Below are 248,889 nucleotides of genomic sequence, written 5' to 3'. Positions count from 1 at the left end.
AATTTTATGAGAAAATAAGTACACTTGACCGAGTTTAACTAAACAAAGAGCGATTCACAAATCAAGCAGCAATAAGAACCGGAAGAGGTTCTGAGAGCTCAGTCCAATCCACATGAAGGCATCATTTATGGACAAAAGCAGGGTGAGGAGCAGAAAGCTTGACTGGTTGCAGCTTAGCATAGGCCTTTCAGGAAGATGGTCTGATTGATTGGCCACCTGTGACTGACTGAAGCTTCGCTGCTGTGAATGGCTGAAACTCAGCTATTTGTTGTGAAAGTGTACTCCTAAAATAGATTTCCAGTTAGTGACACTAAGTTAGGTTGCTGTTTATTATGTAAGAAAAGAAAGACCAAAAATAGGAGTACATGCTGATGATTCAGTTTATACAATTCTAGAAAATACAAATTAATCATAAAATAGAAAGCAGATTAATAATTGCTGGGGTATGGGGAAAGGTATGGAGGGGCAGAAGAGAGGGCTAACCAAAGCACAGAGGGAACAGTGGAGGATGAAAGATGTGTTATCCTGATTGTGATGGTGATTTCATGGGTTATACATATCCTACAGCAAGCAGTGCATTCGCTGTATATGCAGCGTGAGAGGTTATTATGTACCACTGAAATTTACTTTTGAAGTCCTAATTACTAGAATTTGAGATTGCAATTAGTTTAGGTAAAGTCATACTGAAAAAGAGTAGGGCCCTATCCAGTATGATTGTCCTTTTTAAAGGGGCAAATTTGGACAGAGACACATGAACAAGAGGAGTGCCATGTGAAGACCAGAGGTAAGCTTCCACAAAGAAAGGACAGCCAGAGCTTGGGTAGAAAGTCCTAGAAAATTAACACAGGCAGTTTATTGTATGCCAATAATTCCTCAACAAAGCTGTTTTAAAATCCAGTGGGTCAGCTGGGCGTGGTAACACTTGTAATCCCAGCATTCAGGAGGCTGAGACAGGTGGATGGCGGTTCGCGGTTCATGGACAAACTCAGCTACTTAGTGAGGCCCTTTGCAACTCAGTGGGACCCTGTTTCAAAATTGGGCTGGAGTTGTAGCTCAGAGGTAGAATGCTCCTCGGTTCCATCCCCAGTATCACTAAATAAATAAATAAATAAATAAATAAATAAATAAATAAAATCCAGTGGGTCAAAACGATCTATACCTATTTCTCTGATCTCATGTCATCTGTCTGTCTCTTTCTCTCTTTTCCTCCCTCTCCCTGTGCCCCCTCTCTCCCCTCTTCCTTTCTTGCTCACTTCCACTTCCATTTTCCTTTGAATGTTCCAGAATTATTCTTATATCAGAAAGTTTGCATTTGCTATTTGTGTATTATCAAGAGATTTTCCACCAAAATTTGTAATGACTCCTCTTTATCATTTCAGCTTAAAGATAACTTTCTTGGAAAAGCCTTCCTTTCCACAAAATCTAATAGAATGCACTGTCTTTGTCATTTTTATCCTATATCTCATAGTTTTCATAGTTCTTGTTATTTTATAATATTACATTATTTATCAATGTTTTTTCACTCTCTCTCCTCCCAACAAGAATGTAAACACATTAAAGTGAGGACCATCATTGTCTCTTCAGAGTTCAAAACAACATATACCATCTACCAGATGTTCATAGACATATTGCCTAAATGGAAAGACAGATGCTATTCCTAGGATTTATGATTAAATCCACAGAGAGATTATTAGAAATTCTGATGTTCTATCAATAGTGCCAGGCAAAGTCTACCCCCAAAATACATGTTTCTCAACATCTTTTATATATTTTGCATTAAAACTCTAACTCATTAAAAAAAAAAAAAAGAAAAGCCACCCATACTTTTCAACTCGCTAAGCACAGGAACAGCAATGGAATATGAATGAGACACTAATATACTAATATTGTTCCCCCAGGAGAGTGTTTTTCCATCTTATAATATCTTCTACGTCCATAAAATTCTAAAATCCTGGGCAGTAGCAGGTATATTTTTTAAAATAGCAGCTTATATATCTAAAATCTAAGTTACCTGTCACATTAGAATGGTCTGATATTTGAAACATACCAGTATGTTTATTTAAGTTTTTAATGTGTTTTTCATAAATAATACAGATAATTCATAGCAATTAGAGTTGGTCCTAATGTACATATTGGTCATTTTATATTATCTTAAAGCTCCTAAGTTGAGAGACAAAACTGTTTTAAAATGTATAAAAATGATGTCAATTTGCTTATTTCTTTTGGTAACAAATGAAAGCCAGATATATCAGATTTATATGAATTTACACAAGCACTTTTAAGTCTATCTCAAAACATTTTTGAAATTAAGGTCATATATAAATGTTAATAGGAATTGCTAACATCTTCTATAATAAAATTCATAATGTTCTAAAGTCAGATCATTATCAAATTTCCCTTTCCTGTGTATCAAAACTAGCTCCTGTATTCTGTAGTATAATTTCTCTCATGCTACTTATGTTACTTTATATAACCTCTTGGTAATCAGATATTATTTCTCTACCTGAATAATGTGAGCAGTATTAATTGTACTCACAATAACAGGTGTAACCATTTCTCAGGAACTAATGGACAATATGCTGTGTGTGTGTGTGTGTGTGTGTGTGTGTGTGTGTGTGTGTGTCTGTGTCTGTGTGTGTGTTACTAAAGATTGAACCCAGGGGTATTCTACTTCTGAGCTACACCCTCAGACTTATTTTATCTTTTATTTTGAAACAAGGTCTTGCTAAGTTGCCAAGGATTTCACTAAATTACTGAGGCTGGCCTCAAACCTGTGATCCTTATATCTCAGTCTTTCAAGTACTAAAGGTATAAGTACTTCCAAGTGCTACAGGCTTGTGCCACCATGCCCAGTTAGGAATATAACATTAATCTTAAAAAAAGTATTTTAACATTTTCATCTTTGTTCTGCATCTTTTATTTTAAAAAAATTCACAGTATTGTTACATACAAAATCAATAAAAAGTCCAGTTAGCAAACTAATCAGTGTAAGTCAAGAAATAATCAACACATAACAGTTAACTTTCCTCACTACATATGTGCAAATTCATCCTAGTGTTCTAAATTATCTCTCATTGAGAATGATGGATATTCAGGAATCCATTAATTCACTTGTTCAGCAAATCCCTACCTCATACCAGACACTACCTTCAAGGAATTGACCCCAGTCATCTACCCTAGTCCCATTATCCTTATACATGTATAAGATGGCAGTCCAGACCCATATATTCAATTACATGCAAGCCATCTCTAACTCAGTGTCCAAAAGCACTTCAGATTCAGAGAGCACACTCAGCCCCAGCACTGGATGGGATTTCTCCTTGTACCAGCATACTGCCCTTTGGGCTTGCATCCATTAAAGGCAGAAGAACAGAACTAAATCCGTTCATTTTGCCAAGACATCAGCCAAGTTTAGTGAACCTCCCTATCATGAGTAAAAGAAGAGAGGTCCAGAATGAGTTCAAGGAAAAATATTCCCCAAGGAAACAAGACCAGAGAAAATATTCTCCCTACTTGGAGAAGAGGAGGCCTCTAAAAGTCTCTGCTTCAACACTGTCAACATATCTCTCAGCTCAGCTCAGCAAGACTATTCTCTCTACTTGGTTTCTCCTTCCGGTGCAGAGGCCTAGAAACTGCCTAGGCAGGAAGCTGGGACAACCATAGGGCTTAATATATTTGTTTCCTGTCTTTCAGTATCAGTCTAGTGTTTCTTCTTGTCCAATATCTATAGACAGTTGTTTCATATATTTTGTCCTGTTTTCTAATTCTTTTCAGTAAAAAGGCTGAAGTGACTAGAATTTTTAGGACAGAGTATTTAGCCCTATAGTTAATGTTGCTCTGAACTTTCCTGAACAACAAAGAACGGGGACTTTCAAAAGGAATGAGCTGACTGAGAATAATAAAAATGTGTGACAGAACAAAATCCAGTATTCTTTAAAGAAATATAAAATCACCAGGTGTGGTAGTACATGTTTGTAATAGCAGTACTTGGGAGGTTAAGACAGGAGGAAAATTGCAGGCTCGTGGGCAGCCTCAGCTACTTAGTGAGGCCCTCTGCAACTTAGTGAGATCTTGTTTCAAAATAAAGAATAAAAAATAGGGCTGGGGTGTTGCTCAGGTAGAAAGCCCCTAGGTTTAATCCCTGTTTCTAAAAATAAATTACAATATCTAGCATATAATAAGAAAAACAGGAAAAATACAACCCATGTCAAAAGAAAATAGATAAGCCGGGTGTGGTGGCTCACGCTTGTAATCCCTGTGCTTGGGAGGCGGAGACAGGAGGATCGCGCAGGTTCGAAGCCAGCCGCGCTGGCTTAAGAGACCCTGTTTCCAAATAAAAAAGTATAAAATGGATCTGGGTGTGTATCCCGTAGGTAGAATGTATTCCAGGAACCCCAGTACCACCACCACCACCACTAATAATAATAATAATAATAATAATAATAATAATAATAGAAACAAATTAAGATATTGCAAAAATAATGGGTTTCACAGACTAAACCTTAAAATAGCTTTTATAAATACTTTTAGTGTGCTGAAGAGTTATAACGGACACATGAACAGGAGGAGAAAAGAAATGGAAGACACGAATGGAACTTGTAGAGATGAAAAGTAGGGTATTTTATTTTTTACTTATTTATTTATATTTTTGCAGGTCTGGGGATGGAACCCAGAGGCATTTAACTTTTGAGCTACACCCATGCTCAATTTTTTATTCTTTATTTTGAAACAGGGACTCACTAAGTTGCAGAGGGCCTCACTAAGTAGCTGAAGCTGTCCGTGAACCATGATCCTCCAGTCTCAGCCTCCCAAATGCTGGGATTACAAGCGTGCACTACCACACCCAGTGAAAAGTAGAGAGTATTTTAAATGAGAAAAAGAAAATTAATTATTGGATACTATGAACAAAAGATAAAAGACTTCAAAAGAAAATAACAGGTAATTTGACATAACAACAGAAGCTGTGGTAGCCAGCTTCCAGGAGGGCCATGATGGTCCTCACTTCCTGGTCTGTGTGTCATTGTGGCATATCTTTTGCTATGGTTTGGTTATGGCTTGAGTGCCCCCCACCGGGGGTTAATGTGCTAGAAGCTTGCTTCCCAGTGTGACAATGTTGAGAGTAGTGGAAGGCTCAGTGGAATACAATTATGTCACTGGGGGTTTCGCCCTCCAGGGGATTAGTGTGCTTTTCATGGGACCCCAGTTACTTCCTGTGAGAGCAGAATGTTACAAAAAGAGCAAGCTTGGACCCTAAACCCACCTAGCTTCCTACCTCATCATATGATCTCTCCTGCATATGGGGTCCTGCCATTGTGATGCCATCATCTTGTAAAACCCTCAAAAGAACTGAACAGAAGCTGGTGCCAGGCTCTTTAATCTCTAAAGTGTGAACTAAATAAATTTTCTCTTTATAAATAATATGTATTTGGTTTTAGCAGTAGAGCACTTTCATTATGTCTTACCTTTTAAGGTTTTGTATGCCTTTGTGATCTGCAGACTACAACAGAATTGAAAGTCTGTGATTCCGTAGACTAAGTCATAAATGGCATTCCCACTCCCATCTTGCTCACTTGAGTTACTTTCTATAGGAGAAGCCAGCTTTCAAGTCATAAAAACACTCAAGAGGCACTATGGAGCAATCCATGTGGTAAAGAACAGAAACCTCCTGATAGCCATTAGAACCAACTTACCAACAATGGAAGTGAGCTGTGTTGGAAGTGAATCCTCAACCCTGGCAATGCTTCAAATGACTGCAGTCCCAAGACAGTATCTTCAGTGAATCTTGATGAGAGATGCTCCAAGTCACTCCCAAATTCATGATCCACATGATCTGTGATGTAATATATGTTCATTGTTGCTTTAAGCTGCTAATTTTTAGAATACTTTGCTAAGTAGCAATATATATATATATAAAATTTACATATATATTTTTTCATATATATATGAATGAAAAATATATATATATATATTTACATATATATTTTTTTCTTTTTGTGGGTCTGGGGATGGAACCCAGAGGCATTTGACCTCCAAGCCACACCCTCTGCCCTGTTTTTTATTCTTTATTTTGAAACAGGGTCTCAGTGAGTTGCAGAGGGCCTCACAAAGTAGCTGAGGCTGTCCGCAAACTGCGATCCTCTGGTCTCAGCCTCCTGAATGCTGGGATTACAAGTGTGTGCCACCACGCCCGGCTAGCAATAAATATTTATTATTCTATGTTATTTATTCTGGGTAGCAAGGAGCTACCAAAAATAAAGAACACAGAGGAAAGAATATTTTAAAGAATAGGAGCTTCTAGGAAGATGGCAACCAAGGGAAGCAGCACATCTCAGTCCTGATGACACTTCATCTCTATTGCTGTGAAAACAGTGTCCTGACAAGAGATTTAAAAAAAAAAAACAGCATAAAACCAAACAGAGCACTGAGACTTGAAAGGCAGTGAAAATAAAGCTAGAAGGCAGAACAGAAGGCAGAAAAGTACCCTGCCCACCTTCAATGGCTACAGCAGCGCCATCTGGCCTCACTGCACCAGACTCCTGGCAAACTCATACATTGGAGAAAAGACAACCTTTTCAACAAATGGTGCTGGGAGAACTGGCTATTCATTTGTAGAAAGATGGAACTAAATCCTTACCTCTCATTATGCACAGGAATCAACTCAAGATGGATCAAAGACTTAGAAATTAGACCAGAGTCTGTGAAGTTATTAGAGGAGGGCATAGGCTCAACACTCCTACATATAGGCACAGGAAGTAACTTTCTCAACAAGACCTCCAAAGTGCAGGAAATTAAAGCAAGAATTAACAACTGGGATGGCATCAAACTAAAAAGTTTCTTCTCATCAAAGGAAATGATCAAGAACCTAAAGAGAAAGCCTACACAATGGGGGAAGATCTTTACCAGCCACCACTCTGATAGAGGGCTAATATCCAGAATATACAAAGAGCTCAAAAGACTCTACAGTAGCAAAACAAACAACCCAATCAAGATATGGGCAACTGAACTGAATAGACACTTTACAAAAGAAGAGATACAAATGGCCAATAGATACATGAAAAAAAATGTTCTATATCATTAGCCATCAGGGAGATGCAAATCACAATTACACTGAGATTCCATCTAACCCCAATCAGAGTGGCAAGCATAAAGAAATCAAATAACAACAAATGCTGGCAAGGATGTGGGGAAAGAGGAACTCTTTTTACGGAGATCAGTGTGGAGATTCCTTAGAAAACTGGGAATAGATCCACCATATGATCCATCTCTACCACTCCTGGGTATTTTTCCAAAGAGGTTGAAATCAGAGAACTACAGTAACATATGCATACCTATGTTAATAGCAGCACAATTCGTAATAGCCAAAATATGGAACCAATCTAGGTCTTTATTAACAGATAAATAGATTGCAAAATTATGGAAAATACACACAATGGAATTCTATTCAGCTATAAAGAACAAAATCATGCCATTCGCAAGAAGATGGAAAGATCTGGAGAACATTATGTTAAGTGAGATCAGTCAAGCACAGAAAGAGAAGGGACATGTGTTTTCTCTAATATGCCCAAACTAGGGAGCATTGGGGATACCAGAGGGACTTCAGATAATGGAGGGGAAATCTAAGCAAGGCTAGAATGGAAGGATAGGAAAGGAAGAAGGCTGAGGTTGATTAATGGAGGAGCTACATCTGAATATGTGTAAAAGGGGGTTAAGGGGAGCCAGGGGGACACCAAGCACAGTCTAAATGTATACCAGTTTTAATATGTTTCACATAAAAATAAAATTAAAAAAAAAAAAAAATATATATATATATATATATATATATATATATATATATACACACAATAGGCTAACAACCAACATCATGTTAAATGGGAAAAAACTGTGAGAAGTCCCCCTAAAATCAGGAACAAGACAAGGATGTCCATTATCACCACGTCTTTTCAATATAACACTTGAGTCTCTAGCCAGAAAATAAGGCAAGAAAAGGAAATCAAAGGAATACAAATGGGAAAAGGAAAACTAAAACGATCACTATTTGCAAATGACATGCTTCTATACTTAGATGACCCAAAAACTCAACCAAAGGCTTAAAGAACTGATCAACAAGTTCAGTGAAGTATCTGAATATAAAATTAATCTTAAAAAATTTGATTAGCCGGGCATGATGGCGCACATTTGTAACCCTGCGCTTGGGAGGCGGAGACAGGAGGATCACCCAGGTTTGAAGCCAGCCTCTCTGGCTTAAGAGACCCTGTTTCCAAATAAAAATATAAAATAGGTCTGGGAGTGTAGCCCAGAGAAGGGTTCCCAGCACCACCAAAAAAAAAAAAAAAAAAATTAGAAGCTGTCCTGTATGCCAACCATAAATTCACCAAAAAATAAGTACAGTAGCCGGGCGTGGTGGCGCACGCTTGTAATCCCCGCCCTTGGGAGGCAGAGACAGGAGGACTGCACAGGTTCAAAGCCAGCCGTGTGCGCTGGCTTAGGAGACCCTGTTTCCAAAAATGTAAAAATAGGTCTGGGAGTGTAGCCCGGAGATAGAAGGGCTTCCAGGAACCCCAATACCACCAAAAAAAAAAAAAAAAAAAAAACTTCCACTCATGATATTCCTCACACACACAAAAAAACTTAGGAATAAGCCTAATCAAGGAGGTAAAAGACCTCTACAAAATATATATATAAAACATTAAAAAGAAGAAATCAAAGAAGAACTTAGGAGATGGAAAGATCTTCCATGTTCTTGGATAGGCAGAACAAGTATCATCAAAATAGCCATTCTTCCAAAAGTGATCTACAGATTCAATGCAATACCCATTAAATTACCAAGGTCATTCCTCACAGACATAAAAAATTCATTCCTTAAATTCATTTAGAACAACAACAAAAAAAAAATCCAGAAGAGCCGCAGTAGTTCTCATGTGATTCAGGAGGCATCATCATACCTGACTTCAAATTATATTACAAAGCCAAAGTAATAAAAATAACATGGTACTGGCACGAAAATAGACACATAGACCAATGGAGCAGAATAGTAGATTCAAAAAACAAAACCACATACTTAGAGCCAATTGATTTCTGACAAAGGGGCCAAAAACATACACTGGAAAAAAATAGCATCATCAATAAATGGTATTGGCAAAATTGGTTAACCATATGCATAAAATGGAATTAACCTTACTTTCTAACCCTGCACAAGAGTCAGTTCAAGATGGATCAAAGACTTGGAGATCAGACCAGAGATCTTGCAGCTCCTTGAAAAGGGCATAGGGTCAACACTTCAACATATGGGCACAGGTAAAAAACTTTCTCAATAAGACCCCAAATGTATAAGAAATTAAAAGGTGGGTCAATATGTGGGAGTGCATTAAACTGTACAGAAGAGCTTCTGTACAGCAAAGGAAACTATTAAAAATCTCAATCAAGAGTCAACAGAATGGGAGATGATTTTTGCCACCTACTCCTCTAATAGAAGACTAGTATCTAGAATACACAGAGAACTCAAGAAAGCACTAAGAAAACAAATAACCCAATCAAATATGGACAAGTAAACTAAACAGACACTTCACAAAAGATGAAATTAAAATGAACAATAAATGTATGAAAAAATGTTCAACATCATTAGCAATCAAAGAGATGCAAATCAAAACTACCCTGAGATTTCACCTAACTCCAATTAGAATGGCAATCATTCAAAACAAACAACAAAAAATGCTGGCAAGGATATGGAGAAGTGGGAACTCTAATATATTGTTGGTGGGATTGCAAATTAGTGCAACCACTTTGGAAAACAGTATGGAGGATCCTCAGAAGAATGGGAACGAACTTAGCTTATGACCCAGCAATACCACTTCTGGGTATCTACCCAAAAGAATGGAAACCAAACTACCAAACTAATGCATGTGTATCTATGTTCATAGCTGCACAATTCACCATAGCCAAACTATGGAATTAGCCAAGATGTCCATCAACAGATGAATGGATTACAAAACTATGGGATATGTACACAATGGAATTTTACTCAGCTATAAAGAAGAACACAATTATGTCATTTACAGGAAAATTGGAGAGTGTTATGCTAAATGAGGTTAGTCAGTCACAAAAAATAAGAAATGGGATGCTTTCCCTAATATGGAGAAGTTAGAGAGAAAATTGATTATAGGAGGAATTTTAGATGAAGAAAGAGATACTATAGATGAGCAAATAAGGCAACCTAACTGAAGGGGATGGGAGGGAGGAAGAGGGAAATTCCCTAATCTATATGATGTACATTAACAAATATATTAAAGTCAATCACTAAGCTAAATATACAAAGGAGGGAGGGGGAGGAAACAAAGCAGGAATTGGGTAAAGGCTAATCAGGCGATGTGTGCATGTACGCCTCTACCATCTTGTACTCCATTAAGATGTATGACTACAATGCACCAATAAAAACTGAAAAAATCTCAGAATAAATTGGAAATTATTAGAAAAATTAGCTGGGTGTGGTGGCACACACTTGTTTTCACAGCATTCAGGAGGCAGAGACCAGAGGATCACAGTTCATGGATAGCCTCAGCTACTTAGGCCTTTCACAACTCAGTGAGACCCTGTTTCAAAAAATAAAGACTAAAAATTAGGACTGGAAGTGTAGTTTGGATGTAGAATGCCCCTGGGTTCCATCCCCAGTACTGAAAAAAAGGAGAAAAATTAGACAATTTGCCCTATATAGCAGTTTTATAAAACAATGTTTGTAAAATATATTTTGTCATAAAATATATCTTCAACTTTTATTTACTTAATGATATATAGTATGATCATGTTTATGCATGATACAAATTATATACATATGCATATAAAAATTAAGACTATTTTTACAATCCTCAGTTTTTCTTTTTTTTGTGTGTATGTGTGTTACTGGGATTGAACCAGGGATATTTTGCCTCTGAGCTATACCTCCAGACCTATTGACTTTTTATTTTTTATTATTTTATTTTATTTTATTTTATTATTTTTTGGTGGTACTGGGGTTCCTGGAAGCCCTTCTACCTCCAGGCTACACTCCCAGACCTATTTTATATTTTTACTTGGAAACAGGGTCTCCTAAGCCAGCGCACGCGGCTGGCTTTGAACCTGCACAGTCCTCCTGTCTCTGCCTCCCAAGTGTGGGGATTACAAGCGTGCACCACCACGCCCAGCTGATTTTTTATTTTTTAACAGAGTCTCAGTAAGTTGTTGAGGCTGGCCTTGAACCTGAGATTCTCCTATCTCAACCTCCCATATACTGAGTTTACAGGTATGTACCACCACACCCAGCTTGGTGTGTGTGTGTGTGTGTGTGTGTGTGTGTGTGTGTGTGTGTGTTACTGGGGATTGAGTCCAAGGGAGTTCTACCATTGAGTGATGCTACCATTGAGCAACTTACCCAGCAGGGTCTAAGTTGCTGAGGCTTGCCTTGAACTTGCAATCTTCCTGTCTCAGCAGGGATTACAGGCGTGTGCCAACCACACCTGGTTGGCCTTCATTCCTTCCTTCCATTTACATTTGCATGTGTGTGTTACATCTTCAACTCTTTATTTTTTATTTTGAAACGGTCTAGCTAAGTTACCACACTCTGTCCTTGAACCTGAAATCCTCCTGTTTTACAGATCTGTACCAACAGACCTGGCTTTTCTTTTTCTTTTTTTTTTTTTTTTTTTTTTTTTTCTTTTTTTTTTTTTAATTTTATTTTATTGGTGCACTGTATTCATACATCATAGTGGGATACAAACTTTTGTAGACATACATGCACACATCGCCCAGTCAGCCCCGACCCGATCCCCACCCCATTCTCTCTACATCCCTCCCTCCCATGCTTGGCTTAGTGGTTGACATCTAGTATTATAGCAATTTATCCAAAATTAAAAATGATAATCTCACATAACAGTTTCATTTGTCTGATACCAAGCTTTTGATGACTTAAAGATAACATTTCAATATTTCTTTTTGCTTTCTTTCTTACCAGAGAATATTTTTTTCTTTTTTTTAGGTGAAACTATCATATATTTATTTTTCAGAAAAAAATCTATCCTGATATGGAATATGGACTCTAGATACCCAAAACAATCTCGAAGCAAAAACAAAGCTAGAAGATGTATATTTTCTGATTTCAAGCCATATAAAGCTACAATAATTGGAACAGTGTAGTACTGTTCTAAAGGCAGATATATAGACCATTGGAGTTAAATACAAGCCTAGAGCTAACTTCTTCCCTATATTGTCAAGTTATTTTTGACAAGGTTTCCATGAAGATTTGGTGGTGGAAATAATAATCTTTTAACTAAATATTGTTGAAAAATAATAATTACATGGAAAAGAATAAAATTGGACCCTTACCTAATCCCACATACAAGTATTAACTCAAACTAGATAAAAGACCTAAATATAAATCTTAAGACTATAAACTTTTAGGAGAAAATCTGGGTCATAAAACCTCACAACACTGAAATTGGCAGTGATTTCTTGGATATGATTTCAATGGCACAGGCAACAGAAGAATATACAAACTCCCTAAAAAATAAAAGAAAATATTGTATATCCAAAGACAATGTAAACAGAGTTAAAAGTTACTAATATAATTGGATAAAATATTTCCAAATGCTATATCTGAAGGTATATTAATATTCCAACTAGAAATCCTAAAAATTAACAACAATAAAGGCAAACAATACAATTTAGAGATAGGTAAAAGACTAACATAAATAATGAATCTCCACAGATAACCAATCTTAGTTGTCTGTTGGATGGAAACTCTTGTTTCTCTGGTTCTGGTGAGTGTTACCTATTTCTTCTTTGTAGTTAATCTCTTTGAGTATTTTCTCTAGTGCTGGTTTTGAAGACATAAATTCCTTCAGTTTCTGTTTGTCATGGAAGCTTCTTATTTCTCCATCTAATTTGATAGAAAGTTTTGCTGGATAGGAAATTTTTGGCTGGAAGTTGTTTTCTTTCAGAGTTTGGAATATGTTACTCCAAGCCCTTCTGGCTCTCATGACTTGGTTTGGGAAGTCTGGAGTGATTCTAATTGGTTTGCCTCTGAATGTCACTTGGTCCTTTGTTTTTGTTGCCTTTAAGATTCTCTGCTTGGCTTCCACATTGGTCATTTTGACAATTATGTGGCGTGGGGATCCTCTTCTCGGATCCTGTCTAAAGGGAGTTCTATAAGTTTCCTGGATCTGTGTATCAACCTCTTGCTCTATATTTGGAAAATTTTCTGCTATTACTTCCTTGAAGAGATTGTTGATCCCTTTGGTATCACTTTCTTTTCCCTCCTCTATTCCAATTATTCTTAAGTTAGCTCTCTTAAGATGGGCCCATATTTCTTCAATGTCAGATTCCTGCTGTTGGATATCTTTTTCTAGATTAGAAACTATGCATTCATTTTTGGATTGCTCATCTTCTAAGAGCGAGATTCTGTTCTCCATGTGGTCTAATCGGTTGTTTGTACTTTGAATTGAGGCCTTTACTTCATTAATTGCATCCTTTATCTCTTTTTGGCTCTCTCTGAGTTCTTTTCGAAGCACCTCTATTATTTCTACAGTTATTTTCCTGATTTGATCTTCTAGAAATCTCTGATTTTCTGTTTTATCAGGTTCTGATGTTGTGGGGTTGTGCACATTCATTACTTCAGTGTTATTCCTCTTTCCCATGATTTCGGAGGTTTGTGCCTTCTCTGGGTTCTTCCCTTGGGTCACTATGGCTTCACTTAAGGTGCTCTGGATCTCGAGTCTGTATTATCTCAGACCCTACTACTCCTTTACTGGGTTGTATCACAGAGTCTCCGACCCAGAGAGTCGATAGAGGCTGCTTTAGACTGTGGGGGGTGCCAGGTTGCACGTTCTCCTATGGTGTGATATCTCTGCCACCGCCCCTCCCCCACTGGGTCAAGTCCCAGGGAGTACAGTACTGGGATTTCTCCTCTGTGGCCCGCAGTTTGACTCACTGTTCTTGAGTACGTAGATGTAGCTGTACTGGACTCGGTGAATTCACTGCTGCTGCCGCCGCCGGTGGCAATATGGCGCCTCTGCCACGCCCTCGGCCATGAGGCTGGCGTATTTTTTCTTCTCTGGTTTTGATTTCCACTCTGAATCCCTGCAGCGTGTGCTGAGCTCAGCCACTGGGAGCTTTAAATGCTGTCTGCGCCGAAAGATCCCGCCTGGCTGTTCCGCATCAGCTCACCTCGGCTTGCTGTAGCCGTCCGCTGAGTTCGCCGCTGCCGCCGCGTCCTCGGGCGCGTGTGTCTCCTCTGTGGCCCTGAGCTCTGTTCTCAGTCCGCTTTCTCTCTGGAGCCTGGTGGTTTTTTGTTTTTCTGGTGATGGTGTTTTCTGGCTATGAAAGGCGCTCTTTTTGTGGTAATGGAGATTAGTTGTTAGCGGGACTCTTAAGCCCCGCTTTTCTTGGTCTTCTTCTTTTTCTTTTTATCGCTTTTATGTTGCCTTACATTACTGATCTGTTAAAAGTGAGTTATCTTTGCAATTCACTTCAGCTCCAACATTGATAATTTCATAACTTAAATAATGTTGAATCTTATCTCTTATTTGTCATTTTCTATTTCTAATCCACAGTTGACCTGTTACCAATTAAAGTTCTTAATGTACTACAGCCTGTGGACTATTAGTTATACTGAATTCAGGTTGTCTGAATTATGAATAATGTATGTCTAACCTTTATACCAACCAAAGCAACTTGCTCTTTGACATCATTAATTTACATTTGCATGAAGTTCTGGATATTTTTATTACTGCTAGAATGATAAAGTTTTGGATATTTCTCTTAGGAAAGGATTAGATCTAATCTAAAATATGGAACTTAAACATTCAATCTCAGTAATGTTTTCATCTTACCTAGTCTATATTCCAATACCTGCAATAGCCTTACCCTGTTCCAATTATTTTTAGAGATCTTTCTAAAATAAAAATCTTTTTTCTCAACTGGAAGGGTAGATGACAAAATTAGGAGAATTTATACTTTTAAAACTTGGGTAAAATTTTAATTTAGAAATACCATATTTTAAACAATAAAGTCTGATTTTCTTTGCTTAAGGGTCTAAGTTGTTGCGGCTAGCTTTGAACCTGCAAACCCTCCTGTCTCAGCAGGGATTCTCTAATCCATTTTATACCAAAAAAATTCCAAGCCTTTCAATATAGCATCCAAAGTACTACTCAAAGAGACCATGACTTGGTTTCTCTAACTACTCTTGACTTTGTTCTTTATGTTGATATTTTCCTGCTTTGGTTTATTCTTCTTGAATGTCTGCTACACTCTTATTTATGTCCAAAGCTCATCTGTCCCTGAAGGTCTTCTCTGATGCCTGAATAAGTGACATGAAATTATCGTTCACTTTTCTGTAGCTCTTACACATGAATACTGTTGAATTAATTATAAGTGATTCACTTGTTTATACATAAAATATTTGCTCCTTGGCTGTGAGTCACTGGAAAAATAAATTATATGGTGGAAATAACCCCAAGTCAAAATATTTATTTTCTGCTTCCAGGTACTGACATTCAGCAGGATTTGATATAAGGAAACACTCCATTCCTTAATCACTGCTCTGTAATCTTCTATGATCTCTTATACGCTGAGGTTTTGGTTTCCTATCCCAGTCTCTCCTCTTTCTTAATCTCATTAAGTTCCTCCTTTTCACTTTCAAATGTTCTAGTGCACCAAGGTTCAGTATTAGCTCCTTTATTTTATATTATTTTATATAATTACTTAAAGGTTCAGTACTTCCTCTTTTCTATAATTACACATATATTATCTATAAAGAAAGTGTATTCAGTACTTTAAAAGGCATGATTACTAAATACTAGCCCTTCTGTAGAACTCTAGATTCATTTGTTCAATGGTCATTCAACATCTTTCCTTGGATATCTAAAATATCATAAATGTCACATATGCCGAAAACAGTACTTCAAAAATCCAATTTTGTACCCTCTTTTCTCTCTGATCTCATCCTTATCTCCAGCAAATCATTTGGGTTCCATGATCAAAATATATCTGAAATATGACTTCAGATTCTCACATCCTTTTTCAGTCTAGTATGGCTACTCTGATTTTTTAGCAGCCAGTATTTGGCTGAGGCCTGCTCAGCCATGTCTCTTCTAAAATCTACAGCCTGTACATTAAAGTACTTGTTTCTGTTTAAGACATAGCTTCCTCACTATCCACTGAAGACCTAGAACCAACAATTTGTTTCTGTAAAAAGACAGTAACTCACATAACGATTAGGCTACCATAGACAACAGTGACCCACTGTCTTCTGTTTAGCTAACACCTTGAGGAGAAAGTATATCAAGTGTTAAAGTTACCAGGCAATTCAAGTCATTCTATAGTAGAATAGGTGCCAAATAGTAGGGGTCATAACAGGTGGAGAAGTATGCAGACTGGTATATAAGATCTTTTCCGAGTTTATCAGCCAATTCAAATATAAAGCAAATATGGGTGTCATATGCCTATGCCCACCCCCAAGGAGAGAGGTATGCTTCCACATGGGTTGACTCTGCTTTCCTAAATAATCAATATCCTTAAATATGATAGATTACACTATTCAATAGAGGCACATCCCATAGTTATAGTTGCCCAAGAGAAATCTCTACTATTATTTCTTTCTATACAGAAAGGAACTTCCCTTCCTTTCATTTCTACCTGTCCTTCACTTTGCTACTTCCACACCATCAAACCCAAGTACAGGCTTAGCCACATCCATTTGTTCCCACACCAACTAGAAGACATATTTGGTGTTCTTAACTGTCAGGGCCAGCCCGACAGCGGTGGGGCTGAGAAGGATGGTGAATGCCGACGGCTCAAACAGAAGCACATGAACCGGGAGTCATGTCAAACAGAAACTCGTTTATTTCTCTCAGGCAACCCAATTTAAAGCAAATAACCGCAAGGGAGATTTCCAACAGGAAACTATTCTAACCTATCATGCTAAAGGTCACTCTTGCATGCGCAAAAGCATATAACTTGTAGCCAATCATTATACAAGGCACGAGGGGTTCACAAGCACGGAAGCATTATATGAGCCAATAAGGCTCAACATTACCAAATTGGGCTAGCAGGGGCAAGGGGAGTAGTTATGCCCTCCACATCCACTCAGCGCTACATGTAGCTGATTCATCAGAAGTTTTGTCAGGCGGTTGAGCAGACCCCAACATTTAACAGAGGGTAAATCTGCATTCAAATCCATAAGATAGTTGTCTACCTGTGTCCATGAGTGGTGGAAGCTTTCTAGCTTAACATTCACTTTCATTGCACCAAGATAGGTACCACAGGAGAATAATGGAAGGCAGAGGCACTGCACTATACATCCAGTGATCTGTCCCCTTCTGTACCTTCACAGTGGTACTTGCCCATTCTACAAATAGATTGGCTAAGGATAAAATGTAAAGTATTTTTAGCTGGGTGTGGTAGTGCACACTTGTAATCCCAGCATTCAGGAGGCTGAGACAGGAGGACCATAGTTTACGGACAACCTCACCTACTTGGTGAGGCCCTTTGCAACTCAGTGAGACCTGTTTCAAATTAAAAAGAATAAAAAATAGGGCTATGTAGCTCAGAGGTAGAATGCCCCTGGGTTCCATCTCCAGTACCACAAAAACATAAACAAATAAATTAATATTTTTAACAAGTGTTAACACCAGCAAATCCTGATTACTCTGCAATAAGTAAGCAACTTCATCATCCTGAGTGAGAACAAGCACCAACTCGTGGGCCACTTCCAGATTTTCAACACCATATTTCTGGACCCAATGATCCCCGTGGTTTTGGCAAAGAAATCTATGGCAGTAGCAAGGTTTTCATAGACCATAAGACAACACACTATCCTTTAGAGAGTAAAAGCCCCAGAGTGAGGGGGTCTCCCATTTATATGTCCTGTTTACTTTGCCCCTGGGCCTGGGAAACCAGGACCACTGGAAGCCTTATCTGAAACCCCTGTTGCCAATATACTCTGTGGGTCCCCATGGCAGGTCCTGTAGCAACAGCAATAATAGCAAATTATCCCATGCTTCATTTGTGGAGTGCAAGTGTCCTTCTTAAGCCCCATCATTTGAATCTAGATGGTGTCATCTAGATTGGACCAATATCAGGCAGGTATGAGCTGCAGTGATGTTCATTGGTCCTGATGGCTGGCCAGCCGTAGTTATGTGGTCCACAACATCAAGGAACCATATTTCACATTCAGTTGCTATGGGCCATTCATTCGTATAATTTGTCCTGCTGTTACTGGTTTAAAAAATAAATGGCAATGCCAATGTTTGTCTGAATTCTCAACCCATTATTGCACCATGTGGCCAACAGGGTACACTATACCCATGCCATTGTCTATGTCCATAAGGGTGCTATACACAGTGTCAAACAATCGAAGGCTACATACGGTTGCTTTTCATGTAGCCATTCTTCAAGCATATGTCCACAGTAGTCCAGAGTGCATGTCTCACACTACAGCTACCTGACAAAGACAAGAGTCTGATGAAGTCAACCTGCCAATGTTGTGCGGGTTGCTTCCGCTTCCCTTGAACTATCTTCCCCATCACATGAGGCATTGGCCTTGGCTGCTACATGGGCCAGGCAGAGTAAAAGTCACATATATAAACAATGTCTGAGTATTTCATTGGGAGCCCCATTTCTTTGCTATGAGTTGAAGAGCTTTTCTCTCCTGTGGCCTTTCTATTCAGCCAAGACACATCCTTAACTGTCCATCTTCTAGAAATTTAAATTTAGTTAAGCCACCTGCTTCCTGATTGCCTGGCAGAGGAGTATGGCTGTATGTGGTCATATGATACAGTCAATTCCAAGTGTGGAAATCATTCCCAAATATCTTCATATCTCTGCTCCTTTTCATAGTTATGACCAAGGTCTTAAGGGAACTCTTATTTCCTGCTATTGCCCCAAGACCCATTCAAACCCATCAGGGCAGCTAAAAACATCCAATTCATAGTATTATTCTCAAACTAATATGCCCAAACCTTATAATTGTTACAAAACTCTTTTGCTTGAGAAAAGGCCTCAAGGTGCTCAAGTTCCCAGTCCCAGTGGGCTCTCTTTTTTTTTTTTTTTAACTAAGCCATATAATTGTTTTAACACTTGAAGTAAACATGGAATGGAGGAAGCCCAGCATTTCAACATTCCCAAGAAGGTCTATGGCTGCTTGGGAGTTAAAAACAAAAAACAAAAAACAAAAAAAAAAACTTGTATGATGGCGTGGTGGCACATGCTTGTAATCCCAGCTTGGGAGGCTGAGACAGGAGGATCACACAGGGTCGAAGCCAGCCTCAGCTACTTAGTGAGGCTCTAGCCCGGAGGTAGAAAATGCCCCTGTACCACCAAAACAACAACAACAACAACAACAACAACAACAACAACTTATAATTTAACAGTAGTACTCAACCGAGTAACTCCCAAACAATTAGCATATAGCCCTGGTCTTTGCAACTTGGAGTTGATGGTCAAACCTCTCTTGGAGATTACCACCACTGCTTGAGCTGCCTCCTCTTGGTGGGGGGAAAACTCAGATGCTAACACCATCAATATAATAAAACATCGATGCTGTCAGGTTTTGCCCACCATGCCAGAGCTGCTGCCACATCTCATGACATATGTTTAGACTATGGAACTATCCTTGGGGAAGACCACTGCAGATCCATTTTTGCTCTTCCCACAAAAGCATATTGCTCCTGGCTTTCCTTATTTGATCTCTTGTGATTCCTTTTCCCTTTCTTCTACCTTCTGGTCCATATTCCATATCTCTTGCTTCTTAAGCTTTTCAGTATCCCACAGATCAGCTATGCTCAAGAAATGAAGACCTACTAACAGGCTCAAGATTGATACCAGAGCTCCATAATGCCCTGAAGCAGTCTGAAAAAAAATGGTGTCCTTCATTCCTGCTATGAATGTTTCATTATCAGGACCAGTGTAGTTCACTGTATAAACAACCTAATTCATCCCTTATTCCCTTAGGAGGTCTTGCAGTTCTTCCATGATTTCCATTTTGGGGACACTATGGGTAACTCCCTACATTGAGCCAAGCATATCTGCAGGTGGCTATCAATTAGGACAACAAAGATATTCTGGTTAATACTGACCATAAACATTGCTGCAGGGTCAGGTATGTGGAGACTGAGGCAATTTTACTCATTTCACTTCTGGATTATATACCTTCTATACCAGGTTTAAAACCACAACAATAGCCAGGCGTGGTGGCACACGCTTGTAATACCTGCGTTTGGGAGGCAGAGACAGGAGGATCACGCAGGTTCGAAGCCAGCCTCAGCTGACTTAAGAGACCCTGTTTCCAAATAAAAATGTAAAAATAGGTCTGGGAGTGTAGCCCGGAGGTAGAAGGGCTTCCAGGAACCCTAGTACCACACACAAAAAAACCCCACAACAATCATTCTACTACATTTCCCCTGGCTTTCTGCCTAAACTTATTCCAATTCAACAATATATCTCTCCTAGAGATATGTACATACTAGAATGGAGAGATCAGATTCCCAATATCTACTCCCACCAACCTTGGCTGGTCTGTCTTTATCTTTTGAGTTGTGATTTATCTGGTAACTGACACTGGCAACCCAGTCCTTATCCTCTTCTGAGGCCCAGGGTTCACAAAGGCTCCATTTGGTGGTACTGGGGTTCCTGGAAACCCTTCTACCCCCGGGCTACACTCCCAGACCTATTTTATATATTTATTTGGAAACAGGGTCTCTTAAACCAGCAAGGCTGGCTTCGAACCTGCGCAATCCTCCTGTCTCCACCTCCCAAGTGCAGGGATTACAAGCATGCACCACCACGCCTGGCTATGTGTCTTTTAGTTTAGCAAAGCAGCAAGCTAAATTTCCCAAACTTTCATCAGTATTCCTCATACGTAAGCAAATAATTATTTGTAGTCCCTGCTTGAGCTAAATGTGTTTCATGATCTAACTTTAAATCCTCTTGCGGAGGTCAGGCGGGGCACGCCGGAGCCGGGAAGAGCCTGGGCCCAGGTCGCAGAACTCTGGGACCTGGGCGGGATCACGTGGAGCACACCAGACCCCTGGAGAAACTAGGGCCTGGTTGCAAGGCCTGGGCTCCGGGTGGTGATCAGGCATAGCACGCTGGACCCCCTGAGAAAATGGGCCAGGTCGCAGGACCCTGGGCCCCAGGCGGGATCACGCGGAGCACTCCAGACCCCTGGAGAAACCAGGGCCCGGTTGCAAGGCCCTGGGTCCTGGACGGGGGTCAGGCAGGGCACACCAGACCCCGGAAGAGCCAGTGCCCAGTTGCAAGACCCTGGGTCCCAGGCGGGGGTCAGGCGGGGCACGCCGGAGTCCAGAAGAGCCAGGGCCCAGGTCACAGGACTCTGGGCCCCGGGCCGGATCGTGCAGAGCACGCCAGACCCCTGGAGAAACCAGGGCCTGGTTGCAAGGGCCTGGGCCCTGGGCAGGGGTCAGGCGGGGCACGCTGGACCCCCTGAGAAACTGGGGCCGGGTCGCAGGACCCTGGGCCCCGGGCAGGATTGCGCGGAGCACACCAGACCCCTGGAGAAACCGGGGCTGGTCACAAGGCCCTGAGCCCTGGGCAGGGGTCAGGTGGGGCACGCTGACCCCGGAAGAGCGGGGCCCAGGTCACAGGACTCTGGGCCCAAGGCGGAGTCATCCGGAGCATGCTGGACCCCTGGGGAAACCGGGCCCGGGTTGCCTTATCCCACAACCTCCTCAAACCACACATACTGTCTTCTCTTATTTAAAAAAAAAAAAAAAAAAAAAAAAGGAAAAGAAAAAAAAGAAAAATATCGGAGAGGGGTCAAGAAGGCCATGGCAGATGTCAGGATACTGGAGATGCAGACAAAACTTATCCAAATGAACTGGAACTTTTGGGAAAATTCCCTGCAAAGGAGGACTGCTTCTTCTCTACATTCTTAAGAATCTTGGACATCACCTGTAAGGAGAGAGTTTAGCAGAGACCTAGGAGAAAGGCGGTGTTGGAAGTGGTCTCCGCATTGGCGGTGGAGACTTGTATTCAGGAGAAGCAGAAATCTGATCCTACCAACCTTATTTTTTGGAGAAATTACACCAAATGTCGAATGCTACCATCACGCATGCTTAGGAACACTGGACAACATTCAGAGTGGGAGAGCTTGGGAAAGATTTGAAATGGTGGAGCAGTGGCAATGGCAGTGGCCAATACTCAGGGGAGGCAGAGATCTGATGCATTACACCTGGAACCTTTGAAGTAATAACCCCAGAGGCAGAATGCTACCACCATACACCCTCAAGAACGTGGGACAAATGGCTGGGCAAAGAGGGTGCTCGGATTGGAGCCTACCGAGGGGTGAGGCCAGCGACGGACACAGCAAAGCTGGAATTGGAGCCTGCTGTGAGGCAAGGCTGGTGCTGGGGCCAGTGAGGCTGGGATTGGAGCCTGCCGTGAGGCAAGGCTGGGGTCTTCGAGGCCGGGATCGGAGCCTGCCGAGGGGTTAGGCCGGTGCCGGGGCCAGCAGCCAACATCGGACCCTTCCGTGAGGCAAGGACGCTACTGGGGCCTCCAAGGCCAGGATCGGAGCCTGCCGAGGGGCTAGGCTGGTGCTGGGGCCAGCGAGACCAGGACTGGAGCCTGCCATGAGGCAAAGCCAGTGCTGGGGCTTCCGAGGCCGGGATCAGAGCCTACCGAAGGGTTAGGCCGGTGTGGGGGCCAGCGAGGCCAGAATCAGGGCCTCCCGTGAGGCAAGGCTGCTGCTTGAGCTAGCGAGGTCTGGATCAGTCCACCAGGTAGCCAGGCCACTACTGGGGCCGTCAAGAGTGGGATCGGTACTTGCAACGCGGCGTGCACAGAGAAATATCGCAGAAAATAAAAACCAGATGCTTCCCCTAATCAGCAATAACTAGGAGGAAAGGGGCAACAGGAAGAAGTTGAGCTATAAAAAGGGCCCTATAGTGAAGCAACTAAGGTGACCAATCAGAGGGTATGGAATAGGGAAGGATGGAGCCTCTTTAAAACGCAGGAGGTACATAAACAAATGTAGCAAAGTTAATCACCAAACAAGCATGGGATCGAGGGAGGGGGAGGGAATGGGATGGGGACTAGATGCGGGCTAATTAGATGATGTGTGCTTGTATATCCTCTCAAGTCTTGTATTCCAATGTGATATATGATTACAATGCTCCAATGAAAATAAATTTTAAAAAAATCCTCTTGCAACAGCATTTCTCCTAATCATTTGGCATCACCATACTCACATGTTGACCCCCAAGTATTAAGAGCCACCACCCCCTCACAAAGATGGAATTCCCCCTCCTCCAAAACACACCACACACACACACACACACACACACACACACACACACACACACAACCATTTCTCCTTCTTAATTGCTATTTTTGGTGATCATGGGAATTTCTTTGGCCTTTTGTCCTATTTGCCAGTTTTCTTATCCACAGCTCAGTTATGCCAGAACAGTAGGATAGGTTACAGTAAGGCCAAAGAGTGCCTAAAGACAGCATGAAGACATATTGTTTATTATGGAAAGCTTAAAAGAGATGAGTTTCAAGAAGAGTTCAATGGTGACAGATAGATACCACCTGTCCTTCATGGTGCTTTGCCAAGCATCCTCTTTATACATCACAATATTTTTTTCCACTGGTGACCAGCTGAATAACACATATCCTTTCCACACTGCCTTAAAATTCCACAGAGATAAGGAATTTATATGTAAGGTTGCAGAAGCAGCAACATCATCAGCATTCACTTGTTTAATTTACTTTGTATGACCACTACCTCAAGGAGCAACTGTCCTGGCATACAAGAAAGAAAGTAGCTTTCTAAAGATACTACTAACTTGACCTAATTCCTAATGTACATAAAATAATGTCAGTATCCTTCAAAATAATATGTATCTGGACTTTATGGCCTAGGCTTATCCTCATTGTTCCTTTAACTTAGGTAGATTTTTGGGAACAGAAAGGGAACATCAAGGAACATGATGTTTCACCCTTTCTTTAGGGATGGTACATCTATCCTCCAGCTACACTGGCCTTTTTGCTGCTTCCAGATATACTGGGCGCACTATCCTTTCTGGGCCTTTATACTTCCTATTCCATCTGCTAGGAATACTCTTCCTCTAGAGAATCCCAGGCTCACTTGCTGTTTGCATCAGATCTTTACTCAAATGACATTTAAGTGAAGTTTGCCCTACCAAAATTTCAACCCAATATTTTTCCATGTTTTATTTTTTCCTTAGTAGTTATCATTAAATAGTATACTACATATTTTATTTCATGTATTATTTTGTGCACTAAAATGGAAACTAGAAAGAAAACAGAAGTTTTCTTTTTTGTTCAGTTATATTTCCAATATCTAGAACTGTACTTGACTCTTAGTTGACAATAAATATTTGCTCACTAAATGTTGAATAAACAAAGTATTTTAAAAAGTCATATTGGTTTAGACTTTCTTCTGAATAAAATCTATTTAACAATTTCATAAATAGAGCAAAGTGCTTGAGAAATATAAAACTCCACTAATATAATCTTAAGATTTAAAAAATACATATATGCTAGGCGTGGTGGCGCATGCTTGTAATCCCCGCACTTGGGAGGTGGAGACAGGAGGATCGCACAGGTTTGAAGCCAGCTGCACTGGCTTAAAAGACCCTGATTCCAAATAAAAATGAATAAAAATAGGTCTGGGAATGTATCCCAGAGGTATAAGTGTTTCTAGGAACCCCAGTACCTCCAAAAAAATATAATAAATAAAAATAAAAAATAAATATATGATATTAGCTGTTCAGACATCCTCATAAAATCAATGAGAAGTATTTATTTGCATCTGAATATTTTATTAGAAAAGAATAAAGAATAAGTCTCAATAATGTACTTCTATCATTCAAAGCCTAACTTTATTTTAAAACTTAGTAAAAAGTTTTTATCAATACAATAAAAGGTAACAAAATACAAATACCTAATTATGCGAATATAATTCTAAGTTTTCAGATAATATATCATTATTTCACATTTAGACAAAACATAATAACATATTGAACCACAAATTATTTATGCAAATGTTTAAGTCTTAATTTCTAGATATTATTTGGCCCTTTGTAAAATAATTAAAAATTAACTATAAACTTGATGTTAGTAGGCTCCACAATTGCACTGATTTTCTGAGGTTAAGTAAATAGCTTTCCTGCTTCCTTTATTTTATTTTTCCTATCCATTTTAGCAATTATAGCCCAATGGTCCTCTTTGATTTTTCTCAAAGCTCCAGACTTCAGTGTAGATCCAGGGGTTGTTAAAGAAGAGGTCTGGAAAAAAAAAATCATAATACTTTAACTTTTTAAAACTGAAAGCCCAGCTTTTTTATTTTGCTTTTTGAAATAAAATTTAAAAGCTACCTTTTTTGGTGTTTTGATGCTAAGATGAGAAACTGGTGGTGTATTATTCTTGTACAGTCTGTTTGATGTCTCTTCCTCCGAAACCATGCTCTTAAAGAAAAATTTTAAAATGTAATGTTGTGGCTACTATAATTATTATATTCTTAAACTTTGTCAGCATATCACATAGAAAAATAATGACAGTAGAATAAGGGGAGGGTAGGAAGGAAAAAGGAGGGAAGAGAAAAGAGATGAAAGAAAAGAAGAAAGACAAAAGAAAGAAGATAACAGATAAATCCTCAGTCAAAAAAAAAAAAACCTAAAATTTTGTTCTATTAAATACACTCCTTTTACTCAGCCATCAAAAAAAAAAATCAATTACATCATTTTCAGGAAAATTGATGGAACTGGAGGACATTATGCTAAGTGAGATTAGTCAGTCACAAAAATTAAGAAATCAGATGCTTTTCCTAATATGTGAAAGCTAAGGAGAAATGGGTCATAGGAGGAACTCTAGATGAAAAAGGAAATCTATAGAGCTGCAAACAAGACCACCTAAATGAGGGGATGGGAGGGGAGAAGAAGGAAATTCTCTAAAACACACAATGTACTTAAACATATCGAAGTCAACCATTAAGCCAAGCAAGGGAAGGAGAGATGGGGAGGGAATGGGGTGGGAATTGGGTAGGGGTTAAATCGGTGATGTGTACAAGTATGTACACACAAAGCAAGGCTTGGCAAATACATATATATACATACACACACACACATATACACACATACACACACACACATACATTTTAAAATCCCTTGAGTCTTTTTAGATATAGATATTAATGAAATTAGAAACTAATAGCAAGAAAAGCCATAGGGAATTATATAAATATATGGAGGGTGAGCCATATACTTTTAAATGAGGACTGGATCATAGAAAATAGAAAAGATTTTCCAAATGCCTAGAGTCAAATGAAAATAAAGATAAAATATACCAAAATCTAAGCCAGGCATGGTGGCAAATGCTTATAATCCCAGTGCTTGGGAGGCTGAGACAGGAGGATCACACAAATTTGAAGCCAGCCTCAGCAGTTTAGTGAGGCTCTCAGCAACTTAGTGAGACCCTGTTACCAAATAAAGTATAAAATTGGTCTGGGCGTATAGTCCAGAGGTAGAAAGCCTCTGGGTTCTACCCTAGTGCCACAAATATATATATATATATATATATATATATATATATATGGAAGAAAAGAAATACTTATACACTGTTGGTGGGATTGTAAATTAGTACCACCACAATGGAGATCAGTATGGAGGTTCTTCAAAAAACTAGGAACGGAACCACCATATGATTTAGCACTATCACTTCTCAGTATCTTTCCAAAACAAAGTTAGAACACTGTAGTGAACATGTACCCTCTTGTTTATAGTGGCATAATTCACAGCAGTCAACTTATGAAACCAACCTAGAGGTCTATCAGTAGATTAATGGATAGAGAAAATATATATACACAATAGAATTTTACTCTGTGGTAAAGAAATTACATCATTTTCAGGAAGATAGGTTGAAATATAAAACATCATGCTGAGTGAGATAAGCTAGACTCAGAAAATCAAAGGTTAGATGTTTTCTCTCATATATGTAAGTTACTGAGAAAAAAGAAATAAACAGAACCTCATGAAAATTAGGAGACCCCTAGAAAGGTTTAATGGATGGAATAGAGGAATAAGAAGTGAAGGAGTAGGTTAGGTATGGAGAAGAAAAAAACAAAATAATGTTATGTGCACATATGAATGTATCTACTATGAATCTCACTATCATGTATAATTTTAAGTAGCAACAAAAATTTTTCTAAAAGCTAGAAAATAACCCTGAAAGGTTATGTGAAATATAAGAGGTGTATAATAAGCAGCACTTTTCTATTGAATTGTTTTACTTTGAGTCTTTATACTTCTACTCTCCCTGTCCTTCCCAAGCTGGCTTACTCAACTAACATTTAGATCTGATAAAAAGCATTTATAATCTACAAAAATCATACTACCTATTATCTAGAAAATCCACTACTTGGTACATACCCATAAGAAATAAAAGCAGTGTCATAAAGAGAGAACTGTAAAGCTATATTTATAGTAGCATTTTCACCACAGCTAGAATATTGAAGCAAGCCAAGTACCCACCAACAGATGAACAAAAAAGCAAAACGTAAAATATACATACAATGGAATATTTTTAACCTGAAAAGGAAGGAAATTCTGACATACAGAATGACACAGGTGAATCTTTACCATTATAAGTGAAAAGAGTCAGTCACAAAAAGACAAATTGGGTATGATTCTACTTATAGAACAAAATAAAAGAAACAAAGTAAAACAGTGGTTGCCAGCCAGCAGCTGTAGGGAGGGCAAAATGAGAGATTGCTGGCTACTGTTTAATGGGTATACCATTTCAGTTTTATAAAATGAAAATGTTATAGTTAGAGACAGATAGTGGTGATAGTTATTCATATCATGAATATCCTTACTAATACATCTGATGACTTTACAGCTAAAATGGTTAGAATGAGCTGAGTATGGTGGCACACACTTGTAATCCTAGCATTTGGGAGGCTGAGAATGTTTCTCAGACAGCCTCAGCTACTACACTTGGTGAGGCCCTTTGCAGCTCAGTGAGACCCTGTTTCAAAATAAAAGAACAAAAACTAGGGCTAGAGGTATAGCTTGGAGGTAGAATTTCCCTGGGTTTCATCCCTGGTACCATGAAAAAGAGAAAAATAAATAAAATTGTTAGAATTGTAAATTTTAGAATGGTATATTTTGACATAATAAAAAACATAAAAATTTGTTTTTGATTATCAATTTGTCGATTGAAATTGTCCTAAATAACAGATAACATTTCCTATATGGCAGTTGCTATTTTTAAAAAACTACATATTTTACTTCTCACAATAATTTTTAGGTAAGGAAACTCAGACATTAAAATCTTCAGTAACTTGCCCCACAGGATATAGCTATTATGAAGTAGAGCTGAGATTCCAATCCAGGTGTCTGGATCATGAATCCATCCTCAATGAATATGCTACCCAAATGAGTTAGTAAACAATTCACATGATATTTTCATTCTCACTAAATTCACACTTAACAAAAACTTCAGAAACTTTATGAGAATATTCAGATTTTCATGAATTCTAAGATTTCAACAGAGTGCAATAAGGAAGTTATAGGACTACTTTCAAGATACTCTCAAAACCGCTATGTACCAATTGACCAGGTTAAAGAGAGAGACAGAGACCATTGATGTATAATAGTTCTTAATTTGAGGAAGTCTAATTTATCTCTTTTTTATTTGTGTGTATGGTATCATATCCATTATAGTTACTGATAAATCCAATATCATGAGGATGTGTCCAATATTTTCTTCTAGATTTTTATAGATTTAGCTCTGAAGTTTAGGTTTTTGGTTTTTTTTAGGTACTGGGAACCCAAGGGCGAATCCGAGCAACACCCCCAGCCCTATTTTTTATTTTGAAACTAAATTGCAGAGGGCCTTACTAAGTGCCTGAGGTAGCTGAAAATTGATATCTCATTTCAGCTTCCCAAGTACTAGGATTACAAGTATACGCCAACAAGCCCAGCTTGAGTCTAAGTCTTTGATGCTTCGCTTCTCCCCCCCCCCATCTCTCTCTCTCTTTCTCTGTAATGGGGACTGAATCCAGGGACACTCTACCTCTAGCTATACCCTTAGCCTTTTATTATTAGTACTATTTATTTTTACTTAGGTTTTCCTAAGTTGCTGAGGCTCCCATTAAGTTACTAAGCCTGACCTCGAACCTGTGATCCTCTTGTCTCAGCCTCCCAAGTACTGGTATTACAGATGTGCAAACCTGTGCCCAGCTTCTTTAATCCTGTTTCAAGTCACTTTGTATATGGCCTAAGAGTTCAAGTTAATTATTTTACATGTGGGCATCTACTTTTCCCAACCCTATCTGTTGGGGAAAATAATCCTTTTCTCCACTGAATAGTCTTGGCACTCTTGTCAAAAAAAATATGTGAGTTTTTTCTGGGCTTGTTCCTATTGCATTGGTCTGTATATATTCCTTATGCCAATAACAAGCTGTTTTCATTCTTAGGGGTTTTAGGGTAGGGTCTTTATATGTTACTTTAAACAATTAGAACGTTAAGACTTCAATTATTCATTTCAAGAACATATAAAAAATAGAGGCTCCCAAAGCAATAAAGAAGGTATTTTCAAATGCCATGTTTTCTCAAATTTAGGGGGAAATTATTTGAACCCTGATTTCTCCAAAATGCTGCCAAAGCATAAGTTTTGCATGTTAGTAGCATTTTACTACATTTTGTTATCGCAATGATAGATACTATATACCTATTCATTACATATATATCAAGAAATAATTTAAACAAAAAATAAAATGTAGGCAAAAATAAATACTATTTGTAATATTTTTACCAAAAGATCAGTAGTTTCTGAACTATCTGAATTAACATCAAATTCAAAGACCATTCTTCTCTTTTTGGCATTTTCTTCAATTAGTGTATTTTTGTCTTCTCTTGGCTGTGTTTTTAGTTTAGTTGGTGTTCTCACTGTATATGCCTATTGAAAAATAAAAAGAATGTATTACTATATCAATAACATTAACAATAAAGTATTTAGTAAAACAATTCAAGGCAACTTGAAATTTTAGCAATGAGAAATCACTATTATCAAATATATGAAGCAGAGCCGGGAGTGGTGGCGCACGCTTGTAATCCCCGCACTTGGGAGGCAGAGACAGGAGGATCGCGCAGGTTCAAAGCCAGCCACGCTGGCTTATGAGACCCTATTTCCAAATAAAAATATAAAATATGTCTGGGAGTGTAGCCCAGAGGTAGAAGGGTTTCCAGGAATCCCAATACCACCAAAAAAAAAAAAAAGACTTGTCCTTCCATTTAACTTATTAAAGAAAACAGACAGACTTCTACTCTACTTCAGCAATTGACATTCTTTAAAAAAGGTCTTTAATTTTCTAACTATAATTAAGAACAATGACTAGAGTGAATTTTGTTCTCTCCACAAAGCTCCTAATTATTCTGTGAGAAAATATATCTTGAGTTGGTAAAGTAATTCACATAGTCAATGTTTAGTATTCCATATATTACTGTACTTTATAATTTATAAAACATCTTTATAAGGTCAATGACATGAGCAAAAACTACAGAACAATGAGCTCTAAATCTTCACTTGGCATAAAAGCAATAAAAATACTGGCAAAAATAGTCACTATCAGCTTTTTCATAACTCTGGAAATTAACAAATGGCTTTCAGCAACTTCAAGGGTTTTATTTTAAAAAATTAAATTTCTCGGACTTCCGGGAAGATGGCGAACGAGAAATGCAGCGCTTACGAGTCCTGCCAAAACTCGATCTCTATTGCCACAAAATCAGTGCTTTTCATAGCTAGAAAACACCATCGGTAGAGAAATAAAAATGTAAACACAAGGGACAGAGAAAAAAAGACTAGAAGAACAACCAGAGACCAGAAATCAATCCCGCAATGTGGTGGTGGAGCCACGCTGGCACCATCTTGCCTCACAGCACCAGGCTCCAGAGAGGAAAGGTAAACGAGGTGCTGAAGTGAGCAGCTGCAATCATCCAGGTGTAATTCAGCAGTTCTTTCAGCGCAAAGAACGTCTAAAACTCCCAGTGGCCAAGTTCATAACACCTTCCAGGGACTCAGAACGGAGCTCAAAACCAGAAAAGAAATATGCCAGCCTCACAGTCAAAGGCGTAGCAGCGGCACCATATTGCCAGCAGCGACAGTGAGTTCACCGTGCGTGCAACAACTCCAGATTAGCGCGCACAATAAACGTGAGTGAAATTGAGGCCCCTAAAAGAGAAATACCTGTAACTGCACTCCCAGGAATTGTGCAGCTTTGATAATCTCCTTGGGTCTGAGATTTTGCAGTCCAACCCAGGGAAGGAGTAGCAGTGGCAGAGATACCACACACTAGTCGCAGCTCCCCGTGGGAAAACTTGCAGCACGGCATCCCCACAGTCTCATGCAGCCTCAATTAACTTTCTGGGTCTGAGACTTTGCAATAAAACCCAGTAAAGGAGTAGTAGCGGCTGAGATTACCACAGACTCAAGATACAGAGCACCCTAAGTGAAGCTGTAGTGATCCAGGGAAAGCACAAACTTCTGAAATCATGGGAAAGAGGAACAACAATAGAGCAATGAATGCTCACAACCCCATATTATCAAAACCTGATAACACAGAAATTCAGAGATCTCCAGAAAATCAAATCAGGAATATAACTGTAGAAATAATACAGGACCTTCGAAAATAATTTAGAGTCTAAAAGACATAAAAAATGCAATCATTGAGGTAAAGGCCTCAATTCAAAGTATAAACAATCGATTAGACCACATGGAGAATAGAATCTCACTCCTAGAAGAAGATCACTCCAAAAACAAATGCATAATTTATAACTTAGGAAAAAAAATCAGATTGCAGGAATCTGACATTGAAGAAATATGAGCGCATTTTAAGAGAGCTAACCTAAGAATAATCGGAACAGAGGAGAGAAAAGGTGAAACCAAAGGGATCAATAATATCTTCAAAGAAATAATAGCAGAAAATTTTCCAAACAGCGAGCAAGAGATAGATACACAGGTCCAGGAAATGTATAGAACTCCCTTTAGACAGGATCAGAGAAGAGGTTCCCCACACCACATAATTGTCAAAATGACCAAAGTGGAAGCCAAGCAGAGAATCTTAAAGGCAACAAAAACAAAAGGCCAAGTGACATTCAGAGGCAAACCAATTAGAATCACTCCAGACTTCCCAAACCAAGTCATAAAAGCCAGAAGGGCTTGTAACAACATATTCCAAAGTCTGAAAGAAAAGAACTGCCAGCCAAAAATTTCCTACCCAGCAAAACTATCTATCAAATTAGATGGGGGAATAAGCTTCCATGACAAACAGAAACTGAAGGAATTTATGTCTTCAAAACCAGTGATAGAGAAAATACTCAAAGAAATTAACTACAAAGAAGAAATAGGTAATACACACCAGAACCAGAGAAACAAGATTTTCTATCCAGCAGACAACTAAGCAAAGAAGAATATATTCATGTGTTTATTGGTTAAAATCTTTGGAGATTCATGATTTATTTTAGTCTTTTACCTATTTCTAAATTGTATTTTTTGCTTTTATTGTTCCTAATTTTTAGGATTTCTATTTGGAATAGTAATATACCTTCAGATATAGCATTTGGAAATATTTTATCTCATTCTATCAGTAACTTTTAACTCTGTTTCATTGTCTTTGGATGTACAATACTTTTTTATTTTTTAGGAAGTTTGTTTATTCTTTTGTTGCCTGTGCTTTTGAAATCATATCCAAGAAATCACTGCAAATTTCAATGTTGTGAAGTGTTATGATCCAGGTTTTCTTCTAAAAGTTTATAGTCTTAAGATTTACATTTAGGTCTTTTATCTATTTTGAGTTAGTATTTGTATATGGTGTTACGTAAGGGTCCAATTTTATTCTTTTTTATGTAATTATTTTTCAACAATATTTAGTGAAAAGATTATTATTTCCTTCACCAAATGTTCTTGGAAACCTTTTCAAAAACAACTTGACCATATATGGAAGAATTTATTTCTAGGCTTTTTATGTACTCTACTGGTTTATATATCTACCTTTATAGCAGTTCTGCACTGTTTCAATTATTGTAGCTTTATAAGGTTTGAAATCAGAAAATGTACATCATCTAGCTTTGTTCTTTTTTGAGATTGTTTTGGGTAGTTAGAGTTCATATTTCATGTTAAGATAATTTTTTCTGAAAAAATGTATAATAGTTTCACCTTAAAAAAAAGAAAAAATATCCTCTGGTAAGAAAGAAAGCAAAAAGAAATATTGAAATGTTATCTCTAAGTGATCAAAAGTTTGATATCAGACAAATGAATCTGTTACGTGAGATTATCATTGTTAATTTTGAATAAATTGCAATAATATTAGATGTCAACCACTAAGCCAAGCATGGGAAGGAGGCATGGTGAGGGAATGGTGTGGGGATTGGGTGGGGGCTAACTGGGTGATGTGTGCATGTATGTCTACACAAGTTTTTTTATCCCATTATGATGTATGAATACAGTGTACCAATAAAAAGTAAATAAATAAAAATAAAAATAATTAAATTTATCTAAGAATAGAAAGCTGTATGGTATCTTAAAATTCCCTGGTCCCATCCTGATCTCCAGCTCTACATTATTAGGATTGTTTAAAATTATATGTTTAAAAATAAACATCCTGGTATAGCCTGGCAACCAACAGAAAACAGAACACACTAAGACAACTGAAACTATATCAAAAACTTTCTTTCTTTCTTTCTTTTTTATGGTGGTACTGGGGGTGGAACCCAGAGGCTTCCTACCTCTGGGCTATACTCCCAGACCTATCTTATATTTTATTTGGAAACAGGGTCTAAGTTGCTGAGAGTTTCACTAAATTTCTGAGGCTGGCTTCAAACCTGTGTGATCCTCCTGCCTCAGCATCCCAAGTACTGGGATTATAAACGTGCACCACCACGCCCAGCTTAGCATATTATTTTATTTTTTTCTTGGTGGTACTGGGGTTCATGGAAGCCCTTCTACTTCCGGGCTACACTCCCAGACCTTTTATACTTTTTATTTTGAAACAGGGTCTCTTAAGCCAGCACGGCTGGCTTCGAACCTGCCCAATCCTCCTGCCTCCACCTCCCAAGCGCGGGGATTACAAGTGTGCGCCACCACGCCCGGCCTTGGCATATTATTAAATGTTATATTAAATGTTATGTTTTCAACATAAAATCATGATAGAAAGAAGGAAGAAAGAAAGATGAAAGAAAGAAGAGGAGGGAGGGAAGGAAGCAAGGAAGGAAGGAAGGAAGGAACAAACAAACTCATAGAGAAAAAAAACTAACAAAAATTATCCCTGTAAGAGCCTCAACAACAGACTTACTAGTCAAAAATTTAAAAATAGCTATTTAAAATATGTTTAAAGAGCTAAAAAAAACATGTCAAAGAGCTAAAGGAAAGTATAAAAACAATGTCTCATCAAAATGATGACCAATAAAAATAAAACAATTACAAAAAAAAACAAAGAAAATTTCTGGAACTGAAAAGTATAATAACTGAAATTCAAAGTTTGGAAACAGCTTGAGCTGCAGAAATAATAATCCCTGAGCCTGAAGATAGTTCAGTTGATATTATCCAGTCTGAAGAACAGAAAAGTAAATGAAAAAAGTGAACAGAGTATCACAGTTTTGTGAAACATCATCATGCACAGAATGAAAGCAGAGAAAGAACAAAAAAACCCTGAAAGTAAAAATGGCTGAAAACTCTGAAATTTGATGAAAACACCAATCTACAACCATGAATCTCAACAAACTCCAAGTAAGAAAAATTCTGAGAACCATACCTAGACACATGTTAATCAGTCAAAAGACAAAGACAAAATGAAACTTAAGAGCAACCTAAGACAAGCAAGTCATCATATTCAAGGAATCCTCAAAATCAACAGTTGATTTCTCATTAGAAACCACAGAGTCCAAAAGCCCACTGGTTTATATATACATTCAAAGTGGTTAAAAAAAAAAAAAGATCTGAGCCTGGCATGGTGGCGCACACTTGTAATCCCCACGCTTGGGAGGCTGAGACAAGAGGATCGCACAGGTTCGAAGCCAGCCTCAGCTACTTAGTGAGGCTCTCAGCAACTTAGTGAAACCCTGTTTCCAAAGAGAAGTATAAATAGTTCTGGGAGTATAGCCTGGTGATAGAAAGCCCCTAGGTTCCACCCCCAGTACCATCAAGAAAAAAAAAAGAAAAGAAAAGAAAAAGAGCTGGGTATAGCAGCACATGCTTGTAATTTCAGTGCTTGTCTCAAACTAAGACAGGAGGATCACAGGTTCACAGCCAGTCTCAGAAACTTAGTGAGGCTCGCCAGAACTTACTGAGACCCTATTTCAAAATAAAGAATAAAAATAGGACTAGGGGTATAGCTTGGAGGTAGCATGCCCAGGAATGAAAAAAAGAACAACTATCACCGAAGAATTCTGTGTTCATCAAAATGTAGAAAAGGAACTTGCAGAGGTCACATTGGACCCTGCTCAATGGGAACACAGGAGATCATAGAAAATATTGCTACACTGTCCCAGCTAGTGCCTATAATGTGGCCATTGATGTACCTAGACAAACACAATTGAAACAGGCATAGATAAGATTATATCCAGGGAGATTCGGGTCAGAGATATAAGTGGAGTACAACTCATTTTCTCTTTGAGTGTAATAAATTTTGTTGCAAGCTGAAAAGGGTTGGGAAAACAGGTGAGAGTGACTTCATCTACAGACGGAGCCTTGGAAGGCCATCCCTCTCCCTCTCCCTCTCCCTCTCCCTCTCCAGTAACAGGGATTAACACCACACTTCTGAATGAAGAATGGGTCATAGAAGACATAAGAGGTGAAATCAAGAAATTCCTAGAAACAAATGAAAATAAAGATTCAACATATCAAAACCTCTGGGACACTTTGAAGGCAGTATTAAAAAGAAAATTTATAGCACTGAGTGCTCACATAAGAAAAACAAAATCAACAAACAAATAACTTAATGACATACCTCAAAGCCCTTGAAAAACAGGAACAATCTAACCCCAAAGCCAGTAGAAGGCAGGAAATTATTAAAATCAGAGCAGAAATTAACGAAGTAGAGAATAAAAAAACAATACAGAAAATCAACAAAACCCAAAGCTGGTTTCTTGAAAAAAAATTAACAAGATAGACAAACCACTAGCCAACCTAACTGAAAAAAAGAGAGAATAAACCCAAATTATGAAGATAAGAGATGAAAGGATTTCTACTGACAGTGTAGAAATCCAAAGGATTATCAGAAACTACTTTGAAAAACTATACTCTAACAAAATGAAAAATCTGGAGGAAACTGACAAATTTCTAGATAAATACAACCTTCCTAAACTGATTCAAGAAGATATAGAACACTTAAACCAACCAATAACAAAGAGATTGAAACAGCAATAAAGAGCCTAGCATCAAAGAAAAGCCCAAGACCAGAAGGTTTCCCAAGTGAATTCTATAAAACCTTTATAGAAGAGCTAATACCAATACTCCTCAATCTATGTCGTGAAACAGAAAAAAACGAAACTCTCCCAAATACATTTTATGAAGCCAACATCACATTAATACCAAAACCAATTAAAGACAGTTCAAGGAAGGAGAACTACAGTAGGCCTATATCTTTGATAAATTTGGATGCAAAACTGCTAAACAAAATACTAGCAACACGCATTCAAAACCACATAAAGAAAATCATACATCATGATCAGGTAGGGTTTATACCAGGGATGCAAGACTGGTTTAACATACGAAAATCAATCCATGTAATACATCATATAAACAGAACCAAAGACAAAAATCACATGATCATTTCAATAGACGCTGAAAAAGCATTTGATAAAATTCAACATCCATTTATGATAAAAGCACGATAGAGAATCAGAATAGAAGGAACATATCTCAACATCATAAAGGCAATCTACAATAAGCCCACCACCAACATCATATTAAATGGTGAAAAACTTCAGGAATTCTCCCTAAAAACAGGAACAAGACAAGGATGCCCATTATCACCACTTCTCTTCAATATAGTACTTGAGACTTTAGCCAGAGCAATAAGGCAAGAAAAGGAAATCAGAGTACAAATAGGTAAAGAAGAACTCAAACTTTCACTATTTGCAGATGACATGATACTATATTTAGAAAACCCAACAAACTCAACCAAAAGGCTTATAGAACTGATCAACAAATTCAGCAAAGTGTCTGGATACAAAATTAATCTATTCTTTATTTTAAAACAGGATCTCACTAAGTGGCAGAGGATAGAATTTTAAAAGCTTCAAGGGAAAAATATATCACACTTAAAGGTAAACCAATCAGCCAGGCGTGGTGGCGCACGCTTGTAATCCCAGCATTTGGGAGGCTGAGACAGGAGGATCGCACAGGTTCGAAGCCAGCCTCAGCTACTTAGTGAGGCTCTCCATATCTTTGTGAGACTCTGTTTCCAAATAAAATATAAAAATAGGTCTGGGAGTGTAGCCCGGAGGTAGAAAGCCCTGGGTTCTACCGTCAGTACCACCAAAAAAAAAAAAAAAAAAGGTAAACCAATCAAAATAACATCTGATTCTCAAAAGAAACCCTAATATCTTGGAGGGCATGGAATTATGTGCTTCATGCCCTAAACAAAAATAATTGACAACCAAGATTACAATAATCAGGAAGAAATGAAATGGTGGAATAGAGGAAGGTAGCACTTTCCAGTTACTACATGATTCAGAATTGAACCTGTGAATGCCTTTGGGTTCAATCTCCACTACCAAAAAAAACCAAAAACTTAAAATCTACCTATATATTGTTTTCAAGAAACTCACCTTTATAGATAAAGCTATTCACAGGCTAAAGGTGAACAGATATAAACATATATTCCATGCAGAGACTGAAAACTAGCAGGAGTAGCTACTCTCATATTTGACAAAGTAGATTTCAAGCCAAAACTTATCAGAAGAAAAAAAAAGGACACTAACACTGATAAAGGGAAAAACCCAACAAGAGATAAAATGGTAACAGTTATGCTCCAAATGTCAGCCAAATAACCTACATAAATGCTAACTGACATTAGGATTCATACAGACTCCAATACACAAAAGGTTCAATCAGAAGATGTGTAGAGCTGATATACAAATCAGTAAAGTATCCAGGTTAAAAAAAAAGTCAACTTACAAAAATCAATAGCTTTTCTATACATGAATAATGAATCTACTGGAAAATAAATCTGAAAAAAAAAATTTTTGCAGTAGCCTCCAAAACATATACTTAGGAATATATCTAACCAAGGAGGGAAAATACCTATACAATGAAAATGATATAAGATTAAAGATTGAAGAAAGAAATCAAAGAAGACCTTAAGAGTATGAAAAGACCCCTCCATAATCTTAGGTAGGCAAAATAGTCAAAATAGCAATAGAAAATGGAAAGGCCTCCCATGTTTATAGATAGGCTTACTAAATATTATCAAAATGGCCATATTAACAAAAGTGATTTATAGATAGAATACAATCCTAGTCAAAGTACCAATGACAGTCTTTATAAACACTAGGATAAAAAGTCACTGCTACAACTCATATTGAATAACAAAAGGCCTATAATAGTCAAGGCATATTTGAGCAATAAGAACAATGCTAAGGCCATCACAATGCCTGATTTCAAATTATACTACAGAATTATGGAGACAAAAATAGTATGGCATTGAAATAAAAACATATAAACCAATGGAATAAAATAGAAGATACAGAGACAAACCCACACAGACATAGTCATCTAATCCTTGACAAACGTTCCATAAACATATGTTGGAGAAAAAATAGCTTTTTTAACAAGTGATGCTGAAAAAACTTGATATCCAGATGTAGAATAACAAAGTAGAACCGGGCATGGTGGCACATGCTTGTAATCCCAGCATTAAGACTGGAGGATCACGGTTCGCGGACAGCCTCAGCTACTTAGTAAGGCCCTCTGCAACTTAGTGAGACCCTGTTTCAAAATTAAGAATAAAACTATACTGAAATTTCATCTCATGAGGAAGATAGCTAAAATTGAGTAACCTTGCTTGCAGCACCTGCTCTAAGGTAACTGCTAAATAAAGGACTCCAGAAGGAAGATGATATGGAATAACAAAGGAATATAAAAGGGGTGATATTATAAAACAGCAAGTCAAAACCAGATTTTCAACACTGGGAACTTACATAATGGCAAATGACCAGCAAGTTATGGAATCTTTCCAAGCCACCATTAAGTTTTGGACAGTGTCAATGAAAAAAATGAAGACATTTCTTACTGATACCACAAAAAATAAAACTTTCAAAAATATCAATTTTACATGTGATAACACAAAAAACTTTCAAAACATCAATTTTATATGAGATGATAGATACATAGTATATGATACCAGAACCTTTTTAAAAGATACATTTTAATAAAAATGGAAATATTAGCAACCAACCTTTGGAAATGATGCAGATGAGGTGCTTTTGGCAGACGTCCATGGATATTCTCTTTTATCTTTGGATTTGCCACGATCAGCTAATGACAAATTTCTAGATGTATTTTGTGAAGGAGCTGCTTTAGAATCAATTTTCCGAGAAATGGTTTTAGGTGTTTCCAATAAAGATGTCTGTATTTTCTAAATTGAAAGAAATCATCATTAAATTATGTCTTAATCATTTCTTTAAAGTATTAGTAGAATACTGAAATAAACTAGCTCTCACTCCCAAATTGATTAGATAAGTGAGAATAAATTACACTTATCCTCTGTCACTTTATTTGCCTATTTAAGATGAATATGGTATCTGCTTCCTCCCTATCTTCACAGAGCTGATGTGAAAACAAAATATCTCAAGTCTCTATTGACCAAAAGTTGAGGATTCTCTAAAAACACAAAAGAAAAACAAAACAAAACAAAACAAAAAACTCTCTCTGGCAAAAATTCTTAATCTTATGGTTCACTCAAATAGCCTAAAAGCCAGAAGCCAATTTACTCTCATTTTTATCTGTTCTCTTTCATAAGTTCTTTTATTCTCTCATCTATACAAATACAGCATTTCCCTATCCACTAAACTCATTCACCTTCAAAAAAAGGAAGGAAAAATCATAAAAATAAAGAATAAGAGAAACTCTTAGGAAAAAAAGAACTGGCTTTTTGCTTCAATTCTAAAAGTAAATAAATTGCCAATTATTCTCAATATTTAGACATTATTTCAACTTGTTTTTCTCCATCTTATTTCTCTCCTTTGTATAGTTTCATTTAGTACCCAATCTACCTTTCTAATAAACAGTACTCATAATTGCCATAGTAGAATCCTATCTAAAAACTCATGCTTATGACTTTCTGTTTTACTATTTCCTTTGGTCACTACCACTTCCATGAATATAATCCCAGCAATCACTCACATGAAACAACTGAACATCCATGCACATGAGTGTACATACACACACAAGGAATAGAAGGACAAAACTTAAGACCCTTTGTAACTAGACCTTCAGTGAATTTAAGTTAGGAAGGTATAGAGTGCAAGATTAAGAGGTAACCACATATATGAATGAAATACACTGAAGTAGGAACCATGTAATGGTGATATTTTCTCATGGATCTTTTACTATAGTGCCAAGTGATTTTTAAATAAATCTCCAAGCATAACCCAGTTTAAATTTATCCATTTATAAAATCAATAAACTAAATGAGGTGATTCACAGCTTTTTTCCCAGCTTTAGTGATCACTTCTTGTCTAATTCTAGTTATCATTTCATAATCATTTTCCAGGAGGTATGAGTTTTAGAGACAATTTTTCAGAGTTGCATTTCTGTATCCTTTTTACTAGATATTTTATTTCTGTATCACCACTGAATGCACAATTCTGCTAAAAAAATTTTTTTCTGCTCTCTGGATTCATTAGAAGGAACCTCCAAAATGTAACTTTATGGACAAATATTTCCCCTAATAGGCCTGAGAATGGAAATTTAAAGTCACTGCACCACCACCTTGTGGCCATTTCAGGAAATTAACATCCCCCTGGTAGCCTAAAAGAAAAGTTCCCTTCATTGGAGAATATTTATCACTCTTTGTAATACATCATGGCAACATATACCTCCTTACATGTTATATTCTTTTCTTTTCTTTTTTTTTGGTGGTACTGGGGTTCCTGGAAGCCCTTCCACCTCAGGACTACACTCCTAGACCTATTTTTATACTTTTTATTTGGAAACGGGGCCTCTTAAGTCAGCAAGGCTGGCTTCGAACCAGTGCGATCCTCCTGCTCTGCCTCCCAAGTGCAGGGATTACAAGCGTGCGACACCACGCCCGGCTATATTCTTTTCTGAATATTTTATTTCCGGTATTGTATATATACATAACATGCACTTTGTTTTCTGTTTTAATTTTTTAAAAAACACATGATAGTCATTTTGTGCCAAACATTTTTCTTTTTCTTTTTGCATGTCTGGTTATGGAATCCACGGGCATTTGACCTTCAAGCTACATCCCCTGCCCTATTTTTTTTTAATTCTTTATTTTGAAACAGTCTCACTAAGTTGCGGAGGGCCTCACTATGCAGCTGAGGCTGTCCGTGAACCGTGACCCTCTGGTCTCAGCCTCCCAAATGCTGGGATTACAAGTGTGTGCCATCACTCCTGGCTGCCAAACACTTTTAAATGTTTTCCAAATACTATTTCATTTCATCTTTATTACAACTTAAGGTAATATTATTATTAACCCTTAATATATGATGAAAAGGAGGCATGAAGAAGTCAAAAAATTGCCCAAACTCAGAAACATTTGGTAAATTTAATGATTATATAAGATCTATGATTTTTTTTTTCAGTAGTGTTAGAGCAAAACCAAGAAAATTCCAGTTAAATTTCATTTCTTTGAACACTTCATTTTTGCAACATATTTAATATGCAGACCCCTACAAGGCATATATTATAGAACTGTGTCTGAATAAAACATCTCTATAAGAATGTGATATACATTTTCATAATATGAATACATCCTATATCTATAAAAGAATATTATCATTAATTTTTCCCTAAGATCATGTCTAAATTGCTTGTTAATATTATGTTGATAATTTTTCAAAATATATTTTCAAGTATCTAATGTAGTGTTTGGGACAAATGAAGCAGTAAATATTCATTACAAGTTCAATATTTATTTCCTTATCTTTCTTTGAACTCAAACCTAACAAAACTGTAACATTATGTAAGTCTAACCAACTGATATGTTCCTAAACCATTTTAGTTGACACTCTCAGAGTAACTACAGTCAGAGCAACTTCTGTGTGGACTTAGATAACTACATCATTACACATATAAAATATGTTTAGTAATTTTAACTCAAAATTCGTTAAATCAAATTTCTCCTGTGACAATCCTATATTATCAAAAAAGGTTTGTGGCTGAGTTGTATTCTTTCCCATACTTGGTGCTTTGTTCCACAGGTAGGGGGCTCTGCTAAAGTAACACTCCTAATGGCTCACTACCTCCTTAGGGAGAGAATCAATGACTTCTTGTGATTGGTGAATGTGGAAGAAGAAATTTTACACAACCCTTTCCTTACTCCTCTTGAAAACAAAGGAAGTACATATCTGCTCTGCTCCTTTACACTATAAGTGTGTGAGATCAGGTCATCAAGTGGGAGGACCTGTCCTAATCAAACACTACTTATGACCAAATAGGGAAACCTGTCTAATTTGGGATTTCAGGATTAATAAATTACCTTGCCTTTAATTATAAACCACATTCTCCAATACTAATTTATCAACTATAAAGACATTCTTTTGAATCTCTTTTGGCTTTCTAAATTGGTTCAGAACTTCAGTGAGGAAAACAAAATGCCATTTATTTAGTCACTTCAAAACTCAAATAATTTAAACTAGAATTTTCTAAGCTAGAATTAATAAAAGTATTTTTATTAACATTAAAATTTTTTGAAGAGAGAAAACAGAGAAATACCTAATTTAAAATAAGACCATAATAAGAATGAAAAAGACTGAAATCACCTCTAAATCACCAAATAACAAATGTTTTAAAATTTTTAGCTAATGCTTTTATATTAATAAAGAGAAGATAATTTAGAAAGTAAAATTGTGGAATATATATATATTTTTTTTTCTGGTACTAGGGGTGGAACCCAGGGGCTTTTCTACCTCCGGGCTATACTCCTAGACCTATTTTATACTTTATTTGGAAACAGGGTCTCACTAAGTTGCTGAGAGCCTCACTCAGTAGCTGAGGCTGGCTTCAAACCTATGCAATCCTCCTGTTTCAGTCTCCCAAGCGCAGGGATTACAAGCGTGCACCACTATGCCCAGCTCCATGGAATATATTTTAAATTTTATTTTCCTATATGTGAACAAAAATAATTATTTCTAGATAAATGCTAGAGAATGATTTGATTATATAGAAAAGAGAATAGTAAACTCTTACCTTATCTTTTTTTTCTTTGAGAGTAATTGTGTTTTCTTTTACTTCTCTTTTGAGTTTTTCCTATTAAAGTGAGTATCAAATATATACAACATAATCATTACTACTATCACAAATGTTCTTAATTATAAAAATTTATGATAACCATTAACAAAGAAAGAAGATTCTCCTCTCAATCTTATAAAACAATAAAAAGAAAAATAAATTAGCTCCTCTCTATAGAAGTGCTATTTGGTTTTTATTGTCTTTTTAAAAATTATGATGTGTCTCTAGTTTATCTGTGCAATCCTGAATAAGTCTCATAAAACTATGAATCACAACTTTTTTTATTTTTAAAATGAAATGGGTGAATGAGATTAAAGAATAAGGGAAACAGAAAAGTAAACTATGAAGAATTGCAAATAAATAAAAAATTATGAGACTTTAGAAGCAGAATCAGCTTTTTCCCTGTGTGTTAAGAAAAGAATCACTTGGTGGGAATTTGACTAAGAAACAAATCTTCAACATAAGTAGAGATGAGGGATTAAAAAAACAAATGTTGAGAAGCAAATATAATCATCTGAACAAGTATAGAAAAATATATAATACTTAACAAATAATATGTAACTTCTGATGAAGAATAAGGTATATATATAGAAGCAGTCAAGGTAAAAAATGATAAATAGTTGTGGTCAGAGTGGGAAGTGAGTCATACTAAGTTACAGAATTTATTCAGTAGGAAAAAAGAACACCTAAGTCTGGCCAATAAAAATGAATGTTCAGTATGCCTATAATATGATAGTCATCTGTAGAACATAATTGTTATTATCTTGGAATCATAAAGGTCTCCAAGAAGGTAAAAATGCTCCAGTATAAAGAACTTTAGGCAGTCAAACTTGTCTGCCTTGCCCATGATGCCTTTGCCAATACCTATTCTCACTGAGTGCCTTGTGTACAGCATGACATCTCTCCCACATTATTACTTGTCCAGAAAACTCACCATAAAGAGAGCTGGCACAAACTGTTTTAATTTCTTTACTGTTCTTACTCTGTATCCTATTATCCAGCAAGTGGATGATCTTCAATTATGTCAACTAGGATCTACTCTAAAGAAATTGAATGCTGTCTGACAGAACAAAATATATTCCCTTAAGTAACAATATTGCATTGACTCCCAGAACATGTTGACTTCCAGAAGACAAAAGGAGAAAGCATCACCCACAATTGAAATGTCTCTACAACTCTGACATTGCTGGTCTGGAGATCTTAGGATAGTGTGTTCTGACACAAAGTGTTTCCAAGATGTGATTAGCTCATACATGAATGTGTACTTTGGTGATGACTATCTGATCATGAATTCCTCACTATCAAAGAGATGTGTCCAGTAAGGTCCGCATTTAGTCAGAATATGTAAAATGTGCCTATAATATGACTTGGCCAAGAGAGAAGTAACTTGGGCCACCAGAGCAGAGGAGAGAATGAAAACCCTGTGACTGAATTTCAGACCTGAATAAATTTACAAACCTATAGCCTTCTCAATAAAAGGAAGCCTGGTGCCTTTATGGAAGGATTCTGCAATATTATCCACATATACATCAACCTACCAAATGTCATATTGGTTCTGACCACAAAATGAGATATTTTAAGGATGAAAGGTCCAGCTAGAACTCCTTGAAACTCTATTTACATCAAGAGAGTAAATAAAGAAATTTCATACCACTAAACAGAGGTTATGACCCCATCAAACTATGAGATATAAGAAAGGTGATTTCTCATAATTTTGTAAGGCCAACCTATTTTGATTGAATGTTAAGATGGTCATACAGTAAGTTTCCTCATACTAATGGGCTTTTAGGTAAAAATGGGAATTACCATACTGTCTGGGATCAAAATTAGAACTAAAAAAGTGGCTGAACATAAAAGAGCAACTGAAGCCGGGCATGGTGGCGCACGCTTATAAATCCTAACATTCGGGAGGCTGAGACCAGAGGATCATGGTTCGCATCATCACTAAGTAGCCTCAGCTACTTAGTGAGGTCCTTCACAACTCAGTGAGACCCTGTTTGAAAATAAAGAGTAAAAAACAGGACTGGGGGTGTCTCTCGGAAGTATAATGCCCCTGGGTTCCATCCCCAGTATTGCAAAAAAAAAAAAAAAAAAAAAAGATCAACTGAATCTATGTAAGTATAGAGCTCAAGTTAGATACAGGATTCAGGGTTATAGTAGAGAATATATATACACACACACACACACACACACACACATTTTTATAAATCTTGACTATGTAAAATAATAAGATAAATATTAAAATTATATCTGTAGGTGAAGATAAGGTAGGAGAAATATTAAGATATATTGAATATATATATATATCATACCAACACAGGTTAATATCGAGATTCTATAAGCAACTCGATAGCCAAAAAATTAAGTTATTAAGATTCAAAAGTAGAGACAAAGAAGAAATGCCTATGTACAACAAGCATAGTGAAAGGTGCTGAAAATCACTCATTGTAAGAGAATTGCGAGTCACCACTATAATGATGTATCATCTCACACATACTAGAATGGAAGCCGCTATCCAGAGAGTAGAAAATAAAAAAGCACTGGCAGGATGTAGACAACTTAAACTCTGTGCACTATTGATGGGATTTTCAAATGGTATAGTTACTATAACAAACAATATAATGGTTCTTCAATGACAGAACTATCAATGATCTAACAATTCCATTTCTGGATATATATCCAAAAAAATATGCTAAGCAAAATAAACCAGTCACAGAAGAGCAAATACTGTGTGCTTCCATTCACATGAAGCATCTAAAGTAGTCAAAATCAAGTGAGAAGCCAGGTGTGGTGGCACAAACTTGTAATCCCAGCATCTGGGAGGCTGAGACAGGAGGAATCAGGGTTTGCAGACAGCCTCAGCTATTTAGTGAGGCTCTTTGCAACTGAATGAGACATTGTGTCAAAATAAAGAATAAAAATAGAGCCAGGGATGTAATTGGGAGGTAGAATGCTCCAGGGTTCCATCCTCAGAACCTCAGGAAAAGAAAAAAAAAAAAAATCAAGATAGGCCTGGTGACCATGCCTATAATTTCAGCCCTTTGAAGACTGAGACAAGAGGATTGCAGGTTCAAGGGCAGCCTCACAATTTAGCCAGGACCTCAGCAACTTAGTGAGACCCCATTTCAAAATAAAAAAAATAAATTAAGGTTGGGATGTAGCTCAGAGATAGAATGCTCTTGGGTTCAATTCTCAATACCATAAATAAAGTAGTCAAAATCAGAAACAGAATATACAAAGGTAGTGCCAAGAACTAGGAAAGAGGAAACAGTGCTTGTTTAACAGATAAAAAGTTTCAGTTCTGCAATATTAAGAAATACTAAAAATATATTTAAATAAAAATTGAATGTACTTAACACTATTGAAATATAAACCTAAAAAGTACTAAAAATATATATATCAATAATATAATCAGGAAAACTAACCTATGAAAGAAAAAAAAAAGATTCTCAAATTACAGAGATTCAATCGAGGTTAATAAACAATGCAAAAAACACAAGAGACAAATACCAAAAAAGTGGTAATTCAGAGAAAGCTGACGTTTGTATGTGTGGTATGATGTGGTATCTATGCAGGGAGCTGGTGACTAAACCCAGGGGAATTCTACCTCTGAGATATACCCCCTGCCCTATTTTATTTTTTATTTGGAAACACATTCTAGGTTGATAAGAAACTCACTAAATTGCTCAAGCTGGCTTTAAACCTGTGAGTCTCGTCTTAGTCTCCCAAGTACTGAGATTACAGGCATGCACCACCATGCTTGGCAAATTAGGCTGACTTTGAGGCAAAAGGATAAAGATAAAGGAGCAGGACGGCATGAGGTTTCATAATGCTAGTCACAATGCTGTACAATTTAAAACATAAATTGCTTATTTTGGGAATTTTCCATTTAATATTTTTGGACTGCAGTTTACCAGTCCAAGAAACTTGGGTAAGTGGGGACTACTGTGTTTGCAAACCATTTATCCAATTGTATGAATGTTCTCTTCAAAAATTAAGGTGATGGGACCATAAGGGTTCTGCCCTCATAGATGTGATTTACACCATTATAAAAAGGCATGTTCAGTTTCTCCCTGTCTGCCATTCACCATTTAAATATGATATCTGTCTCCTTTGAAGTAAGCAAGAAGGCCCTCTCCAGATGCTAACACCTTGATCTTAGACTTCTCATCCTCTAGAACTGTGACAAGTTTTTATTCTTCATAAATTTTCCAATATTGGGTATTCTATTATACCAGCACAAATGAACTAAGATATCTAATAAATTACTAGTAACTAAACTAAATGAAACATTCTCAAAATTCAATAGTGAAAAATCTATTTAGTAAATGAGGAAAATTTATGAATAAATATTTTATATAGTAAGATATACAGATGGCATATAGGTACTTGAAAGAGTATTTAATGTCATTAGCCATCAGAAAAATGCAAATTAAAATTACAAGGAAATAAGCTGCAAACCTATCAGAACAACTACAAAAATAAGTTGATTCTGGCAAGGATACAAAAACCAGATAACCTGATGATGGGAATATAAAATGGTACCACCACTTTGGAAAATAGTTCGGTAGTTTTTCATAATACTTAAAACTACCATACAACTCAGAAATTGTACATTTCTGAGATGTAAGAGCTTATGTTGACATCAAAACCTGTACATACATATGCTCATAACAGCTTTATTCATAATAGCTCAAAATAAGAGATGACTATTGTTTATATGTGTATCATACTGGGGATTGAATCCAAGGGCATTCTATCTCCAAGCTATACCCTAGCTCAATTTTTTATTCTTATTCTGTTTCATTCTATTTTATTTTATTTTGCAGTATGGAGGATTGAACCCAGAGGCATTCTACCTCCAAGCTACATCCCCAGCCTTATTTGTAATTCTTTATTTGGAAACAATATCTCACTAGGTTGTGGAGTGCCTCACTAAATAGCTGAGCTGAGAACCCAGAACCTCCTGTCTCAGCCTCCCCAGTACTATCATTCTAAGCATGTGCCACTACACCCAACTTATTCTTTATAAACATCTGGCATACACATACAACAGAATATTATGCAGCCTTTAAAAAGCATACCCTGTTGCAAGCTACATTCTTCACTAGGGGATTATTTTTTTTTTTAATGTGGTATACCCATACCAGGGACTACAAAGAGGCAATAAAAAGCAACAAACTACTGATCTATATAACAACTAGGGTAAATCCTCAAACACTCCTCAATTTTAAAAAGCTAATTATAAAACATTTTATACCATATAATTCCATCTATATAACATTCTTGGCATGGCAAAATAGGAATGGAGAATAGATTAGCTGGTTACCAGAAAACAGGGAGTCAAGAGAGGGAAATGTGTATGACCTTAAAACAGCTATACAGGAATCTTCATGATGAAACTGTTCTGATTTTGACTGTATCAATGAATATTCTGACTGTAATATTGTACTATAATTTTGTAACATGTCACCATGAGGGGAAAATTGAGTTAAGGGTACATAGGATATCTCTGTATCTATTCTTTCTTACAACTGCATATGAACCTACAACTACCTCAAAGTTAAAACTTTAATTAAAAAATCTGTACCTCTACCTACAACTTTTCTCTCTTCTCATGATGTTTTTCATAATCTGTTTACTTTAGGATTTAAGCTTTTAGGAACTATTAAATGTTTGGTAAATAAATATTTATTTAAAATTTAATAATTTTTAATTTTTTTTTTTTTTTTTGGCAGTACTGGGGATGGAATCCAGGGGCATTCTACCTCCAAGCAATATCCCCAGCCCTATTTTTTTATTCTTTATTTTGAAACAGAATCTCACTAAGTTATGGAATACCTCACTAAGTAGCTGAAGCTGGCTATGAACCTGCAATACTCTTGTCTCATTACAAGAATGCAGCCATATGCCCAGCTTAAATTGAATAATTTCTAAAATTCTAATTTCAAGTTATTTTACTAATAAATTCAAACATAATTACAGTTTAAAATAGTATGTATGTGTCTGGCTTTTTTTGTTTTTTTCATAGAAGATACAACTAAAGTAACAAATGCAAAACTGATAATAGTTTTTCTGGTATGCAGGCTCTCGATTTAATTAAGACTTTTATTTATTACTTTCATTTTACTTATAAAATATAATTTATCATTATAATTTACACTTATAGACTTATTCATATATCTAGATATCAATATATAGATTATAACTTCATTTTATGTCCTCATGGACATTCAAAAACACTGACTATAATTTAGAGCAAAGAGAAAATGACAAAAATTCTAAAAAAAAAAAAAACCAATAGGATATCTTGGGTGTGGTTGCACATGCCTGTAATCCCAGTACTTGGGAAGCTAAAACAGGAGGATCAAGGCCAGCCTTAAGCAACTGTGAGACCCTGTTTCCAAACAAAAAATTTTTAAAGGGCTGGAGGTAGAGCTCGAAGGTACAATGCCCCTGGATTCAATCTCTAGTGTGTGTGTGTGTGTGTGTGTGTGTGTGTGTGTGTGTGTGTGTCTCTGTCTCTCTCTCTCTCTCTCTCACACACACACACACACACACGCGCGAGATAGAATAGACAATAAAAGTGTAAAATAAAATAAAAATATAACTTTCAACTGTAATGCTAAATTTTTTACTTAGACTTTCTAAGGCTAACGAGGGAAGCAACCCCAAATTGCAGAATATATGAGCAAAATAATATAAATCAAGGCAAACTCATAGTATGAAATATACAGTATTTTAAAATTAAATCTAAATCAAATCTTTGAGATTTTAATATATGCCTCCAAACATTATTTAATAAAAGTTAGTATTCAGAACAAAATTTCTTAAAAGGCTAGGTAAGTACTAGTTGGTTTGTTTGTATTTTGTTTTTTGTTTTTGTTTTTGGTTTTTTTTGGTACTGTGGATTGAACCTAGGAGCCTTCTATCTCTGAACTACACTCCCACCCCTATTTTATTTTTTATTTGGAAACAGGATCTAATCAAACTGCTGAAGATCTGCTAAATTGCTAAGTTGGCCATGAACCTGCAATCCTCCTAAGTACTGGGATTACAGGCATGTACCACCTTGGCGGTATTAGATTTTCATGATGAAAAACACATCTTTCAAACCAAAAAAATTAAAATTCACATGTAATAGTGTGGACCAGAAACATTTCCACTAAAGTAAAAACTAAAACTAGAATATTTATTATAATCACTATTACTTAACATTGTTATTTAAATAAAAGTCACTGCAATGATATATTTCTTTCTGCAAAGAGAATAAAACAAGAGTTATAAATATTAGAACGAAATAGAAAAAGTTATCAGATTAGTAAATTTCTAAAAAACTTAAGGAATGACCTTTGTAACTATCAGGCCACTCTATATTAGACCAATATGAAGTTGAAAAGATGGAAAATGGTATAAAACAGGAAACCAGGAATATGGTAAACTCTGAAGGGATGGGCTTGTAAACTATTCTTAATTTTTTGTATTTTTGAATAATTTATAACATAAAAACAATGTGTTTTATAAACAATAAACATTTAAATTATATATAATAATAAATAATCCCAGATCTCTATGACTTATAACACATTTCTCACTCACGTGACACGTGATTTACAAGTTGGTCTCTGCTCTGTTCCCTATGATCTTCAGGAATCTAAGCTGAAGAAGTTAATTCTACCTGGAACATGTCAGCCTCCAGGCCAAAGGAAAAAAAACACTTGGATAAGAACACCTGTGATTCTTAAAGCTTTGTCTCAAAAGTGCTACTTTTGCTCATATTCCATTTGGTAAACAAGTCATTTTACCAAATCTGAAGTCAGTAAAGTGGAAATATATAATCTTTCATTTGGAAGGGACCCTATAGGAAATGACAACCAAAGATTTTTTTTTTTTTGGTGGTACTGGGGTTCCTGGAAGCCCTTCTACCTCTGGGCTACACTCCCAGACCTATTTTATATTTTTATTTGGAAACAGAGTCTCCTAAGCCAGAACGCTCGGCTGGCTTTGAACCTGCGCGATCCTCCTGTCTCTGCCTCCCACAGCCAAAGATTTTGAATAACACAATCTATACCAAGCCCAAACTTTTTAATGTATCTACATAAAGGCATATTTTTATATATGCATGTGTGTGCATGTATGTATTTAGTATATATATATATATATATATATATATATATATATATATATACACATAAATGATGAGAAATAAAATACAGTGGCCTTGAATTATTCCTAATATGCAAATAAAAAGAAGACATTAGATTGGTCAATAAGGAGTTCAACATGACTCAAGTCAAGAAAGTGGTTAGATCAATACCTAAATTCTAATAGGTGAAAAATGAGAAGTGAAAATATAGATGGTATTTTAGACTAGTTTTTTTTGTTGTTGTTGTTGTTTTTCTGGGTTTTTTTTTTTTTTTTTTTTTTTTTTTTTTTTTTGGTGGTACTGGGGATGGAACCCAGGGGACTTCTATCTCCAGGCTACACTCCCAGACCTATTTTATATTTTATTTGGAAACAGGGTCTCTTAAACCAGCTTAGGCTGGCTTCAAACCTGCACAATCCTCCTGTCTCAGCCTTCCAAGCGTGGGGATTACAAGCGTGCACCACCGCGCCTGGCTAGGCTAGTTTTTTTTCTGAAAGATGCTTAAGAGCATCGAGATAGTATGGTAGCTTAAGAAGCAGATAAAGGTTTTAGGACTTAAGATGCTAAATGTATTATTTATATTTATTAGATAAAGAGCAAAAGTTGAAGATTACTGAGGGTTTAATTAAGAAAATCAAAACTAAAGATACATGATGATTCCTCTTCTACTGAAACAGTAAGATAAAGGCAAAGATAAATGTTATTAGTGAAGAGAAGGCAATTTAGTCAATTAACAAATATTTATTGAAAATATAAAAATTGTAAAGCCCTGTGCTTAGATCAAAAGAAAGCAAACACATAATCCTAGTTCTTGAAGAGCTGGCAATATAATGGAGAGCACAGATTGAAATAACTACTTTAATGGGAGAACAAAGTGCTATAAGAACACATATATAGTAAGCTCACATTTGTAAGATAAAAGATGTGCAACATTTTTCATATATGGAGAATAATAAAAGAAATTAAATGCAGAAAAACAAAGTTGGCAAATACACAGACTTGAAATTCAAAGGATATGTTACCTAGGCCATTGTAGAGTGACTAAGTGAATATGTTTTAAAGTCATACATAATAGAACTAGATATGAATTGCAGCAATTCTATTTTCTTACTATATGATCTTGAATAAATAGCCTAACCTCTGTAAAAATAAAGATAGATAAGAAGTACTGTATCCAATGCTATTGTAAGGATTAATATAGATGAAAGTAGGGAATTTAGCAAAGTGAGTGTCCTACAGAAAGCAAAAATATAAACAGTATTTGTTATTTTAAAGTGTGTCAATTCACTTTGTAAAGTGCAAAATCCTACATAAATATGAGCCATTTTTCTAAAACAATAGCTAAAAACCATGTTGAATATGTATTTTTAATATATGCGATAATATTTATCAAATAGTTATAGAATATTTAAAAGCATTTATATTCTTTTTTCTTTAACATCTCTCAACTTAAAGGAACTTTATTTCCAAATATAATTTGGAAACACACACCAGCCACTTATAGCACAAAAAGGAACAAAATGGTGAAAAACAGCAGCAATTATTGAATTTGTCATTCCAAAATCTATAAGGTAAAGCATTAGCAATCAAAAGGAATAAAGGTGCATATCCTTTTTGTTCTTGGCACCACAAAAAAAGAAAGAGAAACTAAGAAAATAAAAGAATAATCTTTTGTGACTTGAGTTTCTAAGCACTTACAGTAAACAAAAAAGCATTTCTAGTCTTAAAAGTACATGTATATTCATATGTATTTAGCATTTAAATGAAGAAATATGCCAAATAGCTGTGGGAAAATGTTAACAGGGAAAATCTTTATAATTCCTAGATACCCAAATTTATCCAATTAGTTTCTAATATATGTTTACAAAAATGCAAAGTTACAACCCTAAACCCTACAACCATTTTACCTATGATGTCACAAAACCTACTTTTTGTTCTTTTTCTATTTCCAATTGCTTCTTAATAGACAAAAGTTCACTTTTGAGATTAGATAGTTCAAGCTCCTAAAGAAAAAGAAACATGAAATTTATAGGTGTTCCTGTACATTGCTCAAGACAATGAAAATGTAAACTAGTACTTCAAGTAAACTCATTTATGTATAGAAATAAATGCACTCATGAAATACCCTTTAATAGTCTAAATAAAACATAGCAAGATGTCATTGATCGAGGTCTCTGAGGCTCTTATCAGAAAACAGCTGTATATCTCCCACTCTCTCTAGTCTGTCCCCTTTTCCTTCTCAATTATCAGAGCTCCAAGTTTACTTAACAACTAGAACTGTAACAGCCATCTGAAATTAGTTAATTCCACCATTTCAAAAGAATAAAATGAAGAACCACTTAAACAAAAGATCTGTTAATATCTATTTCAGATCTACAATTATGATTCTATAGCTAAAAATTTTAGCTTTACTTTATATTATTCTTTACTACCAGCCACGCTGACATCAAAACTGGCTTTATTGCTATTTGTTTTATATCTCACCAAAGATGCTTTCACTGATGACTGTTCTTGCTCTTTGCTCTTATAAAGTCCTAATTCAGAGTCTCTTTCTTCAACAATCTTATCATATTGGTGCTACATTAAACAAAGAAAACACTATAAGTATATTAAACTGAATAGGCTGTGTTTTATAAGATGGTATCCTAATGTTTATACATTTGAGTGTATTATTGTTCAACTTTTCAATTTTTTTCATTCAAACAACCTGAACAGTGAAACACACAGAAATAATCTAACAGAAAAACAAGAAATAACTCTTTTTAATTACAGTGAATTTCATCATTTAAAAATAAATTAGAACCACCAGGACTTCTTAGATAAAGAATCATTGTTAAATAATTCTAAATCTGAAACAGAAAATATGAAATAAACTTAGAAATTTCTGTCATAAAGAGTGAAAATTATCAGAAACTCTATTATTAGAGTTAAGTCAAAAGAACTTCCCAGTCAGCATGAAGTCTCTCTCACTGGCCAAAGGTAGGACAATTTGAGTATCAATATGAACAAAAAATGCACAGGACTGAAACATACCACATTTATTTAAATCCATGAGTTCATAATGTTATTTAAACTACTTTTTTAAGCTCTTCTTTGATACCACAATAATGTTTGCTTCCAGCAACAATTTTTTTTTCTTGTGGTACTGGGGGTGGAACCCAGGGGCTTTTCTACCTTTGTGCTATACTCCCAGACCTATTTTATACTTTATTAGGAAACAAGGTTTCACTAAGTTACTGAGAGCATCACTAAGTAGCTGAGGCTGGCTTTGAAGTTGTGCGATCCTCATGTCTCGGCCTCCCAAGCACTGGGATTACAAGGGTGCACCACCACACCCGACTCCAGCAACAATTTTTAAAAGTGGACAGGTAGGCATAGCCTACCTACTCTCTAAGTCTTGAAGAAAATGAGGTTTCCTTTCCTAAAAGGAAGATTACTTGATAAAAAAAAACAATGAAAAGATAACAATTATAAAAATAGAAGACACAAACACAATCAACATTAAACCTTTCATCTATTTATTCCTTTGTTTAAAATGTTTACCTTAACCCGGGCATGGTGGTCATGCTCATAATCCCAATAATTGGAAGGCTGAGACTGGAGGATCACAGATTAGAGGACAGCCTTAGCAAGTAGTGAGACTTTCATCAACCTAACAAGGGATTGATAGAAAATAAAACTAAAATTGGAATGGGGTCTAGTTGGGAGGTAGAATACCCCTGAATTCAATCCCCAGTAGTGTTAGAAACACCGAGAAAATACAAATAGTATTGAGAAACATATCCAGAATATATGCTTAACTAAACGATGAGAAGTGGAATGAGACTTCTAGAAGAATTCAGGCGTGATTACCTTCATCTAAGATTAAGAGATTTACTAAAGGAAATAATATCTAAACTCAATTTTGTATGATTAAGATCTGAACTTAGAGAAATAGGGCATCAAGAGTATTACAGATCTAATTATTCATTGTTTTACAGACACTAATAAAAAGGAAAAGAAAAAATCAGAATAAAAAACAAAATATTACAACAAATCAGAATATCTTGAGTTCACCTTTTTTTTTTTTTTTTGGTGGTACTGGGGTTCCTGGAAGCCCTTTTACCTCCGGGATACACTCCCAGACCTATTTTTACATTTTTATTTGGAAACAGGGTCTTCTAAGCCAGCGCGCGCGGCGAGCTTCGAACCTGCGAGAATCCTCCTGTCTCTGCCTCCCAAGCGCGGGGATTACAAGCGTGCGCCACCACGCCCGGCTTGAGTTCACCATATTTTGAACAGAAATAGGCCTTCAATTAAACTTTTTATGATGTAAAAGTTACCTTATGCTTTTCCATAAGTGCTACCATTTCAGCTATTTTATGTTGACATCGTATGTCAATTTCTTTCTGTAGTTTTACTGCTTCATCAGCTATTACTTTTGCCTTCTCAACCTATCAAATAATGTTTAAATTAATGTAAAAATTTAACTCAAATGTAAAAAAAATTCTCTGCTTATATAAAATGCAAGCTCAATCACCAGTGAATTAGAAAAACAAGAACATGTATCATTGTTTTGGTTTATCTTAGGGTGTTCTATCAAGTGAAATGACACTGTGATAAATATTCAATCTTTTCAAAAATTATATGCTACTCAATAGTGAAGTATTTAGAATAATAAGAGTAATTTTCCTTCTATAAAAACTGGTAATTGTTCCTAATAAAAATTTACTAAATCTTTTAAAATATCACAATTCAAAAACTAATAATATGTATTACTTTCTTCTTTAAATGCTAGTAAACAAATACAAAATATTAGTATAAGTTCTAAACATGTTTAGTTTTTCCTACCTCTCCCAAAAGATTTTCTTCTGATATCTTTTTGTCCTCAATTTCTTTTTGATAGCTGCCAGTCATTTCTTCAAATTTTTGTTTAGCACTTTCTAGCTCTAGCTCTAATTTACTGACCTTAAAGAAAACAGCATGAGTATTAGTAAAAGTTGTGAATTATCTGAAAATATTCCATTTTATTTTATGGTTTTGTGAATCTTAAAAGTTACTTATTGATAATCACCAGGAATTATTCACAAAATTTGTCTTATTCCCTAAAACAAATATTTAGTCTTTACAGGTAACATAAAATAAGCAGTCACATATTTATTTTTAATTAGTTTCTCAACAATACTTAAACTGGTTAGTTTAATTTTCTATTTTTATTACAATAAGTAACTATACAAGTAGGGCAGAAAACTCATATATTAAAAAAGCATATTCTAGCCGGGCATGGTGGCACACACTTGTCCCACGCTTGGGAGGCAGAGACAGAAGGATAACACAGGTTCAAAGCCAGCCACATTGGCTTAAGAGACCCTGTTTCCAAATTTTAAAAAAGTACAAAAATAGGTCTGGGAGTGTAGCCCAGAAGTAGAAGGGTTTCCAGGAACTCCAGTACCACCAATAAATAAATAAATAAATAAATAAATAAATAAATAAATAAGCATATTCTTAATTAGTTTTCTATAAAAAACAAACACCAGCTGGGCATGGTGGTGCATGCCTATAATTTCAATATTTGGGAAGCTGAGACAGGCAGATTACAGATTGAAGACAGGCAGATTACATCAGCCATTCCCACATAGCAAGACTCAGCAATCTAGTGAGAGAGACCCTGTTTCAAAACAAAAATAAAAAGAGCTGAAGGTATAGCTCAAAGGTAGAATACCCCTGGATTCAAACCCTAGTACATCACGCATACACACACACACACACACACACACACACACACACACACACACACTTGATTTCTATCATTATGAAATACCTAGTGTAAATATTTACTGAATTACATAGCTATGACTCAAATATAATAATTATCAAGAAAGAGAACCCTAAATTAGCCACACCCTTGAAGATTCACTTTTACCTTAGAATGAATTAGATTTGGGGAGAGGTGTATATAGCAGAGACAGAGAAAGGGGAAGGGAGGTATGGACAATTTAGCCATAAACCAGACTATATTCTATTTCCATGAGTTAACCTCAAATTTTAAGACCCAGAACATTACCAGTATTGATAAAAGCTTCTGAGTGTCCCTCTCCATTAGTTTTCCCTTACTGCCCTCTAAAGTATAGCAAATATTCTTAGTATTTGTAAATAAATGCTCTTTATTCCCTTATTCTTCTTTACAGCTTTACTGCATAATCATGTATCCCTAGGTAATAGTTGCTTTTGAACTTTTTATAACTATTTTCACAGTATATGTACTTTTTTGTGTGTGTTTGGGACTGGAGATTGAACCAAGGAGCATTCTACCTCCAAGCTACACCCCTTATCCTCCTGTCTCAGCTTCCCAAGTAGTGGGATTACAGGCATATGCCACACAAAGGTAGTATATGTATTTCTTTTACTTAACCTTTTAATTCAATAGCATGATATTTATGTGTATGATCATAGTTCATTTATTTTCTCTGGCTACTAGTGTTCTATGAATAAACCACAAGTTATTCATATATTCAATTGTTCTTAGACATTATATTCTTGTAAACATCCCCCAATGCATGTATAGAATTTCTCTATAATATACACCTAGAATTAAACAATTGTTAAATAACTGCATAGGGCAGGTTACATGTTCAACTTTATAATTCCCCATGGATGGTATGTATATTGGGTATTACTTCCAGTTTGTGATTTCTTTGCTTTTTAAACAAAAATAATTAATGATAGCATAAATGAATATCTCAAATATGGTTGTTTTTTATATTTAAGAAATCTGGCTAGGCGTGGTGGTGCACGCTTATAATCCCAGCCATTTGGGAGGCTGAAATAGGAAGATCATGGTTCGGGGACAGCCTCAGCTACTTAGTGAGGTCCTCTGCAACTTAGTGAGACCCTGTTTCAAAATAAAGAATACAAAATAGGGCAGGGGATGTAGCTTGGAGGTCAAATGACCCTGGGTTCCATCCTCAGACCCACACACACACAAAAAAAGAAATCTGTATTACCAGAGAGTAAATTTATTCTCTATATCTGTTTCAAATGGTTTCAAGTCCTGCCTTTCATTGATATTTATAACTTTAAGGAATTCTTTTCTGTCTGTAGTGTAAGGCTACAACAGTCAAATGTTTCAGCACTATATATCTGCAATACAACCTCTATATTATGTCTGCTTTCCATTTATTCATGGATCATTTTTTAGGTTCTCTCAACTGGCTTGATTACCTTTGTACCAATGTCATACTGCCTTAAATACCTTAGTTGCAAAAATAATCTTTATATCTGATAGGACATATTTCTCTGTCTTTTCCTTTTTAGGGACTGCCATATAGCTAGGTATAGTGTCACACACCTGTAATCTCAGTATTTGCAAGCTGAGACAGGAGGATCTCAGGTTCAAAGCCCACCTTAGCAAGACTGTTTTCCAAGTAAAAACAGAGTAAGGCTAGGAGTGCAGCTTAGAGATAAAAGACCCCTAGGTTCAATCCTCATTACCAAAAAAAAAAAAACAAAAAAAAAAACTGACTTGGTTATTTTCTTGGCTTACTGCTCGTTCAGATAAATTTTAGAATAAACATGTCAGGTTTTACAGAAATACTTGATAAAATTTTAAATAAACATATAAATCAAACTTGGAGTAAACTAATGCTTTCATTTTAATATAAATGCTGTGAGTGTGTGTGTGTGTGTGTGTGTGTGTGTGTGTGTGTGTGTAATATTAAGGAATGAACCCAGGGGCATTCTACTGAAGTTACAACCCTGGCCCTTATTAGTTTTTGTTTTGAAATAGGGTCTCACTAATTTACTGAAAGTCTTGCTACATTGCTAAGGCTGGTCTTCAATGTGCAATCTTTCTGTCTCAGTTTCCCAAGTACAAGTGTGTAGCACCATACCTGGCAAGTGTTAAATTTTAAATTATATTTTGAAATAGTTTTCAGCAGGCTTTTAAGATGAATAATGATTTCTGTATCTAATACTACTACTAAACACACTTAATATGATTGTATTAATTCACATAGACAGAACTCCTGTCTAAAACCAACTGAATCTGAAGTTTGCCTCGTCAAATATTTTAAGTCAGCCAGGTATAATGGTGCACAACTATAATCCCAATACTTGGGAGACAGGAAGATCAGAGATTTGAGACCAATCTCAGCAACTTAAGCAAGACTCTCAGGAACCTAGTGAGACCTTATTTCAAAATAAAAAAATTAAAAGGCCAGGGAGTATAGCTCAGAGATAGAGGCTGAGTTCAATCTCCAGTAACAAAATACACACACATACACACACATACACACACACACACACACACACACACACACACACAATCTCAAATCACTAATTCGATTTCTTTATGAGGGCTATCCAGGCTAATTATTTCTTTTCAGATTATTTTGGTTAATCCTTTTCAACTTTTTTCAAATATATTCTATTATGATATTCACAAAAATCTACCTTTAGATTGTGATAAAAAGTATATGCTGTAAAGCCAAGCATGGTGGCACACGCTTGTAATCTTAGTACTTGGGAGGCTGACACAGGAGGATCTGGGTTCGTGACCAACCTTCACTACTTAGTGAAGTCCTCTATAACTTAGACTCCATTTCAAAATAAAAAGAATAAAAAATTGGGCTGGGAGTGTAGTTCAGAGGTAGAATGTTCCTGGGTTCAATCCCCAGTACCACAAAAAAAGGTGTGTGTGTGTGTGTGTGTGTGGTGTGTGTATATATATAATTTCTATATTAATAAGACTGTAAAGGACATGTATTACATATATATGAGTATAAATATATAAGTTGTCTTTGTTAAATAGTCTGAATATTTTTCATAAGTATGTTTCCATCAATTTATTTATTTATTTATTTATTTATTTATTTATTTATTGGTACTGAGAGTAGAACCCAGTGGCTTTTCTACCTCCAGGCTATACTCCCAGACCTATTTTATATTTTATCTGGAAACAGGGTCTCACTAAGTTGCTGAGAGCCTCACTAAAGTAGCTGAGGCTGGCTTTGAACCCTGTGTGATCCTAGTTTCACTAGGAGGCTCCTGTCTCAGCCTCCTAAGCACTGGGATTACAAGCATGCGCCACCACACCCAGGTTCCAATACTTTTTAAAGGTAAGTATGTTGTATATATAATTCAAGGTAAACAGTAAGACTGGTATCTTCTTAGTACAAGAGAATATTTTCACACTATTTTCTGACTTCCATTGTTGTTTATTAAGAATTTTAGCCAGGCATGGTGGTGCACGCTTGTAATCTCCCTGCTTAGGAGGCAGAGACAGGAGGATCGCGCAGGTTCGAAGCCAGCCTTGCTGGCATAAGAGACCCTGTTTCCAAATAAAAATATAAAATAGGGCTGGGAGTGTAGCCCAGAGGTATAAGGGTTTCCAGGAACCCCAGTACCACCAAAAAAAATATTTTTATCTCCTGCCACCCTTTCATTAGTGATCTTCAATCTGATATTCTGTAATTTTACTATCCTAAGCCTAGGTATGTATTTCTTTTAAATTTTCCTTCTTGATAGCAGTTTATCTTTGTGTATCTACAAATTCATGTCTTTCATCAGTTCTAAATAGTAGCAGTTATTATTGCCTCTCCCCAATTCACTCTACTATTTTCTTCCTTCTGAACAATATAAAACCCTTCAAAAAACAAATTCACTATAATTCATGACAATAATAGGATAATAGCATAAAAGTTAGCCATGAGACATAAAAGAAATAATGTATTTTAAGACTAAATATACCAGGCAAACAAAAATTTTAAGAGTAGGTAAAATTATAAATTGCAACTATATATGCTATTTACAAGAGACATATAAAACATAAAAATACAGAATGGAGCTGGGCATGGTGGCGCACGCTTGTAATCCCAGTACTTGGTAGTCTGAGACAGGATGATCATGGGCTTGTGTGGTCAGCTTCAGCTACATAGTGAGGCCCTTCACAACTCAGTGAGACCCTGTTTCAAAATAAGGAATATAAAATAAGGCTGGGGGTATAACTCAGAGGTAGAAAGCCTCTGGGGTTCAATCTCCTATACCACACACACACACACAAAAAAAAAAAAGGAACAGACAAAAATAAATGGATTTAAGTGACATTCCATGCAATGCAAATAGTAAAGAGAATAAAACAGGTATAATAGAAAACTCTGTTCTAAAGCAAGAAGCACTACTAAATATAAAGAAGGTATCTTTGTTTTAATAAAAATTTCTAACCGGGCATGGTGGCACATGCTTGTAATTCCAGCATTTGGGAGGCTAAGACCAGAGGATCGTAGTCTGCAGACAGCCTCAGCTACCTTAGTGAGACCCTTTTTGCAACTGAGACCCTGTTTCAAAATAAAGAATAAAAAATAGGGCAGGGGGTGTAGCTCGGAGGTCGATTGCCCCTGGGTTCCATCCTGAGACCCACAAAAAATTTGTTTCTATTATATATAAATATAAAATGCATATTAAGTATGAATATAAAGTTATATCTTACAAAATAAAAAGTTTCATTTATTATAAATTAGAAGCAACTAATATGACCTTAAAAGAAAGAAAAGTTGAACAGGGCACATATTATTATAGATACTCAGGAGGCTGAGGCAAGAGAATTTCATGTTCAAGGCTAGCCTTGGTCATTTAGTGAGACCCTATTTCACAATAAAATAAAATAAAAAGGGCTAGGGATATAGGTCAGTGGTGAAGTGTTTGCCTATTTGGCATAACACAAGGACCTGAATTCTATCCCTAGTAATGAAAAAAAATGTTGACAGAACTACAAATAAAATAAATTCACAATCATCATGTAAGATTTTTATCCCATTTATCTCAGTCAAGCAATTAATAACATAAAGAAAAAGTCAGCAAATTTAGAAGGATATACAAATTTAAAGAATATGACTAGCAATCAGTAAATTTAGAAGGATATACAAATTTAAAGAATATGACTAGCAATCTTGATCTAATTAAATACTCCAGCAACTGTAGAATATGCATTATTTTCAAGTACATAAGGCATATTTACAAAAAGTGACTCTATAATGGGCCATCAAGAAAATATCAATAAATTTCAAAATGCTAAAACCACTCCAGAGTGTTCTTTCTAATCACTATGCAATTATACTAAAAAATCTTTAACAAAACAGAACATCACAGTTTAGAAATTAAGAATTACAGGAGAATATTGAATCAAGTAATGCTAATTTACTGTATTTCAAAACCTATAGGATAAAGCTATAGTGAATCCTCAAGAAATTTATAGCCTTAAAATGTGTACATTATTCAGGTGGTGGTTAACACACACCTATAATCCTAATATTTGGGAAGCTTGATACAGGAGGATCTTAGGTTACAGAACAGCCTCAGCTATTTACTGAGACCCTAAAAGAATTCAGCTTTATTATGACATAATTTACACAAAATAAAATTTGAATTTTTTCTGTGTGGTACTGGGTTTTGAACCCAGAGGCAATCTACTTCTGAGCTACATATACCCCCAGCCCTATTTTTTATTATATATACACACACACACACACACACACACACACACACACACACACACACATTGTGGCACTGGGGATTGAACTCTGGGGCATTCTACTTCTGAGCTACACCTCCAGCCCTATTTTATTTTCTGTTTGGAAACTGGGTCTCTGTAGGCTGATGACAGTCTTGCTGAGGCTTTTTTCAAACCTTCAATCCTCCTGTCTCAGCCTCCCAAGTACCAGGGTCATAAGCATAAGCCACCATTCCCGGCTTTTATTTTTTTATTTTGAAACAGGGTCTCAGAAGTTGCTGAGGCTGTCTGTGAACCTGGTATCCTCCTGTCTCAGTCTCCCAAGCACTGGGGTTATAAGCATGTGCCAATACACCAAGCTAAAATTCATTTAATTTTAATTATAAAGTCTGATAAGAAGCTGGGCGTAGTGATGCACGCTTGTAATCCCAGTATTTGGGAGGCTGAGACAGGAGGATTGTGCAGGTTCAAAGCCAGCCTCAGCTACGTAGGCCCTCTGCAACTCAGTGAAACCTGTTTCAAAGTAAAGAATAATAAAACAGGGCTGGGTGTGTCACTCAGAGGTAGAATGCCCCTGGTTTCCATCCCCAGTACTGCAAAAAAATAAAAACTAAAAAACAAGGTCTGATAAGCTTTGAAAAATTATTTTAGAACCATATAATGGCAGTAGCAATCTATATACAAATTATTTTCCTAATCCCAAAAAGTTCTCTTATATACCTTTCCAGATTGTCACATCCTCCCAACCATGCAACCAACTATTCTGCTTTCATTCTCTACAAACTGGCTTTGTGAGGTTGACACAGGATGATGGATGTTTCAAGGCCAATCTCAGCATCTCAGTGAGACCCTGTCTCAAAATAAAAATACAAATAAAATAGGGATGAGGGAGGGTGTAGCTCAGAGAATGCAACTGATTTCAATCTCCAGTACCACCAGAAAATAAATAAAGGAATATAAATTGGCTTTGACTCTTCTAAAATTTCATTTGGAAGCATGCTCAATGTACTTTTCAGTATATAGGTTATTTCACTCAGCCTCATCCAAGGTTCTTTTATGTAGCTGGGCATTGTGAACAACTGTGATCCCAGTACTTGAAAAGCTAAGGAAGATCAAAAAATTGCAGCCAGCTGCAGCAACTTTGCAAAGCCCTCTGCAACTTAGTGAGACACTGCTTCAAAATAAAATAAATAAAAAAAATAGGGCTCAGAGGTAGAATGCCCTTGAGTTCAGTCTCCAATACCACACACACACACACACACACACACACACACACACACACACACACACACACACAGAATTCATTCATGTTCATAGCAGTATCAATAGGTCTTTTTGTTATTGAGATTCCATTAAATAATGCCAAATTTGTTCATTCAGTTTTTTGTTGACATTTATATTGTTTTCGTTTATTTAATCATTGTGGATAAAGCTGTATGAAAATTCTTGAAATCTTTTTTTTGTGTGTGTGAGTCTGAGGACGGAACCCAGGGGCATTCGACCTCCAAGCTACACCCCCAGCCCTATTTTTATTGTTTATTTTGAAACAGGGTCTCACTAAGTTATGGAGTGCCCAAATAGCTGAGGCTGTCCACAAACTGTGATTCCCCGATCTCAGACTACCGAATGTTGGGATTACAAGCAGACGCCACCATGCCCAGCCTCTTGTAGAAGTCATTTAGTGAACATTTTTTCAATTATCTTCTGTTAATATGCAAGAAAAGAATTGTTGAGTCATAGAATAAATGAATATTTAATTCTATAACAAACCACCACACAATTTTCCAAAGTGATTATTTTACACATGCCTATTAGGAATGTATGGGGCTCTAGTTTATCCATATCTTCACTAATGTTTGCTGAAGACTGTGTTTTTAATTTCAGCTTCTTGTGGATAGAACCCAGATTCAAGTGTATGACACTTGTGTAGTCACAAAAGGCCCCTGACATATTTTCATGTGGATAAAGCTGTATAAATTTTAAATAATTTTTTTATTTTTTATTTTTTTGGCGGGTCTGAGGATGGAACCCAGGAGCATTCTACCTCTGAGCTATACCCCCTGCCCTATTTTTTATTCTTTATTTTGAAACCAGGTCTCACTGAATTGCAGAGGACCTCACTAAGTAGCTGAGGCTATCCATGAACCGCGATCCTCTGGTCTCAGCCTCTCAAATGCTGGAATTACAAGCAAGCGGCCACCATGCCCGGCTTAAATAATTTTTTATCTGGGTGCCCTACATATTCATTTTGCAGTGAGTTCTACAAATTTTCTAGTTGGCCACAGTTATATTTGTAGTGGTATCCTATTGTAGGTTTATTTTTCGTGTATGTTATGACTAATGACATTGAATTTTTCTTTTGTGGTACTTGGGATGGAACCCAGGGGCTTTTCTACCTCTGTGCTATACTCTCAGACCTATTTTATACTTTCTTTGGAAACAGGGTCTCAACTAAGTTTCTGAGAGCCTCACTAAGTAACTGAGGCTGGCTTCAAATCTGTGCAATCCTCCTATGTCAGCCTCCCAAGCACGGGGATTACAAGCATGCACCACCACGCCCAGCGAATATTTTTTCAAATGCTAGTCATTTGTATATTTTCCTTTTTGAAGTATTTAAGACTTTTACCCATTTTATTTTTTACTGTGACAAAACACATAACATAAAATTTACCATATGAAACTTTTTTTTGTGGTACTGGAGATTAAACTAAGGAGGATTTTACTTCTGAACTACACCCCCAGCCCTATTTTTTTTTTTTCTTTATTTTGAAACAGGGTCTCACTAAATTGCGGAATGCATCACTAAGCTGAGGCTGGCCATGAACCCAGATCCTCCGGTCTCAGCCTCCCAAGTACTGGGATTACAAGCATGCACTAGCACACCCTGATTCATATGAGCCATTTATAACTGCACAGTTCCCTAGTTTAGGAACATTTACAATTATTATGCAACCAATCCCCTAAACTCCTTACAAAATCTTTTTTTTTTTTTTGGTTTCACATTTTTATTAGGGGAAGGGGCTTCCTCCTGTCAATGGAAGTGTTCACAGGTTCTTCAGCCACTCCAAGCTGGGGCCCTGGGGGTCCTGAGGGGTGGCTGGGCACATCGGGCATGTTCCCATCATCTCAATCAGGCACTGGGTAGCTGTAGGGTGTGGCTCTATTGGTCATGATGGCATACTTGGTGTAGGGGCTGATTGGGGTCAGAATTATAGAGAGGCCTGTGACGGTGAATGACACAACCAGCACTGGATGCTGGGCCCAGGTGTTCTTGAGGTAGTCGGCAATTCTTGCAGCCATCTTGCTCCCGGCAGCAGTGAGGGTGCCTTACAAAATCTTTTAAGACTGAAAGTAGACTAAAAATTCCCAAACTTATTTGGCTTACCAGCCCTTTTTCAGAAAAAAAAAATTACTCAGAAGTCCACTGGAAATCTACCCTCTTTAAAAAATAAGCAAGACAGGCATGGTGGCACATGCTTGTAATCCCTGCATTTGGGAAACTGAAACAAGGATCCGAGTACGTGGACAGTCTCAGCTTCTTAGTGAGACCCTTTGCAACTCATTGAGACCCTGTTTCAAAATAAAGAATAAAAATTAGGGCTGGGGTCTGGGTGTGGTGGCGCACGCTTGTAATCCCAACATTTTGGGAGGCAGAAACTGGAGGATTGTGGTTCACAGATAGCCTCAACTCCTAGCAAGTCACTTTGCAACTCAGTGAGACCCTGTTTCAAAAATAAAGAATAAAAAATAGGGGTGGGGGTGTAGATTGGAGGTAGAATGCCCCTGTGTTCCATCCTCAGTACTACAATAAATAAATAAGTAAATATATAAATACATACATAAGATAAGCAGAAAGATTGCTAACAAATTTGTTATATATTAACATGTATAAATATAAGTATATAAAATATAAAATGTAAAAATGAAATTTATATTTCATTCCAGCAGTCCCCAGGACTCATATAGCCCACTTTGGGAATGTGTGGTAAACTTTATCTTCTCTTCTCCTCATAGCCCTTGACAACCACCACTCTATTTTCTATCTTTTTAAGTTTGACCAGTCTAGGAGCTCATGCAAGTAGAATTATACAATAGTTGTCCTTTTTTGACCAGCTTATTTCACTTAATATGTCTTTAAGGTTCATCCATATTGTATATATAAAAAATTGCTTCCTAAGGATGAATATATTACATTGTACCTCTATAGTAGCACATTTTGTTTATCCAAACATCTGCCAAAACACTAAGATTGCTTCCAACTTTTTCTTTTTTCTTCTTTTTTTTTTTTTTTTGTTGCAGTAATAGGAATGGAATCCAGGGCCATTTTACCTCTGAGCTACTCCCCTAGCCCTATTTTTTTAGTCCTTCCAATAGTGATAGGATCATCTGACATTTTCATAATAGTCCTCAAGAATTCCAATTTCTCCTCATAAACATATATATTGGTTTATTAATAATATCTATCCTAATAGGTATGAGGTGACACCTCACAGTACTTTTGATTTGCAATGATTAATGATGTGCTTATTAGCAATTTGTATATCTTCTTCAGAAAAATGTCTATTCAACTCTTTTGCCCATTTTTGTAGTCAAGTTGTGTATTATGTTGTTTCCTTTTGCCCATTTTTAAAATTTTAATGTTTTTCTTATTATTGAGTTTTAAGCTTAAGTTCTTTATTCTGGATATATCCTTTGTCAAGTAAGTGTTTTTTAGGTGTTTTTCTCTTTCTTTGTATCTTGCCTATTCATTTTCTGTGTCAGCCTCCCAAGAAGTGGGATTACAAGCATGCACCACCATGCCCAGTTATCCAGCTTCAATTTCATTGACACTCTGTTCATCTGTCTTAATGTACTATTAGAAAAACATGAAGTTGTTTTGTTTTCTACCATATTTCACTTTTTAGTTCTAGATTCTTTTTATAATTTCTGTTCTGCATTGAAATTCTCCATTTGGTCTTTCATTTGAATGACAAATTCTGTCTTTGAACATGTTTATAGTAGCTGCATATAAGACCTTATCCGCCAAAACTTCAACATTTAGGTTATCTTGGGGCCATTTTCTTTTAGACTGATTTTTATAGTACTGATAGACACCAATATCTTCAGTTTGTCAATACTACAAATAATGGTGCTATGAATATTTTTGCATATTTATGTTGTACCTACAAGTACAGAATTATGCAGTATATCTATCAGCTACTTTTCTACATAATGTTAGCAGTTTATAAAAATTTTGTTTATCTTAAAGTGTGTGTGAGTGTGTGTATGTATGTGTTTCCCCACATGCACACACAGTACTATATATTGAATACAAGGGCATTCTACCTCCAAGCTACACCCCTCCAGCCCTTTTTAAATTTTTTTTCTTTTTTTAAAACAAGAGTCTTGCTAGGTTGCTGAAAGTCTTACTCAATTGTTGAGGCTGGCTTTGGATCTGTCTCATCTTCCCACATACTAGGAGTACAGACATCACAATATCTGGCTCTACCTTAACTTTTAATCACAATATTTATTTATTTTTATTTCAAAGAGAATTTTAAAAAGTATAAAATTTTTGTTACCTACTAAAAGCACATATTTAATACATTGATAACGATTGCTTTCCATTCAAGATTTTAAAACTATTTATTGCCACATGCAGTGGCACACATCTGTAATCAACTACTCAGGAAGCTAAAGAGGAGAAAAGAAAATTTGAGACCATCCTAGGAAACTTAGCAAGACCTTGTCTCAAAATAAAATTTAAGCCAGGCGTGGTGGCGCACACTTGTAATCCCCGTGCTTGGGAGGCGGAGACAGGAGGATCGCACTGGTTTGAAGCCAGCCTTGCTGGCTTAAGAGACCCTGTTTCCAAATAAAAAATACAAAAACAGGTCTGGGAGTATAGCCCGGAGGTAGAAGGGTTTCCAGGAACCCTAGTACCAAAAATAAAAGAAAATAAAATTTAAAAAGAGCTTGGGGTGCAGCTTAGTGGTAGAGCATTTGCCTCTCTTGTACCAGGCACTGGTACTGCAAAAAATAAAAGTAAATTTAGTAAGAAGTGTTAACCATTACTTAAAGACAGAAACAAAATGACAAAAAGTATGACCCTGAAATAATAAATTTACATTATAGAATTTCAATTTGTTTACTACAACGCTAAAATAGTTGTCAAATCCCTAATATCACAAGATAATCATACATGGAGCTTTTTAAATATGTAGAGTCCAAGCTTCTTCCAACTTTTTCAATCTTGGTTTTTAATGTATGGGTAAAAGAAAAATGGATACATACACAGAGAGTATACACACATATTTTAAGCTGCTTGTATAATTCTAACCCAGTTAAATCACAGGTAAATACTTTATTACAACTGTAAGAAACCATCTCAACTCACAAAAATAATAATCTTTTAAAGTAACTGTCACAATGACAAAACATTTCTAAATTCTCATGCATTGTAAGTATTTACAAAAGTAAAGATGTCAAATACCTTTATCTCATAAACATTCAGTTGCTTGCTTTCTGCTGTACCCTTTTTTTTCAAGGCCTTATTCTGTTAAGTTAAAAATAAAAAATTAGCCAGGCATGATGGTGCATACTTGAATCCTAGTACTTGGGAGGCTGACGCAAGAGAATCCCAGGTTCAAGAACAGCCTTAGCAACTCAGTGAGGCTCTCGGCAATTTAGCAAAGCCTTGTTTCCAAATATAATTCAATCCCTAGCACCACAAAAATAAATAAATTAATTTAAAGGGGTTCTTTTTTTTTGTCTTTTTGGAACCAGGGATCGAACCCAGAGCGCCACACTTACAAAGCAGGCACTTTGCCACTGAGCTACATCCCACCCTTAATAAATTAATTTTAAAAATTATATTTAGTACTAAAGCAATTAAAACTCAAATTGTTATTGCCTTAAGTTTAATCAGTAGTACAAATAAAAGCATTATCCTCTAAAATTATGGTGAAAATATCAATTTTATTTCAAGAATATGCATAAAATACCTACCTCCTGCTGAAGCTCTTCAATGCATTTGCTTTTATTTTCAACTTGTTTTCTTAAATTGCTCCACTAAAAATTATTAGAAATTAGTTATTTTACTCAATATTCCAGTCCAACTGTTCTGATAATTTACTACATTGAATAACATAAAACTCACTTTAAAAGACACACTGTGAAATAATTCCACTAATGTAAAATTATAAATTATAGGTAATCCCTAAGTTTGAAATTCTTAACATTTCTTAATCTACTTAAAGAAAGTATGATTCAACTTTTTTGAGGGGAGGGCACTGGAGATTGAACCCAGTGCATTCTACCTCAAAGGTACATCTCCAGACCTTTTTAATTATTTTTTTTTTATTTTGAAACAGGGTCTCATTAAGTTGCTGTGGGGTCTTACAAAGTGCTACTTGATGGCCCCTAAGTTGTGATCCTCCTGTCTCAGCCTCCCAATTTTTTAATCACAGGCACATACTACCACACCCAGTTAGAGTCAACTAATTTAAATAAAACTTGCCTCTTGGAGCCGGGCGTGGTGGTGCACACGCTTGTAATCCCTGCGTTTGGGAGACAGGAGGATTGTGCAGGTTTGAAGCCAGCCACGCTGGCTTAAGTGACCCTGTTTCCAAATTTTTAAAAAATGTATAAAATGGGTCTGGGAGTGTAGCCCGGAGGTAGAAGAGCTTCCAGGAACCCCACACCACCAAAAAATAAAAAATAAAAAATAATTTGCCTCTTGGTTAATTCTATATGATGGTTGAATCATATTACTAAATAGATTGTAAGAGATAAGAATAACTATAATTTGTCTTTTCCTTATTCATTATTCTCCCTCATTTTTGAGATCCTTATATTTTAGAGAGGAGATGAATATGACACTCGAATGCCTCCTTACTAAACTCTAATTCCTCTTATTAGGTACTAATGAAATCACTTTAATATATTAGTTTTAGAATTATTTCATCTGGATACAGACACAGAACTGGGCCATGAGGCATTATCCTGTGAAACACTTGGAGTACCATAAAAGCAGCACTGAGCTAGGCATAGTGACACATGCCCATGTCCATAATTCCAGCATTCAGGAAGCTAATGTAAATTCCTGAGCTCAAGTGAGGAGCTCAAGGAATCCCAGACCAACTTGAGCAGCATAGTGAAACCCCATCTAAAGCATCACAAATATGTAAATTGTCCTGCTTTCTTTCTGTAGTACTGGGGGATTGAATTTAGGAACTTGAGCATGCTACGCATACACTCTACCACTGAGCTACATTCCAAGCTCTGTTCTATTTTTCCATCAAAGCAAAGCTCTGACAAAATTTTAAATCTCCCTTATTAACACAAACCCCTGTTAAATATTTTTCAGTCCCACATAATCATATTTGGCTAATATTCTAAAAATAAATGATATATGGCAGTGCTGTCTTTAGTTTATTTTATCTAAATTTTTATATACCCCAAGCCTACATTTTGTATTTATTTTTTAAAAAATCAAACATTTCCATTTTGGCAGAAAAGCCACTTAGATCCTCATAAAATAATTTTAAAATAAAAGCCTAAATTATTATTATAAAGTGAACCTAGAAGATTTTGGGCTAACACCAAAGCCAGCATTTGTTCTAAGAATATCTGCTGAACCCAGCCAGGTTAACAAAGACATGGGACAAAATTTATGGTCCACTAAAGGTATGAAATATTAACTTGAAGAACTACATACTCAGTGAAAGGATAAACAAGAAATAAATCTGCCATATAGTAAGGAAACTCATCTGTCTTTATATTGACACTGAAAGAAATAAAAACCTTCCCTAAAAATATGTAAATATGAGATAGCCTTATGTGAGTTTATATGCTGAATTTTTGATGTCTGTATGATCTGGAAGAAAACACAAATGGAGAATTTCATTTAAAATGGCCCATGGTTAACAGAGCTACTAAGAAATCTTCTGTGGAGAATATCAACTTCATACAAGTCTTAAAGAATTCCCATAGCCAGCTGGGCATGGTGGTACATGCTTATAATTCCAGTACTTGGGAGGCTAAGGCGGATCATGCAGGTTCAAAGCCAGCCTGAGCTACTTAGACTCTCAGCAACTCAGTGAGACCCTGTTTCCAAATAAAATATAAAATAAGTCTGGGAGTGTATTCCAGAAGTAGAAAACCCCTGGGGTTCCATCCCAGTACCACACACACACACACAAAAAAAAATTCCCATAGATAAAATTCCAAGGAATCATAAAAACCAATAAATAAATAAGGCTCAATGAGTAAAAGTCAAAAGAACAATGAGAAGAATCAAACCTGAAAATTTTCCGATATCAAAATAATCATAAATAGAATATAAAATAAATATATTTACTATAAAGAACTCAAAGAGTTAAAACTATGACTAAAATAGGTCATAGAAGAATACAAACATTAACTGGGAAGAAATCTTTTAACAATGCAAAAATCAGTTGAAATTTAACAATAGCAGAACAATCAGTGACTTCTTGGTTTCACCAAATAAATGTTGGAGAAACTTAAAAAATAACAGTTTAAAGCATTGCCAAAATATTTATTATGTTGCCAGAAAAAGCACATGCTGCATGTATTTCTTAGTCCTCTATTCTTCAGGCCATCAAAACCTATTGCCCCCGGGCATAATGGTGCACACCTATGAACACAGTACTTGAGAGGCTGAGACAGGAGATCACAGGTTTGAGACCAACCTTAAATTTAAGCGAGACTCAGCAACCTAGAGAGACCCTGTTTCAAAACAAAGAAATTTTAAAAAGGCTAGGGGTGTAGCTCAGAGATAGAATGCCCCGAGGTTCAATCCCCAATACCAAAACAAAACAAAAAAATATATATTCCCTTAGAATTAATATTAATGAGTATATCTTTCTCCTGCCAGAAAGTTTTCTAAAAACTATCTTTTAAACTGGCATTACTACACATTCCCAGATATGTAAATATTTATACTAAAATGATGATAAGTTATTAACTTTGGATCTCTTGATTGCCCCCTCCCAAGCCAACCATACACTCTTCTGTATAAGCTAATAAAAATTAAATATATTTAAGTCTACACCAACTTCAAGTTTAAACTCTCTTCAAAACTAGGGCTAATTAAGATTATATGGTTTTTTATTTAAAGTTCTTTCTGGGCCAGGTGTGGTGGCGCACATTTGTAATCCCAGCATTTAGGAGGCAGAGACTGTAAGATCACAGTTTGCAGACAGCCTCAGCTACTTGGTGAGGCCCTTCACAACTCAGTGAGACTCTGTTTCAAAAATAAAGAGACTAGCAGGGCTTGGTGGTACACGCTGTAATCCCAGCGCTTGGGAGGCTGAGACAGGAGGATTACACAGGTTCGAAGTCAGCCTCAGCTACTTAGTGAGGCTCTCAGCAACTTAGTGAGACCCTGTTTCCAAATAAAATATAAAATAGGTCTGGGAGTATAGCCCTGGAGGTAGAAAGCCTCTGGGTTTCTATACCCCCGGTACCATCAAACAATAAACGAGCAACCAGGCAAGTAAAAACACTTCACATAGAGTGGAAAATTTTCTGTAGCTCTCTCATTTTAGGAATGAGAGAGATATCTAACAATAATTTCTAAAAGCATTTTGCCACTTTAAGTATATCCATATAAATGGAACTACTTATGAAGTATAACATTTTAAGGAAAGGGAAGAAAAAGCTAAGGAGCTATTTAATGAAATTTTGCTCTTTAAAACAATAGGCAAAACCCCTCAAATCTTACAAGGGAAAATTGATTTCCTAATGCAGAACAGTATAAAGGCTGGTCTTTCAGAATGTAGTCATACCTATATTACTATAAAGTTTCTATTCTCAAACATTTTACAATTTGAAAATACCTTGTTTTCTAATATCTTCATTTGTTTATCTTTTTTTATAACTTCACATTCAATACTTCGAGCCTAAAATAAATTGACATTAAATTAAAATGTTAATAAAATTTCAATTTTATTCTGCATCATTTAGAAATAAAACTATAAAACTTAAGTCTTATATTTCTACAAAAAGATAGTTATCAGTTCTCCCAGAAATAATTCAGTATACTTTTCCCCAAAAAAGTACCTTCGCATGTGAGGTAATGGATATAGACTTGCTTGATTTAATTATCCCACAATATGTGTATATATGTATAAGTATTTAAATATTACTTTGAACACCATATATTTATACAATTTTATCTGCCAATTATAAACACAAATCACCTTTATATTCATCTATATTATGTCAATATTCATCATTCTTAGCTCAAAATTACTTTGCAATATTTTTTTGTATATGGTACTAGGGATTGAACCCAGAGGCATTCTACTACCAAACTACACCCTCAGCCTTTTGTTGTCGTTGTTCTGAAACAGGGTCTTGCTAGGTTGCTGAGTCTTGGAAAGTTACTGAGACTAGTCTTGTACCTGCAATTCTCCTGTATGAGCTTCCCAAATGCTGGGATTACAGGTGTGCATCACTGTGCCCAGCTACTTTGCAGTACTGTATTTGATTTCCCAGATTATCTTGAATTTTTTAAATTGTCAATATGTGCCAGAATTAGAAAATTTTTCCCATATTAATTACCAAAATATAAAAAGCAGTCAGAGCCTGGGTGCTGAGCAAGCACTCAGGCAGGGACGGCAAGCAGTTGATACACTGCTGAGCTCTCTCCCTCTGCCCTTTGTCCTAATATTTACTCAGAGCAAAGCCTTTAGTCCCAAAATATGTAGAGACAACTGAAAACCCTAAGATCACAGTGTCTCTGCCTGGTGCATTTCAGAACCAAACAGAGAAAAAACGTTAAGCCTTGCTCTTAGAAATTATACACAGCTACACTGGCTCTAATCAGTCTCCCTCCTATTCTTTGGGATCCAGAAATGCAAACTCTGTGCTACTTTAAAGCACACATAATTGTGAGCAACCAATACTGCCTAATACAATAGAGGCGGAAGCCAAGTAGATTATTGACCCCTGAACTTAGTAACTGCAATACCCGGAGACAAAGAGGAACCACTTAGCCACAAAATAAGTTACTAGTCCATTGCCTTGGTAAGAACCCACCCATAAGAAGACAGTATTTATGCTGGGCGTGGTGGCGCACGCTTGTAATCCCTGCACTTGGGAGGCAGAGGTAGGAGGATCAAGGCCAGCCGCGCTGGTTTAAGAGACCCTGTTTCAAAAATACAGAAAATAGGTCTGGGAGTGTAGCCCAGAGGTAGAAGGGCTTCCAGGAACCCCAGTACCACAAAAAAAAAAAAAAAGTGTTTTTAAGGGCTGGGGCCTCAGAGAAGGAGAGTTCCATTTTGGGGATCTCCAGAATGCCTGTGCACTGATTTCTCTATTTCCTACTGCTTTTGTAATAAAGACTTGTTAAAGCTGCACCAATCTATTAGTTTTAATTTCCCTATTTAACAAATCTTAGTTGAATAGAAGGGAAAGTGCCCACAGCACTATTTTAACTGTAACAACGTATAAATATGTACAGTGCCTCAAACATATCTTTCACAAACATTAATCTGAACCATGTAAAAACCCAATTATATATAAAAGACAGGTAATTATTGACCCTATTTTAGAGATGAGGAAATTAGGACTCTGGAAAAGTAGGTAAGAAATAATATATGAACTAAGGTAGTGAACTGGGTAAAAGCAGTAATAAAATTAAATGGCAAACTATTTTTTAAAAGAATTTTTTTTTTTTTGAGGATGGAACCCAGGGCATTCTACCTCCAAGCTATACCCCAGCCCTATTTTTATTCTTTATTTTGAAACAGGGTCTCACTGAGTTGCAAAGAGCTGGTCCCCCTAAGTAGCTGAGGCTGTCCTCAAACTGAGATCCAAGTTGTCTCAGCCTTCTGAATGCTGGGATTACAAGCATGTGCCACTACACCCAGCTTCATTTTTTTTTTTTTTTTGGGCAGGTCTGGGGATGGAAACCAGGGACATTCGACCTCTGAGCTACACCCCCTGCCCTATTTTTTATTCTTTATTTTGAACCCGAGTCTCACTGAGTTGCAGATGGCCTCACTAAGTAGCTGAGGCTGTCCACGAACCGTGATCCTCCAGTCTCAGCCTCCTGAATGCTGGGATTACAAGCATGCACCACCAATCCCGGCTTCAACTTAAATTCTTTATGCAAAACAATTTCAATAAAGCCGGGCATGGTGGCACATGCTTGTAATCCCCACTCTTGGGAGGCTGAAACAGGGGGATTGCGCAGGTTCGAAGCCAGCCTCATCTACTTAGTGAGGCTTTCAGCAACTTAGTGAGACCCTGTTTCCAAATAAAATATTTTTTTAAAAAAAGGTCTGGGAGTATATTCCGGAGGTAGAAAGCCTCTGGGTTCCACCCCCAGTACCACCAAAACAATTTCAATAAGTTAGCTGAAATCCAACCATGAAAAGCTGAAGTATGCCAACAATATGTTATACATTTTGTTTTTTTCCTTGATTCATCACTATTATCTTCCACATTAGCAAAATAGACCATATTTTAAATACTTAGCAGAGGATTCTGATTTTACACTAAACATCAAATTTGTATTTTACTGTCACCAACAACATAGTGCTTTGAAGCAGCTTCTGATAAAATTTTAAGTACTGAATTACATATCAAGTATTTAGTGAATTAAATTCATTTTTCAGGTTAAATTTCATAAATACAGACCTGAAAGAAAAATAGTTTATTCTAGGTATGGGTTAATATGAAAGATCCTAAAGACTGCATAAGATCAGCTTTATCACCTATCAGCCATATAATATTTTGAAGGTTTTTACCCTTTGAAAGACTAATTTTCTAATTAATAAATCAGGACAATACTGAATTCCATTTATGTTAAAAAGACCAGAACACACGTGTCTGGTCCACTGCAAGCCCTTAAAAATGTTCATTCATCCTCAGGTTATTCCAATAGTCTTACAACTTTCTAAAGCATAAATATTAAAAATCCTAAAATCAAAACTCTTCAAAAACCTCAAACTCCTATATACAAATGATATGGCTTAAATGATTTACCTGCATCTTTCTTTACCCTCATCTATGCATACCTTCATCTTTTCCCATTCTCTCCACTATTTCTTTAAACTCTTAAGCTCTATTTTTCAGCCTATATAAGTACATATAGCAAATATATACATATATATTTACATATATACATATACATACACACATATAAGAATATCTATATTCTTAAGTTACTAAGCATTAAACCCAGGGCCGCAAGCATGCTAAGTAAACATTCTACCATTAAGCCACATTCCCAGATCTTGTTTTATTTTTGAGAGAGGGTCTCCCTAAATCACCAAGGTTAATCTTGAACTTGAAATACTCCTAGCTCAGCCTCTCAAGAAGCTATGATTTCAGGCATGAGCCCCCACATCTAGCCACAACAAATTTTTTGTAGTTGTTTAAATATGCCATGCTTTCTCACAACTCCCATGTCTTCCTAGATAATGTGTGAGGTATTTTTAACTTGGAATATTCTTCTACTATTTTTGTGTCCATCCCTCTATGTTCCCACTTACAGCTACTAGTTTAAGTGAACTGAATATCACTTCTTCAGGAAGCTTGCACTGACAAGTTTAGATGTCCTTTTTTTTTTTTTGGTGTTGTTTTATTTTGTTTTGTGGTATTGGGAGTTCAACCCAGGGGCATTCTACCTCTGAGCTATGCCACCAGCCCTATTTTATTTTTTATTTGAAAATAGGCTCTCACCAAATTGATGAGGGCCTCACTAAATTACTGAAGCTGGCTTCAAACCTGTGATCTCCCTGTCTCAGTCTCCTAAGTACTGTCTATTACCAGCACAAACCACCATACCCCGGTTTAGATTAGATGTCCTTTTATGGGCTCAAATAGCATCCATAAAGAACTATGTTTTGGTCTGGCCTATATCCTTTCCTGCAAGAACTTCTTTACTATAAATTCCACAGCAATTCTGCTCATTTCATGCAGTTTGATAGGAGGTGACTCTGTCTTCAGGAAATGGTGTGCAGCTCAAGCCTAGCCAAATTATTTTATTCCCTAGCCACAATGATTTGTTCAGGAGTAAGTAAGTAAAGACTGGAGAATACGTCAGTCTTATCCAAAATTGTTTCAGAGCCTTCGAGACTATTTTAATAGGCTTTCAACTGATTTCAGTGCCCTGTATCTCTCCCCATTCTCAAATTTTAAAAGGTGTCACTTTCCCAATATATTAGATCACTAATATCCACCAAAGAAAATAAAATCTAAACTCAGTATCCAGAACAATGACTAGCACATAGCAGGTGATATATAATTCTTGTTAACTGTATGAAATTACACAACGCCTTCATCGCCTAGTTTGATCTATTTTGGCTTAATTCTCTCTCACTCTGTATATTAAATACTATATTGTATAATCATGTCATATACTTTGTGTAATTCCAGTTTTGTGATATTATTCCCTAAAATCTTCTGTTTCAACTTGTTTAAATCATATTCACCAAAGTGCAACACAAACATTTATTTTTCAGTGCTGGGGATCAAAGCCAGGTCTTTGAACATACTAGGCAACTGCTCTACCTCTGAGTTACACCCCCAACACCTACTTTTTAGTATATTCCCTGTTAATACAGCATAAGCCTTTTACTTAGCCTAGAAATACAAATAAGCCTTAAATATTGGAAATGTATTAATAAATTTAGGATTATGCCACTATTTCTTTCAGATATAGATCGTAGAAGCAAAATAATACAAGTTTTTGCCATTATTTTTAAGGCTGATGATCTACAGCAATCTCTACAACACTATTTACACAATAATATAATTTGATATTATACTTTGATATACTTTTGATGATCTGAGATTTTCAATACAAACTATTATTAAATATAACATACAAGCTGGGTGTGGTGGAACACACTTGTAATCTCAGTGCCTGGGAAGGCTGAGACCAGAGGATCACAGCTTCAAGACCAGTCTCAGCTACTTAGGCCCTTCTCAACTTAGTGAGACCCTGTTTCAAAATAAAGAGTACAAAAGAGAACTGGGGACCTATCTCAGAGTAAAAAAAAGAGAACTGGGGACCTATATTCCTGGGTTTGATCCCTGACACCACACAGAAGTAAGCAAGCAAACAAACACAACATACATTTTCTTCACTCTTCTCCAATTTGCATTTAACTTCATCTTCTTTCTGTTTTAGCTCTTCTTTCACAGATTGAAGCTCATTCCTAAAAGGAAATGGAAGAGTGACATTATTTTTAATGGTTGTCTATTTTTTTGTTTATATTTTCATTTTTTGTAATGTTTCATGCATTAACTACAACCAGGAATACGTCCATTCCCACACTTAATTAATTTATATATTTATTTTAAAATTATCTGGGTCCAACCAGGCATGGTGGCATGCACATGTTGTACCAGTACTAGGGAGGCTGAGAAAGAAAGTTAACAGGTTCAAAGCCAGCCTTGGCAATTAGCAAAACTCTGTTTCAAAATAAAATAGGGGACTTCCGGGAAGATGGCGACCGAGAAAAGCGGGGCTTAAGAGCCCCGCTAAAAACCAATCTCCATTACCACAAAATCAGCGCCTTTCATAGCCAGAAAACACCATCACCAGAAACAAAAAAATCACCAGGCTCCAGAGAGAAAGCGGACTGAGAACAGAGCTCAGAGCCACAGAGGAGATAACTGGCCTCATGCCCGAGGACGCGGCAGCAGCGCCATACTGCCGGCGGCAGCGGCAAATTCACCAGACGGCTACAGCAAGCCGAGGTGAGCCACTGCAGAACAGCCAGGCGGGATTTCTCGCTGCAGGTAAAATCTAAAGCTCCCAATGGCTGAGCTCAGCATACGCCGCAGGGATTCAGAGTGGAAATCAAAACCAAGAAGAAATACGCCAGCCTCACGGCCAAGGGCGTGGCAGCGACGCCATATTGCCACGGGCAGCAGCAGCAGAGAATTCACCGAATCCAGTACAGCTACATCTGCGTACTTAAGAACAGTGAGTCAAATTGCAGGCCACAGAGGAGAAATCCCAGTACTGTACTCCCTGGGACTTGACCCAGTAGGGGAGGGGCGGTGGCAGAGATATCACACCATAGGAGAACGTGCAACCTGGCACCCCCCACAGTCTAAAGCAGCCTCTATAGACTCTCTGGGTTGGAGACTCTGTGATACAACCCAGTAAAGGAGTAGTGGGGTCTGAGATACTACTGACTCGAGATCTAGAACACCTTAAGTGAAGTCATAGTCACCCAAGGGAAGAACCCAGAGAAGGCACAAACTTCCGAAATCATGGGAAAGAGGAATAACACTGGAACAATGAATGCCCACAACCCCACAACATCAGAACCCAATAAGACAGAAAATCAGATATTTCTAGAAGATCAAATCAGGAAAATAACTGTAGAAATAATAGAGGTGCTTTGAAAAGAACTCAGAGAGAGCCAAAAAGAGATAAAGGATGCAATTAATGAAATAAAGGCCTCAATTCAAAGCACAAACAACCGATTAGACCACATGGAGAACAGAATCTCGCTCTTAGAAGATGATCATTCCAAAAATGAACGCATAGTTTCTAATCTAGGAAAATACAATTTTTTTTTTTTAGGGAGTTTGTATACTCTTCTGTTGCCTGTGCCATTGAAATCATATCCAAGAAATCAATGCCAATTTCAGTGTTGTGAGGTTTTATGACCCAGATTTTCTCCTAAAAGTTTATAGTCTTAAGATTTATATTTAGGTCTTTTATCTATTTTGAGTTAATATTTGTATATGGGATTAGGTAAGGGTCCAATTTTATTCTTTTCCATGTAATTATTATGTTTCAACAATATTTAGTTAAAATATTATTATTTCTACCACCGAATGTTCGTGGAAACCTTGTCAAAAATAACTTGACAATATAGGGAAGAATTTAGCTTTAGGCTTTTATTTAACTCCAATGGTTTATATATCAGCCTTTAGAACAGTACTACACTGTTTCAATTATTGTAGCTTTATATGGTTTGAAATCAGAAAATATATATCTTCTAGCTTTGTTTTTCAAGATCGTTTTGGGTATCTAGAGTCCATTTTCCATATTAGGATAGAGTTTTTTTCTGAAAAATAAATATATAAATATATGATAGTTTCACCTAAAAAAAATAGAAAAAAATATTCTCTGGTAAGAAAGAAAGTAAAAAGAAATATTGAAATGTTATCTTTAAGTCATCAAAAGCTTGGGTCAGACAAATGAAACTGTTACGTGAGATTATCAATTTTAATTTTGGATAAATTGCTATAATACTAGATGTCAACCACTAAGCCAAGCATGGGAGGGAGGGATGGGGAGGGAATGGGGTGGGGATCGGGTGGGGGCTGACTGGGCGATGTGTGCAGGTATGTCTACAAAAGTTTGTATCCCACTATGATGTATGAATACAGTGCACCAATAAAATAAATAAATAAATTAATTAATTAATTTAATTTAATTAAATAGGGTTGGGGAGGTATAACTAGGAGAAAGAACACTCTTGGGTTCGACCACTAGTACTAAAAATAAAATAAATAAAATTATCTGGATCTTTATAGTGGTTTTCTTTTTTTTTCTTTTTCTTTTTTTTTTTGTGGTACTGAGGTTCCTGGAAACCCTTCTATCTCTGGGCTACACTCCCAGACCTATTCTATATTTTTAATTGGAAACAGGGTCTCCTAAGCCAGCACAGCTGGCTTCAAACCTGCTCGATCCTCCTGTCTCTCTCTCCCAAGCATGGGGATTACAAGCATGCACCACCCAACAGTGATTTTCTATTAAAAAAAAAAAAAAAACATAGAATGAAGCCGGGCGTGGTGGCACATGCTTGTAATTCCACCTACTTAGTGAGGCCCTCTACAACTCAGTTTCAAAAAAAGAATAAAAAATAGGGCAGGGGGTGTAGCTCAGAGATTGAATGCCCCTGGGTTCTATCCCCAGACCTGCCAAAAAAAAAAAAAAAAAGGAATGGGCATAAATTATACCCCAATATTATAACAGTTGGTATGATTAGAAATAACTTTTTAAAAATTCTTCTATATTTTCTTGAATATGACAAATGTACTTTCTTTTTATATGTGTGTGTGTGGTACTAGAAACTGAAACCCAGAAGTGTTCTACCACTGAGTTTTACCTCTAGCCCTTTTTATTTCTTGTTTTTGAGATCAGGTCTCACTAAATTGCCTAAGTTAGCCTCTAATATATAAACCTCCTATCTCAGCCTCCCAAGTATTGAGATTAAGAGAACAACACCCAACTAATTTGTGTACTTTTTCTTAATTAAATATTAAATAATTAGGTTTGTGATGCTTTAAAGTTAATTTCCATCTAATTCCACTAATTTTCAACACTAAATATAAAATAAACACTTTTTATAATTTTAGTATTAAGCAAAACTCAAAAACAGTCATTTAAGTCCAATTTTTTACTTTATACAATACTCAACATAAGCTTAATCTAAATTAACCATAACAAATAAAACAGATATACTAAAATCTTTTGCCAGACAAAAAGGTCAACTTATTAGTCTTGCCTTAAATGTGTTTCTGTTTCTTCCAGATTTTCTATTTGTTTTAACATCTTTTCTTCTTCCTTTTTGCTGTTCTGAAGAGAAAATCAACATTGTTTATATCAAGTAATTGTTTCAACAAAAGTAAAACTGAAAATAATATTTAAAATCTTTATCTGTCACATAAAATTTATTTAGCTATATATAAGCAGGAAATGAGCTACTTGAAAATTCCACACTATTTTTCAAGTTTTATATTAATTATTCTTCTAAGACTCTCAATATAGCAGCTAACTAAACATGTTTAATTCTTAATGGTATTTTGAGTCTCATATCCTTTGTTCATATTGTTCTGCTTCAAGAAACGCTTTCCATTCACTATTACCTACTGAATTCATAATTCTACTTTCAAGGCCAAACTCAATGCTATGTTCTCTGAACCTTTCTCCTTCCACCAAGGCAAAATACTGTGACCTCCAATAACACTTAGTCCCATTAAAACACATATGATATACTATGCTATTTTAAGTTGAGTGCTTAGCTATTTTTCTAAGTTGTAAACTCTTGAGAAAAAATGGTATTATAGTCATCATTGTATCTTCCACAGTCTTCTGATTTAATAATAGTTGACTAAATACTTTATAAAAATCTTAATGCTTAAAATTATAATAAGTTTATCTATAGATAGCTTCTATATTCTGTGGGTCATTATTACCATCTAAGATTAAAGATTAATCTCTAAAATAATCATTTTTTTTGGAGGTAATCTACAGACCTCCCCTCCTCCTTTTTTTTTTTCCCCCAGTACTGGGGACGGAACCCAGGGACATTCTACCTCCGAGCTACACTCCTAGCCCAATTTTTTATTCTTTACTCCTGACTCAGCCTCCCAAATGTTGCGATTACAAGTGTGCGCACCATGCCCAGCTAAAACTCCCTAATTTTAGAGATAAAAACTAATTCAGTGGTACTTTCACACTTGATCTTAGCCAAAAGGCTGAGAAGTGATCAGTAGCATTTTCATTTTCAACTCACATTAATATCTTCTTGATGCTTCTTGAGTTCTAGTGCCATATCACTTGTTTCTTGTGCTAGTTCTTGGTTCTCTAGTGAAAGCTTGTTGCAACTTGCAGCCAATTCGGTGTTCTTAAGCCTATTTTTTAAATTACATCAAAAATATTTACATATGCAATAATATAATGGCATAAGATTTAATTCAATATAATCTTAGGAGACAGAAAGGAAAAGCTAGGTATATAAATAAAACAAAATTTGCCAGTAGTTGGTAATTCCAGAAGCAGGTGTAGGTCCATGCTGATCCATTACATTATTCCCTCTACTTTGTACATGTTTTAAATTTTTCCAGACTTCCGGGAAGATTGCGACGGAGGAAAGCGGCACTTACAAGTCCCGCTAACAATCCAACTTTACTACCACAAAACCAGTGCCTTTCAGAGCCAGAAAACACCACCAGCAAAGAAATAAAAACGGTAAATACAAGGGACAGAGAAAAAGGGCTGGAAAAACAAGACACCAGAAAAAAAAACCAGCCTGAAGTGCCCCGCCCGCGCAGCACAGAGAGGCCGGAGCAGCCGGAGCGGCCAGAGCCGCAGCGCGGATTGGGGGGAGCCGCGGAGCGGAGCGGCCTGAGCAGCCGGAGCAGCCAGAGCCACGTCGCGGAACGGCCGGAGCTGCCGGAGTGGCCAGACCCATGGTGCAGAGCAGCCGGAGCCACGGTTCAGAGCAGCCGAGCAGAGCGGCCAGAGCAGCCGAGCGGAGCAGCCAGAACAGGTGGAGCAACCAGAGCCGCAGCGCGGATTGGCTGGAGCGGCGGCACGGAGTGGCCGGAGCCACGGAGCGGAGCAGCTGGGGCAGCCAGAACTGAGCGGCCAGAACAGCTGAGTGGAGCAGCCAGAGCAGCCGAGCAGATCCCTTTGTTGATCCAAAGGGACCAACAATCTCTTCAAGAAAGTAATAGCAGAAAATTTTCCAAACATAGAGCAAGAGGTCGATACACAGGTCCAGGAAACTTATAGAACTCCCTTTAGACAGGATCAGAGAAGAGGATCCCCACGCCACATAATTGTCAAAATGACTAATGTGGAAGCCAAGGAGAGAATCTTAAAGGCAACAAAAACAAAAGGCCACGTGACATACAGAGGCAAACCAATTAGAATCACTCTAGACTTCCCAAACCAAGTTATGAAAGCCAGAAGGGCTTGGAGTAACATATTCCAAACTCTGAAAGAAAACAACTTCCAGCCAAAAATTTCCTACCCAGCAAAACTATCCATCAAATTAGATGGGGAAATAAGAAGCTTCTATGACAAACAGCAACTGAAGGAATTTATGTCTTCAAAACCAGTGCTAGAGAAAATACTCAAGGAGATTAACTGCAAAGAGGAAATGGGTAATACATGCCAGAACCAAAGAAACAAGAATTCCCATCCAGCAGACAACTAAGCAAAGAAGAATAAACAGTATCTTAAACAGAAATAAGATCTTAACATGTTGGGAATTAAAAATTATCTCTCTATAATCACACTGAATGTAAACGGCCTCAACTCCCCAATAAAAAGACATAAAGTGGCAAAATGGATTAAAAGCCAGAATCCATCCATCTGCTGCTTACAAGAAACACACCTTACAAGTAAAGATAGGAACAAACTCAAGGTAAAGGGCTGGAGCAAGGTGATCCATGCTAATGGTACTCGAAGAAAAGCAGGAGTAGCAAATATGATATCAGACAAGTTAGACTTCAAACCCAAACTTATTAGAAGAGACAAAGAAGGTCACATTTTACTGGTAAAAGGAATAGTCCAGCAAGAGGAAATGACAATAATCAACATCTATGCCCCAAACATAGGGGCAGCTACTTTCATAAATCAAACTCTTTGTGACATGAAGTCACACATAAATCCCAACACAATAATACTGGGAGACTTCAACACACCTCTCACAATACTAGACCGATCTTCCAGACAAAGGGTCAGTAAAGATGTCTCACAACTAAAGAACACCATTAACCAAATGGACCTGTTGGACACATATAGAATATTTCACCCAACTACAGCAGAGTTTACATTTTTCTCAGCTGCTCATGGAACTTTCTCCAAAATAGATCACATCCTGGGACACAAAATGAGCACTAGCAAATTTAAAAAATGTTACATACTTCCCTGTGTCATTTCAGATCATAATGGAATGAAACTAGAAATCAACTATAAGAAGACCCAGAGAAACAACATAAACATGTGGAAACTGAACACCACACTTCTGAATGAAGAATGGGTCATAGAAGATGTAAGAGGTGAAATCAAGAAATTTCTAGAAACAAATGAAAATGAAGAAACAACATATCAAAACCTCTGGGACACTTTGAAGGCAGTATTAAGAGGAAAATTTATAGCACTGAGTGCTCACATAAGAAAAACAGAAAATCTTCAAATAAATAACCTAACGACACACCTCAAAGCCCTTGAAAAGCAGGAACAATTGAACCCCAAAGCCAGCAGAAGACGGGAAATTATTAAAATTAGAGAAGAAATTAACGAAATAGAGAATAAAAAAACAATACAGAAAATCAACAAAACCAAAAGCTGGTTTCTTGAAAAAATTAACAAGATTGATAAACCACTAGCCAACCTAACTAAAAAAAAAGAATCAACCCAAATTATGAAGATAAGAGATGAAAAAGGAGACATTACTACTGACAGCGTAGAAATCCAGAGGATTACCAGAAACTACTTTGAAAAACGATACTCCAACAAAATGGAAAATCTGGAGGAAATCGACAACTGCCTAGATAAATACAACCTTCCTAAACTGAGTCAAGAAGATATAGAACACTTAAACCAACCAATAACAATCAAAGAGATTGAAATAGCAATAAAGAGCTTACCATCAAAGAAAAGCCCAGGACCAGATGGTTTCCCAAGTGAATTCTATAAAACCTTTATAGGAGAACTAATCCCAATACTACTCAAACTATTTGGGGAAATAGAAAAAACCAGGACTCTCCCAAATACATTCTATGAAGCCAACATCACACTAATACCCAAACCGAATAAAGACAGTTCAAGGAAGGAAAACTACAGGCCTATATCTCTAATGAACTTGGATGCAAAACTATTAAACAAAATACTAGCAACACGCATTCAAAACCACATCAAGAAAATCATTCACCATGACCAGGTAGGGTTCATCCCAGGGATGCAAGGCTGGTTCAATATACGAAAATCAATCCATGTAATTCATCATATAAACAGAATCAAAGACAAAAACCACATGATCATCTCAATAGATGCTGAAAAAGCATTTGATAAAATTCAACATCCATTTATGATAAAAACACTGCAGAGAATTGGAATAGAAGGAACATATCTCAACATTATTAAGGCAATCTACAATAAGCCTGCTGCCAACATCATATTAAATGGGGAAAAACTTCAAGAATTCTCCCTAAAAACTGGAACGAGACAAGGATGTCCACTATCACCACTTCTCTTCAATAAAGTCCTAGAGACTCTAGCCAGAGCAATAAGGCAAGAAAAGGAAATCAAAGGAGTACAAATAGGAAAAGAAGAACTTAAGCTTTCACTATTTGCAGATGACATGATACTGTATTTAGAAAACCCAACAAACTCAACCAAAAGGCTTAAAGAACTGATCAATAAATTCAGCAAGGTATCTGGATACAAAATCAATCTTAAAAAATCAGAAGCTTTCCTGTACACCAACCATAAATCCACTGAAAAAGAAATTCAGAAAGCACTTCCACTCAGGATCTCCCACAAAAAAATAAAATACCTAGGAATAAACTTGACCAAGGAGGTAAAAGATCTCTACAAAGAAAATTATAAAACACTGAAAAAAGAAATCGAAGAAGATCTTAGAAGATGGAAAGACCTTCCATGTTCATGGATTGGCAGAATAAATATCATTAAAATGGCCATCCTCCCAAAAGTGATCTACAGATTTAATGCAATGCCCATTAAACTACCAAGATCATTCCTCACAGACATAGAAAAATCAGTCCTTAAATTTATATGGAATAACAAAAAGCCCAGAATAGCCAAGGTAGTTCTCAGCAACAAAAACCACGCAGGAGGAATCACAATACCTGACTTTAAACTATACTACAAAGCCATTGTAATAAAAACAGCATGGTACTGGCAAAAGAACAGATATATAGACCAATGGAGCAGAATAGAAGACCCAGAAACAAGTCCACACACTTTCAGCCAATTGATTTTTGACAAAGAGGCCAAAAACATACACTGGAAAAAAGATAGCCTCTTCAACAAATGGTGTTGGCAAAACTGGTTAACCATATGCAGAAAATTGGATGTTAATCCCACTTTTTCACCCTGTACAAAAGTCAACTCACGATGGATCAAAGACTTGGAAATTAAACCAGAGACTTTGAAGCTCCTTGAAGAGGGCATAGGTCCAACACTACAACACATAGGCACAGACAAACATTTCCTCAACAAGACCCCAAAGGCACAACAAATTAAAAGGAGAATCAATACATGGGATTGCATGAAACTGAAGAGCTTCTGTTCAGCAAAGGAAACTATCAAGAATCTCAATCGAGAGCCAACAGAATGGGAGAAGATTTTTGCCACCTACACCACTGATAGAGGACTAATATCTAGAATATACAGAGAACTCAAGAAACTCAACACTAAGAAAACAAAGCATCCAATAACAAAATGGGCAAATGAACTAAATAGACACTTCACAAAAGAAGAAATTCAAATGGCCAATAAATGCATGAAAAAATGCTCAACATCACTGGCAATCAGAGAGATGCAAATCAAAACTACCCTGAGATTTCACCTAACTCCAACTAGAATGGCCATCATTCAAAACACAAACAACAACAGATGCTGGCGAGGATGTGGAGAAGTGGGAACTTTAAGACATTGTTGGTGGGACTGCAAATTAGTGCAACCACTTTGGAAAACAGTATGGAGAATCCTCAGAAGAATGGGAACAAATCTACCATTTGATCCAGCAATACCACTGTTGGGTATCTACCCAAAAGAAAAGAAACCAAACTACCAAACTAATGCATGTGTATCTATGTTCATAGCTGCACAATTCACCATAGCCAAACTATGGAACCAGCCAAGATGTCCATCAACAGATGAATGGATTACAAAACTGTGGGATATGTACACAATGGAATTTTACTCAGCCATCAAAAAAAAAACTCAATTACATCATTTTCAGGGAAATGGATGGAACTGGAGGACATTATGCTAAGTGAGATTAGTCAGGCACAAAAAATAAGAAATCAGATGCTTTCCCTAATATGTGAGAGTTAGGGAGAAAAGAGGAGTAAACAAGACAACCTAAAGGAGGAGAAATGAGGGGGGAAGAGGAAAATCTCTAAAGCTCACAATGTACTTAAACATATCGAAGTCAATCACTAAGCCAAGCAAGGGAGGGAGGAATGGGGAGGGAATGGGGTGGGATTTGGATAGGGGTTAAATCAGCGATGAGTACATGTTTGTACACACAAGTTTTTTACCCCAATAAGTTGTATGAATATAATGCACCAATAAAAAATTTTTTTTTAATTTTTTTCCATATTGTTTTCAAAGTCATACAATATGCTTTCTTGCATATTCTCCACACTCTCATTTCCCAATACTTTTCCACAGATTCTGAAGGGTATATTATTTTCTTCACATAGCTTTTTTCTCTATAATAATCTGTCTCAGAAATTATTTCAAACTTCTGATAATTTGATTGGAGTAATACATGATACATAATATATTTTAATAAAAATTAATAAAATTATATTTAACTTTTGTACACAAAAATTAAGTGTTCTTACAAGGTATTTACTTCTGAGTAATAATGCAATAATTATTTCCTACATTTAACTTCCAAACTAAATTTACTAAGTAAAATTTTATTTAATATTTTATTTGGACAAAGTAAGAAATAAATTTGGATCTTGACTTTTTTATCAATATAAACCTATTAAATATTTTAGGGGAAAAAACACAAAACAACTAGTTAAAACTATAAATTAAGCTGGGTACGGTGGTCATGCCTGTAATCCCAATACTTGAGAGGCTGAGAGAGGAAGAGCATAGGTTTGAAGCCAACCTCATCAGCTTCCTGAGGATCTCAGCAAGTTGTTGAGACTTTGTTTCTAAATTAAAAATAAAATGGGCTGGAGATATAGCTTGGAAGTAGAATGGAACTGAGTTCAATCACCAGCACAATACATAAAAACACAAAAAAAATTACAAATTATTATTTTTATAAGAAACTAAATACCTCCAAAAAAGATAATAAAATTATCCATTAGTAACTGTAGGTTCTGTTTCCATGTAGTCAACCAACTACAAACTAAAAATATTCAGGAAAAAGGTGTACCTATACTAAACATACAGACTTTTTCCTCACATCATCCCTGTACAATACAGTCTAACAGTAATTTGCATAGCTTTTGTATTATATTAGGTATAAGTAACCCAGAGTTGATTTAAAGCATATGACATGACATATATAAACCATATGCAAATATTTTTCCATTTTAGATAAAGGAACTTAAGAATAGACAGATGTAGGTATCCTCAAGGTTCCCAAAACCCATCCCCCACAAATACCAAGGAATAACTACATTATGATTTCTAAAGGGGCTTAATTACCTATATACTATTTTTATGTCAATAAGTACTTCCTTTAGTGATGAAACTGGTAATTTATTTGATCTCTAATTCAGAACAAATTCCAACTTCAAATTCATTAATATGAGCATAATTTGCTAATTTATTATTTACTATCAAAAAGCTTAGTGATTGAATATATAATCTATATATAGATACATGGAAACATACTTCTCTTTTTCAAGCTCAGTTTTCAGATCTGAAACCTGTTCTGAACAATGCTGTTTACTTGTTGCAATGACAGTTAATTTTATTTCCAAATCATGTAATTCTTTCTGCAAAATAAATGTATATAATTATGCAAATGTTTTTCAGTTAAAAGGTATGGTCATTTTAAGTAATTAGGTCATTTATCTGGCAAAAATTTTCCAGGATATGTCAATTATCTTAAATTTAAATGCACTGAATGTGATAATCATTTTAATTTTAAAACAATGAGCAATAACAAAGGCAACATAAGTAAAGTATTTCTTGATGTTCTGAAAATCAACCAGAAAAATTAAATTTACTTAGTACAAAATATTTTTAACAATTTTACTCTACAAAGTAATTAATTTCAATTAAAATGGTATAATATTATAAAAAAGCATATTAATGGAATCACATAGTATTATAAAAAACTAAGATGTTCTTATTATTTTAAAAAGACAGTTGTAATCCCAGTATTTGGGAGAGTAAGACAGTAGGATTGAAGGTTCAAGGCCAGCCTTCCTTAGCTATTTAGTTAGACCCTGTTTCAAAAATTAAAAGTAAAAAGGACTGAAGTATAGTTCAGAGGTAGAATGCCCCTGGGTTCAATACCCAGTTAACATGAATGTGCACACACATCCACACACAATTTGTTATTTTCTCAATATTGTTTCTCTTTGTTAAAGTGTACTGATTTTAGCTGGGCATGGAGGCACATGCTTGTAATCCCAGTACTTGGGAGGCTGAGACATAAGGATCACAGGTTTGTGGCCAAACTCAGCAACTTGTGAGGCCCTCCACAACTTAGTGAGACCCTGTTTCAAAATAAAGAATAAAATAGGGCTGGAGGTGTTGCTTAAAGGTAGAATGTCTCTGGTTCCAATCCCCAGTATTGTAAAAAAAAAAAAAAAAAAAAAAAAGACAGTTGTAATTCTGTTGTGGCTTGAAAACATATTCTAAATTCTAAAACTATAATATGATCACTATAAAAATATTATAAACTAAGAACCTAACTTGTAAAGGATAAATTACACATGTAAGAAATACTCAAGCTGGGCACGGTGACACACACCTATAATCCCAGTACTTGGGAAGCTCAGAGTTCGCAGCTAGTCTCAGCAATTTACCGAGGCCCTCTGCAAATTAGTGAGACTCTGTTTTCAAAATTAAAAAATAAAAGTAGGTTTCTCCTCCATTATCTGGAGTCCCTCTTATAACCCAATTATTCCCTATACTATACATATTAAAAAAATATATGATCCATCATTTTCTGTGACTGGGTAATCTCACTTAACACAATGTTTTCCAGGTCCTTCCATCTTCTTGCAAATGTTATAATTTTGTTCTTTACTGCTGAGCAGAATTCCATTATGTGTCTTTCTCATAATTTTATAATCCATTAATCTGTTCATGGACACCTAGGTTGGTTCCATAATTTGGCTATTGTGAACTGTGCTGCTATGAACATGATTATGCATGTAATGGTTATGTAATTCTCATGGTTATGCATGCATGGTTATGAGTAACTCTTTGGAACTGGTTTCTAACTCTTTGGAAGGATACCCAGTAGTGGTATAGTCAGATCCATTCCCAGTTTTCTAAGGAATCTCCACACTGATCTCCATAGCAGCTAAACTAGTTTGCAATCAGTGAAGGTAGGAAGATCTAAGGGTAGGAGAAAGGAAGACTGAGGTTCATTAATGAAAATACTACCATCAACTATGTGTACATGTGAGTATACCAATGTCAATGTGGATACTCTGTATTGGGTGAGAGGATAACAGGAATGCAGGGAGGGAAGGTGTCACCAAGTGCTTATGTGCATGTATGTCATTGTCAACATGATTTACATTATGATGCATAATGCACCAATAAAAGCACAAAAAATCAAATAAAAAAGTAGGGCTAGGGTATAGCTCAGAGGTAGAATGTCCCTGAGTTCAATCCCCAGGAGCACAGTAAAAAGAAAAGAAAAACAAATACTCGAGATATGCCAGGCATGGTGACACACACTTGTAATCCCAGCATTTGGGAGGCTGAGACAGGAGGATCACAGTTTGTGGACAGCCTCAGCTACTTAGTGAGGCCCTCTGGAACTTGGTAAGACTATGTTTCAAAATTAAAAAAAAAAACTGGGCATAATGGCACACGCTTGTAATCCCAACATTCAGGAGATGGAGACAGGAGGATCACAATTCACAGACAGCCTCAGCTACTTGGCGAGGCCATTCCCAACTCAGTGAGACCATTTTTCAAAAATAAAAAGACTAAAATTAGGGATGGGGTGTAGCTTGAAGGTACAGTACCCCTGGGTTCCATCCCCAGTACTGCAAATAAATACATACATACATACATACATACATACATACATACGTAATCTCATTGAGTGAAGGTCAGAGGTAGAATGCCCCTGGGTTCTGTCCCCAGTACAGGGGGAAAAAAATACTCAAGATATCAACTATTTTAATTGATATAAATCACAGTATTATACATCGGATATATTTTTTGCAGGTCTGAGCTACACCCCCTGCCCTATTTTTTATTTTGAAACAGGGTCTCACTAAGTTGCAGAGAGCCTCACTAAATAGCTAAGGCTGCCCGTAAACTGCGATCCTCTTGTCTCACCCTTCCAAATGCTGAGATTACAAGAGTGAGCCACTATGCCCGGCATAGGATATCTTAATGTTGACCTTTCCCACATTATGAGAATTTTTTATAGGTGTGTTTTAAAACAATTATTAGCTTTTTATTTTTGTGGCACCAGAGACTGAATCCAGGGGTGCTCTACCTCTGATATATATCGTGAGCCCTATTTTATTTATTTTGATTTAGGGTCTTGATACATTAGTGCACTAGTCTTTAACCTGCAAACCACCTTGAACTTGTCTCGGTCTCTCCTCCCTGTGATTACAAGTATGCATCATAGAGCCTGGTGAGCATTTCAAATATAAACAGAAGCATATACATTTTTAAAAATTTGTGAAAAAATATTTTATGAAGAAAATAGCTAAACTATGAACTATTTTATAAATCTATATTCTAGCAACATAATACTTGAATACTCTTAAGCAAACCTCTCTGTTTTGTAAAAGACCAGTTAGTTCTTGTGCTTTTCCTTTTAATTCTTCAGCAATCTTCTCAACTTGTTTCTTTTCATCCAAAAGCTTTTCATTTTCTGCCTACAAAAAAATATTAACAAATCATGAGAGCCAAGCTTCACACACATTCAGAATAATTAAAATTCCCAAATAGAGTTTTTAAAAGAACTATGGTAGCTGAGCACAGTGGTGTACACTTGTAATCCCAGTGGATTACTTGATTATTCAGGAGGTGGAGACTGGAGGACTATAGTCCATGGAGAGCCTCAGCTACTTAGCAAGGCCCTTTGCAACTCAGACAGTTTCAAAAATAAAAAGATTAATGATGTTGGACATATTTTCATGTATCTACTGGCCATTTGTATCTCTTCTTTTGTGAAGAGTCTATTCAATACAGTTGCCCATTTCTTGATTGGGTTGTTTTGCTAGTGTAGTCTTTTGAGCTCTTTATATATTCTGGATATTAGCCCACTGAGTGGTGGCTGGTAAAGATCTCCCACTCTGAAGGTTTTCCTCTAGGTTCTTGATGGTTTCCTTTGATGAACAGAAACCTTTTAGCGTGATGCCATCCCACTTGTTAATTCTTGCTTTAATTTCCTGTACTTTGGAGGTCTTGTTGAGAAAGTTACTCTTTGTGCCTATATATTGTTGAGCCTATGCCCTCCTCTAATAATTTCACAGTCTCTGGTCTAATTTCTAAGTCTGTGATCCATCTCGAGTTGATTCCTGTGCACGGTGAGAGGTAAGGATTTAATTCAATCTTTATACAAATGGATAGTCAGTTCTCCTAGTACTATTTGTTGAAAAGGCTGTCTTTTCTCCAGCATATGAGTTTGGCACCTTTGTCAAAGAATAATTGACTATAGGTGTGTGGGTTTGTTTCTGTATCTTCTATTCTGTTCCACTGGTCTGTATGCCTGTTGTTGTACCAATACCATGCTGTTTTTACTACTATTGCTCTATAGTATAATTTGAAGTCAGGGACTGTGATGCCTCTTGCATGGTTCTTATTGCTGAGGATTGCTTTGGCTATTCTGGGTCTTTTCTTTCTCCATATAAAATTCATGACTGAGCCAGGCATGGTGGGGCATGCTTGTAATCCCAGCACTTGAGACAGGAGAATCATACAGGTTTAAAGACAGCCTCAGCTACTAAGTGAAGCTCTCAGCAACTTAAGTGAGACCCTATTTCCAAATAAAGTATAAAATAGGTCTGAAAGTATAGCCCAGAGGTAGAAAAAACCCCTGGGTCCCACCCCGAGTACCACACACACACAAAAAAAAAATCATGACTGACTTTTCTAGGTCTATGAAGAATGTCATTGGTATTTTGATAGAAATTGCATTGAATCTGTAGATCACTTTTGGAAGAATGGACATTTTGGTATTTATTCTGCTTATACATGAGCAAGGAAGATCTTTCCATCTTCCAAGGTCTTCTTCAATTTCTTTAATGTTTCATAGTTTTCATTGTAGAGGTCTTTTACATCATTGGTTAGGTTTATTCCTAGATATTTTATTAGTTTTTAGGTTATAGTGAATGGAACTGTTTTATTTCTTTCGATGTAGATTCATTGTTGGTATATAGAAAAGCAACTGATTTCTTTAGATTGATTTTGTATCCTGCAACTTTGCTGAATTGGTTAATCAGCTCCACTAGTCTTTTGGTTGAGTTCTTTGGGTCTTCTAGATAACGAATCATGTCATCTTCAAATAAGGATAATTTTGCCGGGCGTGGTGGCGCATGCTTGTAATCCCCGCGCTTGGGAGGCAGAGACAGGAGGATCGCGCAGGTTTGAAGCCAGCCGCGCACGCTGGCTTAGGAGACCCTGTTTCCAAATAAAAATGTAAAAATAGGTCTGGGAGTGTAGCCTGGAGGTAGAAGGGCTTCCAGGAACCCCAGTACCACCAAAAAAAAAAAAAAAAAAAAAAATAAGGATAATTTAAATTCCTCCCTTCCTATTTGCATGCCTTTGATTTCCTTCTCTTGTCTTACTGCTGTGGCAAGAGTCTCGAGGACTATACTGAAAAAAATAAAAAATAAAAGGACTAAAAAATAGGACTGGGGGTGAAGCTCAGAGGTAAAATGCCCAAGTTCCATTCTCATTGCCACAAAAAAATAGGACTATGGTACTCTCCCTAGCTAAAATTCTTTAAAAGGAGGAAATAGGTCATTATTAAGTAAACACAAAATGAAATACAACATAAGATTTAATGGACAAAGTTCTGGAACAAGAGCCATAGTTTTTTTTGTTTGTTTGTTTGGTTTTTTTTTGGTGGTACTGAGAGTGGAACCCAGGGACTTTCTACCTCTGAGATATACTCCTAGACCTATTTTATATTTTATTTGGAAACAGGGTCTAAGTTGCTGAGAGCCTCACTAAGTAGCTGAGGAGGGCTTCGAACCTGTGCAATCCTCCTGTCTCAGCCTCCCAAGCATGAGGATTACAAGCGTGCGCTACCACACCCGGCGTTAAGAGCCATAGATTTTGTTGTTGTTGTTTGGGTACTAGGAATTGAACCCAGAGGTACTCTACCTCTGAGCTATACCTCTAGCCCTTTTTATTATTTTGAAACAGAGTCTTGCTAAATTGCTGAAAGTCTGAGTTTCTGACGCTGGCCTCAAACCTCCTATATATTCCTGCCTCAGTCTCCCAAGTTCTGGGATTATAGGCATGTAGCACCATGCTCAGCATCTGTATAATTTTTATAAATTCTATGGCTCAAGCTGAGCATGATGGTATACACCTGTCATCTTAGTACTTGGGAGGCTGAGACAAAAGAATTGCAGGTTAGAGGACAACTTCAACAACTCAGCAAGATCCTCAGCCACTTTGCAAGAACCTATTTCAAAACAGAAAAGGGCTGAGTATGGTAGTTCATGCCTGTAATCCCAGCAGTTGAAAAACTGAGACAAAAAGACTGCAGTGTCAAGGACAGCCTCAGCAGAAGAGTGAGACTTCCATCAAACTACTGAAACTCTGTTTAAAAAAGAAATAAGCCAGGCATGGTGACATGCTCATAATCCCAATAATTGGGAGGCTAAGACAGGAGAAACACAGGTTTCGTGGCCAACCTCAGCAATTTATTGAGGTGATCTGCAACTTTAGTGAGACCCTGTTTCCAAGTAAAATATAAAATATGGCTAGAGGTGTAGCTCTGGGGTACAATGACCCAGGTTTCATCCCTAGTACCAAAAAAAAAAAAAAATGGAAAGAAGGGAGGGAGGGGTAGGAAGGAAGAAAGAATGGGAAGGAGTGAGTGAGGGAGGGAGGGAGGATGAGCCAGGGATATAAGTTAGAAGTAACTGGGTTCAATCCCCAGTACCACAAAATAATCTGAAGAACAGAGAGGAAAAACATACTGAAAATGAATAACATACCTCAAGAGCCTGTGAAACCGTATGAAAAAATAAAATAGATACATAAAAAATAGAATAAAATATATATATATATATATATATATTTTTTTTTTTTTTTTGGTGGTACTGGGGTTCCTGGAAGCCCTTCTACCTCCGGGCTACACTCCCAGACCTATTTTTACAGTTTATATTTGGAAACAGGGTCTCCTAAGCCAGCGCGCGCGGCTGGCTTCGAACCTGCGCGATCCTCCTGTCTCTGCCTCCCAAGCGCGGGGATTACAAGCGTGCGCCACCACACCCGGCTTAAAAAATATATTTTAAGAAATGAGTCAGGCATAGTGGTACACACCTGTAACCCTAGTACTTGGGTGGCTGAGATAGGAAGATCACAGGTTCACTGCCACTCTCAGCAACCTACCAAGACTGTTTCAAAATTAAAAAGAAAATGTAGCTCAGTGCAAAATGTCCCTGGAATCAAACCCCTGTACCCTTAAAAAGGAAAAAAATGCCCAAAATTTCTCATTTTTGAAGAAAATTAAAAATCTACAGACTCACAAGGTGAATCTCAACTAGAAAAATTCAACTATATTTGTGAATTGCTTAAAAACCAAAGTAAAGACAAAATCTAGGCAATATGTTTGTGAATTTCACTCAATGGAAAACATGGAAGATATTGCCGGGCGTGGTGGCACATGCTTATAATCCCTGTGCTTGGGAGGCGGAGACAGGAGGCTCCTGCAGGCTCAAAGCCAGCCGCACTGGTTTAAGAGACCCTGTTTCCAAATAAAAATATAAAATAGGTCTGGGAGCGTAGCCCAGAGGTAGAAGGGCCTGGTGGCACGCTCTTGTAATCCCAGCATTCCGGAGGCTGAGACAGGAGGATCATGGTTCATGGACAGCCTCAACTATTTAGTGAGGTCCTCCACAACTTTGTGAGACCCTGTTTCAAATAAAAGAATAAAAAATAGGGTAGGGGTGTAGCTCAGAGGTTGAATGCCCCTGGGTTCCATCCCCAGACCTGAAGAAAAAAAAGTATCCCAATGAAGAACAGTACTTGGATCATCAAGAAAAAATAAAGAACATCAAAAATGATAAATATAAGAATATAAACATTTGTTTCCCTTAAGTTCTTTAAAAACAGAGAACTATTTAAAGCAAAAATACATTTTTATTAAAAAATAAAAATAAAAATAAAAATTCATAAAAAGTATGTACTAGCCAGGCTTGGTGGCACACACTTTTAATCCCAGCATTCAGGAGGCTGAGACAGAAGGATCGTGGTTCTTAGCTAGCCTCAGCTACTTAGAGAGGCCCTCTGCAACTCAGTAAGACCCTGTTTCAAAATAAAGAATAAAAAAAAGGGCAAAAAAATAAAAATAAAAATATGTATTTTGCTTCTACTCAGTTTCAGTCAAGAATACAGATAAAGCTGGTATGAATTATTGAATACTAAAATTTAGGGGTCTTGACTATTATACTGGCTAGGTTACTAATTTCTACAATAAATGACAGAAAGTAAAAACATTAAAAAATTTTAGGAAAGTTATACATAACTTTAAAGATAATACTTATTGAAACTATTTGACAAAAATCTTAAGATTATATTATTCATCATTCAATTAAATATATAAATATATAGTTTTTATTGAAGTAGTGAGGAATAAATATTTTCCATTCCCATAAGGAGAAAATGAGAGATTATGTTCAAATTTAAATAAAAATGATTTAAGATGGAAGTAACTATCTTCCAGGAAAAAAAGTACACTGGTGTATATTATGAAGGCCTAATGTTTATTCTCTTCCCATAGAAATTGTTCAAAGGCAGGAGAGATTTTTTTTTTTTACTTCTCTGGGATTGATCAAAGTAACCCTCTTTAAAGATTTCAGTGTTTGTAAATTTCCCAAGGTAATGAGGACTCTAGAGAACTTCACTCTAAGTCTATAAAAGTTATGTTGTCAAGTGAATAAGCTAAAGCTTGAGTAAGAAGCTTAAACATATTGGATAAGAAGCTAACAGAGAAACCAGATGTCTTCATGTGCATGCCACTCTAAGCATGAAGAGATTACTCCAAACAGATTAATTCTAAATATGGTATGTTACTAAGGTAGGCTTAAATAGCCTTCTCAGTGGGGCAGCCTTAGTCCTCCAGGTCCTTCAGGTTGCTGTAACATAATACAATAATCTAGGCAATTTATAAACAACAGAAATTTCTAGAAACTAGGAGATACAAGATCAAGGTGTAGTAGCTTCAGGGTCTATAAGACTCACTTCCACATTGAGGGACAACTTTCATTGTTAACCTGACAAGGGTAAGGGTCAAGGGACCTCTCTGAGGTCCATCTGAGCATCAATTCATGATGGCTCTGCCCTTAGGATCTAATCACCTCCCAAATGCCTCACCTCCTAATACCACTAAACATCAGTGGGAATTTCTACACACAGATATAAGAAAAAGGGCACAATATTCAGGTCATAGCAGGGCAGTAAATCATTCTCCAACTGTGGAGCCAAATGTGGCAGCTCCTCCATCCTGGTTACAAGTGGAATTGGGAAATGATGCTCCAAGTAGATGACAGCTCCTGAGTGACCTGCCATCTTATCTGCTGCTACTGCCAGATGATTCTCTCTCTCTAGAGAATCATCACTGAGTTTGATAACTTCTGAAAAGCAGCAGAAAATGCAAGACCCTGCCCCCTGCCTTTACCCTTTATAAAAACCCTGTAGGGGTTTAAATGATATTTACATTACTCAAGAAGAATACTGTGAATAGAATTCACTTGTCAGTACTAAATGTTGAACTGCACTGGTTTCCTGAACATTATCAGATTATAAGCCAGTAGGTCATATCTACATTACTCTGTAAGGGGTCCCTCAAGTTGGAGATACATGCGAATATAAAAGTTCTCCAAATGGGAACTACAACCAATTCATTACACAGGCAAGGAACTGAATATGATTATTCATTTTTTAAAAAATGAACAAAAAAGAATGAATATAATTGAACAAGAAAGCCTATGAGTCATTTGATGAAACTGTTGCTTCAGTTATGTCTATGTTGGGGTGCTATGGCTTGAATGTGCTTGCCAAATGTCATGTGTGGGTAATTTAAGCCCCTATGCAAGTGTTGGGAAATGGCATGAATAAAAGTTAAATAGGTCACAATGGCTCTGCCTTTTTGACCTGAGTAATAGCATTACAATGGAATTGGTTAGTTATCCTGAGAGTAGGCTTATTATACTAGTGAACTGAGCATCACATACTCTTACCCTCTCTTAGTTGTTGTTCTACATTTTGCCAGGAATGATACAGCAACAAGGCCTTCACAGATGCCAGCATCTAATTTTGTTCAAATTTACAACATTGTTTCAAATTTAATTTTTAAAATAGTATGTATGTATATATAAATATTTAAGATCACTTAATCTATCACAATAACTGGAACAAAGTTTGCACTAGAGTAATTTATTTTATTATTTTTTATTGTTGCACTGTAATCATACATCATAATAGAGTACAAGATTCCAGTGGAGGCATACATGTGCACATCACTCATTTAGCCCTTACCTAATTTCCACCACATTCCCTCCCCCTCCCTCTCATGTTTGGCTTAATGATTGACTGTGATATATTTGTGAATGTACATCATGTACATTGGGGAATTTTCCTCTTTCTCCTCCTTCCCCCCTCGGTTAGGTCACCTTATTTGCTCAACTATGGTTTCTCCTTCTTTGTCTAGAGTATCTCCTATAACCATATTTCTCCCTAGCTTGAACATCTGATTTTTCACTTTTTGTGACTGACTAATCTCACTTAAGCATATGATCTCCAGTTCCATCCATTTCCTCACAAATGATATAATTTTTTTCTTCTTTGTGGCTGTGCAAAATTCCATTGTGTACATTTCCTATAGTTTTATAATCCATCTTTGTGTGTGTGTGTGTGTGTGTGTGTGTGTGTGTGTGTGTGTGGTGGTACTGGGGTTCCTGGAAGCCCTTCTACCTCTGGGCTACACTCCCAGACCTATTTTATACTTTTTTATTTTTGGAAACAGGGTCTCTTAAGCCAGCGCGGCTGGCTTTGAACCTGCACGATCCTCCTGTCTTCCGCCTCCCAAGGGCAGGGATTACAAGCCTGCGCCACCATGCCTGGCATTAATCTATCTTTTGATGGACATATTGGCTGGTACCATAGTTTTGCAATTGTGAATTGAGTGAGTCTATAAATATAGATAAGCATTTGTTAGTTTGGTAGTTTGGTTTCCATTCTTTTGGGTAGATACCTAGAGTTTAATTTAAGGTGAAGAATCTTTTAAAGGGTCATAGGAGGAGGAGGGAGGAGAGAAGAAAAAGGCTGGGAATAAAAAAACATTTTTACTTGGCTTAAAGATTGATAACACTAAACCCTCAAAATGGGAAAAAGAAAAAGGAACAATTATGAAATTCAAAAGTTTGGAAATACTAATATTTGTCATTTTTTTCTAAGAATGTTAGGGTTGGTTGAATGCTTTTAAATTTTCATAATTTTTATGTAGAATTGAGATTTGTCTTTTCAGTTACTATTTTTTCTTTCTCTCTGCTATTTCTAGAAAGTCTTTATTTTCTTTCAAACTGTTCAGTTCCTGTATACTTTCATAGTTGATACTATCTGTTCCATTTTCCTGTGGTTGCAAAGGTCAAAGTAGCATATCAAAAGCAATAAATAGGATTTAGCAATAAAAAAATTAATTCAATTTAATGCAATCCCACATATTGATTCGCCTTTTAGTTTCTTGTGCCTTTGGGGTCTTTTAAGTTTTTGTCTGTGCCTATGTGTTGCATTGTTGGACCTATGCCCTCATTAAAGAGCTGCAAGGTCTCTGGTCTAATTTCCAAGTTTTTGATCCATCTTGAATTGACTCTTGTGCAGGGTAAGAAAGTGAGGTTTATTTCCATTTTCTGCATATGGTTAACCAGTTGGGCCAACACCATTTGTTGAACAGGCTATCTTTTTTCCAGTGTATGTTTTTGGTCCCTTTGTCAAAAATCAATTGGCTGTAAATGTGTGGATTTCTTTCTGAGTCTTCTATTCTGCTCCATTGGTCTGGTCTATGTATCTGTTTCTGTGCTAGTAACATGCTGTTTTTATTACTATAGCTTTGCAGTATAGTTTAAAATCAGGTATTGTGATTCCTCCTCCATAGTTTTTGTTCCTAAGAACTCTTTTGATAGCCAAAGTAGTTCTTCTTTTGTTTGTTCCAAATGAATTTAAGGTTTTTTTGTTGTTCTAAATGAATTTAAGGACTGATTTTTCTATGTCTTTGAGGAATAATCTTGGTAATTTAGTGGGTATTGCGTTAAATCTGTAGATCACCTTTGAAGTATGGCCATTTTGATGATATTTATTCTGCCTATCCATGAACATGGAAGATCTTTCTATCTTCTAAGGTCTTCTTCAATTTTTTTCAATGTTTTATAATTTTCTTTGTAGAGGTGGTTTATCACCTTGGTTAAGTTTATTCCTAAGTATTTTTTTTTTGTGGAAAATCCTGAGTGGAATTATTTACTGGATTTCTTTTTAAGTGGATTTATGGTTGGTATACAGAAAAGCTTCTGATTTTTTTAAAAATGATTTTGTATCTACATACTTTGCTGAATTTGTTGATAAGTTTTATAAGCTTTTGGTTGAGTTTGTTGGGTCTTCTTAGTATGTGATCTGCAAATACTAAAAGTTTGAGTTCTTTTCTAATTTGTACTCCTTTGATTTTCTTGCCTCATACATGAGATTGTATTAAACTGAGAGCTTTTGTACAGCAAAGAAAACTATCAAAAGCCTCAACCAAGGGCCAAAATAATGGGAGAAGATTTTTGCCACCTACTCCTCCAAGAGAGAACTAATATTTAGAATATGCAGAGAACTCAAGAAATTCAGCACTAAGAAAAATAACCCAATCAAAAATATGGGCAAGTGAACAAAATAGACACTTCATGAAGGAAGAACTTCAAATGACCAATAAATGCTTAACATCATTAGCAGTCAGAGATGCACATCCAAACTACCCTGAAATTCCACCTAATTCCAACTAGAATGGCAATCATTCAAAACACAAACAACAAATGCTGCCAAGAATGTGGAGAAATGGAAACTCTAAGACATTCTTGGTGGGATTGCAAATTAGTGCAAACACTTTGGAAACCAGTATGGAGGATCCCCAGAAGAATGGGAACGGACCTACCAGATCCAGCAATACCATTTCTGGGTATCTACCCAAAAGAAAGGAAACCAAACTACCAAACTAATGCAAGTGTATCTATGTTCATAGCTGTACAATTCACCATTACCAAATTATGGAACCAACCAAGATGTCTATCAACAGATGAATGGATTACAAAACTATAGGATATGTACACAATAGAATTTTATTCAGCCATAAAGAAAATCACAATTATATCATTTACAGAGAATTGAATGGAACTGAAGGACATTTTGCTAAGTGAGATTAGTCAGTCACGAAAAATAAGAAATTGGGTGCTCTCCCTTACATGTGGAAGCTAGAGAGAAAATGGGTCATAGAAGGAACTCTAGACAAAAGAGGAGATACTATAGATGAGCAGGTAAGGCCACCTAACTGAAGGGATGGGAGGGGGTAAGAGGGTAATTCTCTAATGCACATGATGTACTTTAACATCAATATCAATCACTAAGCCAAACATAAGAAGGGAGGGGGAGAGAATGGGGTGGGAATTGGATAAGGGCTAATTGGGTAATGCATGTATGTATGTCTCCATCTTATATCCCATTAATATGTTTGACTACAATGGGCCAATAACAAATTTTTAAAACATAAAAAGAATCATAATACATGAAAAAATTAATTCAACAAATATTTATAAAGTGGTTAAAAAGTATCAGTGTGTTAAATACATGGTAAGAGAGTAAATAGGACATAAACTCATAACCCTTATTTGAGTATATATTGATTCCACTATATTTACTAATCATATACAAGGTGCCAGCCATTATACTAAGTAAGGATAAATAAAGCCTTAAGTAGTTTAATGACAATAAATCAATTTCATTTTATGGTAAGTGTTACACAGGAAAAATACAGTGTACTATGGAAATCCATACAGAGACTTAAAAGTAGCCTGAAGTGTCAAAAGAGGTTTATTGTAAAACAGTGACATAGAAGCTGAGACTTGGAGCATAAGTAAGCATTAGCAAATTTGAAAGTAATATAAAACATTATTATTAAAGAATTGACACAAAAATAAACACTATATATTTTTTAAAAGACTATATACTTACCAAGATTTTTTTCAATTCTTCAAGTTCTATATCCTTATTATTTTTAATCTGAGTCATCTCTTCTAAAATAATCAAAAGAATATAAATGTGTTAAAATCTGGATTAAAAGAAAAGGAAAAGAAGCTGAGCATGGTGGTACACACTTGTAATCTCAGTAGTTGAGAGGCTGAGACAGGAATATGACAGGTTCAAGGTCAGCCTCAACCACTTAACAAGACCCTCAGCAACTTACAGAGAATTTGACTAAAAATAAAAAGAGCTAAGGATGTAGTTCAGAGGTAGAATGCCTCTGGGATCAATCCCCAGTAACTCACCACCCCCTCAAAAAAAGAATAGAAAAGGAGAGGAAGTAAGAATACTGCCACCTGAAAGCAAAAATACAAGAGACAGATTAATACAACTCAAGCACTACAAAGCATAGAGAAAACAGAGGGACTCCAAATTGTACTCGTAGATAAATATTAATACTAATGTTTCTATAAAGCTAATTACAGCCAAATAAGCCCAAAATGTATAAAGTAAAATAAGCAATGGATCACCAGGCACAGTCACACATGCCTGTAGACTTATTACTTGGAAGAACGAGACAAGAGGATCACAGGTTGAAAGCCAGCCTCAGCAACTTAGTGAGATCCTGTTTCAAAATAAAAAGGCCTGGGGATGTAACTTGGAGGCAGAATGTCGCTGGGTTTGGTTCCCAATACCAAATGTGAGGAAATTAATTTAAATAAAAATATATTTGGAATGAGGTCAGCATGTGCCTTTACCTTTATCTCATTACTATCTAAATCTACTTTACCTTACTCTTCACTCCAAAATTTTTAAAAAGTGATTTTTTCCCAACCTAATTCTGACCACTGTACTTTGAATTTCACTTCCTCTGAGACTTCAGTTTCCCTATTATTAACATGTGCCAACTCTATGCAGAATCTTTATTTCTCCTAATCCATCTAAAAAACCCATTTGGCCGGACATGGTGCCGCACGCTTGTAATCCCCGTGCTTGGGAGGCAGAGACAGGAGGATCGCGTAGGTTCAAAGCCAGCCTTGCTGGCTTAAGAGACCCTGTTTTCAAATAAAATATAAAATAGGTCTGGTAGTGGAGTCTGGAGGTAGGATTCCATCCCCAGTACCACAAAAAATAATAATAAAAACCCCATTTGAACATAAAACAAAAATATCTAATTAATCTATCTGCCCTTTCAAGCTACTCTCTGAAAACTGAGAAAGTAGCCCTGCAGTAACATGCTTCCTTTTTATGCACAAGGCACTGAGTTCAATGTCCAGTATATTAAAAAAAAAAAAGCCTCAAGCAACTCTCAGATTTCTTGTTTTGTTCTGCAAATTCCTGTTTACTAATTGTACATTTTTCTTAAATAACAAAACTAAAGCCTATCTCTATAATATTACTAAAACTATGATCTTAAAAATTAGCAGTAACTATTTTGTGATGGAATTCTCAGTTATCATTGTGGAGGTTAGTGGTATTTGATACTATTAACCACTCCCTACTTTTATCCCTTTGATTATCAAGACCATGCATTATTTATAATTCTTGATTCCGTTCTAACTTCTATTTTGTTTACACCCTTCTTCCTGCCACCTTAGTAGTGCTTTACAAAGCTTTTCTGTACACCCATGAATTTAATATTATGCTAATAAACTGAAAAATCTTTCTACCTCAAACTTTCTGCTTTTTTTCTTTCTTACAGTTTTAACTTGCTTACTAAGCTCCCTAGTGATGTCCAGCTGCTACCTAAAATGTATTGTGTCAGAAATATTGTCCTTCAGGCCAAACATGGTGGCACATGCTTGTAATCCCAGTGCTTAGGAGGCTGAGACATGAGGATCACACAAGTTCGAAGCCAGCCTCCGCTATTTAATGAGGCACTCAGCAACTTAGTGAGACCCTATTTCCAAATAAAGTATAAAATAGATATGAGAGTAAAGCCAAGAGGTAGAAAAGTCCCTGGGTTCCACCCCAGTAGCACAAAAAAAAAAAAAAAGAAATACTGTCCTTCCTCAAAATTAACAGTTATTAGTTATAGAAAGTAGAGAATTACTGAACATTTCTCCAACTCTGTATGTATAAAAGTATTTGTAGTAATTGCCCACAATCTTTTTAAAAAGAAAAAGAAAAAATGGGAAATGTCAAAATAGAATCTAAAAAATTCTGTCACAGAAAAGTTTTTTAAGTTTCATTTTAGGTAAAAATACATAATTTTTAAAATATTGAGGACTGCCAGGAGTGGTGCTACACATCTGTAATCACAGTATTTAGGAGGCTGAGACAGGAGGATCACAGGTTTGTAGCCATCCTCAGCTATTTAGTGATGCCCTATTTCAAAAATAAAGAATAATAAATAGGGCCAAGGGTGTAGAACAGGAGAATAAAAGTAGAATGCCTCTGGGTTCCATCCCCAGTGCCATAAAAAAAAATAAGAACTAAAGACAATGAACTAAGCATGTCTCTATACTCTTTTTTCATCTCAATCTCAAAAATTTTAAGGAAATTATGTTAAGTGAGATCAACCAAGCACAGAAGGAGAAGATACATATGTTTCCTCTAATATACCCAAACTAGGAAACACAAAGGATAACAGTGGGACTCCAGATAATGGAGGGGAAATACTAGCTAAGTTTGAATGGAAAGATAGGAGAGGAGGAAGGCTAATCTTGAATAATGAGGGTCTACACCTCAACATGTGTAAAATTATGAATAAGACATGGTTAACCTGGACAACCATTGGTGGGAGGGGGGAAGGGAAAACGGGGGCGGGGGGGAGAGGGCACCAAATATAGTTTAAATGTATACTATTTATGTTCAATAAAAAAATTGTTAAAAAAATTTTAAGGAAATATATTGATACATATATATTTCTCATATGTATATATAAAAATAAAATTATTAAAACAAGACATCATTAACATCAGAAAACTGAGAAATCCTTGGGGACGAAAGGTCCAGTTTCAAAATAAAAAAGGTTTGGGGTGTAGCTCTGTGGTAAAACCTCCCTGTGTTTAATCTCCAATATATTCCACACACAAACATACAAAGAGATGAGGAGTAGAGTAGGTTGATCTAAGAAGTGCAGAGATTAAAAAAAAAATCTGGTTTTAGGCTTAAAACTGCTGAGGGGATGATGTAGGACGACTCTAACCCAAGACATAAGTCTAAGACAATAAAGCTGAATAAGAAAGTATAGCCAGGAAGCAAAGCAGTAAGAATGTGGGTTATTGGGATAAGAAAGGTTACAAAAAAAGAAAGATAAATAAAAGCTAAGTAAATACAGTGAGAGATGAGAAAATATGTGGACAAATTAATCTGATAAATACAATTTGTGTTCCATTATGTTCATCACATGCATCCTCTTAAGCCAAGAGAATGTGCTTCAACTTTTAAAACAAATAGAAAATGAGGGCTTGAACTGTTCGAGGTCTGTGGAGATGAAGGAAAAAAATCAAAAGTTACTTAAGAGTTAAGAACTCTCAAATTAGTTATATTTTATAAATTAGAAATTAAGAATTAGGTTAGGCATTATGGCATATTCCTGTGATCCCAGTACTTGCTTGGGGGGCTAAGACAAGAGGATCACAGGCTCAAGGCTTAGTAAGAAGACCCTCTGCAACTTCAACTATGTTTCAAAATTAAAAAAATAAAATAGGGCTAAGTATGTAGCTCAAAGGCAGAAGGTCCCTGGGTTAAATCCCCAGTACCACAAAAGAAGCAAGGAAGAAACAAAGAATTAGAAACAGCAACAGCTGGATAACCAACTACAAGGAAAGCACAAGAGACAGAAAATAAAAAATATACAGTTTTATAAAAAATACAAAGTTTTAAGAACTTTACTATTAGTAAAAGAAGAAAAGAAGATGAGTCCCTATGTGATTGCTAATGCTACTCTCCCCCATATAAAGTTTTCTACACTCCATCACCCTCTACAACTATTCAAAACCTCTCTGTACCTTAAAATCTACTTTCAAACTCTACCTCTTTCATTAAGCCTTTCCTAACTCTACAGTCCACACTGATATCTTTGGCTTTCTCTTGGCATCAGCATTAACACGCCTCCATCAATAAGAAACCTATGAATATTTACCCCAAATATATATTTTTTAATATTTTATACTATCATTTAATATGTATTATATTATTCATTATTAACACAAAAAAATAAAAGTTCAAACATTTTCTTCCCTTACCCTAATGTAATTCTTACTAATTCTTTCATTTTGGACGCCATTGCTCTAATAGTGTGTGTGTATTTGTTTGTTCATTTGGTACTAGGGATGAATCCAGGGGCATTCTACATACAAGGTACACATCATCTGCCGGGCGTGGTGGCGCACGTTTGTAATCCATGCGCTTGGAAGGCTGAGACAGGAGGATCGCACAAGGTACACATCATGCCCTTTTCTTATTTTCTGTTTTGAAACAAGATCTCACTAGATTGGCAAAGAGTCTTGCTGTGTTGCTGAGGCTGTCATCAAATCTGGCATTTTTCTCTCAGACTCCAATGGTTTTATATGTTTACCCTTTCTCTCATAATAACTAAAAAATTCTCAGTGCATTATATTTTTCTTCTATGTGTTCCCACATTTAGAAAATGCTAAAAACACACACAGCAATATTTCACAATTCTAGAATTTCTTTTTCAAACTTCTCATAATGCACTTCTCTATTATGAGAAACTCACATTGTGCAACTGGATTTGTAATATGACCATAGCCCCTTAATTTCATTACTAGGCTAAATTATTACAAATAATAATCCATAGTTTATAACACTCAAAAATTCTAAAGAGTGTAGATATATGCAATGACCTAAAACAGTACTTTATGCTGTTAACATTTAAAAACTAGATAAAGAATGCATTTTTAACCATCCTACTATAAATTCATTCTAAAATAATAAAATTATTTAATAGTAAAATTTGTGATGATAAAAAGTTAGTTTACAGTGGGAAATTAAGTTTTGCAAAAGAAACATAAATATGGCTTAAAAATTCAAACTCTACTTGTGAAATGTTATGTAAACATTTCAGATACTAGCCAACATTCATTGTAGTTATTTTATCTTATTTTATTTTGTGTGTGTGGCACTGGGAATGGAACTATCTCTGGGCTACATGCCCAGACATATTTTTATTTTTTGTTTGGAAACAAGGTATCTCCAACTTGCTGAGAGCCTCACTAAATTGCTTGAGACTAGCTTCGAACCTGTAATCTTCCTGTCTCAGCCTCCCAAGTACTGCACCACCCTACCCAGCTTATTATTTTAATTATATAAGTATTCAAAGCTAAAAATAAAACTCACAAAAATAATGAAGATATGATAGAAAAAACATTTTATATCGTTGTAATTCCATTTGTTAAATGGAAAACATATTTTATATCTTTGTAATTCTTTACATCTGTTACATGTAGGTTTATAAATAAAGCATAGGTTATTAGAATTAGCTAAATGGTAATAAATTGACAAAATAATTGCAGATCTCTCTCTTTTGGTCATGAAAGTGGTTGAACATGAAAGCAACTGAACACCATATGATAAAATAGAATCACATTTTTTAAAGCAGCATCAAAAAGCAATGAAACTTAAAATTTCATTTAAAATATACAGATATTTATCACTAAGATTTATTAAGGACTGAATTCTAAGACAAGGAAAATAGATACAAATATCTCTCAGCTACTTACATTTTCCAGAAAACTTATAAATCATAAAATGAAACTGAAATATTCTTTATTAAGGTTTAAGTTTCCCATATTCAAATAGGTTTTAATAATTAGCTGGTATTATCAAAGTACCCATTATTCTATCTTACCCAGTTCATTTGATTTCTTCTGAAGCTCCACTGTAAGCATTTTCAATTGATCTTCATTTTTTTCCAATCTTGTAAGATAATGTTATTTTGCAATGTAAAATGTTCTTTTAGTCAGAATTCATCTATTTTCTAAAACTGGTACAATTTAGAAACTGATATACCTTAGCAAAGATTTACCAGCTCAGTTATTAAACATTTACTGAGAACCTACTTCTGTTTATAAGGTTTTAAAATAAGATATTACTATAAATATATAATTGTATATTAATTATATCTACATAAAACATTAAGGCTTGTGGTTATAATTTGTCTCTTAGCTATTGGTGATAATCTAACATATCCTAGAACTCTGAAAGAGACTGAACACTTAATTACTATTATACTAACTTCTGCCTTAAAAACAATAAAAATATGAGAACATGTATAATTCTCTTGACTTTACTGGCATTCTGTTTCCTCAAGTCATAAAACTGAGGTTGTTGGAACAGATAAAGTTAAGATAACTCACAATTCAAACATTGGATAGGTCAATCAAGAACATGTAAGATTAAGAGAACAGAAAAACCAGACTTTCTTCCCTCACTAGGCATAAGCAGTAGAAAAGAAATACTGGTAGGCCCAGGATATGAATTTAAAAAAAAAATCTATTTCTCTCCTTTACCCTACCCAAACTTAATCCCAATGCTAATGAGACAAAATAAATTACCTAGGCCTCATATTATAGCTTTATATGAGTATTTCCTTAATATAAAGTCATGAAAAATAGCTAGTCTTTAACACTCAAGAGTTTTAGACAAACTACAATTAAGATGATCCAAATGAATGTTATATACGAGTTAAATCATATTCATTAGTTTAATAAATATAAAGCACTTTTATTTTATCCCAGGAGTGTTGTTAAATTTATACATCAGAAAGGTTACAGATTCCAGTAAAACAAATTCCCCAGCCTATAAGATATTCCCATGAAGCTAATGACAATCCCAATCAATAAACGTTAAATCCAATGAAATCCACCATTCTATATAGTTAAAATGTACCAATAAAGCCGGGCGTGGTGGCGCACGCTTGTAATCCCCACGTGTGGGAGGCTGAGACAGGAGGATCGCACAGGTTCGAAGCCAAACTCAGCTGGCTTAAGAGACCCTGTTTCCAAATAGAATATAAAATAGGTCTGGGAGTGTAGCCCAGAGGTAGAAGGCCCCTGGGTTCCATCCCCAGTACCACCAAAAAAAAAAAAAAAAAAAAAAATGTACCAATAAGCCGGGTGTGGTGGCGCACGCTTGTAATCCCAGCATTTGGGAGGCTTGAGACCAGAGGATCGTGGTTCATGGACAGCCTCAGCTACTTAGTGAGGCCCTCTGCAACTCAGTGAGACCCTGTTCCAAAATAAAGAATAAAAAATAGGGCAAGGGATGTAGCTTGAAGGTCGAATGCCCCTGGGTTACACACACACACACACACACACACACACACACACACACACACAAGAAATGTACCAATAAGCCAGGCATGGTCGCGCATGCTTGTAATCCTGTGCTTGGGAGGCTGAGACAGGAGGATTGCACAGGTTTGAAGCTAGCCTCAGCTACTTAGTGAGGCTCTCAGCAACGTAGTGAGACCCGATTTCAAAATAAATTATAAAATAGGTCTGTGAGTACAGCCCAGAGGTAGAAAAGCACCTGGGTTCCAACCCCAGTACCACAAAAAATATGTACCAATAAAAATAATAAATAAATATGTCCTATCACTTCATCAACACTTAGAATCTTGTCTATATATCTCTGGCTCTATGACACAGCATATTTAGGAATTATTCTAGAGAATTCCTGCTTTCAAATCTTTTCCTAGTATACCTGCCTACCAAATACAAACTTCTAAAATGGATTCCTACTTTATACATAAAAGAGCAACATGGTTACAGTTATTATACAAATTATACATCAGTTGACAATGAATAGGAATGGCACTAAATATTAAATGAAAACTATTTTATTCATTCATTTTTAATAAAAAAAATTTCACCTTTGCTGTTCTGTTCTCAATAATTCCTCCAAGTTGCAGATGGAAGTTTTAAGTTCAGTAAGCTTGAAAGAATGGTCAGCTTTAGCTTTATTAAGTTCTTCCATTTGAGCTTCTTTTTCTTCAGTGAGTTGATATATTGTTTTTTCTGCTGTGTGTAAATCTTCCACTAATGCCTTTTGAGTACTCTAAATTAGATGTCAAAAAGAAAAACAAAACCAAACCACAACATCCAAAGTCCTTAAAGAGAAAAAGCTGAACTCAAATTCTGTAAATTTGCTGCCCCTTCTGCCCTTCGTGTTTTCCCATCCATCTTTCCTTCTACTCATCCTGGAATACCCACCCACTACTCATTTCAATTCATCCTTCCCCAACTCCAACTTCTATATCCAATTACTTTATGGATTTTTCCTAGACAATCCAGCCTATAAAATTCTTTCAATTCTTAAAATTGTTATAGCAATTTATTAAACCTGAATCATTCTGTTGGTATCTAGCTTGGTCTTGTATTTTAGTTAGTTACTCTGTGTGTGTGTGTGTGTGTGTATGTGTGTGTGTGTGTGTGTTTTACTAGGAACTGAACCCAGAGGCACTGTGCCTTAGATGTATTTTTAGTATCTCTAAACTATAAACATTTTATAGACTGAGACTGTGCCTTCTCTATTTTAAGATCTATTTCCCTTGTACATAATATTATTCAGTAAATATTTGTTTACTAATATGAGATTCACTACACAGTAATCAGTTTTTAAACCATACCACACAGCTGGGCATGGTGGCGCATGCTTGTAATCCCCGCACTTGGGAGGCTGAGATAGGAGGATCAAACGGGTTCGAAGCCAGCCTCAGCTACTTAGTGAGGCTCTCAGCAACTTAGTGAGACCCTGTTTCCAAATAAAATATAAAATACATCTGGGAGTATAGCCTTGAGATAGAAAGCCTCTAGGTTCCACCCCCAGTACCACACACACACAGAAAAAAAAAACATACCACACTTATTTGCAAAGACATTTTAGTATCTTCTAGTTCTGATGTCAAATGATCCTTCTTTTCATTTAATTCTTTTAAGTTTTCATTCTGTAATTCTAAAAGACAAAGTTATAGGCAGGTAGTACTTATTAGAAAATATACACCAAGAAAAATAATTATAATATTTATTCTTTTTATTACACAATAGTCTAAAAAAGAATTATGCAAATATACAGACATACCAATTTTGATCATAAATTTTATTGAATTTTCAAGACTGTTACCTCCCAAGAACTTTAAAGATTAATATTTTTAAACCTTTTAAATATTTATATTTATAATTATAATAGAATCAAAATGCACATATAACAGAAAGCAAGTTTTGCAGGTGGATTAACAGACTATTCTTTATTTGTGATTGTGCATCACTATGAGTTGTTGGCTTTCATATATCATGCATTGTTTCATTTGCTATTAAGATACGTTGTTTTTGTGCTTGGTTGGTCAAGCAGGTTTCAGGTTTGTTTGTTTGTTAGGTTCTTTAGTCTGGATGGAACCCTCTCCCAGAAGAATAATTGGCAAAGATTTTTTTTCTCCCACTCTATAGGCTCTCTCTCTTCATACTCAAGATTGTTTCCTTTGCTGTGCAAAAGCTCTTTTTTTTTTTTTTTTTTTTTTGCAGTACTGGGGTTGGGACCCAGGGTCATTCTACCTTCAAGTTACACCCCAAGCCCTATTTTTTATTCTTTATTTTGAAACAGCATCTCACTGAGTTGCAGAGGGCCTCACTAAGTAGCTAAGGCTGTCTGCAAACCCTGATCATCCTGTCTCAGCCTCCCAAATGCTGGGATTACAAGCATTGCGCCACCATGCCCGGCTGGCAAAAGCTTTTTTTTTTTTTTTTTTGCCATTCAATTTATTAATATTTGGTTTTATTTCCAGAGCATTAGGGGTCTTACTGAGAAAGCCAATATCTATCCTATATGTTAGATAGTTTGCTCTATCTACATTCTCCTCCAATAGTATAAACTTTTGGTCTAATTTTTAGGTCTCAAACACTATGAGTTGACTTTTTCACTAAGTGACACAGGTAGTAAATTTCATTCTTCTACATATGAACATCCAATTTCCCAGCCCCACTTTTTATTCAATGTGTGTTTTGGGCATATTTGTCAAGGATCAGATGACTGAAGATATAGTGTTTATGTTTGGGAGGTAGAGGTTACATGAGATTGAACCCAGGGATATTTATACCACTAAAGTTATACCCCCAGACTTTTTTTTAACATATGGCCTTGCTAAGTTAAACATTCAATCATCTTAAACATTCAATCATCTTGTCTTAGCCTTCCAAGTACTAGAACTATAGGCATGTGCCACTGCACCCAGCACCTGTGTTTTCTGACAAATATTTTAAAGCAGCCATAATAAAAATGCTTCAATGAGCAATTACAAACACAAAATTATCTGACAGCTCCAGTTAAAAAATATGAGTCTCACTGAAAAAATAAATGATTCAAAAAAGATGGAGTGTGTGTGTGTGTGTGTGTGTGTGTGTGTGTGTGTGTGTGTGTGTTACTGGGGATGGAATCCAGGGGCCTTCTACCTCCGGGCTACACTCCCAGACCTATTTTATATTTTTTATTTGGAAACAGGATCTCTTAAGTCAGCTGAGGCTGGCTTCGATCCTGTGCGATCCTCCTGTCTCAGCCTCCCAAGTGTGGGGATTATAAGCATGCACCACCACGCCTGGCTAAAAGATGGAAATTTTAGAACTTAAAAATATAATAATTAGTGGGACATGATAGTACAAGCTTGTAATCCCAGCATTCGGGTTGCGATGAGAGGGTCACAGTTCATGGACAGCCTCAGCTACTTAGTGAGGTCCTTTGACTCAGTGAGACCCTGTTTCAAAATAAAGAATAAAAAATGGGGCTTGGGGTGTAGAGCTCAGAGGCAGAATGCCCCTGGATTCTGATGAGAAATGTAACAGTATTGGAAAATTGCTCTGGTATTAATTTCAAAATGTTAAAAAAAAAAAAAATAGGGCCTGGGTGCTGTGGAGGCACTAAGGCAGGGAAGGAGACAGTTGTTACAATGCAAAGTTTAGTACACAAAAAAGTCCTAGCCCAGGGCCTTCTTATTTTAATGACAAGTTTACATAATAACTCCTAGCAGATAGGCTAAAACTCCCCAAGGACACAGGAAGGTACAGGCCTTCCTCAAAAAGGATACCACGTGACCCCTGACTTTGTTGGGCCCACACCTGGGGCAGAAAGAAAGCATTTGATCAAGCAGCATGTGAGACAGTAAATCCTCATAATCATATCAAAAGCCTTGCACCAAGCTAATGGGCAGGCCCACAGCTAGGATCAGGAAGACTACTGGTTAAGCAAAGTGAAAGATAATAAATCTTTATAAAAACTGTTATGTATCCAAAAACATCAGTATCTTATTTTCAAGGCACTCTACTATGTCCCTCTCTAATGTAGTGCTTTAATAATTCTATCCCTTCTTTCTGCCTTTGTAATAATAAAAATTGCTTAAGCTTACAGTAGTATAGTTCTGGCTAATTTTTCTAAACTAGCTAAGAATAAGAACCCACGCTCTCCATTTCACACTGTTACAGGCTCCATCCCCAGTATTGAAAAAAAAAAAAGGTGTAATAATTAAGCTAAGCAGATCCATGGATGGGCTCACTAGCAAAATCAAGAAAGCAAAGAATCAATGAACTGAAAGTTAGGACAAACAAAATTAGCTAATCTGAACAGCAAGATGAAAACAGACAGAAAAAAATTGCAGTTTCAAGGACCTGTGAGAGTATAACAAAAAGATAAATCTAGCCATAATGTCATCAGACTTCCTCAAAGGAGAAAAAGAAGGGGTGAGGCTGAAAAACTATTAAAAAAAAATAATGGCTAAAAATTCCCCAAATTTGACAAAACACAAGAAGCTTAGAAGACCTCAAAGAATAAATTCAAAGAAATACATGACAATACATATCATATTTAAACTTCTGAAAACTGAAGACAAAGAAAAGATCTTAAAAGCAGCTACAAAAAAGAATATCTTACATACAGAAGAAACACAAGTAGAATAGCAATGGGTTTTTAATATCCGAAATCATGGAAGCTAATGGGACAAGGCAATATAAACTGAATGAATATGAATATGAATATAAATTTTTGGTAATAGGAATCAAACCCAGGGATGTTTTACCACATCTCCAACCCTTTCAATTTTTTTTTTTGAGACAGGGTTTCACTAAGTAGCTGAGGCTAGCCTTTGAACTTGACACATATCCTGCCTCAGTTTCTCAACTAGCTGGAATAAAAAGTGTGTGTCACTGCATCTGGCCACAGTATTTTATTTTTACTTTTTCAACTGGTGTTTTATAATTATATACTATACTGGGATTCATTTGTGTATGTGAATAACATAATTTAGTCAATTTCTTTCTCTAGGATGTTCCCTTTCTATCTTCTGATCTTTCTCTTTTGTGCCGGTATTGGGAAATGTCTTTGGTACTAATTTCAGAAACTTCTAGCAGACAAGCTAAAATTCCCCAAAGATGTAGGTGGTGATATCCCAAGCCTTCAAGAGATCCCTGACTAACATATTCTGGGGCATAACAAAAGGCTTGGGTCTGTACCAGAGACCAGACAGTCCTACAGGAAGAAATCATCACATCAAAAGACTTACCCTGCCGGGGAGGGGCGTGATGGCACACGCACTTGGGAGGCAGAGACAGGAGGATCGAGTAGGTTCAAAGCCATCCACACTGGGTTAAGAGACCCTATTTCCAAATAAAAATATAAAATAGGTCTGGGAGTGTAGCCTGAAGGTAGAAGGGCTTCCAGGAACCCCAGTACCACAAAAAAAAAAAAAAAAAAGAGTTACCCCTACGGTTCTATGGGTTATATGTTGGGTCAGGAAGAACAGTTTTATAAAAAGGGGGAGGGAACACCAAGCACAGTCTAAATGTATACCATTTTCAATATGTTCCACATATAAATAAAATTTTAAAATAAATAAGTAAATACTTTTCAGTATTCAAAACCTCAGTAATTTATTTTCAAATTACTCCACTGCACCTCTAATGCAGTGCTTCCTGTCTCCTTCTTTCTGCCTTTGTGATAATAAAATTGCTTAAGCTTACAGTAGACGAGTTCTGGCTATTTTCTTTCTTTTTTTTTTGGTTGTACTGGGGTTCCTGGAAGCCCTTCTACCTCTGGGCTACACTCCCACGGGCTACACTCCCAGACCTATCTTTTAACTTTATGTGGAAACAGGGTCTCTTAAGCCAGCGAGGCTGGCTCCGAACCAGCGTGATCCTCCTGTCTCTGCCTCCCAAGTGCGGGGATTACAAGTGTGCGCCACCACGCCCAGCATTCTGGCTATTTTCTAAAATAGCAAAGAACAAGAACCTGTAGCTACATCTCACACCTGTACAGTCTGCTATCCCACTGAGAAGATAGAAAGGAAATAGGCAGATAGGGAAAAGGCCTTGGTAGAAAAAAGTTAATTTCCTCAGTTTCCTGAGGGGCGACAAATGCCTGAAACTCCAAAGGCTCAGAGATAAGAAGGCCAGAGCTTCACAAAGCCATCCTGAGTTTCCTAATCAACAAACCCACCCAGCAAGTCTGGCATTCCTGAAAGGATACCCTTCAAAGGACTTGCAAATGCCCTATGCAAATTCTCCTTGGAATCCCAAAAGTCACCCTAACCAAAAACGAACTTGCAAGCAGTCAGGCATTGGCCAGTCGGATGGCAAAAGGGGGACTTTCCCGCTCGGGACCCCCCTCCCCTTTTGGGGAGCTGTTCTCTCTCTCGCAGGTCGTGTTGGCCCTGAGAGAAGGCAGAGTGCATCTGAGGGCACGTTGCTCAGGCAACTCTCGAGTGACCTGAAGGCCTCTGCTGGACATCATGGCTGGCCAGGCCCCTAGGGGTGACCTGTACCTCTTTTCTGGCAGATAGCGTGGACTCTGGGAGAAAGTAGTTTGCAACTGATGGGCCCTTGGCTCGGGCGACACTCGGGTAGCAACCCTGAAGGCAGCTACTGGACCCCGGAGTTCCAACCGCCCCTATGGGGTGTTCGGCCACTTTTCTCTATTCCCTTCTGGCAGATAGTGTGGACTCCGGAAGAAAGCAGCCTGCACCTGAAAGCAATTTGGCTTGGGCTACTCTCAAGTATTGTCCTGAAGGCAGCTGCTGGACCCAGAGTTCCAGCCCCTTTGGGGGTGTTCAGCCACTCTTCCCCCATTCCCTGCTGCTTCCAATAAACCTTTTACTCCCCTTCCGGAGGTCTGCGGGTGTCATTCTTCGCTCACCGTAGACAAGAACTCGCCGGGTTTTCTCTCAAGAAACCCCCGTTTCACCACCATAACACGCTGCTACTGATTCTCTTCTATTTTCATAAATTCCTTTTTTTTTCTCCTCTCCAGATTCCACACATCAGAGAAAACATATGACCTTTGATTTTCTGAATCTGGCAATATGTTTTTCAAAGAAAGAGAACATCTACTAACTGAAATCTTATAACCAACAAAGATATCTTTGAGGAAGGAAGAAAACTGAGGATACACCTGTAATCATTCCCATTCCAAATGGGAGGAATATATTCGGGGCATCGAAAGAAGGGATGGAAACAAAGACCAAAACCCAGATGGAAAGTCCTATAGCATCATTAGCTTTCCAAGACACGTGATGATAAGATATGAATGAACCCAAAAAGTATTGGAGAGCCCTGCCCCAAAGGCTTGACTCGACTGAGTTGCAATCCACATGGCCTCTGTCTTAGCCTGACAATTTTCCAAGACAATAGCACATATTCCACAGAGCAGGAATTTCTTAATTCCTGGGTTCTTCATTCACTGCAGCTTCAGCTCCACTGACACAGCTTCATGTTTTGCCTGTTGAGGGACTGCCTACAGAAATTATGACTCTACTATACATTGCTTGGTCTTCCTTTGAAATCTGGAAGTCTCTATGACCTTTAATTCCAGAATCCTGCATTCTTGAAGAACCAACACATGTGAACAATATCAAGGTCTGCTGCTAACTCAAGCAGTAGCTGAGCCCCCTGGAGCACAGCTGTGGTGGGTTGTGAGTTCCTGGGGGGACTGATCATGGTGAAATGAATACTGGGAAAATAACTTCCTAGACAGGACCCATGTCAGAAGGGTACCCCAAAGACCTTTTTAAAACAATGTCTTTCAAATGAGGTTTAATCTTTGAGCAGAACCTGAATGGGTGGATCTAGTCAATTAGTAAAATACCTTTAAAATATGTAATTTTGGCCGGGCGTGGTGGTGCACGCTTGTAATCCCCGCGCTTAGGAGGCAGAGACAGGAAGATCACGCAGGTTCGAAGCCAGCCACGAGCGCTGGCTTAGGAGACCCTGTTTCCAAATAAAAATGTAAAAATAGGTCTGGGAGTGTAGCCCGGAGGTAGAAGGGCTTCCAGGAACCCCAGTACCACCAAAAAAAAAAAAATGTAATTTTAAAATCTATAGGGTCAGATGGTTTCACTAAAGAATTCTTCCAACTGCTTTAAAAATACTCAAAATATTAGCTGATCAAATTCAACAAAATACACAAAAATAAATTTTGTATATAAAATTACATGTGACAAAATGGAGTTTATTCCAAGATGCAAGACTGGTTCAATATACAAAAACTCATCAGTATAATATGCCATATTAACAGTTTGTTATAGTTTGGATCTGAAGTATATTCCCAAAGCCCATGTGTTGAAGCCTGGTCTCCTGTGAAACAAGGTTGAAAGGTAAGGTGTGGCTAGAGAAGTGGGTCACTAGGGGAACAACCTTGAAGATTCTGTCAGCAGTCTGTTTTGACACGCCTACTCTTTCCTTCTCCCTCTTCCTCTCACTACCCATCCCTCTCCTTGCTTTTCCTCCCCCTTCCTCTCCCTCTCCAGCTTCCTAGCTACCATGAGTGAAACAAATTTCCTCCATTATGCCCTGAAACTATGATGTATTTGCCTTAGAGATGACCAGGCATAGACTGAACTTCTGAAACCCTGAGACATATAAGCCTTTTTTCCTTTGTTTCTGCCTATAATTTTGGTTATAGTCCTTAAAAAAAAACTGACACACAAACTAAAGAAGAAAAATTATAATATCTAGCAATGTAGAAATGGCATGTGGAAAAATTTAACACCAATACATTTAAAAACTATAAGAAATGAGCAACACAGAGTGTATTAGTCAGCATTCCATCACTACAATAAAATATCTGACATCATTAACTTAAAAGTAGAAAAGGCTTATTTTGGCTCACAGTTCTGTACATTTTAGTCCAACACTGGGAAGATCCATTACTTGGACATCTAATGGGTATGCTGAATGGCAAATGGTGGGTGCAGAGTACCCAATGAAGCAAACTGTTCACCTTGTGGCCAGGAAACAAAAGGGAAAGAGGAAGAGGTTTGGGTTCCATAATGACTTAAAGACTACCCACTAGGCCCCACCTCCTAACTTCTGAACTACCTCCTACTACATCCTAATAACACCACAATAGGGGGGAAAAATCTTTATCACATAGAATTTTGGAGGATATTAAACAATCCCACTAAGGCACAGGGGGATCAGCTCAATTTGATAATCACCATTAAAAAAATTCTACATTATGCTAGCATCATAACTAAGGAAAACTGAATGCTTTTAACCTAAAATATAAGGTAAAAGGCAGTGATGCCATTCTTGCAACTCTTTTTCAACACAGTATGGGAATTTCTGGCTACCACAATAAGATAAAAAAGAAAAAAGTGTAATGATTGGGAAGGAGGAGCAATGAAGCAGTCTATTTGCAGACAGCAATTTAGTTGTACATAGACAATTCTAAGAAATAAAAATTCTAGAACTAATTAAGTTTAACAAGATTAGAGTAGAGAGTATGAACACAAAATCAATTGTATTTCTATAAAGTAACTACTTTGACAAACTATACTCCAACAAAATGAAAAATCTAGAAGAAACTGGCAAATTTCTAGACACATGCAACCTTCCTAAATTAAATCAAGTATAGAAAAATTAAACCAACCAATAACAATCCAAGAAACTGAAGCAGCAATAAAGAGCCTATCATCAAAGGAAAGTTCAGTACCAGATGGTTTTGCAGATTTTTTTTGTATGTGTGTGGTGCTGGGAATGGAACCCAGAGACTTTCTACCTTCGGGCTACAATCCCAGACCCATTTTCTATTTTTATTTAAAAACAGGGTCTCACTAAGTTGCTGAGAGCCTCACTAAGTAGCTGAGGCTGGCTTTGAACCTGTGTAATCCTCTTGTCTCAGCCTCCCAAGCACTGGGATTACAAGTGTGCACCACCATGCCCAGATTCCCAGATGAATTTTATAAAGCCTTTATAGAAGATCTAATCCCAATACTCCTCAATCTATTCCATGAATAGAAACAGGACTTTCCCAAATATATTCTTTTTTTCTTTTTTTTTTTTCTTTTTTCTTTTTGGTGGTACTGGGGTTCCTGGAAACCCTTCTACCTCTGGGCTACACTCTCAGACCTATTTTTTTAAATATATTTTTTATTTGGAAACAGGGTCTCTTAAGCCAGCAAGGCTGACAGGCTGACATGCACAATCCTCCTGTCTCTGCTTCCCAAGTGCAGAGATTACAAGCGTGCGCCACAATGCCGGGCTCCCAAATATATTCTACGAAGTCAACATCACAATACCAAAACCAAGAAAACTATAGGCCTATATTACTGATGAACTTAGATGCAAAACTGTTAAACAAAATACCAACAAGGAACATTCAAACCACATCAAGAATACTATAGGTCTCACTCACTGCTGCTCTCCATGCTCTCCGTGCTCTTCCTTCATTCTGCTGCCTGTCCTCTGCCCATCTCAGTGGAAAAAGAAATCGTTGAGCTTGTTCATTGACAAAGCTGGCATTGCTGGTGATAACACTCCCCAAGCCATGTCCCTCTACATCACTGGGTGACCTTGGCATCAGGTCATGATGGTGGGCATGGATCAGAAGGACTCTTATGTGGGTGACAAGGCCCAGAGCAATAAGGGCATCCTGACCCTGAAGTACCACATCAAGAACAGCATTGTCACCAACTGGGACAACATGGAAAAGATCTGGCACCACACCTTCTAGAAAGAGTTGTGCATGGCCCCAGAGGAACATCTGGTGCTGCTGACCAAGGCCTCCCTGAACCCCAAGGCCAACCAGGAGATGACTCAGATCATGTTTAAAACCTTCAACACCCCAGCCATGTATATGGCCACCCAAGTTGTGCTGTCCTTGTATGCCTCTGGGCACACTACTGGTATTGTCATGGGCTCTGACAATGGGGCCACCCATATGGTGCCCATTGAGGGATAAGCCCTCCTCCATGCCATCCTGCATCTGGACCTGGCTGGCCAGGACCTGGCAGACTACCTCATGAAGATCCTGAAAGAGTACGGCTAGTTTCACAACCAATGCCAAGCGGGAGATTGTGCATGACATCAAAAAGAAGCTGTACTATATTCTCCCTGGACTTCAAGCAGGAGATGGCCACGAGCTGGGTGTGGTGGCACACACTTGTAATCCCAGCATTTGGGAGGCTGAGATGGGAGGATAGCAGTTCACGGACAGCCTCAGCTACTTAGTGAGGCCCTCTGCAACTCAGTGAGACCCTGTTTCAAAATAAAGAATAAAAAATAGGGCATGGGGGTGTAGCTAAGAGGTAGAATACCCCTGGGTTCTATCCCCAGACACACACACACACACACACACACACACACACACACACACACACACACACACGAAATGGCCATGACTGCATACTCCTTTTCCCTGGAGAACAGCTAACATGCTGACCGAAGGGCAGATGATCACCATCAGCAACAAGTGCTTTCAGTGTCCTGAGGCCCTTTTCCAGCCCTTTCCCCAGGTATGAAGTCATCCAGCATCCACAAGACTACCTTCAACTCCATCATGAAGTGTGAAGTCAGCATCCTCAAGGACCTCTATTCCAAAGCTGTGAATTTGGGCAACACCACCACATACTTTGGTACTGCTGACAGGATATAGAAGATCACAGCTATGGAGCCCAGCACCATGAAGATCAAGATCATCACTCTACCTGAGTTCAAATACCTGGTGTGGATTGGAGGCCCAATTCTGGCCTCACTGTCCACCTTCCAGCAGATATAGATCAGCAAGCAGAAATACTAGGATTCAGGCCCCTCAATCATGCACCACAAATGCTTCTAGACAGACTGAGCAGGTGCCAGGCATCTGCTGCATGAGCAGATTCTGAAGTATAAATTTGCTCTGGTATACACCTCATGCTGGCCTCATGAAACTAAAATAAGCCTTTGAAAAGAAATTTGTCCTTGGAGCTTGTACCTGGTATCAGCACTGGACCTTGTTGTTGATTTTGACCTTCTATTCAAGTTAACTGTTCCCTTCATCTATATTTAATGCCCTGTGCCTATCTTTGATTTAAGCCCTTAGTCCATGTGGCTTAGTCCAGGTGGCTGAGGTGAGAGCACACCTGTAGAACAGAAACTTGTGGCTTGGCGGATCTGAGACCACAGAACAGTGATCAGTGCTGAGTACTGATGAGACAGCAGACTAACTGTTCTAAGATTTCTCAGGCTGGCAAGATTCCTGGACCAGTGGTCCCTTCCATCTTACAGGCCTAACAGGAAAGATCTGAGCCTTAGGACCCAATGTCCCTTCTTACTGACCCTCCTGAACACTGTGAGTTATTATTTGCCCTGAATTGAAAATAGTTTGCATTTATATCTGTAAATTTTTCATTTTATGTAAAGTTTTTGTACTCAATTCTTTAAGAGACTACATATTTTGGTTTTCTACTGTTATGTGAGAACATTAGGCCCCAGCAACATGTCATTGAGTAAGGAAAATAAAAGTGTTGCAGTACAATTTTTTTTAAAGGAAAAGAAAATTATACACTATGTCCAAGTCAGGTTTATCCCTGATTAGGCTGGCTTTGAACCTGCCTCCTGTCTCAGCCTCCCAAGTACTAAAATTACAAGCATGCACCACCATGCCTAGCTTGAAGAATCCTAGTTTTAAAAAGTTCCTAATACATGAGTGAGAAAAAAAATATTTATAACTTTCTCTTCTTGATTTTTTAAAATGTTTGGTGACTGATACTCTAGCAACTAATCAGTACTGGCAAGTGACAATATAAATACTACCAAGAAAAACAAAAATTAACTGTCATGATTGGTTCAAATGGATAGTTCTAGACAAGACAGAGTACTCAATAACATCCCATCTCTCCTTCTTAAAACAACTAAGACAAAAGAAAAAGCATTAAAGGAGTTAAGATTCCAAAGAGAGAACTACTAAGAAATGAACTTATATTTGTTGATATCACAGCATGAGCAAGAGACAATGACAAAACGTATGGCCCAGGCAGAGAGTTGCTGAGAGGGAACAGAAAAAAAAAGCCTACCTTTGAGGGATCTGAAAGACACACAGAAGCTGGGCATGGTGTTGCCTGTCTGTAATCCCAGTACTTGGGAGGCTAAGGCAGAAGGATCACAAGTTCATGGCCTTTCTTTAAAAAATTCTTCCTCCTCCTTTTCTTCTTTTAATCCTTTCTTCCTCCTTTCCTTTTCCCCTCACTCCTTCCCTCTTTTTCTCTCTCCTGTCCTCCCTTCCTTCACCTTGCTGTTTGGTCATTTGACTTTATCTTTGGTGAACCCAGCAATTTTTTCATTGAATTAGGTACACTTTATTGTAATACCAAAAGTTAGAGGTCCCAAATGATTTTTTTTTCCTGAGCTAGGAATATATTGGAAATGTAGTGGGCTGATTAATCTAAATTGGAGGCCAAACTCATGAAAGTGAACAGAGAAAGCATATGAAGTTTTCAAGTTTCTAATTTTGTTCCTTTTTATCTTTTTTATATTTTTTTTAGCTACACCCTTAGCCCTATTTTATTTTTAAAACAGGATCTCATTAAGTTTCGGAGGGCACTGCAGGCCCTTCATAAGTGGATCCAAACATTTTTTTTATAGTCTTATTTGCCTAAGTTCTCTAAAATATAGCAATACCCGCCAGTTTACTGAATATACACTTTTACACTTCCATGACTTGAATAAGCCATTCATTTCTTGTGCCTACACTGCCTCCTCCAATTCACTGTCTATAACTGAACTATTAATCATCTAAGGTATCGTACGTTCAACAGTTTTTCCATAATGCCTTTCCAAATGTCTTTGCTCTGGAAAGAATTAATAATTTACTTTGTGCTATTCCCATAGAATTTACTTATAAAATATTTTCAGTGTTTTATATGTGTGGGGCACTGTTCTAAGCACTTGAAATGCATTAATGTACAAAAAAAGACATATATCCCTTTTTTTTTTTAAGCAGGTTGCTAAAACTTTGAAGAAAGTTAAAAGTATGGAAAAGGGTGAAAAACCTTTGAAGAAAGTTAAAAGTATGGAAAAGGGTGAAAAACCTTTGAAAACTTCCCTAAGTTATTCTATTATAACCTTCTCCAACTGATCCAATCCAAGTTGAGGATTACAGCACTAGAAATTATTGCACAAACTTGTAACAAAAGCCATCATTTAGACAATAACAACAGGAATACATATAAATCATTATAATTTCTTATATAAATTCTTACTTGTCTTTTCCTCTAAGTGATTAACTTTATCTCTGGATTCTTCTAGCAGAAACGTCAATTCTTTCATTTTGTTTTCTTTCTCAGTGTTTTGGATCAATAGTAGTGATACCTACAATGAAATATTTTAAAATCATTATAGAAATAAAAATTATGGCACTTAGGCATTTATCATTTCCTACAATTATATTCCTTTATATGCTTTTTAGATGGCTGTGTCTAGCATTTAATACATATTTACCACATAATGAACAAGCCATATGATATCCAATATTACACATTGCATTTCAAGTTACCACTAAAAAGATTATATAATGGAATCTGATTTATCCCTTTGATAAGTATTATTGAACATAAGAAAGCATTAAGTATTAAGCCAGTTTGGTGGCACACACTTGTAATCCCAGCATTCGGGAGGCTGAGACCAGAGGATATTGGTTCACAGACAGCTTCAGCTACGTAGTGAGCCCTTTGAACTCAGTGAGACTTGGTTTCAAAAATAAAGAATGGAGGTAGAATGCCCCTGGGTTCCATCCCCAGTACCGCAAAAATAAAAAAAGAAACCATAAATATTAAATATATATTGAAAAGAAGAAATTCACCTTCAAGAAACTTAAGAGCCTAGATTGAGCCTAGATTGGTAGACAAATATCTACAATTAATATTATTAGTTATAGGACAAAAATATTATTGAAAATGAACACCTAAATCAGTCTTGGAAGTAATAAAAATTATTTCTCAAAGGACTGAATTGAATCTTGATGGACACATACAAATTAATCAGGCAAACACTGAGCCAGGCATGGTGGCGCATGCCTATAATCCCAGCAATCTCTTGTAATCCCAGCAATCAGGAGGCTGAGACCAAAGGATCAAGATTCACAGACAGCCTCAGCTACTTAGTGGGCCCTCCGCAACTTAATAAGACCCTGTTTCAAAATAAAGAATAAAAAAATATGGCCAGGCGTGGTGGCGCACGCTTGTAATCCCCGCACTTGGGAGGCAGAGACGGGAGGATCGCGCAGGTTCGAAGCCAGCCGCACGCGCTGGCTTAGGAGACCCTGTTTCCAAATAAATATGTAAAAATAGGGCCGGGCGTGGTGGCGCACGCTTGTAATACCCGCGCTTGGGAGGCGGAGACAGGAGGATCACACAGGTTCGAAGCCAGCCACACTGGCGTAAGAGACCCTGTTTCAAAAATATAAAATAGGTCTGGGAGTGTAGCCCGGAGGTAGAAAGGCTTCCAGGAACCCCAGTACCACCAAAATAAATAAATAAATAAATAAATAAATAAATAAATAAATAAATAAATAAATAAATACAAATAGGTCTGGGAGTGTAGCCTGGAGGTAGAAGGGCTTCCAGGAACCCCAGTACCGGAGGAGGAGGAGGAGGAGGAGGAGGAGGAGGAGGAGGAGGAGGAGGAGGAGGAGGAGGAGACGACGACGACGACATGGCAGAGGGTGTAGCTCGGAGATCAAATGCCCCTGAATTCCATCCCCAGACCCCCCCACCAAATCAGGCAAACATTGGAAAATGAACATTCTAGGTTAATATGAGGATACAAGGGAAAGAGAGACTATGCCTTATTGATATAACTGAAAATAATCAGATAGCTAGAGTACAGAATTCAGGTAAAGAAAGGTGGAAGTCAGCCGGGCATGATGGTGCACGCTTGTAATCCCAGCATTTGGGAGGCTGAGACCGGAGGATCGCGGTTTGCAGACAGCCTCAGCTACTTAGTGAGGCCCTCTGCAACTCAGTGAGACCTGATTCCAAAATAAAGAATAAAAAATAGGGCAGGAGGTGTAGCTCGGAGGTCGAATGCCCCTGGGTTCTACCCCCAGTACTGCAAAATTAATTAATTAATTAATTAATGTCTAAAGAGAGCCTACAGAATAGGATATCATTGACAGATACTCCTCTGATGGAGAACTAACATCTAGAATATATAAATTAACAAGAAAAATAATAAAAACTTTATATCTTCTATGAAGCCATAAGACTCCTATAATCCAAATTATAATTTGTAAAGAAGAAAAATGTGTAGAAGAAATAGAAAATGACATAGATTAGAAAAATAAGGTCAAGCCAGGCTAGGTAGTACACACTTGTAATTCTACTTGGGAGGCTAACACAAGGAGTATTGCAGTTCACAGACAGCCTCAACTACTTAATGAGGCCCTTCGCAATTCAGTGAGACCCTGTTCAAGATAAAAAAAAAAAAAAATAGGGCTGGGGGTGTAGCTCCTAGGTAGAATGCCCTGGGGTTCCAAAAAAAAAAAAAAGGTCAAATTTAAGAACCTCCACAGGAAGGTACTGAGAAGCAAGATAACTCACCCCAAATAGCCCCAAAATGTTTCAAGAATTAATGGCAAAAACACCACTATAAGGCAGGTATCAAACAAGAATCAAAATACAAAGAAATTGTCAGTAAAGAATATTACCTCCCTAGTTTTACTTAAACCCTCCCATCCTGAACTTTAACACCTGACAATGTGGTCATAAAATTAACCCTACTCCATCTATGCAAGACACAATGGAGTAACAGTTGAAAAAGATGGGGGTCAAGAGTATTAAGTCAATGGCAAAGTTGTTTGCCTAGCATATGCAAGGCCCTGAGTTCAATCCCAGCACTGCATAATAATAATAATAATACACTTGCATATTCCAGGCACAAGAAAGGGTAGGAATAAAGACAAAATGGTAAGTCAGCTTATATAGTGGTGAAACTCACTTTGCCCTTCCTACCCTGCCCAACTCCACTCCATTATGCCATCAACAAGCTTATTTCTACAGGTAGAAATCTGGAAGCCTCAGAAATGAAGTGTTACAAATAATGATATTCAAGAGTCCCCAGGGGAAAAAAATCAACTAGCCACACAATCCTTTTACAAAAAAAGGCTAACTCTGTCCCTGCTCCAAGCTTTTTTTTTTCTTTTTTTCTTTTTTAGTACTAGCAATTGAACCCAAGGGCATTCTACCTCTGAGCTATACCCCCAGTCCTAATTTTATTTTTATTTTATTTTAAAACACGGTCTCACTAGGTTGATGAGAGTCTCACTACTTGCTAAGGCTGTCTTCAAACCTGTGATTCTCCTATCTCAGGCTCCCAAGAACTGGGATTACAAAAGGTGCAGCAACACATCCAGATTTCAGCAAGCTTTTATAGCACTCTACACTATTTTTGTACTCTTATAATAAACATAATTTTAACTTAAAAATACTTTAAGAAATCTAGCTTGAAATAAAGTTAAAATACAAAAAAAATGAACACCCCTTTCAAAAGATCTAAGCATAAAACAAAATACTATCATTTAATCACAATTTGAAACAATTTTTTTTTACTTTTATTGTTTTATTTTGTGTGTGTATGGATTCTAGAGATTGAACTGAGAGGCATCCCACCTCCAAGCTACACCCTATCCCTATTTTATTTTTTATTTTCAAACAGCGTCCCACTAAGCTGCTGAAAGCCTAAGTTGCCGAAGTTGACTTCAAACCTCTTGTCTCTGCCTTCCAAGTACTGGATTACAAGTATGTGTTACCATGCTCAGCTTTTTATTTTTATTTTTTTTTTCATTTTGAAACAGGGTCTTCTTGTACCATGTTCAAGTTTATAACTTGAAACTTTTAAGTATCCTTTTTGTACTTTAAACTATTTTCTATTATTACCTAAGTAGATATCCTTCTTAACTGTGATTATATTTTGTGGAAAATCATAGGAAAAAACTATCAAATTAGTAATAAATAGAAAATTTTTCCTTTTTATGTATCTATTTGGGAAGAAATCTTAAAAGTGATGAAGTTGGCATAATAACAAACTAAAAACTGATATTTTTGCAAATGTCAAAGGATACAGAATTATCATTTTTAAGTCTACTACATGACATTAATAAAAAGAAGTAACCCAATGTTTTAGTTTCCATTCAATGAGACAGTAAATTTCAAAATAAACTGAAAAATATAAACGTAGTCAATGATAATCTTTCCATTTAATTAGGGTTTTTTCTTTTTTTTTTCTTTTTCTCTTTTTTCCTTTCTTTCTTTCTTTCTGTCTTTCTTTTTTTTTTTTTTTTTTTTTTTTGGCAGTACTCGGGATTGAATCCAGGGGCATTCTACCTCTGAGTTATACCCCCAGAGTCTAACGGTTGCAGAGGGCCTCATTAAAGTAGCTGAGGCTAGCCTTGAACCTGCAATATCCCTATCTCAGCCCCAAGTACTGCGATTACAAGTGTGCACCACCATGCCCGGCTTTTAATTACTTTTTTTGTCCGAACAAAATTTATCATAAAATTTTGCAAAAAAAATAATTTTGCAGCAATGCAAACCAATACATATACTATATATAATATATAATCTACTATATGTTTAGTAGAAGATTAATTAAAACCAAGCATTCAGTAATTATGTATTTGAGCCAATAAAATGGGCCCGGCATGGTAGCACACCCATATAATCCCCACGCTTGGGAAGCGGAGACAGGAGGATCGCACAGGTTCGAAGCCAGCCTTGCTGGCTTAAGAGACTCTGTTTCCAAATAAAAATGTAAAATAGGCCTGGAAGTGTAACCCTGAGGAAGAAGGGGTTCCAGGAACCCCAGTACCACCAAAAAAAGAAAGAAATTAATTTGGCTAGGCAAAAGACTAAATATTTGAATATTTAATAATAAAATAGAAAATAGAAGTCTATCACACTGAACAAATCCAAATTTCTTTTTAATTTTTTTATGATTTAACAAAAAATATAGCATATCACAGAAGAGTTGAAACTCAAATGTACATATGGTAAATGATAAAAGCTTAGGTGATATGCTAATTGCTCTGCACTGTTCACTATTCAATGTATATATGAATCAAAATATCACATTGTGGCTGGGAATGGTGGGCTTGTAATCCCCGCACTTGGGAGTCTGAGACAGGAGGAACACGCAGGTTCGAAGCCAGCCACGCTGGCTTAAGAGACCCTGTTTCCAAATAAAAATATATATATAAAATAGGTCTTAGGAGTGTAGCCCAGAGGTAGAAGGTCCCTGGGGGTTCCACTCCCAGTACCACCAAAAAAAAAAAAAAAAAAAAAAAAACCACATTGTTCCTCCTATGTATAAATATCAATAAAAAATATAGAGTCAATTTTAAAAACCTGATTTTCCTTGTCATTTACTTCTTTCTTATATTCTTCTTCAAGATGGTAGATTTTTTCAGAATCTTCCTTTACTTTAAAAATAAAATAAAGAGAATATGTCTTACCATAATCATACTTAACTTTTACAATGCAGACAAAATTTAAAAATTACTTCACTTCCTTATTTAACTCAAAATTATATTAAACTTCGAAAATATTTAATAAGCTAAAACTGCTATTTTCTTGAGGTTAACTTTTTTTAGTAAAATAACAAATTTAAATATCAAGGTTATAACTTAAAATTCTACAATTCTTATAATAGCACACAACATGTTAATCTAAAATTAAGATCTTGGAGAGATATTTTTACATGCACCAAGAAACAAGCTGGGCTTGGTGGCGGCACGCTTGTAATCCCCGCGCTTGGGAGGCAGAGACAGGAGGATCGCGCAGGTTCGAAGCCAGCCTCACTGGCTTAAGAGACCCTGTTTCCAAATAAAAATGTAAAATAGGTCTGGGAGTGTAGCCCGGAGGTAGAAGGGCTTCCAGGAACCCCAGTACCACAAAAAAAAAAAAAAAAAAAATTACCAAGAAACATAAAAATAATACTAAACTATACTTCTAAAAACTTAAATCACAGTAAGTCTCATTTAAGAGAAATATATTATTTTGTTCTTTTGGGGTATGAGTCTATTACTAAAGACTGAGCCCAGACCCTTGAGCTAGTTAGGCAATTGTTCTACCAATGAGTTATATCCCCAACCTTTTCCTTTTTCTTCCCCCACCACTTTTTTTTGTTGTTGTTGTTTTGGTGGTAATGAGGATTAAAACCAGAAGCATTATATCTCAAGCTACAGTCTTGCTAAGTTGATAAGACTCACTACCTGCTAAGGTTGTCTTTAAACCTGCAATCCTCTTGTCTCTGCCTCCCAAGAACTAGAATTACAAATGTGTGCCACAACACCTGGCATTCTTTTTCTTTTTTCTTCTCTCTCTCTCTCTCTCTCTCTCTCTCTCTCTCTCTCTCTCTCTCTCTCCCTTCCCCTCCCTAGTTTTCTCTTTCCCCCCTCCTTTTTTACTTTTTTATTTTAATTCTGAGACAGGATATAACTGAATTGCATAGGCTGGCCTGAAACTTGTGATCCTCCCGCCTCCTCAGTAGCTGGGGTTACAGGAGAGCATCATCATACCTGCCACAATATAGTTTTAAAGCCAAAAATTATATTTAAGATAAATTAATTCCATGTCATAGTACACAAGATTTAGAGATTATAAAAATGAGCACAATATAAAACATAAAATAACTGAGAATATCAATATAAATAACAGAATAGTAATAGAAAAATGAAACAGGATTCCTACACTTAAAATGCATTTCCAGTCTGGCATTCTCAGCTTGCGCACGAAGTTCCTCAAAAGCTATTACCATTTTCTGGAATATAAAGTTTAACTTTTAAGAATCATATTTACACTTTTTTAAATGCCTTTCTTCAAACTCTGATATTAATAAATTTTAACATGTATTCTTTTTTTCTTTTTTTTTTTTTTTTGGTGGCACTGGGGTTCCTGGAAGCCCTTCTACCTCCAAGCTACACTCCCAGACCTATTTTATATTTTAATTTGGAAACAGGGTCTCTTAAGCCAGCGCGGCTGGCTTCGAACCTATTAGATCCTCCTGTCTTCACCTCCCAATCGCAGGGATTACAATTATAAGCGTGCACAAGTGTGCGCCACCACGCCCAGCTACATGTATTCTTTAGATATAAAACCACATGACTTTAAATAGTAAAAACTCCGTATCTTTGAATAAATAAATAATTTACTAAAAATATATTATAAGTACTTATAAGGTTTCTTAGATGCCAAACAAGACTGGAAACATGCATGTGACATAATACCAAACAACAGCAAAATGATTGTCGGCACACCATTCACTCATTTAATAACACATATCAAAATTTGCAATTTTATACTTATTTGTGCTTATTTAATTTCTCTCTTCCAAAGTGAAGCCTTTCTCCATAAAAATCCAAAATTATACTTCCATCATCTGATAACATGTGCTCACTCAACATTCAATAAATCTTACTTTATAAAATTAGATTCATTCATCCATTCATTAAATATTTACTGACTGCTTATAATGAAAAAGGAACTATGAGGCACTTGGGATATAAGACAAACTCTCTACCCTACTGAAAGTATAAGAAAAAATACACACATACATATACAAGCAATACATATAAATAAGTGTCATGAAGTTTTAAATGCTCTTCATAAAAGTTAAATGAGATTCAGAGAAAAAGAATAACTGAATAGAGACACTTGGATTAACAGTAAGATGGAGGAAACAAAAAACAGGAAAAAAGCTTATAAATATGCATAAGCTCTTAGAATTAAAATTTCTAGGCAAATTCAAAGATCCAAGATAAGAGAGTACTTAGAGAAACAAAAAAAGAAGAAAATAAGATTGTAGCAGAAAAGCAAAGTGGTGAATGACAGAAGATGAAACAACAAAGGTAAGCAGGAGCCAGATACAGATTAATAATAATGTATATGTCTTCAAATTAATATCTATATGTCAATATGTGCTGGTCTGTGACCTAAGAATCAATAAGTATTTGATAAATTTAGCTAAATTGTGTCACTAAAATGTAAATAAAAAAGCTACTAGATAACAAAACATTAGTACTCATAATACAGAACCTTGGGAATTTTATTGATGACTCAATCATACATCAAAAAATATGTGATGATTCTTTAGTAAGAACAGTTGTCCAGCTGGGTGTGGTGGCAAATGCTTGTAATCCCAGTAGTTGGGAGGCTGAAAAAGGAAGATCGCAGGTTCGAGGCCAGCCTCAGCTATTTACTGAGGCCCTCTGCAAATTAGTGAAACCCTATTTCTTTTTTTTTTTCTTTCTTTTTCTTTTTTTTTCTTTTTTTTTTTTTTGGTGGTACTGGGGTTCCTGGAAGCCCTTCTACCTTAGGGCTACACTCCCAGACCTATTTTATATTTTTATTTGGAAACAGGGTCTCTTAAGCCAGCACGGCTGGCTTCGAACCTGCATGATCCTCCTGTCTCTGCCTCCCAAGCACAGGGATTACAAGCGTGCGCCACCATGCCCGGCTAGTGAAACCCTATTTCAAAATAAAGAATAAAAAATAAGGCTGGAAATGTAGCTCGAAGGTATAGTGCCCCTGAATTCCATCTCTGGTATTACACACACACACACACACACACACACACACACACACACACCACAAAAAAAGTCACCCAGATTTTTGCAGCTACTTTGCCCAGTTCTTCTATTTAAAATATTTAAGCTGGGTGTGGTGGCTCACGCTTGTAATCCCAATGCTTGGGAGGCTGAGACAGGAGGATCACACAGGTTCGAAGCCAGCCTTAGCTACTTAGTGAGGCTCCCAGCAACTTAGTGAGACCCTGTTTCCAAATAAAGTATAAAATAGGTTTGGGAGTATAACCCGGAGGTAGAAAGCCCCTGGGTTCCACCCTCAGTACCACCAAAAAAATAAAATAAAATAAAATAAAATAAAATAAAATAAAATAAAATATTCAGACTTTTACTAATACTTACCTCAATATTATTATTTAGATCCATATAAACTTGTCTGGTTTCTTCCCGTTCATATTCATCTATTATTAATATTAAAAATTTCAAATTATATTTTAAAACATACAATGCCAACAAGATAATACTCATAAACATTTAAAATTCTGTGTTAAAGACAGACACTGGTATATCTATTCAGTTCTTAGTCTTCTAAAATGACATCTAAAGTAGTTTGGGTCCAGATTGGTGGGTAAGATTAGAAGTTGCTACACCAGATGGGTGTGGGGTACATGCCTATAATCCTAGTACTTGGGAGGCTAAGACAGGAGGATCACAGGTTTGAGGCCAGCCTCAGCAACTTATCAAGACCCTCAGCAACTTATAAAGACTGTTTCAAAAATAATAATAAACTGGGGGCTATAGCTTGAAGGTAGAATACCCCTGGCTTCAATATCCAGTACCAAGTCAGTGCAGGCACACTATAATCCCAAAATTTGGGAGGCTGAGACAGGAGGATCACAGGTTCAAAAACATCCTCAGCAAGTAGTAAGACCCTCAAGAACCTAGTGAGTCCCTGTTTCAAAACAAAAATAAAAATAGGGCTGGGGGTATAGAACAGAGGTAGAATGCCCCTGAGTTTAAATCCCCAGTACCAAAAAAATATTCGGTACCAAAATAAATTTAGAAATAAGTTGCTATACTATGTTATATTTTAAAAAATCGGCTGAACAAACTAAAAATTCTTCTTAGATCTGAAAGAGAAGCAGTAGGTCAAACAGCAAACTACTACCCTCAAAATTAGATATAGGCAGATATAGAAAGAATCCCAACTTACAAAGGCAAAAACTATGATAACTACAGCCAGCATAAGAAAACCTACATTGTAACTGACAGATTGCTAAAAAAAAAAAAGGGTGGACAAATCAGAGAAAAAAAATTGCAAGGGATCCAATTATAATAGGGGCACAACAGTCTTGTGAGTTTTACCTCCTAAAGCTCTACCAAACTCTCACAGTAAACATCAGAGAAACATAGCATACTCTCTTGCTTCAAAAAGGAAAAGAAACCCTTCTGAAATAAGCTAATACATCCTGTTCTTAATAGGGCCTGCCTTGGGAGAAACTATTTACCTAGGGCAAAATGAGCTAGGGTTTTATCACAGTCTAACTGATCTGAAGGAAGACAGGTAATTCCAGCCAGTTCTAGCTTTGCATTTGGAGGAAGAAAAATATCCAACTCTATATTCCTTTATCCTTCCATTTTGAAAAAAGAAAATACCAAACTCCAATCTACTTTAGTCATCTTGTCTCACCTAAGTGGAAGTGAGGTTGGATAGAAGAAATAAAAATTTTGATATAAAGAAGATGAATTGGAAAGGTCATAATCGCTAATACCTATAGAGTATGTCTCAGACCAAAATGATAGATCTGAGTCCCCATGAGTGCAGGGGGAGGGGCCGGAAGCCCGGAGGCAGGAAGAACCCGCCTCCCTAAGAGTACCCCATGAGAGTTCCATTTTTCCCACAAGTGGGGAGGAACGACTCCCCTCCTTAAAAAAAGGATTCCCGTCCCGTGGGGCACACACTTTCTTGCTCCCTTCTCCTGCTCCTGCTCCTGCAGGAGCGGGAGGAACCACTCAGGAAATGTGTGTGGGCTCTCTGGACAAATAAAAGGCTAATGGCATCCATATTGGACAGCCCCATGCATCTGTGCGTGCCAAAGGACATGTTGTACAATTTCATTTTACACAAAGCCTTGATGAGCCAATACCCTTAATCACAATGGCCCCTTTTCCTACCTGAGATGCCTAGTAAACAAAGGATCCATTAGGAGGAATAATGTTAGAAACCACCTAGCCACCACCTATATTCCAGGTGAAATTCCAGACCCTCAATCCAGTCATGTGTCCCTAGTCACCCTGCACTCTAGGACCCCTAGAAAATCCAAAAAAATCCCAAAGACCCCCCAGGGCCTCTCACGCTCTCAAGTGCTCTCACACTCTCTGGCCTTTCACACCAGCATTTCCTCTGAACATGTATCTTTACTTAAAACCTCTGCCTTTATCTCTGACTAGAAGGTGTTGAAATTCTTTTCACCACAGAAGCCAAGAACCCATAGAAGTTATTGTGTTGCCCAGGACAGAAGAGGTTTCTAGAGACCTGATCATCTATCTACAGAATGCATCTTCTCTCCCTATACCTTACTACATTACTAAATGTCGATAGGAGCTCCTTTACCTCATACCTCAGCTATGGAGCTGGGCATGATGGCACACACTTGTAATCTCAGCATTTGAGGCTGAGACAGGAGACTTGTGGTTCTCAGACAGTCTCAGCTACTTAGCGAGGCCCTGTGCAACTCAGTGAGACCCTGTGTCAAAATAAAGAATAAAAAATAGGGATGAAGGTATAGCTCAGGGGTAGAATGCTCCTGGATTCCATCCCCAATGCCCCCCAAAAAAGAGGTAATAGTTACAAGGCATAATAAAAGGCAAAAAGTAAAATTTGACAAAACAGCAAGAATTAGAACAACACTCAGATAGGGAAAAGATATTATAATTATTAGATAATAAAATATAAAATAGGTCTGGGAGTGTACCTTGAGGGTAGAAAGCCCCTGGGTTCCATCCCCAGTACCACAGAAAAACAAAAAAAAAAAGAACTCATAAACAACTTGTTTTGACATGCCAGCACATAGCTTCAGAAACTTGTCTGGACTTGTCAGCATAGGGCTTAGACCAGGATGTCTGTGCTACAGTTGATAACGAACCCTCGGATCTAAAATGCTTTCTCACCTCTGATGTACTTATATCATCAATGCATTTCTGACTAGTGACAAGAGTCTTTTAATAAGAGTTCAATAAGCCTGGCTGAGCTTGACAAAGACACTGGAAAATGCCCAGAAAGCCCTCTAAAGAAACCAGTCTCTCTACAAGCAGTGCGCTGAGCTGTGCTTATGCCACGACAGTCTGCCCGTTTGTATGGCTCCAACCAGCGACTTGCTCTAGTCCTGTTCTTCTCACTGACTGAGGATTAGTTCAACTTCTTACCTGCTGGCAACCTAAGCCAACTCCTAAATCTCTTTTCCAATTCCTAGACTTGGTTCATTATTCCCTACTCCCTGTTTGTTTGTAGTCTATTATTTTGCTGATTATTTGAAGTGCTCTAAGTTTTAGAATATATGTGCTCTTTAGCACATTTATCTATCTAAACTGCCAGATTTTCTAGTGTGCAGTATTTGTTTGATGCTCATTCATTACTAATTGGCTTAGGAAAAGTAGCTACCCAGCATCCAAACTTAGCTAAACTTACTTATTTCCTGTTAAGCTCCTGCATGCCTATAACCTTTGAGTGTTAAATGAACCTCATGACATTGTGGAAAGACACAAATTGTGTGTGACATGACTTATTGGTCTTAGGACCTTATAGCCCCATTGCTCACAACAAAATTATTATAGAAAACCAAGAATAAAAAACTAGAGGGAGGAGGGATTAAAGATGACAGAACAGAGAAAGGCAGCACATTTTGATTGTTCTAAGACTCGGAACTTAACCAGCAGTAGACTGCTTTTGGAAAAAGAAAAAAATTCAAAACTCAACAGAAGAAAGACATTCAAAATATAGTTGAATAAGAAGTAGCCCAAAGAACAAAAGACTGAAAAGAGCTCCATGCATTTCATCTAGTAAGTAGAAAGCTGAAATGGGAAACATACTGGCAAGCCTGCACTGGAGCTGGAGGCTGTCAGAATCTGACAGCTCTCAAAGATGAACTCCAGTAAAGAAGAAGCTAACTCCTAACAAGCCAGTGAGTACAGAAAACATGAAAAAAAAAAATCACATTTTTTCTCCAAGCTCAAATACCTCAAAACTACGAATCTCCACACCAACCAGCCAAATAACCTATCAAACTCCTATGGCTGCTGCCAAACTGCTTGAGATTGAGAAATTACAGACCCGTCCTGTGGGAACCTGAGTGGCTACAACTGGCCCCATCAAAACCACCATGAGCCGGGCGTGGTGGTGCACGCTTGTAATCCCTGCGCTTGGGAGGCTGAGACAGGAGGATCACACAGGTTCGAAGCCATCCTCAGCTACTTAGTGAGGCTCTCGGCAACTTAGTGAGACCCTGTTTCCAAATAAAAAATATATAAAAGGTCTGGGAGTATAACCCAGAGGTAGAAAGCCTCTGAGTTCCACCCCTAGTACCACACACACACAAAAAAAAAAAAAAAAAAAAAAACCACCATGACTCTCCAGACTACTCAGCCAAACTGCCCAGCAAACTCCTTTATCTACTGCTGAACTCATCAGGACTGAAACACTACAGACCCTTCTGGCAGGGACTTGAGTAGCTAAAACTGGCTACACAAGACCATGAGTTTACAAACCATTCCAGCAGGAGTCCACAAGACTGCACAAACTTGCATGATAATGACCAAACTTGTGGGGTCTATGAGTTTGCAGGCCATTCCTGTGGAGGTGGGAATAGAAGCTACTATCAGACACAGCAGAAATTTGAATTAGCAGACAGGTGCCAGAAATATGTAGTGGAGAAAAGACAGCCCTTTCAATAAACAGTGTTGGGGAAACTGATTATTCATTTGTAGAAAAATGGAATTAAACAACAACCTTTCACACTAAAAGTCGACTCAAGAAGACTTAAAGACCTAGAAATTAGACCAAAGACTGAAATTACTAAAGGAGGGTATAAGACCAACATTCCAACATATGTACACTAGTAGAAATTCCTCAGTAAGACTCCCCCTCCAAAGCTCAGGAAATTAAAACAAAAGTAATAAATAAGATGAAAATAAATTAAAATTTTTCTGTCCAGCAAAGGAAACTATTAAAAGTCTAAAGAGAAGCTTTAGACTTTTCATGGTGATGCATGCTTATAATCCCAGCATTTGGGAGGCTGAGACAGGAGGATCGGGTTTCAAGGACAGCCTCAGCTATTTAGTGAGGTCCTTTGCAACTCAGTGAGACCCTGCTTCAAAATAAAGAATAAAAAACAGGGCTCAGGGTGTAGCTCAGAGGTAGAATGCCCCTGGGTTCCACCCCCAGTACTGCAAAATTAATTAATTAATTAATTAATGTCTAAAGAGAGAGCCTACAGAATGGGATATCCTTGACAGATGCTCCTCTGATGAAGAACTAACATCTAGAATATATAAAAAACCCAGCCAGGCATGTTGACACATGCTTGTAATCCCAGTATTTTAAAGGCTGAGACAGGAGTATCACAAGTTCACAGCCAGCCTTGGCTACTTAGTGAGCCCGTTTCAAAATAAAGAATAAAAAAAAAAAAAAATAGAGCTAGGAGTATAGCTCAGAGGTAGACTACCCCTAGGTTTAATCCTCAGTATCACCCCCAAAAAAACTTAAAAGACTTAACACCAAAAATAAATAAATAAATAACCCAGTCAGTCATGATAGCACACACTTGTAATACCAGTACTTGGGAGGCTGAGACAGGAGGATCACAGGTTCGCAACCAGCCTCAGCTACTTAGTGAGGTCCTCTGCAGCTTAAGTGAGGCCCTATTTCAAAACAAAGAATAAAAAAATTGGGATGGGGATGTAGCTCAGAGGTAGAATCTCCCTCAATCACCAGTACTGCCCCCCCAAAAAAAGAAATTAGTATAGCTTAAATGTAAAGTATTTATAAAGTCTACAGTATTATGCAGTAACGTCCTAGCCTTTCATATTCACTCACTATTTACTGCCTAGTTTGGCAAACTCCATACATGCTAAGAACCCTTTCCAGGTGTACTACTTTTTAATCTGTCATTCTATATTTTTAACATTTTCTATGTTTAGATGAGTTTAGATAGACAATGCTTACCACTGTGTTCAAATGCCCAAAGTATTCAGTACAGTGACATGCCATACAGTTTTATAGCCTATGAGCAATAAGCTACTCTATATAGTCTAAGTGTATGGTAGGCTATACCATCTGAGGTTGTGTAAGCACACACTATGGTATTTGCTTACTGATGTAGTTCTCAGAATATATATCCATCATTAAGTGACATGGCTATGGTTGAGAATATTGGTACAATGTTTATTTCCAATCTAAATAAAATTCTTAAATTTCTACTAAAGAAACATTCTTGTGGTGTGTATACAAAAGAAGAGTTTTTAAGTTTTATAAATTTTGATTTTTAATTATAAGGTAGAATTTTTTTTCATTTCAGTGAAAATCTATTTATAAAAAGAAAGTTTTTCACCAGGCGTGGTGGCACACGCTTGTAATCCCCTGTGCTTGGGAGGCTGAGACAGGAGGATGGCACAGGTTCAAAGCCAGCCTCAGCTACTTAGTGAGGCTCTCAGCAATTTAGTGAGACTGTTTCCAAATAAAATATAAAATAGGTTGCCGGGCATAGTGGTGCACGTTTGTAATTCCTGCGCTTGGGAGGCTGAGACAGGAGAATCGTGCAGGTTCAAAGCCAGCCTCAGCTACTTAGTGAGGCTCTCAGCAACTTAGTGAGACCCTGTTTCCAAATAAAAATATATAATAGGTCTGAAAGTATAGCCCAGAGATAGAAAGCCTCTGGGTTCCACCTCCAGTACCAACAAAAAAAAAAAAAGTAAGTTTTTCTTTGTCATCAGTTTGACATAAGCACTACTTTGTTTCTGTCAAGAATAAACTGGGAATTTCTGCCTATTTCCCTTTTTGAGTTATTATTTTGGGGAGTACTGGAGAACCTCAGGATGTTTTACCTCCTAGCTATATCTTCAGGACTTTAAAATATTAAAAACTTTTTTGAAACCGTCTGGGTTTGGTGGTACACACCTATAATCCCAGTACTTGGGAGGCTAAGACACAGGTTTAAGGCCAATGAACAGTAACTTAGTAAAACCCTATTTCAAAATAAAAGATAAAATAAAATAGGGCTAGGAGTGTATCTCAGTGGTACACATGAGTTTAGTCCCTGGGGCCACAAAAAAAAAAAACAAAAAACTGGAGCAGGGTCTAATTGAATTGTTGGCCTAAAATCTATGATCCTAGCCTCCTAAGTATAAGGATCGTAAGCATGTGCCATCATACTCACCTTCCTCTATTTTTCTTAGCTAAATGCTTTAATTCAAATATCACAGTTTAGTGTATAACAAGGTGATGAGTCGGGTCCCTCATCCTTCCCCACACAACCACTGTGATTGTGGGAGATGGAACCCTGGAGGCGGAGAGTCTGCTCCACAAGCAGTATCGCGAGAGAAGCGGCGTTCTCACACTTAGTCTCACCCCCAAGATATCTGCCTTAAAAGAGAGGCATTTCCGCTCTGGCCTCAGATGGCCCTGCCAGTCGATTGGGACTGGCCCCTTTGCTGACCAGCCCCCATCCCAGAGAGGAGAGTTCCCTACTCGATTAAAAGCTGGTACCACATATTCTGGTCTCCTCTCATGTTTTTACACAGCATCCCTACACAGAATCTTTCACAAGGTAGGTTTAAGAATTTCTCTGTGCTCAAATTTACATTTTAAATTTCTCCCTGCTTTAATTTAGCTTGAATAATTTGAATAATGTAGCCTCTGTCAGTTTATTAATATCTTTTAGTATTGTTTTGAGAATAAAATTAGTTAATAAACATAAAATGCTAATAACAGTTTAAAGTGCTCAATATATATTAGCCATTTGTTGTTATTTTTTTAATTAGGAATTGAACTCAGAGATACAACCCCAGGCCTATTTTTATTTTGAAACAGGGTCGCACTTAACTTATGAGAGTCTCACTACTTAGTGAGGCTGTCCTAGAACCTGCGATCCTCCTGTCTCAGCCTCCCAAGTACTGGGATTATAAGCATGTGCCACCATGCCTGGTTTTATTATTGTTATTATTTCTTGCATGCATGATTGCTAGATTCTTTATTGTTAGTCCCTGCATATAGTATTTTGCTTTTTGGAATAATATAAACCTTCCAGAAGGTATGACTTCAGTAACAGCTTTTCTACTATGTGCTGTTTATCCCACTATTGAGATGATTTTTTTTTTTTTGCCAAGATATAGAAAGTGGTGAAAAGTAAACAGGGGTAGAGGATAATAAATTGGCTGTCTTGTAGAAAGTACACTGAGAGAGAGGGAGGGAGAATGTGCACATGTGTATGTGTGTGAAAAAGAGAGTGGGTTTTTTTGTGTGTGCACCTGTGTGTGTTCAGTCAGTTGAATCTTCTTTTTTTTCTTTTTGGTACAAGGACTAGAACCCAGGAAAATTCTACTATGAGCTACACCCCCAGCCCTATTTTATTTTTCACCTTAAAACAGAGTTTAAAATAGGCATGGTGGTGGCACAGGCTTGTATTCTCAGTCTTTGGGAAGCTGAGACAGGAGGATCATAGTTCAAGGACAGCCTCAGCTACTTAGTAAGGACCTTTGCAACTCAGTGAGACCCTGTTTCAAAATAAAGAATAAAGCCAGGCATGGTAGCACATGCTTATAATCCCAGCATTCAGGAGTCTTTTTTTTTTTTTTTTTTTTTTTTTTTTGGTGGTACTGGGGTTGCTGGAAGCCCTTCTACCTCCAGGCTACACTCCCAGACCTATTTTTACATTTTTATTTGGAAACAGGGTCTCCTAAGCCAGCGCGCGCGGCTGGCTTCGAACCTGCGCGATCCTCCTGTCTCTGCCTCCCAAGCGCGGGGATTACAAGCGTGTGCCACCACGCCCGGCGCATTCAGGAGTCTGAGACTGGAGGATCGCAGCTGGCAAACAGCCTCAGCTACTTAGGCCCTCCACAACTTAGTGAGACCCTATTTCAAGTTAAAGAATAAAAAATAGAACAGGGGGTGTAGCTCGGAGGTCAAATGCCCCTGAGTTCCATCCTCAGACCTGCAAAATAAAGAATTAAAAACAGGGGTGGGGATATAGCTCGGAGATAGAATGCCCCTGGGTTCCATCCCCAGTACTGGCAAAAACAAAAACAAAAAAACAAAAAACATAGTTTCACTAAATTGCTGAGTTCCTAAAAAAGTTGCTGAAGCTGGCTTTGAGCCTGTGATCTTCCTGTCTCAGCCTCCCATGTACTGAGATTACAGGCCTGCGCCACCATGGCTGGTTTGAAGAATCTTTTAATCATTATTTTTTTTTTTTTTTTTTTTTTTTTTGGTGTGTGTGTGTGTGTGTGGTGCTGCGGATGGAACCCAGAGGCTTTCTACCTTCGGGCTACACCCCCAGACCTATTCTATATTTTATTTGAAAACAGGGTCTCACTAAGTTGTTGAGAGCCTCACTAAGTACTGAGACTGGCTTCAAACCTGCACAATCCTCCTGTCTCAGCCTACCAAGTACTGGGATTACAAGCATGCGCCACCACGCTCTGTGAATCTTTTTTTTTTTTTTTTTTTTTTTTTTTTTCAGTACTGGGGATAGAACCCAGGGGCATTCTACCTCCAAGCTACACCCCTAGCCCTATTTTTTATTCTTTATTTTGTCTTTTTTTTTTTTTTTTTTGGTGGTACTGGGTTTCCTGGAAACCCTTCTATCTCTGATCTATACTCCCAGATCTATTTTTTATACTTTTTTATTTGGAAACAGGGTCTTTTAAACCAGCACAGCTGACTTCGAACCTGCGTGATCCTCCTGTCTCTGCCTCCCAAGCGCGGGGATTACAAGCATGCCCCACCACAACCGGCTATTCTTTATTTTAAAACAGGGTCTCACTGAGTTGCAAAAAGCCTCACTAAGTAGCTGTGGCTATCCGTGAACCCAGATCCTCCTGTCTCAGCCTCCCAAATGCTGGGATTACAAACCTATGCCACCACTCCCGGCTAATCATTTTTTTTAGGTGATCTAGCAAATGAACTAAAGTTGATATATGTTTTGATATGACATATAGATTGTTTTAAAAAACATAAGGAAGCCGGGCATGGTGACACACGCTTGTAATCCCAGCATTCAGGAGGCTGAGACCAGAGGATCACAGTTCGTGGACAGCCTCAGCTACTTAGTGAGGCCCTCTGCAACTCAGTAAGACCCAGTTTCAAAATAAATAAAAAATAGGGCAGGGGGTGTAGCTCAGAGGTCAAATGCCCCTGGGTTCCATCCCTAGACCCAGAAAAAAAAAATGTACGCTCCACCTAGAGTCTTGCCTGAAATTACTTTTTGTTATTATAAATTCCTCATTTATTCATTGTATCTATTATGTGCTATGAAATGTTGTAGATAATAGAATGAATGTTAGGTAAAGATATTTTCTTAAGGAGAAAATATTTTGGGATAGAATGGGGGGAATATTTTATTTTTTTGACTGACATGTGATTCCTGAATCAAGTAAGGGAGCGAGTCATTGTAGCTATTAGGGAAAGATTTCAGGCAGAGAGAAGAGTAAGTAGAAAGTTCCTGAGAAAAGAAACTGGTTAATGTTTTTAAGTCATGATAATGAAGGCACTGTCTTCTATCTTCTGTATTTCTTACTCTCTATGTAGGTGTTAACCTTTTTGTCTACCTGTGCTTCATTCAGGATATCTTCTAACCTTTCATCCAACTCACTATCTATTTAGCTAGTTACTGTCTTTTAAAAAATTAATTGATATATGAATATCTTTATCACATTTTCTGGTTAAGAATTAGTTATTTAGTGCCAGCATGTAGAGTTTTAAGTTCTTTGCTAAAATATTTAAGCTCAACATTTTTATGAACATAGGAAAGATAGTTGTATTATAGTTTAAATGCAATAATGCCAATATCTAGAATATCTCAAGGTCTTTTTTTTTTTCGGTATAGGGGATGGAGCCCAGAAATATTTTACCTCTGAGCTACACCCCCAGCCCTATTTTTTGTTCTTTATTTTGAAACAGGGTCTCAATGAATTGGCAAAGGGCCTCACTAAGAAGCTGGGGATATCTGTGAACCATGATCCTCCTGTCTCAGCCTCCCAAATGCTGGGATTACAAGCATGCACCAACACACCCAGTGGCTCAGGGTCTATTTTTGTGGTATGCTGTTCTACAGATTTTAGTTTTATTGTATATTTCTTCATATATCATACATGTACACATACAGACATACACACACACATACATACACACAAACACATGTACTAGGGAGGGGCATTCTACCTCTGAGCTACACCGCAGGCCTTTATGTGTCTTATATTTGATTGTTTGGTAGATAATATTTGAAAGCCGGGCGTGATGGCGCTGGCTTGTAATCCCCCCACTTGGGAGGCTGAGGCAGGAGGATCACATAGATTCAAAGCCAGCCTCAGCCACTTAGTGAGGCTCTCAGCAACTTAGTGAGACCCTGTTTCCAAATAAAATATAAAAAATAGGTCTGGAAATATAGCCAGGAGGTAGAAAGCCTCTGGGTTCCACCCCCAGTACCACCAAAAAGAAAAAAAAAAATATTTGAGAACCTGGAATCACATTTTACTAGTTTTTCTGAATGTTTAGCAATTTGGGATTACATTGTGGAAATATATTCTGTTGTAAGATTCTAATTTCTGTTAAAATATCTATAAAAGCAGACAGTCAATTTAGGTCAAGACTGTATGTTCTGTCTTGGCTTTTGTCTCTGTTCATTTTCAAAACCTTTGCCATGCTGCACTAGGTCGTTCCACATATATTTCTCTCAAGGGTACTTTTGGGATTTGGGTAGTTTCAGTTTTCTACCTCTGAGCTATATCTCCATCCATATATCCATATATATCCATATATATCCAAATTTATCCATATATATCCATATATATATATATCCATATATATATATATATATATGGATATATATGGATATATATATATGTGTGTGTGTGTGTATGTGTGTGTATGTATATGTATATTTAGATTGCTTATCTAATCACTGAAATCTTTTCCCAAAATATAAATATATATATACATATATATATGTGTATATATATATATACACATATATATATGTATATATATATATATATATATATGTAGAGAGAGAGAGACTTTTTTTTAACTTTTACTTTCGGTGCTGGGGATTGAACCCAGGGCTATTCTACCTCTGAGCTACACTCCCAGCCCTATTATTTTTTTAAATAATGTCTAGCCGGGCGTGGTGGCGCATGCTTGTAATCTCAGCACTTGGGAGGCTGAGACAGGAAGATCACGCAGGTTCAAGCCAGCCTCAGCTACTTAGTGAAGCTCTCAGCAACTTAGTGAGACTCTGTTTACAAATAAAATATAAAATAGGTCTGGGAGTGTAGCCTGGAGGTAGAAGGCCCCTGGATTTCACCCCCAGTACCATATTTTTACTATTTTTACTATTTTTTACTCTTGTAATAACACTACCTTAAAACAACACACTCTATGGCTGTACAAAAATACCAGACTGTATGTTCTGTCTTGGCTTTTGTCTCTGTTCATTTTCAAAACCTTTGCCATGCTGCACTAGGTCGTTCCACATATATTTCTCTCAAGGGTACTTTTGGGATTTGGGTAGTTTCAGTTTTCTACCTCTGAGCTATATCTCCATCCATATATCCATATATATCCATATATATCCAAATTTATCCATATATATCCATATATATATATATACCCATATATATATATATATGGATATATATGTATATATATATATGTGTGTGTGTGTATGTGTGTATGTATATGTATATTTAGATTGCTTATCTAATCACTGAAATCTTTTCCCAAAATATAAATATATATATATACATATATATATGTGTATATATATATATATAAAATAAAATGTTTTATTTTATATATAAAATAAAAATGTTTTATATCCTTATTCTCTATGCTATTCCTATTTGTGGGGGGGGTACTGGGGGTGGAACCTAGGGGCTTTTCTACCTCCAGGTTATACTCCCAGACCTATTTTATAATTTATTTAGAAAAAGGGTCTCACTAAATTGCTGAGAGCCTCACTAAATAGCTGAGGCTGGCTTTGAACCTGTGTAATCCTCTTGTCTCAGCCTCCCAAGCGCTGGGATTACAAGCATGCACCACCATGCCCAGCCTGCTATTCCTATTTTTAACCTTTTTTTACTTTCTTATAAACTAAGATACAAACACATGCTAAGCCTAGGTCTACACAGGATTCCATCTCCATATCTTTTTTTTTTTCTTGTGGTACTAGGGATGAAACCCAGGAACCTTCTACCTCCAGCCCATACTCCCAGATCTATTTTATATTTTATTTGGAAACAGGGTCTCACTAAGTTGTTGAGAGGCTCACTAAGTAGCTGAGGCTGGCTTCAAACCTGTGTGATCCTCCTGTCTCAGCCTCCCAAGCACTGGGATTACAAGCATGTGCATGTAATCCATGCCGGGCTTATATGCTATACTTTTATACAACTGGGAGTAGTACAATTGGTTTGTTTATACCTGTATACCACAAACATAAGTAATATGTTGTGGTGGTGTGCTATATTACAAAAGCTCCATCACTAGGTGATAGGACTTTTTCAACCATTATTATTTTATGGGAATAAATAGTATACAAGATTCAATATTGACTCAAATATCATTAAAGTACATAACTATATTCAGTAAAGCCCCCCACCAGTATTTTCTATTATGTACATAACTCTTTATCTTTTTTTATATACTAGAAATGGAACCCAGGGGCATTCTACCCCTGGTACATCCTGAGTTCTCTTTTTTGTATGTGTGTGTGTATGTGTTACTAGAAATTGAACCCAGAGACATTAAAAGGCTGGTCTCAAACCTGCAATTCTCCTGTCAGCCTCTCTAGTACTGGGATTACAGACATGCACCACTATGTCCAGCCTATCTTATTCGTGATTTGATTTTCTGGGTTTTCCAAACAGAAGAAAGTCTCATAATCACACTTTAATTCATATGGAAATTAACTATAAATACTAAGTATATACCTCTTACAATATCTTACTTTTCAAAAAGAGTTGTGAGCTTTTAGGAAGCTCAAAACTCAAAGAACGAAGAACCTAATTGCTACTTACATAAAGAAATGTTCTAATGCACATAAAACTTGTTCAAATCAAGATTGGTTTTAAAAATGAAAAGACAATTTCTTCTCTTATTTGCCTCCACAAATAGAGAAATAATAAATAATAATAACCACATAAAACAAGAAAGATATTTACATTTCTTTGTCTTCTCTGATGATCTGGCACAGGTTTCCTTTAGTAGATTACATAAATGCCTTGTAGCATTATTCCTGGAATAAAGAAAAGAGTCTGCCTAAGTGTAATCTAATTTCAAATTAGTATCACATATTAGTCAAGAAAAATTGTTAGAATGTTTTAATTTTAAAGAAACTTTAAAAATAGATTTGGGGGTTGGGGATTTAGCTCAGTGGCAAAGAGCTTGCCTAGCACACACAAAGCTCTGGGTTCAATCCTCAGCCCTATAAAAAAACAATGGAAAAAGAATAAAAAATACAAAAATATATTTAGTACATATCACATATAAGTGATTAAAAGAAGAAAAAGTGGGTTGACTAAACTATTGGCAAAAATAATTTATCAATTGCTCCTTTAAGCAAAAGTGACAACTCCTTTACAAGTTTCTACCCAAGTTATCATCAATAACCTTTCCGAACACAATTCCAGATTTGGCTAAGGAGAAATGAGAATTAAGCTTTTCATTTTCTAAATACCTCCAAAAATGTTCTAGATATCTAACCTTCAAAACAAAACAAAAAAAGCCGGGCGTGGTGATGCACACTTGAAATCCCTGCACTTGGAAGGCTGAGACAGGAGGATCGCACAGGGTTCAAAGCCAGCCTCAGCTACTTAGTGAGGCTCTCAGCAACTTAGTGAGACCCTGTTTCCAAATAAAATATAAAAGTAGGTCTGGGCGTATAGCTCAGAGGTAAAAAGCCCCTGGGTTCCACCCCCAGTACCACACAAAAATAATAATAAGAAGAAGACAACTTTCTGACTAGGAATTAATTATGTAAATAAGACCACTAGTTGTCTTGCTGATGTTGCCAACACAAAGAGCAGTTAGATTTAATTTTTCCAATCTTTAATTTTTCTGTAGAAATGAACTGCTACACTGGCAAAAACAGAAATTTGAGAGTGACATTCAGCTTGGAATAAAGTTGAGATTTAGCAAGTGTACCCAGGGCAAGAGTGAAAAGTTAGCAGACATTATGCACAGACAATTATAAATACAGAATTATCAGTCATCTTTTTTTGACACCAAGCAATGATTCTTCCTGATGCCTAACATTTTAAAAACTGAAAATTATGGCTGGGCATGGTGGTGCATGCTTGTCATCCCAGTACTTGGAGGCTAGGACAAGAGGATCTCAGGTTCATGACCAGCTTCAGCTACGTAATGAGGCCCTACACAACTTAGTGAGACTCTGTTCCAAAATAAAAGAAAAAAACAGGTCTGGGTAGGTATAGGTCGGAAGTAGAATGCCCCTGGGTTCAATCCCCAGTACTGCAAAAATTAAAAAAAATTGAGAATTATTAGTCATTGGCCATAATTTGGGTATGTCTTTCCACAGTATACAAGTATAATTCTACTTATAAATTAATATTCTATAACAAGAGAAAGTGCTTAGTAAATTTCTGAAAGCTCTCTTGATAAATTTACAATAAATTTGAAAAGAACAAATTCAAATTCATTATTACTTACTCTTTTATTAAATCTTTACTTTCTTGAATTTTTTCTTCTAACTTCAAGCTTACTCTTTCATTTTCAAACTAATTTACAAAACAATAACAGCTCATCACATTTTAAGCAAAATAAACATGAGTATAATCATTAAACAATATATCTTTATATAACCATATGTAATAGGTGTCAATAAGAATTATTTTTGTTGTATACAATAAGAAATTCTTTGTCATAGCTTATGAGTTTTCCCTAAGAATATGGGTCCCACTTTCATCAATGTAAAAGCTTGCTAAAAATCATTCAATAAAAATTTAATGTAATATTATCTTCTCTAATTCTTTTGAAATAATGTTTTATCTTTCTGAATTTCCTCACCATTTTTTACTTCATACTATAAAATCAAAGCTAAACAGTTTCAAGGTTATTTATTTATATATTCTAATATAATAAAAAGATATTTATATCAAAACATCAGCAATAATGGGAACTAATAAAACTTTAAATTATCACAAATTAGAATCACTAAATCAGTCTTTTAAAGTAATTTATTATTTCACTAATGATTTGCATTAAGTTTGTGCAGCTTGTCCTCAGTGTCAGTCCTAAAGTTGAACTCTATCAGTAAGACTTCACAAGGAACTATCCTCAAAATCTCCATTACAGAAACGAGATTACCCCATTTACCTTGAAATGATACTGTATTTACTATATTTATAATTCAAAATTTCATTATACCTGCAGTTCCTGAATGGATTTTCGCTGTACTTCAATTGTTTTTCTATTTTCTTGCAACTTATTTTCTTTCTGCTTCAGTTCACATTCCATGCTCACTTTCCACTTTTTAAGTTTCTCAGCCTCCTTATACAGTTTGGAATACAGTTTGCTCATTGGCTCTGAATTCTATTTTAAAAGGTGTTCAAACATAAATTCTAAATTAATATAATTCATAATTTAAATAAACTAAAGCTGCCTATTGAAAATATCCACATGCTTGTAATCCCAGCATTTGGGAGGCTGAGACAGGAGCATCACAGTTGGTGGCCGGCCTCAGCTACTTAGTGAGGCCCTTTGCAACTCAGTGAGACCGTATTTCAAAAATAAAGAATAAAAAAAAATAGGGCTGGGAGTGTCACTGAGAGGTAGAATGCCCCTGGGTTCAATCCTCAGTACCAGAGGTGGTGGGAAGAGAGGGAGAGAGGGACAGACAGACAGACAAACACACACTGGAGACTGAACCCATGGGCATTCTACCTCTGAGCTACCTACTTTTTATTCTTTATTTTGAAACAGGGTCTCACTAAGTTGTGGAGGGCCTCACTAAATAGCTGAGGCTGGCCAGGAAGCTGCGATACTTCTGGCTTGGCCTCCCAAGTACTGGGATTACAAGCATGTGCCACCATGCCAGGCAAAAAGTGAGAAATATTTTAATCAGTGGGTATGGTCAGATATGCCTATAAACTCAGTACTTATTGAGGATAAGACAGGAGGATCTCATGTTTGAGGCCAGCCTTAACAACTTAACAAAAGACCCTCAGCAACTTAGTGAGACCCTGTTTCAACATAAAAAATTTAAAAGGGCTGAAGGTAAAGCGAGCGTGGTGGCACACGCTTGTAATCCCAGCATTTGGGAGACTGAGACAGGAGAATCCAAGTTCGCAGACAGCCACAGCTACTTAGTGAGGCCCTTTGCAACTCAGTGAGATATTGTTTCAAAATAAGGAACAACAACAAAAAAAAATAGGGTATAGCTTGGAGATAGAATGCCCCTGGGTTCCATCCCCAATACAAAAAGATATATTTTTAACATGTGTGTGTGTGTGTGTGTGTGTGTGTGTGTGTGTGTGTGTGTGTATTAGTCAATGAGATAATTTGGGTAAAAACTAAAATAAATCACTTCACAAAAGATCTATAAATTTTAACAATGATCTTGAAATCTTTTATTTATAGACACATTTGAAGATTAACTCAAGAAAATTAAATTTGCCGGGCATGGTGGCCCATGCCTATAATCCCAGTATTTAGGAGACAGGAGAATTGTAGATGAGACCAGCCTCAGCAACTCAGCAAGATCCTGTTTGAAAATAAAAGGGGCAAATGGTTAGCTTGGAGATAAAATGCCCCTAGGTTCTATCCCCAGTACCAAAAAAAAAAAAAAAAAAAAAGTAGTAGTAAAATTCCCAGTACCAAAAAAAAAAAAAAAGTAGTAGTAAAATTTGAAATACAATAAAAATAGTGAACATAAAACATTCATAAAAATTCATTGTGCCTAAAGTTTTATTTAGATTCTCTGGCTTTTTCAAACACTTGTAATCCTAGTACCTGGAAAGCTGAGACAGGAGCAAAGATGTGAAGACAGCCTCGGCAACCTAATGAGGTCCTTCACAATTTGGTGAGGCCGTGTATCAAAATTTTTAAAAATAAAATAGGGCTGAGGGCATAAATCAGAGGTAGAATAACTGAGTTCAACACCTAGTAACATGCACACACAAAAAAGATACCTATATGCCCTAAGAATGTTTTTGTAACTATTATCAAAACCACAACATGTCCTACAAATCCCCTACATAATAAACAGCCAAAAGATAATTAAAGCTGTGTTTGAGCTGGGCTGGTGGTGCACGCTTGTAATCCCTGTGTTTGGGAGGCAGAGACAGGAGGATCGTGCTGGTTCAGAGCCAGACTCGCTGGCTTAAGAGACCCTGTTTCCACATAAAAAGTAAAAAGATAGGTCTGGGGGTGTAGCCTGTGGGAGTGTATCCCGGAGGTACAAGGGCTTCCAGGAACCCCAGTACCACCAAAAACAAAACAACAACAACAAAAAAGCTGTGTTTGATGGCACATGCCTATAATCCCAGTACTTTGGAGGCTAAGACAGGAGGATCACAGGTTCAAGGACAAAATTCTCAACCACCTAGCAAGACCCTGTTTCAAAATAAAAAATAAAAAAGACTGGGGTATAGCTCAGAGGTAGAATAGCCCTGAGTTCAATCCTCAGTACCACAAAAAGAAAAAAAAGATAATTGCAGGAGACAGAAGGTCACAAGTTCATAGCCAGCCTCAGCAACTTAGTGAGACTCTGTTTCAAAATAAAAAATAAAATTGGGCTGGAGGTATAGCTCAGAGGTAGAGTGCCCCTGAGTTCCATCAGAAGTACCAAACACACACACATATACAAAAAGAGGGGGCTGAGGGCAGCTGGGTGTGGTGGCATACCCCTGTAATCCCAGCACTTGAGAGGATGACAGAGAAAGATCACAGGTTCACGTCCAGCCTCAAAAACTCAGTGATGCCCTCTGCAACTTAGTGAGACCCTATTTCAAAATAAAAAACAAGGCTGCTTGCAGTGTAGGCTCGGAGGTATAATGCCCCTGGGTTCAATTCCCAGCACATACACAAAAATGATTATCAGTCTTTTTATATTCTGTATCCATCTCCTCTCTTTTAGTCTTGATTTATATGGTTTAAAATTTAAAATTACCCCCCAAAATCTTACAGATAAAAAAGTCCCTAAAAACTAGATGCATTTATTAATTTACTTTTTTTTTTTTTTTTGCAGGTCTGGGATTGTAACACAGGGACATTCGACCTCTGAGCTGTACCCCTTGCCGTTTTTTTATTTTTTATTTTGAAACAAGGTCTCACTAATTTGTGGAGGGCCTCAAGAAGTAGCTGAGGCGGTCCACAAATGGCAATCCTCCCGTCCCAGCCTCCCAAATTCTGGGATTACAAGCGTGGCCCACCACGCCTGGCTTATGTATTTATTTTGGTACTAGGGATTGAAACCAGGGGCATTCTACTTTCGCGCTACACCCACAACCTTTTTCTTTTTCTTTTTTTTTTTATTTTTTATTTTTTAGAAACAGGGTCTCACTCTGTTGATGAGAGTCTCACTACTTGGTGAGGCTGTCCTCCAACCTGCAATACTTCTGTCTCAGCGTCCCAAGTACTAGGATTACAAGGGTGCACCACCATGCCCAGTTCTAGATGCTTTTATAACAGAAAAATACAGAACTAGTATTTCAGAAACTAAAATTTAAAAAAAAAAATTTTATTAAAATTTAAAAAAATTATTTTTGTGTGGCACTAAGGATGGAACCCAGGGGTATTCTACCTCCAAACTACATTCCCAGCCCTCCCCCCTTTTTTTTGTGGTTCTGGGGATGAAACCCAGAGGCATTTGACCTCTGAGCACAACCCCTGCCCAATTTTTTTTATTCTTTATTTTGAAACAGGGTCTCACTGAGTTGCAGAAAGCTTCACTAAGTAGCTGAGGCTGTCCGCGAACCACGATCCTCCTGTCTCAGCCTCCCAAATGCTGGGATCACAAGCTTGCTCCACCACACCTGGTCCCAGCCCTATTTTTTATTCTTTATTTTGAAACAGGGTCTCACTGAGGTACAAAGGGCCTCACTAAGTAGCTGAGGCTGTCCGCGAACCTGGATCCTCCTGTCTCAGCCTCCCAAATGCTGAGATTATAAGCATGCACCACCACACCTGGTTTAGAAAAAAGATTTTAAAAAATATATTTTAGCCGGGTGTGGTGGCGCATGCTTGTAATCTCCAAGCTTGGGTGGCGGAGACAGGAGGATCATGCAGATTCAAAGCCAGCTGTGCTGGCTTAAGAAACCCTGTTTATAAATAAAAATATATTTTAAAAAATAGGTCTGGGAGTGTAGCCCGGAGGTAGAACGGCTTCCAGGAATCCCAGTACCACCAAAAAAAGAAAAATATTTTAAAACATTAACTAAATATTAATTCTTTTGAAATATTGAAACATAGCAATTAACTATACTCAAGTTATGTTATAAATGGGAAATCTGACCTCAAAATCAGGTTCTCTTAGTTCTTTTGCACCTTCTTGATAGTGAAAACTGCCAGAATTACCAACCTAAAAAAGTGAATGTTTCCTATAAGAAAATATTTTTGAGAGCTTCCAAGTAATAGCAACCAATTACACAATACTTGTGATCTAGCAACTAGTTTTTTTTAATGAAGAACTCATTCAATACATAAACATATTATATCTATATACTCTATGCTTAACTCACCTGCTCAAGCATGGGCAAAGAGTCAACTTTCTGCAAAGCAGAATCTGCAAGATAAAAGAAAAGTGGTATTAAATATGCCAATTTCTTTTTTTCTTTTTCTAATTGTAGTACTGTGATTGAAGCCAGAGGCATACTACCTCAAGCTACACCCCCAGCCATATTTTTTATTCTTTTTTTTCTTTTTTTTTTTTTTTTTTTGGAAACAGGGTCTCACTGAGTTGCAAAGGACCTCACTAAGTAGCTGAGGCTGGCTGCAAACCGTGATCCTCCTGTCATAGACTCCCGAATGTTGGAATTACCAGCATGTGCCACCATGCCCAGCTCCCCAGTCTTTTTTTTTTTTTTTTTTTTTTTTTTTTTTGGTGGTGGTACTGGGGGTGGAACCCAGAGGCTTTCTACCTCTAGGCTATATTCACAGACCCATTTTATATTTTATTTGGAAACAGGGTCTCACTAAGTTGCTGAGAGCCTAAGTAGCTGAGGCTAGCTTCAAACCTGTGTGATCCTCCTGTCTCACCCTCCCAAGCGCAGGACTTACAAGCATGTGTCACCATGCCTGGCTTTTCTATTTTTTATTCTTTATTTTGAAACAGGGAGGGCCTTACTAAGTAGCTGAGGCCGGCAGTGAACCTGTGATCTGTCTCAGCCTCCCAACTACTGGGATTATAAGCGTGCACCACCATGCCAGGCCCAACCTCTTATTTTATACTAATTTTTTATATAGCTTCAAGGTCAAGCACATCAACATAATACATATTGTATTTTTAATTAACTGACAATGTATGTAATAAAAAGCGTCTATGTAAGCTGATATACTGTTTATTTAGGCTCCTACCTGAATCAATGCTTTCCCCATTTTTGGAGAGATTAGGCGCTGCAAATGGGGAACCAAAATCATCTTCAATACTTTTGTTGAAACCCTAGAAATACAAAAGTGTACTTAAATTCTCTGTCCCATACCACTTTGATATCTAGCAGTGTAATATATACATATATATAATATACATCTGCTTATATAAGTGACTACAATTACAAATCCTTTAGTGTACATATAGCAATTAGAATATCAAATGTTCTTGCTATGCAAATGAAGGCATTTACCATATCAACTAAGATAAGATACACAGAAGGACAATGGAGAAAAGTTACATATGCCTGGACTCTGAAAGGGGGACTTAGAAATCACACAGACTCTCACAAAGTTCAGACCAAATTAAAAGATGAAAAGGCAGCTGGGCATGGTGGCGCATGCTTGTAATCCCCGCGCTTGGAAGGCAGAGACAGGAGGATCGCGCAGGTTCGAAGCCAGCCGCGTGCGCTGGCTTAGGAGACCCTGTTTCCAAATAAAAATATAAAATAGTTCTGGGAGTGTAGCCCAGAGGTAGAAGGGCTTCCAAAAACCCCAGTACCACCAAAAAAAAAAAAAAAAAAGATGAAAAAGTAGGCTGCATTAACCAAGTATTGATTACTTATAATGATACAAAAGTAGTTAAAGTCTTCTTACTTTAGAAAGCTACATTCCTGTGTTACAAAACAAACTGACAACTACAGGGGCTGTTAAACAACAAGTTACCATAATATGAGATAAAGATGATAAAATTTACACAAAGAAGCCTCAAGACTTTCTTTCTGAAGAGTTAGTAAAATGAACAAAGAACAAGGTGGGCCATGCACCCCTATGATCAGTGATGTCACACCAGCCTGTCCTTGTGAGGATGAACAAAAGGGGGCACCAAAAAAAATAGCACAGCCAAGCGTGGTGGCACACACTTGTAATCCCCGCACTTAGGAGGCGGAGACAGGAGGATCACACAGGCTCAAAGCCACAGCCACGCTGGCTTAAGAGACCCTGTTTCCAAAAATAAAAAAGTATAAAATAGGTCTGGGAGTGTAGCCCGGAGGTAGAAGGGCTTCCAGGAATCCCAGTAGCACCAAAAACCAATAATAATAAAAAATAATAACACAGCAAAAACAACAGAGCGGGCCAGCCTTAGGGACAGGAGGGACAAGATAATAAATTCCTACATAAAGACTGAGGTTTCAAAGGCATACAGTGTCTCACTTTTGAGACACTCTATCAAGGACTTGCTCTGAGATGGTGTTGTATGCCCTCCCCATTCCCTTCTGCCTGTAATAATAAAACCTTGTGTAAGATTGCAGCAGTTCCTGTCTTTTTCTTTTTTTCTCTTTTTATGGTACCCAGGATTGAATCCAGGGCATTTTACTTCCAAGCTACATCTCCAACCCTATTTTTTATTTTTATCTTGAAACAGGGTCTAAGTTGCAGAGGGCCTCATAAAGTCGCTGAGGCTGACCCCAAACCTGTGATTCTCCTGTCTCGGCCTCCCAAGTGAGATTAAAAGTGTGTGCCAAGCCCAGCTTCTGGCTTTTATTTCTATACTAGCTAAGGACAATGGCCCACACAAGGCGGGCTACTCAACCACCAACCATTCAAACCTTAACAATACTTGCATACATTTGCATTTTTCTTTTTTTGTGGTACTGGTGATGGAACCAAAGGACATTCTACCTCTGAGCTACACCCCCAGCCCTATTTTTTATTATTTTGAAACAGGGTCTCACTGAGTTGCAAAGGACCCAATAAGTTGTTGAGACTGTCCATGAACCATGATCCTCTTGTCTCAGCCTCCCAAATGCTGGGATTACAAGTGTGTTCCACCACACCTGGCATATCTGCATATCTATAGCAGAATGGTTCACAATAACCAAATTATGGAACCCACCTAGGTGTCTGTTAACAGATAAATGGACAAAGAAAATTTGGTATATACACAAAATGGAGTTTTACTAAGACATCAACAAAAACAAATTATGTCATTTGTAGGAAAATGGATAGAAATTGAGAACATTGTACTGAGTTTAGCCAGTCTTGAAGTCAAGGGTCTTATGTTTTCCCTTATTTGTGAAAGCTATAGTGAAAATAGGAAAAATAAAAAGGACTTCAGACCAGCAGAGAGAAACCAGTACAATAAAGGAAAGGGAAGAGAAACAGGGGACTTGAGGAGGGAAACAGATTAAATACAGTCATGTTATATGAAAGGTTCATCACCAATCTAACATCCACTGAGAAGAGAGAGAGGGAGAAGAGGTAGGATACAGAGGGGAAAATACCTGGTGCTGTGTGCATATATAAATGTATCACTTCAGCCAGGCATGGTGGAACATGCTTGTAATCCCAGAGTTTGGGAGGCTGAGACAGGAGGATTGCACAGGTTCAAAGCCAGCCTCAGCTACTTAGGCTCTTAGCAAATTAGACCCTGTTTCCAAATAAAGTATAAAAATAGGCCTGGAAGTATAGCCCTGAGGTAGAAAGAGCCCCTGGGTTCCACCCCCAGTATCACCCCCCAAAAATTAAAAAATTAAAGAACTAAATGTATCACTTCGAATCTTACTGTGTGGTATAATTGCAATGCACCAATAAAATCATTTTTAAAAAGTCAAATCAAGCCAGGCGTGGTCGCGCATACTTGTAATCCCAGCGCTTGGGAGGCTGAGACAGGAGGATCACACAGGTTCAAAGACAGCCTCAGCTACTCAGTGAGGCTCTCAGCAACTTAGTGGGACCCTGTTTCCAAATAAAGTATAAAATAGATCTGGGAGTATAGCCCGGAGGCAGAAAAGCCCCTGGGTTCCACCCAGTACCACCAAAAAAAAAAAAAAAAAAGTCAAATCAATATTCGTATGCAAATTTACCTTAAAGAAATTAGAATCTCCTCCCAAAGTCTGAGGTTTCACTGCAGACACTTGACTGGTGCTTAATCTTGGTGGTACAAACAATGTAAATGGCTTTTGCTTTTCCATTCTCTCTTCCAGTTGTATCTGTTGCCCTGGGGAAGGCAGAAAGTATTTGACATTACTTTATTAGAACACTGCTTATTCTTTATTCAAAGGTGACGTCTGGGGGCAGCGTGGCTAGGTGAAGCCGACCACGTGACCAGCCCCCCCATAGGCAATCACCCGGGGCGGCGCCCGCAGTGGGGTGCTCGCGGGTCAAAGTGACCCGACACCTCCCCTCCGTCCCCCCCTCCCCGCCAGTCGCCCCGGGCCACAGAGACGAGCCCGGACAGCCTGCAAGGAAAGCCCTGCCCTGCTCTGGCCCCATTAGATTGCATCACTTCGCCAGGAGGCCCGGCCTCAAGTTGGACGCCACCGCGAGGAAGGGGGCGACCCGCCCCGTCGCAAGCTACGAACCCCCAAGTCACCCAAACCCGATTCCGCCCTCGGAAAAGGATCTCAGCACACCTGCTCTCACCTTTGAAGAACTAGCGGGAAAAGACGGGCATGGCGCCCACGTGGGCCGCGGGCTGCGACGGCCGCGGGAAGAACCGAGAGCTCCCGCCTCGAGCCTCGCGGCCAGGAGCGGAAGCGGCGCGCGGGCCAACGGCTATATAACCGTCGCGCGTGGGCGTGCCGACGCCGGCAGCCAAGTCTCGCGAGACTTCCTCCCCTCTCGCGAGGAAACCCGGGTTCTGTTTCTCCTGCGAGTTGGCGGTCCTTCCGGGTTTGCTGTTCTCAGAGGATGCTGGGGAACCAGCAGGTGCGAGGGCAGACGAACTGAGAGTGGAAAACCACTTCTGCCCCCTAAAAGAGCTCAGTCAGGAAGGAAACAGGTGTGCAATTACAGCGCCAATTAACTATTGAAAGATATTTGCAAAGATCGTGGTGAGGCAGGAACCCCGGCTGTGTCCTTAAAACTATTTTTGGCTAAAAGCAAAAATAAAAAGAATAAAGCTTCTTCACAGTCACCCCCTCCCCCAGATGTTAAGTAAGCAGACATTTGAGGAGATAAAACAGCACAGGCTCTCTCAAATATAAACAAAGCAGTAATGAAAAGAAAAATATTAATATAACGATTAATTGCTTGGTCGGCTTCTGTCATCTTGCTTATACTAGGAAACACGTCTCACACCTACCCCTCCCCTCCCAACAGTAGGTAACCAAATGTATAAAAGAACTTGCATGTTCCAGGTGATCAGTGCTCAAACCCAAAGCTTTGCTTGCAGAGCCATCACTAATGAATAAAGAAACCTGCTTCCAACTCAAGCCTCTGTCTCCTGACTTTGGGGACCTGGTTTTTGTTACAGATTGGGAGAATATGGTTTGGGGGAACTGTCCCCCAGGACCCCTGTTAGGGTTCTGAACACAATTTCCCTCAAACCACAACAAAACCAAAAAAAGCCCAAAACAGAAAAAAAAAAAAAAACATGGGTTCTTGTCCTGAGCTAAGGATAAGTATACATAGCTTGGACACTTGCTGAAGATTTAAAGAATTTATTAAAAAGATAGAAATACAGAGGATAGTTACAGCCCCATGGCAGAATGGCATGGGGGGGGGGGGGGTCCGAGCCAATTCACCACCCAAAGATAAAGCATGTGGACCGGACTTTTTATACCCATGACCTCCATCTTGTTTACATAATTCTAACATAGTAAATGTCCCTGTAAGGTACCTCCCCTTACCCTGTAAGGTACCTCCCCCAGCAAGGTGTGGCAAGGTGTCTCCTTTCATGAAGGACTAAGGTCAACCCCCTGCTCTGATCCTCCCTAGACTATCCTAGCCCTAGCTCCCCTGTCCTATTGACTTTTAGCTAAGTCAGTCTAAGTTTCAATAGCTCTTTGCTTCCTGACCAAAGCCAAGCCTTTCTCTCTCCAGGTCTGCCATTTTGACACAATTATTTCTGAAATATATCTATTAATAATCAGAGCTTTCTCAAATCTTCCTAAGCCATTCCCAATACTAGTACAGTTTTCCTGCAACAATGGGGACTCAGAGAAAGTGGCTCTGAGGGCAGCTCGGGGGTCTGGAGTGGCCTTGCAGATGCAGGATGTTATTTCAGGAAAGAACCAAAGACTGAATAGCAAGGTGGCAAGGTAGGAAATGGGGGAAGAGTGTCCCTGAGCTGTGAGAGCACGTCATGGTGTAGGTGTTTGTGGACCAAATGGCAAGAAATGAGACTGCAGACATTTAGAGCTAATATGAAGGCCCTGCAAAGAATTTGCATTTTAGGATTTAGGGATGGGGATCTTAAAAATTTTTTAAGTGGACAGGGTAGTATGATTTAGGTTCAGAAAAAAAATGTTATATGAAGACTGGTATAGGTGTAGGAGCTAGGAGTTAGGGAGACAGTTTTAACTAGATAAGACAAAAGGATTTGAATTCTGGCAGGGGCAATGGAAATGAGGAAGTGTCAACTGAAAAAAGGTATTTAGCAAATAAAATTAATGGTGTTTTATTAGTGAGGAGAAAAATAGAGAAAAGTCAAGGATGGTTGCCTGGTTTCAGGCTTAGGTAACAAAATATATCATGGTATAAAAGTTTGAGCCATAATAGCGTGTTGTGTTTGGATTTATTGACTTGTTTTCTAACATTCTCCAGATATAATTTAATTGATGCTTTTTTAAGGACCATAACAATATTTTAAAATAACACATTTTTTAAGCTGGGCGTGGTGGCACATGGTTGTAATCCCGCACTTGGGAGGTGGAGACAGGAGGATTGCTCAAGGTTCGAAGCCAGCCGCGTTGGCTTAAGAGACTCTGTTTCCAAATTTTAAAAAAAAGTATAAAAATAGGTCTGGGAGTGTAGCTTGGAGGTATAAGGGTTCCCAGGAACCCAGTGCCACCAACAAAACAAAACAAAACAAAACATTTTTTATCAATATTTATCATATAATAGTTTCTGTAAAAGCCAGGAGTGGTGATGCATGCTTCTAATCCCAGCGCTTGGGAGGCTGAGACAGGAGGATCGCACAGGTTCAAAGACAGCCTCAGCTACTTAGGCTCTCCACAACTTAGTGAGCCCCTGTTTCCAAAAAAAGTATAAAATAGGTCTGTGATTATAGCCCGGAGATAGAAAAGCCCCTGGGTTCCACCCCCAGTACCACCAAAAAAAATAAAATAAAATAACGAATAAAAAAAAGGGCTGGGGGTATAGCTTGGAGGTAGAATATCCCTGGGTTCCATCCCCAGACCCGCAAAAAAAAAAAAAAAAAAAAAAAAAAAAAATATATATATATATATATATATATATATCTGGAAATAATGATTCAATTTAACTCCTTCATTTTACCTTTTTTTTTTTTTGCGGGTCTGAGGATGGAACCCTGAGGCATTCGACCTCCGAGCTACACGCCTGTCCTATTTTTTATTTTTTTATTTTGAAACAGGGTCTCAGTAAGTTGCGGAGGGCCTAAGTAGCTGGGGCTGTCCACGAACTGCGATCCTCTGGTGTCATCCTCCCGATTGCAGGGTGTGCTCCACCACACCCTGCTCATTTTACCTTTTAAGGAAATTGGGTCTAGATGCCTAAAAAAGATGAAGACACTCCTTCCAAGAAAAGATATAAGAATATATACAAAGTACCCCCGGGAACAGTAATTGATACAGCTAACATTTTAAGTCGACAGTATGAATTCAATATCCCAATATTTTTTAAAGTTTTACACTGTGAAAATTTCAACTATGATCTGTTTTCTTTATTGGAAAACAAACTACAAGCTAGGTATGGTGGCCCATGGCTGTAATCCCAGTACTTGGGAGTCTAAAACTACAGGAACACAGATTCACTGTCAGCCTCAGCAACTTAGCCAGGCCTTGTGCGACTTAGTGAGACCCTGTTTCAAAATAAAACATAAAATAGGGGTGTATCTCAGAGATAGAATGCCCCCTCGGTTCTATTTCCAGTACCACCAAAAAAGAAAAAAGAAAGGAAACTACTATTCCTAATGTTAAAATAACAAGTTCACAGTATTTTATTTGTTTTTACAGTCTTTCAAAACAACTGTGCCAACACAGAATTTCTCGTTTTCATGTATACATGAACTTTTAACACAGTCACCATCCTGTTTCTATAAGGAGTAAAGTATTTGTGGAAAGATTTCAGGTTTTAAGAATTTTATTATTTCTACAAAAACATTAGCAAAGATGTCAGAATATTGTCTATCAGAATGAGCAGTAAATTATATTAAATTTCCCAATTTTGTTAAAATATTTATAAATTGTTATTTTCGCTTTTTCGGTGTCTTATATCACAAATTCTCTCATTTGTGGAAGACCTCATTTTTTAAGACATTACAGAAAGATAAGCCAGATGTGGTGGCTCATGCCTGAAATCTCAATACTTGGGAGGCTGAGTCAGGAGGATTGTAGATTCAAGGCCAGCCTCAGCAATTTAGCAAGTACCTTGTTTCAAAATAAAAAATAAGGCCGTGTAAAAAAAGGACTGGGAGTGAACTCAGTGGTAGAACACCCCTGGGTTCAATTTCTAGTACAACAAAAAAGAAGAGATAAATCAAGGCTTTGTTCCATTTTAATAATTCATAAAATGCTGTAACAAGAATAGACTTAAAATGATAGTTCCAGGCCAGGCGTGGTGGCGCACGCTTGTAATCCCCGCACTTGGGAGGCGGAGACAGGAGGATCGCGCAGGTTCGAAGCCAGCAGCGCTGGTTTAAGAGACCCTGTTTCCAAATAAAAAAAATATAAAAAAATAGGTCTGGGAGTGTAGCCCGGAGGTAGAAGGGCTTTCAGGAACCCCAGTACCACCAAAAACAAACAACAAAAATAAATAAATAAATAAAATGATAGTTCCAGCCAGGCGTGGTGGCACAGACTTGTAATCCTAGTATTTGGGAGGCTGAGACCAGAGGATCACAGTTTGCAAACAGCCTCAGCTACTTAGTGAGGCCCTCCACAACTTAGTGAGACCCAGTTTCAAAATAAAAAATAAAAAATAGGGCAGGGGGTGTAGTTCGGAGGTTGAATGCCACAGGGTTCCGTCCCCAGACCCACAAAATAAAATAAAATAATAGTTCCTTATTCCATCAATCTGGTCTTAATTAGTGAGGATCACAAACTACCTTTTCTAATTATAGCCATTTCCACTAACTAGCTTTTTCATGTCAATAAATTACATATTTTTTACTAAATGAAAAAAAGCAGTTACTTCCGATGACAACTCCTATGTTTCCTTTTGCAGAAGTCATGTAGAAACAACAGCCATTGCCTCTTCTGAGTCCAATCTTGAATTCTAGATGTCAATCTCATGATCAGTGGATTTCACAAAATTTGATAAGCACCAATGATGTCAAGTTTATGGTGATCTACTGGTAATATCGCAATCCTATTCATGTTTTCCAAATTAGTCATCCAATTTAGATTTAGAAAATTTATATCACAACATTCAAAAATTTCAGTAGTGTGAATAAAAATTCCATTTCTCAGAGAATGAAGTAGTCAATCTGGGGTTCTTTGTTTTCCAAGTGCCTAGGATTTCTGAGTGATTATGAATCAGAGTTCTCAGTTCAGTAAGCCTCCCTATGAGATGAGCAAAATGCTGCGGGTCTTCCACATGATACATTTTTGAGTATTTATACAAAATTTGTAAAACTGGTTCCTGTAAATTTTCCACATGTAGTTTATTTTTAAGGCCTGGACGATCTGAAAAATATTACGTATTTATCTTAATGCATACTGAAAAGAAATAAAAGATAATGAGTTCATTAAGACAATGCAGTTTTTAAATTACAAAAAAATTCGCCGGGCGTGGTGGCACACGCTTGTAATCCCAGCATTCAGGAGGCTGAGACCGGAGGATCACAGTTCGCGGACAGCCTCAGCTACTTAGTGAGGCCCTCCACAACTCAGTGCGACCCGGTTTCAAAATAAAGAATAAAAAATAGGGCAGGAGGTGTGGCTCAGAGATCAAATGCCCCTGGGTTCCATCCCCAGACCCGCAAAATAAATAAATAAATAAATAAATTACAAAAAATTTCACTGAATCCTTTAATATATGCCAGACATTAAAAGTAACTTTTCTCTGTGCATTGTGTGTGTGTGTGTGTGTGTGTGTGTGTGTGTGTGTGTGTGTGTGTGTGTGTGTGTGACTTTTTGAACCTGTGCGATCCTCCTGTCTCAGCCTCCCAAGTGCTGGGATTACAAGCATGCACCACCACACCCAGCTTGCATTATTTTTTTAATCTTCTCAACACTCTGTGAAGTAAGGTTGGTTTTTACCCTCACTTTTCAGATGATCTTGAAACATAGAGAATTAATGTCCACAAGCCACACAGGGAGAAAGGGTAAGTAAGCAGTTGTAGAATACACGCATAGCCAGGCATGGTAGGGCACACCTTAATCCCAGGACTTGGAAGCTGAGACAGGAGGATCACAAGTTCAAGAAGAATCTCAACAAGTAGTAAGACTCAGCAACCTAGCAAGACCTTGTTTAAAAATAAAAATAAGAAATAGGGCTGGGGTTGTAGGTAGGTGGTAGAATGCCCCTGAGTTCAATCCCAGTACCAAAAATAATAATAATATAAGCACAACCAAGGGCTTACTTGAAACTTTAAGAGATTAAGTAATTTTCCCAAGGTCAATAGAAAATAGAAGGCAAAGTTTTTTATACAGAAAGAGAGAGAGAAGAGAGAGAGAGAGATAGAGAGAGAGAGAGAGAGAGAGAGAGAGAGAGAGAAACAAATGTGAATGAAGGAGAGTGAACTTTTTTATTATTTTTTTGGTGGAACTGGGGTTCCTGGAAACCCTTCTACCTCTGGGTTACACTCCCAGACATATATATATATATATATATATATATATATATATATATATTTGGAAACAGGGTCTCTTAAGCCAGCACAGCTGGCTTTGAACCTGCCCAATCTTCCTGTCTCTGCCTTTCAGGCGCGGGGATTACAAGCCTGTGCCACCACGCCCAGCAAAGGCAAAGTTTTTTAAGTCCTTAGGTCTAAAATATAAGCGCCAACAACTTCTTAATGATTAGAGAGCGTTTATTCATCTAATCATTGTGCTAGAGATATAGCAGTGAATATAAGATAGAAAATCCCCATTGAACCCATACTCTAGGTCCAGGAAGAGTCAGAAAGGAAAGAGACATATACACTTTTTTTTTTTTTTTTTTTTTTTTTTTGGTGGTACTGAGAGTGGAACCCAGAGGCTTTCTACCTCCGGGTTATACTCCCAGACCTTTTTTATATTTTATTTGAAAACAGGGTCTCACTAAGTTGCTGAAAGCCTCACTCAGTAGCTGAGGCTGGCTTCGAACCTTTGCGATCCTCCTGTCTCAGCCTCCCAAGCGCGGGGATTACAAGCATGTGCCACCATGCCTGGCTCATATACACATTTTAAAAGGTAAAAATAGCCGGGCTTGGTGGTACAGGCATATATATATATATATATATATATATATATATATATATATACACATATACACATATACATATATACATATATACATAATACCATTGATATGTTATAGAAAGATATAAACAAGGAGGAAAGGTATAAAAGTAGATTGATCAACCTTTTAAAAAGTAACATCTAGCCGGGCGTGGTGGCGCACGCTTGTAATCCCCGCACTTGGGAGGCTGAGACAGGAGAATTGCACAGGTTCGAAGCCAGCCTCAGCTACTTAGTGAGGCTCCCAGCAACTTAGTGAGACCCTGTTTTCAAATAAAGTATAAAAAAGGTCTGGGAGTATAACCCGGAGGTAGAAAGCCTCTGGGTTCCACCCCCAGTACCATAAAAAAAAAGTAACATCGAGATAAAATAACATTTAGCAGAGATCCAAAATACTTATCAAGACTAGGCAAAAGACTTATCAAATACAGTAAAACCTGTAGCAAGAGACTGCTTGAAATTTTCATTAAATGTATCAAAAGCAATGTGGCAGCCAGGCATGGTGCCATATGCCTTTAAAAATGGGAGGATTATGGTTCAAAACCCTAAGCAACTTCATGAGGCTCTCAGAAACTTGGTGAGATCCTGTATCCAAATTTAAAAAAATACATAAGTAAAATGGACTAGGGATGTATCTCGATGGTAGATTGCTCCTAGGTTCAATCTCCAGAACCACAAAAAAAAGCAATGTGACCTTAGTGAGTAAGAAAAAGTGATAGTAGTAAGCAATAAGAGCAAGAACTTGGAATTTTAATATAAGTTTGCCTCTAAAATAGGAAACCACTAAAGGGCATGCACAGAGGAATGACATGATCTGATTTATATTTTTAAGGAATCACTGTGGCTATTACATAAATAATAGATTCTAGAGAGGACAGCGAGGACAGCACAGTATCAGGAAAACAGTGAGAAAAGTATTTTCATTTAAGATGGTAAAACTAGAGACAGAAGTGATTGAGTTGTAGATGTATTTTAAAGGTAGAGCCAACGGGATTTGTTGTATATTTGGTATGGATGTAAGAGAAAGAAAGAAGTTAGATGACCTAAATATTTTTGGCTTATGCATATTGAGAGATGGAGATACTATTTAGTAGAGATGGAGGAAAAATAGGAGGATTGGGTGTGGGGAGAACAGTTCACTTTCAGACATGTTAAGTTTGATATGCCTACTAGGCTTCCAAGTTTAAATATTGAGTAGGCTATTTAATGGAGATTGAAGGAGCAATCTAGTTTAGCATATATATTTGGGAGTGGTCAGCTCATGTTAAACCCATGAGATAGAATGAAACGAGTGTAGAAGAAAGAGAATTGAGCCCCGGGCTACTCTCAACATTTATCATTGTGGGGATGAGGAGGAAATTGACAAAGGAGACAGAAAGAGCAGCTACTAAAGAAGAAAAACCAAGAGAAAGTAGTATGCCGAAAATCAAGTGGAAAAAATGCTTATCAGGAAGAAGGTAGTGATCAACTGAACCAAAGTGATGGAACTGTTCTAAGAAAGAGGATATGGTCTTCTCTAACAAAAGTGCCTGATGGGTCAAGTAAGATGGGGATTAAGAACTGATCACTGGAATTAGCCATGCCCAAACCCTAAAGATATTTTCAAGTTATGGTGGAGCGGCAAGGACACACAAACTTTCACCAAAGAAGATTCATTAATGAGTAAGAGAAGAGAAATGGAGACAGAAATATAGACAATTCCTTTTTTTTCTTTTTTCTTTTTTCTTTTTTTCTGTTGTTTTGGGTTTGTTTGTTTGTTTGTTTGCTTTGGGGTTTTTTGTTTGTTTTGCTTTGTTTTGTTTTGTTTTGTTTTTGCTGTACTGGAAATGGAACCCAGGGGAATTCTACCTCTAAGTTACACCCCTAGCCCTATTTTGGGGGGGGGTGGTACTGGGGTTCCTGGAAGCCCTTCTACCTCCGGGCTACACTCCCAGACCTATTTTATATTTTTATTTAGAAACAGGATCTCCTAAGCCAGCGCGCGTGGCTGGCTTCGAACCTGCGTGATCCTCCTGTCTCCGCCTCCCAAGCGCAGGGATTGCCCCCACGCCCGGCGATCCTAGCCCTATTTTTTTTTTTTTTTTTTTTTTTTTTTTTTTTTTGGTGGTACTGGGGTTCCTGGAAGCCCTTCTATCTCCGGGCTACACTCCCAGACCTATTTTATATTTTTGAAACAGGGTCTCTTAACGCCAGCGAGGCTGGCTTCGAACCTGCGCGATCCTCCTGTCTCTGCCTCCCAAGCGCGGGGATTACAAGCGTGCGCCACCACGCCCGGCCTAGCCCTATTTTTTAAATCCTTTTTTTTTTTCTTTTGCAGTACTGGGTATGAAACCCAGGGACATTCTGCCTCCAAACTATACCCCAGCCCTATTTTTTAATTTTTGATTTTGAAACAGGGTCTCACTGAGTTGCAAAAGGCTTCAATAAGTAGCTGACGCTGTTCGCAAACTGTGATCTTCCTGTCTCAGCCTCCCAAATGCTGGGGTTACAAGCGTGCACCACACCCAGGTGTGCGTGTGTGTGCGTGTGCATGTGTGTGTGTGTGTGTGTGTGTGTGTGTGTGTGTGTATAATTTTTTTTTGGTGGTACTGAGGATGGAACCCAAGGGCATTGTACCTCTGAGCAACACCTTCAGCCCTATTTTTTTTTTTTTTTTGAAACAGAGTCTCACTGAGTTGCAAAGGGTCTTATTAAGTAGCTGAGGCTGTCTACAAACCTTGATCCTCCTGTCTCAGCCTCCCAAATGCTGGGATTACAAGCGTACATCACCACACCTGGCTTAAACAACTCTTTAAAAAAAATTTTTTTCTGTAAAGTGGAACAGAGAAACAGGAGAGCAAATAAATGGGAAAGTGAGCCAGGCATGGTGGCGAACACTTGTAATCCCTGCCCTTGGGAGGCTGAGTCAGGATTGATTTCACAGGTTCGAAGCCAGCCTCAGCTACTTAGTGAGCCTCTCAGCAGCTTAAGAGAGACCCTGTTTCTAAAAAAAAGTATAAAATAGGTCTGGTAGTGTAGCCCAGAGGTAGAAAGCCCCTGGGTTCCACCCCAGTACCACCAAAAAAAAAAAAAAAAAAAAAAAAATGGGAAAGTGAAATCAAGAAGGCATTTTTTTTTTAATGCAAGAAATTACAACGTGTTCATAAGCTTAAAGGACTTGTCCTCATAGAGAAGGAAATTGTGATGAAATAAAATTGGCACATTGGCTGCAGTTCAAAATTTAATAACCACAAACTTCTTAATTTACTTGCCAAATTAATCTATATTTGCACTGGTGAACAGTTTTTACCTGAAAAAAGCACAGTTGTTGCTGCAAGCAGAGCATATTCAGTATTTGTTATATTAAGTCCACTCATTCTTCTGTAGAAGTGAAACAGTGAGGTAATAAATTCTTCAGTAATACCTAAAATGTTATTAAAATGTATTTTCATCAGAACATAGTACAGAACAATACATTGTGATTATTATTTTTCTCAAAACAGTATAAGATGAAACATTATACCCAATAAGATTTTTTCCATCCAATATAATATTTTCTTTTTGTGTGTGTGTGGTACTGGGGGTAGAACCCAGGGGTTTTCTACCTCCGGGCTATACTCCCAGACCTATTTTATATTTTATTTGGGAACAGGGTCTCACTAAGTTGCTGAAAGCCTCACTAAATAGCTGAGGCTAGCTTTGAACTTGTGTGATCCTCCTGTCTCAGCCTACCAAGCATGGGATTACAAGCATGCACTGCCTTGCCCAGCTCTAGTATATTTTCTATTGATTTAATATTACCAGTTGGTATAATATTACCAGGTAAGCCGGCCCTGGTAATGCACATTTGCAATCTCAGTACTCGGGAGGCTGAAACAGAAGAATCGCATGTTCAAGGTCTGCCTCAACCAATTTAGTGAGGTCCTCTGCAGCTTAGTGAGTTCCTGTTTCAAAAATAAAAAATAAGCTGGGCATGGTGGCGCACGCTTGTAATCCCCGCGTTTGGGAGGCAGAGACAGGAGGATCACGCAGGTTCGAAGCCAGCCACAAGCGCTGGTTTAGGAGACCCTGTTTCCAAATAAAAATGTAAAAATAGGTCTGGGAGTGTAGCCCGGAGGTAGAAGGGCTTCCAGGAACCCCAGTACCACCAAAAATAATAATAATAAAAAATAAATAAATAAAAATAAGCGAGCATGTCGGCACACGATTGTAATCCCAGCATTTGGGAGGCTGAGACAGGAGGATCATAGTTCGCAGCCAGCCTCTACTATTTAGTGAGGCCCTTTGCAACTCAGTGTGACCCTGTTTCAAAATAAAAAATAGTGCTGGGGGTAGCTCAGAGGTAAGATTCTCCTGGATTCCATCCTCAGTATGGAAAAAAAATAGGCTAGGGGTTCTCAATAATAAAAAAAAAAAAAATCAAAAGAGCTGTGGAAATGGCTCAAAGATAGAATGCCCCTGAGTTCATCCCCAGTAACACACACACACACACACACACACACACACACACATACACACAAATACTATATATATTACCAGTTAGAGTAGCAGAAGGACAGTCTTCACTGCAAAAATTTTCCACAGAATAAAGAGCACTTCTGTCACCAATTTGATTGTGACCATTTAACATATGAGCTGAATGATTTGATAGTCTCAGAGTGCCTGGTAAAAGGGAAAAATATAAAGTCTGATTTTTACGTCTTTATGTAGATGGTAAGTTCAGTCTGTTTTAGAGTTCAGCATATCTGTTAATGGGAAACATTCTCAACAAATGGAAGCTTTATTATTTTTATTACTGAAACATAAAGCTAGGTTAATATTTTATATTTTATAGAGAGATCATATAGAATACCCTCTAAAATATGTTTTCCATGTTACTATATAGTAAAGAATGGCCTTCATTAAAAGAAAAAAGAAGTAGACCAATGTATTAGAAAACTACTTTTTCTTTTTCTATTTTTTCTTTTTTTATTTTTTGGTAGTAAGAATTAAACCCAGGGGCATTCAGCCTTTGAGCCATTTTCATAGCCCTTTTGATTTTTATTTTAAAATAAGGTTTTGATAAGTTACTGAGAATAACACACCTGTAATTATTCTAGTACTTTGAAGGTTGAAACAGGAAGATCTCAGGTTTGAGGCCAGCTTTAGCAATTTCCTGAGGCCCTCCACAACTTAGTGAGAACCTATTTCAAAATAAAAATAGGGGGCCAGGCATGGTGGCACACACCTGTAATCCCTGCGCTTGGGAGGCTGAGACAGGAGGATCACACAAGTTCAAAGCTAGCCTCAGCTACTTAGTGAGGCTCTCAGCAACTTAGTGAGACCCTGTTTCCAAATAAAATATAAAATAGGTCTGGGAGTATAGCCAGGAGGTAGAAAGCCTCTGGGTTCCACCCCCAGTACCACCAAACAAACAAACAAATAAATAAAAATAGGAGTCGGCTGTGGTGGCGCACGCTTGTAATCTCCGCGCTTGGGAGGCTGAGACAAGAGCATGGCACAGGTTCAAAGTCAGCCTCAGCTACTTAGTGAGGCTCTCAGCAACTTAGTGAGACCCTGTTTCCAAATAAGGTATAAAAATAGATCTGGGAGTATAGCCTGGAGGTAGAAAAGCCCCTGGGTTCCACCCCCAGTACCACCAAAAATAAATAAATAAAAATAAAACAAGAGCTTTGCGGTGGTATTGCTCAGGGATAGAATGTCTCTGGGTTCAGTCTCTAGTACCAACACACACACACACACACACACACACACACACACACACACACACACACACACACACCTATCAAGAAGCCAAGTGTAAGCCAGGCATCGTGGCGCATGCTTGTAATCCCAGCATTGAGGAGGCTGAAACAGTAGGACTGTGGTTCGCTGACAGCCTCAGTTACTTAGGCCCTCCACAGCTTAGTGAGACCCTGTTTCAAAATAAAGACTAAAAAATAGGGCAGGGATGTAGCTCGGAGGTAGAATGCCCCTGGGTTCCATCCCCAGTACCACCAAAAAAAAAAAGAAGAAGAAGAAGAAGAAGAAGAAGAAGAAGAAGAAGAAGAAGAAGAAGAAGCAGCAGCAGCAGCAGCAGCCAGGTGTGGTAGCACTTGCTTTGTACTCTTAGTACCTGAGAGGCTGACACGGGACTATCACAGTTTCAAAGCCAGGCTCAGCAACTTAGCAAGGCTTTCAGCAACCTAGCAAAATCCTGTTTCCAAATGAGACATAAAATCGGGCTGTGGGTATAGCTTGGAGATAAAAAGCCTCTGGATTCAATCCCCAGTAACAAAAAAATAAACAAATAAAGTAAAAAAAAATAGAGTTATCATAAGACATTTATTCCTATACCAACTGATAAAATCAAAATATAATATGAAAATAGTTTAATGTTACATAATGTGTTGCTAAATGCAGTCTAACTCTTAATACTAAAGGTAAAAAGAAAGCCTTTTAACTTTCAGAGGCTGATTCCTTCTGGCTGTAAAGTTGGGCCACATGAAGGAACATCACTTCAGTCTTTGATCCCTTCTGCAATGCACTCTGATCCTCATTGGTCAAATTTTCAAATCCTTTAAGAAAAGAACATAGAGAAATAGATGATGAAGAGGTGATCTTCAGAGATAGCATTTAACATGTCAAATTATTTACTTTTAGCCGGGCGTGGTGGCGCACACTTGTAATCTCAGCATTTGGGAGGCTGCAAACCACGGTCCTTCTGTCTTCGCCTCCCAAACGGCACATGCTTATAATCCCCGTGTTTGGGAGGCGGAGACAGGAGGGTCGCACAAGTTCGGAGCCAGCCGTGCTGGCTTAAGAGACCGTTTCCAAATTTTAAAAAAAGTATAAAATAGGTCTGGGAGTATAGCCCGGAGGTAGAAGGGCTTCCAGGAACCCCAGTACCACCAAAAATAAAATAAAATAAAAAACAAAATCATGCCATTTCTAAAAAATGAAAGATGCAAGCAAACATAATTTTCAAACCCTATCTTTGAATTCATTTAAGTGTGTGTGTGTGTGTGTGTGTGTGTGTGTGTGTGTGTGTGGTACTGGAGACTGAACCCAGAGGCTTTCTACATCAGCCCTATTCTTTATTTTTGAAACAGGATCTTACCAAGTTGCTAAGGTCCTCAGTACTTAAGTAGCTGAGACTGATGGCAACATGTGATCCTCCAGTCTTAGCCTCCCACACCCAGCTAAATTACTTTAATTTTTAAGATAAAGTAATTACCTGGGAGTCCTTTGGTAAAATCCATTAGCCCATGTACATGTAAGACTATGGTCTCTGAGAGTCGTAAAAAGCTTAGTTCTGGATTGGCATATTCCTGCAGCTAAGCCATAAAAAGAAATAAAATTAATAAACATTATTATTTTAAACTGTTAGGTTTGTGCTCTTATCTCCTAAAACAATAAGGAATGCATACAAATTCCTTGGTTTCCTCCAAAGGAATCTTATATTTTTGATGTGCAGCCACAATGTTACTAATAAGCTGATATTCCTCTTTAGTTAGTTCTAGGCTCTCCTGAATCTGAAAGGAAACATAGGGAGAAGTATTAATGCATACTTATTAAACAAGACATCACCATTAAAGAAACAAGAAATTGTAATGAAGAAAAGCCTTGCCCCTTTTCCAGATCTAGTGGTGGATGACACAAGCCTGCTGTCTGATCCTTCCTCTTCCACTCTGATAGAAGAGTAAAAATCATTCTTCTGCTTAATGTTCTTCCGAAGCCTCTTTGACTTACATTGGATTTCTGTAAGCAAACCTGTGATATTACAAAATTTACATAAAGTGTTTTGACTCAGTAAACAGCATTTCGAATTTGATGAAAACTGTCTTATATTGAACACATATATATGATCATAAATGCCTTTTTACAAAGAATCTTTCTTTGGGAAATGATGCACACATCATTTGTTATTTTTAAATTTTTTTCTCCTCTTCCTTTCACAACTATCTTGACTAGTTAAAAGTACCTGGTTATTCCTGACAGAATTTTTTTTTTTTTTTTTTTTTTTTGGTGGTACTGGGGTTCCTGGAAGCCCTTCTACTTCCGGGCTACACTCCCAGACCTATTTTTACATTTTTATTTGGAAACAGGGTCTCCTAAGCCAGTGCGCGCCGCTGGCTTCCAACCTGCGTGATCCCCCTGTCTCTGCCTCCCAAGCGCGGGGATTACAAGCGTGCGCCACCACGCCCGACTCCCTGACAGAATTTTAAAATTAATTTTGCCTCTCCCAATTATAAATTTGATTTTTATTATAATTTTCACAATATTATATTTTGGAAGCAATATAAAATGTAATTTGCCAGAGCAATGGAATTATGTTATCAACAGCTTTTATTCTTTTTTTTTTTTTGTGTGTGTGTGTGTGGTACTGGGGGTGGAACCCAGAGGCATTCTACCTCCAACCTATATCCCCAGCACTATTTTTCAATCTTTTTATTTTTATTTTTTTTATTTTTTATTTTTTTTAGTGGTACTGGGAGTGGAACCCAGAGGCTTTCTACCTCCGGGCTATACTCCCAGACCTATTTTATATTTTATTTGGAAACAGGGTCTCACTAAGTTGCTGAGAGCCTCACTAAGTAGCTGAGGCTGGCTTCAAGCCTGTGAAATCAATCCTGACTCAGCCTCCCAAGGGCAGGGATTACAAGTGTGTGCCACCACACCCGGCCAGTCTTTTTATTTTTGAAGCAGGGTCTCACTGAGCTACAAAAGGCCTTGCTAAGTAGATGAGGCTGTCCACAAACTGTAATCCTCTGGTCTCTGCTTCCCGAATGCTGAGATTACAAGCTTGTGCCACCATGCTTGTAATACAGTTTCTGGGAGGCTGAGACAGGAGGATTGCAGTTCAGGGACAGCTTCAGCAACTTAGTGAGGCTCTCAGCAACTTAATGAGACCTTGTTTCCAAAGAAGAAATAAAATAGGTATGGAGGTATAGCATGGAGGTAAAAGGCCCCTGGGTTCTATCCCCAGTACCATACACACATACGCATGCACATACACACGCACACACATACACACACACATGAAGTTAATTTTTTCCTTGCAATCAAGAAAAGGTAGTGCTACTCTTTTTACAAAGTGAACAATTTTTATTCTTGGTTTATTTATTTATAGATTTCTTTCTTTTTACTTTTTTTTGAAACAGAGTCTCACTAAGTTTTGAAGGGTCTCACTAGGTACCTGAGGCTGGCCAGGAACCTGTGATCCTTCTGTCTAAGCCTCCCAAGGACTGGGATTACAAGCATGCGCCACCATGCCCAACTAGATTTCTTAACCTTAAAGTGGCACCTCTACCTGAACCGCAGCAGTTACCATAAATCATTGCTAAAATTAATCAATTATTATATCTGTATGTTTGCATAAGTATTTATTTATTTATTTATTTATTTTGTATTACTGGGGATGGAACCCAGAAGCTTTCTACCTCCAGGCTATACTCCCAGACCTATTTTATATTTTATTTGGAAACAGGGTCTCACTAAGTTGCTAAGAGGCTCACTAAGTAGCTGAGGCTGGCTTTGAACTTGTGCGATCCTCCTGTCTCAGCCTCCCAACTACTGGGATTACAAGCATGAGCCACAACGCCGGGCTTACATATAAGTATTTAAAACATACCTATTCTAAGCCAGGTGTGGTGGGGCATGCTTGTGATCCCAGTACTTGGGAGGCTAAGACTGGAGGATCACATAGGTTTGAAGACAGCCTCACCAGTTTAGTGAGACCCTGTTTCCAAATACAATATGAAATAGGTCTGGGAGCATATCTCTGAGGTAGAGAACCCCTGGGTTCCATCCCCAGTATCACAAAAAAAAAATTAAAATTAAAATTAAACAAAACATATCTATTTTATAAAAATATATCGGGAACTAAATTAGAGAATAATACAAAAGTTTTAGCCTTTTTAAATTCAATTTTGTTAGGGAACCAGGACAAGAATACATCAAAATGTGAAGCAATTTAAATCATATCAAGTAAATATAAAAATAATTTGGCCAGCATGGTGGCACATAATTGTAATCCCAGTATGTGGGAGGCTGAGACAGGAGGACAGATTCAAAGGCACATCCCCAGCAGTGTAGCAAGGCTCTCAGCAACCCAGAGAGACCTTTTCTCAAAACAAAATCTTTAAAGTGGGGGGCGGGGGTTTGGTGTGGAGCTCACAGGTAGAATGCCCCTGGGTTCAATCCTCAGTATCACAAAAAGTACAAAAACAGGATATATTGTGGGAAGATTTACTAAAGGGGTAGAATTGAAAGAGTAGCTCAGAGGTACAGTGTCCCAGGGGTCCAACCCCGTTGCCACAAAAAAATTAATAATAATAATAATAATAATAATAATATTGATGATAATTTGAAGAAACAAAGTTTTTTCCTTTTTGGATAGCAAAAACAAAATGGTCCTCTAAATGGGTAAAGTAATTAAATAGCAAGTTTTTATTTGTTTGTTTGTTTCTTTCGCAGTACTGGGCATTGAACCCAGGGACATTCTACCTCCAACCTATACCCCCAGCCGTATTTTATTCTTTATTTTGAAACAGAATCTCATTAAGTTGTGGAGAGCCTCACAAATTGCTGAGGCTGTCCGTGAACCTGTGATCCTCCTGTCTCAGCCTCCCAAGTACTGGGATTACAAACTTGTGCCACTAAGTCCAGCAAACAGTAGTATTCTTAATGATTTATTTATTTATTTATTTATTTTTTTGGTGGTACTGGGGTTCCTGAAAACCCTTCTGCCTCGGGTTACACTCCCAGACCTATTTTTTATACTTTTTTATTTGGAAACAGGGTCTGGTAAGCCAGTGCGGTTGGCTTCCAACCTGCGCGATCCTCCTGTCTCCGCCTCCCAAATGCAGGGATTACAAGCGTGCGCCCTCACGCCCGGCGTCTTAATGAATTTATATTTCTTCACCTGAAAAAAAAAAGTTGCTATGGAATTGACTACAATTTGTAATAATGGAAATTGGTAGGAATAAGAGGAATATAAAAATGATATTTAGGGTGTATTCATTCGAGTCACCCCTCCATGCCAGTCTGGTATGAAGCTGTACCTATCCTCTGTATTTCTATCTAATAAACGTCTGTAAATCTTCAAAAAAATGATATTAAAAATAAGACTTCATTATGATTTTCAAAAATAAGAGATAAATTTTATTCAAACTTCAGACCTGAAAATTTTGTTTGTGGGAATTCAAAAGGAGAAGCAATAATCAGTGAAACACAGTATAAACAGAACAAATAATGTCAGTTTAATTCAGTTTTGTCTTGGACATGATTCTTAGAATGAAAGATCAAAGAAATACCTTAGTCAGAATCCATGTGAAATTTAGCATGTTATTTAACAAGTTCTCTTAATATAAGCTTATAGCCATTATAGAGATATAGGCTGGATTCAAGATTTTTGGTATAAAGTAATAACTAATTGAACAACCATACTAAAAAATTAAAGGATTGCTGGGCTTTGTAGCACATGCCTGTAATCCCAGTACTTGGAAAGCTAAGAAAGGCGGATTTCAATTTCAATTTCAATTTTTTTTTTTTTTTTTTTTTTGGTGGTACTGGGGATAGAACCCTGGCTACACTCCCAGACCTATTTTATATTTTATTTGGAAACAGGGTTTGTTAAGCCAGCGAGGCTGGCTTTGAATCTGCGCGATTCTCCTGTCTCTGCCTCCCAAGCGCGGGGATTACAAACATGCGCCACCACGCCCAGCCATATTTCAATTTTGAGGACAGTCTCAGCAACTTAACACCGTGTGGAAAAAAAAAATTCCTAATGAAAGTTACAAGTTCCATTCTCCAACTAGTTCTAGTCAGTACTTCAAACCACAATTTGGATTAAATGATTCAATGTCAAACATCACAGATAAGTAGTCCAAACAGTACATGACTAGCTATCTACTTGTAGAAAAATGGAACTACCCGGGCGTGGTGGTGCACACTTGTAATCCCAGCATTCAGGAGGCTGAGACAGACAGATCATTGTTCGCAGACAGCCTCAGCTACTTAGTGAGGCCCTTTGCAACACAGTGAGACCCTGTTTCAAAATAAAGAAAAAAAAATAGAGCTGGTAGTATAGCTCAGAGGTAGGATGCCCCTGGGTTTCATTCCCAGTACCACCAAAAGAAAAAAAAAAAAAAAACCCTGGAAGTTAGACTAGAAAATATGAAGCTGTTAAAGGAGGGCATAGGTTCAACACTCCAACATACAGGCAATGGTAGAAACTTCCTCAATAAGACTCGCAAAGCTCAGGAAATAAAACAAAAATTAATAAGTGGGGTGGCATCAAACTAAAAAGTTTCTGCTCATCAAAGGAAGTCATCAAAAGTCTAAAGAGAAAGCCTACAGAATAGAAGATCTTTACCAGCTATCCTTCTGACAGGAGTCTAATATCTAAAATATACAAAGAACTTAAAAAGCTTTACACTAGCCGGTCATGGTGGCGCACGCTTGTAATCCCTGTGCTTGGGAAGCAGAGACAGGAGGATCACGCAGCCGCGCTGGTTTAAGAGACCCTGTTTCCAAATAAAAAGTATAAAAATAGGTCTGGAAGTGTAGCCCTGAGGTAGAAGGGTTTCCAGGAACCCCAGTACCACCAAAAAAAAAAAAACCAAAACAAAACAAAACAAAACAAAAAAAACCAAATAACCCAATCAAGGAATGGGCAACTGAAATGAATAGACACTTCACAAGAGGAGAGATACAAATGGCCAATAGATACATGAAAAAAAGTTCAACATCATTAGCCATCAGGGAGATGCATATCAAAACTACACTGAGATTCCATCTAACCCCAATCAAAATGGCAAGCATAAAGAAGTCAAATAACAATAAATGTTGGCAAGGCTGTGGGTTAATAGGCTCTATTCTACATAGTTGGTGGGATTGCAAACTAATCCAGCCACTATGGAGATCAGTGTGGAAAGTCCTTAGAAAACTAGGAATGGATCCACCATATGATTCAGCCATACCACTACTAAGTATCTTTCCAAAGGAGTTGAAACCAGAGAACTACAGTAACATATGCATACCCATGTTCACAGCAGCACAATTCACAATAGCCAAACTATGGGACCAACCTAGGTATCCATCAACAGATGAATGGATTACAAAATGGGAAATACACACAATGGAATTCTACTCAGCATTAAAGAAAAATAAAACTACATCATTTGCAAGAAAAAGGAAGGACCTGGAGAACATTATGTTAAGTGAGATTAGCCAATCACAGAGAGTGAAGGGTCATATGTTTTCTTCAATATGTGCAGAATAGGAAGTAATTGGGATACAAGAGAGACTCCAGATGATGACTCCATGGGAGCCAGGGAGGAGATGTAATGGTGGGGGTGGAAGAAGACTTAGGTTCATTAATAGACTACTACTATATTGTAATCCTTGTGTTTGGGCTGAGACAGGAGGATCACACAGGTTCGAAGCCAGCCTCGGCTACTCAGTGAGGCTCTCAGCAACTTAGTGAGACCCTGTTTCCAAATAAAGTATAAAAGAGATCTGGGAGTATAGCCCGAAGGTAGAAAGCCTCTGGGTTCTACCCCCCAGTACCACAAAAAAAAAAAAAAGAAAGAAAGAAAGAAAGGGATTAGATATGCATCTGGCATGGTGGTAGCACAAGCCTATAATTTCAGTATTTGGGAAGCTGAGACAGGAGGATCACAGGTTCAAGGCCAGCCTCAGCAGTTTAGCGAGGCCCTCTGAGATCCTGTTTCAAAATATAGAATAAATGCTGGACATTGTAGTGCACACCTGTAATCCCAGTACTTGAGAGGCTGAGCCAGGAGGATTGCAGGTTTGAGGACAGCCTCAGCAAATAGTGAGACTTTAATCAACCTAGCAAGACCCTGTTTCAAAATAAAAATTAAAAATAGGAGCCAGGCGTGGTGGTGCACGCTTGTAATCCCTGCATTTCGTAGGCTGAAACAGGAGGATCACACAGCTTTGAAGCCAGCCTCAGCTATTTAGTGAGGTTTTCAACAACTTAGTGAGACCCTGTTTCCAAATAAAATATAAAATAGGTCTGGGAGTGTAACCTAGAGGTAGAAGGCCCCTGGGTTTCACCCCCAGTACCACAAAAATAAATAAAATAAAAACAGGGCTTGGGGTATTAGCTCTGAGGTAGAATGCCCCTCAGTTAAATCCCTAATACCACAAAAAAATAAAAGAATACAATTAGATACCCTTTTGTCTGGAAAGTTAAGAGTTTTAACACCTACGTGTTAATTGTAAGTAAGCTGTACATACCTTTATATCATATAGGCATTTGTGAATACTAATCTAAAATTTTGTTCTTTCTATATCCATTAATAACATTAGATTAAATAAAATGAAAATATAAGAACTTCTAATTAAGATAATAATATGATTATTTCCAAAATTAGAGCAATATAGTATAGATCAAGGCTTATGAAAATAACTACTTAAAGCCAGGTGTGGTGGTGCACGCTTGTAATCCCAGCATTCAGGAGGCTGATACAGGAAGATCGCTGTTAGAGGCCAGCTTCAGCTACTTAGTGAGGTCCTTTGCAACTCAGTGAGACCCTGTTTCAAAATAAAGAATAAAAATAGGGCTGGGAGCCAGGTGGGGTGGTGAACACTTGTAATTCCAAAATTTGGGAGACTGAGACAGGAGGATCCCAGGTTACAGACAAGCCTCATCTACATAGTGAGGCCCTTTGCAACTCAGTGAGACCTTGTTTCAAAACAAAGAATAAAAATAGGGCTGGGTTCTATCTCCAGTACCGCAAATAAAATAAAATAAAATAAAATAAAATAAAATAGGGCTGAGAGTATAGCTTAGCTCAGAGGTAGAAACCCCTAGTTTCCATCCCCAATACTGAAAAAAAAAAAAATAACTACTTAGATTGATAGTTGGCCATCCTAATTGAGTAATTGCTAGAAAAATATTTTTAATCTACACAAATATGTAAAGAGTCAAAAATTGACTTGAATACATTAAGTTCTCAGTAAAGTAAGAAAACTTAAAATCCTCCTCAAAACAAAACAAGATGCACAATGGTACTTACATTCTGCCAACATTCCTACTGCCTTACACTTTTGCAGTCTGCATTCCTGACATTTTCTTCGCATGTACATGTCCATTTCACAATGGCCACCATTCTTGCAACTGTAGACTGCATTTTTGGTGATGCTACGTCGAAAGAAACCTAATAAAAATAATTATTTTTAACATAGGTATTTTTACTTTTTTTATGATACTGAGGGTGGAACCCAGGGGCTTTTCTACCTCCAGGCTATACTCCCAGACCAAGCTTATACTTTATTTGGAAACAGGGTCTCACTAAGTTGCTGAGAGCCTCACTAAGTAGCTGAGGCTGGCTTTGAACCTGTGTGATCCTCCTGTCTCGGCCTCCCAAGTGCAGGGATTACAAGTGTGCGCCACCACGCCCGGCTGTACTGCCCTATTTTTTTATTCTTTATTTTGAAACCGGGTCTCACTGAGTTGCAGAAGGCCTCACTAAGTAGCTGAGGCTGTCCGTGAACCGCAATCCTTCGGTCTCAGCCTCCCGAATGCTGGGATTACAAGTGTGCACCACCACGCCCAGCTAAGATAGGTATTTTTAATTACTTGCAAATTGTATTAATATGTATCTTCATGACAGAGTTAAGGAATGAAGTGAAATTATTTCAATTCATTATTTTTTCTCTCAGAAGATTTGATTTAAGCACATTTAACTAGAAAATTGTTTTATACTTCCTAATTGATATGTTCTATTCTAAGACTATTCCTTTTAGTAATAACATCTGGAAATTAAGCCCAGGCATTGTGGCACACGCTTATAATCCCAGAGTTTGGGAGGCTGAAACAGGAGGATTGCATAGGTTCAAAGCCAGCCTCAGCTACTTAGTGAGGCTCTCAGCAACTTAGTGAGACCCTGTTTCCAAATAAATTATAAAATAGGTCTGGGGATGTAGCCCAGAGGTAGAAAGCCCCTGGTTTCTATCCCCAATGAAAAAAAAAAAAAAAAAAAAAAAAACTCTAGCACATTAAGACAATTCTCTATTTTACTATAATTATATAACCTAAAGCATATTTTTTTATATTTAACTTAACTTTATTCATGTTTGCCTTAAGATGAGTAATAGATCATTTGGGGGAAACATACAGTAAAAACAAAAAATATCATGTACAACTTTTTATTTTATTTTATCTTATTTTTTCAGTACTGTGGATGAAACTCAGGGGCATTCTACATTTGAGCTACACTCCCAGCCCTATTTTTTATTCTTTATTTTGAAACACAGTCTCACTGGGCTGCAAAGGGTCTCACTAAGTAGCTAAGCTATCCACGAACCGTGATCCTCCTGTCTTAGCCTCCCAAATGCTGGTATTACAACCACGTCTGGCTTCAAAGTTTTGTGTTTTTTTTTTTTTTTTTCTTTTTGCAGTACTGGGGATAGAACCCAGGGGTATTGTACCTCCAAGCGGGCCCCCAGCCCTATTTTTTAGTTAGTTAGTTTATTTATTTTGAGGTACTGAGGATGAAACCCAGGGGTATTCTACCTCCAAGCTACACCCTCAATCCTACTTTCTAGTTAGTTAGTTAGTTAGTTAGTTTGTTTGTTTGTTTGTTTTGAAACAGGATCTCACTGAGTTGGAAGGGGCCTCGCTAAGTACCTGAGGCTGTCCACGAACCTCCAGTCTCCGGTCTCAGCCTCCCAAGTACTGAGATTATAAGCATGCGCCACCATGCCTGCCTCATGTACAACTTTTAAACTACAATAATAACGTACCCTTAATTACTTCCATGTACACAAGTCTAACATTACAGGGTTTTTAAATAAACACAATTAAGAATTATAGGAGCATTTTATAAGAAAATAATTCCAAGGCCAGGCGTGGTGGCTTAGGAGACCCTGTTTCCAAATATAAAATGTAAAAAGAGGTCTGGGAGTGTAGCCCGGAGGTAGAAGGGCTTCCAGGAACCCCAGTACCACCAAAAAAAAAAAAAAAAGAAAAAGAAAAAAGAAAATAATTCCTAACTTTTTTTGTAGATAAATCAAGCACCTCCAAAATGAAAATGTGCTTGTAATCCCAGCATTTGGGAGGCTGAGACAGGAGGACTGCAGTTCAAGGACAGCCTCAGCTACTCAATGAGGCCCTTTGCAACTCAGTGAGACCCTGTTTCAAAAGAGAAAGGGGGGGGAGGGAAGGAGAGAGAGAGAGAGAGAGGGAGGGAGGGAGGGAGGGAGGGAGGGAGGAGGAGGGGTGGGAGGGAGGGAGAGAGAGAGAGAGGGAGAGAGAAACTCCCACTGTTGTTTGGAAATCCTTCCTCATTTCCTCTCTCCCAAGCTTCCCATCCTCTTCTGGCTCAGTTTCTAGCATTTCAGTATCTTCTTTCCTGCAAAAGAACTTGTCCAAGTAACTATTGTGTTTTCCTTCTCAACTTGTCCATCCTTCCTGACCTCACAACAAAAGTGACTGATGAGGAAGCACTCCTCCCTGCCACTCACAAACTGGCCGTCCCAAGAAGACTGGTTCAAGGCTTCTAACTGAGCCAAATTCACCATTCCCTTTTCCTGCCTTTCTTGGCTTACTGACTTTCATATCAAACTTTTCAATTCTAGTTGCGACACTAAGCTATTCAAGTCATTTAATTTATCAACAACATCAGTAGGCTCCTGTTGTGAACTAAGTTGAATAGTTCCTGCTTTAAAAAAATCAAATTCAAATCCCTGGTTCTTTCCCTCTTTTTCAGCCAGCTGCTGTGAGGCTTCCTCCAGTGCTATCTGGGCTTTCACCAACCCATCCCTTTCACATTTTGCCTTGCCTTTTATCAGCTTTTTCCTTGCTATGTTCTTTCCAATTGGAAAGATCTATAATACGTTTGGGTTCATAGTAATGGTTAACGTCACTCTATCTCCAAACTAAAGTTAAATATGATGATGACCTTGTTCTGTAGTTGCAATATGGCTTCACTTCAGATCACAGTATGTGTTTTCATGATGATCTGGGTACTGTCAAAAAGGCTCAGTAGAGTAATTGGTATCAAAAGCGGGATCCTACAGATACTTTTCTCAGTCTCTATCCAAATGTTTTCAAGGATCAACTTGTTACTTTTTTATTTTATTTTATTTTTTGTGGTACTGGGGGTGGAACCCAGAGGCTTTCTACCTCCGGGCTATACTCCCAGACCTTTTTTATATTTTATTTGGAAACAGGGTCTCACTAAGTTGCTGAAAGCCTCACTAAGTAGCTGAGACTGGCTTCGAACCCGTGCGATCCTTCTGCCTCGGCCTCCCAAGCACTGGGATTACAAGCGTGCGTCACCACGCCCGCCCTTGTGTTTCTTTTTCATCAGTGCCATCAGACAGAGCTCTGAAGTCGAGCTGAACTTCATCAGATATTAAAGTTATGTATAGGCCAATCATACTCTGAAAACTAGCAGTCATGATACCTTTCTTTCTTTTCTTTCTTTTTTTTTTTTTGTGGTACTGGGGCAGGGGCATTCTACCTCCAAGCTACACCCCCAGCCCTATTTTTTAATTCTTTATTTTGAAACAGGGCCTCACTGAGTAGCTGAGGCTGTCTGGGAACCTGGATCCTCCTGTCTCAGTCTCCCAAATGCTGGGATTACAAGCGTACGCCACCACGCCTGAGTAGTCACGATACCTTTCTTAGTTATAAATGTGACTATGAATTTTATCCATAAGCAAAATATCATCCACTTCATATTCCGTGGGAAAAGGATTGCTGGAAATTGGCTCATCCATTTGGAAAGAATATATACTCATGTAAGGATGAAAGAGTGCTTCCTCTACTGTCAACCGATCTATGGGACACATTTTTTACTAAGTCTTTTTTTTTTCTTTTTGGTACTGGGGATTGAACCCAGGGATATTCTGCCTCTAAACTACAGCCCTAGCAGGGATCACATTTGCTGACAGCTTCAGCTACTTAGGCTCTCCGCAACTTAGTGAGACCCTGTTTCAAAAATAAAGAATGAAAAACAGGGCAGGGGGTGTAGCTCGGAGGTCAAATGTCCCTGGGTTCCATCCCCAAACCCACAAAAATAAAAATAAACTACAGCCCTATATTTTTTAATAAAAATATAGATATTTGTATTTACAAATATCTTTTTTTTTTTTGCAGTACTGGGGATTGAACCCAGGGGTATTCTACCTCCAAGCTATATCCCCAGCCCTGTTTTTAATTCTTTTTTTTTGCGGGGTGGGGGGGCAGGTCTGGGGATTTAACCCAGAGGCATTTGACCTCCGAGCTACACCCCCTGCCCTATTTTTTATTCTTTTTTTTTTCTTTTTTTTCTTTTTTTTTTTTTTTGGTGGTACTGGGGTTCCTGGAAGCCCTTCTACCTCCGGGCTACACTCCCAGACCTATTTTTACATTTTTATTTGGAAACAGGGTCTCTTAAGCCAGTGCGCACGACTGGCTTCAAACCTACGCGATCCTCCTTTCTCTGCCTCCCAAGCGCGGGGATTACAAGCGTGCGCCACCACGCCCGGCCTTTATTCTTTATTTTTGAAACTGGGTCTCACTGAGTTGCGGAGGGCCTCACTTAGTAGCTGAGGCTGTCCGCGAACTGCGATTCTTCGGTCTCAGCCTCCCAAATGCTGGGTTATTCTTTATTTTGAAACAGGGTCTCACTAAGTTGAGAAAGGCCTAATTAGCTGAGGCTGATCTCGAACCTGTGATCTTCTTGTCTCAGCCTCCCAAGTACTAGGATTACAAGCGTACACTACCACGTCCAGCTTACGAATATCTTTTGAATAAAAATACAGCCCTATTTTATATTTAGTTTTTAAACAAGATAAAAAGTCTCCCTACTTTCTGAGACTGTCCTTGAACGTGTGATCCTTCTGTCTCAGCCTTCCAAGTATTAGGACTACAGGTATACGCCACCATCCCCTGCTTAAAGTAGATTTTCTAGAGTATCAAGATCCCCAAAACATCTCTCAAAGTTCCTTAGAAAAAAATATGTGATCATGTAAAATAAGACCCTCTTGTTTCCACTTTGACCCACAAAGTAAGAAATAATCTTTGAAGCTTATTCCTTCATTATTCTCTTTATTTATTTGTTTATTTGTTTGTTTGTTTGTTTGTTTTGGTGGTTATGGTGGTGGTACTGGGGATGGAACGTAAAGGTATTCTACCTCTGGGCTATATCCAACCCTGTGTGTTTTTTTAATTTTTTATTTGGAAACAGAGTCTCACTAGATTGATGAGAGTCTCACTAGTTGCCGAGGCTGTCTTGAATCTATTATCCTCCTGTCTCAGTCTCCCAAGTATTGGGGATACAGGATGCCCTGATTTATCTCCCTATTTTAGGACTTCCCCAGAAGAGAAAGTTGTCTCTGTCTGAGACAATGAAGAGGCCATAATTGAGAGAAGGAAGAAGGGTTGTTTTTTCATTTTCTAAATCCATGAATAGTAATTCTTCCTGTTTTCGGCTTCACTTCTTGTTCTATGCAGTAATCCCTGCTATCTTCTTCTATTCCAAACACCGAGGTTGATCAAGTTGAGTGCCCTCTTTAAAGTCCTGACATAAGCCGGGTGTGGTGGCGCATGCTTATAATCCCGCGCTTGGGAGGCTGAGACAGGAGGATCGCACAGGTTCGAAGCCAGCCTCAGCTACTTAGTGAGGCTCTCTCAGCAACTTAGTAAGATCCTGTTTCCAAATAAAATATAAAAAATAAAAATAAAAAAATAAAGTCCTGACGTAACTGCTTTTGCAGTAGACACTTCAGAGTGGGAGTTTTATGATTTCCATTCAATAAAGCTCAGTGGTTTTCAGAATTATGCCTCCCTCTTCGATGCAGGTTTAACAGCAAGACCTGCATATCAAGAGTAAGCAAGCACTCGCCCAGTTATTCTGTTCACAACGCTGTCACCTCATTTCCCAAGGCACTCATTTGGTGAGTATTTGCAAAGTGTTAATGTGAGATCTCTAACAGTAAAACTTCACCCTGAACCTCTAACCAACATCCTCACCTATGCCATAGTGACCTAATCATTTCCTCTTTCTGCCCCAACACCACATTGGTGACTTTTTTTTAGTGCTGGCCCTTGTGAACACGAGGCTGGCATCCCACCTGATGAGCTACATCCCAAGCCCTCCTTTTGTGAATTTAAAATGCAGTCATGCTTTAACTCAAAACTGTTCAAACCCAAGGCCGTTCCACTCTACAAATTGTCTGTATTGGTCTTCACTTTCAGACCTTCAATTTGTTTTCAGAAAAGTATTTTAAAAATTGGGGATGTTGGCACATACCTGTAATCCCAGTACTTGGGAGGCTGAGTCAGGACGATCACAGGTTTAAGGCTAGCCTCAGCAAGTAGTAAGACTTTCATCAACCTAGCAAGACCCTGTTTCAAAATAAAAATAAAGCCAGGCATTGTGGTGCACGCTTGTGATTCCAGTACTTGTGAAGCTGAGACAGGAGGATCGCAGGTTCTGGGCCAACCTCAGCTACTTAGTGAGGTTCTCGGCAACTTAGTGAGACCTTGTTTCAAAACAATAATTAGACGGGAGTGATGGCGCACGCTTGTAATCCCCAGGCTTGGGAGGTGGAGACAGGAGAATAGCGCAGGTTCGAAGCCAGCTGCACTGGCTTAAGAGACCCTGCTTCCAAATAAAATATAAAATAGGTCTGGGAGTGTAGCCCAGAGGTAGAAGGGTTTCCGGGAACCCCAGTACCACCAAAAAAAAATTTTTTTTTAATTAAAAAATACGGCTTGGGGTGTAGCTCAGAGGTAGAATGCCCCTGGGTTCAATTCCTGGTACTACAAAGAACAAGAAGAACAAGAAGAACAAGAAGAAGGAGAAGGAGAAGGAGAAGGAGAAGGAGAAGGAGAAGGAGGAGGAGGAGGAGGAGGAGCAGGAGGAGGAGGAGGAGCAGGAGGAGGAGGAGGAGCAGGAGGAGGAGGAGGAGCAGGAGGAGGAGGAGGAGGAGGAGGAGAAGGAGGAGGAGGAGAAGGAGGAGGAGGAGAGGAAGAGGAAGAGGAAGGGGAAGGGGAGAGGGAGGGGGAGGGAGGAGGAAGGAGGAAGAGAAGGAGAAGAAGTAAAATTAGGGCTAGGGGTATAGCTCAGAGATAGAATGACCCTGTGCTTCATCCCCAGTACTGAAAAATACATACATACATACATACATACATACATACATACATACACATAAAATAGGTCTGAGTGTAGGTAGAACACCCCTGGGTTCAATCCCCAGTATCAGTACAAAAAAAAAAAAGTATTTTAAGACAGGAGTGGTAGCTCAGGCCTATAATCTCACCTGCCTGGGAGACTGAGGGGGGAGGATCAAAAGTCTGAGGTCGGCAAGTTAGTTAGACCATATCTCAAAAATAAAAATTATATAAAGGTCTGGGGATGTAGATCTGTGGTAAAGAACTTGTCTAGTAGTCACAAAGCCCTGAGTTTGACCCCCAGCATTGAAAAAATATTCAGAATCTTGGGATTCACTTAACTCAAACTTCCTCCAAATGCAACCATTAAATCAGCCACATGTAAAGATATAATAAACACTCAGATCTTTGCAAAATGTCCATTTTCTCTCCCTGCATCAGATTCTACCTAAAATTTCATGACTCTTCTGTGAACGCTAAGATTCCAGTTTTCTTTTCATTTTATCCTTACCTTTGCAACCTTCACAAGTGAGTGCATTATAATGATATCCTGATGCCTTATCACCACAGACCACACAGAGCTCCTCCTGCCCCTTCATTCGCAAAGAAAAAGTGGGTCTGGGCTTTTTTATTCCAGGGTATCCATCTTCAACACTGTGAGCAGCCACATATGTGGGTTTATTTAATTCACAAGAAGCAAGGGCACATTGCCCATCACCACTGTACTGTGGCTCCAAGCTGTAGGCGCTGAAGTGATTCTGTAATGACTGGAACTGCAAAGCTGAAGGACACTGAGAAGTGGAATACTGGCAATACGGTGATTCTGGAACACCAATGTTGTGCAGCTGGTAACTCACTTGTTCTGGAAAAATATCTAATTTTATTTACATAAAAAAGAACAAACAGAAAAAAGTCAAAATTTTATATTTGTTTTCAAATTTCAAAGTGTTTTGTTCTCAACAAAGGTCAATATGTGCCAGGCGTGGTGGCACACGCTTGTAATCCCCGCGCTTGGGAGGCTGAGACAGGAGGATCGCACGGGTTCAAAGCCAGCCTCAGCTACTTAGTGAGGCTTTCAGCAACCTAGTGAGACCCTGTTTCCAAATAAAATATAAAAAAGGTCCGGGAGTATAGCCCGGAGGTAGAAAGTCTCTGGGTTCCACCCTCAGTACCACCAAAAAAAAAAAAAAAAAAGGTCAATATGTCCATGACACTATATTGCAATACATGATGGATGTCACCACCCAGAGCTATGCAAAGATTAAACAAGAGCTAGAAGAAAGGGTGATACTCGCTAAGAGCTGACATGCTCATCTAGTCTTCCACCTTAATTAGAAATGAATATTTCCTAGAGTTGAAATAAAAGTTTTTCCCCATGTCCTGCATTCCCCTTGCTGCAGATACACTGTTTTTTGTGCAATCAACTCAGAAACAGTATGAATTCATAAAGTATCACCAATAAAAGAGAAACTAAAGTAGACTTTTAGTTTATATAATTATCCAGTTATTTCCAACCAAAAAATGTTTGAACTTCTCACTTAATATATCTTAATATTCTCCTTTGTCATCTGTAGACTGATTTAAATACTAGTTTTGCCATGTGTGGTAGTGAGCACTTATAATCTCGGTACCTGAGAGGCTGAGACAGAGGACTGCAGGTTTGAAGCTAGCCTTAGCAACTTAGTGAGACCTTGTTTTACAATAAAAAATAAAATAGATCCAAGGGTATATTCTGAAAGTAGAAGAAGACCCCTGGGTTCCATCCACAGTACCACACACACAAAAGAGCTAGTTTCCTTTATGTTCTGTTGTTTTTTGTAAGGATTATTGTAAGAATAAAATGAAATATGGTAGTGAAAAGCACATATAAACTATGCCACATAATGCACATAATCATTATTATGATTATTATTATGAGAAGCTCCCAAACACCAACTTATTTCCTGCTTTGGGGAGAATGTTGAAATCAAATCCAAAATATTGGCCTCAAAAGAAACCAGGAATCACAGTTGCTCTGTGTCTAAAGTAATAATAGTTATACTTTTCTTGGTGCTGAATCACCAAGACACACCCCCAGCCCCTTTTTAATATTTTATTTTTTTGGTTTTGGTTTTGGTTTTGGAAACAGGGTCTTGCTAGGTTGCTGAGAGTCTTGCTACATTGCTGAAACCGTCCTCTAACCTGTGATCCTCCTGCTTCAGTCTCCCAAGTACAGGCTTGTGCCACCACACCCAGCTTACACTTATTCTTAACCTCAAACTCTACCACTAAGATTGGTAAACAACATAAATTTTATTAGTTTATATAAGTCATTTACAATATTACAACACCCAATGCAATGCTAAATGTTGAATGATAACAAATAGCCAGATATAAAAAGAAAAGCTACCTATAAGACAATGTAGCCATGAAAGAAAGAAAGAAAGAAAGAAAGAAAGAAAGAAAGAAAGAAAGAAAGAAAGAAAGAAAGAAGGGAGGGAGGAAGGAAAGAAGGAAGGAAGGAAGGAAGGAAGGAAGGAAGGAAGGAAGGAAGGAAGGAAGGAAATGCAAGGTCCTTCTTGGGTGGTTGTCCACTCTACCTCACTTCCACCTCTACACCTTGCAAAAAAAAAAAAAAAAAAAAAAAAACCTGCCTCCTTTTCACCCCCCATAGAAAACTAATGTCCATCAACATGGAAATCAGAGTTTATTTTCTAAAAACCACATGTCAGTACTTGGGAGGCTGAGACAGGAGGATCACAAGTTCACAGTCAGCCTCAGCTACTTAGTGAGGCCCTCCACAACTTAGTGAGACCCTTTTCTAAAATAAAGAATAAAATAGGGCTGGAGGTGTATGTAGCTTGGAGATAGAATGCCACTGGGTTCCATCCCTAGTACTGAATTTTTAAAAATCCTGCATTTCAGATTAAATTTATATAATTGCCTTAGTCTTTTATAAAAAATAAAAATCCATTGTCTCCTACATTCTGTTTTCTATTTCTTCTCATTTCACAAGAATCTTATTTTAAGAATAAAATTTCAAGTGTGTTAAATATCTACTGTGAACTGCGTTTATTAAATTGCATGAAAACTAGCTTTAACTAACTCCTAAAAATAGTATCAAATTTGCATGCTAATTTTTAATGGAATGCAGTTTTGAACTATTATGACTTTCCCTCTTTACATTTGATTCTAGTTACACTATATCACTGAATCCCGCGCCCCCCCCCCCCCCCCCGGCCGTGAGAGTCTCGCTAAATTAAGGAGGGCCTCTCTAAGTAGCTGAGGCTGTCCATGAACAGGATCCTCCTGTCTCAGCCTCCCAAATGCTGGGATTACAAGCATGTGCCACCACGCCCGGCTTATATCACTGGTGTGTGTTTGTGTGTGTGTGTGTGTGTGTGTGTGTGTGTGTGTGTGTGTGTGTGCACTGAACCCAGGAACGTCCTACCTCCAAGCATTACCCCCAGCATTATTTTACTTTTTTAAATTTGGAAACAAGGTCTTGACCAGTTGCTAAAAGTCTCACTAAGTTACCGAGGCTATCCTTGAACCTGCAATTCTCCTGTCTCTGACTTTCAAGTACTGGGATTATAGGCATGCACCATCACACCAAATTAATTAATTAATTAATTTATTTATTTATTTATTTATTTATTTATTTATTTATTGGTGGTACTGGGGTTCCTGGAAACCCTTCTACTTCCAGGCTACACTCCCAGGCCTACGTTTTTATATATATTTTTATTTGGAAACAGGGTCTCCTAAGCCACCATGGCTGGCTTCGAACCTGTGCAATCCTCCCGTCTCGCCTCCCAAACGCGGGGAATACAAGCGTGCGCCACCACGCCCGGCACACCAAATTTATTACTCATTTTTTAAATTAATTTTTTTCTTATAGGGAATAATTTGTTGTTCATTTGTTAGTTTCTTTTAAAAAAATAACTCTACAATGAACAGAGTTTTTGAAATTTGATTCCGACCACAAGGTTTTACTAGCTGTTTTATTGTAGTAATGTTACATACCATAGTACTGCACAGGTTCAGCAAGACAGTGCCCATCAGATGGAGTAACGTAAGTATTTGCCATCCTCTGGTTTAATTCCCACTGCTTCATTCACGTCAGACAATGCTGCGCTTTTCCAAATAAAACCTGAAGAAACAAAATTTTTGTAGACTACTGAAAAGAATAATTATCAAATCAGTAAGATTTTAAAAACTTACAATGCACTTTTGAAAAATAACCTAGCAGGGCCAGGTGTGGTGGCACATGCTTGTATCCCCGTGCTTGGGAGGCTGAGACGGGAGGATCGCACAAGTTCAAAGCCAGACTCAGCTATTTAGTGAGGCTCTTGGCAACTTAGTGAGACCCTGTTTCCAAATAAAATATAAAATAGGTCTGGGAGCATAGCTCAGAGATAGAAAGTCTCTGGGTTCCATCCCTAGTACCACAATAAATAAATATATACTTAGCAGAATTTGTAGATAAATTTATCTTTATACTTTAAGATAAAATGTCAATTTTGTGTATCTCCAAGTATCAAATTATTTAATTTTGCTGATTTTTTACAGGTCAGTTCTTTACAAATCACCCAGTAAATCTTGGTAGTCATCATTACAGCTCTTAAACGTTCTCTAACGCCAGGTATGGTGGCGCATGCTTGTAATCCCAGCGCTTGGGAGGAGGAGACAGGAGGATCGCACAGGTTCGAAGCCAGCTGCAGAGACCCTGTTTCCAAAAATAAAATAGGTCTGGGAGTGTAGCCCGAAGGTAGAAGGGCTTCCAGGAGCCCCCCCAAAAAAGTTCTCTAAACTAAACCAGGTGTGGTGGCGTATGCTTGTAATCCCAGTGCTTGGGAGGCAAGACAGGAGGATCGCACAGGTTCAAAGCTCAGCCTCAGCTACTTAGTGAGGCTCTCAGCAACTTAGTGAGACCCTGTTTCCAAATAAAATAGAAAATAGGGCTGAGGGTATAGCCCGCAGGTAGAAAGCCCCTGGGTTCCACCCCCCCCCCCAGTACAACAACAACAACAAAAAATTTATTTACTAACGTTGAAGTTAGACCTCACATACTGCTTTCACCATTTATTTATGGGTTATTTATTTAGCTTCCTTGGCCTTTCCTTCCTCTTTTGTAGAAAAGAAGTAGCAAAACTCATAACAAAGTAGTTGGGGCCAGGCATGGTGGCGCACGCTTGTAATCCCCGAGCTTGGGAGGCGGAGACAGGAGGATCACGCTGGTTTGGAGCTAGCCTTGCTGGCTTAAGAGACCCTGTTTCCAAATAAAAATATAGAAAATAGGTCTGGGAGTGTAGCCCGGTGGTAGAAAGGCTTCCAGGAACCCCAGTACCACACACACACACACACACACACACACACACACAAAAATGTAGTTGGGAAAGTTTAATTAGTATATTTTAAACCCAGCACAATTTATGACAATAATTGATTACCAAAATGTCATCTAATGGTCTCTGGACTTCAGTGTTTCAATTAAAATGAATTAAAAATAAAATTAGGCCGGGTGTGGTGGCACACGCTTGTAATCCCCGCACTTGGGAGATGGAGACAGAATTGCGCAGGTTTGAAGCCAGCCGTGCTGGCTTAAGAGACCCTGTTTCCAAATTTAAAAAGTACAAAAATAGGTCTGGTAGTATAACCCAGAAGTAGAAGAGTTTCCAGGAACCCCAGTACCACCACACACACACACACACACACACACACACACAAATTAGGCTTTGTCCTGATTATGGATGGAATTAAAGAGTAGGAAAGACATGGATTTTATAGCATTTTAAGCCTTGTAAGTCCTTTTTAAATATTTTTAAGGTACTGTGGTATGTTAAATATTACAACAAAACATTAATTTTGGTCCTACTTGACTGACAACAGTGTATTAGTTACTTAAAGTGTTTTACTTTTAATTGTAAAGCCTAAAAATTTATGTTATCATGATGGTAAATTACCAAAATCTATGACTATCCCTCATGGAGAAACAATTTATTTTTGTTATTTCTTAGGAAGGAATTCCAGGAAAGATACATCTTTTTTTTTTGGGGGGGGGGTACTGTGGTTCCTGAAAACCCTCTACCTCCGGGCTATACTCCCAGACCTATTTTATATTTTTATTTGGAAACAGAGTCTCTTAAGCCAGCGACGCTGGCTTCGAACCTGTCTCCTCTTCCCAAGTGCCAGGATTACAACATGCACTACCATGCCCGGCTGGAAAGATACATCTTTGAATAGACTTAAATAGGAAATCACACTTTAAGAAATTGGAAGTTACTAGGAGAAAATAAAAATCACTCTAGAGTGATATCATCATATCTTATATCTTATAGCTTTATCCTGTCCATTAGAAGATAAAAACTATTTTTCACCTTTAAAAAGAACCACAAAATATGGGCATGGTGGCACATTCTTGTAATCACAGTATTTGGAGGCTGAGACAAGAGGATCACAGGTTTGTGGCCAGCCTCAGCAACTTAGTGAAGCCCTCTGCAATTTAGTAAGACCCTGTTTCAAAATAAAAGAATAAAATCAGACTGGGGGTATAGGTCAGAGGTAGAAAGTCCCTGGGTTTCATCCCCAGTACAACACACAAACACACACACACACACACACACACACACACACAACCAAAAAAATGCTAGTCATGGTGGTGCCACTGATAATCCCAGTACTTGGGTTGCAGATACATAAGGATCACAGGTTTGAAGGCAGTCTCAATAACTTAGCAAAACTTTTTTATTTTTAAGTAGACTACCCCCGGTTTTAATCCATAGTAACACACACTAACACACACACACACACACACACACACACACACACACATATACACACAAATTTAAAAAAGAAAGAAAAGTGAATTTTCGTATTTTTTTGAAACATGGTCTCACTGAGTTGCAACGGGCCTCAGTAAGTAGCTGAGGCTGTTATACAATCGCCATTCCCCGGTCTCCGCCTCCCGAATGCTGGGATTACAAGCGTGCGCCACCACGCCTAGCAGAAAATGGGTTTTAAATCATGCCAAAATATAGCAAACTTCTTATAAAGCTTCTGAAATTATTAAAAAACATTTTACTATATCCATGAAGTTGATTCAAATAGAATCACCAAAGAGTCCCAGGAAGATGGCGACCAAGGGAAGCAGCACATATAAGTCCTGCTGACACTTGGTCTCTATTGCCATGAAAACAACTTTCTGACAAAAGAAAGAAAACAGCCTAAGTTTAAAAAGAGCACAACAAGGGAAAGGCAACAGAAAAAAGCTAGAAGGTGATCAGAGAGCAGAAACGGACCCTGCCTGCCTCCACTGGCTGCAGCCAAGGTGCTGCACCATAATCTTGCCTCACCCCATGGGCCTGCCAGAGACCCACAGGGAAAAGCCAATGACTTGAAACTAAGTATGCAGCTGGCTTACCAGAATTGTAAGCCCTCACTTCCTCCTGCGACTTGCTGGAGCGGCAGCAGAGTTCACCACGTCCTCCAGAGATCCAGAGCAGAGCTCAACAACACCGTAAAGAAATTATTAAAATCAGAGCAGAAATCAATGAAGTAGAGAATTGAAAAACACAGAAAATAGCCGGGCGTGGTGGCGCACGCTCGTAATCCTCGTGCTTGGGAGGCAGAGACAAGAGAATCGCACAGGTTCGAAGCCAGCCACACTGGCTTCAGAGACCCTGTTTCCAAATAAAAATATAAAAATAGGTCTGGGAGCGTATTCCGGAGGTAGAAGGGCTTCCAAGAACCCCAGTACCACACACACACACACACACACACACACACACACACACACACACAGCAGAAAATCATCAAAACCAAAAGCTGGTTTATCAAAAAATTAACAAGATAGATAAACCACTAGCCAATTTAACCAAAAGAGAGAGAGACAGAGAATCAATCCAAATTACAAAGAGATGAAAAAAGAGTTATTACCACTGACAGTGCAGAAATCCAGAGGATTATCAGAAACTATTATAAAAAAACTACACTCCAGCAAAATAGAAAATCTGGAAGAAATCAACAACTTTCTAGATAAATACAACCATCCTAAACTAAGCAAAGAAGATATAGAAAATTTAAACCAACCAATAGCAATCAGTGATTGAGGCAGCAATAAAAAAAACCTACTATTAAATAAAAGCCCAGTACCAGATGGTTTGCCAAGTGAATTTTATAAAACCTTTATAGAAGAGCTAATCCCAATACTCCTCAATGTATTTTGTGAAATATAAAGAAACAGGACTCTCCCAAATATATTCTATGAAGAGAATATCACATTAATACCAAAACAAAATAAAGATAGCTCAGGGAAAGAAAGCTATAGGCCTATATTGTTGATGAACTTAAACACAAAACTGCTAAACAAAATACTAGCAACATGCATTCAAAACCACATCGAGAAAATAATGCCCCATGGCTACGGGATGCAAGACTGATTCAACATATAAAAATCAATCCATGTAATTTATCACTTAAACAGAACCAGTGACAAAAATCACATGATCATTTCAATAGATGCTGAAAAAGCATTTGACAAAATCCAGCACCCATTAAGGCTAAAAGCATGGCGGAGAATCGGAATAGAAGGAACATACCTCAACATCATAAAGGCAATATACAATAGGCCCATAGCCAACATCATATTAAATGAGGAAAAACTGCAAGAATTCCTCCTAATAACAGAAATAAGACAAGGATGTCCACTATCATCACTTCTTTTCAATACAGTGCTTGAGACTTTAGCCAGAGCAATAAGGCAAGAAAAGGAATTCACGAGTACAAATGGGAAAAGAAAAACTAAAACTATTGCTATTTGCAGATGACATGATACTATACTTAGAAGACCCAACAAACTCAACCAAAAGGCTTATAGAACTGATCAACAAATTCAGCAAAGTGTCTGAATACAAAATCAATCTTAAGCCGGGCGTGGTGGCGCACGCTTGTAATCCCCGTGCTTGGGAGGCTGAGACAGGAGGATCGCACGGGCTCGAAGCCAGCCTCAGCTACTTAGTGAGGCTTTCAGCAACTTAGTGAGACCCTGTTTCCAAATAAAATATAAAAAAGGTCTGGGAGTATAGCCCGAAGGTAGAAAGCCTCTGGGTTCCTCCCCCAGTACCACCAAAAAAAAAAAAAAAAAATCAATCTTAAAAAACCAGAAGCCTAGCCAGGTGTGGTGGCGCATGCTTGTAATCCCAGTATTTGGGAGGCTGAAACAGGAGGATCATGCAGGTTCGAACCCAGCCTCAGCTACTTAGTGAGGCTCTCAGAAACTTAGTGAGACCCTGTTTCCAAACAAAATATAAAATAGGTCTGGGAGTATAGACTGAAGGTATAGGGCCCCTGGGTTCCATCCCCAGTGCCACCAAAAAAAAAAAAAAAAAATTAGAAGCTTTCCTGTATGCCAACCATAAATCCACTTAAAAAGAAGTCCAGAAAACACTTCCACTCATGATATCCCACAAAAAAATAAAATACTTAGGAATAAATCCAACCAAGTAGGTAAAAGATCTCTACAAAGAAAAATTATAAAACATTGAAAACAGAAATCGAAGAAGACCTTAGAAAATGAAAAGATCTTCCATGTTCTTGGAGGCAGAATAAATATAATCAAAATGGCCACTCTTCCAAAAGTGATCTACAGATTTAATGCAATACCCACTAAATTACCAAAGTCATTCGTCACAGACATAGAAAAATCAATCCTTAAGTTCATTTGGAACAACAAAAAAATCCAGAATACCCAAAGTAGTTCTCAGCAACAAAAACCATGCAGGAGGGATCATAATACTTGACTTCAAACTATACTATAAAGCCATAGTAATAAAAACAGCATGGTACTGGCACAAAAACATATAATAGAACAATGGAGCAGAATAGAAGACTCAGAAACAAATCCACACACTTATGGCTAATTGATTTGTGACAAAGGGGCCAAAAACAAACACTGGAAAAAAGATAACCTGTTCAACAAATGGTGTTGACCAAACTGGTTAACTATATTCAGAAGAATGGAAATAAACTCCACTTTCTCAACCTGCACAAGAGTCACTTCAAAACACATAAAAGACTTGGAAATCAAATCAGAGACCTTGCAATTCCTTGAAAAGGGAATAGGTCTAACACTGCAACACATAGGCACAGTAAAAACTTTCTCAACAAGACCCCAAAGGCACAAGAAACTAAAAAGCAGATCAGTACATGAGATTGCATCAAACTGCAAAGAAGACTATCAAGAACCTCAACAGAGAGCTGACAGAATGGGAGAAAAATTTTGTCAACTATTCCTCCAGTAAAAGACTAATATCTAGAATATATAGAGAACTCAAGAAATTCACTGCTAATAAAACAAATAACCCAATCAAAAAATGGGCAAGTGAACTAAATAGACATTTCACAAAAGAAGAAATTTAAATGGCCAATAAATGTATGAAAAAACCTGGTATGGGAGCCCACACTTGTTATCCCAGCATTCAGGAGGCTAAGACTAGAGGATGGTGGTTCACGGACAGCCTCAGCTACTTAGTTAGGCCCTCTGCAACTTAGTGAGACCCTGTCTCAAAATAAGAATAAAAAATAGAGATGAAGGTGTAAATCAGAGGTAGAATTCCTCTGGGTTCCATCTCCAGTACTGCCAAAAAAAAGTAAATTATTAATAACAGAGAGAGGTATATAAAAATGTTCTATCGTAAGCCGAGCATGGTGGCACATGCTTGTAATCCCAGAATTTGGGAGGCTGAGACAGGAGGATCATGGTTTACAGATAGCCTCAGCTGCTTAGTGAGGCCCTCCCCAACTTAGTGAAACCCTGCTTCAAAATAAAGAATAAAAAATAGGACAGGGGGTGTCACTTGGAGGTAGAATGCCCCTGGGTTCCATCCCCAGACACATGCGCATGCACACACACACACACACACACACACACACACACATGTTCTATCATGTTAAGGAGAAAGTTTCAATGGGTCTGGAATAATTCTGTTTTATTGTTTCAGTAAATATTTATTTACAACAGAATAGCTTATTTAAAAGAGGATCTTTAATCTAGAGGATCAACTCAATATGGACAAAGTTGATGTTTTTTTCTATAACAAATATAACTTTCATACAATTTGTATTTTCACAGATTTCAATGCTTATCCTACTGAAAAGATACATAATTCTATAAATGAATTTGTATTTATTCCTCTTTAATCAAAAATTCCTCTTTGTAAATTTTGAGACAAGAATCTAGTCTTTTAACAGGAAAATATATTGATGCCTGAAAACTAAATCTACATATTAGAGAATTTCACATTTTTTTACATTTTGCTCTCAATATACGTCACTTGAATTATAAACAAATAAAATGAATTGATATAACTGAGAAGTATATTGCCTCTCAAGAAAAGTAGATTGCTTCAACACTTTAGTTTTCATACTAGCCTCTACTAAAAAATGATACATAATTATAAAAAGGTTTTTCATGGTAGGGCTTTTCTGAGCCAAAATTCTCTGATCAGAGTTTACTGGAACCAAAGAAAATGAAAAGAATGTACAACATAAATTAAGGTTTAATGATTCCTTTATGAGAGTCTATACTTTAGAATACAGAGATATTTTACATTCTGAGGTTTTCACATATAGTGTTAGCAGCTTAATGAGATATAATTTACTTACTATATAATTTACTCACTATAAAATTCACTTTTTAAAAGTATACAATTTACGCCGGGCGTGGTGGCGCACGCTTGTAATCCCCGCGCTTGGGAGGCGGAGACAGGAGGATCGTGCAGGTTCGAAGCCAGCCACGCGCGCTGGTTTAGGAGACCCTGTTTCCAAATAAAAATGTAAAAATAGGTCTAGGAGTGTAGCCTGGAGGTAGAAGGGCTTTCAGGAACCCCAATATCACCAAAAAAAAAAAAGTATACAATTTAGAATATTCACAAAATATTCAACCATCACCTCCTTCTAACTCTAAAGCACTTTAATCACCCCAACGCAATTTCACATCCAATAGCAGTCACTTCTCATTTCTTCTTCCTCCTCGTACCTGGCAATCACTAAGCTATTTTCTTTATGAATTTGCCTAATCTAACATTTCATATTAATGGATCCATACAAAACTGGGCATGGTGGCGCACACTTGTAATCTCAGTACTTGGCCAACACAAGAGGATAGCAAGTTTGAGGCCACCCTCAGCAACTTATTGAGACTCAGCAACTTAGCTGTTTTAAAATAAAAAGGCCATCGTACAGCTCAGAGGTAGCATTCTGCTAGGTTCAATCTCTAATACCAAAAGAAAAAAAAATCATATAATTTCACATATACCTTTAAATGAAAAAAGTATCTAGTGAATATTATGTCAAGTCGTTTTCATAGCTTAAGAAAGCAATGGCTATGAAATTATCTTATGAATTTCAGTGATATATAAGTATTATATCTATTGCCAAAGTCTGGAGTAATTTTTATAAGCATATCATCATAGCATTTTTTTTTTTGCAGTACCAGGGATGGAACCCAGGGGCATTGTACCCCTGAGCTACACCCCCAGTCCTACTTTTTGAGTCTTTTTATTTTTGAAACAAGATCTCACTGGGTAACGAATGGCCTCACTAAATAGTTGAGGCTGTAGGCAAACCGTGATCCGCTCATCACTGCCTCCCAAATGCTGGGATTACAAGCATGCGCCACCACGCTGGTCAGCATTTCTAACATAGATGTAATTCCCTGAATGCAGATTTATCAGAATATATTTCATGTTGTTTTGAATTTCCATATAACCTATTGTTTAAAAAAAATAAAATACAGCCGGGCGTGGCGGCGCACGCTTGTAATCCCCAAGCTTGGGAGGCGGAGACAGGAGGATCGCGCAGGTTCGAAGCCGGCCGCGCTGGCTTTAAGGACCCTGTTTCCAAAAATAAAATGGGCTTGGAAGTGTAGCCCGGAGGTAGAAGGGCTTCCAGGAACCCCAGTACCATAAAAATAAAATAAAATAAAATACATATTTTATCAACAAGCTCTTGATTTAAAAACAAGTTCCATTTAGTAAATATAGCAATAAACATCATTGTGAAGCAACTTAAGTGATTACATCAAATGTCAACTAAAATCCAATTATAGTCCACAACTGCCCTGACATTCTTTAGAAGAGAACCAAATTATTAAATAATCTATTTTATTAAAACTCTTATTTTCAAGAGGAAAATGCTTCTTATAGTTTGACTCTTTTAGTAACAATTGGCTTGCTTGACTTTGCAAAAATTAATTTGTATAGTGGAAGTTAAAGATCTCAAAAACATCCTTTTTGTTTAACGTCATACCATTTAGTAACAAAATACCAGCAAAATGAACACTTATATTTAACTTAGACTTAGCATAAAATTATAAAGTTTGCTAATTTTAGAGAAGACAAAATACTCACAGTTAGGTGATATTACTATAGACTGTCCTTTGCTCACACGATGAATATAGAGTTTGCAACGACTTCGCTTTCCAGCTGAAGCGAGCTATTTATCAAGGGGTGGAGAGGGGCACACTGCACACACGTAGGCTCCAGACACTCTGCAGAGCAATTCAGTCCTCTATCTCAGAAACAAACTTCCCACACAATCCTTTCTTGGGTCAAAGCAAGGGCAATTACAAACTGACATAAATCAAAAATAGCTAGATTGTCAGGAATAGGCCTGCAGGACCTTCCGGTCACACTCTCCCAGAGTTCCTTATTGTTGACCTAATAAATATTTGGGAGGTTTTTTTTATTGAATTTTACTTTCTTTCCATTTTGGATATAAAACAGTGGGTGTCTAAAAACTAAGTATACAGCAAGGAGGAAAAGCCTCACTGATTAAGTCCATTAATACAGGTGCTGTGAACATTTAACCGGAGTTTATCTTTAAATTACCTACAGAAAAAGAAGTTGTTAAACCAATTAGAAAATAAATAGCAATTCATAAATCGATGCACTTTGGATGTGTACAATTTATCTAATGTAACTGAATTTTTGAGGGGTGCTGGGGATTAAATCCAGGGGCATTCTACCTCTGAGCTACACCCCAACCCTTTTTATTTTTTGCTTTGAAACAAGCTTTCACTAGGTTGCTCAGAATCCTGCTGCTTTGCTGAGGCTGCCCTTGAACCTGAGATTCTCCTGTGTCAGCCTCTCAGGTACTGCAATTATAGGCCTGTGCTCCCTGCTGGCTCTTTTTCTTTTCTTTTGACAAATTTGCAATATGATTAAGTATTACTATTTGTTCAAGTTATCATTTCCAATTAGTAGCAGAGATGAGGCTCAATGAAAATTCAAACAGTTGAACAGGATATATATATATAATCTCCTAATTGTGATTTTTTTTTTTTTGTATATGAATGTACTGGGGGTGGAACCCAGGGGCATTCTACCTCCAAGCTACACCCTTGGCCCTTTTTTTTTTTTTTTTTGGTGGTACTGGAGGTGGAACCCAGAGGCTTTCTACCTGCGGGCTATACTCCCAGACCTATTTTATATTTTATTTGGAAACAGGGTCTCACTAAGTTGCTGAGAGCCTCACTAAGTAGCTGAGGCTGGCTTCGAACCTGCGCGATCCTCCTGTCTTAGCCTCCCAAGCGCGGGGATTACAAGCGTGCGCCACCACGCCTGGCTCTTTTTTTTTTTTTTTTTTTTTTTTTAACAGGGTCTGGCTGAGTTGTGGAGAGTCTCACTAAGTAGCTGAGACTGGCTGCAAACCTGCAATCCTCCTATCTCAGCCTCCTGGAATTACAGGCGTGCGCCACCATGCCTAGCTTAATTATGATTTTTTAAAGATGTCACTTACAGCCGGGTGTGGTGGCGCACGCTTGTAATTCCTGAACTTGGGAGGCAGAGACAGGAGGATCTAGCAGGTTCAAAGCCAGCCTTACTGGCTTAAGAGACCCTGTTTCCAAATAAAAAATATAAAATAGGTCTGGGAGTGTAGCCCAGAGGCAGAAGGGTTCCACATAAGCAAAGTCCTCTGTATAGGAGGCGTATAGTCTCTTTCTGGTAAGGCAATATTAAACAGAAAAGGTAACGAATTCCACTTAACTTTGATTTTTTTCTGGTCACATCTGCTCTGATCTGCTCTGAGACCTGTTTTGTCTGACTCTACTCTGTAGTCTCAGTCCAGTTTTTGACTTTGCAATTACTATCCTTATGCTGAATTGTTCAAAGGTCTTCATCTAATACTGGGAAAAACTCATGATAAAATTGCTAAGTCACGTCACATTGGAGTTGTGTGTACATTTTAATCATGGGCTCTGTATCTGTGAATTTTTAATCTATGAAGCAAAGAATAATGATCACAGCATTTTGTTTATTTGTAGTTATTCCAAAATATTCCAGATGCAAGATTATGCCTTACAAAGAATTAACACTGTGCTAAACGTGTGGTACACACCTGTAATCCCAGTACTTGATCTGCTGAGGCAGGAGGATCACAGGATTGACTGAGGACAGCCTCAGCAAGTAGAGTTTCTCTTCAAACTGGCAAAACTATTTTGTTTGTTTGTTTGTTTGTTTGTTTGTTTGTTTGTTTGTTGGTACTGGGGATGGAATCCAGGGGCCTTCTATCTCTGGGCTACACTCTCAGACCTATTTTATATTTTATTTGGAAACAGGGTCTCTTAAACCAGCTGAGGCTGGCTTTGAGCCTGAGCAATCCTCCTGTCTCAGCCTCCCTAGAGCAGGGATTACAAGCGTGAGCCACCACGCCCGGCTTACTCTATTTTAAAATAAAAATTAAGAAATCGGGCTGGGGGTATAGCTCAGAGGTAGAATGCCCCTGGGTTTCATCCCTAGTACCACACACATGCAAAAAAAAAGAATTAAAATTCTACCAGCAAACTTAAATTGAAAAAAATAACAAAACAAAGGAACATATAGTACTTGATACAATGCTTAACTTTTTTAAAGTACTGGGTATTGAACTCAGGGGCATTCTACCTCGAAGCTATACTCCCAGCCCTATTTTTTATACTTTATTTTGAAACAGGGTCTCACTAAGTTGCAGAGAGCCTCAATAAGTAGCTGAGGCTGGCAGTGAACCTGTGATCCTCCTGTCTCAGCCTCTCAAGTACTGAGATAACAAGAGTGGGTCACCACACCTGGCCAATGCTTAACTTTTAAAATATTTGTCAAGCCAAGCGTGGTGGCGCACGCTTGTAATCCCTGCGCTTGGGAAGCTGAGACAGGAGGATTGCACGGGTTCGAAGCCAGCCTCAGCTACTTAGTGAGGCTTTCAGCAACTTAGTGAGACCCTGTTTCCAAATAAAATATAAAAAAGGTCTGGGAGTATAGCCCGAAGGTAGAAAGCCTCTGGGTTCCTCCCCCAGTACCACCAAAAAAAAAAAAAAAAAATTGTCAAGAGCAGGCACATGCTTGTAATTCCAGCATTTGGGTGGCTGATACAGGAAGATTGTGGTTCGAGGACAGCCTCAGCTACTTAGTGAGGCCCTTTGCAACTCAGTGAGACCCTGTTTCAAAATAAAGAAAAAAAAAAATAGGGCTGGTGGTGTCGCTCGTAGGTAGAATGCCCCTGGGGTCCATCCTCAGTACCGCAAAAATAAAATATTTGTCAAGAACATTTATTTCTTGTCTTTATTTGTGTGTGTGTGTGTGTGTGTGTGTCTGTGTGTGTGTGTACACACGTGCACATGTGTGATACTAGAGATTAAATGTAGGAACATTCTACCTCTAAGCAACATCCCAGCCCTGTTTCATTTTTTATTTTTGAAACAGGATCCAAATATATTGCAGAAGGGCTTGCTAAACTGCTGAGGCTGGCCTCCAATTTGTTATCCTCCTGTCTCAATCCCCAAGTGCTGGATTACAGGCATGTGCCACTATGCCCAGCTTGTCCAGTACTTTTAAGCTAGAATTATTTAAATCTTAAATTTTGTCAGAAATAGTATAATTCATCCAGACATGTGTACCACCACATCTGGCTACAGTTACTAATTTTTTTACATGTATTTCCCTGGTTTATAACATCCTTGACATACTATGAGATTAAGTATAGCACTCATTCTAAGGCACTTAAAAATATGTGTAGAAATATATCATTATTTTTAAATAATAAAAACAACATATTTTTACATTCACACAGGCATTTTATTTATAATCTAAGAGTTCACTGATATGCCATAATAAGCTTAAATAGGGAAATTTCTTGGAATTTTTCTTTTCTTGTGTGTGTGTATGTACGTATGTATGTGTGTGTTACTAGGGATTAAGCCTAGAAGCATTTGACCTCTGAGCTACACCTCCAGCTGTATTTTATTTTTATTTTAAAACAGGGCTTTGCTAAATTATCACATGTTGGCCTCAATCCTTCCATCCTCCTGTCTCAGACTCCCAGGTACTGGGAATAGGGCAGGCACCATTGCACCCAGCTGAAGTTTATTCTTTTTATACACGATACACAGCTATCCTAAGTAGATACATATCATTTAAAATAAACATTAACATTGTTGTCTTCAGATAATAACCTAAAAACTTATACTTTTGACCCACTTGTTTAATTTGCTTGTTTTTAATGTTATTGTTTGGTTAATGGATGGATGTGTAAAATACATGTCCAGGTGTGGTGTGCACCAGTGATCCCAGTACTTGGGAAGCTGAAACCACAGGATCTTGGTTGGAGGCCAGCCTTAGCGATTTAGCTAGGCTCTCAACAACTTAACAAGACCCTGTTTCAAAATAGATACGCCTGGTTTGGTAATGAACACCTGTAACCCTAGTATTTGGGAGGCTAAGACAGGAGGATCACAGACTGAGGACCACTGCAGTGTAGCAAGACTCTCCGCAACCTGGTGAGACCCTGTTTCAAAAGAAAACAAAAGCTGGGCGTGGTGGCACACGCTTGTAATCCCAGCATTCGTGAGGTTGAGACTGGAGGATCACGGTTCGCGAACAGCCTCAGCTACTTAGTGAGGCTCTCTGCAACTTGGAGAGACCCTGTTTCAAAATAAAGAATAAAAAATAGGGCAGGGGATATGATTCGGAGGTCAAGTGCCTCTGGGTTCCATCCCCAGACCCACCCCCACACACACACAAAAAGTAAATAAATAAATAAATAAATAAATAAATAAATAAATAAAAAGGGCTGGGGATATACCTGGGAAGTAGAATGCCCCTGGAATCAATCCCCAGGACCACTAAATAATGTGGCTGGGGCCAGTGGTGCATGCCTGTAATTCTAGGACTTAGGAGGCTGAGACAGGAGGATTGCAAGTTCAAGACTAGCCTCAGCAACCTAACAAGACCTCTTTCAAAATAATAACAAAAAGGGGTGGGGGAGTCTGAAGGCAGTATATCTCAGAAGTAGAATGCTCCTGGGTTCAATCCCCAGTGTCTCTGTCTCTCTGTCTCTCTCTCTGTCTCTCTCTCTGTCTCTCTCTCTGTCTCTCTCTCTGTCTCTCTCTCTCTCTCTCTCTCTCTCTCTCTCTCTCTCTCTCTTCTCTCTCATTCATTTAGTTAATCATGCTAAATGCTTTTCATGTACTTTGTCATTTGTATATCTTCTTTCCTCCATTTTCTAGTTGGATTGTTTACATTTTTGCTGTTGGTTTTTTATATTTCTTTACACATTCTAGATCTAGTCTTTTGCTGCAACTCCCCCTTATCTTTCCATCCTCAGCTGGGTGTGATGGCGCACGCTTGTAATCCCAGCACTTGGGAGGCTGAGACAGGAGGATGGCACAGGTTTGAAGCCAGCCTCAGCTACTTAGTGAGGCTCTCAGCAACTTAGTGAGACCCTGTTTCCAAGTAAAGTATAAAATAGGTCTGGGAGTATAGCCCAGAGGTAGAAAAGCCTCTGAGTTCCACCCCATTACCACCAAAAAAAAAAAAAAAAAAAAAAATTCCATCCTCTTAACACGGCCTTTGTAGAGCAAAAGTTTTTTTTTTTTTTTTAATTTTGATGAACTCTAATTCATCAAATTACTGATCCTGCTTTTAGTGCTAAGTCTAAGAACTCTTTGGCTGAAGATTTTCTTTTGTGTTTTTGACTTTTGTATTTAAGTCTTTATTCATTTTTAGCTAGTATTGTATGAGGTGTGAGGTTAAAGTGCAGGTGTTATGGGGAGGAGTGTTCACTTGTCTAGGAACATTCAATGGCCCCAGCACCACTTGTTGAAAAGATGGTTTTTTACAATGCACCAAAACTTTAAAGAAAATAAATTTAGGATGGTGTTAATTTAAAAAAAAGAAAAAGAAAAAGATGATCCTTGCCAGGCATGGTGGCGCACACCTGTAATCCTAGTACTTGGAAGACTGAGACAGGAGAATCACAGGTTCAAAGTCAGCCTCAGCAATTTAATGAGGTTCTCAGCAACTTAGAGAGATCCTGTTTCAAAATAACGAATAAAAAATAGGGCTAGGGGGTGTAACTCAAAGGTAGAATGCCTCTGGGCTCCATCCCTTGTACCACAAAAACAAACAAACAAACAAACTACAATGAGGATGAACTGCAGAAATATTAAGATGAGCAAAAGAAGCTAGGCACAAAAGTTCACATTGTGTATGATTCCATTTAGATGAAATACCCAGAAGAGGTGAATCTGCCTTGGCGGATGCCAGGAGCTGGGAAGCCTGGAGAATAGCGGCTTAATGGATGTGGTCTTTTCTTTTAGGGTGATGAAAATGTTTTGATAGTGGGGATAATTGCAGAACGTTATGAATATGCTAAATGTCCCGGATTGTCCACTTTAAATTAATCACTGGTTTTAAGCTGGGTGTGGTGGCAGACACCTGTAATCCCAGTAATTCTTCATCTGAGTCAGGAGGATCACAGGTTCAAAACCAGCCTCAGCAACTTAGTGAGGCTCTCAGAAACTTAAAGAGACCCTGTTTTAAAATAAATAAAATAGGTCTAGGTGTATTGCCTGGAGGTAGAAGACCCCTTGCTTCCATCCCCAGTACCACACACACACACACACACACAAAAAATCACTAGTTTTATAGGAATCTCATTTGAATATTTTAAAAATAATTCAGGCTTGAATTTAAAAATAAATAATCCAGGGGGAGCTTTTTTTTTTTTTTTTGCGGTACTGAAGATGAAACTCAGGGGCATTCTACCTCTGAGCTACACCCCAACCCTATTTTTTATTCTTTTTTTTTTTTTTTTTTTTTTTTTGGTGGTACTGGGGGTGGAACCCAGAGGCTTTCTACCTCCGGGCTATACTCCCAGACCTTTTTTATATTTTATTTGGGATAAAATATAATAGGGTCTCACTAAGTTGCTGAGAGCCTCACTAAGTAGCTGAGGCTGGCTTTGAACCCGTGCAATCCTCCTGTCTCAGCCTCCCAAGTGCAGGGATTACAAGCGTGCGCCACCACGCCTGGCATTTATTCTTTATTTTGAAACAGGGTCTCACTGAGTTGCAAAAGGCCTAAGTAGCTGAGGCTGACCGCGAACCACGATTCTCCCGTCTCGGCCTCCCAAATGCTAGGATTACAAGTGTGCGCCACTATGCCTGGTGGGAGCTAATTTTAAATCAACTCAAGATGCTGGATTTAAACTCAAGATGTAAGATGAGAAAGCAGGAAGTTTTAAGCTTTATTTAATGGCTCCTTGGACCTGGAGATTGGCTGAGAAGCACTAGTATAACACTCACATTTGTCCCATGTATAATTCTTTTTTAAATCTAATGTTCAGTGAAATTGCCTCATATAAAAAGATATTTCAGAGAAATCTTTTAAGAAATCTGTTTAGAATCTCTTTAACACTATCTCATTGAAATTTTGAATTTTAGAGAATTTATGGATCACTATATCAAGAATCAGATCAGAATGACAATGAAGCCTTTATTGAGCCACTACATTAAAAGTATATATTGTTTAAGCTAGGCGTGATAGCGCACACTTGTAATCCCAGCATTTGGGAGAATGAGACAGGAGGATCGCAGTTCGCAGCCAGCCTCAGCTACTTAGTGAAGCCCTTTGCAACTCAATGAGACCTTGATTTCAAAATAAAGAATAAAAAATAGGGCTGGGGGTGTAGCTCGGAGGTAGAATGCCCCTGGGTTCTACCCTCAGTACCACACACACACACACACACACACACACACACACACACACACACACACACACACATACAAAAGGTATATATTGCTTTAACTGCCAGTATTACATAAATACATATATCTGAAACTGCAAAAAAAATTACATGACAACTCTTCAACTCTAAGAGTTGAAGAAAGTAAGAAAGTAATCTTGAGATATACATTTGCCTTGCCTTTTTATATTTATAAACCGGCCCTAAAAGGAGATGTTTATCTGGGAAACTGAACTTTCTTCTGTTTAGCCTTCATGTACATAAAATAAGCCATTCATTTTATGGGAGGAAAATGTCATCTAAAAATGTTGCTTATAGCTATGAGTTCAGAGTGTTTGTACAGTATCTAGCTTTAATTTTCTAAAAATCACTAGCCAGGCGTGGTGGTGCACGCTTGTAATCCCAGCATTCGGGAGGCTGAGAGGAGGATCGCGGTTCACGGACAGCCTCAGCTACTTAGCGAGGTCATTTACAACTCAGTGAGAGCCTGTTTCAAAAATAAGAAGACTGAAAAATAGGGCTGGGGGTGCAGCTCGAAGGTAGAATGGTAGAATGCCCCTGGGTTCCATCCCTAGTACCGAAAAAAAAAAAAAATCACCAATAGGGCATGTATACAACTTATAAATATACAAATACAATTGTGTATTAAAATTTTATAGTGTATGGCAAAATCTGGTTCTGTGGTGGGCTGGTAGTTACAATTCCTGTGAAGGAAATGTCTGTGGCTTGTGTTAGTGTGTGAATGCATAGACAATCTCAAGTTTTCCATGTATTTGTAATATTTCTCTTTCTTGAGCACTGCGATCTCACCCCCCAAGGGAACTCCATGGGAATGTTTCTTGTGACTTGTCTTTTATTACATAAAGTTATTTTCTGTGATTTATTTTTAGTACATAATTATAAATTTGTTGTACCTGTTTTTAAAAAGCCCTACTGTACAGGTGGAGTTTATATTAGGCAACTAAAAAGAATATCTATTAAAAGTATTTATTTTCACTTTTTATTCAGATCAAATTCCATTTTGTGTTTTGAAGCTGCTTCACTGAATTTCAAAAACAGATGTGATTTTTAATCCTAAACAAAGCAGTAAAAACTATAATTAAAAGATAGGTGACTTAGTTATTTTTTCCTCAAGTGTTTTAAAACACATCTGAGGGTTTTGATAGTAAGTGGAAATCATATTAAATACAGCTGGATCATTTCTACATAATTGACTTTTCATTCTTAATCTGGTTTGAACTGTTTACTCCACTTTAGTAATTAACCATTATCAGGCTCATTAACGAAACAGAAACCACCGCTTCGAATCATTTATAAAATGCTTGTGACACAAAATTTAAACAAAGAATAAGATCTGGCCAACGCAATAGCCCTTTAAAAGCTATTTCACTAATTACATGACTATTCTGGTTATTGTGTTGTTGTTTTCCGTTTATTATGAAAGATTCCTGTAGACCTACAGCATTTCTCTTGGCATAGTTGTTCTACGGTCTATCTGAATTCTTTTATACAAGGGTAATTTCTTTTTCACAGTGCGGGGTATCAACTCAGGACCTTGCATATGATAGGCAGTGTGTTGCTACCCATGAGCTACGTCCCTCCTCCAAGGGTAATTATTTCGATAGTATTACTTATGTTTATAAGTAATAAAAATCAGATTCTCACTTAATCAAGGTATTCTTAGAGATATTACTTTCTATTCTAATTAGTTTTTAGTTCCCTGCATGAAAAAGATATATTTCTTAGTTTAAGATGTATTTCTTGTGAGATAGTACAAGCAAAGTTTGTGTACCTAAAAACAAAATTAGATTTAAATATCCAATGATAAAAGTTGGTTTGGGGAACTTAATGAGAATGCACAAAGCTATAAGTAAAAGAGCTGGGCATGGAGGCACAGATTTGTAATCCCAGTACTTGGGAGACTGAAATAGAAGATTCAGGCTCAAGGCCAGCCATAGAAACTTAGTGAGGCCTTCCACAACTTAACAAGACCCTGTTTCAAAATAAAAAAGAGATTAGGTCAGCCGGGCGTGGCGGCACACGCTTGGGAGGCTGAGACAGGAGGATCACACAGGTTCAAAGCCAGCCTCAGCTGGTTTAAGAGACCCTGTTTCCAAATAAAATATAAAAATAGGTCTGGGAATGTAGCCCGGAGGTAGAAGGCCCCTGGGTCCCATCCCCAGTACCACCAAAAAAAACCCCAAAAACAGATTAGGTCTGAAGGTGCAGCTCAGAGGTAGAACACTCCTGGGTTCAATCCCCAGTAACACATACACCCAAGGTTAAGTCAGAGCCAGGCATGGTGGTACATGCCTGTACTCCCAGTATTTAGGAGACTGAGGCAGGAGAATTTTAGGTGCAAGGCCAGCCTCAGCAACTGAGTGAGGCTCTCAGCAACTTAGTGAGAACTTGTTTCAAATAAAAACTAAAATGGGGCTAGGAGTATAGCTCAGAGGTAGACCACCCCTAGGTTCAATCCCCAGTGCCCCCCCCAACACACACACAGGCAAAATATTGGGATGCTAATTTTTTTTTTTTTTTTTTTTTTTTTTTGCGGGTCTGGGGATGGAACCCAGGAGCATTCAACCTCCGAGCTACACCCCCTGCCCTATTTTTTATTCTTTATTTTGAAACCATGTCTCACTGAGTTGCAGAGGGCCTCACTAAGTAGCTGAGGCTGTCCACGAACCGTGATCCTCCAGTCTCAGCCTCCCAAATGCTGGGATTACAAGCATGCGCCACCACGCCCGGCTTGGGATGCTATTTAGAATACATGCGATCACAATGACATGTTAGCTTTTTTTTTTTTTTTGTGGTACTGGGGTTCCTGGAAGCCCTTCTACCTCCGGGCTACACTCCCAGACCTATTTTATATTTTTTTATTTGGAAACAGGGTTTCTTAAGCCAGGGAGGCTGGCTCCAAACCAGCGTGATCCTCCTGTCTCCGCCTCCCAAGCACAGGGATTACAAGTGTGCGCCACCACGCCTGGGTGACATGTTAGCTTTTTATGCACATGATATTAGTCATTGATCATCAACTGAACATATTCTGGAGCTGCTTTTCTACTTCATAATCACACAATCATACTTTGCTGGTTAAAGGGGCCAATCTGTAGCTATAGTACAAAAAAAAAAGGCCCCAACCTATAATTGGAGATCAAGCCCATGATCATTTGAGATTATTATTAGACTATCTTCTTTAATAGCTCCCAGTACCCATGGGGCCTGGCTCATAATGCTCTCAGTCCTTTTTTTTTTTTTTTTGTTAGTACTGTGGGTGGAACCCAAGGCATTTTACTTTCGAGCTACACTCCCAGCCTAATTCTTTCTCTTTCTTTCTTTCTTTCTTTTGTTCTTTCTTTCATTCTTTCTTTCGTTCTTTCTTTCGTTCTTTCTTATTTTTGTGGTATTGGGGATGGAGTCCAGGGACTCTAGCTCTGGGCTACACTCCCAGATCTATTTTATATTTTTATTTGGAAACAGGGCTTCACTAAGTTGCTGAGGCTGGCTTTGAACTTGCGCGATCCTCTTGTCTCAGCCTTCCAAGTACTGGGATTACAAGCATGCACCACCACGCCTGGCCTTATTTTTTATTTTGAAGCAGGGTCTCACTAAGTTGTAGAGGGCCTCACTAAGTAGCTAAGGCTGGCCAAGCACTGGAATCCTCCTATCTCAGCCTCCCAAATGCTGAGATTACAAGTGTTCACCACCATACCCAGCTTTCTCAGGTACTTCTTGTACGAACAAATGATGAAGAATAAATAGCTGCTTTGATAACCACTGAGCAACCTCCAGCATTCAAGAAAGATAAAATACTCAGTTAAGGAGGGTTTCTTTTGTTTTTGGTGTTTTTTGTGTGTTTTTTTTGTTTTTGTTTTGGTGGTGGTACTGGGTTTTCTGGAAACCCTTCTACCTCCGGGCTACACTCCCAGACCTATTTTTTATATTTTTATTTGGAAACAAGGGTCTCTTAAGTCAGCGCGGCTGGCTTCGAACCTGCGCGATCCTCCTGTCTCCACCTCCCAAGTGCAGGGATTACAAGCGTGCGCCACCACGCCTGGCAGTTAAGAAGTTTAGTATCTTACACTTTCTACTTAAGTTAGTGATTCTTATTATCATTTTTAAAAGGACAACTGAATATTAGTAACTGACAATTTGTTTATGTATCTGCAATGTTTATCTCTCTGGGCTAAACTGTTCTCATTCACATGTATCTAACCAACTGGGGCTGTATAAATTATAAGCAGAGACCATTTTTATTTTATTTCCCTGGTGCTTGATGCAGTGGCTTGCATATTAGAAGTACTCAATAAATGGTTGTTGAATCCAAAGTCGATACTTCTCTAAAATATTTTTCTCTTCTTTTTTGTTTTGGGTATATTAATGCAATACAAACTTTTCAGAATACAAAAAAATGTAGAAAATGGCAGGGATATTTATACCTTTGGTAACTTTAATATTTTTTCTAAATCTTGTTGATTAACACTGGTTTAGAAGAAATGGCTTCAAAATTTATCTAACCATCTTTTATAGAATACTATACATTTTATTTATTTATTTATGGTACTGGGAATTGAACCCAGGCTCATTCTACCTCTGAGCCACACCCTCAGACCCTTTTACTTTTTATCTTGACACAGGGTCTCACTAAGTTGCTAAGGGTGTTGCTAAATTGATGAGGCTGACCTCAAAATACAATTGTCTTGGCTTAGCGTCCCAAATACTGAGATTAAAGGTGTTGGCCACCATGCCAAACTAAAATATTTTACAATTTAAAAGTCATATTATAGTCAGGTGTCTTGGTGCCTGCCTGTAATCAGGTAAAATGCCCTTGAGTTCAATCCCTAGTGCTAATAAATAAATAAATGGGTTAGGGTATAGCTCAGTAGTAGAATACCCCTGGATTCAATTCCCCAGTACTACACACACACACACACACACACACACACACACACACACACACACACACGGCACGTTAGCCAGACGTGGTGGCACACACCTGTAATTCCAGTACTTGGGAGACTGAGACAGGAGGATCACAGTCAGTTTGAGGACAGCCTCAGCAAGTAGTTAGACTCATCAAACTAGCAAGACCCTATTTCAAAACAAAAATAAAACAGGGCTGGGGATGTAACTCAGAAGTAGGATGTCCCCGGGTTCAATCCCTAGTACCACCAAAAAAATTAACATTAATGCTAGGTGTGGTGGCACATGCCTTGTAATCACAATACTCGGGAGGCTGACACACACAGACAGCAGGATTGAAATCAGTCCCAGCAATTTAGAAAGCCCCTCAGCAACTTACATACCCTGTGTGAAAATAAAGAGTAAAAAGAACTGGAGATACGGTTCAGAGTTAGAATGCCCCTGGGTTTAAACTCCAGTACTAAAAAATAAATCGTATTACTAAAATGACCATTAAAGAAATTGAATCTCATGTCAATCTTAATTTCAAGGAGTAGGAGGTTTTTCTGAGTTATACCCCCTTTTTCTTGATCAACTCTCTGTTTGGCATCACTGTATACACACGCACATGGTTTGTGCAGCCCCTCTTTTCTTTTAGTGTTGTCTGCCTGTTTTGTGTAACAGGGCACTGACAGATCAACTCAGGCTCTAATTATAAGGATAAAAAAATTACTCACATTTCTAACTTAGTGCTTATGACTACGTGGCACTTTTCTTTATATTAACGCCAGAGTTTGAGCGGGTATTTTTTAAGTTATCTATGGAGGAGGATGTTTGCTTTTCTTGTTTTTAACTAAATCATGTAGTTCTTTGTCTCTTCTGCCTCCTACCAAAAGGAGCTTTTATCATCGTGACACGATGCAGAAATGGTGCTAATAGTTATTAAAAGCATTAAAGCATTAACCTTTAGCAACCTCATTTTTCACTTGATACACATACGTAAGCATTTTAACAAGATGAAGTTAAACACTAAAAATTGAAGTGAAAAATTGATTCATTTCTCAGTCTAAGAACAAGAAATGTAGCCGGGCGTGGTGGCGCACGCTTGTAATCCCCGTGCTTGGGAGGCTGAGACAGGAGGATCACACAGGTTCGAAGCCAGCCTCAGCTACTCAGTGAGGCTCTCAGCAACTTAGTGAGACCCTGTTTCCAAATAAAGTATAACACAGGTCTGAGAGTATAGCCTGGGAGTAGAAAGCCTCTGAGTTCCACCCCCAGTACCACCAAAAAAAAAAAAAAAAAAAAACAAGAAATGTGATAAAAGGCAAAGACAGAATAGACATTGTGAACAATTATTTTAGTGTTGATTAACAGCATTCTATTTACTTGTGAATGGTGAAACTAAAATGTTAAAGAAGGAATTACTTTTTAAACACAATTATCATTATTATTATTATTATTACTGAATAAGTAATATTACTATTACTGAATAAGTAATATTCAGTACTTGAAAATTATAGAATTGATATTATCAGGAATTGATTTATTATACATTAACTAAGAACTCTAGGTTCAAGAGTGTGTATAGTGGCCATGCCTGTAATCCCAGGACTTAGAAGGGTAAGATAGGAGAATCATAGTTTTGAGGCCAGTCTTAGCAACTCAGTAAGATCTTTGGCAATTTATCAAGACCCTGTTTCAAAATTAAAGAATAAAAGAGGTGAGGGTGTTGCTTGCAGGTACTAGGGTCCCCAGTACTTGCAAATCAGAATATTTTAGATAGCAAATTCTCCATGATAAATTTAATTCAGTTCAGTTTTACAGCTGTTCACAGCATACCCTGATGAAGTATGTTTGATTTCAACACTTTTTTTTTTTCGGGTCTGGGGATGGAACCCAGGGGCATTCGACCTCCAAGCTACACCTCCTGCCCTATTTTTTATTCTTTATTTTGAAACAGAGTCTCACTAAGTTGCAGAGGACCTCACTAAGCAGATGAGGCTGGCTGTGAACCAAGAGCCTCCGGTATGCTGGGATTACACGCGTGCGCCACCACGCCCAGCTGAAGTATGCTTGATTTGAGGTCTAAAGAATGAGAGACCTGAGCTGGGCCTTGAAGGATCTTAGGCAGAGATGCAAGAATGTAAGTGTTATATTCGTGATCAGACCAGATTATTATTTTTTTTTATTATACTGGGATTCCTGGAAACCCTTCTACCTCCTACAATCCCAGTACTTGGAAGGCTGAACAGGAGGATTGTGAGTTCAAGGACATCCTCAAAAATTTAGCAAGGCCCTTAGCAACTTAGTGAGACCTTGTTTCAAAATAAAAATAAAATAGGACTGGGAGTGTAGCTCAGAAGTAAAACATCCAAGTTAAATCCCCAGTACCACAAAACCAAAACAAAAAAGCAAATAATAATAATAATAATAATAATAATAATAATAATAATAATGTAATGGTCATTTAAATATCAAAGAATAGCCATGCATGGTGGTGTATACCTGTAATCCCAGTACTTGAATGATTAAACAGAAGGGTCAGAGGTTCTAGGACACCCTTAGCAACTTAGCGAGACCCTGTTTCAAAAGTAAAAACTGAAAAGGGCTGGAGTTATAGTTTGGAGATACAATGCTCCTGGGTTCAATCCCCAGTACCAAAATAAATAAACTAATTTCAAAGAATATGCTAAGTAGAATAATGTTAACAGTAAGACTTTGAAGTTTTAATAAAATTATGTAAAATAATTACTTAAATATGTAATATTCTTTTTTTTTTTTTTTTGGTGGTACTGGGGGTGGAACCCAGAGGCTTTCTACTTCCAGGCTATACTCTCAGACCTGTTTTATACTTTATTTGGAAACAGGGTCTCACTAAATTGCTGGGAGCCTCACTAAGTAGCTGAGGCTGGCTTCGAACCTGTGTGATCTTCCTGTCTCAGCCTCCCAAGCGCGGGGATTACAAGCGTGTGCCACCATGCCCGGCTAAATGTGTAATATTCTAAAAGTAAAATTTAACTGGAATTTTTTTTCAAGTTTTTATAGTTTATTAATCCTCATGAAAAATTCACAGTCACCGCAGATAAAGCCATTTCAGGATCTTCCCTCCTTTGGCTTTTCCCAGCGCCGGCATGGCCTTTGCATGTCCCTGACTTTCTTCATTCTGTTCTTGGTTCCTTTGGCTGTTTTCTTGAGATCTTCTTCTTCTCTTACAGGCCATCCATGTCTTGCCAGTCTATGTTTGGGGTCATTTTCTTTGCATAATCCAAGCGGTCATAGATCATGCGTAAGCCGGTTGTCTTGCCACCACCAAGATGGTCCTGATTCCAAATCAAAGATGACATCTGGTGTTGTACATTTCGGCTAATTTCCCCCCAATTTCCGTCTTGGGTACTGTTGCATTCCCAGGGTGAAGGACATCAATGACCATTTGTTTCCTCTGAAGTAGATGGTTGGTCATGAATTTCCTGGTCCAGATTGTTACTGTTGGTCATGAATTTCCTGGTCCAGATTGTTCATGATGGCGGCAGAACCTCAGAAAGGCAGGGAGGAAAAGCTGGAAAATATTTTTTAAAAAGTAAACACCAGCCAGGCGTGGTGGTGCCCGCTTGTAATCCCCGCGCTTGGGAGACTGAGACAGGAGGATCGCGCGGGTTCGAAGCCAACCACGCTGGCGTAAGAGACCCTGTTTCAAAAATACAAAACTAGGTCTGGGAGTGTAGCCCGGAGGTAGAAGGGCTTCCAGGAACCCCAGAACCACACACACAAAAAAAGTAAACACCAAGCTGGGTGCATTGGCGCATACTTGTAATCCCAGTACTTGGGAGGCTGAAACAGGAGGATTGCAGTTTTGAGGCCATGTGTGCTAACTTTGAGAGATCCTGTTCCTTTTTTAATTTTTTTTTTATTGGTGCAGTGTAGTCATACATTTTAATGGAGTACAAGATGGTAGAGGCATACATGCACACATCACTCATTTAGCCCTTTCCCAATTTCCACTCCATTCCTATCCCCTCCTTCTCATGTTTGGCTTAGTGATTGACTTTGATATGTTTGTGAATGTACATCATGTACATAGGGAATTTCTCTCCTCCCTCTTCCCATCCCCTCAGGTTGGTTATTTGCTCATCTTTAGTTTCTCCTTCTTCGTCTAGAGTTCCTCTTGTGACCCATTTTCTCCCTAGCTTATGGATGTTAGGGAAAGCATCCAATTTCTTACTTTTTATGAATGACTAATCTCACTTAGCATAATGTTCTCAAGTTCCATCTATTTCCCTATAAATGATGTAATTTTGTTCTTCTTTATGGCTAAGTAAAATTCCATTGTGTACAGCCGGGCGTGGTGGCGCATGCTTGTAATCCCCGCGCTTGGAAGACTGAGACAGGAGGATCGCACAGGTTCAAAGCCAGCCTCAGCTACTTAGTGAGGCTCTCAGCAACTTAGTGAGACCCTGTTTCCAAATAAAATATAAAATAGGTCTGGGAGTATAGCCCAGAGGTAGAAAAGTCCCTGGGTTCCACCCCCAGTACCACCAAAAAAAAAAAAAAATTCCATTGTGTACATATCCAATAGTTTTGCAATCCATTCATCTGTTGATGGACATTTTGGCAATTGTGAATTGTGCAGCTGTGAACATAGATATTCATGCATTTGTTTTATTTATTTTTGTGGTACTGGGGATGAAACCCAGGGACTTTCTACCACTGGCTACACTCCCAGACCTATTTTATATTTTATTTGGAAACAGGGTCTCACTAAGTTGCTGAGAGCCTCACTAACTAGCTGAGTCTGGCTTCAAACCTGCACAATCCTCCTATCTCAGCCTTCCAAGTACTGGGATTATAAGCATGTACCCTGCAAGAGATTCTGTTTCTAAATAGCAAATAAATTGGGCCTGGTGGCACAGGCTTGTAATCCCAGTACTTAGGAGGTTGAGATAGGAGATCTCAGGTTCATGACCAGCCTCAGCTGCTTAGTGAGGCTCTCTGAAACTTAATGAGACCCTGTTTCAAAATAAAAAATAAATAATAGGGCTGGGGGTATAACTCAGAGGTAGAATGTCCCGGGGTTCAATCCCCAGAACCACAAAATAAATAAATATAAATAAATAAATAAATAAATAAATAAATAAATAAATAAAATAGGGCTGGGGATATAGCTCAGAGGTAAACTGCCTCTGTGTCCAATCCCAAGTATCACACAAAAAATAATAAAACAAAACAAAAAGTAAACACTAATAGGCCTGAAGGTGTGACTGTGGTAGAGCACTTGCCCAGCAGGTGCAAGACCCTGCATTAGACCTCCAGCACCACAAAACAAAACAGTAAACGCCAAGGGAATCTTTTGGCTGAAAGTCAAGAATAAAATTACTCAAAGAATTTCTGTTATTTTAATTTGAATGGAAGATGCTTATTGTAAAAAGGAAGAAACAAAATTGTTACTGACCAAATAGCCTAACAACAGAGTTTATTATATGCCCTTTAATGATTATCTGAATAGATAATTTGAATATTTTTGTGTGTGTGGTACTGGGGGTGGAACCCAGAGGCATTCTACCTCTGAGCTACACCCACAGCCCTATTTTTTTTTTTGGTGGTACTGGGGTTCCTGGAAGCCCTTCTACCTCCGGGCTATACTCCCAGACCTATTTTATATTTTTGAAACAGGGTCTCTTACGCCAGTGCGGCTGGCTTCGAACCTGCGCGATCCTCCTTTCTCTGCCTATCAAGCATGGGGATTATAAGCGTGCGCCACCATGCCCGGGCACAGCCCTATTTTTTATTCTTTATTTTGAAACAGGGTCTCACTGAGTTGCAAAGGGCCTCACTAAGTAGCTGAGGCTGTCCACAAACTGAGATTCTCCTGTGTCAGCCTCCCATATGCTGGGATTACAAGCGTGTGCCACCACACCCGGCAAAAAGCAATGATTTTTGAAGCCAGACTCCTCTTATCTTGGCTCTGGCATAAGTTCTAGATGGCTTTTCTAGATCTCATGCTTCCCTCTCTCTCCCTGTGTGTGTGTGTGTGTGTGTGTGTGTGTGTGTGTGTGTGTGTGTTACTGGGAATTGAATGCAGAGACATTCTACCTCCAAGCTACATCTTCAATCCAATTTTATTTCTTATTTAGAAACAGGATCTCTCTAGGTTGCTGAGAGCCTCACTGAAGTGCTGAGACTGTCTTTGAACCTGCAATCCTGCAGTCTCAGCTTCCCAAGTACTAGAATTACAAGTGTGTGCCTCCACTCTCAGTTCATGCTTATTCTTGTAAAAGTAGTGATAATAATATTTACTTCATAGAGTTGTTGTGCACGTTTTGAATAAAGCATTTAGATCGTTATACTGCAGACAGTTAATGCTATTTAATATAAACTATTTTTTTGTGGTACAAAGGATGGAACCCAGGGGCATTCTACCTCTGAGCTACACCTCCAGCCCTATTTTTTTATTCTTTATTTTGAAACAGGGTCTCATTGAATTTCAATGGATCTCACTAAGTAGCTGAGGCTGTCCACAAACCGAGATCCTCCTGTGTCAGCCTTCCAAATGCTGGGATTACAAGTGTGTGCCACCACACCCATCTTTATCAACTATTATTAATTTTATTTGGGTTTGATTTTTTTCTTTTTCATTTCTTTTTAAACCTTTGTATTTATTCGGTAATGGAGATTGAACTCAGTGGCATTCTACCCCTAAGCCACACCCCAGCCCTTCTGTTAATTTTTATCTTTCAAAACAGTCTCATGTTGCTGAGAGCCTCACTAAGTTGCCTGGCAGACTTCAAACCTGCAATCTATCCAGCCTCCCAAGTACTGGTATCACCAGAGTACACCATTATGCACGGCTATTAATTTATTTTGCACTGGTTAGTGATCCAAAGATTCAGTTTTTGATAGTCTTATTTACATACCAAATTTATATATTCATGTACCTTAAAACTGACATGTAGTGCTGGGTGTGGTGGCACACACTTGTAATCCCCACGCTTGAGAGGTGGAGATGGGAGGATCGCGCTGGTTCAAAGCCAGCCTTGCTGGCCTAAGAGACCCTGTTTCCAAATAAAATATAAAATAGGTCTGGGAGTGTAGCCCGGAGGTAGAACGGGTTCCATCTCCAGTACCACCAAAAAAAAAAAAAAAAAAAAATTGACATGTAAATTTTGCATTCCAGTGGCTTTTTTATATTTTCCTAGAGTTGTGCGAGCATCACCACAATGTAATTTTTAGCATTCCAAAGGAGAGCTTCATTTTGAGACCTAAAGTAATAAGGGGTATCTGAACCAAATCCTTTGGGAGAGGCCAAGAATACAACAGGGAAGACCAAATAGTGGTGCCAGAGCAGTGTCCAGGAGCAGAACTGTGAACAAGAGAGGAAGCCAAGAATCAGAGTCAGTTGGAAACAGAGTTGGAATATAACTGACAGACAAAATGGGGGAAGGAATGAGGCTCCATAAAAAGGATGCAAATAGCACTAAATTTTCTACTGGATTGTAGACTAGACTGTCTACTAAATTGTTGATAATACTTCTCCAGAATTGAGGGTACCTTTCTCTTAAATAGCCAGCTAACATAGTCTAAGCCCCCATTCTATATGATTTCGGGGGGTTTTGTCCACTCCCCAGGAATTTCTAAGATTCCCTGGGAAATACTTACATCTTCCATAAATCTTTATTGTTTCTTGCCATCTCTTACTGAAGGCTACCACTGTGCCTCTCACAAGGTCTCTCTATCCCATTAGAGATATCCCCCTAACACTTTTCTGCCGAAAGCCAACTCAGTCCAATCGGGGCGCAAGTCAACTTGCGGTCGAAAATCTCAGCAAAGATGGGGAAGGATAGAGTGAAATACTGCAGCCTCTTATCTGCAGCGATTCTTTCCCTTCTATGAACTAAATTTCTTTAAGTCCCTAGTGACGGCGCTCTTTGGAAAGAACCTGATATGGACAAGAGCCTTTTGAGCTAATGACACTTTATTACAAGAACCCCGAAAAATTTATACCCTTCACCAGTAAAGTTAATAATAAGAGAAAAGGAAGTGAATGCAATCACTGTGAGACAATAGTGAATGACATTAAACAAAGGTAAAAAAAACTAGTCCGGCTTTCAGCTGGCTTTTGGCTTTCAAGAGATTAACTCCAGATCTTCTCCCTGATCTTTCAGACAAGCAGTTCCAAAGGGCAATCTTCCAGAAGTAACGGGCACGCCCAAGGCTTGGAGGCTTCTCAGGGAATCTTCTTTAACTTTCTTGGAACTTTCCATCTTTTGGGCTCAGTCCATATAGCAAGTGTGGGGAGATGTGGTGATTCAGGAGGATGTGATAGAGTTTCTTCAGGTGTTGCCATCTTACCTTCTAAATCTGAAAGCTTAAGCAAACTCACAACACAGTTTGGCAGACAAACACCAAAAATACCATGTAGTTTTTAGATTTAGTTGTCAGATATACTTCCTTAGCTGTGAAACACTTTTTCCCAAACGATAGGCTTATTAGAAACCTATTCATCTTATAAATAATCCATATTCCTGTCCCAGACCCTTTGCAATATCCTTTCCTGGGCCACGTGGCGCCCCTCCCATCTCAGGCAGGACTCATACTGGGTGTAAAGGTCAAGAATCTTCCTAGCCTTCAGCTCCATTGTATTGGACAGTATTAGTTGCTCATAAACTGGGTTGCTTTGATGTTACACCCAACGTTTGTCTTCCCTTATCTGGGCAGGACCACAAAGAGAGGTAAATGGAGGCATCGGGTCGCCTCCCCCTCTAGGTTAGTTAGTAATTAGGTTGAAGGTCAGAGATTGAGAGGAAATCTGTGTTTGTAATTACTGCCTGGAATGCTACCACTGCATCTAATCTCTAACTAAGTTCTTTTACCATCTGAACAAAGCCAAGGGCATTTAGAGGTTTGGACAAATTACTAGAAATTTTATTTTCCACGGACTCAGTTTCTCTCACAGTCCTGATCTTACACCACTGGAGCAATTCATGTGGAGAGTTAAAAGAATACTAAAAGAATAATAGTTATGAAAGAATATATAAAAGTGGAGAGTACTTTCGGCCAGCGACCACACCTTCTCTCGGGGCTATTTCTCACTTTGAGATTCTGCCTATGGACTGCATGAATAATAATAATGCAGATGCCGAGAGGGCGTGGCTTTTGCTGGTATCTGCACTTTTTCCCAAGTGTAGACATAGATACCTCCCTAAAATCCCTAAGTATGGCTAACAAAGCATTAATATTTATAAGTTTTACTGCTGAATTCAAGATAAAAGGGACTATAGTGTGGGAAGAGATGACGCTTTAAGACAAAACATAACCGTCTTTGCCTTAGAATCTACTGCCTGTACTTTACCCTAGAGAGCTCCCCACCAGTCATGCCACTCACTGTCTACCCTTCAGTCAGACACAGTGTTATGAAATGGCAGTGTGTTATAAAATGTTATACACAATGTTATAAAATGCTCTCCCAGGCGCAGGAGTCCCTTTAACACTGTCATTTCTTTCCTAAGCTATGGCCCTTACTATCTATCTATCTATTTATCTATCTATCTATCTATCTATCTATCTCTATCTACCTATCTATCTATTTTTTTTTAAGGGCTGGGAGTGGAACTCAGAGGCATTCAACCTCTGAGCCACACCCCCTGCCCTATTTTTATTTTTATTTTTTTTTTGTGTGTGTGTGGTACTGGGGTTCCTGGAAGCCCTTCTACCTCTGGCCTATACTCCCAGACCTATTTTATTTTATTATTTTATTTATTATTTATTTATTTATTTATTGCGGGTCTGGGGATGGAACCCAGGGGCATTTGGCCTCCGAGCTACACCCCCTGCCCAAATTTTTTTATTCTTTATTTTGAAACAGTTGCGAAGGGCCTCACTAAGTAGCTGAGGCTGTCTGCGAACCGCGATCCTCCGATCTCAGTCTCCCAAACGCTGGAATTACAAGCGTGTGCCACCACGCCCAGCTCTCAGACTTATTTTATTTTATTTTATTTTATTTTGGTGGTACTGGGGTTCCTGGAAGCCCTTCTATCTCCGGACTACACTCCCAGACCTATTTTTACATTTTTATTTGGAAACAGGGTCTCCTAAGCCAGCGTGCGCGCGGCTGGCTTCGAACCTGCGCGATCCTCCTGTCTCTGCCTCCCAAGCGCGGGGATTACAAGCGTGTGCCACCACGCCCGGCCTCCCAGACTTATTTTATACTTTTTTTATTTTTGGAAACAGGGTCTCTTAAGCCAGCACGGCTGGCTTCGAACCTGTGTGATCCTCCTGTCTCCGCCTCCCAAGCTCACGGATTACAAGCATGCGCCACCACACCAGACTTTATTCTTTATTTTGAAACAGGGTCTCACTGAGTTGAAAAGGGCCTCACTAAGTAGCTGCGGCTGTCTGCAAACCGTGATTCTCCAGTCTCAGTCTCCCAAATAATGGGATTACAAGCATGTGCCACCACGCCCGGCTACTATATTGTTTTTGTTTTTGTTGTACTGAATATTGAACCCAGAGGCATTCTACCTCTGGGCTACACACAGTGTAGCTGGTAGACAGTGAGTGGCATGACTGGTGGGGAGCTCTCTAGGGTAAAGTACAGGCAGTAGATTCTAAGGCAAAGACGGTTATGTTTTGTCTTAAATATACACACAAAGTATAATTTGGACACTGGCTCTAGGAAGCAAATACATTATAGTTGGTCATACAATCCCCCAATTCTGAGCTGGGGGCAGGGGCACATGCCTATAATCTTAGTACTTGGAAGCCTGAAGGTTGGAATTCAGCCTAGGCAACTTAGCAAGATACTCGGCAAGACTCTGTTTTAAGATTTAAAAAAAAGGACTGATGTATAGATCAGAGATAGAAGGCGTCTGGGTTCAACACCGTGTATTTATTTTTTAAAAACCCCTCAATTCTTCCCATAGTGGTGCACACTATGGCATAGTGGTGCACACTTGTAATCCTGGCACCTGGGAGGCTGAGACAGAAAAAAAAAAAAATTCTTATTCAGTTTTAACTAGGACCACATGTGGATTTTTTAAAAATAATTTTTATTGGTGCATTGTAGTCACACATCTTAATGGGATAAAAAAAAAACAACTTGTGGAGATATACATGCATACAACACCCAATCAGACTTACCTAATCCCTAACCCCTTCCCTCCCCCTCCCTCCTTTCCATGCTTGGTTTCCTGATTAACTTTGATATGTTTAAGTACATCATGTGCTTAAAGAATTAAAGAATTTCCCTCTTCCCCTCTCCCATCCCCTCAGATAGGTCACCTTAATTGCTCCTCTAAAGTATCCCATCTAGCTGGGCGTGGTGGCGCACGCTTGTAATCCCCGCACTTGGGAGGCGGAGACAGGAGGATCACACAGGTTCGAAGCCAGCCGCGCTGGCTAAGAGACCCTGTTTCAAAAATATAAAATAGGTCTGGGAGTGTAGCCCGGAGGTAGAAGGACTTCCAGGAATCCCAGTACCACCAAAAATAAAAAATAAAAAAAAAATAAAGTATCCCATCTTCATCTAGAGTTCCTCCTGTTACCCATTTCTCCCTAGTTTTTGCACATTATGAAAAACATCTGATTTCTTATTTTTTGTGACATTTCACTGTAAATGCCATAATTTTGTTCTCCCTTATGGCTGGGCAAAATACCATTGTGTACATATCTCCTAGTTTTGTAATCCGCTTATCTGCTGAAGGACATCTTGGCTGGTTCCACAGTTTGGCAATAATGAACTGTGCAGCTATGAACATGGTTGCTTATGCATTAGTTTGGTATTTTGGTTTTCATTCTCTCTGGTAGATACCCAGAAGTGGTATTGCTGGATCACATGGTAAGTTCATTTTCCTTCCTCCTGGGGATCTTCCATGCTGTTTTCCAAAGTGGTTGTATCAACTTGCAATCACCAAAAATGTATTAGAGCTTCTATTTCTCCACATCCAATCAATTACAGTTTCTTTCTTCCTTGGAAGTTCTTCTTTAAATTTTCACACTTATTCCCACTTACTGAAATCCTGAAAGTCAGAAGGTGAGTAACTTTGACAAGATGATCCACTCACAACCAATTTTTTTTAAATATAGATCACTTGGATCTGAGAATCTGCTGAGAGATGAGGTGAGGCAGCAGCAGCTTCTAGTGCTTCCTGGCCACATGGCTGCAGACACCCACTGGCTCTTTGCTGTAGAGCAGGCCCTGGTCCCAGCCCTGCCGTGTGACAGGCTCTGAGCCCAGCAATGCTGGCTCCAGAGCCGGCCTCGCCATGCAGCAGGCTCCGGGCCCAGCCTCACTGGCTCCAGACCCGGCTCTGGTGCACGGCAGGTTCCAGTCCCCATCACCGTGGGCAGTATGTCTACAGAGGTTCCCATTTTTCTTTTTGGTGGTACTAAGGTTCCTGGAAACCCTTCTACCTCTGGGCCACACTCCCAGATATATATATGTATATATATATATATATATATATTTTTTTTTTTTTTTTAATTTGGAAACAGGGTCTCTTAAACCAGCATGGCTGGCTTTGAACCTGCATCAGTCTGTGTCTTCTGAATCCTGGCCGCCACCATCTTGGTCCATCTCTTCGCTCCCATATTTTAGATAGAAAGTCATGGCTGGAAATGTCTCTGTATGTTGTCCCAATCAGATATTAAACCAAAATCTATTGTCTGGGGTTTCTCAGAGGAATGCATGTCCTATCCGGCTGCTGCCAGCTGTTGCTGCTGCGGCCACAGCCACTGCCATCTTCCACATCCTCCACATGTGTTTTGTTGACTCTGCTGTTCAGACATTGCACAAGAGACTCAATTCAGTTTCTTTTCTGGATGTTACAGTGGAAAGGATTTCAGACCTGCATGCTCCTCTGGGATCACTTCTCCAAAGCTCTTCTTTATGATTTTTTTTTCTACTGAGAATTAAACTCACAGGCATTCTATTTCCAAGCTACATCCCCAACCCAATTTTATTTCTTTATTTGGAAACAGGGTCTCATTAGATTTCTGAGAGCCTCACCAAATTGCTGAGGCTAGCTTTGAACTTGTGATCCTTCTGTCTCAACCTCCCAAATTCTGGGATTATAAGCATATGCCACTAAACCCAGCTCAAAGCTCTTCCGAATAAATGTTTTTGGTGTGTGTGTGTGTGTGTGTGTGTGTGTGTGTGTGTGTGTAAGAGAGAAAGAGAAGAGGGGGGAGGTGTGTGTGGCTTGGAGGTCGAATGCCCCTGGGTTCCATCCCCAAACCCGCAAAAATAAAATAAAATAAAATATTTGTTGGGTACAATGGTGCATAGATAGTCCCAGTACCTGGGATTCTGAGACAGGAGAATCACAGGTGTGAGGGCAGCCTCAGCAATGTAGCAATACTTTCAACAACCTAGTAAGACCCTGTTACAAAATAAAAATAAGATAGAGCTGGGGGTGTAGCTCAGAGGTAGAATGCCTCTGGGTCCAATCCCCAGTTAAAAAAAAAAAGTAGGGCTGGAGGTGATGCTCAGAACAGCCCTGGGTTTCATCTCTAGTACCAAAATAATAAATAAATAAATAAATAAATAAATAAATAAATAAATGAAATGTAAAGTGTTATGGAAAACAATGATGGTTCCTCAAAATATAAAAATAAAATTACTATAAAGCCAAGCAATTCTACTTTATGTCTAAAAGAAGCGAAAGCAAAACCTCAAAAGATTTGTTTTTCCAGTACTGGGAATTAAGCCCACGGGCACGCTACCACTGAGCTATATTTCCCTCCCTCCTAACCCTTTTTATTTTTTATCTTGAAACAGGATGTTGCTAAATGACCATGCACTGGCCTTGAACTTGCCATTCTCCTGCCTCAGCCTTCTGAGTCCCTGGGCCAGGCATGAGCCACCATGAAGAGTACCAATGAGATATTTGAACACCCAGGTTCACAGAAGCAGTATTCATAGTCAACCAAAAGATAAAAGCAACCCAAGAGTCCATCCAAGAATGGTTGGATTAGCAAAATATTGTATGTATATATGTATGCTTGTCTGTATGTGTATAAATATATGTGTGTATGTGTATGTGTGTATTAGCTTCAGAAAGAAATTCTAACACACGGTACAAATGAATGAACCTTGAAGACACTATGCTAAGGTAAATGTCAATCCCCAAGAGACAAATACTATATGATCCCACTAACATGAGTCAAATTCATACAAGCAGAAAGTAGAACCGTTGATAAGGGTTGGGGGAACAAAAGAAAGATTTCTTTAATGAGTATAGAGTTCCAGTTTTGCAAAATGAACTTTGGGAGATGGATGTCTGTGATGGTTGCACAACTTGAATGTGTCTAATACTACTGAACTGTACGCCTACAAAGGGTGACAGAGCTTCGGAGTGGACTCAGTGGTGGAGAGCTGGCCTGGATTGGATGCAGCAAGGTGGGGGTTGAGATGGTAATTTTTTTTGAAAACTAAATTACAAAAAATAATATCTGTGACTGGGTAACAAATCACATCAATCAAAACCAGCAGGGAAAGAAGGACCTGGGACCCGGCCAGCCCGCCCCCATGGCTGTGGGCACCGGGAGCCAAGGGCGTGGCAAGGGCGAGCCGCAGCGCGCCGGGCGAGGCTGCTGGGAAACCTCAGGTTAACGCGGGTCGAGCCGCGGGCGGGCGAGGCCGCCTCTGCGCAGGCGCACTCCCCGGCTGCCCAGGCACAAGCCGCGGGAGAGGCCGCCCCTGCGCAGGCGCAAACCCCGGCTGCCCAGGCACCCTTAGAGCGTGCCGGAAGTGACGCCTGCGACTGACAGGTCCAGGAAGGGCTGAGAGAATCGCGTCGGGCAGCGGGCGGCGCTGGGGTCCTCCGACCGCTATGAGCTGCACCATCGAGAAGATCCTGACAGACGCCAAGACCCTACTGGAGAGGCTGCGGGAGCACGATGCGGCCGCTGAGTCGCTGGTGGACCAGTCGGCCGCGCTGCACCGGCGGGTGGCCGCTATGCGGGAGGCGGGGACGGCGCTGCCTGACCAGGTCGGGCGAGGCGGGGGCCGGCGCCTTGGGTTCTGGGCTCTTGCAGGGAGGGGAGAGAGGGGGAAGCGGGATGCTGGAATGTGTTCGCCTTCCTCAGGCGGTGGTGGCAGCTTTCTGCGGGATCAGGGCTGAGTCCAGCCTCTTGACTTGCATCCGCTGCTGCTCTGTTTACGGCGCGCTTCGTGTGTCTCTGTCCAGTATCAAGAGGACGCAGCCGACGTGAAGGATCTGTCCAAATACAAACCTCATATTCTGCTGTCTCAAGAGAACACACAGATTAGAGACTTGCAGCAGGAGAACAGAGGTTAGTCAGGCCTTTTTGTATATTGTGACTTTTTCACATCCGGTAATAGTATGAAAGTTTTTGCAAAACTGCCTTAAAAGTTTACGGCGGAGCCGGGCGTGGTGGCGCACACTTGTAATCCCAGTACTTGGGAGGCTGAGATAGGAAGATTGCGGTTCGTGGACGGCCTCAGCTACTTAGTGAGGTCCTTTGCAACTCAGTGAGACACTGTTTCAAAAATAATAAAAAATAGGACTGGAGGTGGAGTTTGGAGTTAGAATGCCCCTGGGCTTTATCCTCAGTACCGCAAAAAGAAAAAAGAAAATATTTACAACAGCCCAGCATGATGGCACACTCTTGTAATCCCAGAATTCAGGAGGCTGAGACAGGAGGCCAGTCTCAACTACTTAGTGAGGCCCTCAGCAACTCAGAACCTGTTTCAAAATAAAGAATAAAAAATAGGCCCGGCTGGTGGCGCACGTTTATAACCCCCGCGCTTGGGAGGCGGAGACGGGAGGATCGTGCAGGTTTGAAGCCAGCCTCGCTGGCTTAAGAGACCCTGTTTCCAAAAATAAAAAATAGGTCAGGGAGTGTAGCCCGGAGGTAGAAGGGCTTCCAGGAACCCCAGTACCACCAAAAAAAAAAAAAAAAAAAAGGTTTGGAGGCTGTAGCTCAGAGGTAGAATGACCCTGAGTTCCATCCCCAGTACCGCAAAAAAAAAAAAAAAAAAAAAAAAAAAAAAAAAGTTTTACAGCATGGCTGGGTGTGATGGCGCAGGTTTGTAATCCCAGTACTTGGGAGGCTGAGACAGGAAAATCGCAGGTTCGAGGCCAGTCTAAGTAGATTGGTTTCTTTGGGACTGGGGATTGAAACCAGGGGCATTCTACTTTCCAGCTACACTCCCAGCCCTATTTTATTTTTTATTTTGAGACAGAGTCTCGCGAGGTTGATGAGAGTCTCACTACTTGCTAAGACTATTCTCAAACCTGTGATTCTCCTGTCTCAGCCTCCCAAGTACTGGAATTACAAGTGTGTACCACCACACCTGGCTTCAGTCTAAGTAATTTGTGGAGGCCCTCAGCAATTTAACGAGGACTTTGTTTCAAAGTAAAAATAAAAAATAAGCCAGATGTGGTGGTACACACTTGTAATCCGGGCGCTAGGAAGGCTGAGACAGGAGGATCGTGTGTATTCAAAACCAGCCTCAGGCTGGCTTAAGAGACCCTGTTTCCAAATAAAAAATATAAAATAGGTCTCAGAGTGTAGTCCGGAGGTAGAAGGCCCCTGAATTCCATCCCCAGTGCCATAAATTATATATATATGGTTGGGGGTGTAGTTTGGAGGTAGAATGCCCCTCAGTTCCACCCCCTCAGTTCCACCAAATAAATAAAAAATAAAAAATTCAAAAATAAGCCGGGCGTGGTGGCACACACTTGCAGTCTCAGCATTCGGGAGGCTGATACCCTGAGGATCGCGGTTTGCGGACAGCCTCAGCTACTTAGTGAGCCTGTCCATAACTTAGTGAGAACCTGTTTCAAAATAAAGAAGAGAGCGGGGCATGGTGGCCCACGCTTGTAATCCTAGCATGTGGGAGGCTGAGTCCTGGGAGGCTGAGTCCGTAGGATTGCGATTCACGGACAGCCTTGCTACTTAGTGAGGCCCTCTGTAACTCAGTGAGACCCTGTTTCAAAATAAAGAATAAAAAATAGAGCAGGGGGTGTAGCTCGGAGGTCAAATGCCTCTGGGTTCCATCCCCAAACCCACTAAATAAACAAACAAACAAATAAATAAATAAAAATGAAGAATAAAAAAATAGGGCAAGGGGTATAGCTTGGAGGTCAAATGCCCTTGGGGTCCATCCCAGACCCACAAAAAATAAAATAGAGCTGGGGTTTTGGCTCAAAGGTAGTATGCCCCTCAGTTCAGTCCCCACTACTACCAAAAAAAAAAAGGTTACAAAAGTGCACATCGTACATCCATTTTCAGGTCAATACTTTTGATAAGAGGACTATCCAGTAACCAGTAACAAAGTTTGTCAAATTACCCTTTTAAGGTCATTAACTGATTTTTTTTTCTTTAAATATATAAACAAGGAGGTGCTTGTAGAGTTGAATTATTAGCTTTTTTTTTTTTTTTTTTTTTTTTTTTCCAGGACTGGGGATTGAACCCAGGGGCGTTTCTACCTCTGAGATATACCCCAGCCCTATTTTATTTTTATTTTGAAACAAGTCTTACTAGGTTGAGAATCTTACTACCTGCTGAGGCTGTCCTTAATCCTGTGATCCTCCTGCCTCAATCTCTCAAGTATTGGGATAACAAACGTGCACCACCACACCTGGCTTAGACAGCTTATTTTAAGGCATACCAGATGGAGGCTTGTATAACAAGGGAAACTGCCATCCTCCTGTCTCAGCCTCCCAAGTACTGGAATTACAAGCGTGTGTCACCACACCTGGCTTATATTCTCAAAGATTTAAATTTTAATATTCAGATATTAGTGAGATAAGTTTTAAAGTTAAGATTCATAATGCAGTTAAAAATTAGCCTCAGAAATTAAATGATTGGCTTGTATTTTCACAGAAATTAACTCAAACCATGTTTTTTTTTGTTGTTGTTGCTGTTGTTTTGGGGTTTGGGGGGTATTAGGGATTGAACCCAGCGGCATTCTGCCTCTAAGCCACGCCTCCAGCCCTATTTTATTTTGAATCGGCTCACCAAGTTGCTGAGGCTGGCTTCAAACCTGTGATCCTCCCGTCTCAGTCTCCCGACTGGGAGTAATCCCGAGTACTGGGATTACAGGCATATGCTACCACACCCAGATCAAACCTTCTTTTCAGATTACACATCCTATGTTATTTTTGTGCTATTGGGGATTGAACCCAGGGACATTCGACCTCTGAGGTATACCCCAACTCAATTTTATTTATTTATTTATCTATTTATTTATTTTATTTTTATTTATTTATTGGTGGTACTGGGGTTCCTGAAAACCCTTCTACCTCCGGGCTACACTCCCAGACCTATTTTTATATTTTTAAATTTGGAAACAGGGTCTCTTAAGCCAGCACGGCTGGCTTCGAACCTGCATGATCCTCCTGTCTCAGCCTTCCAAGCACGGGAATTATAAGCGTGCGCCACCACGCCCTGCTCCAATTTTATTTTTTTATTCTTTTTTTTTTTTTTCTTTGTGGTACTGGAGATGGACTCCAGGGGCAGTCAGTCTACCTCCGAATTACACTCCCAACCCTATTTTTATTCTGTATTTTGAAACCAGGGCCTCACTAAATTGCAAAGGGCCTTACTAAGTAGCCGAGGCTGTCCTCAAACCGTGATCCTCCAGTCTCAGCTTCCCAAATGCTAGGATTACAAGCATATGTCACCACGCCCAGTTTATTTTTTATTCTTTAAAACAAAGTCTTGCTAAGTTGCTGAGAATCTTACTAAGTTACTGAGGCTGGACTGAAACCTGCAGTACTCCTGTTTCAGCCTCCCAAGTACTAAGATTAATAGCATGCACCACCATACCTGGCTATCCTGTATTATTTCTACCAAACTGCAGTGCCTCCTCCTTAAAAGCTATTTTTTATTTTTTATTTAAACTTAAAAGTTTGGTTTTGTAAACACTGCCTTACAACTTCAGATTCATAAAATGTCTCGGAGTGACATAAAAGTCCAGCTGTTAACAGTTTGCCTTTGGGATCTTTCTCTTGGACATCACTGCCAAGGCCTTTTGTTTTGTTTCTGTTAGAGCTTTGGGTTTCCTTGGAGGAACATCAGGATGCTTTGGAACTCATCATGAGCAAGTACCGGAAACAGATGTTACAGTTGATGGTTGCTAAAAAAGCAGTGGATGCTGAACCCGTCCTGAAAGCTCACCAGTCTCATTCTGCAGTAAGAAACTGTAATGAATAAGTTCTAAACTAACGGCATTGAAGTTTCGAGATTGTTTTAGTTAGTGTAAGCTTGTTTTCCTTTTTTGTTTAGCATATTTGTTATTTCCTACACCATGGTTTTTAAAGATATGAATAGGAAGAATGGGATAAGGGACTATTCAGGGCCTGTTGACTGGGACTCCGATTCCACCACCACCCCAGTATCTCTTTTCAAGATGTTAACGAATGCTTTGTTCTTCCACCGAGTATAAAGCCAGTTAGGGTTCAAGGTGCTCAGTGTTCAAGATGCTCGGTAAACACTTGGTTGGTTATTGTATATGTTACTGAACTGTAAGCTTGGATATAAGGAGAATGAAGTCATATTTTACCTCTGAAATGGTACCTGGTTTGAGCCGGGCGTGGTGGCGCCCGCTTGTAATCCCAGCACTCGGGAGGCTGAGACAGGAGGATCACACAGGTTTGAAGCCAGCCTCAGCTATTTAGTAAGGCTCTCAGCAACTTAGTGAGACCCTGTTTCCAAATAAAGAATAAAAAATTGGGCTGGGGGTGCTGCACGCTGTGATCCCCATACTTGGGAGGCTGAGATAGGAGGATGGCAGGTTCCACGTGAGACCCTGTTTCAAAATAAAAAATAAAATAGGGCTTGGGGTGTAGCATGGAACTAGAATGTCTCTGGACTCAATCCCCAATATCATACACACACACACACACACACACACACACACACACACACGAATAAATAAATAAAAATAAAAAATTAAAATAGGGCTAGGGATATAGCTCAGAGGTAGATTACCCCTGGGCTCAATCCTCAGTACCACAAAATATAAAATAAAATACATAAAAAAGACAAGTTTCATCTTAGATTCCACTAAATGCACATGAAAATTTTTTGAAAGCCAGGTGTGGTGGCACACACTTGTAATCCCAGCATATGGGAGGCTGAGATAGGAGGATTGTTGTTTACGAACAGCTTCAGCTACTTAGTGAAGCCCTTTGCAACTCAGTGAAACCCTGTTTCAAAATAAAGAATAAAACATGGGGATGTAAGTCAGGCATGATGGTACATGCTTGTAATCCCAGTATTTGAATGGCTGAGACAGGAGGATTATAGTTCGTGGGCAGCCTCAGCTACTTAATGAGGCACTTTGCAACTCAGTGAAACCCTGTATCAAAATAAAAAATAGGGCTGGGGGTGTAGCTCAGAGGTAGAATGCCCCTGGGTTCCATCCCCAGTACCGCCAAAAAAAAAAAAAAAAAAAAAGTTTTAGAGAGCAGGGATATTTTAATATTTTGAATGCCTTTCATTTGAAAGAGAAAAATTAATTTTATTTAAAAGAATTGATTTTATTTTCTCTGGTCCAGAGGAGAAAACTTGAAGGAGGCAAGAGTTTAGTTCATGTAAAATACTTTCTAGGGGGATATGGTGATACTCACCCGTAATCTCAGCACTTCAGAGGCTGAGTCAGGAGGATCACAGGTTTTCCAGATCAAAAATAAGGTCTAGACATCTTGGAAGTAGAATACCCCTGAGTTCAATCCCTGTACCCTGCAACACACAAAATAACAATAATAATAATATAATACTTATATTAAATAGGGCTGGGAGGGTAGCTCAGAGGTAGTGTGTCCCTGGGTTCAATCCCTAGTTACCCCCTCCAGTACCTTCTAAGAGATATATCCAAAGATAAAGGTGCCTGGTACTGTACTAAGCTTCCTGCCAAGTATTCAAATTTAAGTTGAACAGCCATTTAATGTCCAATATCCAATGGATAATTAGACTATAATTAATCTTTTGAAAATGAAAATTATTTGTGAATACCACAAACTTAGTTTATTATAATTCAGATTATAGTGTAATTTCTGTAGCATAGCTTAAATGAACATTTTGATTCTTTTTTGGGGAGGGGGTACTGGGGATTGAACCCAGGGGCATCCTATCTCCAAGCTACACTCCCAGCCCTTTTTATTCTTTGTTTGGAAGCAAGGTCTCACTAGGTTGCTGAGAGCCTTGCTGTGTTGCTGAGGCTGCCCTCAAACCTGCAATCCTGCTGTCTCAGCCTCCCAAGTACTGGGATGTACCACCACGCCTGGCTCTTAAATGAATTTTCCAAGATCATATTGCACATGATATCATAGGCTTCGTGTCTATAGAAAATAACATTTTCTCATTTTTCTTCCTTAATATTTTCATAGGAAATCGAGAGTCAGATTGACAGGATCTGTGAAATGGGAGAAGTGATGAGGAAAGCAGTTCAGGTGGATGATGACCAGTTCTGTAAGATTCAGGAAAAACTAGCCCAATTAGAGGTAAGGTTCACAAAAAAATTTAGGTTCACAAGAAAAGCATCTAGAAGGTGTGCCATCACTGTCCTGCCACTGAAATACATTGATGTTTTCTGTGTGCTCATGATTTAAAATTATAACTCCTCCTTCTTACTCTTTTCAGGAAAGGAAATGTAGTAAACAATAATCAATTTAGCTATCAACTACATATTGGCAGAAGTTGAAATAATATTTTGAGGGGGTATATCAAGTAAAGGTACAGGTTAGCCGGGCGTGGTGGCGCACACTTGTAATCCCCGCGCTTGGGAGGCGGAGGGAGACAGGAGGATCGCGCTGGTTCGTAGCCAGCCTTGCTGGTTTAAGAGACCCTGTTTCCAAATAAAAAGTATAAAATAGGTCTGGGAGTGTAGCCCAGAGGTAGAAGGGCTTCCAGGAACCCAGTACCACCAAAAAAAAAAAAAAAAAAAAAAAAAAGAAGGTACAGGTTATATGTAAGCCAAAAATCCCTCATCTGCCATAGGAAGTCAAATAGGGCCAGGTGTGGTGGCGCACACCTGTAAGCCCAGTACTTGGGAGGCTGAGACAGGAGAATCACAGGTTCAAAGCCAGCCTCAGCAACTTAGTGAAGCTCTCAGCAATTTAATGAGACCCTATTTCTATATTAAAATAAAATAGGGCTAGGGCTATACCTTAGAGGTAGAATGCCCTTGGGGGTCAGTCCCTACCATCTCACACACGTGCTCACAGGAAGTCAAATAAATAATGTGTAAAATTGAAGATTGGGAAATAGCAGTATAGCTGGGTGTGGTGATGTATACCTGTAATCCCAGTACTTGGGAGGCTGAGACAGGAGGACTGCAGGTTCGAGGACAGCCTCAGCAACTTAGTGAGACCATGTTTTTTTTTTTTTATTTGTTTTGTTTTGTTGGTGGTACTGGGGTTCCTGGAAACCTTTCTACCTCTGGGCTACACTCCCAGACCTATTTTATATTTTTATTTGGAAACAGGATCTCTTAAGCCAGCAAGGCGGGCTTCCAACCTGCACGATCCTCCTGTCTCTGCCTTCCAAGAGCGGGGATTACAAGCATGCGCCACCACACCTGGCGTGAGACCATGTTTTGAAATAAAACAATTTTTAAGGGCTGGGGTAGAACGCCCCTAGATTCAATTCTCGGTATCCCCCCTAAAAAGTATTCACGAAAGAGAACAAAACCAAAGAAAGACTGTTTTTTTTTTTATAAGTCTTAATTTTTAAAGCTATTTTCAAGTATTTTTTGTTTGTTTTGTCAGAACTGGGGATGAAACCCAGCAACATTCTACCTCTGAGCTACGCCTCCAGTCCTATTTTTTATTCTTTAATTTGAAACATTCTAAGCTGTGGAGGGCCTCACACAAATCTGGCGGTGAACCTTTCAGCCTCCCAAGTACTGGGATTACAAGCATGTGCCACTATACCTGGCTTTCAATATATATATATATATATATATATATATAATTTCAAGTAATATATATTTCAAGTAAAATATATATATATACGTACATTTTGTGTGTGTATGTGGAGGGGAGTGGCTCTGGGGATGGAACCCAGAGGCATTCTACCTCTAAGCTACACCCCCAGACCTATTTTTTACTCTTTATTTTGAATGGGGTCTCACTGAGTTGTAAAGGGCCTCACTAAATAGCAGCTGAGGCTGTCCTCGAACCACGCAATCCTCCCATCTCAGCCTCCCAAATGCTGGGATTACAAGCATGTGCTACCATGCATGGCTCAAGTAATATTTTTTTTTTAAGTAAGAATATGTTACAAAAGAAAAGCCTAGGGTAATAGTATGCTCATAAGATTATTCAGGGAAAACATTTCAGTAGCCAGGCACAGTGGCAAATGCCTGTACTCCTGTACCTTGAAGGCTGAGGCAAGAGAATGGCAATACCATGTTTAAAAAAAAAAATTCAAGATTGCAGATTCAAAACCAGCTTCAGAAATTAAGTGAGACTTGCAGCAACAGAGCCAAACTGTGTTTCAAAATAATAAATAAGCCGGGCGTGGTGGCGCACGCTTGTAATCCCAGCATTCAGGAGGCAGAGACCAGAGGATCATGGTTCGTGGACAGCCTCAGCTACTTAGTGAGGCCCTCTGCAACTTAATGAGACCCTGTTTCAAAATAAAGAATAAAAAACAGGGCAGGGGGTGTAGCTCAGAGGTTGAATCCCCTAGGTTCCGTCCCCAGAACCGCAAAATAAATAAATAAATAAGTAAATAAATAAATATAAAAATAAAAAATAAAAAGGAGGAGCTGGACGAGCCGGGCATGGTGGCACATGCTTGTAATCCCAGCATTCGGGAGGCTGAGGCTGAAGGATCACAGTTCGCGACAGCCTCAGCTACTTAGGCCCTCTGCAACTTAGTGAGACCCTGATTCAAAATAAAGAATAAGGGGCCGGGATGTAGCTCAGTGGCAAAGCGCCTGCTTTGCAGGTGTGGCGCTCTGGGTTCGATCCCCGGTTCAAAAAAAAAAAAAAAAAAAAAAGACAAAATAAAGAATAAAAAATAGGGCAGGGGGTATAACTTGGAGGTCAAATGCCCTTGGGTTCCATCCCCAGACCCGCAAAAAAAAAAAAAAAAGGAGGCGGTGGTGTATGTGGTGGCACATGCTTGGGAGTACTTGGAGGCTGAGAGAGGAGGATTGCAGGTTAGAAGGCAGCCTCAACAATTTAGTGAGGCACTCCACAATTTAGTGGACCCTGTTACCAAGTAAGAAATAAAATCGGGTTGGGCATTTAGCTCAGAGGTAAAATGCTTCTGGTTTCACTCCCCAGTGCCATAATAAATAAATAACTGACTGACTGGGGTTTTGCTCAGAGGTAGAATGCTCTTGGGTTCAATCCCTAGTACTACAAAAAATAAAATATAGCGAACAGAAAAAAGGCCACTGAAAAGAAAACTAGTACTTTCATAATATGAAATGGAGTTGAGTGCGGTGGCTCATGCTTGTAATCCCAGTACTTGGGAGGCTCAGACAGAAGGATTGCAAATTCGTGCCCAGGCTCAGTTACTTAATGAGGCCCTCTACAACTTACTAAGACCCTGCTTCAAAATAAAGAATGAACTAGGGCTCAGGGTGTAGTTTAGAGATAAAATGCCCCTGAATTCAATCCCCAGTACCACAAAAAAGTAAATACATTTTTGAACACATATAAAATGGTAGGTAAATGCTAGAAGAAAGATACAGAGTAAAACGAGGAAGTAATTTATATGGTAGATTTTTTTCTTTTTTTTTTTTTTACGGGTCTGGGGATAGAACCCAGGGGCATTTGACCTCTGAGCTACACTCCCTGCCCTACTTTTTATTCTTTCTTTCTTTCTTTCTTTCTTTCTTTCTTTCTTTCTTTCTTTCTTTCTTTCTTTCTTTCCTTGTGGTACTGGGGTTCCCGGAAACTTTCTACCTCCGGGCTACACTCCCAGAACTATTTTTTATATTTTTTTATTTGGAAACAGGGACTCTTAAGCCAGGGAGGCTGGCTTCGAACCTGCACGATCCTCCTGTCTCCGCCTCCCAAGCTCGGGGATTACAAGCGTGCGCCACCATAAAATGCCAGGCTTATTCTTTATTTTGAAACAGGGTCTCACTAAGTTGCGGAGAACCTAAGTAGCTGAGGCTGGCTGGGAACTGTGATCCTCCCATCTCAGCCTCCCAAATGCTGGGATTACAAGTGTGCGCCACCACGCCCGGCTCTATGGTAGATTTCTTGACCAGGGGCTCTAACTTCCTGGTTAACTGGAAATGCTGTGGTTTGCCAGAATTTCCTGCAGAGAGAATAAAGATGAAGAGTTGCAAGCTACCCTATCTGGAAATCAAAAGAAATGGCATGTCCCAAGCTGGATTTGGGAGTTAGTTAAGCGATAGAGTAAATATATCTATACTAACCCTGACCTGTCTCAGTTATTGAAATAGCCCTAAGCAAACCTAGGGGCATTCTGCCTCTGAGCTGCAAAACTCAGGCCTATTTTTTTGTGGTTTTGTGGTTTTTTGTTTTGTTTTTGCAGTACTGGGGATAGAACCCAAGGGCATCCTACCATCCAGCTCTATTTCTTTATTCTTCTTTTTTTTTTTTTTTTTTTTTTTTGCATTCGACCTCCGAACTACACCCCCTGCCCTATTTTTTATTCTTTATTTTGAAACCAGGTCTCACCGAGTTGCAGAGGGCCTCACTAAGTAGCTAAGGCTGTCCGAGAACTGCGATCCTCGTCTCAGTCTCCCGAATACTGGGATTACAAGCGTGAGCCACCATACCCGGCTTTATTCTTTATTTTTGAAACAGGGTCTCACTGAGTTCCAAAGGGGCCTCACTAAGTAGTAGCTGAGGCTGTCCTTGAACCATGATCCTCCCATCTCAGCCTCCCAAATGCTGGGTATTACAAGCATGTGCCACCACACCTGGCTTATTTTTTAGTGTTTATTTTGAAACAGTGTTTCACTGAGTTGCAAAGGGCCTTACTAAGTAGTAGCTGAGGCTGTCTGGTGAACTGTGATTCTCCTGTTTTAGCCTCCCAAATGCTGGGATTACAAGCTGGCTTACTAAATATTTTAAGTGGGAAAAATATGGCCATCAGAATCAGACTACAGTACCATATTCATGTTGTCTGGATGTGGAAAAGTTGCGGGAGTTTAATGCGCCTTAGCATCCTCATCTTAAAATATGGATCTAGGCAATGATACTTACCCTACAGATTTGAAATAAAATATATAATACACCCATATGGTACCTGGCCTTATGCTCAGTAAGTGGTTTCTCAGCTGGGCATGGTGGCACAAACCTGTAATCCCAATACTTGGGAGGCTGAGACAGGAGGATCAGCAGATTCAAGGACAGCCTTAGCAACTTAACTGAGATTCTCAGAAATTTAGCAAGACTCTGTTTCCAAATAAAAAATAAAATCTATAGCCTGAAGATAGAAGGCCTCTCGGTTCTATCCCCAGTACCATGAATAAGAAAGAAAGAAAGATGGTAAAACTTGGTGGGAACCATGAAGGGTTTGGCAAGACAGTAAATTCCTCAAGTGGAGAGGGACCTTGTTTTTCTTTCATAGTCCTAACACTTGGCAAGTAGAAATTAATTAGCAACTATAAAATTAATAAGTAATATTTTAGGAATTCATCAGCTTATTTCCTTAAACCTTTAAAAGTAGCCAGGTGTTGACTGGGCTTAGTGATGCACACTTGTGATTTCAACATTCAGGAGGCGGAGACTGGAGGATTGCAGTTCTCAAATAACCTCAGCTACTTAGGCCCTTCGTAACTCAGTGTGACCTGGTTTCAAAAAATAAAAAAGATGTCAGGTGTGGTGGTTCACACTTTTAATCCCCGCGCTTGGGAGGCTGAGACAGGAGGATTGCACAGGTTGGAAGCCAGCCTTAGCTACTTAGTGAGGCTCTTAGCAACTTAGTGAGACCCTGTTTCTAAATAAAGTATAAAATAGGTCTGGGAGTATAGCCCGGAGGTAGAAAAGCCCCTGGGTTCCACCCCCCAGTACCACAAAAAAATAAAAATGACTAAAAAATAGGGCTGAGGGTGTAGCTCGAAGGTAGAATGCTCTTCGGTTCCATCCCCAGTACCGGAGGGGAAAAAAAATTAGCCAGGTGTGATTGCAGGACAGCCTCTGCAACTTAGTGAGGCTCTCAGCAGCTTACTTTGCTTCCAAATAAAAAAATGAAATAGGGCTGGGGATATAGCTTGGAGGTAACCCATCAAAAAAAAAAAAAAGAAAAGAAAAAACTTAAAACTTATGTTTTCTGTTCCTGGCCCCAAACAATGTGACAGATTTGACAGTAAAAATACAGGAAATAAAGATATGACCTTTCTTTTTTTCCAGCTTGAAAATAAGGAACTTCGAGAATTATTGTCTATCAGCAGTGAGTCTCTTCAGGTGAGAAAGGAAAACTCAGTGGATACCGCTTCTCAACCAATCAAATAACTACACTTCTGAAGGAGGAAGATTGTCTATCAAGGAAGGAAGTTATCTTCTCATCTGAGTATTGTCTATTCAGTGTCTTGCCTTACACTTGATTTAGTGTTGATTTAAGGTATCAGGTGGCAGTTTAGAATTCCCAATCAATATTGGCTGTCCACAAAACAGTTGCAGGGTGTATTAGTGTGTATACACACTGAGTTTTGCCATTCCTTTCTCTAAAAAATTGGTTTTAATTTTCATTTCTGGGACCTTGATTTTTATAATCTATTTTCAACTCACTGTCCACATCTCTAACACTTTGAGCATTTCTTTTTCATCCAGTAACTTTATTTTATATAGTGTTGTTAAATATACATCTAAGAATTTTAAGAGCTACAGCTTTTTAAATCTATTTGGCATATACCTGGATTTGTTTTCATTTGACAAAAAGTAACGTGATTGATTCCACAAAACCAGATTGACATTCCCTGATTTGCAATGTCATTCACCTGTGAAGGTTTGCGTCTCTCTGGTGCTAGGAGTTGGCACTCTGTGTTGGAGTGTCTTTACTCTTAATTTGAGAGAACCTACTGCTAGTCCCCAAGAAACATACTTGAAAATAAGTGAGCTTCTTTTCCCACTGAGAGCATAGTTGTATCATTCAAAGGATGTCAGTGAACTGTCCTGTGGATGTGTGCACACACACTTGCACTTAGTTCAGTTGCCAAAAGTACCTTTTATTTACTTAATTCAATATAAGCAGTCAGCTTTCAATTTTTTCCTACTAGAAAATCCTCCACTGAGGTAGTTTTCCTAGGGTGAAAAATATAGGTTTAACCACTTCAGTTCTTAGATACGATATTCTACTACTTAATTTATATATAATTTTATAGGTAAGAACCACCACTTCGATGTGTCATTACTAAGACTAGTAGTTGGCCTTTTTTAAAGTCTTTTTTTTTTTAAATGGAAGCATTTTTATTTAAGAGCTGTGGAGAGAGTTACTATATTGGTAATACTGTGTAGGCAACAAAAAGCAACATTGAGATTCAAATACTGGGTAGTCAACTAGGTCCACTCATCAACTCATTTCCTTGAGTGTACTCACATTTCAAATTTATAAATTACTTCCGTCTATACTATCTGCTTAGATTTGTCAAAAAAATAGTTGAAAAAAATGAACGCTAAACCTATCGATATTTTCAAGTAACCTTAAGCACCATACTGCATGGGAGAGATACAACACAGTATTAAAAAAAAGTTATTGCTAATGCTTTGTGTGATGTAAAATTTATTTTGTACTGACCTAAAGACTACTCCAGTTAACACAAAATCTCTCCAAGATGTCCTGAAAGTATCTGATCCCAGTAATACCAATGAACTTTCTAGAGTACTGGTCATTTGTTAACAGGTATATATATCATTTTCAAATTTGTCAAATTGTGCCCAAGAGAGTTTGACTAGATAACACTTCCACTTCGTGTTTTTTTTTTTTTTTTTTTTGCGGGTCTGGGGATGGAACCCAGGGGCATTTGACCTCCGAGCTACACCCGCTGCCCAATTTTTTATTCTTTATTTTGAAACAGGGTCTTACGAAGTTGCGGAGGGCCTCACTAAGTAGCTGAGGCTGTCCATGAACCGCGATCCTCCGGTCTCAGCCTCCCAGATGCTGGGATTACAAGCATGCACCACCACACCCAGCACATTTCCACTTCTAAGTGTGACCAATTTTATTTCATTTCTCTAGGGTAAGTAAACTTTTTTTGGAGGGTCTGCGGATGGAACCCAGGGGCATTTGACCTCTGAGCTACACCCCCTGCCCTATTTTTTATTCTTTATTTTGAAACCTGGTCTCACTGAGTTGCAAAGGGCCTAAGTAGCTGAGGCTGTCTGCGAACCACGATCCTCCAGGTCTTAGCCTCCCGAATGCTGGGATTACAAGCATGTGCCACCAATCCCGGCTTATTCTTTATTTTGAAACAGGGTCTCATTAAGTAGCTGAGGCTGTCCGCAACTCAGATCCTCCTCTCTCAGCCTCCCAAATGCTGGGATTACAAGCACATGCCACCACGTCCAGCTTGTGAGTAAACTTTTTTTTTTTTTTTGGTGGTACTGGGGGTGGAACCCAGAGGCTTTCTACCTCCGGGCTATACTCCTAGATCTTTTTTATATTTTATTTGGAAACAGGGTCTCATTAAGTTGCTGAGAGCCTCACTAAGTAGCTGAGGCTGGATTCGAACCTGTGCAATCCTCCTGTCTCGGCCTCCCAAGCGCGGGGATTACAAGCGTGCGCCACCACGCCTGGCTTTGTGAGTAAATGTTGCGGACCAGCTCAGTCTAATTGGGGTGCGAGTCCACTCGCGGTCGAGAACCTCAGCCAAGATGGGGAAGGATTAGAGTGAAGTACTGCAGCCTCTTATCTGCAGCGATTCCTTCCCTTCTAGGAACTAAGAGCTCCTAGTGACGGCGCTCTCTAGAAAGAATCTGATATGGACAAAGGCTTCTTGAGCCAATGACACTTTATTACAAGAACCCCGAAAAATTTATTCCCTTCACCAGTAAAGTTAATAGTAAGAGAAAAGGAAGTGAATGCAATCACTGTGAAACAATAGTGAATGACACGTAAACAAAGGTAAAAAAAACTAGTCCGGTTTTCAGCTGGCTTTTGGCTTTCAAGAGATTAACTCCGGATCCTCTCCCAGATCTTGCAGACAAGCAGTTCCAAAGGGCAATCTTCCAGAAGAAACGGGCACGCCCAAGGCTTGGAGGCTTCTTGGGGAATCTTCTTTAACTTTCTTGGAACTTTCCATCTTTTGGGCTCAGTCCATATAGCAAGTGTGGGGAGATGTGGTGATTCAGGTGGATGTGATAGAGTTTCTTCAGGTGTTGGCATCTTACCTTCTAAATCTGAAAGCTTAAGCAAACTCACAACACAGTTTGGCAGACAAAACACCACAAACAACACCATGAAGTTCTTGGATTTAGTTTTCGGATGTATTTCCTTAACTGCTGAACACTCTTCTTTAGACACCAAGCCTATTAAAAGCCTATTTATCTTTAATAATCCATTTCCCTGTCACAAACCCTCTGCAACCTGCTTCTAACTTTCTAATTCCTTTCTTTCCCAGTTGGGACGTTCTTATGATAAGCTTTTCTTCATGCAAAAATGCTTTTCTTACTCTTACGGTATTTCCTTTCCTTTATACATATATATTTAGAACATCTGTCCTTTATTTTGTCATATTTCTAACCATGCGGCCAGTCTGTCTCGGGGAATGCTCATACTGGGCGTAAAAGTCAACAATCTTTTTCCTTCGGCTCTATTGTATTTGGGCAACTAAGTTGTTCATCAACTAAATTGCTTTGAAGTCACACACAAAGTTTTATCTTCTCTGTCTCTAGGCAGGATCTCAAGGGTAAACAGAGTTACCTTAAACTGAGCTACCGGTTACCGGAGTTAATGGCTTAACCTAAGTTAGTGATAGGAGTGAGGGTCGGAGACCATTTGTGATTGCTGCAGCTGGAATGCTGACCACAGCATCTGAGTTCTGGCCAGTTTTTTCATTACTATTGAGCAGAGCCAAGGGCGTTTAGACAAATTATTAGAGAATTTATTTCCACGGACTCAATTTCTTTCATAGTCCTGATCTCACATCACCGGAGCAATTCGTATAGAGAGTTAAAAGAATACTAGAAGAATAATAGTTATGAAAGAATATCTAAAAGTGGAGAATGCTTTTGGCCAGCGACCACACCTTCTCTCGGGGCTTATTTCTCACGTTGAGATTCTGCCTATGGACTGCATGAATGAGAATTTACATGCAGATGCCGAGAGGGCGTGGCTGTTGCTGGTATCTGCAAGTAAACTTTTAATCCAGCTGTTTTCCTTGACTTGTACCACAAATCCATCCAGAACACAGGGATCCATTGTATCTTTGTCACCTGCCACAGCTCCATTTCATTGAAAATGACAAAATTATCAAATAGCCCATTAAGGTTCAGTATGGTGTTTCTCCATATTAAAAAGAGTACATGTGGCACGCACTTATGCGCGTCTCTCTCTCTCTCTCTCTCTCTCTCTCTCTCTCTCTCTCTCTCTCTCCCCCCCCTCCCTCCCTCATTTTTTTATTTTTTAGTGCTGGGTAATTGAACCCAGAGGCATTCTACCTTCGAACTCCACTACCAGCCCTTTTTGTTTCTTGGTGGTACTGGGATGGAACCCAGGGGCACTCTACCTCCAAGCTATACTGCCAGCCATATTTTATTTTTATGTTGAAACAGGGTCTTGGTAAGTTGATGAGAGTCTCACTACTTGCTGAGGCTGTCCTGAGCCCTTTTTGTGTTTTGTTTTCAAACAGGGTGTTTCTGGGTTGCTGAAAGACTCACTACTTGTTGAGGCTTTGTTTTGAACCTACAATCCCTCTGTCTCAGCCTCCCAAGTACTAGGATTACAGGTGTGCAACACCACACCTTTTTTTTTTTTTTTAAGTTGGAAACAGGATCTTGCTAAGTTGCTAAGAGTCTCACTAAGTTGCTGAGGCTGGCCTCCAACCTGCAGTCTTTCTGTCTCAGGTCTATGCCACTGTTTCTGGCTCTGGTGTCTCTATCTGCCTTATGAACCTTTAGAACAGTTTATGCAAGCCAGCCATGGTGGCACACGCTTGTAATCCCAGCATTCAGGAGGCTGAAACCAGAGAATCACCGTTCTCGGACAGCCTCAGCTATGTAATGAGGCCCTCTGCAACTTAGACCCTGTTTCAAAATAAAGAATAAAAAATAGGGCTGGGGGTGTAGCTCAGAGGTAGAATGCCCCTGGGTTCCATCCCCAGATCCAAAAAAAAAAAAAAAAAAAAAGAACAGTTTATGCCGTACTTATCATCTCAGGTATCTGGATAAATCTATATGTTAACTTTTCCTCCTGGAAAATCAAAAGCTTGAAGCCGGGCGTGGTGGCACACACTTGTAATCCCAGCATCTGGGAGGCTGAGACCAGAGGATCACGGTTCGTGGATAGCCTCAGCTACTTAGTGAGGCCCTCTGCAACTCAGTGAGACTCGGTTTCAAAATAAAGAATAAAAAAAAAAATAGGGCAGGGGGTGTAGCTCGGAGGTCGAATGCCTCTGAGTTCCATCCCCAGACCCGCAAAAAAAAAAAAAGAAAATCAAAAGCTTGATATATGAATATAAAGAGCTTTCAGGGCCCCTGCATATGACTTCTGGCTGATGTTAATGCTGTTAAGATAATGTGTAATTAGAAATTTGAATGGAAGAGGAATATACTTTCAGTGGGTATTAATATCTCTTTTGCAGCGGGTAGAGAAACTTGACTGGTTTGCAAAATTTAAACTTATCTTTTCTAATAATCTATATTGAGAAGATTAGCCAATGTTACTCAGTAATTAATCTAATTATTAGGAAGTGCACGGATTTTTTTTCCACATATATTTATATAGCAGCCTTGTCAAGTAGTCACGACCAATTTCCATAAATAGTTTGTAATTAGCACAATATATTCAGCAGTGTACCTCATTACATCAGTACTTTATGCATAATTCAAATATTGAAGATCTGCTTCAGTGTTCCTCAAAAAGTGGTTCACTGACCTACTGAATAGAAATCTGAGGATGGGACCCAGGAATGTGGTGGTGTTGCTGTTGTTTGTGGTACTGCGGATGGTCCCAGGGGCATTCTACCTCTGAGCTACACCCCCTGACCAATTTGTGTGTGTGTGTGTGTGGTACTGGGGGTGGAACCCAGAGGCTTTCTACCTCTGGGCTATACTCCCAGACCCATTTTATATTTTATTTGGAAACAGAGTCTCACTAAGTTGCTGAGAGCCTCACGAAGTAGCTAAGGCTGGCTTCGAACCTGTGCGATCCTCCTGTCTCAGCCTCCCAAGCGCGGGGATTATGAGCGTGCGCCACCACGCCCAGCTCCAATTTTTTATTCTTTATTTTGAAACAGGGTCTCACTAATTTGTGGACGGCCTTATTAAGTAGCTGAGGCTGTCCACAAACTGCAATCCTCCAGTCTCAGCCTCCTGAATGCTGGGATTACAAGCCTGCGCTACCACGCCCGCCTTAGTCTTTATTTTGAAACAGGTTCTCCCTGAGTTGCAAAGGGCCTCACTAAGTAGCTGACACTGGCCACGAACCACAATCCTCCTGTCTCAGCCTCCCAAATGCTAGGATTACAAGTGTGTGCCACCACACTCAGCTCCTATTTTTTTTTTTAACTTGGAAATAGGGTCTCACTAACTTCAGAGGGCCTCACTAAGTTGCTGAGGCTGTTCTTGAACCTATGATCCTCCTGTCTCAGCCTCCCAAGTACTAGGATTACAAGTGTGCACTACCATACCCAGCTAAAATCAGTATTCTTTAACAAATATAAATAATTGAGAAAATAACAGTGTCTTATTGTTAAACTGTTACATCCTTCTAAATTGTGCATGGTACTAGGAATTGAACCCACGGATATTTTACCTCTGAGCTACACCTCCAGTCCTTTTTATTTTTTATTTTAAAACAGGGTCTAGCCGGGCGTGGTGGCGCAAGATTGTAATCCCTCCACTTGGGAGGCTGAGACAGGAGGATTGCACAGGTTCAAAGCCAGCCTCAGCTACTTAGTGAGGGTCTCAGCAACTTAGTGAGACCCTCTTTCCAAATAAAATAGGAAATAGGTCTGGAAGTATAGCCCGGAGGTAGAAAGCCCCTGTGTTCCACCCCCTGTATCACCAAAAACAAAACAAAACAAACAAACAAACAAAAAACAGTCTAGCTAAGTTGCTGTGGGAGGCTGGCCTTGAACCTGCAATCCTCCTGTGTCAGCCTCCCAAGTATTGGGATTACAGGTATGTACCACCAGCCTGGATCCTCCTAAAGAATTTGTTTTGAAATTACCAGATATTTGTTTTCCCAGCTTCCTTTACAGCTAAGAACATATATCTGCCTTTTTTTTTTTTCTGGAACTTAGGGGCATTCTACCTCTGAGCAACACCCTCAGCCGTATCTTTTATTTTTTTATTTTATTTTTTATTTATTTATTTATTTATTTATTTATTTATTTATTTATTTATTTATTTATTTGCAGGTTTGGGGATGGAACTCAGAGGCATTCGACCTCCGAACTTCACCCCCTGCCCTATTTTTTTATTCTTTATTTTGAAACAGGTTCTCACTGAGTTGCAAACAGCCTCACTAAGTAGCTGAGGCTGTCCGCGAACCGCCGTGATCCTTCAGTCTCAGCTTCCCAAATGCTGGGATTACAAGTGTGTGTC

At 38.3% G+C, this 248,889-nt stretch overlaps 3 protein-coding genes and 2 pseudogenes across 5 annotated transcripts; 2 read left to right on the top strand and 3 right to left on the bottom strand.

Annotated features, from left to right (window-relative positions):
- Positions 1-25,160: 25,160 nt before the first annotated feature.
- On the bottom strand, positions 25,161-158,784 carry SYCP1 (synaptonemal complex protein 1; the record flags this gene model as incomplete). The annotated part of the gene is made up of 32 exons (XM_080691508.1): positions 25,161-25,295; positions 25,386-25,475; positions 29,824-29,967; positions 39,464-39,643; positions 43,444-43,503; positions 53,560-53,634; positions 54,116-54,208; positions 55,954-56,064; positions 56,462-56,578; positions 69,589-69,651; positions 70,104-70,166; positions 73,958-74,020; positions 79,213-79,294; positions 82,613-82,683; positions 83,624-83,741; positions 90,454-90,557; positions 93,546-93,650; positions 104,215-104,276; positions 110,042-110,109; positions 112,067-112,251; positions 113,054-113,148; positions 125,684-125,792; positions 130,823-130,896; positions 132,167-132,236; positions 134,401-134,459; positions 148,426-148,499; positions 149,933-150,000; positions 150,650-150,814; positions 154,737-154,802; positions 154,963-155,006; positions 155,798-155,882; positions 158,677-158,784. 32 exons carry the CDS (start codon positions 158,782-158,784, stop codon positions 25,161-25,163), a joined length of 3,006 nt encoding a protein of 1,001 aa, XP_080547634.1.
- Positions 66,161-66,416, bottom strand: LOC308261332 (NADH dehydrogenase [ubiquinone] 1 alpha subcomplex subunit 3-like; annotated as a pseudogene). The gene has a single exon. The product of its transcript is annotated as an NADH dehydrogenase [ubiquinone] 1 alpha subcomplex subunit 3-like (transcript).
- Positions 122,035-125,559, top strand: LOC308261022 (actin, cytoplasmic 3-like; annotated as a pseudogene). The gene is made up of 2 exons: positions 122,035-122,591; positions 125,425-125,559. The product of its transcript is annotated as an actin, cytoplasmic 3-like (transcript).
- Positions 158,785-164,173: 5,389 nt separating the features above from the next.
- On the bottom strand, positions 164,174-192,347 carry LOC308260195 (bile acid receptor-like; the record flags this gene model as incomplete). Its single annotated transcript, XM_080691507.1, has 10 exons — positions 164,174-164,421; positions 169,469-169,582; positions 170,695-170,820; positions 172,602-172,715; positions 173,375-173,474; positions 173,568-173,672; positions 173,768-173,910; positions 181,191-181,331; positions 188,790-189,152; positions 192,284-192,347. 10 exons carry the CDS (start codon positions 192,345-192,347, stop codon positions 164,174-164,176), a joined length of 1,518 nt encoding a protein of 505 aa, XP_080547633.1.
- Positions 192,348-229,044: 36,697 nt separating this feature from the next.
- Positions 229,045-241,638, top strand: SIKE1 (suppressor of IKBKE 1; the record flags this gene model as incomplete). The annotated part of the gene is made up of 5 exons (XM_080692850.1): positions 229,045-229,203; positions 229,402-229,507; positions 233,235-233,377; positions 235,576-235,689; positions 241,537-241,638. The coding sequence occupies 5 exons, from the start codon at positions 229,045-229,047 to the stop codon at positions 241,636-241,638; spliced, it is 624 nt and encodes a 207-aa protein (XP_080548976.1).
- Between the last annotated feature and the right edge of the window lie 7,251 nt (positions 241,639-248,889).

This window comes from Muscardinus avellanarius (genome assembly GCF_963383645.1).
Source record: "Muscardinus avellanarius genome assembly, chromosome: 3".
Classification (NCBI taxonomy): domain Eukaryota; kingdom Metazoa; phylum Chordata; class Mammalia; order Rodentia; family Gliridae; genus Muscardinus; species Muscardinus avellanarius.
This window is presented reverse-complemented; position numbering and strand designations above follow the sequence as displayed.